The 243,793-nt window shown below is 34.2% G+C and overlaps 4 protein-coding genes across 5 annotated transcripts; 1 reads left to right on the forward strand and 3 right to left on the reverse strand.

The window, feature by feature from the left end:
- Positions 1 to 1,024: 1,024 nt before the first annotated feature.
- spz5 (spatzle 5) lies at positions 1,025 to 37,558 on the reverse strand. The gene is made up of 8 exons (XM_053746896.2): positions 37,446 to 37,558; positions 28,765 to 28,832; positions 5,342 to 5,487; positions 4,349 to 4,563; positions 3,736 to 4,051; positions 3,051 to 3,221; positions 2,485 to 2,658; positions 1,025 to 2,117 (listed from the first exon to the last, which is right to left on the reverse strand). The coding sequence occupies exons 2-8, from the start codon at positions 28,813 to 28,815 to the stop codon at positions 1,949 to 1,951; spliced, it is 1,242 nt and encodes a 413-aa protein (XP_053602871.1). The 5' UTR covers positions 28,816 to 28,832; positions 37,446 to 37,558; the 3' UTR covers positions 1,025 to 1,948.
- Positions 37,559 to 43,067: 5,509 nt separating this feature from the next.
- Cds (CDP-diacylglycerol synthase) lies at positions 43,068 to 66,299 on the reverse strand. Of its 2 annotated transcripts, XM_053746487.2 has the most exons (11): positions 66,079 to 66,299; positions 65,873 to 65,997; positions 65,163 to 65,259; positions 64,602 to 64,778; positions 60,689 to 60,881; positions 53,875 to 54,041; positions 51,773 to 51,925; positions 51,045 to 51,173; positions 50,038 to 50,172; positions 49,230 to 49,342; positions 43,068 to 43,274 (listed from the first exon to the last, which is right to left on the reverse strand). In XM_053746487.2, exons 1-10 carry the CDS (start codon positions 66,151 to 66,153, stop codon positions 49,250 to 49,252), a joined length of 1,344 nt encoding a protein of 447 aa, XP_053602462.1. In that variant the 5' UTR covers positions 66,154 to 66,299; the 3' UTR covers positions 43,068 to 43,274; positions 49,230 to 49,249. The 2 variants fall into 2 exon arrangements, with proteins under 2 accessions (XP_053602462.1, XP_053602461.1); XM_053746486.2 differs by lacking the exon at positions 43,068 to 43,274 and having other exon boundaries at positions 43,460 to 49,342.
- Positions 66,300 to 67,055: 756 nt separating this feature from the next.
- On the forward strand, positions 67,056 to 67,969 carry LOC128670607 (uncharacterized). The gene is made up of 2 exons (XM_053746399.1): positions 67,056 to 67,147; positions 67,224 to 67,969. Exons 1-2 carry the CDS (start codon positions 67,106 to 67,108, stop codon positions 67,890 to 67,892), a joined length of 711 nt encoding a protein of 236 aa, XP_053602374.1. The 5' UTR covers positions 67,056 to 67,105; the 3' UTR covers positions 67,893 to 67,969.
- A 553-nt stretch (positions 67,970 to 68,522) lies between these two features.
- Positions 68,523 to 243,178, reverse strand: ko (knockout). The gene is made up of 9 exons (XM_053746297.2): positions 242,741 to 243,178; positions 203,341 to 203,497; positions 145,331 to 145,526; positions 106,351 to 106,448; positions 92,907 to 93,067; positions 90,379 to 90,569; positions 72,165 to 72,392; positions 71,671 to 71,825; positions 68,523 to 71,283 (listed from the first exon to the last, which is right to left on the reverse strand). The coding sequence occupies exons 2-9, from the start codon at positions 203,470 to 203,472 to the stop codon at positions 69,397 to 69,399; spliced, it is 3,048 nt and encodes a 1,015-aa protein (XP_053602272.1). The 5' UTR covers positions 203,473 to 203,497; positions 242,741 to 243,178; the 3' UTR covers positions 68,523 to 69,396.
- Between the last annotated feature and the right edge of the window lie 615 nt (positions 243,179 to 243,793).

Genomic DNA, 243,793 nt, shown 5'->3' on the forward strand with positions numbered 1-243,793 from the left:
TGAATCCTTTTCTTGACATATTATAATTTATTTAAAAATAATGCTGATTAATAATAAGTGTTATTATAATTTGAACGATTTTTTAAATGACAGATTTAGATAAAAATTTAGTTAATTTGGTTGCTTTTATTTATTCGATTATGTTTTGTGGGATGATAGCATGCTCTCCATTTAAATTTGCATACCCGTGGACGGTGAAACATGTAGGATTCAGTTTTTCTTTTAACACCACATTGTAAAAAAATGTGAACTCATGTTTTTGCAAATAAATAATCTTTGTCTTTGTCTTTGAAAACAAAATCCTTTGTCGTGTCGCGATAAACTCAAAAAGTACTGCACGAATTTTCGTGCGATTTTCACCAGTAGATGATTCCTGCGGGAGTTTATATAATTTAGGTACTATATTTTTACCCGATCGAAGTCGGGGACGGGGCGCTAGTAAATACATAAATATATTTTTTTGTAAATTTATTTCATTACTAGATATAGCCCGCGGCACCACCCGCCTTAAAACTATCTACACACAAAAATTACATTATGTACCTATTTCATTGCTCCATTTTCACGTGAAGGAAAAAAAACCCACTGTCACATTTATGGTACATATATAAATAAATATATAAGGACAAATCACACACTTTGAGCTAGACCCCAAAGTAAGTTCGAGACTTGTGTTATGGGGTACTAACTCAAAGATACTATATTTTATAACAAATACATATATAGATAAACATCCAAGATATTTATAAAGATATATAAACTCTCAAACATAATGTATGTTCAACTAGAGACTATAGGAACTGGAGTTAAATTTTTTCCCAATCAAACTGTTTTCTTGGACCACCACTTGATTCCCGAAAAAGAAAAACGTCAGAAAACTTGCACACAGATTGACATTGAGTGGGTGCGACTACTTGTCACTAGATGGCGTTAGGTAGTCGTACAAGTCAAGCCAGATACAAGTGTTAGTAATAATATTATCGATAAGAAGTGTATACATATATGAAATATAAAACAAACATAATTTTATTATTTTAAGATTTATTGCAAGTATATTTACACACCAGTAGAACAATATTTTTACAAAAGTGAGTTGTTTATGTTTACGTAGCCTTTTTTTATCTAAATTATTAACGCATAAGAAATATTTACAACAAATTCAAAATTGTAAGAATTAACTGCTACTCGTATATTTAAAAGCGAATTGTGAAAATAGGGAAACCATGTAACTTTATTATGAAGGTAGAAGTACTAACTTTATAGATTTATTTAAGAATTAATAATTAAATAAACAAATGCAACCACAATTGCCTATCCCTAATATGTACACAGTATTCTTAATTTCCTTAATCTAGATTTTAATACTTGATAAAAGTGTGCAGTGCCAAAAACCAGCATGTCCCGTCGCTCAGTCGTGCTCCGTTATTATCTACCGGTTATGACGTGCCTTGATGTACGTTGAATCTCCATGCAATTTCTGCGTTGTCCGTCGACGGATGTCAACGTGACGGAGCGCAACGGAGCAATGGGGCGTGGCTCTAATTAGGAATATAAATGAAATATCTACCTACAATATTCACCTATTTTAATACTCTGCCTTTAGGAAAATATATTTTTAAACAAACCCTTTTTTCTATTATACATCTATGTTACATTAATAAAATGTTAAACGCTTCAAGCCTCACTTTTTACACAACGTATAGTGGCGCCATCTAGTTAATCAATACACGCAATTAATATAATAAAATCTGTCGAAGTACATGGTTAAAAGTATTTTTATTTTATTGTCATTATGTCAAATTACTTATATTTAAAAAGGCAGTGAAATCGTGGCATAGAACCTTTGTTGCTGAGTCGCGCCATCTAGTATCGAATAGTAAAACTAGAAGTTTAGGTTACTTAAAACATGTAATAACCTATTTTATGGGATCACAAGTTGATAGATTCATTAATTTGCTACAATAGTGCATTGACAACAGCTAGGTATCCAGAATAAGTCCGTGTAGAGATTTTGTCCACTTGCTTCCAAGGCTACCAAACGTTTCTGTATGTATTTTTGTTCGCAACGCGAGCTGTATCCTGCAGGTAATGTGCACAGTCCATTGCACTCAGACGAGCTGTGAAAAAAGTTAGGTAAGTAGAAAATACAATCAAAAATGTATTATGTTATTATTAGAAATAAAAAATATTTAGTTTATCTAGTCTGTGCTAGATGGCGCGCAGTAGGTGCATTAGTTGTTGGAAGTTAACGTTAGATGACACCTCTAGCTATGAAAACAAGAAATAAAACAATGAAAAAACTCTGAAAGAAAATTCAAATGGCAAGTTTTGGGCGTACGCCGCGTTGTTTAGTTGTGCTTCGTAGCGGCGACGCAGCGCGTTGTAGCTGCGTTGTTTTCTATAGGTTCTGACAATTACGTGCTTTGACATACCTGTTGTTGTTGTAAATGGTATTAAAGACGATGGTTCTGTTGTTATACTCACGCGCAAATCTCGGCCCGGACTAGCTGCGTCATGTTGTCTGGCATGTTGACGACGTAGCGCCAATTGCCCTTGTTGTTGAGCGCGGCGCGAGGAGTGATGTACTCGGTTCGTATTCGGCAAAGATCGACCGTGTTCGCCGCTTGACGACGAGGACGCTCGGCTTCCGTCTCTGCGCTGGAAGTAAGAGAATATATGATATTCCACGAGAAAAGGGGTTCTCTATCTATAAGCATACAAATTTAAGCCATAATGCTATATTAATAGCATACTGTATTGTGGTATAATGATTTTTAAGCGTAACGTTCTTACATATAACGGTTTATGCATATCTATTTGAAATATAAATAACCGAACCTAAAAGTTTATTATGACACTTTTACCCGTATGCCAAAAATCAATTATGCCTTAGACTTATTATACCAAACTATTTTACGCTAAAACCAGTACCATAGAACAATAAGACAAAATAAATTATGCGATAAAAGGGATAGTCGACGTGCTAAGCAGCCAATACTTTGCTAAACCCAGGTTCGCAATTCTCAGCTTAAAAAAGAACAATGCAGTACCTTGCCAAGCCTAGGGCTATTCTCAACGCCTCGGCTCCAGTCAGCGTTCTCTTCTGCGACTCTGCGACCAGCTTGGCGTTGCGACGCTTCCTGGACCTGATGGCGGACGACCGGCTCGGGTAGGTCACTGACCTCTCCACTGTTCCATCAGCTCGAGAAGGGGACACGTATCTGGGGACAGGTAAATTCGAAAACTTATAATATTTGAAACATTTGGAGCAGTTTCTTGACATAGTGGAAGACTTGATAGTTCCTAACTTTTCATTTCATTCTACAGTCTTTGAATATCTTTGGGCATGTATTATATTCTATATTTTGCAAGAATGAGTAGCATATGATTAGTTAGTAGGCTTAGTACAAGTAACTGTGCCCCACTTCCTGGTAAATAAGATTTCTTATTTCTTTTACCTTCCTCATGGATAAAGCATCATTACATACTTAGTATAAAACAAAGTCGCTTCCCGCTGTCTATCTCTATGTATGCTTAGATCTTAAAAACTATGCACCAGATTTTGATGTGGATTTTTTAAATAGATAAAGTGATTCAAGAGAGATTTAGATATATAATTTATTAAGATTTTACCCGAGCAAAGCGGGACGGGCCGCGCCACTAGTATATCATAAATAGGAGCTGAAGTAGCGAAAACAAACTGTTCTTCTCATTGTAGGTATATAGTTTACTTACTTCCACCATTCATTAGGGTTATATTGAGTGACTCCACTTGCAGCTTGGCGAAACCAGTCACTTTCATAGTTCTGATAGAAATTTGGATTGTACCCATTCTCGAAACCCAAATTTTGGTTAATACTATTCTGTCTATACATTTTCTTGTCATTATCGTTGAAATGACCTCGTCCGACGTTCCAAAAGTTTGGGGAGGAAGTCTGGTATCCTTGGAAGCCGAATTTGGTGAAGTTCGATGATTGGAAGGTGTTGATGTTGTATGGTGACGGGTCTACGGGCGATGGAGGCTGCAGAGGAGTCTTACCGTCGAAAATATCTGTAATTAATTAGTAGACAATCTAATTATTTGCATAACCTTTTAAGTCTGATCTAAATAATACCTATACACAAGTCCATGTAATAGATTATTTTACTGAAGTTGTGTTATGAATATTCATTATCATAGATTTTGCCAGCGGCTTCGCCCGCGTTAATTTCTCACGGGAATAGTTATTTTCCGGGATGAAAGGTACCCTAAGTCCTTCAACCCATCTTCAAGATGATTGGTTGATTAGATAGTGCGTAACGAACAAACTTACTTTCGCATTTATAATAATATTAATATACGACTTACCGTGCGTATTAAATCTATTATGGAACTTATTTAAACTATTCTTCGGGAAGGGGTCATTGACCAGCGAGATCTGGTCTACGTGGGGCAATGAATTGGGCCCGTAGCCGTATGGATAGTCGTTCTTCTTGTTCGAGTTGAATTCGTCACGGCTTTCGTCTGACAGGAGAGTTCGTATGTCGTATTGACCGGCGCCGATAAGCTGCCGGATAATTTGTCTGAAAAAAAGAAAAAAAAATTTCTTATTGGCCTGTACTCAAATTTATTTTATTTTATTAGATTTGTCAATAAGAACAGAAAAAATGAGAAAAATATTTCTGGAAAATTAAAAAAATATATTTTACAGCTTTATTTGTACACATAAGTCATTTTATTTCTATCATCGTATCCGTTATTTGTTGGAAAAGCAAAAACATACTTCAATAGGCCGTAATTAGGTATATTTGGCCGCAACAATCGAGTGAATAATACAAATCTACCTAATTACTTCTCTTCTCATACGACACGCCATCCGTGTCGGCATATACCTGGAAACTACTACTATGTGATCTAGTTTAGGTTCTTCCTTCGTTCCACTTGTACGGAACGATTCAAACGCAGCGCAATTCAACTTAGGAACAAATGAAATGAATCGCGTTAGGATTCAAATTTGATGGTACGAATTTGCGATGCAGATCCTGAACTGGATCGCATTAAGAGACGATTAAGACCGCAAATGTGATATTTGCTACCAGCAAGTCAAATGAGACACGTTTTTCGTCTTTTAAACTTTCGCGCTTTGAACACAATTACATATATTACTGTTATATCTGGCTGTGACCGCGGCGACTGCAAGGTCGATGAAACGTCACATTAAATGAAAAAGGTGATGTGGTCCCGTTAATGTAATATATGTAGTTTTTTCCATGTTTGAAAAACAAAAGAATTAAATGGAGTTTGTATGACAATAGAATATAATTCTTTTTATAATAATATGTAAGGACTTAATGCACTCACTCTGGGTAGGGCTCCGGGTACAGACAGTAGGTGAGTCCCGGCTGCGCGCACGCCGGCGCCCGGCCCGGCGGCGCGGGCTCGAAGCCGCAGTTCTGGCCGTACGGGCAGGAGTACCCGTCGAGCTCGCTGCTTAACGTCCATATTAACTGCAACCAAAGACTTAGCATAAAATTAAAGGAAATCTGAAATTTAATTTACAATTTATTTAGACCATCAAATTTCAATTGTATTTATTGTCTTTAAAGAAAAGGCTATAGTGAAGTTTGTTGCGCCGTTTCTAATATAAATCTTTTATTGTCAAAATATAAAACACAAAATGCACATAAAAAACAAACATAGAACAAAACTAGAAAATCACTATAGTGAGAGAAACAGGAGAGATTTATTAATTTAAATAAAATTAACGATCACAAATGATGTGCTGTGGGTTCCTCTTGGCAAAGCATATGTTGTAGCCACTCGATTCACTACAACGCTCCTTCACCTGCATTTAGCAAGTCGGCAGTAGACATAGTTTATTTAATTTTGGCAATTTTATTTAATTTTGACAATTTTATTTAATTTTGGCAATTTTATTTAATTTTGGCAATTTTATTTATTAGATAGGGTAGTTAGTGTACTCCTTCCTTGACACTACTATAGTTCAAATACACTGGCCTTAACGTGGCGCCCTCTAACGTGGTGAAATTGTCTTCCAAATGACTTATTGTCTAGCGAGTCAGCCACAGCGTGATAACAACAGTTTTAAACGAGGAGGTGATCACAGCGAACCAATTAATCAACTTAGAATGATATAAACAATAAGTGATGTTTATCATTCTAAGTTGATTAATTTTGAATTTGAAGAATCCTTTCCAAAGATTTCTTGCATAGTTATGTTAATAAACTTATTTAATTATATCGCGGTAGCTTAGGGTTCGAATTCTCGTTACATAATATTCATAATATCATTGCTATCTAAATGTCAATGTCGTTACAGCCTCCCACAAAATGGCGAGAAGTTGTTTAAGACTTGTCAGTTAATTTTGTATTATTTACTTTCGATTTTCAGTTGTGTGTTTCTGTACATTTGTTACCAAAAGTGTATTAACTTCGAGCAGTAACAAAATTGAGCCATACGAAACGAATAAAATATATAACCAAAAACCATCGTGATCCCGCGTGATTAAGGACAGCATCGTGAAGAAACTTGTATAATGGCACGCTTGTTGCCACTAGATGGCGGTACACATAATGTTATGTCAGATGTCTTTAGGTAACCAGTGGTTTAGCTACCTAGTGTTAGGAAGTACTCGATAAGAAGATGGAGAATAATCAGGAATTAAGCTTAAACTTCTATTTTCACTCAAACGATGTCATTCTTCTATGTGCAACGTAAAGTGTGGTAAACTGTAAATATTTTATTTTCTGAAAGAGATACAGTATCACGTCTCCATCTCTCACGGCGTGGACGGAGCCAAGAGTGGCGAAACTCAAAGGCTATGATTAGCTTGATTGCGACGGAATCACATTGTCAGTCAGTTAAGCCGGCAACAGCCTACCAGAAAACGGTACGCCAAACTTAGCGGTTTCGACGTTCATTGCTGGTTTTTAATAGCGATAGTAAAAAGCTCATATAAAAACTACGCAATGTACGCACATTCACGTCGGCATTAGTCCGAGTTCGGCGATAGTGTGTAGGAGCCATTACATAAACAGGGCAATGCCTAAGGCAGATCAAGCAGCTTTCGATTACGTGCTCAGAATGCATTCATCATCTGTGGTATCCGGCTGCATGTTGATGCAGGGTCAGATTGCCGATGACAAATTCAAAATTGGTCTGACGTTTTTTCCTATAGCAGTGATAGAAATGCTTGTAGTTTGTAGCTTGTGAGAAATTACTATTTGATATAAAAATTGACGTGAAAAAGTAATGTGAAGGTCTAATTTCTGAATAAATGATTTGAATTTGAATTTGAAAAATCGTTTATTTTTTACATTTTAAACACCAAAAAATAAATATATAATTTGAAATACAATTTCTCACATGTGAAATGATTCAGCATGATAATACTGATAAAATTTTCAGAAACAAAAGTTGATTTTCCATACTTCTACTGTCTGATATGGAGGATGCCTGAACATGAAAGAACAAGTGTATATAGTAAGTAAGCATTGATTTATAATCTGTTAGCTGCATCCGATAATTCCAGGATAAAAAGTACCCTATATGTCATTCTAGGTTATATTCTACCCAAATTTAATAATAATTCGTCCAATAGATTTTGCTTGAAAGAGTAACAAACATACATTTACAAAAACTTTTGCATTTATAATATTAGTAGCATTAGTAGAATAGACTATTGATCTAACACAATGATAGTTTCGCAATAAGGTGTAATATAAACCCTGCTAATTCTGGAGCGAGCAAGGTCAGGCTACCACAATAGTTCACACCTTGGCAGCTGACACAAGCCCGCGAGTTTGATGTGATTATATGACAATAGCTGTTAATAAGGGCTATTAAGATTCAGTGTCAAGATTTGTAAAAGAAGGTTAGGATTGCTTCATTAACAATATATGGGATAAACTTATTAGTCTAAGCTCAAATTAATGTCACATATTATCTCAACCGCGGCTTCGCTCGCGTAAACTTCCGCAGGTTCATTAAGTTTCTCAAAAATGAATCTTATAGAGGTCCCAAACAGGCAAAAATTAAGAAATAATTAATCAGCAAACGAAAGAACCTTTGACAGAAGCAAATTCAGATTATTTTGCGGATGGATTGTTATGAAATTTGGTATACGGGTAGAATATACCTAACCTGGAATAACACAGGGTACCTTTTATCCCGAAATTCCCACGATAACGACGTTTCGGGACAAAACTAGTATACAGTATATACTAGTATATCAGGCAAGTGTATATATGTATATATATATACACATATACACACACTTGGATGATATTGATAAATAATAAAATAATACCAGAGCCCCTCTAGATTAATCTATCTCTTATCTTATGAAGTGACATCTTATATATAGTGAAATAAACTGTGACGTTGTCTTGGAACAGCACGACCGTCATTGCGTTAAATAAACAAAAATATTGATAAATTATAATTTATATTTCCATATACCAATCACGTTCAGTTAATAGGGCTGCTCCATAATGGTCACCACTCACACACCTCTTTAAAGAAATGATGACATTATTTGTTTTCAACTTTGGATGCGCTACATCGATTGTTAGCGTCAAAAAATGTACATACTATTTACTGCTGACTTTCATGACAAGATTATATGTAAATATACCAGAAAAGCTAATTTTGCATACAAAGATAATTATCCCCTCAATCATAAGCCGTGATCTATATAAACAAGTGGAACAAATTCTCACATAAATTGCATCAGACTCCGTAACGAACACGCAATATTACTTAAACTTCCGATTTTTTCTCCCACGCACTTAACTTAAGAACAATGGTTCCTGTAACGTAACCTCTGTATGTTACGAGTGTTATCTTCTTGTTATAATTGTCGATATTTTGTTTAATTACTGCGATACTTTCTCCAGTTATGATGATCCATTGACGGAGGGGAATATGTCTTTAAAGAATAGAATGAAATGAGACGACGATTAATCATTTTATACCTAGGAGCACAAAATTTCGCGTATTTAAAAGGAACTTCTCGTCTGAGTTTATACAGGTTGATTTCTCATACATTGGCATTATTTTGTCTACATGCTCAGTCTGTGGTACTGAAAAACTTTTCGTATGGAAGCAACCTTGAAATCGCAAAAAAAAAAAACAGCTGATCCATATATTTTCCAGAACTTAGGTATTTAATTTTGTATAGAACAGCTGATTTTTTGTTTCGCTATTTCGGAGTTATTCCAATAATAAAAATTGTTCAGAATCGTAGACTGAGAGCATGCAGACAAAATATTTCCAATGTATAAAAAGTCACCCTAAAGAATGAACTCCAAACCGTGCTTTTCCCTTGAGACTGCGACATGGAGTCCTTCAAAAAGGGCGTAAAAAGGCGGCGCGTTGGCAATGCGCGTGTTGCAGGCGTCCGTAGGCTGCGGTAACCACTTCCCATCAGGTGGGCCGCATATCTATTTGCCTGAGTAATCAAACAGATATGCGGTATTTAAAAAAAGGTGATCGCCTCAGTTCCACGCCATATCTTCATATCTTAACGTGATTGTCATCAAGGCGTCTTACGGACCAAAGCTTTTTTGTCTTGACAATATCATCCTAAAAAATGAGGTCGTGAAACCGTCAAAACCAGCAATCGTCAAAGTACGCAACTACTTGCCAATATGGTAGTAGTCATAAAAGCCATGTCAGATGCCTTTAGGCGAATTAAATATTCGACACCAGTCGATTAAAAGATACGCTCGATGACAAAGAAAGAATTTACATTATTTAAATTGATGCAAGCGAAACTAAACAAATGCATAGAATTTATTTAAAATCTGGTAACGGTTAAGGAAAATGCTGTATTAAGAAATTATTCTAACAAAATTATAGGAAAATACAGCCGCTTACACAACGAGCCGCTCAATGATGTCTCGCAGACTGTACGCGCGTTACAAAAGCAATTGTTTGGAGAAGCGAAACCTATGTCGCTCAAGGCCGGTTATGTAACTGTCATCCGTCTATCTCATTTTATTTTGATCTAGTTATGTATGATAATACATATCGAACATGTTTTTCTCTCTTTTATCTAAGCGTATTCACTTTTGGTTGTGACGCTTCGAAGCCCGCGGTCCGCTAAAAATGGGACTTTGAAGGGACGGACGTTGGTTCTATGTCCAGCTGCCTGAACCACGAGAGGAGCAGGACCTGGTCATATTCTTGGGCGGCAATCAAATTCTCTTTTCATCGATGTAGAAAAAAAAACCTTTTTCAACGACACCATTGTGGTACTCGGGAAGTATAAAAGGAGAGTGGTTCTCAGAGTAAAAGTAATCATTATTGTCATTGTTACAATTAAATACATTGAAAGCAGTCGAAACGCTCTTGAGATACAGTTCCAAAGTTTACAAACGAACAAATAAAATTACATAATAGCACGTCTACAATCGTAGTAGTAATAATATAATACCGGAAAAACTTGACGTGAAGTCCTTTCTCGTTAGAAAGCCGAATAAAGTGCGTAATAAACACAGATTTAAGTGAAATCCGAGATAAAGTCTGCATGCTAAGCGCGTCCTTTCGTAATGTAACCTGGCGGAGTATTACAGTCATACACACGGTACAGAATTACGGTGCACTTTTTATAAAGAAAGAATGATTTATTTATTTGCAAAAAAACATAAATACTCGTGTTTGTGTTTTCTAGAGAGAAAAATATATTTTAAAAAAGGGTGGTTCTCAGAGCGTCACGAGCGTTCAGATCCATCAAATTTCTTGAGGAAGGAATAAGGAAGGGATAAATACAGAAATCATTTCCAAAATCAATCATTCATAAATTTGACATTAAAATAATTAATCTCTACTAATGTCAAATTTATGAATGATTGATTTTGGAAATGATTTCTGTATTTATCCCTTCCTTATTAACTTTACAATAATTAATCTCTACTAAAGTCCGATAATTAATTATTTATATATGTAAATTATGATATAATATTTAGTAATTCTTATTTTTGGTAAAATTTGAAAAAGAAAAAGTGACAGCGCGGCCGCAGCGGTCGATACTCTTTGAGAAACACCAAACATTGTATTTGGTTTAAGATTCATGGAACTGCAATACATTGTCATTGGTAATTGAAATCCGACATCATAAACAACATCGTCTATGTGTATAAAAATACAGCAAACGTATGTTTTATACAAGATATAAGCGATAATACCATTACCGTTGCACCTGCACGTTTCGGTACACTTTCTAATAGAGTCACCTTTCCAGAAAAGTGACAAAACCTGCCGTGAATTATATAAAGAAGCTCGTTTTTATAAAAAAAAAAACACACTTCCTTATTTTACTGTGGTTACAGCATAGATAAACAAAAAAGAAAAAAAATTGGCGGATTCGCCATACATTGCTGGTTTTTAATTGCGGTAAATAAAAGCCCTCATACAAACTGCTCAATGTTCGTGCATTCTGGATGTTTGTTGTGGAAAAAAAAGTGGTAAATTTAAAATAAATATAGATCGCGTCGATATCATTTGTAGCAAACATGAAATCAGATAGGCTTATATAAAAATGTCACTCGGATAATTATCCAATGTGAAATTGGATATCCGAGTGGAAAATATTCCAGAATGCACTATTCCAATTACTAGGCTCCGAGGTTAAGCTTGTGTATAAGTCCCTTGCGCAGGTTAGATTATTATATAGATTATTAGACCTTTCGATCTCCTTCGTATCTCTGCAGAGGATTTCTGTACTATTTATTATTCCACAATTTTTTGTCACCTTTATGTTATTTTTCTTCAGGGACTATATAGACTATATATAGGGACTATATATAGACTTTGTACAAATAAAGTAAAGGATCATCTAAAAGACTGAATATACAATGACAAAAATTGTTATTATTTATTCTTATAACATCTGAAAGAGTCGAAAACCTTAGTAATGGGGTATTATAATCTGTGACACTAATAAGAGTGTGTTCCCATTCCCATTTTTAATATATGTATTTAATATATGTATAAGACCTACATTTGTTAATAGACGTCTTTGGAGAAAAGGTTGCGGTGAAGTTAACAAACTTGCAACAGCACCGGTTCTTCTTCGCCTACGCTTTGGAAGCCGGCAGTAGACTTAGTTTAAGTAATTTTTTGACGTCAATAAGTGATGTATATCATCCTATATTGAACAAATAATTTTGATTTTGAATTGCTTAGTCGTGCTCCGTTCCGACGACGACGCAGCACGTTGCAGCTCCGTTGTTTTCTATATAGGTTTTGACATTGATGTGCATTGCTATGCGTCGAAACTTTAATACGATTTCTACGTTTTTCCGAGTTGATTCGTCGACGAACGTTCGTGACGGATGTCAACGTGACGCATCGCGACTCAGTTCAAACATTCCTGAAAATGAATCTCCGTTGCAGCTCCGTTGTTTTCTATATAGGTTTTGACATTGATGTGCATTGCTATGCGTCGAAACTTTAATACGATTTCTACGTTTTTCCGAGTTGATTCGTCGACGAACGTTCGTGACGGATGTCAACGTGACGCATCGCGACTCAGTTCAAACATTCCTGAAAATGAATCTCGATTGACATATTGACATACGGAGAGCGAAGTAATCAAAAAAGTGTTTATCCCGTGTTTACTATTACAGCGATAAACATCTGGTAAAACTCATATGAAACCAGCTTTTGTCAGCGGCTTCGCCCGCGTTAATTTTCCGGGATGAAAAGTACCCTATGTCCTTTTCCGTACTTCAGCAGTTGAGTAGCTAGAGCGTGAAGAGGTAACAAACTTAATTCCACATTTTTAATATTAGTTAGGGTTAGGATATGGTAACATGATATTCAGCAGTTAAGTTGCGTTCGTATTAAATCTAAATTACTAATAACATTTCTTAACCGCCTGTCTGTTTAGTTTTATTGCTCGGTCGTTAAACTTAATATAATAAATATATAAACACCACCCGATATATAAAGACACGATCTGGTTGCAAATAAATGAAATTATGTTATGGTACATATAGGAGTGGTATAAACACTGAACACTGACTGCACATTATATGGCGTTTTAGAGAATTGTCGTAAAATGGAGAGAAGAAAAATCAGAATTAGGGAAAAAAATCAGATTAGTAATTATATAAAAAATAATTATTATATTTTTGTCTAACGTCTTTTGCTGCCCAGTAAATTTGTTTATTTTTTTTTCATATCTTGAGATATTGAAGCTTCTTGGTGATAAGTCTACACGTGCAAGCAATCACAATTTGTAAACAAAAGAACGTATCTTAGAAAGTTCGGTGTGAATGATGCCGACAGTCGAGTTTATTACGGGCTAGTCGACAAAAGAACGTACAGTCAACGGCACATCGACCTACCCTAATTCATTGCAAACTCGCCGCTATTACCGCGCCATAGGGGTTTATGTGGGGTAGCATGATGCGCTGTTAACTGTACACAGCTGCAGCTGCGCAGTTTTTACTAATTTTGACAACTTAAAAAGTGTTTTTTGTTACTTAGTTGTTGTTGTTATTGAGAGTGGTTGTAATGTTGTAAACAGTGTATCGTATGGAAAACAAGCTAAGCCAATGAAAGCTAATCGATTTCGACGCTTTAGGGAGTTTGTCGTAAAATCGAGTTTACACTGTAAATATAATTCGTATAGACGATTAAATGTTGAAAAGTTATTGAAATCCAATTATATGAAACATATGATGTTAAAAAGTTGATTTGGAATACTGATTAATAATAAATTGATTTGGAATAGTCGAACGAATCGTAATAAAAAACAATAAATGATTCTTATTTTTTAAACAATCATATAATACAGTTTGCATATTTCCTGACATTTTATCGTATCAGAGTAAACACTAGCTATTGTTCGTAATTCCATGTGGCAGCATTTTGTCTGACCTCGGATCATTAACAATATCTATATCAAATTTCATCGAAATCAGCCCAGCGGCAGCCGTGAGAGCGTAACAGACTTTCGCATTTATAATATTAGTAGTGATTGCTCTATTAAAACTAGCATTGTTACACAATTAGTGCCTATGTGTTTACATTCTCAATGCATGTCTGACAAATGATTCACAGTTTTGCGCGAGAGTACAGCCTCGCTCCCATTGCATTTATTAGTGGACAATAGATCTGAATAGCAATATGTTTACTCAGCTTATAATAATGCAGGTCATTTTGAACTATGTTACGGTTGGCTCATGAGAATGAAATTTAAGAGACTTTATTTTCATCTCCCGACGAAAGAAGATAGAAGATATAAGTTTAACGTGTCTATGTATCTGTATGTCTGTCCGTGGTCTGTGTGCGACTTTGCTATTTACATCTCACGAATCACAGTGCGCTATTGTGACGCAACAACAACCACACCGCAATGTGATTGGGTCGCTGCGTCTCACTGCGAATCGATTCAATAGTGAGAAGTGAAATGGTAAACGGGACTTCGCCCTCTTTGGTATCGTTAGAAGCCAAACGGCTGAACCGATTTTGCTCTAGTTTGTTTTATTTGAGAGAGAATTTATCGTGGGCTGTTCATAGCTATGTTTGCAAGATGTGTGTTCAGTCGTTTGGAAACCGTCAGCTCTATTCTAGCTGATAAGAGCATGCCACCTTCGAAGTCCGGGTGTCTTACTTACTACGCTGGCTCAGTGACCCCAAAGTGGATCTTGGCCTCCGAAACCAGAGTACGCCATAATCTTCTATTTTGCACGAAGCTCTGACAATTGACCGCTCCCAGCTCGTGCAGATCAGCCTTAACAGCGTCGTCGCTCCAGCGATATCTGGGACGTCCGACTGGGCGCCTCCCCGACACCGTTCCAAGATAAGCTGATTTAACACCACGATCCTCCCTCATTCTCTTTAGATGACCTTAATTTTTTTTTATATAAAAAAATGCAGTTTTTTTCGCCTCTTCTTCTAATAATAATAACTATGTAGGTAGATGTTAGATGCCTTGATAATAATTATAACTATGTAGGTAGATGTTAAGAAAACATTGAAAATTTTTTGATTATAATTTAGTGGCGGATAAACTATTTTCTATTGCATTCTTATTATATTCATATCAATTATATATTTTTACTTTTATTTTTGGGATACGGGTGTAAATTTGTTTCTCGACATTATGCGTAAAATGCGTAAAGCCCTTGGTTTATGGGGTTTAATGTTATAATTGTAGTTAGGCAGTATTCTAGATACTCGTATTTTCCATATGACCCAGAGGTCGTAGGTTTAAAATCTTCTCCAGCTTTATTTTTTTCCCAGTTGGTTAAGTTATTTTAGTAAACAAACAACGTGTTTGATTTTAGTTTGTCACTGTAAGGACGGGATGTTTGTTTCGTCGGTTGAGCAACTTCCTCACTGCGGATATTTTGTGAAATTTCGTCTGTTTTCAAACAGTTCTTTACTATATAATGGTTGTGTGGAATGTTTCATTAAAATGAAGCATTGGTCGTCGATTTAGAGTTGGTTGCACCATCAATTATGACAACTCACCCTTTTTTTAACTTTTTACGTCCCACTGCTGGGCAAAGGTCTCCTCCAAGTCTTTCCAAGCTGGTCTATTCGATGCCAAATCCAACCATTCCTTCTTAATGCTTCGCAGATCATCACTACAACAATTCCTTTATTCATAAAGGAAACGTGGCATACCAAGGAACTCTCTAAGAATGTATTCTTAGAGTGTTTTTTGTTGACGACTGGGCTCAGCGTGGCGTGCTGTAGTCGGAGCTTGGATTTGAAACAAAATGTATATTGTTTCTGAGTGTTCATAATTAAAATGTGCGTTCAACGTGTCCATTCCTACTAATGAAATAGTAAAATATGAATTGTCAATTAGCATGAAATTTTCAAATAAATTAGACTCCTATCTAAAAGTTATCCTATATTTTAGTTCTCACTGTTCGTAAGAAAACGACTATGTATTTTTATCCAGCATCGCAGCGGGTATTCGTAAGCTATTTAGAGTAAAACAAATCCTACAAATTTGTTCCGTGGTGGGTTACACCAGACAACTTTAACCTGCGTAGAAACTACGCCATTTTATCTAAATGTCGGTGGCGCGCAAGTTAAAGTCTACGTCAAAATTGATTGGTGCAACCGACCCTAAATCTATTGTCTTTATTTTCGCAAGTTGTCAAATAATTTCAATCAAATTAGAGCAGGAACAAAAAACAATAATAAGATAACATGACTGTCGTGTCATAGTCGGCTTCCATCCGGGTACAATGGCTTTAATAAGTGTGACATTGTACTGTCAAAAAATGTATCAACAGTGTTAAAAATATATATTGAAATATATATGCTTCCGGCAACTCCGTAAAAGTAATTAAAAAAAAAAACACTTTTTTTTAATGTTCTATTGTGTGCCAGGAGCACATGCCACATGGAAGACTGTTGTATAACTGACTAACAATATTTTTTAAAATTCCTATACGTTCTATTGTTTGATATACCTTATATAAACATATCATATATGTGTGTGTATGCAATAAAATCCGTTCTATTCTATAACATTATAACATTCCGTGACCTGGGATTTGATATCAAGAGATGTAAAACAATAACACAGTTTTGTTCATTGTCCAATCAATTTTAAACAAATTAATACCACAGACGCTCTTCTGATATTAACGCATTATAAATTACAATCTAATTTATGTAGTTATATGTGGTTAGAAATTACAAGTACACATTAATGAACATTACAAGCTTTTGCCTGCGACTTTACATGAATAGTTCTTAAAGGGAATCGAAGTAAATTTTTTGTTATTCTTTCATCTCGTACCTATTCTAAGACTGGTAAAATTTATTTATTACTATGATTCAAATTCGTATTTTTGTCATCTTTAGTTCAATTCCCCGTTTCCCGCTATTACGATTTCCGCTACGTGTCTCGTTCCGAAACTTGACCTGTTCCGTTTCCTACAAATTGTCCCATGTCTATTCCTGCAACGTGCGCCATCCCATTTCCATATGTGTCCCACTATGACGCAAAAAGCGAGCGATAATTTTTTTTCACGTCTGCAAGTAGGCAAGGCAAAACCAATCGAATTGACACGCCTATCAAATTGAATCAACATTGTATTTGCAATTTAAAAGATGTCAGCGTATCGATCGAAAGATATGATTGTTTGATTAGAATATGTTATGATGTGGACTTGTGGACACAAGGAAATCCGGCTGTTAATAATATATCATAATAATTATAATATATATTGTAATTGGCTCGTATATAATTATGCGTAATAGATTGTGATTTAACAAGACAGAGCGAAGCGTGGTTGTCGCAATTACTTTGGATATAATAATTATATTTATGTAAACACTTCTACGAATCAACATCTGTTTTACAAAAAATAAAAATATATTTATCTTTATTAAACTTTAGGATGATATACCTACTAATACTAAGTTATTGACGACCTCGGTGGCGCAGTGGTAAGGTTCTTGCCACTGAACCGAGAGGTCCCGGGTTCGATCCCCGGTCGGGTCATGATGGGAAATGATCTTTTTCTGATTGGACCGGGTCTTGGATGTTTATCTATATATGTATTTGTTATAAAATATAGTATTGTTGAGTTAGTATCCCATAACACAAGTCTCGAACTTACTTTGGGGCTAGCTCAATCTGTGTGATTTGTCCTAATATATTTATTTATTATTTATTTATTTATTGTCGTCAAAAAAGTATATATTATTTTTGAACTATCATTAATTGACATCTTTAAGTAAAATATGTGGTAAAAAGTTTACTGCAAACTCTAAATTTTTTAACTTCAATGATGTCAATTAATAATAGTTTTAAAAACATACAAGTATTAACTAAGTAAACGCAAGTACATTATTTGTAATGTTATAATTTAGATCTCAAAAAAATTTATTGTCTTGGATCAACTCCGGGAACCGTCCGTCTCGCCGGATCCGACGTCCGAGAAAAAACCGGACCAAGTTATAATGATAGCAAGTGATAATCTCTGCCTTCATCATAATCATCAGCCATTTAAACGACTCCATTGTTGGGTCACTGGCCTACGTTATGGATTAATAAGGAATATCGACCATGACCCATGACCCATCACGCGGGCCCATTTCGGATTGGCGGGTTTTAACGACTGCGAAACTGAAACTTTTTATCTGCCAAATTGATCGATACCAGACTTTTTTTTGGAATGGCGGCAACATTTCAAGAAATTGCAGAGTAAAAAAAAAAATTATTAGACAAATTAAAAAAACCACCTACTTTCAATATTCATTTCGCTACAACTTTTGAACGGCTCAACCAATTTTGATAGAACATTATCTAAGAACCACCGCATGAAAATTTGCTATCAAATAAAAAAACCGCATCCAAATGTAGATGAGCTACGGTGACACGTGCATAGACAGATAGATAGACTTATCGGTCAAACTTATAACACCCCTCTTTTTGCGTCGGGAGGTAAAAACTATACACATGCCTTAGATGGGGTCTCCGTATAAGCCTATTTACTACACAATTCATTCATATGAGTCAATACTCCTGGCATTCCACAGTTTACACACTTTTTTGCTTAAACACACAAATATTTTGAATGTAATTATCACGTCGCGGTAGGCTGCGATTTATACGTTAGATGCTATTACGCCAGTACTGTGAGATGCTAAAAGAAAGTGAATTCGGTCACAAGGTCACGGCCTTATGGACGTACCAGTGTGACAGAGCCTACGTCACGTTACACGGTTTATTTAATTTTGAATTCTATGTAGTATAATCATCCGTTTTAATGATAGAATGACTTGCAGTTTAAGGATACGTTTTTCAAAAAAACTAATTGAATATCCTTCCGTTCATTGTAGTTCCTAAGATACAATGAATTTAACAAAATTAATAAATATTCATAGTAAATCTAAATGTAACAAAATTAATAAATATTCATAGTAAATATGCTATTATTATAAAGAGGTGAGGACGGTAATCTCCGAAACTACGGATCCGATTTCATAAATTCTTTCACCATTAGAAAGGTACATTATAGGTTACATTTTATTTCAAAATTCCCACCTGAGAGAAGTACATCTAGTATCTTATAAATTTATTAAATGCCGTTCGTAACTTGAAAACTTAACTGAAAGAAAGTATTAATACTTTCTTTCAAGTAAAATTATTTATTTAAGGTTTTAAGACAGGCTACGAATTTTGACATACAAGAAGCAAATATTTTAAAACTTCTCTCGAAATTTGAGCACACGCGAATTAGTATAGTATGCATACACGGTACCTATGTAGGACATACCTTCGAAATCCTATAATTACGCGTGCCATACACATACCTGTAGGACATACCATCGTGCTTGTGCCCAAAAACGCACTTGACCAGTTTTATATGTTACCTACATAAAGTCGATTCAAAACATGACACAGTTACAATTATGAGCCTCAAATTATGCATGCGTCGATTCCAATATATCTATTTCGGTGAAATGTTCCGAGTTCCGATCGAGATCCGGTTGGCGCGCGAAAGAATGCAGATTCGCCGACATTTCATCCCACTTCCTACTGATATAATACCGCGAAAGTATGGATATTATGATTGAGTAATAAATCACGACAAAACTGATTGTATTCTGATTAATTTATAGGGTGGTTCGCACAGCGTTTCGACCGATACGGCCGCGCTGTCATTACAACCTTTAAAATTTTAACAAAGATAGGAGATAGTTTTACTGTCTGCCGGCCGCAGTGGTCAAAACGCTCTGAGAAACACCCTATAGCGGGATAACTAGGCTTGTGGTACAACCCTAAAATAATAATTATCTACATCTTGCATATAAACCGACAAATTACGTTGGGAACAAATGTTTGACTATGCCGCCTGGTAGAAGGGGCAAACCCAAGAAGTGCTGACTTGATTTCGCTAAAGGCGTGCCAATGGCCTGACAACTAGGGATGAGCGTGCGAAGAGGAGGCGAAAGTAGGAAAGCGGACGCTTAATGGTCCAGAAATAACCCAGAAAACGCACAGATGAAAGAGATATATGCTTCTGCGGAAGTCGTTCAGGGCAACTAAGGATAAAATGTGGTCGTCCCAATCAAAAGGGACCTTATGGCGGCTAGCACTTAGGTTTTTATTACCGTTGTCTTGTATTGGAACAACGGTAATAAAGACCTAAGTGCTAGCCGCTATACGGTCCTTTTTGATTTGGATGACCACAAATGTTCTAGAATATCGTACGACTTCATATTCTATATAATATTCAATATATACATGTTCATATAAACAAATATGAAGAAAGTGATTATCTTATACTTTCTTATTCAAGTAGAAACTATGTATGTCTGTATTAAGTTAATTGAATGAAAACAAGTACGTAATACAGTCAACCGTGTTTAGATCTTGGCATTGATTTTATAATGGTTATCATTGCCGTAACAAAGCTGTTAAAAAACTATATTACGGCTGACCTCTGATTTGAAGATTTATTACATGTCCTGCTAAAGTATTACGTTATATGATTTAAGAAAAATGGCGAGCCGTCGCGACGTTTGCGCCGGCGCCACCTGGCAGCGCTTTCCATTTACATTTCATTGTAATTAATCAGTCTAGGCTGAACGAATACATAATTGTTTAATTTCTAAATGGCTGTGTTATCATTAAGTTCATATATATAAAACAGAATTTATGAATAATTATGTCTTGAATTGTCGTCTTAGATCGTAATCAAGATTCTACTCATATTTCTTAAAAATAAATTATGTTTTTAAGTTGTAGTAGTTGAAGCAAATCGATCACAATGTTTGGTCTTCCGAATATTATTTTGTTAACCTTTATTGTTCCAAGTAAAAACATACTTATAAACAAATGGCGAACTTAATGTTAAATCTGGTTCTCTCCTAGCTAACCGTATGGAAATAAAAAATAATTCATCCAACCGTTTTGGTGTGATTGGATAACAAACAAGCATACTTTCGCATTTATAATATTAGTAGAATTAGGATTTCAAGGTCTGATAAGTGATTCAAATAAATGACAATTTAAAAAAGGTTATTTGTGTAATAAAACAAACATTATATCGTTTCATACATTTCATGCTCGCATGTTTGCGCAAGCGCACATCAATGGTGCAAGTGTTATGAAATACGCGTAATTGAATGTTTGCAATTTGTGGACTTTGAGGATTTCCATACGGTACTGTTTAGTATCAATTTTATAGAGTACTAGCAACCCGACCCGGCTTCGCACGGGTGCTATGTTACGCATGTTATATACATACAATTTAAAAACCCACATCAAAATCCTTTGCTAAGTTTTAAAGATCTAAGCATACATAGAGATAGACAGCGAGAAGCGACTTTATTTTTTACCAAGTAATAAAGTATTTTGTACGAAAGACCCATTAAATACTTAGATGTTTCGACTATAAAATCAACCGAAACCTTTGATTTATCGAAACTAGAATTATGCATCAATAGTGACGTAGATACTCGTTACTATTGATGCATAATTCTAGTAGATAATAAATTAAGATATATTTGCTGTCTATAAAAATATCATTAGTTATTTAGGATCGGAGCCGAAGGTTAAAAAATCACGGTAAAACTAATATTAATAAAAGGATAATTCTCAAACATATACAATATCGTAAATAATATAATAATAGTAATTCTTTATTTCGGACACAAGATCCATACAACAAAATATCTTCAGGCAACTGATGGGCCTGAAGCGCTATTGTAGCGCTTCAGAAATGTTTACAGAAGCCCGAGTTGACTCCTTTCATGCCATCCAGAGAAAACGAATACCGTTCTTCATAGACCGGATTGACCGGTGTAAAAAGACTATCATCAGTTAGTTGTCTGGCAGAAAGACTTATGACGACCTCAACATATGGGTGTTGGGTAAGGTTACCCCATAAACTCTTAACTTGATACTTAAAAGGTATTTAATTTATATTTTCAATATATTTTTTTAATGTTCTATGTTTTTATTTTATTGTCACTGTGTTGTTCTATATGTATCTTGTGTCTAAAATAAAGAATTAAACTGAAGATTGGCACACACATTGGCAATTACAATATAAAAGTACTTACTGGACATGTGTCTCCGCTTATACATTCTCAAAAGAGTTTTATTTTAAAAGTTTTCTTATGTTTAACCTTAATTATAAAGTGTACATTTACAACTTCGAATGTGGTGTGACGAATGCACAAGATCTTTAGTAATTTGGTATTTCCGTTTATGAAATGAGTTGTGAACACTTCTTAGAAGCAATGTAACCTTAAGTAGACAATGTAGTGAGGTCGCTTCGTATTCGCGAAGGTTTTGAAAGGATCAAAAGTCCCGTAGAGACTTATATAATTTTACTGAATGTCAAAGCATTTCTCATACAAGTATTTTACATGAAAGTAATTTTTGCCACAAGCTTTTATCGTCTTCTGAAAGATCTTTTTTTAAGCCCATGTCCGTGCTGTAAACGGTCGAGGAGTTTCCTCGTTTGGAGCCGATTCGGGCTGCACCACCCGGTCATGCTTATCATATGATAATGTATTGTCATAGAAACAGAAGCGACGAGCGTGCAACTCTGTAAAACAACGGTCAACTGGAAGTAGGAAAAATCTAATTTGCAATATTTGATTACACACAACAGGACAGGTGAAACTAAATAAAAGCTATCAAAATTTAGACCATAACAGTCAGAAAATGGCAAATTTAAATGTATTTATTTGCTCAAACAATTACGTAGGAAACAAATGTCTGGCTTTCCCACCTGGCCTGGCCTGGTAAACCCGAGACGTGCTGGATTGATGTAGTCAAAGATATGCGTGCCAATGGTCTGACAACTAGTCATGCCGACGAATGTTCGAAATGGAGACGAAAAAGTAGAAAAGCGCACCTGGACTCCAACGCTCAATGGCTGAGGAAAAACGGGGAAAAAGCTCAGATGTTAGAGAGAGATAGTAAGAAGGGAAAATCATACGCTGTTTTTCTCGTATTCCGCACGCACGCCTCATAATTTTGTTGACCAGTCCGGTACAGTATGTTTCAACTGCCACTTTCTTATTTACAATATTTTGATACTTAGGATTAGAAAGTGTGGGTTATTAGTTAATGTCATGTCTTCAATTTACAACTTAATGTCTGGCCTTATGAATTATATTGATGGTAAAATTAATACAGGTCTGTATCAACCATAAACCAGAATATCGAATCGAGCATATTACATTTTATTACATTGATTTTTACAAAAAAAAATACTACATTCGCAAGAAGTAAAACATCAAATTTTGTATACAAAATACAAAGATATTTTGAAAAAAAAAGAACTAAAATAAAGATTATTTTATTACTTTTAAGGTATGCATGGAAATACAACATATAATTCTATTTCTGCTATTTACGAAATACTAAAAAAAACGTTTGCCATAAAATCTTTCTTTCAGTAAAAGTAAACTTAACACAAACTCAATTAAATGAAGAAATCAAGTAAAATATGATTGAGGTAGCAAAATTAGACGATATTCTTTAATAGGTACAATCAACCGCACAACTTACCTAGCATAGACCTGTATGCTGCGGTAATAGAAGCGAAATTGTAATCAACCTGGGTAATCAATCTGCTGTTGACCGTACCAATAAGTCGTAAGGGAGAAACGAGTTCAAGACAACATTTCGGTAGCATATTATATCAACGACCGTAACCGGCCTGACACAGGGGTCAGAGGTCAAGGTTGCGATGACCTTTGGACTGATTTTGAGTTTATCTGTTAATGAGAAAGTAGCTATATAATAATATAACAAAAATTCATAGCATAATCTATTAATGAAATATATCGAAGTGAGTTTGAAACCAACATATATATTTTATCACTTTATTGCCATACTTATTACATTTCAACAATATTATACTTATTTATAGGTACGGCCATTATAAATACACAATTTGTAATAATATGGCAAAGGAATATCTCATCTCAGCTTCTGTTTTCCCCAATAATAATTTGTGGGAGATAACGCTGATTTTCAGGCACCCCTGTCCTTGAGATTTTATGCTAATAAGCAATGTAATATAATAATGAATCATAAATATGCTTAAAACCTTGTGTTCTTGAAGACAAGGATAGGATATTTCTTATCATAAGCAATAAAATAAGTATTTGAATAATTTCTGATTTGTGCTTCATTATTATTGAATTATCTTCAAAGTATTTATATCAATAATTAACTACGATGGGACTGTCATATGTTGGCAACAAATCCCTAAAAAAATCCTCTAATTTGATAAATATACAAAATATCATGACTGCTCAAAATTGTGACGTCACTACGACACCACTGATATACAAGTACAAGATCTATGTGAATTGTAAAAGTTTATAGAAAATCAAATGAATATTCGATTTTCCATAAGCGTATTTATACACTGACTTACAAATCAGCTACCTAAATAAAGTTCATTAACCCGATCGAAGTAGATCGATCGTATTTATAAATCACAGAATGCATAGCCAAATATGTCGAGGCTTCGAACGCGGACATAACGTATTATGATCACAAAGATATGACACTTTATAAAATTGATCCGTATACATTGCTGGTCAACAAAGAATATAGAACTATACGTTCTGTTGTTTCGCAGTAGCAGATGCGGTAGTATTCATTTATTTCATGTTTATCAATGTGGCGCGTTTGCACATTGCATAATCGTACGAACGAGTCTCATTTTGGAAGTCATTGGTGTCACCTGCAATAAGTTACGGCTGTTTTCATAAAGTGCATCGTAATAATCGATTTTTGTTTCTCGAATAGATTTTTTACTCGATTCTTTGATTGATATTACCTTTTCTAAAATTTAGAATGAAATGTAAATTTATGAAGTACATCGCAGTAGTTATTCTTTTTAGTAGTTGTACTTTTTTTTACATAAATTCAAATATTTGATAAGACTGTAACAAGATAGTGGTGAATAATCCTGTCTCATTCATTTTTCACATTTTTCACACTAAACAGCAGTGCTTGCATTGTTATGTTTCAGTTTGAATAGTACTGTGGCAAAAGACCCCAGGCCACATAGTCACTCTCTTTCATCTGAGCGTTTTCTGGTTTCATCAGCAGCCGTTGATCGTCAGAGACCAGATTCCGCTTTCCTACTTTATCGTCTCCACTTCGCACGGTCGTCGGCATCCCTAGTTATCAGACCATGGGTATTATACGCGAGTGCTTTAACAGTTGGTGAAGCTGGAGTCCACTTCTTCTTCACACACAAAAAATAGAATCTGTGCTCTCCGAGAAATAATAGGAATTAATTCAATTCGTGTGGGCGAAGTTAAATGAAATGAATAAAATTTATTTCCAGACAAACACGATACAAGTACAAATTAATAATGTATTCTTAGCTCGTTATTTGTTTTTTGTTGTATTTAAACTCTGTTTAATCCGTTAAAGCCCTTGAGCCGTTCTGAGATATAACTATAATAAGTTACCATGAGCTAAATTTCACTTGCCTTTTCAATAATAATCATCGTTTCGACAGGTGACAATCCGACAATTCATTCCATGAAAATTTGCATTAACAAATTTCATACGATGGAAAAAATTTTCGTCAATTCGTCACGACAATTTCACATATATTATTCCTGTCAACTAAATGGTATTTTGACAGCGACAAGTTGACGCGAAAAAGATTTTCATCCAGCACCTTGAACAGTCGAATAAAGTACTTATTCGACTTATATGCATATTTTTGATAATCGCGTATTCGATAGCTTAGTGAAGAATAAACATATTCATATATAACATTGTGTGGAAATATACAAGACAAATAATTATAATACATTAAAATAATCAAAACATTTTGGTCAAAAACTCTTCCAATGAATAATAAAAATTTTTCACTAAAGATAATCTAAAATTTAACTGAACTCACTATTATACAATAAAACTTTTAGCTCCATAGCAAGTTTATTACAAAATCGAATAGCTTGAGAATGTGAGCTATAATTTACCATTAATAGCTAGGGTATAACTTTTACAGAGAATATTTTTGTCCGCGTACTTTCACATTATCTTCTTTCTTCTTGAAATTTATATTCATTTATATGCTTAGCAAAATTCACATTTTGCTCATATTTTCATATAATATTCATTTCATATAATATATTTATTATAATATATTTTCATAGAATATTAAATGCGTTATTAGCAGAATGTCCAGTTCGCTAAATAACTCGCAGAATATCGAATTGTTATTACAACTTGCTGTTATAACTCAGGTGTTCTTTGAGTATTTATCCTATTGAACAGCTATCCAAAAACTCTTATGAAATAAAAATAGCATTGGTTTGAAGAGAATTTCAGAAACCTTGCTACGAACCACTTATTTCGTTCGTCAATATTCACAGTGTACTTATGTTTACCATATTGAACTTTATTTTTTTATACTATTATTATAAAGAGGTAAGCGTTTGTGAATTTGTATGTTTGAGGCGAGTAATCTCCGAAACTACTGCAGGCGTCCAATTCCATACTAAATACCCTATTAATAATAAATATTACGCATCGTTTAAGCTAAAATCTGTTTTCATGACATAACATTTCATGACTGCTATGAATGTTTTGGAACCCAGGTCCATTACTCGTTTCTATTGCAAGCTTTATATCAACGCAAAGAAAAATGAGCAATGTACTTCGAATCAACACGGTCATAGAGAATATCTAGTGTTAAATTTTTGTGGACCAAATTTTATTTGTCTAAATAGATAGCTCCAAAGCCTTGCTATCAGCCACTTGTTCCTAGCGTGTGTCAATAGGTGTCACACTCGTGTCAAGTGCGCGTGCGCGTGTCGTGATGCAATGGGTCGCAATGCCAAGCACGAATTTGGCTAAGTACATGGAAGAATACGCGTGTTTGGCCATCATATAATGTATTTTCTTATTATTGGTAAGAAAGTAAATCTGAGTTAGACCTTCCTCAAAAATCCTTATATTTTCTCTCACTTGAGTATGATAAGATAGTCAGTGAGACACGTATCTCATTGTTTATGATTGCCGAAAGTCTAGTGTGGAAATAATTTCATGCAAGTTTGTATAAGTAATACATATTGTGTGTATAATAATGATATGCCGTTCCCATATTCTCCCATATTCTATTATCGAGCAACTTTTCTCATTCCCTTTTCTGGGAAAGTGTTCTGGAATCATTGATCAATAAAATAAATATATTAGGACAAATCACACAGATTGAGCCAGCCTCAAACTAAGTTCGAGACTTGTGTATATATATTAACCCATAAAAAATACGTATATAGATAAACATCCAAGACCCGAGCCAATCAGAAAATGATCATTTTTCATCAGGACCCGACCGGAGATCGAACCTGGGACCTCTAGATTCAGAGTCAAGTTCTTTATATATATATATATATCTAAATTTCAGTTAATCCCAAAGGGGGTTGATCAGGGGTTGATTCATCATAAACAGGCGGCCAGTAGTAAAACCACAGCTAAAATCTTCAAAATAGAAGTGTATTTTTTACGCCATATCGGGCTTTATCACGGCCGAGATGCAATTGGGAACATTGCGATAAGGCATTTTAAAATTAGTTCGAGGGTTATGGTAACATTATTATTAAAAATAATGAAAAATTAATGCAGGTTATTGACCTTTAAAAATTAAGGTTATAGCAACGACTAATTTATACCACGTCCGTCAAAATCAAACGTAGAATAGTACAAGTGACATTTGTTTGAAGAACGTAGTGAAATTTTATGACAAACAAGCAAATAGTACTTCGATTCTAAAGCTTAATTGGCAGTAAACATATGTACAGATGTGTGTGTGTGTGTTTATATGAGAATACAGCCATTAACATACGGGCAGAATCGGTTTTACGAAATGAATATGCGTGCTCGTCGAGCGGGGGATCTGTAACATCGCTATACTATAGTTTTAATTTTAATTCTAGCTATGCTTAATTATATACAAAAAAAGGTTATTATTTCTTTTTTAATAAATATAAAAAATTCTTTTAATCCATGCCCGTAACAATTCGAAAATTTGATAATAATAACGTTACCCAACATTGAACATACTTATTATTCAAATCTGATCCTCCTAATATATATTTGGTGGCGCGTTTAATTCTATTTGATCGCGTTTAAAACATGTGATGGATATAAAATGATTTGTCTTGATTTGTTTCGGACAGATAAATTGATTATTAATTCTATATACACACCCCAGGGTGTCTTTCGTAAGTATTATTTTTAAACTAATTAAAATATAATACATTAACCTAATTAAATTTGTAAGGAATATTTTGATAAATGATTTTATTTATATATATATATATATATATATATTATAGATTTGATAGATTAGAATAAGAAATATTTTTTATCAAATAGAGACCGAGACCTTTTTCATAAATGTCTTTGAATTTAACCCAAATGTTATCACTGCATAGTATAAAACAAAGTCGCTTCCCACTGTCTGTCTGTCCCTAAGTATGCGAGTTCTTTAAAACTATATAGGTTACATATAATTTATTATGGTTTTACACTAGTGAATTAGCATGGGCCGCTAGTAAATCATATTTTTCTCCGTTTTTTTAATTCTATTTTTAGGTTCAGTATACTCATAATACTATTTTCATCATATTCATATTTATATGTCAAATGAGATTAAATATTTTACCATCATCTGAAAAGATAAGTTTATTTATTTAGTATTTTATATCAAGTATCTTATTTGGTACTTACATTCAAGCAAAACATTAATTAGAAAGCACTCACCAATAAAAATGTCCTTAAATGTAAAACAAGTCTTTTCATTTTAACAGCCATCACACCGCCACAATATTCTGAAACAAAAGCAAAACGATTTTGTAGTCAAAGTGAAAAATGAATGAAGTCAATCAGTTCCTCCAATTGAGCTCAAATCACACAGACTGAGCCAGCCCCAAAGTAAGTTCGAGACTTGTGTTATGGGATACTAACTCAACGATACTATATTCTATAACATATACGTATATAGATGAACATCCATGACCCAGGTCAATCTGAAAAAGATCATTTTCCACGTTGACCTGACCGGGGATCGAACCCGGGACCTTCAGTGTAGCAGTCCGGCATGGTGACCATTAGGCCACGGAGGTCGTCATAATAAAGTCAATCAATCAAAATAAATATAACTCTTAATTATTTGTCATTTAAATATTTTTAAATGTGAGTTGGTTCAACGACTTATTAAAACCCGGTTCGCATGTCGAATAGTGCATGTGCGAGTGTTAAGAATACGTGTTATTAATACTTGGACTCGCACTAATCGAATTTAGCAGCGTTGTGCACTTTTTGTGATGGTTAAAAAATGTTAAAACTCGCGTCAGGACACGTGATCGAAAATTCGTAAGACGTCAAAAGTGCACAAAGTTAATATTCAAGTTTTCACATCTGTCGGCACTCCCGGAGTGCAACATGTTTTTATTTATTAGGGTTTTTTTTTCCTTTGAGCGAATGAACCCTAAACAAGCCGTTGGTGTCGTAGTGTTACGTGTGCCGTAAACGCCAACGGATTATCTGCCCTATGAAGGTCGCATTGCGTTAGAAAACCCATGGTATTGTATTGCAATATTACTTACAGCGAATATTTAATATGGCTGCGGTGAAGTTTGTTGCGCCGCTTCTTCTTCACCTGCGCTTTGGAAGCCGGCAGTAGAATTAGTTTAAGTAATTTTTTTTGACGTCAATAAGTGATGTATATCATCCTAAATTGAATAAAGAATTTTGAATTTGAATTTAGGGACGTGGAAAAACGCAGAAAAAGTACACGATTTTTTTCAAGGAAAATGTTGGAGAAGAAACTGTTTTTTTTTTTTAATATCCGGAAGAAACTATCTATCTGAAAAAACAAAGGAAACCTCAGTTGCTTGAAGTCTATTTCAGTTCTCAAGTCTGATCTAGGAATGCTGTTGTTTCCTGTAGGCAAGCCTTGATAGGCTTTTCACATCGCTTCGCACGCGCGATTCAATATTATTTACCTGAAGTCAACCTACATGGCTGCATGCAACATGTCTAGCATTGCCCAATGATGCATCAAATGAACTGTCGTCAAAGCCACTTCACAGTTAGTTCTGTTGTGAAGTCTTTGCACAATGATTATTTTAATTAACGACACCTAGAATTAGTAACCCTCGACAACAAACATTACAGTTAGGTCAGATGAAAAATGATATTTTTTAGGTTGGTTGGTTTTTTAGGTTAGGGTCTTGGATGTTTAACTATATAAATAATAATACTATCCTATAATCTCATTTTTGTCCATTTTTTCACTGAAATATTACATATAAACCGACCGAAGCGCGGTTAACCAGGTAATATTATCTCTTCTTCATAGTCGTATTTCCTCATGGCTGAGTGTCGTGGTCATCACGTGGAAAGAAACACAATAACTTTCTTGGCACTATTAATGGGCATGTAAATGTGTGTGATTCGGTTAGTCATTGTGTGCGTGCGCAGCGGAGCATATCGCGGCGCATCGTTTGGAAAACACGCTGGGAAAAATTCGTAAAGCTTTGACGTGACGTGCATCGAGGATCTCAAAATTAAGCCGAGTTAGTTGTGATGACGCTTCGGAACTTTAGATGGTAGGGAACCCTAGGGGTGTACCCCGGGGCTTCGCTCGCGTGGGAATTTCTGTATGATATTACAGGTTATATTCTACCCGTGTACCAAATTTCATAACAATTGCTCCAGTAGATTTTGCGTGAACGAGTAACATACATCCTCACAAACTTCACACAATTTTTTTTTCTAATACAGAGATTCGCATTTTGTAGGGAAACTAGACCGATTTAAAACTCAAAGTTTTATTATTTTTTATTGTCATACTATGAAATGATTGCTAACACTAATGTCACATTTTATTCAAGTCACTTAAAGGTATCTGACATGACTTTTACTACTATACCTACCCCTATCTATTTTTATCACTTAATGATGTCGGTATTTCCTGTTATACTTAAAAGGAACTCATTAAACCTTATATAAAGTTAACATTTCACTCAAATTCGATACCTTTAAATTGGTTGATTACTTCCAAAATGACTGTACATGGTATCAGAAGAGATATATTTTGATATAGGTACATAATTATATTTTTTAACACCAAGTTAAAATTTCTAGGAAGTTAAAGTTCAAGTTGTCTCAACTCTCAATTGTACAAGGGTTAATATTCTAAACGCGAAAGTGTGTGTGTATATTTGTTACTTTTCACGCAAAATCTACTGGACCGATTGTTATGAAATTTGGTACACGGGTAGAAATTACCTGGAATAACATATAGTGTATTTTATCCCGATATTCCCATAGAAGCAAAGCCTTGGGGTGCAGCTAGTATAATTATACATACAATGTGGATACTGGAATAGGACTGGTAATAGGTACTTTTATCCTAAGTTATATAAAAATTATCGCTTGTAGACTGATGAGCATTAAATTTTATTTTTAAAATTAAATCTACTTAACTTGGACTGAAATCTCATTTCTGTGGGAGTTTAATGGGAGAATATAATATAGAGTGGCGTTATACTAGGGCGGGAACCACACGCCATATCAATGTCTCCAATGCGATTGGAAAGATTTTTGATTGATCGATTGAAGACGTTAAGAAATAAACTTGATAAGAGTAATTTTTTTTTGATAATATTCCTATCCAAAATATTCTTATTGCATAGTTACGCTTGCAAATTGTCATACAAATACAAATAAACGCAGAGTGAACGTTGTATATTGCAATAATTTGGACAATGAGTTTCTGTACGGTCAGCAAAGATAATAAAGTAATGACGATTTTTTTTTTCTCAATCTATCTTTCGGTCTTTACGCTTGTTCGCGCAATACACAAAAACTCTTCAATGGTATTTGTTCAGTTTTCATACTTGTATGGTACCTTAAAATTTCATTATATACTATATAACATAATTTATATATATATATATATAACATATATAAATTATGTTATATATATATATATATATATATATATATATGGTATAAATTATTTTTTAACAATAATAAGTGTTGAGTGTGATAATTCCCTCACTCGGTTTTTTAGACTTTTAAAATGTGTTTGAACATTCGGATAGGTACTTTCAAATTCGAATTCAAAATTCTTTATTCAATATAGGATGATATACATCACTTATTGACGTCAATACTCGATTGTTACAAATTATTTCGTTGATTGCTTCAATGAAAAAATAAACTAATTTGCTGACGGTACAGTCCTTAAGCTAACAAGGCGGGCGACATAACTTGCAGCCAAGATTCGAACCCACGATCTCACCTTTCAGAAGCCATTATCTGCTACTATAGGTACGTGAACTGTGGCATTTCCTTGTACTGTCAACAGTACGTCAACCTAACCAAATTCATTGCAAACTCGCCGCTATTACCGCGCCATAGAGGTTCATCATAACTTGATGTGCTGTTGACTGTACACAAAACCGTTTCAATATTTACTATAACGAAAATTAATCGGTAAAATAAATAGTGAAAAACCTTCTTATCGAGTGTGCTATTCGTAACACAGTGATGACAGATATTATTTAAGTTGCCTAAAGGCATTTAACATGACTTTTACGACTACCTCACAAATGTCAGTCTATTCACAATGTGCAAGTTTCCTCGTGTTTTCTTTCGCCGAAAGCATATGGTGCTCAATGAAAACTTGTATTAATATAAACTTCATGAAGTTCTTGCAGGGTTACATGATGTGCTGTTGACTGTACTTTGTTGTGAAATAATTTTCTCTTTAGCTATATATATATATATATATATATATATAAAACTCTTGCGTTATTGAGTGACTGACTGACAGACAACGCACAGCCGAAACTACTGGACGTAGGTAGCTGAAATTTGGTGTGTAGGTTCCTAGGACAGTATAGGCAAGCACTAAGAAGGATTTTTCTAAAATACTTACGGGAAATGGATTTTTACTCACATACGAAGTTGTAGACAAAAAGCTAGTCGGTGATGAAAAAGACCAAATTACTAAGAATAAAACTCTTTACAAGTTATGTTTCCCTAGATTTGTTTTCTTGGCTTCACTTTTTCTTGTATTGGTATTAGTTAAAAAATGGTATTAGTATTCTTATATAATATAATAAATACGGACGACTGTATTTTTTTTTTTTTTTTAATATATTTTTATATTGTCAACTGTTTTTCATTGACTGTACTTAATCAATAAAATCCAGGCCTACCATCAACTTTTACATTACGATACCAATGCAACTCAGTTCTCAGATTTAGGAACTTAAAATTAATCGCATTCATACTAAAAATTAAGACGACGTTACAAATTTGCTATGCAGATCCCGAACTGGATCGCAATAGGAGATGATGGTAAGACCGGAAACAAACGATAATAATAATTAGCAGTGGATCAGTTTTGTGGAAGAGACCGGAAACATGGAAGACATTGAAGGATGATAAGAAAGAAAAATATGTTGATTTTTTTCATTGCTACATAAAAATTGCTTGAGGGAAATGAGCGTGAGCGTTGAAGTCTTTTGTATGGAAGACAGCTGTGAGTACTAAGTTTTTTTTCTATGACAATTTCTTAGAAATTAATATGAATTCCGTTATATACTTTTTTTAAAGCTATAACATGTCCCACTGCTGGGCAAAAGCCTCCCCTCTCTTTTTCCATGTGTCCCTTTGTTTTTGTCTATGACCATTTCTTACAAATAAAAATTAATTCAGTTATATACTTTTTTAAAGCCATAACATGTCCCACTGCTGGGCAAAAGCCTTCCCACGCGTCCCTTTGTTTGGTCTTCTCCATCCAGTGTCTGTCGAATGCCCTGAGCTCATCCGACCACCTAGTCCTAAGGCGTACCTCGCTTTCTGTACCCGTCAGTTGGAATCCAGGTTGTAAGTATATGGCATCTCTCAGACAGCATTCGGCAAAAGTGACGTTATATACTTAATTATTATAATTTTATATATTAATTAACTAGGATAAAAGAATAATAAATTACACCTAAACCTTACTAAGGAATCCCAATGTGAAACCCAATGAAAACGTCATGGCACAAAATGTCCTTTTCTCACAATGTCCTTTCTCATAATGTCTTTTTCTCACAATGTCCTTTCTCATAATGTCTTTTTCTCAAAATGTCCTTTTCTCAAAATGTCCTATTCTCAAAATGTCCTTTTCTCATAATGTCCTATTCTCAAAATGTCCTTGTGTGTTTTTGATGATAATTTAGATAAGCAACTGATTAAAACAGTTTTTTTTATTAAAAGGACGTTTTGAGAAAAGTACATTATGAGAAAAGGACATTTTGAGAAAGGGCATTCTGAGATATGACATTTCGAGAAAACGACATTATGAGAAAGGACATTGTAAGAAAAGGACACTTTGCGCCAAGACGCATGAAAATCCGTGCAGTCGTTTTTGAGTTTATCGCCAATAACCAGTGGAAATAACTTTTTTTTAATTAAAAATTAAATAAAAACACATAGTAACATAATTCCGGTTCAAATTCTCCAAACAAGCCTAGGTACCAGTTATTTCTGAGAACCTCAAATACAAAGATATACAAAACAATTTAACTAATGAATGCGCGAGTTAAGTACGCGTGACCATATGAAATTATATTATCTTGATTTGTACATTATATGTCTACCTACTGTTTTGTTATTAAACACATACCAAAATATATAAAGTAGCTGACAGACAAACAGTGTCGGCCTTCCATTCCATTTTCCACAATTTCTATGTATGTTTATCTACACATCCCAACTAATATTATTAATGCGAAAGTAAATTTGTTTGTTACCTCTTCACGCATTATCTACTAGACCGATTGTCATGAAATTTAATACACGGATAGAAAATATCCTGAAATAACACACAGGGTATTTTTATCCCGTAATTCCCACGGGAGTGTAGCCCCGGGGCGCAGCTAGTATATATAAAAAAAGTTGCTTCCCGCTGTCTATCCCTGTATGCTTAGATCTTTAAAACTACGCAACGGATTTTGATGCCGGTTTTTTTAATATATAGAGTAATTGCTGAGGAAGGTGTAAGTGTATAATTAATTATGGTTTTACGGTTGATGAATAAATTGATATAATTAATATTTAATTGCTAATTAATATGTATTACCTTAATAGAGCGGAAGATAGAATGTAATCAATTAGTGTAATTAAATTAAATAATGGCACTTATTTCATTAAATCCTTATAATATACATGGATAAATGTAAATTAAAAGGATTTGTTAGGTTTAGGCCTCAGGAATCACAACATCTATTCGTGAAAACTGCATGAAAATCAGTTTCTCAAAAAGGTTTTGAGTTTATCGCGAACGTATGTAATATGTATTGTAATATGTATGCAAGGGTATGGATTGGTATATTAACGAAGACGGATCCAGCAGTACTGAGATAGTATCGGCGGAAAACCCGACAAACAGACAAAATATCATTATAGTTTTATAACCGACAAACTCGTAAAGTGTTATCTTAATTATTGTGCCATTGAACTTGGCTGCGGCAAAGTTCTGAACCTGAATTTTATGGTTAAATATGGTCAATCAATCTGTGCTCTAGGGTGCAATCGGCTAATAACTGCTTTGTTTTTTAGAATCTCACTGTTTAGATAGCACTGCGGTCTGACTTTTTTTAAGTCGTCTAAACGATTTTGTCTTAGTTTTCTTTCATAAATAATATATAATAATCTATAATAATAATCACTTAAAATTTTAAACGTAACTTAAGTTAATCTAGATTGATTTCTAAACTGATGAAGTGCAAAAAAATATCGCATTTGTAACAGTCGCTTTATTTTTGTATCTATATAATTATATTATAATAAAGAAGGAAAATGTTAAAGTCTAAGACGATTTTGCAGTAATGAAAAATGTGTATGTTTCTTAATTATTAAAACAATATAAATTTAGTAATATTGCACATAATGCCATATTTTATTAATAATACCTATATCAAATTCAAATTTCATTATTCAATTTAGGATGATATACTGATATTTGATGTTGACGTGAAAAAACATTTACTTAAACTAAGTCTACCGCCGATTTCCAAAGCGCAGGTGAAGAAGAAGCGGTGCAACTCAAAAAAAAATATATAAAAAAATAATAATAATAATATATACTATTATTATAAAGAGGTAAGCGTTTGTGAGTTTGTATGTTTGAGGCGCGTAATCTCCGAAACTACCGAACCGATTTCGAAAATTCTTTCAACATTAAAGAAAGGTATGTTATCCAAGATTGCTATAGACTATACTCAAAATTCCCACAGGAGCGAAGCCCAGGCAACATCTAAGGGTGTTAATATTTCCAATCAACCTTCATTATATATATCCTCAAATATTCTAAAAACTAATCGACAGCTGAAATTATTAGCATATGTAAAGTACCGTGCAATATTTCTACAAATTATTTCTTAATGTTAAAGCGACCCATTAGCTAATTGTCTGCATCTGACCGACGTTGCATACACACTAAAGTTTTAGCTCATGTTTCTACATTTTATGATTAATTACCATACTGTAATCAAAAAATCAAAGTCAAAAATTATTTATTAACTTTAAATAGGTTACTATAATATGGTTTAAATAGGTTACTATATTATGATTACGGTGGTACAGTCAACAGCACATCAAGTTACCCTGCATGAACCTCTATGGCGCGGTAATAGCGACGAGTTTGCAATGAATATAGTTAGGTTGATGTGCTGTTGACTGTACATGATGTGTATATTACAAGCTAGATAAGCTTGTAATATACACATCATGTACAGTGTATATATATATATATATATATAGCGTGCAATTTTATATGTCAATGTTTACGGGTCAAAAATTATTTTACTTAATAAAAACATTTATCATGGAGCCACTAAATAAGCCCGTTTGACAAATAACTTAAAATATGGTAATGGTTATGAGATAAATCTGTAATGCCTGATAAAATAAACTTGAAGTCATTTCCATTTAACTCTTGTGAAACACAATTTTTAATCTGTTCGACATGTTACATAATGTCAATTAGATACTTTATCAGCAAATAATAAAATCAAGATTCCGGTCATTTTGGTTGCAGTATATCATGCTATCTTAGTCCGTAGGTTCCCCCACGTTTAGGAGAAGTAAGGGCTTATGTCCCTATGTACTTTGACGTACTCCTGGATGAAAGATTTGTTGAGTAGATAAAGCGATCTAAATAATAATCATATATATATTTTAACATGTGATAAATTAAGTCCAAATATTTTAGGTAAATTGTCTTGTTCATCATACGTTGGTGTGATCGAACTAGTATAGAATGAAATTGATTGAAATAATGAAAACTATTTGAAAATAGAAAAATAAATAGTAAAAAATGTATTTGACTGTTTTACAGATTTGAAAAAATCCAAATGCACATTTTTGTAACCTACCGTTTACTTCACCCACTACACTAAACACTAGCACTCACATCGGCGGGCGGTAACTCGCGCATGTTCGCGTTGCGTGTGCGCAGGTCAGAGTCACAGTTAGCACTGACGCGCCTGCGCCGGCTGTCGAGGATTAGTCTGTCACATTATGTCTGATCAAGGATTTGTATAGAGCTGCTGAAGCGCAGATTTTAAAGATGATTAGGTAGAGTGGTGAAAAAAAAAAAATTATGTATGATGTAATGCTGGCTGCAGAAGGCAGTTCAAGGAGCTCGTTTGCTCTCTCTCTCTCTCTCTCGTTCGGGCATGTCCCGGTTGCATTCGGTAATATGACGTGAAGCCCAGAGTAAGCGTTAAAGAATAAAAGTTAAAATTTTGATATTTTGCTGTGATTATAAAATCGACCGCTTGCCTGACGTCAACCCCATATTATATGAGTTTACTCTCAGTTTCTTACCAAACAGTCAGGGGCAATCCCAACTAGTAGACTCGGGTTGACTCGAACCTCCTTGGGAATTGTCTGAGTGAGTCCGACACATGGATTAAGTAAGTACTTTGCGGAGTACTAACTTAATCCATGTGTACTAATTCCATTCCATATATAACGTTTAATCATTTTATTTAATTCTGTCTTGCTGTGAAATATTACATGAAAAAATCTGTGTATATTTCTAAGATAATTTGAGATCATAATTATTACACATAAAAACGAATATTATGACAGACCTGCCGTAGATAAGTAATGTTTTGAATAATTTGATCACACTAAAAGAACAGCTGTCACACTAGAAAACCTCTCACCAAGCCCACGCCTGTCATAATCGAACCAACCTACTTTTAAACCAAAGAAAGTAATACCAAAGCTGACATATTGTTGTCCTCACGCCTTATCATTTTCCTTCTCCTTCCCACACGCATTGACACCTGAGACAGCGATCAAATTAGTGTAAAGTGGTCAATAGCACTATTAATTATAACGCTTGACAAAAATAACCACAGAAACCACAGAATACTTAACATAGTACTTACGAGATCCCACTTTATGCTGTATTGTACAACGCAAATTCAATTGATGTTATAATATGTAAGTACCTCGATAAGTATTAAGATGACCTCGGTGGCGCAGTGGTAAGGTTCTTGCCACTGAACCGAGAGGTCCCGGGTACGATCCCCGGTCGGGCCATAATGGAAAATGATCTTTTTCTGATTGGCCCGGGTCTTGGATGTTTATTTATATATGTATTTGTTATAAAATATAGTATCGTTGAGTTAATATCCTATAACACAAGTTTCGAACTTACTTTGGGGTTAGCTCAATCTGTGTGATTTGTCCTAATATATTTATATACCTATTTTGAGAAATCCACTACTTTTGTAAAATGTCAAGGATGAGAAAGATGTACTAGAAGAAACATTCAAATGTATGCTTCCAGTATGAAGCATACATTTGAATGTTTCTTCTAGTACATCTTTCGAATCCACGATGGCACGCACAGATGACAGCACAACAGAATTGTAATATACCATATATCTAGGTCCATGAGGACCATTGCTATATCTCCGTCAAAGATTACAGCAGTTTTAGGAAGATTTCATTACAGCAATTTTTTTAGACTTACCTAATTAAAGATACGAGATAGCTACTTTCAGAGGTTAAAACGATATTATGACGTAACTCAAAAACTTTTGTTTCTAGACAGCGACATTTTAAGTGAATTTAATATTTGCATTGTTTTTAAATGGAATTCCCAAAATTTGGAAATGTTTTACAAGTTTCGAATGTACCATAGAAATCACACGTACACAAAATTATGTACAAACGAGTGCTGATGACATTAAAACATTTGTTTTATTAGATATACCTATATCTACGTAGAAAGTAGTTTATCAATATGAAATATATAATGTAATATCAATATTTTATACAACCGGGCAAGCAAACAGGCGTGCGGCCCACCTGATGGGCAGTCATCTAATTAAACTTATATATCGAAACAAACATATATCTACACACTTATTTGGTTGAAAATTTTAAAAGGGAAACATTATGACAAATTACTTATGTTTCAGAATTTTATTTCAGCAGTGGTGGTTTCAAAATATCCGTAACTTTGAGGAATAGGTACTATTATAATTTAAAATTGATATGAAAAAATGCTTGTGAAGATATATCATCTTTTTATTATTTAAAATTTATTGCACAGCATAAAAGTTAACAATAGGTAGGCTTAATTGACGACCTCGGTGGCGCAGTGGTAAGGTTCTAGCGACTGAACCGAGAGGTCCCGGGTTCGATCCCCGGTCGGGTCATGATGGAAAATGATCTTTTTCTGATTGGCCCGGGTCTTGGATGTTTATCTATATATGTATTTGTTATAAAATATAGTATCGTTGAGTTAGTATCCCATAACACAAGTGTCGAACTTACTTTGGGGCTAGCTCAATCTGTGTGATTTGTCCTAATATATTTATTTATATTTATTTATTATTTATTTATTTAATGCCATAAGCCAGTCAAAGCTTGGGACCCAATAGAAGAAGGCAAAAGGGGTGATGCTTTAAAAAAGCAATTATAAACAAAATATAAACGTCATCATCCACAAGCCACAAGCAGTCCACTGCTGGACACAGAGTTATCCCAGCCTTCCACAAAAACCGATTGAAAGCAACTAGCGTCCAGACAGAAGGTCTTCGCGCTGTCATTACAATTTTTCAAATTTTAACAAAAACAAGAATGAGTTTTACTATTTAAAAGAAGACTTTACATTAATTATTAGTAATTTCAATTTTATGAATGATTGATTTTGGAAATGATTCCTTCCTTCCTCAAGAAAATTGACGGATTGTAATGACCGCGCAGCCGCAGCGATCGAAACCACCCTTAATTAACTACTTTATTAAATACTTTGCATTTTACAGTTAGTATTTCCAGTATTTTGAAATCAGTTCAGCACAACTGATTTCAAAATATTCGAAACCACATTTCCACTTTTTCTCAATTCCTAACTGTAGTTTTAATTGACAGCTGATTCATAATAATATATTTAGGCACATTTTGTGCTTTTGAACATTCCTTTAAGTATGTCATTGGTTTTTCCCAACACTTATACAGTGCCAACCTATGTCGCAAGATCTAAAGTGTTATAAAATTAATCAAACTCAGTATTCAAAGCGTAACCTTCATGAAATCTGCTCTGGTTCCTTTATCTGCTAATAAAAGCCACAAACGGAGTTAATATTGCTTTCTCTTTTTATTCAGACTGCCGACGTACGCGTCGTGAATTATAAATATCATCTTTGCAATACGCTTCTGATTGTGTGTGTCCATTATACTCATTTTAAGCGGAGATATTACGCTGATTATCTTTCTTACTCAATAAATAAATATATTAGGACAAATCGCACAGATTGAGCTAGCCCCAAAGTAAGTTCGAGACTATATTATGGGATACTAACTCAACGATGCTATATTTTATAACAAATACATATATAGATAAACATCTAAGACCAGGGCCAATCAGAAAAAGATCATTTTCCATCATGACCCGACCGGGGATCGAACCCGGGACCTCTGGGTTCTGTGGCAAGAACTTTACCACTGCGCCACCGAGGTCGTCAATATTCTGATTTTCTTTAAGATTCATTATGAATAGTGAATTATCACACATTCTATGGAAAGTCATTCTGCAATCGTTTGCTGCTACTTGTTTCCAAATAAAAATCTTGTGTCAGTCATTTCTGAGCCCCATCTATTATCAAATTTGTCTTATTTATTAATTTTTCCAAAGTGAAGGTAGGACCACTAAAGGGTACCTAAGCCATTTAAGCTTGGGTACCTACCTCTAGGGATTCCACCCGGACTTTCGGTGGTGGTGCAATAGTTAAGACGCCCTGTGGATCGAAAGGTCTCAGGTTCGTATCCTACTCGTGCTATACGAGTTTGTACGAGATTCTACTTATATGAGTCAGATTGAGACCAATCTGACTTATATAAATAGTACCAGAAGCAAGTGGTGGTCTATGAAAACTACTATATAGTAGTTTTCATTATAGTGAAGGAAAACATCGTGAGGAAACCTGCACACTTGTGGACAGTTTAGTTCACTAGTGTGTATGCGACTACCTACCACTAGATGGCGGTAAGTAATCGTAAAGTCATGTCAGATGCCTTTAGGGGACCTAAATAAAATCTGACACCAGTGTTAGCCATAACACACTCGATATGATGATGATAAGGTTATCATGGTCATTTCGATCTCAGTCCATGCAAAGCATTTGATTTGCTTTATTGTGACTATTTTAAATTTATTTATTAAACACAAATGGCGACAAACTTATTTTAAACGTCACCAAGCATCTCGTGTCGTGTATAACAATGGGCATAAGCGCTCGAGATTCATCGTGACGCAACGTGCGTGGGAACCTGCACAATCGGCGGTGTAACAATCTGTATGCAGAAACTAGACTGACGCCGGAACTCACTTCCGTGTCAGGTATGCAAGAATTGTTGTATTTTATTCATTTTATATGATGGAACCAAGGTTGGATACCCAAAAATTTGGCTATCCCATTAACGAAGAGTCGTTAGTATAATTTGTATCCTCATGGAGAACTTGAGACATAGTTCGCTATCTCAATTTCCCCATCGGAAACCAAAGTTCAAAGACTAATAATAATAATAATAAACTATTCACCATAATAGACCAGACATAACATTACACGACAAACGAAACAAAACAGTTTATCTGATTTATATAGCCGTTCCTAACACCCACAACCTCAGCTCCACGTATACAGATAAGTTGACCAAATATACTGATTTAGCAATAGAAATTAAAACACAATGGCGTGCAGGAATCGTTAAAACTATCTTTATAATAATTTCGTCCACTGGTGTCATACCCACATTCTTACACACAAGTCTCAATATATTAGATATACATCCATTAACTTTCACCCTACTACAAAAAGCAGTTATATTAAACACTTGTCGTATAGTTCGCAAATTTCTTTCTTCAGACTCTTATTCTTTTCAATTGGTTACGTTTGGCCACGAGCTCGCGTATCCAATAAAACTCCTCAAAATTAATTTTGAGTGAAATATAAAAATACAAATAATAATAATAAACTATAATAATAATTGACGACCTCGGTGGCGCAGTGGTAAAGTGCTTGCCTCTGAACCGAGAGGTCCCGGGTTCGATCCCCGGTCGGGTCATGATGGAAAATAATTTTCTGATTGGCCCGGGTCGTGGACGTTTATCTATATATGTATATATTATAAAATATAGTATTGTTGAGTTAGTATCCCATAACACAAGTCTAGAACTTACTTTGGGACTAGCTCAATCTGTGTGATTTGTCCAAAAAAATAAATAAATAACCAGGTATATCCGACTAGTGTGTTGTTTTACATTTATTTCGTGTTATAAGAGCGCGGCCCAATCGCTCTAATAGGTTTCGAAATGGACGTGCGTAGAAACTCCATACAATTTCAGTGTTGTCCGTCGTCCAAACAACAGAGGACAATCGTACCACATTATTCGAAGAGAAACATCGACTTGGCACTCATAGGTATTTCCGAGACCTCGACATTAATTCTTCATTTTCCGGAACTGGGAGATGGAAGCTACGGACATCATTGCAAACAGACAGCATTGTGTTACGGAGCCTTGATGGAAACCTTCCACGTAACACTTCAAATGGCGTTCAGGGGACATTCTCATCCGTTCATTGATCAATAAAAGGTCGTAGATGCTCTTTTGTTTATTTTTGAGAGACCTTCGATTAGAGTATTTTGACGAGAGAGGAAGTTCATAGGCATGCAGAGAACTGAAAAAAAAAATTGATCTCTAATAAAAATGGTACAATATTTTTTATCAGATATTATTCCGGTTGCAAATCTAATTTGCTTTAATGATAAAATCTGTATGATGATTCAATCCATCAAAACTCATTTTAGTCATAACCCTCTAAGCACCTATAAATATTACTTATATATAAATCAAAAAGACGTATAGAATTCAATTTATTTATTTACCTCATTACAATAAAACACGTAACCAATAAATAATGAAAAACATTTACTATACTACATACACATACAGGTAGGACATATAATATTATATGACATATCGCAACACATGTATCATCGCAATATATCTTATGTTATATATATCTCATATACATTAAATACTTAGTATTTTAACTGTGTGTATTATTAGAAATTAAGAAATGTGTCGCGATATTTCATATTACATTTTAATACAATATCTATTAGATCTTTCACATTAATATTATGTTTTTTTGTGACCCAATTAAATAATATTATTAATATTTTATTATTATAACCGGTTTGAGGCATAGAGGTTCATTGCAATAAAATCTAGTGAAGACTAATTAAGTTACATTCTAGAAATGGAGTCACCCGTTAATTTATTCTTATTAATAACAACTGTAGCAAGTTCAAACTCGGGCAGATATTTTAATTAAGAATATCCGAAATTTATTCACCAATATTTGTATACGTTGGACATTTATATAAGAATTTGAAAAAAAAAAATGTCGTTTCGGCTTCATTTGTGTTAGGAACTATGTCTCAGACATTAAAATGTGTTGTCAAGAGACAATATGGCAATATTCGATCCCTTTCTTTGTATGACCTATTTGATTAATATTCTAGAATTCACCGTATAAAAATCATGGTTTGAAAGTGAATTATTTTGTTTTTTAATCTACTGTCAACTAAGTGACATTCCTGACCCGCCTATTAACTCGACCCCAAAAAACATCGCACCGATATGGTAGATTGTTTATGGTTCTTTTCTTTTACGCCAATATGCTCGAAGTCAAATCATCTACCGCCCTCGAGACAGTAGCTGTGGGCGAAGTGCGGGTTCACAATTCATTTCTCACCATCGAATCCGAGTCGAAGTGAGACGCAGCGAACCAATCACATTGCGCCATTGTGACGCAACAATAACCACACTGCAATGTTGGTTAGCTGCGTCTCACTTCGAATCGATTCGATGGTGAAAAGTGAAATGCAAACCCGCACTAACTCTGCAGTTTTCAGGTAAAAATGAAAAATAAATTTCATATATTTAAGTCTTTAAAGTATCTCCTTTTACAGCTATTGTGTATCTATTTTAAATTTAAGACATCAATACTACAATAATACGACGTTTATTGAAACGCAAGTAATTCCACACAACGGTAGCATTAACACAATTATTTTAAAACAAACATACAGACAAACACGCTTTGTCCTTTGGCAAAAAACGTATCATGTATATAATTAATAGAAGGATAAAACAACAAGTTGTTTTGGTCCATAAAATTTAAATATAGATAAATTGATTGCACCTGTTTATTATTTTCCTTCATATTGAATATGGAAAAACATATACAATGTATATATTAATTTATACATATATATATATATATATATATATATATATATATATATATATATATTAATATGATATTTTAACACGACATACGATATTTTAACACACCAAACATTCTTTTATACAAGTTGTAACAAATATGAGAAAAAAATGTAGCGAGGCGATTTTCACCACATGACCTTGACAAAAATTTGTCATTACAAAACTACACGTTACATCCTTGTAGCCTGAATTCTCGGAATAATCGGAATTGATACTATCGATAGACATATCGCCTTTTCCGATTAAAACTATCGATAGTTCGGCAACGCTAATCTTGACGCTTCCTATGAGATAGAAAATTATATGGAAATGTTTTATCTCATTTGGCTATACCAGCTCATTTCATTTCAAAATATTTTCTCAATAATGAATCATATCATGAGTTTTAAATTTTCTGCGTGCATGAAGAAAACGGAGAATGCAAAACAATTGAATTCCGGGCTACACAACACGACACAGATGGCTAACCTACTAAATTCAGATTCTTCAATTTCTCTACACATATAAATCCAATATTCCTCTGCCTCCACTGAGACATGTTCTTGTACATCCTTGCAACCATTCTTCATAACTTATAAACTATTATATTTTAAAGGAAAAATCTAAGTAAAAATACTAAATCGATATTTATGATGTATTTTGTTCTGGACTGCGAAATGGTATAATAAAATGAAGTTGTCTATAGTAATTATTTTGACATAATATAATATAATTATAACCCGTTTTGTTATTATACAATACAGTTCTCTTCTCATACAATGCAGATATACAAGGTTATTTGTAAAACATCACCAAACTTGCAAGGCACAAAATAGCTAATTTATTTGTGTTACCGAAACACATATGCCACTATAGTATTATAGTAATGCATTTTGTATGTCTATGTTACGTAATACGTATATGTGCCTTTTTTGTCTTGTGATTACTGTAATACGACTGTGTGTGTATGTCCGTGTGTTGTATACCAAATAAAATCTAACACCTTAAGCGCAAAATGTGTCACAAGAATATCAGGACATTAAAAACTTTAAAAATAAGTTTTTAAGTGTATAATTTATTGAGTTGTGTGAAAATTGTCAAAAAAAAAACTATGTTTATAATGTCGGCTTTCAAGCGCTGCGAGGTCGCTGGAATTATACAAATAACCATGTATGGTAAAAAAATAAATTAAAATACTCAGTTTGACAAAATAAACCATTTATATGCACACGTTCTGTACATTCCAAATGGATAAAAATAAGACATGACGCATATTATTATATCCTAAGGGAAATTATAATTAAATATTCATTTAAATAAAAGAGCTAGCGAACAAGCACGAAATATTGAAAAAAGGGAAAAACTTAACGTAAATTAAAATCACATAATCATCACCAAACTTAACAAATGCTAGAAACTACGATTGGGTCAAAATACGCGCCTGAACAGTTGCTCGATTGTAGCATTTTCGTCTATATTACCGTTCAATAGAGTTCACAATCGTCTTGATCCTATCGAAAAATTTGACTTATCGATTTGTAAATTGTAATCGATTTTTAAAATCAATTTTATTATCATCTCAAAGCAAATCAAGCAATTGTTATAGGCACCTTCTAATGCATCAGTCGTCTTCGACATATACTGATAAAGTCATTTAGGGTGAAGAAAAGTCGTTATATAACGATTAACGATGCATTTTTACATTAAATTTAAGTGAAACTGCACGTTTGAAACGGAAAATTTAGGTATACGAAAATATATGTTTATCCTAACATTAACAGTCTAGGTGAATTTTTCTCATAAAAGTAGGTACTACGTTTTCAGGTAACTGTGACTCAAATTTATTATGTTCTACTGAAGACACGCGTTAAATGCTTTTTATAGTTGAGATCATATATTTAAACTTACATTGGTTTCCATTCACCCCAAATGACACCATTCACCTTAAAATTTACAGAGCTAAACAGCGAACACTAAAGTTTTTACAAGAATGAGTAGGACTCAGTGAGCGAAAACACACTCATATAATATAATAAATGTTAAACAAGAAAAATAGAACAATTGACAAAATATAGCAAATTGTATATACTTTTTATACACTATGCCAAAGAATGCGTAATAAACAAGCGTTTTCCACGCAGGAAGAGTAACATTATTAAATAATTAAAATATTATTGGAATTAAGATACATCTAAATGAGAAATGTATGCACATTATGTAAGGCCACTCTGCAAACGCCGGTATACTATTTATATAAAGTTCTGTGAGCCATGTGGAAAGAATGGACAATGCCCATAGTGTGATATCAGTCCCGCACGAACGGATAAAAATGAGAAGGCAATATGTTTGTATATATCGATTGAGTTTTAGAGTTTTGCAGAAAATCAGTTTAGAAATTCGCGGGTACAGTTTCACTATTATCTTGTTTATCGTCTAATAGAGTACGATTCCGTTATAAATTATAGATTTGAACGAAAATTCTTTATTCAATATCCAATGTATCAATAACGTCAAATAAAAACGTTATTATAAAATTCAATTCCGTAATTTAATTTTCTTGCATTCTCAAAATGATCTATAAGTTTATAAATCACGTAAATCCAAAAAAATATAATTTAAACAACTAAACACAATGAAAATTACCGCAACCTTATCGGAAAATTAAATATAATTCGAAGTATACCTTAAATTCGAGATGTTATTATATTATGTGTATATCCAGGTCAATTTATTGATATTTAACAGCAAATAAATTATCATATTCAGAAAACATATTTAGTAATAATAAAATGTCATGTTAAAGTGTTTACTCATGGTTAAAAAATACCAAAACCATTCATCCAAACCTATTATTTCGGCGACGCATGTTGTGAGTAACCAAATGTATTCAAACTTTTATTACAAAAATCCACATCAATTCTTTCATGTTACACCGCTTTTCATACCACAAATCAAAGTTTTAAAGTTCATATTTTCAAAATCAAGCCAACAACAGCTGCAAATTACAATATAGGTGGGATTGAATGAAACTAAATCTCTTTAGTACTAAACTAGCACTAAGAGGCATCTGAAAGCTATTTGAAAAGTTATGTAAATATTAACTCAAGACAAACATTCATGTAATTTGCGAGAACATATTCAGCTTGATATTTGAGAATAGTTCCTATCATTACACGCACGCCCAATAAATTATATTAACAAATCTATAATTTTGAGAAACGCCAATATAGACCTAATGTAAACACTTTAACAGTCAATTCGCTATTACAATCTATATTAACACTTAATACCTTCATATATTTAATAAATTTTAACTATACACCGTAACGATGAGTGTGAATCATTTGCCACGATTATAAGGCCAGAGTTAATAATTATTATGCATCAAAATGAATTAATTTCCGGGTAACAAATTATTATTTTGAAAACAAACTTAAGAGGAATTATATTAATGAAATATGTTTAACTGTTTAGTTGAAAAAAAAAACTCAATATTTTAAAGATATATTATCTTCATATCGAGGCAAATGATCCTAAAAATAAGACTAGATCAATGTATTATTTCCATCAAGGTACACGAGATATGTTAAACCATAGACACACTTGACGGATAAATCGCTACAACCTACTTTTCTAACCGTCTATACCAACACCCTAAGAAAAAGGATTTGGATTTTTCATGCAACTGTCATTCCTTCAATTCATTTGTCAGTTATCATGAAAATGTAAAAAGTCAATGTCAAATAATATTATGACGATAATGCTTCGTTTTTGCAAATGACGTTTGAAGATAAAGTTGTCCAATAATCTTGACAGTTGACGCGTTAAAACGTCACATTATAATTGCACATTTGATATGAAATCGAAAACATATTGACACTCGATCAATAAACTACAAAAATAAAAAAAATTTTCGACGAAATCATATACGTATTTTCACGTATTGTCATTCAAGTTATCACTTGTCTCATAAATGTGACATACCACGGGTAAAAGGTACTACATAGGTAGATTTTTAGTCACACATATTCCTGTAATGTAATAGACAATAGATATTCAGATCAAAATTAAAAATACATACAGAAATCTATCTATATCTATTACCCGTGGGCGTTACAAATATGAAAGAAATTAATCGTCGCTCTATATGTATACGTGTGTATCTTAACTGTCGTCATCGCCTAACACTAATCTGAAAAACATTGCTTAAAAAAGGCAATAATGTCAAAACTTGGCACCGGCCGCAGAAGGTGGCAACTACGATTTCTCCGTTCTGCGTTCATCAGTCAAGCGTGCGGTCACACTTACAATTTAAAAAAAATATTTTTTTTTTTCAATAAATAAATGAGATATATACCTTGTATTAGCAAGGAACGCTTAGGGGATCATGTTCAGTATATTCCTGTTCTCCAAGGACTCCTTCAGAGCGTAGAAGAGCTGCAGTTGTTGTTCAGGTTTCAAGCCATACACCTAAACATAAATATTGAATAAATTACGGAATTTTAAAAATAAATCTTTACATGCGTAAATATGAATAAGTTATTTTCTAGCTCGTTTGCAACGAAGAGAACAAAAGCATTTATTGAATGAATGAATTATATATTTTTTAATTAGCTGTTTAAGTCCCTTTTTGGTATTATATTTATCACAGGTAAATTTAAATTTATTGAAAAGGGGATTACTACCTATACCTATAAACCGTTACATATCCGCTAGCAAATTTCCCATCATATAGGATAACCAGACTACCGCAGCCGTAGATAGAGAAACCTATTGATTTCATCATCTTTTGTTTCACTCATACAAGAAAGAGAAATATTATGTATTGGAAACTGGAACTGTCTCGTTTCTTCCACAGTTCCAGTTTGTTATCTTGTCATTTTGTATGAGACACGCCGGAAATTGTATGGTAATGTTCTATCTTATTTGGCTGCGCTAGATTGTCGTCTTTCAGAGGTAAATTAAAATTAATGAACGAAACAGATCTTTTGGGAGTTTATGAGGAGTGGTGCGGACAAAGGTTCTTTATTTATATACCACTGAGGACAACAACAGAAGATTTTAGATCGCCTGGTCAAAGTCTTCGCGGCGCCATGGCCTGGAATGTAACCGGGAAACGCGAGAATGAAAAAAAAAGTGAGATTGAGAGAGAGACAGAGAGAGACCTGTTGCAGTAGTTTCTGCGGTGTGGCGGTGCGGATGAAGCTGGTGATGTAGACGTTGACGAAGGTGGCCATCAGGAACTGGCAGTCGAATCGGTCCATGATGCCGCCGTGCCCGGGGATCACGTCGCCGAAATCCTGAAACAACCATCATTTTTCAAAATAGGTATTTTATTTATAATATATAAATATATCCCCAAGATCGGCTTCCGACAAGGGGACCCTTCAAGTCCGTGAAAAACAAAAGCGTCAGACAAACTCCAGGAGCATACATGGGGAAACTACTTTATTCTTAACACCCGACGCATAAAAAGGGGTGTTATAAGTTTGACCGCTAAGTGTGTCTGTCTGTGTACGCGGCACCGTAGCTCATCAACAAATGAACCGATTTGGATGCGGGTTTTTTTATTTGATAGCAATTTTTTTATGCGGTGGTTCTAACGTTTCATCAAAATCGATTCAGCCGTTCAAAAGTTGTAGCGAAAGTTGTATTGAAAGTCGGGGTTTTTTTTAATTTGTATAACAAATAAACTTGTATACTATTTAGCGATAGTAATGAGCTATCTGAGGGGTTAGTGCGGGTTTGCATTTCACTTCTCACCATCGAATCGATTCGAAGTGAAACGCAGCAAACCAATCACATTGCAGTATGGTTGTGGTTGCGTCACAATGGCGTAATGTGATGGGTTTGCTGTGTCTCACTTCGAATTGATTCGATGGTGAGAAGTGAAATGCAAACCTGCACTTCGCCCACAGCACGCAAGACGATGTGTTCGACAAACGTCTGAATGAACCAAGTACATCAGTCGACTGTGACAATTTATACTATTATTATAAAGAGGCAAGCGTTTGTACGTTTGAGGCGGATAATCTCCGAAACTAGCGAACCGATTTCAAAAATTCTATCACCATTAGTAAGGTACATTATCCAAGATTGCAATAGGATATATTTTATATCAAAATTCCCACGAGAGCGAAGCCCCGGGCTACATCTAGTTGATTATAATTACCTTGATCTTGAAAGCCCGCTTGAAGCCTGAAGCGAAGAATCCACCGAAAGGTCCGATGACAGAGCTGAACGTGCTCAGAGCTAGCGAGTGGATCATGAACGGATACATGTTAAACTTCTCCATACCGATCTGTGAAGAAAACATATTTATATTTTCTTTAAAATATATAGATAAATCACACAGATTAAGTTAGCCCCAAAGTTTGAGACTTGTGTTATGGGATACTAACTCAACGATACTATACTTTATAACATATACATTATATAAATAAACATCCAAGATCCAGGCCAGTTCGAAAAAGATTTCCATCATGACCTGACCGGGGATCGAACCCGGGACCTCCAGTGTAGCAGTCCGGTATGATGAATGAATCAATTTCCATACGAAGTATTTGGACTTGCATAATTTCGACTTGGAATCGATGACTTATTCCTGTCAAACAGTCAACTTTTCATTTGGAATGTAGTACTGGAATATGAACTATAAATAACACGCAATAGGAATCAATTTCGTGTAATTTACAACATCAACAATCTTGGAGACTGAACAGCAGTGAGAGTTCATTCTGAGTACAGAGATTATGAACACTAATGCCACGCAATAACATTCAATTTTGTATAATTTACAGCTTTAAGGCTTACATTGTCATCTTCCCAAGCGACTTCGACTACAGAGGAATATGAGCGCTATTAGTGCCTTGCATTAAGATTAAATTTCTTGTAACTTACCACTTTCATCAGAGGCTGCGTGAACTGCGGAGGTGTATATTCTTGGAGACGGAACAGCAGTGAAGGCTCACAATCCATGGTCATCTTCCCAAGGGATTCAGAGTATTCGATGGGGCACACCAAGTATGGGTATTGGGACATCATATAGGACATCTGTAATGAGAAAGAAACATTTGAAATATACAGCTGTGGCTCCCAGCTTCGCGCTTAGTTAACCCAGGATCACACATAGGCTGTGTGATCTTGGGTTGACTATGTCTATTCCAAATTTCACCAAAACCGACCAAGCGGTTTAGCCGTGAAAAAGCAATACAAAATTCAAAAAATATTGATAGTGATTTTACAACCAGCCGGCTACCTCGTGTCAACCCTCCTTGGGAATGCTAGTATTGCCTCTTACGACATCCATGAAAGTAAATGGAGTTGCCCTATTATATAGCCGAACCAAGTGCCTCTACGGCGCCTCAAATCATTTTATCAGACACACAAAACTAATATAAATCACACTAATATTATAAAGAGAAAAGATTTGTATTTTTTTTTTGTAAGAATAAACTCCAAAACTATTGGACCGATTTTGATGAAATTTGAAAGATGGACGAAACTACTTTTTTAAATTATGATTTAATTATTACCCGAGCGAAGCAGATATGGGGCGATAGTTACTGATAAAAACTATAAAAACAAAACTATGCTTAGTGACAAGCAAAAATTTCCCGTAATGTCATTAGCATTGTAAAACTTTAGTAATAAAGATAAATAAAAACATTATTATTATAATAGACGATAACGTAAGTTTACATAATTTCGATAATTAGTATACTATTTAGCTTCGCGATTAAATATGTATTTAAAAATAAGTCAACTCGTTAGCATAATGAGGTCCCCTTTTATTGAGGTACCTATAGTATTTTGCGTAAACAGTCTGGTTTATAAATTTGGTAATTGCGTTACATATTCCCTTAAACTCCCTTAGGTAATCCCTTGTAAACATTCTAACAAAATTGGCTAAAAGTGGTATTCTACTTGAATCTTTATTTCAGTTTTACTCAACCAAATATTTCGTGTAGACCTCCTTCAGTTCCCGCCACTTTTCTTCTACTTTCATTATCGATAACATTATCTAGAATATCGATAATGTTATCGATAATAATTATAAATTCTCTCTCAATTTTCAAAGACAACTATCGATAGTAAATGTATCGCCAGTCTGTCTTTAAATACCACCTCTTCTCTCATATGTCTGTACCGGAGTACAGATATAGTCGGAACTATGGCACTCATTTTTATAGTATAATCTATAAGTTTAATGAGTACTAAAATATATAAATAAATCGGTTTTACTATAACATTTTGATGAACGAAACTCGATATATGAATAACTGCAAATATATTTGGATGCCGTTGTAAAACTAATTTTGCTTTTATAGCGTTGGTAAAATAGTATAGGTAATTGTCATGTCATTGTCTATCGGTAATGAAATCAATGATTTGACAGAATTATTTCCGTAAAACTTAAACAATACTGGCAGTTTTACAGAAAAACAAAACGTTATAAATTAAAATACACATTTTACAAGTGTGAACAAAAAATTGCTGTTTGAAGATAGGTATAAGCAATCCTAAATATACGTTGCTATCTGAGGCTGATGTTCTAATATACTTAAGTATCTGGTTAGTTCAGACATCAGTCTCTCACAATAGAACTGTGCATGTACTTTATTATGTTTACAATTATAGTTATAATATCAGACCAGAATTGTGAGAGGAAATAAATACATTTTTGATTGATTTTTGATCTAGAAATACTAACATATAATCCTACTTAAATGTACACCTAATATAAATAATTCTTATCCAGTAAGTCATCAAAGACTGATCAACAAAATGTCATAAAAAAATGCAATGCAGCTTGGGTGTAATTCGGACGGCCGTACATAATCAAACTATATCATTTAAGGCCGGTACAACATAATGAGTAATGCGTAAAGGTGGGCGTTTATTGTACAGAATTAGAACACATGCGTGCACGCTGTACAAATTAACTACGCATTAGGTCTGCACTAGCTTTTACTACCAGAACAAAAGATTTAAACACTTACAATCAATCCGAGGATAACAGTGGAGATTCCACCTCCGATGAAGCCCTCCCATGTCTTCTTGGGGCTGAGCTTGATCAGCGGAGTCTTGCCGAAGAAGAAGCCGAAGACATAGGCCATTACATCGTTGCAGATTATCATGGAGACTGGCACGATGAACCAGATGAGTCCTGCAAAGAATAGTAACTTGAAATTAAAATTAAAATGACACCACTCACCGGGTACCGGGTGTCTAATAATTAAATTATTTTCTGAATAAATAAGTTATGGACAATATATATTTTGTTAGAAACTTTGGAAATGTTGTTGTTGCCAATTAAATCAAGTTACTTAGACATCATTTTTGCATATACTCGTATTAATATAGTAAACTCGATATTTATAGATAATTCGAACTATATATATAATTAAAAATTAAATTGAAATTAAATTATCATAAACTTGTAAATTACAAAATATGAAGTCATTTTCTCAAATATGTCAGTAGGTACACAATCTCAGCCTACGTTAAACGGTGCTAGGACAGGATAATAGACAATCTGTTCAAATTGCTTGCAACACTGGCCTACTTTCTCGGGGATTAGGGTACCAGTCAAACGGCCATTTAATACTTTTAGTTATTTTTAGGGAAGTGAAGTTTTAGTTACTTGAAGGAGGAGGTGTTTTATTAGGTAATTTCTTGTTTATAGGATTTGAATGGGTTTTGACGTAAATTGTATTGTATGATTTTATTTTTAATTTGGGTATAGGCATAGAATACTTTTTAATTCTTAAATATTGAAAGAGTCCCACTTTATATTATTTAAAACTAGCGGCCCGTCCCAGCTTCGTTCGGGTGGTATAATAAATTATACTACACCTAAACCTTCCTCAGGAATCTCATTATCTATTGGTGAAAACCACATGAAAACAGACATACTGTTTTATAATATGTAAGAACAATTTAACAGAATATTAAGAACAGTTTTATAATATGTTACAACAAGCTCGGCGCTCATTCTACCAGTAGATAGGGAATAAAGAAGCGATATTTATACAATATAGTACTATCACAGATAATAGTATACTAGCTGCGCTTGGGGGCTTCGCTCTTATGGGAATTTCGGGATACAAGTATCCTATATGTTATTCCGGCTTATATTCTATGCGTGTACCAAATTTCATAATTCTCGGTCCAGTAGATTTTGTGTGAGAGTAACAAACATACATACACACATCCTCACATTAACTTTCGCATTTATAATATTAGTAGGATCACATTTCACAAAACACAAACATTTATTACATACTTATTTAGATTAAAAAGATATTTTTTTGAAAATATGTACTTTTACATGTAACAATATTTGAAACAGATTTTTTTATAGATGTTGTTTCTTTTCAACAGAAGATACAAAATCAAACATTTTTTTTGCTGTATCACAATAAGAAAAACTAATAGTGTAAGTCTGTCTGGTTGAAGTAAAGCCACGAATACACTAGGGAACATTTGACGCGCAATATGTCGCTACATCTCACTCATTACCATCGATTCGAGTGAAATAGCACATCTTCGATCTCACTTATTTTAAATGTAATGAAAAGGAAAGAACGATATGTTGCGCGTCAAATGTTATGTATTCGTGGCTTAAAATGTAGTTCCTAGTGACGTGAAGGTTAAAATATATTCGAATCATATAACCGTATTGCCCATTACTTAACATACAATGAGGCAAATGTAATTATAAATTCAAATCGACTTTGTAATAGCAACGAATATGTATTTGGCGGTAAATACATTACATATACAAATAGTATTAGTATATAACGTTTTAACTCAGTAAATAAAAAGTATATATTATATATTATTATTAAAACACAATTGTGTTAAAAAAACGACCTGAAATAGATAGTCGCAGTAACTGAAAGCCAATTATATTGGGATTTATTTGTTTATACATTGCAAGCTGTTGCCCGCGACTTCGCTTGCGGCAACAAGTAGCCGGTGTCACTCCAACTTCTCAACTATCTCCACACCGAAAATCATCTCAATCCACTGCTCAGTTTTGACCTGAACGATGGACAAACAAACACACTTTCACACTTTTTACTCTGATAGTCTGCTCATAGTTTGGACTCTATTTTGTGTGCTTCTATTTTGGATGCATAGTTACGTACATTTTTATGTATGTGTATAACCACATCACGAAGTACCTACGGTACATTGTATAGTCGATATTGCTTCAATGCTGCAATAGGATACGCAGTTTACATTTCTTACAACAGTGGAAATCCCTTATTTACCGTTCACTTCATTTCTTACACTATATTATTATTAAACTAGTGCCTTTTGTATTCATCGGTTTTTACACTATATCTAGATATACAAATTATAACAGATCTAAAGTGGATATGCAAATATCCACTTTTGATCTTTAATTACAAAATATGATGTATGTGATATATATATATTTTGTAACATATATATATATATATATATAAATGTAACATATATACATATTGTAACATATATATGTAATATATATATATATAAATGCGAAAGTTTGGATGATGTGTGTTAGTCACGAGACTGCTATAGATACACGACAGATTTTGATGAAATTTGGTAAAGGGGTAGGACTAAACCTGGAATAGTGTACTTCTTATCCCACGGAAGCGTAGCTTCTGGACGTAGTTAGTAAAAAACAATATGGTAGCAGATAAGCAACAGCACAAGAGGGTTGACGTAAAGGAGGCGGCCGGTCATAAAATAAAAAGTCTAACCTTCAAAATAAAAAGCCGGAGAAGAGAGAAAAGAGTTAAGATTATGCATACAATATTCCTTTGGCAGTAAAATAAAATTTAGGACGAATTCTGATCGGCACGAAGCCATGTTAAACCACAGTGTAAAACCTATTAGATTTGTTAAACGTACCAGTTGCTCATGAATGTTACTGCCCAATTAGGCTAAAAGCTGAAACTTTGTACATCTATACATATATGAACACCTTGTAGATACCTACAGAAGGGACGGGATATAAGTCTAACGACGTGATTTTGGATACTTTCAGACTTTTGTAAATAAATGGACAACACTCTTCTGTCTCTGTCTACTGGTAACGAATTATTCTTTTATAATTTTACGGCATGAGAACGGAACTGCTACGAAAATGACTTATGCCAGCTCCACGCTGTCGCCGAATTCAGTCACGTGCCGAGGCGAATGCGTGAACATTGCGTAGTTAGTATGAGTGCCTTTATTTACCGCAACGAAAAACCAGTATACGTATATATGTAAAGTTTCATTAGAATGAAAGTGTTCATCAAAGTAAAATGGAAAGAATTTTGAACATTATAATGCCAGTTCATTTGATGTTAATTAGTCTTCGTAAATCCCCGATGGTATTCGTGGCTGTGACACTCCGAAACCAGGGGCCCATTAAAAAAAATAAACCTTTGTATTTTTAAGAATCGGCTGGGATTTTACGACCGGTAGCCTGCCTGGCGTCTACCCTATTTGAGAATGCTATTGTGGCTATCATCTGTCAAAGTATTTATCCCTTAGTTACCACTACTTCGACTAGTCAACATCATCCCATGGAGGGACGATATTGAGTGTCACACGCCTCAATTGTGTATTTCGATCTCACCGGCTATAATCTTAGTGTAAACAGTGGAATAATTCTAGACGCTATGATCTGCGCAACAATGGCGGCAGCTGGCGAAAATATTCAAAAAATGCTAAACATTTCTCAGAATATTTTCATATTAATGGTTTATGAATACCATATTGTTTCCGAAAACTGTTTTGTGAGCGTATATATCATAGCATCTCCTTGTAGTGGTCTGAAGGACTGGCTTCCACTAAGGAGCATATTTGTTTTGAGAAAGCCAATTTTCTCCAAATTTATATATAAATTTTATATATATCTATACGAATGCATGTCTAGGAGAGAAGACTATGGATAGACCAAAATTTTCATATCGATAGGAGTTAAAACGTCAACAAGGTTAGTTATACCAAGTTAGACACACTAGTTATATGTCGAGATTGCATAAGAATAAACGACGCTCTATATTTATCTTATCAGTTGTTCTCTGTTATCGCGTGATAACATGTCTGGAGGCGTGGGAATGCCATTTAGCGGAAATAAATATATGTGTCTAAAAAAAATATTTTAACCCTTTGCAGGACTTAACGTCTCCAGACGTTATAACAATCAATCTTATTTTGTGTCTTGTTCTCTCTTGTCAAACTGAACGAGAATATATGGTTAAGAAAAGAAAGATTTTAGATGATATCAACAGCTCAAATTCAAATCAACATAAGACTTGCTGTAAAAAAATAGACTTTGAAAAAAACATTTCGTGAATAAAAAGCTATAATGTAAGGTAAATTACGCGCAAGAATGGATGCTTCCAGCTGATTCACGGCATTACTCTGTAATCTATTTCTGTCGGCTTCCCTACATAATGCTTTATATGCGTTGTGTGTGTGTGGTCCAAACATAAACTGATAACGAGTGAATATTCTCTTCGGCCACGACTTCTTCTAACGTATTAATAAACACTTTATTCAGTCACCAATTTCAAAATGTGTTGACTAGCATAATATGGTAACACTATTTCACTAATTAATTAATCAACTACAAATTTGGAACATACTACATAAAAGTGGCCTATGTTTCGAGGTAAAAATAGTAGCAACAGTAGTGGATTCGAATGGCTCAAACTGACTATATTTTAACTTGTCAAAATATGTGTGTTTAATGAAGTAAACATACCTTTACTTGTCGCTCCGATCGTCTAGATTGCAAATTTTGTACGGAAAGTATATTCTTCTTTATAAATATTTATACTTATACCAATCAACAAAATCAGTAGAAAAATAAAGTTATCCGTTACAAAGAAACATCTTACCAATTTTGGATTCCAAGATTAGATTCAAAGTATTAAAATCGCCATCGCTTATAAATTACACCCACCCTTTATTTCTATTTGGCCTAGTTAAAATGGAACGGTTGGAAGGCTTCCTCGCCCGTGACAATGTAGACTTGACACAAATATGGCGGTCGGGGATTGTTATCGATGGAACTGTCACATGTTTCCGTTTCTAGGTGAGAATCGCATGAAGATTCACTCGCACACAATAGTTCTTATAAAACATACTAGGCACTTGCTCCCTTAGAAATATCGGGATAAAAAGTATCACTCAGGAATAATTTAGCTTCTTATTGGTGAAATAATTTTAAAAATCGGTGTGTCGATTTTTTACGAATATGTACGTAGAAGCAAAACGCAAACATTGTATTCTCATGTTTTGACACATGCAAAGTCAGTTAAAAAAATATACCGTTTTTTTTTTTTTTGTGTTTCAATATTGATATTATAACATATTATATTCCGTGTCAATCTCAAATTTGACGTTGGCAAAATCATCGTTTTGGCGAACGATGGAGCCATGAAATTAAAAAAAAAAACACTAGCATGTCGCATTTTGATTTCATTCTAAATAATTCTAATAACATAAGTAAAGCAAGGAAACGCAACATTTGTGTAGTTCCGTCGATTACTCCTACATCAACTTCCACAAACTTAATATTTATAATATTTGTGCAAATTCATACTTTATTACATATAGATTAAAGTATAATCTACTCTGTGGATAAATGCTTGACTCGTAAGTACCTACTCGTAAATACAACATAGGTTTAGGCACATTCTATGGATGAGCCTATATCGTTTTCAGCTCCTCATGTAAACTGTATATTGTTGTTGAAACACACACAGAGTCAAACACTCATACACAACTCGTATGCATATTGTATGATCCAAGCATAAATAAAACAAAATTAAACAATACACGACCACACAAGCACACTCGAAAACGACACATACGAACCCTGTCCCCCACTTCCACAAAAATGTGATGTGGTTCTTATATCCAATGATCACATAATGCTACTGTGGGCGAGTGTCCCGGAGTCCTGAAACACTGGATTTTCCTAGCTCAGGCTCCAGTCCTCCCTTATTAAATACAACTGATGTAATTTGAATCATGGTGGAAATAAACAATTTCTTTTAAGTACATAGTCTTTTTATTATCTAGGCTATGTTCGCACCTATACTCAACACTCATTACTCTATTTGCATAAATGTGGTTACATCAGTTGTTATTTCATTATATCCATCACACAAGCCTAATCCGGCCACGCAAAAACATAGATAAATAGGAATGATTGTTTACATGCAAAAATTAATTACATTAATATTTATCATAAAAATGTCAAATTTCAACAAATGTCAATTATGTTTGGGTCGATCAAAAAACTCTAAAACATTGGTTATATAGCCGTTAGCCGTTAACGTTTTCAGTTCTTTTAAGATCTTAGGAGGCTGCAGTTGAACCTACGTCATAAGCTATCGAGAAGCGTATTATAGATTCCATTCTATTGTTTCTTGTGCAGGCGCCATATTACATATAACACTTGAGTGTATGTGAGGACATAAACTTGTGCATTGTTTAAATATTATGGTATCGGTGATAATCAAACTACAATAATTTTCTACAATAAGTTTCTTGTTAGAATGAATGTAAATGAGGACTAGTAAATTGATAAACTAATAATAAGATTCAAAAATGTATTTAATCGATTGAAATACAACTACATCTTGAATTTTAAATTATTTTGAAAGTACTATATTTCGAAAGTACTTTTTAATTTAGATTTCCCGAAATTAAAAGACGCTCAATGGGCCATACGAAGAAATATATAAAAGGGGCCGGCTACGTCGGCATATAATAAGGATTTGCTGAGACCGAAATATTGATAGATACCTTCGAAAATGTTCTGGATGATGAGGTAGCTCTGCGTGACGACGATGAGCAAGGCGACGTGGGTCCACGCGAACAGGCTGAACTGGCGCATGTAGTATCTCTTCACCAGGGACAGGACAAACCACACGAAGCCCACGCAGTAAAGGCTGAAGGATATGAATCGGTGGTACGTCACCAAGAAGCGTAGGTAGTCCTGTTGACAATGCATAATATCAAAAAGGAGTTTTTACATAAAAAGTATTTTTTCAAGCATGTATTATCGTCAGAGACATCTAGTTTCATTCAACACGTAACAAAAAGTCATGTTCGGTCTTGCATAAAATTATATTAACTACAGAGGAAGTACTTCGTCGGGAGCCGATCCTGGGGTCATTGTCATCCAAACTAAAGGTGTATACAAAATCTCAGTTCAATCGGTTGAAGATATCCGCTTCAAAATTGAGCTGGAATTGCAAGATTTCACCGAAAGAAACATACTTACCTTAAGTATTTACATACCTACATTGCAAGTTTAAGGAAAGCTTATAAAAAATATGCCATGAACATTGAACATAGAACCTCCACTTTTGCCCGAACTCGGTTGATAACATTACTCAAGGAGAAATTACAACAACAAAAAATTATAACATTAATAAACAATGTTATTTTATGTAAATTTTTCAATTTGAACAAGTTGAGTTGATAGAGCCGTTGAAATGTTGAGTATATTCCAATATTTTAAAATGTTTACCTAAATAAAATGTACTTTATTCTCATTTTAATTGTATACTTAATTATAATTTGCTTCGCGATTTCGATTTTATGGTTCTTGATATAGTTTCACGGTTGACAATAATATTGTATATAGAAAACGCCAGGCCCTCCCGATTTTAATGGTAATTAATTTGAAAATAAGACACGTCATGCTAATTAACCAAATACATTTCACGAGAAACGCGGCAGACGTGGCCACAACAAAGTATATAAGACACAATCATTGTGTGACGTTAATTATATTATTAAAAAACAGATAAGAAATATTGATTCTTTTTTTTAAATAAATAAACAACACTCAACGGTCCACACTGAGCACTAAGCTGGTATCGCGGGACCAATGGTCACAAACACAGAAACGGGAACACCACCCAGAACCGCAGACAAATATTTGTGATCACAAGGACATCATATTTTCCCGTGCTGGGAATCGAACAGGACCTCCAGTCAGACGGGCATAGATAGATAGATAGATAAAACATTTATTTGTAAAACAACAACACAATACACAACCAGACTAAAACTAAAAACACAAAATAAAACACAGTATTCACATAGCACAATTGAAAAACAAAGTGTACTGTGTTGCAGCAATACAAAAAGGCCCATCTCAATACACATATCACCCATAGGGGCGATACACTGATTTTCAGATGAGACCTAGTGACCCATAGTGACAACAACGCCACGGAGGTAGTCATTTTTGTTATATTTATACACAAACTGCTATGATTTTATGCGTATCAATATCTATCATTGTGATCGTTTAGTGAATTCAGTATGATAAATGAACGTATGTCGGATCAATTAAGGCTAATGGTGCTGAACCTAGCGACAATGAGTCGTTGTCCTGTAAAAAGATATTTAAATGTAAATTATGGCCAGAGCTTTATCAGTAAACTAAAGTACTTAATATGGTTGAAGTAAAAAACTAACCATTTTGATCAGCGTCTCACTTCATTCTCGATTGGAAGGAATCGAGAATGGAGTGAAGTTTGATGATTTCACTCCATTTCTCAATTCCTTTTCATTCCGAGGCGATACTCGGAAAATCAAGAGTGTGATACAAATTTGAATATTTCGGATAGAAATAACGTCATTTTGTTAAATAACCCCGAATAAAACAAACGTTTGGCTTTAATTTTATGTCATTTTGAAATTAGTATAATAATCAATTAAAAAGAAAACGGTTAAAGATGGGAGAAGATGGAATAAAAATTTCCCACCCGTAATTTTGGAATGACCATGTACTATAACCAATTAACGTACACTATCGTAATGTTACACAACACATATAACTACAAATTATGAATGACGAAGTTTACTATCAACATCACCTGTTGTACTGAGGTCATTGAACCATTGACTCATTAGTTCAGATTACATTATCAGGTCAAGTTAACATTGACGACATACTTATAATAACATGACGGATTTAAATAACTAATGACCTTATTTGATTGTTAGTTGGCGGTTAGATTTTGCGTAGTTGACGTTGTTTTTAACTACGTTGTTGTTTTTAAAATTATACATAGGCCAGTTTTATAGTAGCATTTTGAGAAATCCTACTAATATTACAAATTCGAAAGTAAGTTTGTTTATTACCTCTTCACGCTCTATATACTTGAGCAGATGGAGTCAATTTTCATAAAATGTTGCATACAATTGGTTTGAAGTACGGAGAAGGACATGGGTACTAATATTTCCCGTGGAAAATTCGGGCGAAGCCGCGGACAATAGCTAGTGCTATATAATTTCAAAATATAAAGAAAATATTATGTTAATACTGCTTAGGAGTTTGACAAAAAAACATATTTTAATAATACTCAGCATGCTATTAAATAAAATAGTTTCACATAGGTATTGCATTAACCATTAATTAACCTCTCAGTGCATAATTTGTATCTGTTACGGTTTAACCGCAAAGTGCTGTTAGACCTAGGTTCAACCGAGGATATCAGGCTACAACTGAATGATAGCATTCAAACGAATCATGTGAATTTTGTGATATTGACTTAGGATGTAAAGTCGTGGTTTTGATAGATATTGTCTTGTTAAGTACCATGTGTGTACAGAGGTGTCAATAAAGCAATTTTTGCAACAGCATCTGAGTTCATTTGCACGTAGGTCTTGCTGGGATAATAACGGCCACACTTGCACTGTCTATCCGAATTTAACGAATCTATCCGAATTGCACGCTGCACCTGGGCCGACTAAATCTAGATCAAGCCGCAATTTACAGTTTAACCGTAACATATTTATTAACACCTCATAAAAATTACCATCTTTACTACATAAATTCGACTAGTACGGTATAATCGAGTCTTCATTCGAATGAAAATCATTATTTTTAGCACATTATTATATGTCGCATCATTCAAAATCAGTGCAATATGTAGGTACGTGAGCGATTAAACGGCTAGACATTAAGATATGTGACTAACACGTCATGAGCAAAATAATCGTACGATCGATAAAATCGTCTTTATCAATCAGCCTTTGTTTGTATAGTCATCTAATATTATTCAATAGATAACATATCTGAATGACTGTGACTTATCACCGGTCGGAATTTGCTTGTAGGCAATTAATGTGATTCACAAATCTGAATTTCTTTGATTTTCATTTAAAATCCATAACTCAACAAAAAGAAAAAAGAACCCGGCGGGGTAGACAATTTATTTTTCTTTTTTATTTTGATACATTATTCTAACATAAACGTTGTAAAATAGAAATAATATCATGGAAATCAATCAATTCCGAAATGTAACACCATTTTTTTATGAAGTTTGATGTCCCCGACTCCTTACGGCAGAAAACTAAAGAACGCCGCGTGACAGCTGACCAGCTACTTATTCACTCGCGCGGTCGACTTGATCTACCTAGGGATCTGAGAACTTGTAGTTTGTAGTTTTATTACCCGTGCAAACTTAAATCTCTCCATTCCAGCAGCACCTACTTAATGTTAAAATCTAATCAAATTTTATTTAAATTTAATTTACTAACTGTCATACAACAATCCTCACAAGTTCATTTACAAAAATTACCAACTTTTGTTTTACTTTTTGCAAAAACTACAAAATAGAGTGAACTAAAACAAGGTCATTCAAAAAACTCCAGGCCCCGCATATATGTATTGGAGAAAACAACAATCACTCACAGTTCTATTGATCACAACCCCAAAGTAGTCGATCAGGTTCTCTCCATAGAAGAAATAGTTGGAAGTCAGCAGGAAGTACCAGGACAGGGAACGGAACCACGGCAGGCCGTGCACCCGGTACACTGCATAGCCTATGTTGATGATTTCCTCAAAGCATTTCACTTGGACGCACAGAACCTGCGAACAAAATTAAAAATTGATATTATGTCGTGTCATTGTTATTATCACATGCAAAACTTCTTTTCTTAAAAGTCTGTGTTTTAGAAAAATTAAGTATAGTTTTTCTGAAGGATAAATTTAGTTTAAGATCATTCTTTCAATCCTACACTGAAATTATAGCTCAAGTAGATGGTTTTATTACTTCTCCTTGTCCCTTGCTTGTATCCCTTTTTTAAGGTCGGCTCTCATAGTAATTCTGTACCGCAGTACAGCGCAGCTGTACGGTTGTAAGGTGTCACTACATCAGAATTAGCTGCTTTCTGGTCCTTATCTATAGTTTGGGTCCAGGTAGGTGGAGAAATCACATTTTACATAAAAATACCCATAAAATAAAATACATACTGTGATCATCAAAGCCAAGGGTCCACCATAGATAAGAAGACAGAATGCAGCAATCATCAGCCAGGTAAAAATGCCTCGGATAACCCAGTTTCGCCATCTGTTGGAAATCAAAATCAGTTTTTGAAGTTATCATAATACAATGGATAGTTTAAGTCGAGCTTTAATGAGTACAATAATTCCTAATACAATTTTCTCATTTACAAATATTAATATATACTTTATCATTACAGTTATAATTTTAGGGCAAAAATAAATTTCACAAGAGTTATTTTACCAACATTAGTTCTAAAACATTTGGAGCCAATCAAAATATTTCCCAAGTTAAATGAAAAATCACCTTGAATGTTAAAGGCTATGTAATGTAAGTGTACACACAAACATTATGAATCTTATATTAAGCAGAGCAATAGTGAATTATAAATAAACATTAGGTTGACCTTTCAAAATGAAACTTGTTTTTAACTAGGTAATACTTACAGAGTAGCATGACTATATTATAACTTTTCTAATAGCATGTACCAATTGTGGATAACATAGGTACTCACCTACTATTTTCATTAAATTCTGTATGCTTACCTCAATAAACAAATTCAGAAAAAATAATAACAGTTTCTTCAAATTATCCTCTAGTACATATAAATAAAGTTTGTTTACATGTTTAAAAAAATGTTTATGTAAAGAATAGGTCATTTGCAAGTAAAAAAGCCTACCTTGAAGACAATCCAGAAAGAGCGGAGTCAAGAATTTCGGGTGTCTTGTCAGTGCCTTGAGGCAAGTTCTTCGCCAATTCGTCCACATATTTCTCCTCTAAAACCTTTTCCTCTTCAGAATCCACCTAATAAAAAAACAGCAACACATAAACTTGGGAACATCTCCGGCGGTACAAAAATAAATAAAAAAAATAAAATATTTTTACATGATCGGACTCTCCAGCGGCTTCCACTTTTTCATTCCCGTCACCATCACCACGGCGTTGCCTTAATTCACTCATATTTAACGCACTAACCCAATATCACCCACCACGATACAATAAATGCAATTCAAGATAAAACAGCTATTCGAGAAAATAATTTAATCCATTTACGAGCAAAATTCACGAATGTTTTCCGTCCAGCGAATTGTCAAACGAAAAATCAATAGGCATTTTTTTATTGGTGTTGCTAGGTAATATCAGAAATTTATATATGGTAGATTCCAATGAATAATAATGACCCGTTGCAATTTGTTGCTGCAAAGATTGCGAAAGAGTCAGAAATACAGAAGAAATAATAAAGACCCTAGATTACGTGGACGGTGAATGTCATGCACGTGTATTCCTGCGGTTGAATCGACAAGTTGAACATACATTACACTGAACCGGTTAGGTATGGGGCGGGGCAGCCAGGATTGACATGAATGAATTGAGTGACGGATTATTTATGACCAACCGAATTCTAGCTTAAAGTCATTGGGGATGGGATTATAGATAAGATAGGTACTTGTTGTATAATAATGTTTGAGAAGGAAGTTGAGCAGAAAAACCTGCCTCTTTTGTTTTTCCTGCTATGATGTCCGTCATTGTAAATATACTATGTATATGACTAGTTTGCCCGGAAACTATATTTTTTTCTACTTTTATCGTTTCCAGTTTATTTTATAAATATAAGTATTATTTCCCGGCAAGCACGAGAATGACATTGTGGACAATATTTTACACATTTTTGATTACACGCGTTAGGGGACCCCTGTAGCCCGGGGTCCGTATCATTGATACTGCTGATATAACGGTAGCTACACCACCGCTTCTAACCAAGTACCTATGTTATTTTAACTTAATTACATATTTATAGAAGAATTTTTGTAAAACAATATGGTAACACAGATAAATAATGACGTTTACTGTCAAATGTCAATTTGATGTTGTGTTTGACAAACAAAAAGCTGAAAAAACAAAATCTCAAAACATGGCGAGTGATTTGGACGATTTCGTCAAAAATGTTGAAAATGTAAGTTTAAATCGGACATAATTCATATTGTTTATATTAATACATATATAAATAATTTACTTCTTTATATTTACAGCTAAAATCCACTGTGAGGAAGTCTTTTGCCCGTCTTTATGCAGCATTGAAGGCACGGGAACTGAGAACTTTGAGGCAACTTGACGCTATATGTAAACAATGCGAAGATGACAAAGACTTCAATAGAAATTGTGTTCAAAACATTGAAATCCACTACTCGAATGAGTTGACATTATTGGATAATATAAATAAATTCGGAGTAATCGATTTGGAGAAGCTGAATTTTAATAGCAATACTTTTATACTCGAAGACTATATAAGTCCAAATGATGATCATATGTATTCTTACAAAACTATTGAAGACGTGACTAAGGATGAGGATGCAGAACAGTTAGAAGCTATTGAAGAGGCTGCTTTGAAAGAGGTAACTAGAACCGATAATTGTGTATGTCACGTCAATATTCATAATCAGGATGTATCAAAGAAATTTAGAGATCTGAATCGAAGTCCACCTCATTTACCAACCTGTGATCTTAGTGTAAATTTTAGTGAAAGTAATGAAGATGAAAGTCCGGATAACATAACAGAGGAGGATAAGAGTGATAGTTGTTCCGAGGAAGTTAAAAAAAATAATCCAACGGATGATTGGCTGAATTCTATCAAGAGTCAGATAGAAACCGAGCCTGCACAAGCTGATGCTATGGAGCACAGTACTATTACATGCTCTTAGCAACTCTTTTGTGTTGCATTTATAGCAGTTTTACCCTAAATGTACTTAATATAGGTTTAATAAAGTTTTATATTTTATCCATCAGTTTTTTTTACAAAACATCCAGTTATTCATTAAAAAAAAAAACACAAAACATAGTTTAAAGTGTGCTTTAACTATTTTATAATTAACAAGATTATCTATTTACTATCATTAATATAGTATCGTTTTATTATTATTTCAGAATTGAAGCTATTTTGTATTCTAAACATTTTTGCCCATGTTAACTGTCGCCGTTTCCTCATAGTTTGTCATGACAGTATGACTATGATGTAAAGGTCCTCATACTGTGACTATCATATTACTAAAATAGATTATTAAAATTATTATGGATTGCTTTCTTATTGAGATCCATTAATCTGACTGCTCTGTCCAATCAGTTAACTATCACATCTCTAATGTCTAATGTAAGCACTACTGCACTTTCATTAGAGATAGTGTTTCAACCATTGAACTGTTTTTCACTTAGAAAAATGTGTTGGCTTTGTCTCTTTCAACTTTGGCTTTAAAAAATTCAGAAAATATGTATTCTGAAGCCTAAAACCATTGTGAATCTCGGTAGATGAGACATATCAGGGATAAATAAAACGATTTATATAAAGCATCAACTTATATTGTTAATACATTTTTACATTTTAATGGCGTTACTAACGTTTAATGCATTGATGACTTTCGATTACATTCTCTAATGAATAAATACCCTTTCTGTACCATTAGTACAGTTTAATGGATACCAATTTATAATTCCTAAGTCTGATCATCCACATCATGCGTTATACTATGGTATTATATGGCACTTAAACATGACATATGTTTAAACATTCCTATAAATTCCCATTTTGGATGGAATCGGTTTATTGGATAGGTTTCCTAGTTTGTACTTAACTTTTTCACTGGAAGTTACGATGGCACGAAAAAGAAATGTGCTTAGAAAGCTTTTTTTTTTTCAATTTGGTGTGTGCTAATGTGCAATTCGATAAATGGTGCTCAAGATTTCCTCATGTCTAGACTCTGATGTCTGGTGATAATGGCTAAATTCTAAAATGGGAGATTAGATATGGCTACAAAATTGAAAAATCGATCATAATACGATCGTATTAGGCACTAAGAATCATCATAAACACGTATTAGGCCACTCGTTCATTTTAGTAATATTGTCGCACTAGTGTACAATCTAATGAACTTAATTTTTTTCGATAAATTTAAGAATACTGCTATATAATTCCTACGACGATATTTTCGATAAGTTAGTAAAGACAAACAAAATTTATTAGACGATACAATGATATTAGGTGATATCAATAAGTTGGGAGTACAAAATCTTAACGAGTACAAGGTTCCAACTAAAGTGCGTATCTAGGGATTGTTACGTGGAAGATACTACGAATAAGTTACATAGCTACCTTACATTGTACAGGGGTTAACATTAATATTGTACATTTTAACAAAATTTATTTCTTAAGTACTATACAAGGCCAAAATCCGTACACACTGCCGCGACATCGCGATTATTTTGCTTTTCTGAATTGTTAGCAGCCATGTTAAGCTCCACCAACGTATCAACACTGTTTATACTGACCCCTTTCAGAATTTTCTGAGCGGCTAAACTAGTAAAATTAAAACTCAGGTCGCTTAAGCTCGGAAAATTGTAAAAATCCTGATTCTCCTTCTTGCTCTCTTGGCTGAGACTATATCTCTTTTGCTTGTTCTCCAAGCTGTTTATTTTCTCCGTTGATGTGTTGATGTCCTTCATTTGCTCTTGGTTTTTCAGTGCTAAATTCGGTTCGGATCCTAGCACAGTCGGCTTCTGATCGATCGCCTTCGTTAAAAGATTCGCTATGGAATCTGAACTCATTCTGTTATTTACATTTGGAAGCCCGTTCAGCATTTGTAATGCAGCTGCTTTCTTCAACAAATCTACACTCTTTAGCTCACTGTTGGAATTGATGTTGCTCTGAATTCCACTGTTAGCTGAGGATAATGAATTCTTCTGATACCTCAAGCTACCCAAAGACCCAATAATATTGTCGTAACTTTTGGTCGGTGTTGATGGGTTGCTGTTTGTGGTAGTTTCTAGATTGTGAATATTATTGTGGATTGCGGGCGAAGCCGGGTTGGAAACCACTTCGTTTGTGTTGTTCAATTGATTCTTGTAAATGAAGCTGTTATTATTAGTCGCTCCACCTATTTGTAGAGAAAGTTTACGATTATTATTCATACCCGTATCGTTTATAGAATTCTTATTGAACTTGTTTTCTTGTACTTTTATAGGTTCTTGCTCTTGATTGATCTGCTTATTCTTTTCAAGGCAAACGTCAAAAGACGTCTCTGTTGGGTTTTTTGTCGCTTGATTTCCAACGGTCCCGTTTTGGGATACTGACACTACTTGTCTATCGTCGTTTATAATATAGATATTACTGCCGTTACTAGTCTCAGTTACTTTGCCATTTTCGAAAGTGATGACTGATCTAACCGGGGAATTCTGTACAAAAACTTTGGTGTTAGTACCACCACCATTTTGCGACGTAGTATTCGTGGTAACTTTAAGCGTGATCGAGTTATTGGAATTTGAACTGGCCAACATTGTGGTTAATGGGTTATCTGGTTTGGAGCCAAGCGCTTTATGCAGAGGGGTCACGGTTTTTTTGGGCGTAGCTGGACAGTTTTTTGGCGTGCTTCTAGGTGATGTGCTTTTGCCATTTTTTACTGTTTCGCCGCCGACGATTGGCGGTTTATTTCTGTACTTGTGGAGGCTTTTGGGAGAGCTCTGAAGACTCTGTACTTTGACCAGGGACTGTGCTCTGCTAAGACCAGGCGCTCCGTGCGAGTTGCTATGACTAGGTGAAGGTTTTAATGTGCGATCGGATATGTGTGATTCTAGGCTGGAGTGGCCGCTACTACCGCTAGTGTTGTGATAGCTTCTCTTTATGGGTGAGTTGTCAGCGTGGCCGTTTTTATTGCTATCTTTTCTTGGGGTGCGATGCGTACTTGTGCTTTCTAGACTGGATGGGCCGCTGGTGGACATTATGTGGTCGGAATGGGAGTAGTCTCCCCTTCTTAGGCTGCTACTGGGACTATCGCGTAGTTTAAGGTCGCTGCCTCTCTGTGGTGACCCGAAGTGGTCTAGTATGGTTTTGTTAGTAGAACTTCTGCTGAGCGTAGATCGGGGTAGACTGCCTGAACTGGGGCTGGATTGCCGGATTGGCGAGTGGTCGTAGTTGACGGAACCGGCGAGGCCTGATTCGGTGGACAAGTGCCTCTTATGTCTTCTTGGCAGCGTGGATGATCGATTACTAATCTCTGAACCGTCGTAGTATGTTGAGACGAAAGATGCTTGACTCTGCAATGACTCCTGCAATGAGAAACATTCGGAAATTAATAAAGAGTAGGTAATAAACCAACTAGCTTGACTCTGCAATGACTCCTGCAATGAGAAACATTCGGAAATTAATAAAGAGTAGGTAATAAACCAACTATATAGGTACCTCCCGAATGTTTTCGCGCTAGCGATTTTGTTACAATTAGGCTGTTATGTATCTCATCATCATAATTAAAAGTCATTTACATGCTAATTCAGGTAAATGGAGAATATTTACCTAGACTTCGATGACTTCTTAGATGGCAAAGTCACAACAAAAAACTTTCCACATCATATTCTAAATTAAATAATATTTATAAATGCTATAAACTACTAGCACCCTAAATAATGGGGACATGATACCGATGTATTATACCGTACCTTAGAATTGGTCTGCGTGGCGACACAGTGCAGATGCACCGCCTTGGAGTTGAACCACTCGGTGGGTGGGAACTGCGCAGAGAAGGTGCTCATCGCGCGCGTCTGCTTGCTGCGGCCGCTTCGTCTGAATAAGCGGGACAGCAGGGATACTTTCTCTGGAAAATTCGAGAAAATGTCCTATTAGAGATAAGTTAATAACAGCTTCTTCGTGTCACTAAACTAATTGGACTTTTTTGGCCAGTAGTAGATCATGACCAACGCATTCCTGTATGCACTGCATCAGTTCTCAAAAAGAGGAAATTCTGAGACATTGTCGGCATTATCACTGATTTATTTATTTATTTATTTATTTATTTATTAAAATCCACAGTATTATTAAACAGTATATAAAAAAGAAGTACCCATAACTTCATCGTCGTATGCAGTTGTTGCCTTCATATGGCGACCTTGCCAGTGTTCTATGACCATGACTATATGATGTGCACGATACTTACTAGGCGACGCAGATTCTACGCTCGGCGGGTAATCGGTGGAGGAAGAACTATCAGTTGTATTCGCGTGTTTGTGATGGAGACTCCTGGTGGAAGCGCACCGCTGCAGGTATTTATTAGAGGAGCCGAAGATCCGAAGAGAGTGTCTTCGGTCGAGGGAACGCGGGGCGGGGAAGGACGCACTGCGTCGTTTGTTGGGACGCCCGTAGAGGATCTTGTCGTTGGGATTGCCTGGAATGAGAGAGGGTTCGATTAGATTTAAGCAGTCTCTGCAATATATCCACGTTGTGACTAAATTTAGACCAATTAGACCAAATTTAGTTTTTAATTCAACAATATATACGTGTTTTAACTTTTGTGTGCAGGTACCCAAGTTGACAATTGATGTTTATTGAATGTCTAGACTACACAAACTGAAAATTCGGTCTAGATAAACAGGGTCCGACAAATTAGAATCTGTTTATTTAAAAATCTATAGGTATTTGAGAGACCCCGTAAAAATAAAGCCTTGTCTACATAACAAATTGTAATTGGGCAGAATCTTATCATACGCACGTATGTTATATCTAATAAATATTATACCAAATCATCAACAACTGTCATAAACTTTAATTTCTCAACAACTTGCGTCGTAATTAAGATGCATTTATGTGAAATACCGTGCTTGGATTGCACATATTATGTTCAATAAACATATCATTTACAACATCTTACAGCTGCTGCGTACGCGTTATGTTTGTTTTCAGTCAATTTATTGCCACTGTTGGAAATAAATTGTATTATAATAACATTGATCTTCGTTACGACATTACACGGTTGGATTTGTTGATTTGTGTTTAATTACAGTTTAGTTACTGGAGTCTGAATAATTTGATGTATTGGGCTCCTCCCTTGCGAAGACACGTTCAAATGATATGTTTTTCAACAAAGCGTGCCAAACTTTTATTGTTTGATTTAGTTAAATCCTGCAATAACATGTCTGATTAAAATTCATAGATATTTTCATGACGAGTATGTAGTTACTTTGCTGTTACTAATTTTTTTCTGTTGTATGTTTCACTAAAACATATCACAATTTTAAATATCAAAGTGAACTTTCTCGAGTTGATTTTGATAATAAAATAGAAGATTCTTAAAATAGCAATACCTAGTAGATGTGTCTTGGCTGTTTTATATCAATGACTCTTTTTGCTTTAGTGAAAGAAAAGGAGTAAAAGGACTACTGAAAATCTGAAACCGTTTAAAGTTCAAATGTAAACCTGAAAACCTGCGCAGACGATTCGATTTAAATCCAATGTTTACGATGCAATGTCAACTAAAATCGCGCGCTCATTTTTCATACGACTAAACTGTGCACGTGCGGCTAAAATGACGCATAAAGGCGATGGCGCAGGCGCGAGGATATATCAACCGGACTTGACGGGCGATCGGGGATTCTGGTTACTCACCGTTGTCCTTTTGTTTGCTCGTTTGTTGAGACAGTTCAATTATGATCCGGCAAGCAAATAATGGAAGTGAGAGATTCAATTACTTCGAATATTATTTATATTATATAGGGTTACCGGTTGTCAAGTTGGATCGAGGCTAATCGATGATCGAGGAAATCGAAACTTTTTCTTAAAAAGTGGGGGTACTGATAAAGATATTTTTTTATAAATACTCCTTGTGTTAAAAAGAGAAATTGTAATTTCCACATAGGTACTCTCTTCCTTCTTATTTAGATGAGAAGTGATATGAGTATTTAGATGAAAAGCAACTAGTCCAAGTCATACTGGTTGTCAAATTTAGTTGCCCAGACGACGATGTCCCAAAGGAACGATTTGATTCGGCTTAAAGTTACACATAGCTGAGAACTTGGTGCTATTGGAGTTCGAAAATGCATCGAAACGTCAACCTAATCCTTTCTATAAATCCTTCAGCTCGTAAGGGTCTAACAACTACAGATCCGGTACAGACGATTCGCGTGAGCTATTAGGAAACAGTTAAATCACGCTGAGAATGCCATCCACATATTCAGCCCTATACAACTACACGGTGCCGGAATCCCGCGCCATTAAAATGCCGCGAGAACGTCCTGACTGTCATCTGAAATAAACTGGAATGTGTAATTTTAGCATCTACGTTAAGGTGCGGATTTCAAATTAATAATTATTTCTTCCTTTTTCGTGGCCACTAAATATTTCGCCTACATAAACAGAATTAGATACCTTAACGACACGATGATTAAGTACTTTAGTATTTACCGTTGGATCAATATGATTGTTGATTTTTTCTGGTATTTTTAGTGCATAGCATGTCAAGATACCCTGTGGCAATAGCGGCGAAGTTGCAATGAATTTTGTTGTGTGCTATTTAATAAGCTACATTTGGCGTATCTGAAGACAGCATACTCGGACCAACACATTTCACTAAATTAGAAATAATATCTCGTGTATTTCTTTGGGGATAGATAAATGTTAATATCCAACGCGGCCTTAAGAAACGCGTTGGGTGCCAATATGAGAATCTTGAAATAGATAAGATGAATTCCAGCTGTAACCTGGTTTTACATATTCTTACCTGTACGTATTCTATAAAATACCTAAATATAACTCAGATAAAATCCTAGAAAAACAAGTTTAATTTGGTGAGTGCAAATGTTCCCATTTCCATTCTTTATGCATAACTTTACATAAAATGTTTGATCTGAGAAGTACTCACTAAGTTTTAAATGGTAATCTACTTCATTCAAGATTATGCGAAATAGCACAAAAACAGGTGAACAAAGTACCTATGTAAAAATATAATATACTTTTTATTCGAAACGATAACCTCTTAATAAAATAGCCTCATACGGCATGAAACTAAGATATTTTTAGCGATACGACGAACCGTTGATAATGTTAACTCCATATTCATTTATCGGCTAAAAGCTTTTCTATCTAGATTACTAAAATACAAGTCCTGCCAAAGGCAGTTGCGATCCATCGCTACTTTGTAGCTGGAATGTGGGTACATTTGCATGCCATCAACTGTACGAGCATACTTACATCTGCAAGAACTATTGATGCGGCTGCTAAAACGTTTATTATGCTAAATTGATTTTTATAGTTATCGGAATAGAGGTGGTGGTAATTTATGTAAATGGCAATTTGTTGATATCTTGATCAGCAGTTAAGATTTAAGGATGATGCGTTTATTCCTTAGCTCATAATTCAAGTACCTACGTGTGTAATGATTATTCTGTTGCAGATGGTGTGATAACATTGCTTTAACGGCTAATATTTAAAGTATTGTCATTTTAAATCAAACCTTATCGACCTTACACGTCCGGCTAACTGTCCTATCATTAGCTGTGTAGACTTTTCTAATTAAATATTTCTAAATAATAATTTCTAGGGCTTGGCTGAGGCAGTACAATATCCTTTATCTACTCTACGACTACTATACATATTAGGCTATGATAACATTATTCTACTAACCGCCCGTCCCGGATTCATTCCGGTAAATACATAATAAATTATATACTTAAACTTTCCTCAGGAATCACATTGTCTATTGGTAAAAACCGCATGAAAATACGTGCAGTAGTTTTTGAGTTTATCGCGAACACGGCAGAGAACTTTGTTTTATAATTTTTAAGGATGTAAGAATAAGGAAGGATAACAATCCAAAAGTATATTACCTAAGCAAAAGTTACAAAACTACCTTTGTATCGGGATTGAAAAATTAAAGATTGCAATCAACCGCACCGTTAAAATTTTTCGTAACGCAAGAAAAATAAACATCCCACCATAAAACTCCCAAATTACGCCACGAGCTATAAATCAACCACTTTTAAAACGTAACCACAAAACGTGTAAGATCCATCATCAAACCTAAAATAGAATTAATTTCTGATCTTGAATGCACTCAAACGCATACAGTTGCATTCCTGTGACTACGTGACCTATATCCCGACTGCATCCGTCCATTAAAAATAACTCGTTCATTAAAAGTTAAAGGAGTGCACTAACAGAAAGCATACGTTACTGTGCTCTGCTCAAAAGTTTTAACTGTTATAGTTCAGAAGCGGAACATTTATTCGTTGGAGTAGGTACCTATACTGAGGTAAACTGCATGAACAGGAATGTGCTGAATCTTTATCTGGTTCCAAGACGCTTCGAAAGACCCCATCACGATTGAAGTGGATATCTGTCGTGAAAAACGACATGAAAAAGACAAACATAAGAAGACCCAGTAGAGATCGCTCTTCAACTTCTTTGAGTGCCAACATATTCATCTTCTTTGACAACGAGAATAGGTCAAATTATATTGTCTTCCTGCATATGAGCTATTTCAATAGCTTCATTTGTTTCTGCCATCAGGTCAGTACGAGTGTAGGAGTTTGGGCACTCAGGACAAATGAGCTGATGAGACAGAGAATCGCTCTAGAGACGCGATATTAGTAGAACCGATGCAACGAAGTCCAGGACAGTTGGGATTAAGCCGAAAGAAACAGAAAATATAAATATTTAATCAGGTATTAACGAGGGACTACAGAAGTCTTTCGCTTGTTTGCGGAAAGGTGACTATGGAGACGCGACATTAATAGAGTCGACCCCAGACCAGAAATAGTAGTCCAGGAGAGGTGGGATGAGGCCGTAAGAAGCGTAGACTTATCAGGTAGGTATTAATACGTAGTCAATACTGTGTACTAGCGCCTACGATAAGGCTTGGGATGAGCGAGAGGTTAAATAATATTGTTTCTTTTTCATCCATTTTCACAGGTTTCTTCGTATACCTAAATCATAAAATGACCCGGGGAGTTCTTGGATTTATGTTAAATTTGCCTTTTATATGTGGATTGTGGATACTAATGTGCGGAAGATGATATGCCTTTGAGTTTGTGTCATTCATGTAAGAAGATGATGTCAGTATATGGCAGTATTCAATTTACATAGTGAACCCATAAAGACGCAAGGAAATGTAACTAAGCTCAGTTGTAACTGATGAAATAACTTCAAATACTTAAAAATAATCATTTTAAGATACTTTGCAATTGATCAGTACTCACCTTTATATTAAAGACTTGAGCAGCTTGATTGTAATTACAAAATGATATCTATTAGCTCTGGTACAGTACTAAATCACTTGCCGTTTATTCCAACTATTAAGATAATGTCCGATAGATTTTGCTATTTGTGAAGTTATCTGTAAGTGCGTACTAGTAACGTAGACTTTAGTAACTCTAAACTATCTAATGTAACGTTCAATACATAACTAGCTTTGGCCCGCAGTATCGTCTGCGTGAATTTTCGTACAAACTTTTTAAGTAAAGTCTTTTGGGGGTTGAGTTTTGAAAAAAAGTAGCCTGTGTTTTAACGTAGGTTCATAATTATATGCATTCCAAATTTCATCAAACTCGGTTCAGCGGTTTAGCCCTGAAAGCGGAACAGACGGAAAAATAGACAGACCGACTTTCGGATTTATAATATTAGCATGGATTGTTAAGAACAATAAGATGATGTCACCGATTTAAATGGAGACTTTGGGACAGTTATAGCAATGCTATAAATAAACATTAAATTTTTCATTTGATATGCCGTCAAAAAATTAAGAGTACCTAGATTTAAGTATGATAACATGATAAGAGAAAGATATTATATATTTTTTTCACTTTATGGCTCCGTTTGTGAAATGTTTTGCGCACGAATTTTTGTCAAAAGTTGTGAGAATTTTGATGATTTCAATTCTGTGAAGACATTAATACATTACAAGAATATATTCCAGCGTGACAATTTTACAAATTGCAATCGTCTCACGTTTACCGACATTTTTTCCGAAAAATGCAACGATGTGTCATGCGCATGCGTCGAATTTCGGTTCAACGGCCGAAATCAGATTTAGCATCAGGGACACGTATAGAAATTTGATAAACCTGAGAGGAATTTATGCCTTGGAAGTCCCGTACTTTTTAAATATTTACCTAGTTATTTGTAACCAGTTTTAAAAATAAACTTACTTTAAGTTTTTTTGTGTTGCATGCATAGATCATCAAAAAATAAAAAATATAAGTATAATGTAAAGTTTCCCAGCTTATATTATAGTACTTATAATAAAAACAAAAAAATCATGTATATGTTCATATAATTATATATATAGTAAGTAAAAAAATATATAGTTCATATATATAGTAAGTAACTAAGTAGATAAAAATATTGTAACTTGTTCTTACTATTATTAAATAAATACCGACGAATTTGACATTCAGGTTAGGTTGATAAATGTTGTTGCCTATATACATGATGTTCTGATATACGGAACCCTAAACACATTAAGATTGCACGCGAACGTTGTCGAAATGACAGAAAAAAGTCCTTAGTATTTATTGCTCAAGAAATGACTAAGTTTTAACACAATTATATTATAAGTACGAGAGTTGCTAAAGACGACTTATAAAAAGATTGCTTCTTTTTTCTGAGTCAAATATGCAAGAGGAACCGTGAAATGTAACGGAAAACGACAACTTTATTAATGAGATTCAACCAAATTGAGTATCACGTAAATTAAGCTAAAAAAACTAATTAAAATATATTTTTTACTCGTCAGAATGTTACACATAAAACGGCGTACGATAAAGAGCCTTTTTGGCCACATTTAAACTGTGCTAATTACATCAAACTATACTAATTTAAAGTATGTGAAGAGGTTAGTGTGGGTTTGCATTTTACTTCTCACCATCGAATCGATTTGAAGTGAGACGCAGCCAACCAATCACATTGCAGTGTGGTTGTCGTAGGGTCACAATCTCGCAATTAACACTTCGAATCGATTCGATGGTGAGAAGTGAAATGCAAACCCGCACTTCGCCCACTGGTCACGTACATAAGTATAGAACAATTCGTTTACAGTTAACATTGGTGCACACTTTAATAAAGAGTACTTAGAAAATCTAGAAACTAAATTATATTAAGTAATAGATATAATTCTGTTATTACATTTATAACTAACTAGCTTTTACCCGCGGCTTCGCTCACGTATATATATATTTTTTTTTTTCGAATTTTTTGACAAGGCTTCAGTGCACTTTGTGTGATTATGTCAGCCTCATAGGGAATCTCAATCTCAATAAACTTATCTAGCTTTCATATCGGTTGTCCACAAGCTATAAATGGATTTAGCCACCTGTGATAATGGACTGCTCAACGCTATGTTCAGCAATCCATTACACACGGGCACTTTGGCTAAAAATCTATCGCGTAGAGCAGGTAGGGGGTATATTTCCGGGACGAAAGGTACCCTATGTCCTTCACCATGCAACATTTATAGATAGATAGATAGAGCGTGAAGAGGTAAAGACAAACTACTTACTTTCGCATTTATAATATTAACTAGGAAGTAATTAGGATTACGCTGATATTTGCGTTTACCACATAACCAGGAAGATATTAGGGAGATTTGTTGGTAATCTTTTGGGTAGTTAGGTACCGCAGAGGCCAAGTGCTTCATTATTGTGATGGCCGGGTTCGCCACATTATTATGTTGTTTGTGTCCTTCATTTATAACCACAGCTTGAACTTGAACCTTCTTTAAACATTTTAATATCCAACTTGATCGTATTTCATTAAATGTTCGATGGCTGAACCAATCTTATAAAATTTTCTTATATTATCAATGTAAATTTCATTTATTCACTACCTGCCAATTCCTGAAATTTTGCGGCTAAAGATATTATATTAAATTTTTACTAAAAAGAAATATGGCAACATTTTTTCGATTAAAATAGACATAATTATAGTTATATAATCGGTAATATACAATTCGATAGAAATAAAAAGTTAAGAATAATTTTTAACGTAACGCTATTGGGCCGTTCGTTATGCCGCTCCACACTATCAGTATACAATTTAAAGTTGGTAGTTTTGACGTACATTACTGGCTTTTCCTTGCAGTAAAAAACACATATAGGTAAACACCATACATACTACGCAATGTACCTACATTAATTCGCGTCAGCGTCTATCTTGAGTTCGCCGATAGCGTGGAGAAGCCTTGATATCCGCAATTTACAAAGCAATTCATCAAATGAAGCGACGTTCATTGTTTTTGCATAAGAAGTGTTAAAAAACGGCCAATCATAGTAATGACTAGTAATGGTTGCTATTTTACGCGGGTGTGTTTCCGTCGGATTAGGAGAGCGGTGGTCTGTGAAATTGAATGGACGTCCTTGGTCGTTGACGAAATTTGGTACTGTCTATAGATTTAAATCTGCATATCATCTTTAAATAGAATTGTCTTCATTATGAGCAGACCGTTTACATAAACGTTATTGAAAAAAAACTTCGCTTAGTAAGGTTTTAGAAAGACTAGAAAGAACTAGACTTTGAAAGAACCTAAGATATATTTTTTATTAGGAACGACGTGCTTCACTTTGCAATTGGACACGTTAGAAACCGAAAATGAACGGCTCGCCACTTTGTAATACAAAACTAGCTGTTGCCCGCGGGAACAGTAATTTTTCTGGGATGAAAGGTACCTTATGTCCTTCTCCATACTTCAAACTACATATATGCAAAATTTCAAGAGGATTGGTTGAGTAAATGGACCTTGAAGAGATAACAAACAAACTTTCTTTCGCATTTGTATTATTAGTTAGGATACTCCTTAAGTATATTTAAAAGCCTTTTTTACCAACCGCAGTCTATTAAATCTTTAATGAGCTGTTATGATAAAAATTACGAATCAAAGCAACAGTGGTCATCATCATCAATTAATTTAAGAACTTTGTTCTTGTCGGTGGAGCATTTTCCATAATTCAGTCCTCAGCCATCGATTTCACCTCCCTATATACGACACAACAATGGTACTACTTATAAAATAGAAAGGTACATTCAGTGCACTATTTAATGACACCAATACTGGCGTATTGGGGGTCATTAAAATGGCTGATGCTAAATATCCTTCAGATTTCATTTCCGTAAAGAGTTTGTCATATTTATGCTTGTCTAGAGTAGGTATCGGAAGTGCATCAATCACTGCAATATGTGCAGACAGATGCAATGATCAAAGCGGTGTATTATTGCATGCATATGGACGAGTGGCCGGGAGCGATTTCCTGTCCATAATCCAAGACATTACTACTAAAAGGCTGCCAAAGACCGTGAAAAATTCGGAAGAAATAGACAGCGGACCCTGGGCTCCTACGCTCTAGGGGTGATGATGACACGGGAAAAACGCTGAGATGAAAAAAATCCAGGACATTATAGGGTTCGCGGAATGCATATCAACTATTACTCCCAGTAGTCTCCAATTCCGTGTTGATTCAGATAAATAGGTACATATATACATTTTTCTAGTAATCTCAAAAACAAAATAAAAAAATGGAGCTTGTATAACGTCACGATTTTTGGAGTCAAAATGCATTCCTAACATACGATCTTAGTTGTCACAGGCAACTATGTGAGAAAGAATTTGTGTTTTTTCACAATTTCAGTCGAATAAAATCAACAAATTACCTAGAATCTGAAAATAGCCTTATTTATCAGCACGCGACGGTTACGTAACGTTGCGCCAAAATTTGAAAAACATTACCTCGCTTGGCAACAAGTCGAGTAAAATTGGCTTATGACCTGCTTTATAGAAGCAGCAGAAAGTGAAGTTAATAGGTCATTTTGGTTTATTGAACGAACTCTCTCATCTGGAGTGCTTTTCCGGTTTCTTCTTCAGCAATCGCGACCACAGGTCCGCTTTCCTAATTTTTCATCTCCACTTCACACAGTCGTAGGCATCTTTAGTTGGGAGATCATTGTTATTTGAAGTGGTGGTGGTGTAATGGTTAAAACCGCATGTGGATCGACAGGTCCCAGGTTCGAATCCTACTCGTGCTATATGAGTTTGTATACCAATCTGACTCATGTATAGAGTCCATCGACCACCACTAACTTGACTTGTGAAGAAAAACATCGTGAGGAAACCTGCACACTGGTTGATAAATTGACTTGTGTGTGAAATTAGAAGGCAATGGCAAACCGCACTTCATTAATAGTGCCAAGAAAGTTGTGTGTGTTTTATTTCACGTAATGACTACGACCCACAGCCATGAGGAATACGAATACGATTATGAAGAAGAGGTTTTTTATAATAACTAAATCTCGAATAGAACATTATCAATACATTAATATGATCGCTTCAGAAACTACCGGGGACCAAAATCGATTACTCTCCGTCTACGTGTGCCGAATCGATCATTCGATAGATTAAGCGATAACCATCGATTCCTCTATTGCTACATTTCGATTGAGTCGGTTATACTGAGTCATTTGTTTAGTTGTAGCTTTCTTTGCCAGAAGTATTTGGTAGCTAAACCTTTTGAAAATAATCAGAGATATGTCATACTTAGAACATGTTAGTTCATACATCGTAGCGCTGATATTTTTTTTATTTAATTCCAACTTGTTGGTACCAATTCAAACGTATTGTTATATCCATACTTGATGACCTTAATATCTAAATATAAAACGTTATAATATTAGTATATATATCTCACTTAATATACTTATATGTATATTTAAATATATATATATCTAATTTTTTTATACCTATGTATGTATAATTTCTAGATTAATAAAATTTTGATAGAGCACTTCCTACTCTGTACAACTGTGCATGCTCCAGTGGATTACAGTAATATAGTAATTTTTGTATTCTCAATATGGTTTGAAACTAAATAATATATTTAATAGTCACACCTGCAGTCGCCTTAAGAGGGTACATAATACTATTTGAATCAAGTAAGGACTTCATTTAGAAATAATAAAGTACTTTCTTAGATGTTTACTTAACTATAAATAAGCTTATTATGGTTATTAATAGGCCAACTTTACGTATACGGGAGAGAATCAACAATAAGTAAATAACCATCATAATAAAGAACCATTGACAATTTATATAACGAAACCACATGAGTAGAGAATCGGAACAGAGGCACTGCTTACTAAGGAGAGTCCTAAATTGTTACCTATTTTATTAGCGCTAGCAAATAAAATAAACAAAACATTAGATTTACACCTCCCAATCTAACTATTTACACTTTATTCCACTAAAACAATTTTTATTACCGAAATATAAGCAATAAAGTGTGAAAGAGTAACATACATATATACATACATACATACATACATACAGACGTAGATTAATTAGTAGTAGAACAGGATACTCAGACAAAGGGACCATCACTAGCATAATCATTAAACTGCCATAAAGAAAAGATTATAATCAATGAGACAGGAAAGTGAAAAGATAACCTGTAGTTTTAACGTTAATAACGATTTTAATCACTCGATATTTACATAACATCATATCTATCGACGGAAATAGCCTTTATTACCTTCGCATAGAGGTGTCAGGGTATTTTTAATAAAGTACACAGTTTCCACACTCTTCCTCTCAGTTTTCATTGGAAAGTGTTTACAGAAAGTAAGATAGTAGTACCGCTTTAAGTAAACGTCAAGTGTCTATCCCAGAAGATATGCACCATCTGGGTCACGTAGTCTCAGAAACTCATAACTATTATAGAAAAGATGCATATTTTTTACTATCCCATTTTTATTGTCGTGTTGTGTCATTCTAGAAATTAGTTAAATAAAGATGATTTTATTGATAATTTCTAAATTAATTATAAAAATATAAAAATATAATAATCTGAAAAAAGAATTATCCTTAACGCATATGACTTGTCTCATGCCATTTCTTCTCGAAGATAGCAAAATAGTTGAGGATAATAGTGCATAAAATGCTTTCCAAAATTCAGGTTTATATAACGGGGTTTTGTTGAGAATCTTGAGTTTTTATAATAATTTTGTCTAGACAAAAAAAGATCGTGCATAAATTATAACGGTAGGTGCAGCACTGTTAGATTTTTATTTTATAGCTTGTTGGCAACAAAAATACTTATATATTATACTATACCAATATATAGTTAAGATTCCATTAGATAAATTTCCATATTTAAATTTATATTTAAATATATTTAAAAACGTGGACAGCCTTGGGTTTTTTTATGTCAAAACAACCATTATTTTATTTTTGCTTCATTTTCAAAAATCGATGTTCCGAGTATTCACTCATGTACGTAGTTTCGGGTTCCAGAAAATAGGTTAGACGTGCAGTGTGTATATCCTTGCAGTCTGGTAAAAAGAGATATTTAAAAAAAAACAATTCCAAACCCATTGAGTTGCAAATATCCCTAGTGTATTGACATCGAAACCTGTAAATACTAGTCTACAACGCAAAGCAATAAATTTAACCCTTCAAATGCAGTCCTGTCTTAGCTCCAAGGCCACACAAGACACCATCAGTCAAAATGAGCCTTATTCCACTATATAATAAGGCTGTTGGAAAATTAAAAATGCAAGTAAATCGAGCTATCTATGGAAAGAGATCAGTGGAAAGTCCGCATACTGGCAGGAAACTTCGCCAATAAATCTTATTCGATCATTCGTATTCTGAAATCAATTTTGTTTACGTTGAGATAAGGTTTAAAATTGTGGTTTTGTAAATAGTGACTTTAGAAAAAGTAAGATATAGATGCAAGTTGCCAAATAAGGTGTGGGTTGTGTCAGTCAGTCATCTGAGATATGAATGCAGTATGTTTTTAATTAGATATTCGATTAACTTGTTGATAGTACAACGGATGCTGCCAAGGTAAGTCTAGGTTAACACCTTGAAAGAAATAGAAATATCGGAGTGAATGAAATATAAATATCGATTATGATCTGGTTTTAGAAATTAACTAAAACATACTTGCTATGTTTTGTACGTCATCCATTGAACCAATCACATTTACAGTTGAAAAAGTTCACATTCCATTTTAACTATTTTTATAAGGCATTTTAGAACTCGCATCAAGAAAAAAAGTTTTAATAATCGGTCATTAAATACTTGTTAGATTATGGTGTTAAAGAAAGTGCCACGCCTTTCCTGTGGGAACTTTCCATGATGAGTAAATACTCTAAAGACTGGGTATTTATCGACATTGTAGATAAATATAGGCTTCCATTGGATTCAAAATTCAAGTATTGAAAGAAAGACCTAACTATTTGGTAGGTACTCTTTATTTATATAAATACATTAGTAAACTTGAATGGAATTGTAATGTTGAGCAAAATAATTAGCAGAAAAATTCTGAAAGTTTGAAAAAACTGGGAGGTATAAAGACAAAATAGACTGCGCAGAGATGAGAGAAGATATGATACATCCACAAGGCCACAATTTGGCCAGCAATTAAGTGAGAAAAATTGTAACCGTGTTGTTCAAATCTAGCTTTTTCCCGCGTCAGTTTCTTGTGTGCGCATATTTCTATATCTCGGGTTCTAATCAACGTATCGCGTTGAAACCTATAGGTACTGTACTGTATATTTATAAAATTTTGTTATTTGATTCATGCGACATAAGGAGACAAAAGAAAACAAGCTACACGCGGATTTGTGTTGGCATTGAACTATATCAGTAAGAGACTTTCAAAGGTCACGCCGGTCACAGAAGTTCGTGACACTGACAATTTGTTTTAGGAAACTGTCTTAACGGTAATATATAATAAAAGGAGAACAGAAACATATCCCTGAATATATTTTACTTTTTACTATTTTAACAGAAGAACCCCACACGATTTGCAAAGAAGTGAATATTCTATTTTTGAATAATATTTCAACATAATATTTACTTATATTCCAAACGAATCTCTACCTAATTACTTGGTACATACACAGGTACATGATCTACTTATAAAGTCAGATGATATACCTATTAATATTGAAGTGCTAAACGTATCACTATCAATTCCATAATGTTACTTTCTTCTATTTCTTTTAAAGTAAATCATTTGATTTAAATAGTCAAAATACAAATATACAACTGAATATTTAAATGCCTATAACCAACAACAGACCAGCAACCACAATCAAAACTACCGAAAATCTCTAATGACAAATAAGAATTAATAATTTTATGAAATTAGTAATGATTACTTCTGTGTACTTAGTGTTTTGTGAGCAGCAATCGGTGAAATATGGGCACGTCCGGCCCACATTACATCAAAACAACACAGAGTTTCCCACCAACTTGACCGATTAGATATGATCAAGCTACCACTGCCGTAAAAAGAACTGACCACGGTATTAAATTCGATTGATTTGTCTGTGAAAAATAAATACACTTTTGTGGAACCTGTCTGTGTTTTTTTTATTTTTTATTTAAGAACTTTATTGCACAAAATTACAAAAAGTTGACTTAACGTTATAAGGCATTTTAAATATCTTCTTACTCCTTTTATCCGATTTCGAAATCCGATTTGGATTATACAGTAAATATAATAATAATTTCTTTATTTCGGACATTATCCATAGTGAATGTTAGTAACAATGTTCTTAAGACTATGATAGTGACTTATTTAAATGAATCTGGGTCCAGTGTTCGCGTATGGGCCCGTCCACTCTACCAGCAATAACACAGAGAAGGCTGCTGGGGCTAGCATCCTCTCTCCGCATCAGAGAGGCGACCCTCTTCCGCACTATGGCTTGGAAGGTATCCATCTGCGCCTCTGCAAACATTCCCGATGCGGAACAGTGTCTCGGTAACCCCAAGAGCGCCCTCAGCCCGTTATTATATTGAACACGCAAGGCGCTGTGTGCCTTCTGCGTATAATTGACCCATAGACTGCAAGTGTAAAACACCTGGCAGTATGCCTTAAACAATGTTAATTTCACACTTTGAGTACATTTAGCAAATCTACGGGCCAACATATTTAATTTGATAGACAGCGCCCTGCCAGATCGTCGTCCGTTACCCAGTGCCCCAGGTACTTGATTTGCGAGACTCGCTTTAGAGGTGTGCCTGCAAGTAGCACAGGTGGAACCACCGAATATTCCCTGCCCTTAGACTTAAATATTAAAAATTCACTCTTCGTTGCATTGTACCTGAGACCATGAGCTTCGGCGTAACGCTCACAAACATATATCAGCCTTCTGAGAGCGCTGACCGATGGGCTCAGCAGCACCACGTCGTCGGCATAGTTTATATTATTGAAAATGAGAATCCAAGTCTGATCGATATAAACAATGATTTTCAATAAAATAACATTATTGCAGTTGTCAAGATAGATAGTTTGGATAAAAAATGATTTAGGTATTATAACTTACATTATGTATACAATTTTTATATTCTCAACAATGCAGTCTGATTACCAAACCGAAATTTGTGGTGCTCCATCGAACATGTTAGAACATACGAGTAGTTTCTTGCATTGAATTGATATATGAAAATAGTATTTTCCCTTTCCTTATGTGAGAGAGAGAAGAAATAAGTTTAAGTATTCCTTTTCGGTATCCGTGTGAAACAGAGAACCTTACCTTACCTTACCTATCACTTCTCATTTTACTAAAGCGTATTTTTTTCACACAATATATTCTTAGATCAATGACAAAAAGAACACTGCCAAAAAGTATTTACTAACATGTTGATCTCGAACATCAGCAATGAAGAATTTGACTAAAATATGTGAAAATAGAGTAAGTACCTATCAGTAACAGTGCATTGCCAAACGAATAATTTATTAATATGAATGTGTGATTAATGTACTAATAAATCGCATGTACTTACTAAAATACTAACCTTTGATATATGACCGGAATAAATCAATTTATAATTAACTGACTGAAATTTCAATCAGTATTCAAATCAGTATCTTCGATAAGATATAGTCTAGTCCTAATTCCAAATGCGAAAATGAGATCCTAAATTTCATGCTTTTTCGTCTTGACTACTCAAATGATCATCATACGATTTTGTATCCTTATCCTAACATATTATAAAACAAAGTCCTCTGCCGGGTCCGTCTCTATCTGTCTGTTCGTTATAAACTCAAAAACTACTGCACAGACTTCATGCGGTTTTCACGAATGGATAGTGTGGTTCCTGAGGTTTATGTGTATTATACACATAAACACACATAGATGGACTGATAGTAAACATTATATTTTTTTAATGCATTTGTCTTATAACATTCTGGTGACATGGCAGATTCAACCGACCGAATTCAACAAATTTTAAATAATTGATTGAGACCCAACAATAGACAGTGAAAAAATATAGTTTAATCTTATTATCAAAATCAAATAATTTATTCAGAAATTAGGCCTTCACAGGCACTTTTTCACGTCATATTCTAAATTAAATGATATTTACCAAAGCTACAAACTACTAGCGTTTCGGAACGACCACTGCTGAGCTAACTACAGTACTACAAATACTAAATGTCTAAGTAACCATAGATACGAGTATTGCGACAGTTTTGGAAGTTTGTAGCATTGCGTGATCGTGGTAGGGGGATGCGGCGGGTGACCGGGCCACTGCACCCCGTCCTAGTTTCACAGCTCTGCAGGCATGTATTCCAGCAATATCCGAATCGTCGCTAATTCTGGTATGTTTTTAAATAAGTTATTATTATTATGGAAGACTTTTTGAACCATATCTTGTATGTGATGAATAAAAATATCAAATATATAGAAGCGTTTGGTATATTCATTTTTTGTTAAAAGTAGAATCGCTTTATGCCATATCCGCATAATCCGCAACATGCCATTTCTACGAGTATTATATAGTATAGTAGTCACTCTATCTATTAAAAGAAACCGCATCAAAATCTTTTGCGTGGTTTTAAAATATCTAAGCATAGGTGTGAAATCTTCATATAATGGTATTTACCTAGGTACTTAATATTATAACACACTAGCTTTGCCCGCGGCTCAGCCCGCGTCAATTTCCCACGGGAACATTTATTCTTTCCACGATATAAAGTATAGTATACGTATATCCTTCTCCGTACTCTTAACTATATACATTACTTAAAAAGTCAAGTTTTTCTAAATGAATTTTCGAGACAATTGGTTAAATAAATAAAGCGTGAAGTCGTACCAAACAAATTTACTTTCGCTGTTATAATATAAGGATTAAGATCAATTAGTTTTATGATTTCGGGACCTAATAGCTGAAGCTGGATTAAGGCTGAAACTTTTTCGGTTTCCGCTTCAGCTTTCTCCGTCAGTCGTTTGTGAATAGAGCCTTTTGTGTGCCTAACTTAGTTCGCTATGGCTGCATACAAAACACGGTCTTTAGAAACTTTGCACTGCTAAAATAATGAAATTGTTTCCTCATTTAGAACAAGTAATCGCTACAAAGGAAAGTATCGCTACAGAGGAAAAAAATCATCGACAAGACGATATTGATTCAGACTTGTTACACAGTATATTACAATCCTAACGAAAGAAGCGCAGCAGTAGCTGACAGCAACGACGTGGCCGATATGTTATTGGTAGTTCATCACATACCGCAGGCCTATTGATTTAATTTTATTATCACATTTGTCAGACAAAATTTCTAATTAAGTATTTTTCGAGAACTAAAAGCAAAATGTTCGCATTGCGTGTGTTACTAATGATACTTATCAAAACTAGAACACATAGATTAATAACTTCTATACTGCAATAATTGTTTCGATTAGATTCGCCAATAAAACCTATTGGGGGGGGATTCCCATATTAACGTTTATGTTGCCTGACTGATTCACAAAATGACGTTTGACTTCCTTCGGGTTATTAACCGCATTTTCAGTTTTCACAGTGAACTTAATGACTTCCCAGTGTTTACGGCTCAACATTGTGGAACACTTCAAAAATTGTTTTACAGAAAACCTTAATACACTTTTTTGAAAATGTCTGCAAATTTTTATTTTATTTCAAAAGTAGCTAGTAGTAGTAAGAATACTCTTTCTACTTGTCAATTCTACAATTTGACCTACAATCTTTCAAATTATTGGGGCTATCGTAAGATGAGTAGCAAAATTCCAAAAAAGCTCAGAATAAGAGAATATAAAATGGAATTAAATTTGTCAAATGTTGAATGCCCAAAATGTTAGATTTGTATAAGTTGAATTTTCGAATTTTCGGGTCACACAAGACTCACTGTCACAAATAACGTCAACCAAGTTAATATCAACAATGGAATTAGTTGGTAACGAAGTACTTAATAAATCCATGGTCTCAACACGGTGGTGAAATAATCAAATCGAACAAAGAACGATGAAAAGCGCTGATCGAGAAGACTTACAATCAGGTACAGTAAAACGAATGTTTAAATTTGTGAATACATCATTAGGTATCCAACACATCTTTTCCAATGAAAATAAGTACAGATAAAGACTCACCGCCACAGATGACGTCAGCCAAGTTGGTCTGCACACACTGGTGCGTGACAGCGCCGTCGCGAACCGTCGTGATCTCCCCGTAGAGCTGGTGCAGCGCCTCCTGGTCCGACATGAGGATCGTGCGGGGGGAACACTCTTCTTCCATGGTGGGGTGCCGGCGCGATGAGGAGCGGGATCTTGAACGTCGACGTCTGAAAATAATCATCACATCGAGTGTGTACATTTTAACAAACATTACACATTTAAACAATAATATTCATCATCGTATGCCAAAAATATCCTGGCGTTATAAATTTCTGACACATGTTCCTCTTCTTCTTTCTGATATACATTGTAATCAGTTATAATGCTATGGGGCTCCAGAATGCCTACATAACTTTTATAGTATAATTTGGCATCGACAGAAACCACATGATTCAACAAAATGACCATGCGCAATCAACGGCCACCCAATACTTGCAATTTTTTCCAAACTTATATTTGTACTTTAAGATATTCTTACGTAATTTAAACTTTATTACAACGTATTAATGTTTAAAATAAATATGTTATAGTTTTGTTGTCCTTTGAACCGGATTTTAAGTTTTCTCATTGGTGTTAGTACTTTTTTATCTGTTTCCCGTTAGACTTATGGTCAAATGTTTTTGTTCATTATTGATTTTCAATTTGCAAATATCAAATATTTGTTCAGAAATGTCATCATTTCTGATTGAAAAATATATCTAAACTTAACATGTAAACATATTTTCTATGGGTCCATCAACATTGTCAGGAATACTAAAGTAAACAAGTGAAAATATTCATATAATGGTAAAATTTTAAGGATTAATAAACCAAATGATTTCATAGCACTTTTCTGGGAAGTTGCCCACGTGCATATTAACGACTTAATCATCGCTTTAGTTATATAGATTTCAAAAACTCTATAAATTCATTCGGGTTTAATTTTTTTTTTAAATCACACCCACTATTGATTCACACCAAGCGAATGGAAGAAAAATGAGTTTTCGAGATATTGGAAGGACAAACCAAGTGTGTCAAGAGTACATACAATCATAACGCCTACAGAACTTGAATTTATTGCACTAGACTAAAGGATTCATAATTTACGATTTATTACTTGTTTACCTGCTGGAAATGTGCGCAAAAATGCTTACCAACCTTAAATTGTTTATTGGAAGCATTTTGCAGTTCTTTTCTTGTTTTTATTGCACAAAATAAGTACCTAGTCATAAGAGTGGGTTGCGTTATTACTTGCCCAAATGTGTTTATAAAGTACTCTACCTCAGTTTACATGAATTTCCAAGGAAACTACTAAGTTCTGCATAAGGACTTGGTTAACCTTTAAGTTAAAGTAAAAGAAATAATTTTTGCCTGAAGTAACTCTAAAACCTAGGTTTCGAAATGGACTAATTTGATCAAAACAATAGAACAATGCATAATTTGTCCAAATGTGAAAACAGTAAACGACCTTACATACAAATCCATATACGATACTACACCAAATGTAGCAAAACAAAATAAGGAAACAATAAATCTGCAGGCGTTTGACATAGTCGAATTGTTCAACAACGCCACTTTAGATCGCGCAATGTCAAGTTTACCGACAAATTTGGTGCGAAAATGACTTGAACTCATCAAAACGCACGGTGCGTTCATTTTTCATTATGGTTGTTCGATCATAGTGATGCCTATTATGGATGAAATCACAGAAGGCACGATGAATCAAAAGTCCAATTTAGGGTCGTGATATACGATCTCAGCTTTAGCATTGATGTCGTATCTTCAACGTCTTTTTTTTTATACTAACAACTAGAAGCAAACAAGCATGCGATCCGACTTATAGAAAATGGTCACCGCAACCCATGGACCCCTGTAGGACCAGGGGTTAACACGTTGCCAGCCCCAAATGAATTAATTCACGTTCGTTTTGCAGAACTCTGTATTGCATTGGACATCGCCTTCAATGAAGAATATTGTATGCATCGTAGTTTTATGTCGTTATAGACCGAGGACTTGCTTTAAGAGCGTGACTAGCACATGCTCTGCGGTCTAGTTTGTGAAACCAAATATAGATTTCAATGATACGATGTTGCGTCATCTAACGTGTTAATTGCATCTATAACTGGGATCGAGAATACCAATGTTAATATTCCAGCTTCATAGTAAACTGCCAATTAACACTAATCATCGATTCATCTCAAAACATCGATCATTAAAACAAAATGGCCTTAGGTACAAAATATACCAGTGTGCATAACATTTGTTGGTGTTTGCAAGAAGAACTTAGCCCATTTATTAAATTGTATATTAACCTCTCCTCCAGTCGCCCGCACCTTTCTGGCATTGCCATTTAAAAGTTTTATTTGAGACTTTGTTTACAGGTTTGGTAGTCGTTATCATTCGATCAATCAACGAATTTATTTATTTGTAAACGTAGGCAACATAAATTTTTGGCCTGAACTTTGAATGTGAAGGATTAGTTTTGATATTTTGTAGTATCTTGAGAGTCTATATGAAATACTTACTCCGGAGTGACAATGAAGAAGCCCCTCGAAGTTTGATAGATCTTTCGCTCCTGCATCAGCTGGGCCAACGTATCGTATACCATCTCTTGTGATGGCGTTTGCATTGCTGGGAATTTCGAAGACAGCGACGTCCTTATACTCTCCAGAGTTGCTGACTGCCCCTATAAATAAAAATATAGTTAAATAGCCATTTTCCATTTTGACCCACTGCTATCAAAGAGGATTGGATCCAGGAAGCGTTGGAAGAGAATAAGTTCAAAGATCGGTAGGATTTGGCATTTTATAGATTTTTGGTGGACTTATAAAATTTAACTTTGTCTGACTTAAAATTTAAGTGCTAGTTAACACATCGCGTAGGCGCAGCGTACGTCGCTACATAATTATGGTATTATCATACACTTCTTCATGCTTCGAAAAACACATTACACGGTTAGCTACGCATAGCCCTATATACTAATGCTAAATTGAATGTTATTAAATTAGTTTCGATCAATAACGCTCATGCAAAAAAATAAAAGATCAAATCATATTTTCAGTAACAAGACCTATGTTGAATTAATAGTTTGTCTAGTCAAAGACAGAAGTAGTTGTGATCTAGATACGAGTAAGTTTGATAAATTCAAGTAGGTATATCACGACAATAACATCTCATTCATCAGACCCACTGACCAACATAGCCATAATTTAGTTACCACCACAATGCCAATTGTACAAGTACAAGATGTTTATCACAACTAACAATACCAAAATATTGAATGCCGAATGGCTTGGAGGTCAGGAATGAAGACATCACTCTCAAGATCCAGATCTCATTGATTGATGATGATGACAGTGAGTGTGGGTCAGCAAGCATTGTATTTCAAAATTAGTTTTTAAGGCTACCTGTCCAATTTCTTGATTTAAGTACATTTTTTTTTTGTATCCGAACTTTTCAGCAACAACAAAAATCGCGTATTCAACATTTTGAAGTTAAAAAGAAAACCTCTTATTAAGATATTTAACTGATAAAAAATATTTGTTTAACTTCGGAAGTGATGTGTATCACATCACTTACTGACGTCAAATATTTACTTAAATTTCCAAAGCGAAGATGCAGAAGCGGCGCAACAAACTTCACCGCAGCATTTTCTTCAAAGATTTGGAGACATTTGTCTCCAAAAGTTACCGATATAACTGCAGTTTATAGTCATAAATTCTTGTTCAATTACAAATCAATTATCACTAATGTCTTCTTTATATATTTTAAAGTAATTTATAACATCTTTTTAAGAGAGATAGTTTTACGTTTAAACTAATTTAATTTTGTGGGTATTTAAAGTATTCGTACATATATTTAATTATTACAAATAACATTATATCTAGCAATATTATTAACAGTAATCCTGACCTTATTCTGTTTACATGTGCGTATGTAATATTGTAAATAAAACCAAGTAGATAAATAAACATGACATTTACAAACTGCAGTAATTACAAATACACAAAACGATAAATTAATTGACAGCAAACAAACTTAAGTTGAACGCCCAATAGAAGCACATAACTGTGGCATGTAGTGTCCACATTCAGGCATAGTGCGAGTTTTCAATCAACTTTACTTACACCGTAGACAAAGAAAACTATAGACCTCGTCTATTTGACTCATAAAAGATAGAGCGAGATCGAAATACATGAGAGGAAACAAGACAGAGCAGCATCTTTCGTCCCTCATAACGTGCCCGGCTCAATCTGCCACTTTGTATGAGATTTGTCGGATTGGCCGGAAAGTTTTATGGAAATCTTCTATCCCATTTGGTTACATTCGTCAGTCATCTATATTTAGGTAAATATTTTGGTTTTTGTTTTTCATTATCTATCTTGAATCGTGTAGGATCTTGTCTGAGTATATATTTATAAATAATTATAACTCGGTTTTTGACAAAGATTATTTTATTTAAGGGCTGGTAAATTACGAGCAATACATTTCAAACTCCAACAGCCAAGAATCGTCCATGACAGCATTTGTTTTTTAAAGAAAAGAAACATCGCGCAGGCGCGAGCTCGTCGTCACAGCGCATGCGCGTAGACAGCACTCCCCGGGTTGAAGATCATCTGAATGAAGGTCTCAAGGACCTGATAAGCATATGAAGCTTCAAAGTTACATCAGGTCATCATCTAGAGGAAGAGCACATAGGTTATTCCAGCCTCTTCTTATAGTCCCTTTCATGGTTTTTACTTCGGCAACACGGTTAATACCATCCGCTCCAGGATAGACTTGAATGACACGACCGAGAGACCAGAGCAGAGGCGGCGTTGACTTGTCTTTGATCAAAACAAGTGAGTTCATCTCGATATCATTCTTAGTTTGTTTCCATTTTGTCTTCTGTTGAAGAGTGCAGATATATTCATTGGTAAATCTATTCCAAAAATGTTGTTTTATAGCTTCGACTCGCTTATGACGCTGCAGCAATGTGATATTCACGTTGTCGGCGATTTGTGGATATGGCACGGAAGTCAGAGTTCGTCCAATCAAAAAATGTGAAGGAGTCAGGACAGAAAAGTCATTAGTTTCTGAGGAAAGAGGGATTAAAGGCCGCGAGTTTAATATCGCTTCGACTTGAGTGAGACAAGTTGACATTTCTTCATAGGTTAAATGAGTTAAATTCAGTATTCGACGTAAATGATGCTTCGTCGATCGGACAGCAGCTTCAGCCATCCCATTGAAATGAGGGGAATATGCAGGTGTAAAAAAGAAAGTAATACCTTCATCGGCTAAATCCTCAGTAAGGTTACGTTGAGAAAGAAAACTTTCTAGTTCATTGCATGCGCCTACGAAATTGGTCCCATTATCTGAGGTTATCGTTTTGGGTTTGCCGCGACGACTAATAAAACGGCGCAAAGCAGCTAAATAAGAATCTTTAGTCAGGTCCGTGACGAGCTCCAAGTGAACTGCCTTCACTGCTAAGCATACAAAAATACACAGGTATGATTTAATTAACTTGCAACCACGACCTTTTCGATCGGCTATCAAAATTGGCCCGGCATAGTCAACTGCACAGTGAAGAAAAGGAAATTCTAATTTGGTTCTAGACACAGGTAATTGGCCCATGATGGGCTGTAAAGTTTGACTTTTGTGCCTAAAACATGTGACGCATTTTTTAACGATAAACCTAGCCAGATTCCTACCACCTAGAGCCCAGTATGACTGCCTTATGTCCGAAAGTAAAAGTTGCGGACCTGCATGTAAGAGCTTTAAATGTTGTCTACGAAAGATTAATTTAGTTAAATAATGTTTACAGCATACAAGAATCGGATGCTTTTGGTCATATGAGTAAGGAGATTTGTCAAGCCTTCCTCCTACTCTAATTAAATTGTCTGAATGAATAAACGGGGTCAAAGACAATAGTCTATTTTTAGATGGTAACTTGCCGTTATTTTTTAAGATTTTATATTCTTCAGGAAACATTTCAACCTGACCCTGCCTAAGAATAATAAATAAAGATTCACGTATTTCATCTGAAGTTAAACACTCTTTGCATTTGTTATTTTTATTTTTACAATTTTTTATAAACCGCTGTATGTAAGCGAGAGTATGAATAAGACGAGTGAGATTTGAATGTTTGTGTATAAGTGAAGACACAATATTCGTATTCTCTATATCAGAATTGGACTCCTGACTTAGATGACAGACTACGTCTGGTAGATCTCGTGTCTCACTTGAGTTAGGTATTCTTGGCCATAACTCCTCATTACAGGTTAAAAACTGGGGGCCAAACCACCACAGTGACAAATTGCTGACAAGATCAGCCTTCACCCCGCGAGAAACGAGATCCGCGGGATTATCGAGGGAAGGCACGTAGCTCCAGGTGCAGTTTACACTATTTTCATTAATTTCGTTCACGCGATTGCGAACAAAAGGTTTTAAACGATGTACAGGGGTTTTTAGCCACCCTAATACGATGGTGGAATCACACCAGTATCTGCAACTAACCTCTAACGTTATAGAATTCCTAACTTTAGCGCATAACCTTGATGCTAAGAGAGCTGCACAAAGCTCAAGGCGTGGCATCGTTGTTGGTTTCATTGGTGCTACTTTATTTTTGGATGCAATCAAGTTAACATATACAACACCATCTTTAGTTATAGAACGAGCGTAAATACACGACCCGTAAGCACGCTCAGAGGCGTCAGAAAAAATGTGTAATTCTACCTTACAGAAATCATCTTGCAGTACCCATCTAGGAATTTTAATATTATTTAAAAAAGTTAACTGTCTTGAGAATGAAGTCCATTGTCCTTTTATATTTTCTGGTACTTCATCATCCCAACCTAACTTTAATGACCATATTTGTTGCAATATTATTTTTGCTTCTACCACTGCTAGGCCCACGAGCCCTAGGGGATCAAAAATTTGACTTATTACTGAAAGAATATTTCTTTTAGTGATTTTATATTTATTTTCAATATTTATTGAAAACGACAACGTATCACACTTAGGGCTCCAAATTAAACCTAAGGTTTTTGATGGAGTATTAGAATATTCAGATATATCTAAAAAATTATTTGAACTTGTTTCCTCTGACAACAATTGGTTTAATATTACTTGACTATTTGATTTAAATTTTCTTAAATTAAATTTTGCTGACGATAATACATTAATTACTGCCTTCGTCTGTTTTACGACGTCCTCTTCAGTAAACCCTCCACTGAGATAATCGTCAACGTAAAAATCCCTTTTTATAGAATTTTTTACAAGTACATTATCAACAGTTTCAGACAGAGAAGAAAGGCACTTGGTCGCTAAATACGGGGAGGATGCAACTCCGTATGTAACAGTATTTAAAGTATATGTCTTAAGAGGTTGGGACGGGTCTGATCTAAATATTATTTGTTGTAACGAGCGCTGAGAAGGGTTAACATCTATAGCCCTATACATTTTCTCAATATCACCCGAAATCACATATTTATGTTGACGAAACCTTATAAGTATAGACACAAGGTCGTCTTGGACAGTAGGCCCTATCATTTGGATGTCATTGAGAGACAGCCCTGTTGTAGTAACTGCAGAAGCGTCAAATACCGTACGTAGTTTAGTAGTGGTACTTGATTCCCTAATTACACCGTGATGCGGTAGGTAATAATTTACAATACTACTATCACGTAAAGACAATGTATTTTCAGTCATATGACCGAGTTCTTCGTATTCACGCAAGAACTCCAAGTATTTATTTTTAAAACCAGGATCTCTACTGAACTTTCTTTCGAGAGAAAGGAAACGGATCTTAGCCATCACGTAAGAATCTCCTAATTCGTGAGGATCCTTTTTTAAGGGCATAGTCACAACGAAACGGCCTTCTTCATTACGGTAAGTATCTAACTTAAATTTATTTTCACAGGCACGTTCTTCAGTCGTAAATGCATATTTAGGCGAAATCGAATCTAATTCCCAAAATTGAGTTATACTATCATCTTGATTTATGAAATTACACTGGTATGATTTAGTTTTGGCACGTGCTACATAACCTGAAACTAACCAACCTAATTTTGTTTCGTATAACTTTGGCATATTTTTACCCAAATCAATAGAATTGTTGCACATGACGTTCCAGAATACCTCTGCACCTACCAGTATGTCTACAGCGGCGGGAATATTAAATGAAGGATCAGCCAACTGTACACCTGAAGGTATGAGAATGCTATCTATGTTTACAAGTTTGGACGGCAGTGCTTTTGTAATTTCGGGCAAAATAAGACAATTTATATCGGTTTTATAATCACTATGTAAGGACTCAATAGTAAGCTGACACGAGTATGTAGTTTTACACGTTTGATTACAGATACCTGATACCGTAGAGCGTACACCTCGCCTCGACAATCCCAGCTTACCGCATAACTCGCTGGTGACAAAATTTGCTGTACTCCCGTTATCTAAGAGGAGGCGAACAGTGTGTGCGTCGCCCTTGTTATTTCGCACCCGCACGAGTGCTGTTGATAAAAGTACATGCGGAGAAGTATTATATGTAGTGTTAGCCGACAGAACGATAGAGTCTGTCAATTTGTCAGAACCTGACTGAGCAATGTCCGTCGTCAACGCGACAGTCTCTTGCATAGGCATAGATGAAGTTGAAGTTTCATCATGCTTGTGTAAATGTAACAATGTACTATGTTTGTACCTACAATAACGGCAGTGTGAAAGTCTGCATTTTACATGAGAATGGCCTGGGCGTAAACAATTTAAACAAACCTTCAAATCTCTTGCCTTCGAAATACGGTTTTCTATGGACAACTCCCTAAACTTATCACAATGATATAATAAATGACCAGATTTACACATAGGACATAAGTTCTCTTTGCGTGTATTAACTTTATCTGAACCACTGGATACATTTAAGAAAGATTTATTTTTCGACGTGTCAGGGCATTGTCCTTTGTGCATTTTATTATTTTCCTCCAAGGATTCTAGCAGGTCTGCCCTGTTTCGTACAAATGTACAAAATATTTCGAGTGTAGGCGGTTCAGACAAGGTATTCCTGTATTCCTCCCATTTCCTAAGAGTGGTGGAATCTAGTTTCGTAACCATCATGTGAACTATAAGAGTATCCCAGTGCTGGGTAGGTTGCTTCAAAATAGTGAGAGCCCTAATATTTTTATTAGTAACATCAATCAAATAACGCAGTGACTTGCTCGACTCTTTCGTTATTGACCCTATATTAAATAATGCTTGTACATGGTTATTCACCAATAGCCTAGAATTATCATAGCGCGCACACAATAACTCCCAAGCGGTTATATAATTCTGAGTATATATTTATAAATAATTATACTCGGTATTTGACAAAGATTATTTTATTTAAGGGCTGGTAAATTACGAGCAATACATTTCAAACTCCAACAGCCAAGAATCGTCCATGACAGCATTTGTTTTTTAAAGAAAAGAAACATCGCGCAGGCGCGAGCTCGTCGTCACAGCGCATGCGCGTAGACAAATCGTGAATTGCAAACTCACACTAACGCATCTATAATTACAAAAACAAGTTCCCAATCCAATAAATATAAATAGGCTTAGATAGGTATCTGAAAGATAGTGTTGCCGGCCTTCAGAACCTATCTGGCAGGTATTAATAGCCAGATCTTGTGAAACGCCATCTTTGAGCTTTCAATGCACTTGTATAGGGACCCGATTTGATTAAGTATCCTGATAGAAATAAATCACGATTGCTAACAAGGTAATTTGAGTGTTGACACGTTAAGTTTTACAAACGTTTTTAACAATTATTATTTGTTTGTGATAGTCAAGGTTTATCAAGATTTTAGTTTTCTTTAATGTTGAGTCGATATTGGTTTATTAAATATATGTTAATAGGTTTCGCAATTCATGGCTCTATTTGCCACGTAAGAGACAAAGAATTGATATGTACTCGTAAATAGGATCATAATGAATCGTAGCAAATAATGTTCAGATATTATTCTATCAAATTATAGTTTCTCGTCCCTCGAGAATGAGGCGTCATTAAAGGTGGACTCTTTATAACATCGTAATCATGTGTCTATAGTAATTTATAAGAGAAAAGATTTATATAACTATTTCATATTCAATGAAATTTGGAACAGAGATGGTCCAACATAATACAGGCACCTATATTTTGGTCTTTAGCAAGCAATAAGCCGCGTAGGCAGCCCTAGAGGCTCGGCTTTGTAACTAGTTAATTCATACGGGTGCTTATGCAAATTTCTTTCAGATCCGAATTCCAGCCTACTCGGTTGTTTGAAACCTGTCACACCGAGAGCGGTATTTCTCAACGCTTGACAAATAACAGGTCTAAATGAATTTAATTACAGTTGCGGAATTGAGTAATCGAGAAACAATCGATTGAATTGTAATCGGTGAACGATTAATGATTTTGTTGTGGTATCTGACTTGTTCGGTTAGATCATTTGCATATTTGCCAAATAGATAAATCATTAGAATAAGACCACGCCATCTCTTTCCGTGGATGTCGTACGAGGCGACTAAGGGAACTAATAATGCCACCAACAGCAACAATAGCATTCCCAAAGAAGGTTAACGGTAGGCAGGTGGCCGGTCGTAACACTATAGATAAATGCGTTCAATCATTACTTTCCAAGTTACACAATGATCTCAGACGATTTTTTATAAGCTAATCATTTATAATACCCAACTATAACTCTATTTAAAACATCATCAGCCAGAATTAATTGAGCATGACCACATGGTGAAGGAATTTAGGTACGTGGCAAAATAATTGGAACTTTACCGTCGTGTTTTTTTACCTGAATATGGCGATGTAAGAGAGATGATAATATGACTTAGAACTATTTTAAAGTTGAACCTATTATATTACGATAGATGGCGCTGTGAGTCTCTGAATAGGTATTGGCAATATCTAAAGAATCTAAAGAAGTACTTCGTGATAATCTGATGTCCCTCTTATGTGATAGATATTTAAAAGTGTTTTCAAAATAAATATCATACAGCTGATCCAGCTTTTTAGATACAATCTATATATGTAAAAATAAGACATTGAATGACTGACTGACATATTATACGCACAGCCCTAACCTAGGGTTTAGAAACTTCAAATTTAGCACGTAAATTCCTTATGTGCACGAAGAAAGCATTTTTCAAAATTCATCCTCCAAGGGGGTAAAAAGAGGGTTCAAAGTTTGTATGGGGAAACCAGATTAGTTAAACAGTCTAAATATTTCATTGAAGGGAAAATCACGCGGGCAAAGCTGCGGGTAAAAGCTAATTTAACATATTGATCTGACTTAAGCCTTAAGACCCGTCGTAATATAATTAATATTCTCAGAATTCCTATACATCGTAATCTTAGTCGTTTACTTGAGTTCAGTTTATTGATACCATGACATCATCCGATTTGCATTCACGAGAATATATCTGGCAACATTCAGTTATAATAAAAAAAGAAACAGTAACTTTTGAAAACAGGTTCGCACGATCCCAACCTGTGCTGCGTTTATTTTTAAATTTTTATCTTCTTTTTTTGCATTTCATGGCCAACAGTCATCCTGCCAGTATTAGCCACGCGAGGAATGCGATGCGGAATATGTTTTTTTTTTAAATTACAATTATAAATCTATATTTAAATTTTGTTCTGTGGATACTTCTAGAAAGTATGGTTATAAAAATCTTTTTTTTTAGTTTGTTATCTTCTAAGCTATAGCTATAAAGGCCTATATTAAAATTACGTGACGTCGTTATTTTTATAATCATTTTAAATTATGAAAATTAGATTTTTTCATATTCGTAGAATCAAATCAAAAATTCTTTATTTTCTCTACAATCTTAACATTGCAGAAGTCGTTTGTACCAATATATATGTAATATCAATTTTCTTATCCTGTGTGGTTGCGGTTTTAGAATATTTTACACTATTATTATTTTTTTAATAATTCAGTAAATAAGAAGATTTATAGGCGATAACGATAACAAACGAATATTTACTTACTTCAACTGTATATAAACTCAACAGTAAGTACTTTGTTTTTTAAGTTGGTTACCGCATCGGTCAGTCATTATTTCTTCATATTAATATTAATATAATAGTGGATGTAACTCAGCCCACATAAACCTATTAGAGAAAATCGGTAGTAAAACACACGTGTAATTGCTTTTATTTTGTATTCAATTTATATAAATCATCACCAGTTTAACCATTGCATCATTTGATTATTACCATTTCCTATCATTCAAGCACTCATGCGCATGGTAATGTGTAGTCGGCAAATATAGTAAAGCCAGAACATTAACCTGTGTTGAAGAGGATGTTTATAGCATTACAATGACAATTTGTTTATAAGTATGTTTTGGCATGATAAAGTTTCATAAGTAACATTAATAATCCAGGTAAATAAAAAAAAATGGAAGAAGGAGCCGAGGGAGTGTGATCGGTGATTGAAGAAACTTATAGAATAGGCCTATGAAAAGTTGTAGCGCCGCTGGAAGTAAATAACTATGAGAAATAATATAAAATTGCTTGTTGACGCTTAGAATGCCACAGCAGTTTTCTCAGAAATAATATTGTCTGCGAGTGAAGCACATCGCCTCTCTTGTGAATCTTGAAGTCGTCAAATCCAATTGATATTTTTCGTTTAGTGAAATTCATTTTACCAAACAATATGAGATGCGAGCATGAATAAATAAAATTATTTATATAAATCATTTATCAAAAATATGCGGCATTTGTTTTCTCCGGTGTACAACTTTTTTTTCTCCTGTTTGCATTCATTTCTGGTTACGTTCTGCGTTGCATTAGTTCTGTATCCTCCATATTTTATACCGAAGCCCTTATTGCACGTTTTATTTATACTTACAACAGTAATTAAAAGAAAGTAGTATCTATAAATGTTAATGCATTTGCGGTCAATTAAAAATTACGGTTTTACTTTCGAATGTGTAATGAAATTTATCGTTACGAGATACCGCATAAGGCTTTAATATGTTGTCTACGGACGATGTGTGTTGTACTGGTTAGACTATCTGGTTCAAGCTGTGTATTGGTACATTTCCTAAATCTTATCTAAAAGAAACATTACAGGTAACATAATGTGTATAAATAAATTTATTTTGAATACAAATCATTAGTGTTATATTTAAAATATAAGTTTCTTATTATAATTACCAATTGTAACGTCGTTGAATTCGCGAAATAAATTAACAAAGTAAACGCACATTAAATAGAAATATATTGCAATGGCAAAAGAAATAGAGGATTAAATTTCATTTGATATCATTGGCCCTTAAAATGTAAACGTTAATCTTACCCCTTTTGTTCTTTAGTTGACAAAGCAGCTTGCTTCACATATCAGAACAAATTCTTATGTTGTCCCAAACTACCACAAATTGGCAAACAATTGTGCCAGTCAACTGCCAACAAAGTATTTGGGAATTGGGCCGAGTTACAATTGATTTCGTTAGATTACACTAATGAACTCTCACTGCTTTCTACGAATTAAAGGTGATTTAAATAAAAATAAATTAGAAGGTAACGATTGTAATGATAGAAATTATTGGACAATTTTGGGACAATTTTCAAGTATGATTACATTTATTGGCCGAAATATGGCAACTACACAAATAGCTCATTATTTTATGAAGGACCTATGAATTTTAATTTGCCTTTCTTTCGAGATAGGCATACCCCGTTCTGTGTATGAGTCAGTATTCCAATAGCACCTAACTATTTAGCAGGTGCTATTCAAAGAATAACTAAAATGTGTTCCTTCGAGAGAATCTCGAGCATGACAAAAATAAAACAAAAATCGAATCTATATAATTCGGATTGGTGCACAGAATCGCAGACCACCTTCCTTTAGCTGATTAAAGGCAATTCTCAAATACTAATATGAAGGGACAGGGCTTATAATATTGAGATTCTTTTCATAGACGTTACGATAACAATATATGTCTCAATTATATCAATAAGCCCACTATACAGCTAAACGTTTTGCTACGACATGTTATCTGTATCTAAATGATGAATATGATTTTTTCTTAAATTCAAACCATAATAATGATTTAAATATAGAACGTGCTTGTCATTATCATCATACGTCAAATATCGAGTCCAAACACAGCATAATGGCCGGCGAAAGGAGATGGTATCGTAATGATTTCAATAAATGAGAAATTCGGTGTTTGCATTAACTCTACGATCACGATTTGGCCCGTTTTTGACCGAAGTCGATGTTACTAATGTGTTTTTGTTGTAATGATGACTATGAAATATCACGGATTAAATCAATTAAACAGTGTAGATATTCCAAACAAAACCAAAAAGTGCTAGCTTGAAGTCAATAAAGTAGGATGGTCCAATGGTCTGACAACTAAGGCTGCCGTTTGTGCGAACTAGTGAAGAAATAGCAGTAAAGGGGACCCTAGGCTTCGACGCTTTACGGGTGAAGAAGACACCGGGAAAACACTCGCATGAGAGAAAGACCCTCGAGCTGGGAGCTACGTTTAATAATTTCATAGAATTTCAAGAAGTGCACCCTCAGACTACACGCACATTAATTAGTTAATTTACTGTGTTTCGACAACTTCGGTGGCACAGTGGTAAAGTCCTTGCCTCTGAACCGAGAGGTCCCTGGTTCGAGCCCCGGTCGGGTCATGATGGAAAATGATCTTTTTCTGATTGGCCCGGGTCTTGAATGTTTATCTATATATGTATTTGTTATAAAATATAGCATCGTTGAGTTAGTATCGTATAACACAAGTCTCGAACTTACTTTGGGGCTAGCTCAATCTGTGTGATTCGTCCTAATATATTTATTATTTACTTATTTATTTATTAACTAAAGCTGAAGGGAGCTTTAAAATGTTTTGTTTTACGTGTAAGCATGCGTTTTAAGATAACTATTTGCATAGGAAAGATAAATAGCATCTCAATCGTACGTTAAAAATTAACTATTAATTGTCCATATACATTTTAAGCTTTTCGATACAATTAGGTAGGTATTTTTCTCACGACATATCTGTCGTGAGAACCAAAAAGTGCTACCGTGTCCTATCGGACATAGGACAAGCATAATCAAGACTTGCGAAAATAATTACTTACTAAAATTAATTAAGTATTAATTTCTGTAGAGAGTAAGCACCTATAACTAAAGCTTTTTTCCGATGTCGCGTTGCTGGGACAAAAAAATCCAAAAAATTACTTATTATGTGTGTGACCAACATCCAATACGATTGTAATCAAGTGGGACACGGTAATTACGATTTATGATTTTCGACTTTTCGGAATAAAGACAAGGGCAGTGATTAAGCGAATTAACGGTTGTGTGTGAGATACTTTTTTATGATTTGGAAAGTAATTTCGTCTCATTAAGTCAGTTTTACCGTGTTTATCAAATGTGTGATCAAAGTTTAAGCTTTTTAATATAATTGCATATAGGATATAGTTTGTTATGAAATATCTAAACCACCAAGAAAGTCGTTGCTTATGTTTCATTCCATATAATGACAAGAAGCTTTTACAAAAAAATAATTTTTTTTACAAGCTTTTTTCGGGGATCTTATAACATTTAATGTGTGACAAGTTATGTCCGTGCAGTAAACCCTTGAGAAGTTCACCTCGTTATGGAAACTTAAGGGACATTGAAAATTTCATTGAGATAATTGGAGATAAATACATATATCTCCAAAAGGACATTTTTTGCATCTCCAAAATATTTTTTTTTGTTTGTACCTACCTATATATAAAAAAGGGATTGTTGTGACCCTAGACGTGATGTGTTAGAGGAAATAAAAAAATCTACGTCAGTCCTATTTTCATGTAACGTTGTGTCAGCACATAACGTCCGAGAGAAACGTCATATTTATAAATAGTATATAAGTTAAGTGAAGTTATAAAGACGTCTTATATTCACCGGTCTCATTTGTACATTAGCCACAAATTAAATGCGAGATAACTAGCTGTATTACCTGTGTAGTTAGGTCCATAATACAGTCGCAGAGCGCCTCGGGGAGAGGCGTGAACTGGCCCTGGTAAGCTGGGGTCACTATACAGTCCTCTATATCACCTGTGAACAAACAAAAAATGTGTGTTTTTATTGAAACCTTAGAAAAAATCCAAATAAATTATCCTAGTTTAGAATATTCAAAGCGAATTTCTGATATTCCATTTAAGAATTAATATTTCTATATTTATACTTCCATACTAATATTGTAAGTAGGAAAGTCTGTCTGTCTGGAACGCTTTCAGAAAGACAGACTTTCCATTCCGCTGGGCGGATTTTTATGAAATTTGGATTAAATATAGTTAATGACTCGAGCTCACATATAGGTTTCCGCACTCCTACACTCCATTATCCACAGCTCCGTGCGGATAACAGTAGGTAATATTATAAATGTAGAAGGTACTAGAAATGGAGCAATGCAAGTATTTTATACAACAGATTTTGTGATTATGTGGAGATAGAAGCAAAGTGACTGGCATAGCTTACTTTTTGTCATGAAGATTTTCACGATTTTTATCATGTGATATCCTACTAATATTTTAAAGTGAAAATTTGTGAATATGTTTGTTGCTTCTTCACGCACAAACGGCTGGGCCAATTTTTATAAAATTTGAGTTTGGAGGCTGATACCTTGGTTTAACATAATAATATAGGGTTCTTTTTATACCGAAAGTACGCGATTTCCGTAGGATTTGGTCAAAAATTCCTCTTTCTAAAGTAAATGGCTACTGAACTTAAATATTTCGTTAGATCGTAAATATTTTTTCAAAATGATTACGCGGGTAAGACCACGTGGTGCAGCTATTATGATTATAAAATAAACTAAATTACAATAAAAAAAATATAATTAGGTAATACATTTGACAACAATAGCGACAATGAATTCCACATGGATATTTCCATTAGGAATTTAACTGAACTTACGTATAAATAGGAATAGCAAATTTGTATTAATACACTACTATATAAACACGGAGGTTAACGGGCATAGGGATATAAAGGGTAGTTGCATAAATTGCATCCATTATGTGCATAATGCAGTGCGGATGTATCCCGGCGACGAGCATTGGCACAAGTCCAACGTTTTACCGGTGCAAGTTGTAAGATAGAAGCGATTTTTGTATGTTTTTCTACCGATAGGATATTTTCTTTTTTTTTCTTGCAATTCTATTTCAATTGTACTTTTCTATAAATTTGATTTGATCTGAACTTTTCAAGTTAAGGTACCTCGCATGGTCAATTGTGTTTGTTGCACCATCAACTTTGACGTTAACTTTGAAAACGTCCGCATAAAAACGCGAAGTATGCTATTTCGCCAGCTATTTGGCAACTTTAGCGGCGCGCCGGTGAAAATCAAATTCAAATTTGACGGTGCAACTCACCCTTAGCAGGAAAATCGATAAAAAACGTTTGCGACAAATAACCGTTTTATTTTTAGTTCAAAAAACAGAGAGAAAATAAATTATTTCTATCGCTTCTACCTTAAACACAACACAAATGTATTAATAACAACAATAGGGACGAATAAACTCCTTAGTAGAGTAAAATATTCGTGGTCATTGCCGCCAAAATTACATTGACAACGTAATAGTATATTACTATAAAGAAATCGAAATCAAATCATTTATTCAGAAATTAGGCCTTCACAGGCACTTTTTCACGTCATATTCTAAATTAAATGATGTTTACCAAAACTACAAACTACTAGCATTTCGGAACGACGACTGCTGAGAAGAAATGCCGAAAGAAACTCATTCAAACAGTGTTGGTCCCTATTATGCCAGAAGGGCTTACCATTTTTAAAATATAAATTTAGGTATAATTTTTTATCAGTAATATAACAATGTAAGTACATAATAAAGTACATGGTCAAAAGGTATACTGAAACATATTATGATTGTGATCAAGTGCTGATGAAAGGAAAAACAATAACAATAGTAATATTGGATCTCTGGATCTTAAGGAAGGGGGCGCCTGAAAATCAGTATTATTACTAGTTAGGAATAGAGCTGAGGCATTCCTTTTTCTACTTTTATCTGTATACTATAACATTAGGATGAGTGGAACCATCCAACCTTGACGTTAACTTTAACCTGTGTCGCCGACGTTGTCTAGACAAAATGGTGTACTCTGCATTTATCTGTGCTGGTTACAGTTAACGTCAGGTTTGACTTTATTTATTTATTTATATTATGGCCTGTGGATCCGCCTATAGTATCACTACCGTTGCTGTCGTACGAGGCGATTAAGGGTTAAAAGTAATTGGCGGCGGCTGGTCGTAAAACCTTATGCGAATTTTCAAATGTTAGGTTCATTTTTAAGTGGATCTCGGGTTTCTAGGCGTCATAACCGTGAACGGAAACACGACGAGGGAGAGAGAGAGAGAGAGAGATATAGTGTAATATATTAGGATAGTTGCCAACTGTAATATAAATGTGCAGATAGTGGAAAATTGCTGAAGATATTACAGAGCAAACCTATTGGGGTTTCTGCCAAATGCTATTAACCTTTTAATATAAATTTTAGGTCGCTCGATTGTTTTGTAATTTAGACAAGATTTAATTTATTTAATTTTATTGATTGTGTAATTTTAAAAAATCTCAAATAGTATAGATTATTTAGAGCAATGTCCCGTCGCGTTGTACCCAAAAGGCTGACAGTATTAACGATATTTTTCTAAAGCAGTGCTTAGCCTCTGGCCCAAGAAGCTTTAGCTTAGCCTGTATTTTCGCGATAGTATTATGGCAAAAACACTAATTCAGTAGTCAAACCTAGAACAGTTTCTTAAAAATGTTATTTTCATACATTTCAATTATTATATTATAGACTAGATGGCCCTGTTGTTCTGCTTTCGCCAAAATTTTGAATTTCCATATAGTGGTAGACTATATGGAAATTCAAAATTTTGGAAAAATCATATAACAAATTTCATTTGAATTCATCTAGTCATTTTTGCTTAAAAGGCTAAAAAACTTCCATTGAATCCATTCGAACATTCTCACAAAGTCGCTTGTTTACAATATACTAATTATTGCCCATGGCAGATTATGTTTGGGCTCGGGTCATTAAGTATATCTATTCTAAACGTCATCAATATCGATCTAGCACTTTAGCCATAACTGTACTAGCGTGATAGACAGACAGACAGTTCTAAACGAAATCAAACACCTAATTCGGAGAAAATATGTAGATAAAGGATGTGCATAAATTAATTGAATCTACAATGAGTGTCCAGCCCCTAGATAAACCAATGTATTAAGCTGCCTATATATAACGCCCCAGTTCTGACGAACACAGGTCAGTCGCTGCGGGGACAATATTAAATTTGCATAGCCTTATCTGCCTACTGCAGTCCGTTGCAGTTGAAACTATTGTAACTCATACAATAACGGACGGACTATGAGTGATGAAAATTAATTTAATACTAAAGAAAATGATTCTCCTAAGGTTAATTGGCAGAGAATGCTTTTAGCTTTAAATTCAATTATTTAGATGTAGTGTTTACACTTTTAAATGATAATAAAATTAATAACATCACAGGAATTATTCCGATTACGTTAATTCACTATCTGTCCTGTGTCCGGGTGCGTTTTTATAAAACTTATCTAAACGGAGATTTCATTATTTGGAAAAATAGCAAAACGGATATATCTAGGACAGAAATAGCTAGGTCAGACGATGAAAATGATAAAACGTACGTTTGTGTTGTTAAATAGGAAATCAAATTAAAATAGAATACTATAAAATGGTTATTACAATAATAATAATAATAATAGCAATCGAAATCAAAACTCAGTGGAAAGCCCAAACTGTTCACATTATACCTATAGTATTGTCTTCAACTGGCATTATACCTACATCAGTGAAACACAGCTTGAACACCTTAGACATACCAGATTATACACTTTCCTTGATCCAGAAGGCGGTAATACTAAATACATGCCGAATCACACGTAAATTCCTAACTCCGTCTACCCTCACGTCTACCTTCAGCATATAAAACTTTTCCCTCTTACGCTTGGCTTCGGCCCGCGTATGAGGTGTATAACCCTTTTTTTATTTTTTATTTTTATTTAAAAAAAGGAGAAAATATTTATAAAAGTATAATAATAATAATAAATGTAATTAAAGGACCGGCCACGGTGCGGCGGTTTTCACCAATAGACAGAGTGATACCTGAGGACGGTTTAGAGGTTAATGTTATTATGTTTTTATCAAATATAAAATGTTAAAAAGCTAAGAAAAATTTATGCATTGATTATTTAAAAAAATATATATTTTTATATGAAATAAAACTTTTAGGTTTTACAGACATAAGAGATATTGAAAATCTCTACAGTTTGATCGTTTTAGTTTCATCGATATATTAATTTTCATGTAAGCTGATATAATAATGTTTTCCCTCGTTACAATGTAATAATTACCTTATTATCGTGTATTAGCGAGGATTGAAGAAAGCCGCAGGTACTCTGACTTTCCATTAGAAATTGATAGTTCAAATTATTGAGAATAAAAAATATTCTTTAAGATAATTCAAATAGTAATTGAAGTTGCACTGCAAGTGTTGTTTTTTTTTTAAGTCTTCATTTATTTAATACGCAAACACTACTGGACCAACTATGATAAAAAAGAACAAATATAACATCCATACTAATATTATAAAGAGAAAAGATTTGTATTTTTGTTTGTGATGAATGAACTCAAAAACTACTGTACCGATTTTGATGAAATTTGGCACAGAGATAGATGAAACATTCAGACATAGGCTACTTTTTATGGTTTTACCAGAGCGAAGCCGGGACGGACCTCTAGTATTGTATCTGGCCTATACTGTATATCGCGGATGAAGTCACGGATCAGTTATAGTTTTATTACCTAAGTAAATATCTTACTAATTTATAAATGCGAAATTTTTGAGGAATATATGTGTGTAAGATTGATCTCTTTCACGCAAAATCTACTGAACGGAATGTTTGGTACACAGATAGAATATATCCCGAAATAATACATAGGATACTTTTTATCCCGATATTCTACGGGAGCGAAGCTCCGGGTCGTAATTAGTTATACATAATATATAAATAGGAGAAAACTCAATTTTTCTCTTATCGTTTCCCATCTGTTAGGTAAAAGTATAGTACTCACGTTTTGTTTCTACTTATTTAAATAAAGTGCCTTTAAAGGCAGTGTGCTACAGCCTATACAGGGACCAGTACATCAACTTACCCAACATGTACATAGTTGTACAGTCAACTACATTGCATTCTTGCACATAGACCTATTTGCGTTGGCAATGGAAGCGAATTTGCAGTGAAATTAGATAGCTTGCTGTGCCATCGTCTGTATGTTTATCGCCGTTGTATCGCAGTAATTGAAAGAACGGTGACAAGAATCAATTAAAACCCTCAAAGCCTTCCTAGGTGGTGCAACTTACCAAATATGGTGGCTATATTCTATTAATAATAAATAATACCATTTATGTTTAGCTTCGAAGGATTTGTTTATTCGATATTGATTGTGAGATCTCAATTTAAGTTTCCTGGTCCTTATTTTATTGCTTATTTAATTTGTTTTAAATTACACCTTTTCCACTTAATCAACTGACCATATCAAGTCCCTTTCTGGGTTGTGATTCTCTGAAACCCGAGTCTATTTAAAAATTAATACATTAACTGTTCAGAATGAAATGATACTGACAACTAAAACTATTACGTGCCATCTAAAAATGGGACGATAATGTGTTTTTCCAAATATAGATAAGAACATACTCTTAAATTCAAATAGAAAATTAGATCCAAATCAACCGTTGAAGATATACAGATACACAGTTAAACTCATAACTTCCCTCCTTCTGTAGATGGCGGTTAAAAATCGAATTATCACGCTAGCTGCCAGCACGCCAGCTTGAAGCGTCTGTGGTGCTTGACTGTCAACTGAAGTGTCCCGAACAAAATAAAACAAAACACAGCGACCGAGGCTACTTGACATGTTTCCGTACCACACTTCCCGCGGTCCATTTAGGTTAGAACGCTCCACATCGGCTGCATGCCTTTCACTGCCACTCAAAGGATGCACTCTGCTAATTCAGCTGCAGCGGCATTTACGTGAATAGTTTCAAGTGTTATGTTGTCTCATCTAATAAATACCCAGTGATACCCAGAGTGACAGAGTAATAAAATAAGAAGTAGTATCTTTTAACATTTTAAGGTTTGCTTTTTGCGCTGACTTCGGGCTTCGTGTGATTATAGATGACAAAAAGAGACATAAAATAACAAAAAGTATTCTAGTTACCCTCTCTGTCTGTGTTCATTCTTACTCCGTTCTTAACTCTGAGACCCAAAGAGAACCAAAAGTTTTAGAAACTAGGCTCCGCTTATCTACTTTTTCTTCTCAAATATGCACGGCATCTCTAATTATCAGACCATTGGTATAGCTACAGAATTTATAATTTCTATAAATCTAGTATATTTAACACTATAAAGTCTAGCATAGGCTTAGTTATAGTTACAATAACAAGGCATAAAATAATTATCTTATCATTAAACAGATCTCGTCATTCTAATCATCATAAATTATAATTTATATATTATATTATATATTTAAATAGAATAGGATCATTCGAGTCTCTTGTCTCTTTAAATGGTTACTAGTAGGTACTACTTTTTATATGATGTTACTAGTTATATTTAAGTATAGCGACATTGCGGTATCAAAGCGAATGCTGAATCCATTTAGGTAGTTATTAACATAACCTTTATTTTTGCAAACTGTGCAAACTGTCTGTACGTACTCTATACTTTATACTAATAGAGGTTAAGTAGCAAAAATTCAATGTTAAAAAATCTTGTTCTCAACCAAGTTCGTTCACATTTACTCAGGATCATTGTTATGAAAAATAACTTGCGTACGAGTAACATGCATTAGGTAAAATACAAAGTTTTGAGTTCATTAAACTCTCTATGTGCGAAACAAGTTGTTTGACCGGTTTGTAAACTGTCAGATATATAAAAACTACAGTTTTTGTTGAGTGCTATGTAACATTTTGATTCAAGATAGAATTTTTATTGTCGCGAACCATACTCGTGAAATGCGTAGCTGTTTTTTGAAGAAATGAGGAAAACAAATTCTATTGGTTTGCAATCGATAAAATGCCGCCGCGAAAGCATAAAGTCATTGTTTTGTGTTTTAGTAAAATAGTGTTATTTTTAATTTATTTTTTAAAACCGTACTTCAAAAATGTTTGACATAATTTAACTTTCCATTAACTATTTTATATTAAATTTTCTTTCCATTCTTATGTCGAGGTGACAAATTTAGATTGCAATATTTTTTATATAATGACTAAACTTCAATTATACTTTAATTGCAATTGCCAATTTGCAGTAGGTACCTACATTGAAAATTAGCTAAAAGATTGCAATTTTCCTCGCACTATATTTCATTAATTGCAAGCAAGTATATATTAAATAAAAAACTACCATACACACTTTAGTAAACATAGTTTAATTTTGCCAGTTAACTTTTTAAGGCAAGACAGTCGAACCCGACAATGTTTTAAACATATACGATTTCAGAGAAACACCATCAAATCGATGCATATAATAAAGATGCCGCAAGAATGCGGGTAGGTGGAATTTCTGCGCATTGTGACTGCGTGTGGGCCCGCAAGGCTGCGTCTGTGCAGATTTCAAGCCGTTAAGTTTTTACGACAATTAGCATTTGTTAGAGCTGGATCCAATCACATTAAATCTAACCTAATGATTTTAATAGTGATATTACTGCGTATTAATAGTTCTTCAAAATGGTGTTGTATAATAGATTACGTATAACTTTATTCTATTACGTATAACTATATTGACGACCTCGGTGGCGCAGTGGCAAGGTTCTTGCCACTGAACCGAGAGGTCCCGGGTTCGACCCCGGTCGGGTCATGATGGAAAATTATCTTTTTCTGATTGGCCCGGGTCTTGGATGTTTGTCTATATATGTATTTGTTATAAAATATAGTATCGTTGAGTTAGCATCCCATAATACAAGTCTCGAACTTACTTTGGGGCTAGCTCAATCTGTGTGATTTGTCCTAATATAAAAATAAAAAAATAAATAAAATTCTAAGATTACCTATTAAACAGACATTTAATTATAGTGTTTGGTTATAACTTATTTTATAGTTTATATGTCCCACTGCTGGACAAAGGCCTCCCGTCTTGTCTTCCATAGGTCCGCTTCTGTCCCGGGCAGTTTGTTACCAACCACGCAGAAAATTTTCAAGGCCGTTCCGCCATCTTGTTCGAGGTCCACCCCCTCTAATTATGGTTATATTGTATGCTATTTATTTTTTATCCAGTCAAGTACCCAATTGGACCAATTGGCTTGATTAAGGCAGGACAGGACACGCTAAAATTCTAGAAAGGCCGACTTAAATTAAGGGGACCTAATTAAAGTACACTAGGGCCTTGATTCACAATCTTGGATTAAACCGACCAAGGCTTAAAATTGCGAATAAATATGACAAAAACAAATTAATCATACATCCTAATGCTAACTAATATTATAAATCTACTCAAAAAATCCTATTCAATTTTTGCATACATATAGTTTTAAAGTACGGAGAAGGACACAATTACCCTTCATACCCTTCATCCCGGAAACATAACTGCGCCCGTGGCAAATCACGCGGGCGAAGCCGCGGGCAAAAGCTAGTCACTTATAAAATCAATCATATTGCCTTAATCAAATTAACAACTTTATATATTAATGATAACACGTTGGTATATCATTAATAATTCAAGACCTTGGGACACCCTTAGCAAATCCATGTAAGACTAAGGTAATTTATCAATTTTCATGGCCCCTTATAATGATGACAACATGAATCAAACTTGACACATGATTGTATATTTGTAGTCATTAATTGACCGCAAATCTGTTGTTTCGAGAGATAATTGAAAAAGTTATTTAATTATCAATTGTGTTAATAATAAAACTAATTTTCGTACTGGTGTCAATGATATTAATAAAGATTAATTATATCATAGCACATTGAGTTATGTCGAATTTGGTTTGTAATAGTTACTAGATTTTTTATATCAAATCCGTTGATTGTAAGTTTAAAAAAAAATACTTTATTTGGCTTATGTAGAAGGCTCAAGTAGATGATATAAATTTCAAATTGATGCCTTTACACGTTTTTGAGAATCGAGTTTTGACAGACAGCATGATGTGTTATTTCACGTTTATAGAGTCTTTTATATGGAGCCACTTGGTGCTCGACTCCAATCGCAGATAATAAGTTTTTTAACGTTTTGTAGAGAGATATTTAAATAATCATAATAAATATATTAGGACAAATCACACAGATTGAGCTAGCCCCAAAGTAAGGTTGAGACTTGTGTTATGGGATACTAACTCAACGATACTATATTTTATAACAAATACATATATAGATAAACATCCAAGACCCGGGCCAATCAGAAAAAGATAATTTTCCATCATGACCCGACCGGGGTTCGGACCCGGGATCTCTCGGTTCAGAGGTAAGCACTTTACTTTAATATTTATTCATAAGCAATTTTTTAAAGTAAAGTACTAAATAAACAAATAATAACAAATCTCAACTTCTCAACATCTTTTATAACTCAATCCAATTAGTGTTTTCATTTACATTTTGCCAACAATTTATGTAAACACACGGGCGATAATTCGCCGACAATAGGGCATAATCACCATATCATCATTATTGCCTCGTGCGCCCACTGGCGCGGATTTATGTGGTAATTATAGCACCTAATATTGGAAGTATTATATAATCTGTGGTAATGCTTTTTATATAATGGTATTTTCTTATAATCGCTAAGGGTGAGGACCGTTAAATTTAACGTTGATTTTAACTGAAACGCCGCTGACGTAGTTTGCGTTTTTCTAAGCACGAAAAAGTTAACGTCAAACATGACGGTGCAACCCAACTTAAACGTAATACGCAATACTTAATCAAAAATAAAAAAATAAGTGGAACTGCAATCACGGTTGGACCATAAAAAGTGTGCAAGCCATGCATTCTGTGCGCCAAACATTCATGGACAATTTATGTTTAGTACATTTCCTGAATAAACACAACACCATTTTGCTACAAACGAATACAAGCCGAAGCAGTTTGTTAATTTAGAGTGCGACGATGTTAATTTTAATGTTAACTTCAACTTACAACGTTATGTTTGACGTTAACTTTCACTTAGGTACCTGGCAAAAGGCAAAGTACGCCATTTTGTTCAAACGTCAATGGCAGATTAAAGTTAAAGTCAAAGATGACTAGTGCAACTCACCCGTAAATTCTATGTTTATTAGGGAAATCTAATCTGTAATAACAAGGACTGGTCCTTGTTATTACAGATTGTCTGGACATTTATTAGTCATCAGGAAGCCATTCATAAAATTAATAAGTACAGACGACAACACATCAAGCTATCCAAAATCATTGCAAATTGGCAACCACCTATTAATAATGTACCTGTAGAGTTACCTTCCGGTAACTTCACATCCAGTTGTCTGTAGTCAATTACATATTGTGTAATAGTAGATATAAACATAAATTACTCTTTGAGTTAAAATAATAACAAGAAAAGTCTTCTAAACAAATCAAATTATAAATTACTATTACCCTTATTGATATTCATATTAAGTCTCTAATTATAAACGTAATTATCTGTGATATCCTGAATAAGGTAAAATTCTTACCACGTGCAAGTATGACGTAAATTACAATTTAAAAGTTCCAAAGTGGGAAATTTTAATCGTAATATTCACTTGCAGGCGAGCAACACGCAAAACTGACAAACTATGAAGTTGACGCGATTAGATCCACGGCGTAGACTTCTATATGAATAGACTATGTAGGTAGTTATGGGATATATGCGAAAAAATTTGATATTTGCTTACACACAATTAAGTGTATATTGGTACATTATATCGATGGAACCAAGTAAGTTGATGACTTTTATTTGAATTGTATATATGTTGATTCACTTAGGATAAAAACGTTTATTTTTTTTCTTGATTTATAAATATTAAAAATTTGGTCAACATGCAAATCTGTACTATCGAAAATAAACTAGAGTATTTAAAAAATCTGCCATACAGACTTTCTACCGCCAGTCTCTCACATAGATTAGTAACTGAAGGATTCACCAGATATCTTAGATTATCTGTGTAATTTTGTATGTGAGAGAAGAAATAAAGATGAATATAAAAATTTAATCAACGTGGAATATTCTCGTTGTACACTAAATTCACACCAAATTTTATATTTATTTAGTGTATAATTTTTATTGCGACAAATATCGAACTTTTCTTCTTAATGTGATAAGTTATTTTTCTACTGATCACCAACACTCTGCGTCACATCACGTCACGTCTAACTAGTCCATTATTATGTTTAAAGGTCTATGTTTCCTGTGCAGTTAGTCTGGTAACGGATTCATTAGCATTTAACGTCAGGACAGCGATAAAAGTCGAGAATTCTGATCAAAGTTACACAGTACCGTTGTGAGAACTGTTCCGATAAATGTTGATTATGTTTTATGATGTTAATAATTATTTCCTATCAAACAATATCCATTTATCGTCTCACTTTTATTTGTTTAAAAAATCACAGGTACAAATATTTTAATAATTAGCTGTAAGTAGGTACTTTTTTGATTAATCAATTTACTTTATTTCAACGTTTCATTACATACTTAGTATAAAACAAAGTCGCTTCTCGCTGTCTGTCTGTCCCTATGTTTGCTTAGCTCTTTAAAACTTCGCAATGGATTATGATGCGGATTATAGCGATTCAAGAGGAAGATTTACATGTAGGTATATAACATACATAATATTGCAGCCATGCGAAGCCAGGGCGGGCCGTTAGTAAAAAATAAACTTATTATTGAGTAAGACAATATCGCCGGCCGTAATGACGACAAATCAATTCGAAAATATAATAAAACAAGAAACTTGATATTTTACAACACGTTAAAAGTGTCCAATGAAAATTGCATTACTTTAGACCTTAAACCAGTTCCGAAATATCAAGTGCATTTTGACAAAATATTGCGAAATGAATTCCAGAATAAGTTCAAAGTTGTGGTCGTAAAATTGTTATGAAGGTACTACGGCAATGGTGTAACACGTTTCCACGCTATAAAAGTTACAATAAATAAATATAACAAATATATTAGGACAAATCACACAGATTGAGCTAGCCCCAAAGTAACTTGTGTTATAGGATACTAACTTAACGATACTATATTTTATAACAAATACCTACATATATAGATAAACATCCAAGACCCGGGCCAATCAGAAAAAGATCATTTTCCATCATGACCCGACCGGGGATCAAACCCGGGACCTCTCGGTTCAGAGGCAAGCACTTTACCACTGCGCCACCGAGGTCGTCAAACAATACAATAATATACTTACTAGATATTTTATAATTTGTATCTTCTAATTACAAAAGAAATCTAGGTAAATCAACTAACGATTAAACACTATCCGTTTAACAGTCATCGGTATCGCGATAAAATCTACACAACATCCGCTATACGACTGTGAAAACCACATCCAATGCAATCCAGTAATAATGCGCGAACAAACATACAGACGACAAAATCTCGAAAAAATAAATGTTTCGGCTTAATATTTTTCTTTGATATCTTCTATGTATATACAGACATTGTCCACTCACATTTTTATTATATACCTACGTGTCGATTTCATTATAAAAGGTACATAATTTAAATAGTAATTACTTTTTTCGACGAAGACGAATGTGTCAACTTTATATTTTGACATTGAGTATAAAGGAGACAGTAGTTAGTAGATAGGTATTACAACTACGTATAATGGCTAGATCTTATTAAAAATACATCATCAGCGATCATCTTCATCCTGTAATTTTGTATAAGAACAGACAAACAATGTCAGGCTATATGACTATAATAAGTAACATTATTATAATTATGATTAATAACAAAGCTATTTTATACGGTAAATGCAAAGGAAATAATTTACTTACAGCGGTGGGAATCTAAAAGAAAGACAAGATCAATCTAATTCATCCACGCGTGTCCCTGTTTGTATTCGCGGCTGTGACGCTGCGTTGGTGTTAGTTTAAAAAATAAATGTGTCTTTTTTTTATTCGGTTATAATTTTACTATCGGCCGCTTGCCTGTCGTCAACCCTCCTTGAGAATGCTATTTTTGCTATCAGCTGGGCAAGCTATGCATCTCTTAGTCGCCTCATACATCCACGGAAGAATATGAATTGATCCTATTCTAGGGCGGGACCACACCTCACAATGATATTATAATTGTACAACATTAACAAAAACTCGAGTATTTATTTGTATAAAAATATAGTTAGGTATGTCTTTTGTGCCAAAATACAGCTGTAAGGTGCGGCTCGCGATATATTTTTGACGACCTCGGTGGCGCAGTGGTAAAGTGCTTGTCTCTGAACCGAGAGGTCCCGGGTTCGATCCCCGGTCGGGTCATTATGGAAAATAATCTTTTTCTGATTGGCCCGGGTCTTGGATGTTTATCTATATACGTATTTGTTATAAAATATAGTATCCTTGAATTAGTATCCCATAACAGAAGTCTCGAACTTACTTTTGGGCAAGCTGTGTGATTTGTCCCAATATATTTATTTATTAATTTTTTTCATTTGATTTAGATAGGTAGGCTACTTTTATTTGATATAAGTAATTTTCGATATTCATTTCACAACAAAATTAAGAAATCTCTTAACACAAACTATTACACGTACATAGTTTAGTGTAATTTAATTTAAAATATATCGTATAATTAAGTTACATTAAGTACTAATATCTATTATTTATATCCTACAAAGATTCAGTCTAAACTTGAAAGTCTAGTTCAAAGAGTGCTTGATTCGCTTTTCACCGGATACCTTCTAAATGGAATTTCTTTATCAGGTTATAAATGATTTTATTGACACAAGGTCATTACCGACTTGCCGTCAAACTGGATTTTGATAAATTAATGTTTTATGTAAAATAGGTACTGCAGAAATCTGATTAATGTAGGACACAGCACAAAACCCAATGGTTTTAAGGAACATAAGAAAAAAATATTTCGAGCAAGATTATCCTTATTAGAAATATATTTTGCCTCCAAAAATGTACCAAAACACCGTAATCAAAAAGGGTTTAGTCATTTTAATTTTTTTTTAATTGTTGTCTATCAATATATCCGCTTAACTCTAACACTGCTACTAATTATTATTTTCGTGTAATTCTCTAAGAAATAAAGTTGTGTGTGTTTCATTCCACGTAATGAGAAAATACGAATAAGGCCGCCTTTTATGCAATTTTGTTTTTACGTTTGTAAATGTATTTCTTTTTACATGTTATAACAAGAAGTCATGCAGACACGCGACAGGTGTGATACGTCTGTCTGTATGAACGCAATAAACTCATAAACCACTGAATGGATTTTTGTACAGTTATCACCAATAGATGTAATTTCTGAGAAAGGTTTACATATATAATTTAGCCGCTAGTGTCCAATGAAGGGTGTTGTTGTATTGTACAATATTTAGAGCAAGATTTTCTCTCTCGGAAAATGTATGTGCCTCCAAAAATCTACCTTAATAAAAAAGGGTTTTATCATTAAAAAACGTGTTGATCGTCTATCAACACATCATCCACAAATCGCCGTCAGCACTTCCCACCGATATCGATGACTCTAACTCCAAACAAAGCGGCGCCCGCGGTAGTGAAACTATTTGGACGTGTAGCGACACGTTGGCTCATTAGCTCTGACCTTTGATTAACATCATCGACGAAAGTGAAATCCCTAAGTGATTGTGATGTGTCTCGTGACTTCCTAAGTGAGCAACAGAACGCTGCACGACCCAATGCAACGCAGTGCGTGACTACGGCGAAAATATGAGACCCCGCCACGATAGAATAGGCATGCGAAAGTCAAGTGATGTCACTTATACTAGTCTTCAAATAGTAGATTGTTCCCAAACAAATAGTATTTGATGACTAGCTAACTACAACAAGCTTTATGTTCATCAGATGAAAATTTTCAGGTGAGACACACGGAGAAAAATGTGGAATTTTTGTTGTCAGCGAATTAGTGCAATGTTTGCGTGTTCTTTCGTGTCGCACAGACTCTAGGCTAAAATCTGGTATCGATTATTTATTCTTAATGTCAACGCTGATTTGACGTGGTTTTATAACCACGTCTAATCATAAATTATGAACCCTTATGGGTTCACATCAAAATTAAACAGAATATGGCGTGGAAGCTGGGACAAGGCTCAATGTGAAGGTGGCTATGTGGTGGACGCACCGCGTTACGTCGCTTTTCGCTCACCTAGGACTGGTAAGTGATTGTGATGTGTCTCGTGTCTCAAACAGATCTGCTGATTATCGATAGGTTTCTATTTTGAATTTCATCTGTGCCCGCGGCAGACTTTTCAATACGTGCGTAAACAAAGAATACATATATCGATTGATCACCTTTCTCCTCTTATTGTGTCGCAATGAAATTTAAATAAAGTTAAAGTTAAAAGTTAAACACATTTTAATAATGATCTAGCAAGTAAATAGAAATAGGGAAAAAATATTGTACTTTCTATAGATTGTGAAAGATGTTATTGGATTGGCTGTCACAAGCACATGTCGGCAAGACACGCTTAGATATTATTGTGATTCCGTTATGGAATTATTTTTTTAGTAAGCTCTAACACCAAATGTACCTCCTAAATTATTAATTTCACAGAATTCGATAATCACTTATGTTTTGATTCGATCCTTATGAATTCGATAATCGAATTATGCAGTGCACACAGAATGCGATGGATCTTACCAACGACTGTTCAACACAGCTATAGTTTCGCAATAGTCCAAGTAGTTTAATTGTCGCGAAGAAGATTATAATGATCATACAGAATTCGATTTAATTTATTATAATTTAATTACCAAATTAGGAATAAAATAACATTTCTTTTTTACTGAATAATAAATAATGAAAAGGGGTTTATTTTTCACATGCTTCACAAATCCCAAAAGAATACCTGACATTTGTCAGTTTTTGTTTTTATAGAAAACCTAATTTCGATACCGTTATTCAACGAGTATATACAAGACTGTTTACGTCAATCTCTCGCCATATTAAATTCAGAAAGGGACAAACAATTCGAATGCTATCATCCATCTCATCGTGACATTTCGTCGTGAAATTATAATCGTGATGTTCAGTCGTGATGTCTTCTCAAACGCACAGATGGCCGGATCCCTGACCTCGGGGACAATAGCGTTACTTTCGTTTTATCAACAAGGTCAGTGCCTGGCTAGGTATAGTACAGGTTAGTTATCTAAACAAGGAAAACTGTATCACCCCGCTAGATATCAGAGATATACCTCTAGGTTCAACAACAATTTATTTCTATGCGTATCTCACTCTCATCTATTTCAGCCGCCAAACAGCGGTGCTTGCATTGTGTGTTCCATTTTGAAGGGCGAGAGAGGCAGTGTAATTATGGCAAAAGACCCAAATCACAAAGTCGGCAACACGCAGATAAAATCCCTCGAGTTGTAGGCGTCCTTAGACTGTGGTGACTTAATGTCTTCATATTTATTTGCTTACTTGATAAACTCGGAATGAAGGCGAAGTATACAAAAACTCTAAAATATACATTGTGACCAAACAGAAATCAAAATAAATTACTCCAATACACTAGATTACATGATGCGGGCATAATTTAACTATTTTTGTCTAATGAACGTGTGTGAATATGGCTGTCTCATTATACACTAGGATTGGAGGCTATAGTCTATGTGGGAATCAGAGCACGATGGTCGCTTCATTGTGAGAGATATCATGTTTCTCGGCCAGATGAAAACTTCCTCTATTTCCAATCACTTTCTATGCCCTTATTAAATAGGTTATATTTTATGTTGTTGACGACTAGTGGTCAATACGTCGCGTCGCTATCTGGAGGACATCGATTCGATTCCCAGCGGGGACTAACATTTCAGATATAGATAAATTTCCCCATATCTTTCAAGACATGGAGGACACGAAGAATAACCGAGAAGTATCATGCTTATTAAGATTCCGAAGTAAACGAGGAATTCGATCGAAACGATTTTAGATCATTTCATTATTATTTGTCTTTTATAAGAAAGCGCTATAAATTGTCTAGTCGATACTTTCAACCAAATATTTACATATTTAATGATTCAATTCTTTGCAAGATTTGAAACTTTCTTTATTTAAATATAAATTAATTTGATTATGCAGTACAATAAGTCTTACAACATAAAGGTGCTGGTAATTTCTAAAGAAAGATCCGAAGGAGGACAGGACAAAACATAGAAAAGGGTACGTAGGGTAGAGTGAGCGTCTTTTAAGCATTAAAAAAAACATGAACAAATGAATGCAATTTTTGAATGATTTGAACCCACCCATCGGACTATATCAGAATATTTAGAGCGGAAATGATCAAATTTGATGTTGCTTTCAAATGAAAAAGCACTGTCGAGTCAAAAATAACATCAAGGCGTTTGAAATTTCACTGACTCTGAAAAAAATTCTCGCTCACGACAAATCATTGTGAAACATCGCTATAAGGTAAAATTCTTCTGAACACCAGAATGTAAACTATTGTGATGGTAACAAAGGAATGACAGGTCTTGAGCGGTTTGAAATAGATCTGTTCACATACCGTGTGAGGAAACAAAATGGCGTAATATCACTTTGAAATTTTCCTGACTGATCCAGATAGACCTCTATTGTCTTAATCGGCACCCATTTATTATAATTTCTTATTTTCTATCTATTGTTTTGTTATTGATTTATCAAGTTCACATGCTTGGTCCGGATGAGCTGCTTTCTTAGTTTTGATCACAGTTCATTTCTTCCGTATTGTTCTTAATGGCGCATAGCGGGATAATTAATACATTTTGTGGTACGGAGCCCTGAAAATTATTGTTATAATAATCCATGAAAAATATTATCATGTTAGGTATGTGTATGTACATGAGCAAACAAAAAATTATTTAGATTTGTATCTTTATGAAAATTACGTTCGAGGAACCTAACTATTCGCTGCCTCCTATATTTTGTTATTATAAATTTCATTGCACACGTCGTAAACTGGTTCGCAAATTCTATAGGTACTATACATTTTTTTTATGCAGTTTTCAGGTCCCACTGCTGGGCAAAAGCCTCCCAAAATTCAGCCTATAATATAAAAAGATTCTCCTTCAAGAGAAATGTTCACAATCACTTCTCTGATTCTATATTAAATCAGAATAAGACGTCTTTCTCTTACATATTTAAAATATATGTATCTATATGTATGTATCTATGTATATATTTGTTTGCATTAAATTTTATGTAGGTATACTTTGTATTTTATTTATGTACCTATTATATGTATTCTATGTATTGACTTATCAAGCACCTATCGCTTTAGTCTTTCTGTTTTTCTCGAAGGTTGACTGGTAGAGAATGCTTTTAGCGTTAAGTCCGCCTATTGTACCAATCTTGGTAAATAAAATTTGAATAAATAAATAAATATATTAAATACGAAAATCTGTCTGTGTGTCTGTTTCGCATTCACGGCTAAACCGTTGGACCTATTTCGATGATATTTGGTATGCATGTAGTTAAAAACCCCCGATCAAACACAGGCTACTTTAAAAAAAATCAACCCCCAAACAACTATAATAGGGGAGGGGGTGTCAAAATATGTATTAAAATCATGTCTATTCCGCTTTTGCAGGGATATTCACGCGGGTGAAGCCGCGCGCACACGTGTATTCACTAGCAGTCAAGTATTATAATATTAGTCTACCTGTACTAGAGATTACATTATAGGTACGGTCATAATAATACCTTTACAGGCAACAATGACTACCAAATTGGCAGAGCGCCAGTTACCCACTGTTAACCAAGTGATAAAGTGTTAGTTAACGTTTCTTAACGGCGTTTAAATCTGAGTTATGTCCTTGCGGCTTCATTAGGAATGCCGTCTAGGGCTTACTCATAACTCTGGATAAGACGGAATAGCTAGCTTCATTGAGATTGTAGATGAAATCAATAAAGGATTACTAATCTTAAAAACAGTTAACTAACGGAATTACATGTCTCAATGATCTTTTCATCATCATTTGCCTTACCTTGTCCCATCATGTGGGGTCGGCGCAAAATGTCTGTTCCCTTCACAATTCTCTGTCTTTTGCCATATTTGGATCCACCCCCAGCACCCTCACATCCTCCATGACACAATCCATCCATCTCTTCCTAGGCCTTCCTCGTAATGATATTTTAATGTAAATATATGGTGATATATAATGTTTTAATTAGGTAACCTGCACACTGGTGGACAGTTTCGTTCATTAGCAGTGTATATGTGAGTACCTGCCACTAGATGGCGGTAAGTAGCAAAAGTCATGTCAACTGTTGTGATGCTTTTATGCGACTTGAATAAAATCTGACACCAACTAGCAACAACACACTCGACATGATGATGAATTAATTAGATTCGAGTATAACTGAGACCAAGCAGCTCTCCAAGCAGCCAAAGAGCGACATAGAAAAGCGTGATAAATTCTAATCTTGAAGGAGTTTGGGACTTTAATAATAACACGCACCGCGTTTATTTTTACGACATTTTTATCATTAGATCCGCCTGCTATGCCGTTCCATTTTTTGTTTTGCAAATGCCGACAGGGTTCATATTGTACCAAACTGTAAACAACCTAGTGCTAAAAGAACTGATGATATGAATGGCGATAAACATTTCGAATTTTAATTTGAATGTGGGTCGCTGAGTCAGCAAATTAAGTAAGTTCAAATTAGTTGTCTTTTTAAACTTCATTTACGAATTAGTGATGATCAATACTTCTACTTCGCAAATGAAGAACTCGTATAGAAACATTAATTGCTTCTTCTTCTTATAGCTGTTTTAAGTTATAGGTAGACTTGGTAAGTATATACGTGGGATCCGATAATTCTAATACTAGGAAACAAAATACGGCGGAATGGTATATATAGATATTTAATACATGGATAATACTATAGTTTTATCTAGATAATATTATAGTTAGATAGTATTATTTTTATAGTCTATCTTTTCTAGTCTTTGATACTACTGATGCTACGGATACATTAACAGTTAAATCTTTTAAAGAAAATATAATGCACATCCTTCCACAGTCCTGTCGCGTCTGACTGTCTGAATGAACTCCAAAAGATATTTAATATAATAGTCTTTGATACTACTAATGATAAGGATACAATAACAGTTAAAATTTTTTTAAGAAATTAATGCACATACTTACATATAAATAGAAGTTCTGTTAAGTATAAATTCCAAAACTACTGGACGGATGTGTTATACGATTGTCACCATAGACAGTGTGATTTCCATAGATAAAAGAATAATATATGTCATTCCTCCGGAAGGTTTAGGTTTATAATTTATGGTTTTATCCGATCCAAGGCGGGACATGCAGCTAGTATCATATAAAGGAATTAATCCACATATTAGCCGGTTGATGCGAAAGATAGAAAACACGATACGATTGTTAGCAAGTAATTGCATGAGTCACACAAAGAGAGTTGCGGGTCAATGAATAAACTTACCGTTGTAGATGTCAACCGTGGCTCGGAACCCGTTTGAGGTCAACAGATAAATGAAATGAATTGTTGTAAACAAAGTCCAAGATTATAATGATATTTTTGGTTACACGTTGGACTAAGAGTGGAGATAACACAAAAATATGTCAGCTGTTTCTCTTATAGCGAAAATTGTGAAAGTCGATCAAGGGACAGCTAGCAATCTGTAACAATGTCTGAATTTCAATTGATATGACCCATAATTCTTGGTTCTGCAGTTCGGAAGGGACAAAGACAATGTGTAATTTTTTTACAAATTGTGATGTATTAAAAATTTCATAAAAGCGACATCTGAAACTTCACATTGTATATTAGGTAAAAAAATAATTTAATGGATCAAACATTAAATTTTACGTTTTAGGTATTAGGAATTAATATTCCGTTTGATACTATTTTAATTTTGCGTACATCACAATTAACTACCTACATTGAAAGGACGACGTTACAACTGGCAGTGAAATATGGATGTAGTTAATAAACCTATATCCATTGTATTTAAAAGCATCAATTTTAATTTAACAATTAGAAAATTTATGCTTAGGTACATTATAAACTTAAAAAAGGATACTTTACATCAAGGAATTGATAATATAGCATTATATTTCCAGTAATATTATCTGAGTGTTTGCGGACAGACAAACCGCTGCGCCGGCCTCAGTCATAACCTCTCAGATGACAGCATTCGATAGTAAGATATTATTCTTTGTGACACTAAAGAAATTCTTATGACACTGAAACGCGTTGCTCCGGCAATCTCAGAGATAGTGTCAAGTCGTGCGCTTTAGAACAAAACGAGATTTACTGAATGACAATTATTCTTTTTTTATGTAGCTTTGGCAGCTTATAGTCAACAACAGCATTCCCAAGGAGGGTTAACGTCAGGAGATCGGTTGTAAAATCATAAACATATCATCAGAGTTGTAAGGTTTAATTTTTACACGACACTTGGCTTCACGGCGTCACAGTCTTAAATGAAACCGAGAACATGCGAGAAAGAGGTGTAAAAGACAGCTGAGTTACATATGGCTTAAACATTGTTTATTTTTATTTATATTCATGCTATTTATATAAACGCTATTTTAAAAAAATTAGGCCAAAAACCTAACTTACTTGTCCCAATTTTCAATATTTGACAATCATAAAGGGAGAACAAACATTTATCTCAGGAATTTGCCAGTTGGTTCCCTCACTATAATCGTAGAGCATCGGAACCCTTGAATTACAGTATGTTCCATGAAAATAATTCTTACTAAAACTAGTGCCAAAATATTTCCGCAACACAAAAGTAGTAAAATTTCGGTTCAAATTGGGCTAATTGCCATACTTCACTAACTAGATCCACACTGATTGCATTTTGGCGCACAAATATCTAGGACAACAAAGATTGTATGCAAATCAGAAAAGACGGCACCATTTCCATCACGATGGGAGAAACTTATAATTATTTTTATACTAACAAGTGAAATTTTATATTCTTTAAGCATAAAATAAGCTATTAGAAGAATTAATTACGTGTTAGACAAAAGCGTGTGATTATCCCACCATTTTATCAGCGTTGTTGTCATCTTCGCTTGGAAAAGCAAACAACACACTGTCAAAGGTGTTACTCCAAATAGATGTACATTTCAATCTTGCGACAGTAATCACTTTTGCTTTCTTTTGCGCTACACAAATTTCACCTTCACTTTTGTCAATATCGATCACTGATTCCGCGTCCCCTTGATAACCATCAGCATCATTCAGATCAACTGACCAACCCGGTTTTTTCACTTCATTGAAGACATTATCATCTGCTACTGTATCAATTTCGTTTCCCATAAGGTCTAAATTACTTTGAATAATAATTTTATATTCATAATGTTTGGTATCGTCACATGTGTCTGCTTATGTCCATCCTGTCACAACACTGTCAGGTCGTCGTGACACTCGTCCACTAGTGAAAATCTATGAGAACATGTTTTCTCAATTTGCATTGACGACATTTAAATACGTTAAGGATAGGAAAAGACTATGAAATCAAGGGAAAGCGATCTTAGCTACAAACAAGCTATTAAATGGATTGAAAACAGAAAATAGATTTAGTAGGTATATCATTGAATTGTCCATGAATTTATATGATATGATACCTAAATGATTTGTTAATAATATAGATAATTTTATTGCAAAGGTAACATACATCAATATACAGACGTCATCTACTCAATAATTTTACAATCTGTAAGGCATAACTTGAAGCGTACAAGAGAATAAAATTTACGCCTTTTAATTTGCCGTTTTCTCATAATTATCAGATTCCACAAATCTTAATATAGTCGTAAGTGGATTCCTTACAATGCTTGTACTTTCTCGAACAGATCGCTTTCAATAGGAGTGCTTGAGGTAAAAGCAAGGGTCATATGTGATCATGTCGTGACGATTTCCTACCTCTATGGTTCTGAGAACATTGTTCAAGTAATCTCTTTGATATTCTAGTATTATTACGTGTTTGCTTTGCCAATTTACCAATAATTCATGAAATTTAATTCTTTTCAAGGACATCTGCATCTATATTTGCATATCTCATACTTTTTATGGTTTAATAACACGTGATGCCTTTACGAACTTAAATGCATATGAAATCGTAAATGCCAATTGTATTATTGCCTTATTCGAATATATCACAAGAATTCGTGTCAATACATACAAGTTTAATTACACATGTGATATTTTGTGCAACAAGTTCATTCTCATTGAAGATAAATAAGGTAAATTATCTTTGATAACTAAAGTATGAGTCTATTTGTTTAAATTACATTTAGTGACGTGAAAGTTGTGATCGTCACTGAGACCGTCTTTGTATCACTCAATATAGTTGATCAAAGAAAGTTTCTCTAGTTAACTCACATTGGGTAACAGACTGGTCATATCGCCTATGTAATTCCATTCATATAAGCCCGAATGAAATGGTTAATTGAACACCACGTCTGGTCCCCTTATCGGGACTCTTTCAATCACCTATCAGAGTTAATACATCCAAACGAGACAAAAGCATCAGCTAATTTGCTTGTCAGTACGAAATAATCAGCGTTGATCTAGCGTTTGCCTATATGCCACAACACTCTTTGAATCAAATGAAAATGAACTCTATTCCTCTTGCCGAAAATATTATATGTAATAGACGAATGCATGCCTCAGATTTTAGTATAGATCTAACAATTTAAAGTCTACTATTAATTGTGTATAAAGTTGTTTTTCGCTTGCATTCTCTAAGCTTCCTGTAGTCGGAAGAGTATGTCAAATGGGAACCAATTTGAGGTTTGTGTATGCCGTCGATCGCCCGAGGTGTAACTCATTAAATATACTTTCGCTAGTCTTATGACGTGCGTTACTTGTTCTTTTATCGTAACCGCCACCTAGTAGAATAGGTTCACACGGTTATAGATCTTTCCAACCGTCATTTCCTGTTTGTAAATTAATATTTTTGCAGAACTACAATGACAACTTCAAGTGACATATTACTTTCAATGTTTTCTCTGGCGTTAAGACTGCTGATACCAATCAAATATTTGACGATAATTCTGAGACTTTATTTCCGGTGCTAAGTAAGTCAATTATATATATATCTAATTTATTAGCGCATATCTTGATAACTTCATTTTATAAAGTTTATTACTTATGTAATTGCAAACAACTGCATATATTGCTTGTTTTGCTTGTAGTAATTTGGATTAAAAGGCGTAAAGAGACACAGAAATTAAATACGTATATTCTATTCAAAAACTTCCGACATATTCAAGTCACGTCACTTCCAGCTTACTTAACAAGAGTCATACTTACTCATCTCTGTGGCGTCGAGTTCTTCGTAATCTACTACGATCCTAACTTCAATTAACCTTACCTTCAAAATTATTACCTTTTTTATCTCCAATAACTCCAATACAATCCTCAAATTAGAGTTATTAGATTGAGATGCTCCTAAAAAAATCTAAGTATTATTGAAGTCACGACTGATGTTATCTTTGGTGTAATATTATCAAGTGAGCCGTCTCTTTTAATGAGATCTGTAGAGTAATTTACTTCGTTAACTTTTACTGTACAGTCAATAGCAAATAAACTTGTCGAGATCCATTAAATTCGTCTTTATTACTGCCACCTAGTGAATAGTGATGCAGCAATTGTAGCGGGATCTTGTGAAAATTTGTAGGCACTTACTGACCTATTGGTCAAAGATCTTTTAAACATAAATTTAACTTTAAAATAGGCCAAAAGCTGTAACAAGACAGCTGTGAGCTTATTTCAAAGTTATTATTTTAATATATGGGTTTTGTAAATAGCTGTAATTAGTTTAACTTATATTGTCAAAACGAACAGGGTATAAAAATTTATAGAGTCGAATAAATACCCTAATAAAAAAATATGATGACGTCAACATAATGTCAAAACTCATTATTCAAATGATTAAATCAGTTTTTGTTAACAAACTTTTTTGCATAGTTTCTTTTGACGAACTTTAAATTTGGAATAATCGATATTTTTATTAATCGATGCTTTCACTTCACTGGGCCAATTTTCCTTCTTTGGTGATGACAAAAAGCCCCACAGCTTTAAGGGGGCGGTGAAAGTTCAACTTTGTTTTATGCCGCTTTGTGATCATCTTATATGGTGCTATGAGCTTAGATGTTTGTCAACAAGTCATAAGATACAAGCGAGTTATAGATTTAAGTTTGTTTTTTTTTTTTACGAAGAGTGTGATTTTGTCAAATTTATTTTTAAAATTATGTTTATGTTAAGAAAGCGATTTATTTTTTTGCCAAAATAGATTATTTATAGAGGCTTATTTGATGGTTTCTGATGAAGTCATCGAAGTGATTCGGTCTGGCAATAAAATATATAGTAGATATCAAAAAGAGCAAATAGATTTGGTATCAATACGTAAAGAAAGTGACGAAAGACTTAGGGAATAAAAAGTACATTATCATCCAAGTATATTAAATCCAACCAATAATATTCAACCCATTCACCAAATTTCATTAAGCAAGCTTTCACAAGCAAAACTCACAACTCCAATTTCTAATAGTTAGTAGGGTTTTAACTTCCAGAAACTTTGTTCTAAATATCAACCATAAATCTTTTTTTATAAGGAAGTGAGTAAGATTATCATTGTAATTGTTTTTATCATTGAATTGTGGGAATAAACATCCACCATTGAAATGCAAGAGAACGATTGATGTGGCATGTTAAGTGATCTTAATTACTACTTCTTTCGAGGATATAACTGTCACATTCTCAGTAGACATTATAGTTAGACCCATAATAAATTTACACTGCAGACTGCCATGATATGTTGCAGTCAGAAATTTTCATCAATTTTCTCCATATTTTTTTACGATTAACACATATTCTACATTCACAGAAAATCACAATCTTTAGTCCATTAAATTATAGTTCAATAAAATCTATCGATGTCAAAAATTTTTATGATTTTACGTTATTGAAAAATTGTGAGGAAATTATTCAAGTGAACTTCGATTACATGAGAATCAAATATAAGGTGCTCTAAATATAAGGTCAAATCAAGGTACTCGTAAATAAAAACATAGGTGTTCATAAACTGTATTAAAAACATTAAAAAAGCCTTTTAAACATAACACACTTTTATTTATACAAATTTCGCATTGAATTTTATATTAATAGCAAAAGTATTTTTGAATGAAAAATTTAAAATGTACCTAAATGGCCATTTGCTGTTAACCCATCTTTTTTTGTTGTGAATAAAATAATAGTAATTAATAATGGTTTTTCACATACTCGGTTCACGTATTTGCGACTAAAATATTGTATAGATTAGATAGGTACTACAACATACTGACAGTATATATAGCGATTTAATATATGATAGTGATTTAATACGCCCTCATCACCTTGCTTAGCCCGCACATAGAAGACGGAGCGATAGCGTTTTGACTTTACGATATGCAAATAAAAACAAACGTAATGTCTTTGCGTTTGTTTTTATTTGCATATCGTACTTACTTCGGCTTTCTATATACGGCTGTGCGGTAATGCATCTTCATTTATCTAACATGATACGTGCTTTTCTCTGTAGATGCGCAACCTAAGGCCCTGTTCGCATGAACTTCAATATTTATTAGTTTCTTACTATTTTTTTAAGTAGCTAAATCTACATCGTGTCCACTCACACACCCAAAAGTCCCCACTCTCTTTCCGTCTCTGGTCTTTTCCATTCATCTTTTGTCGAAATTCCTAAGTTCATCCAACCATCTCGTCCTAGGCCTGCCCCGTTTTCTGTGTCCATCAGTGGGTATCCAGACTAGGCTAATATGGAACTGGCCGGACGGGACACGTTTGTCGTATGCATTACACAAGATGGACTCAAATTGTTACCACTTGGATATACTGATGGACACAAAACGAGTTTCTTACTATAATACTTCATATTAAATTCTGCATCGAATAATGAACTCTAATGGTATCACTCATCCACGTGTATAGGTAAATATAGAAAGATACGCTGACTCGGTAATGAAATAATTTGCTAATACTTTAACTTTATTGTCATTCTCGTTACTAATAATAACTTTCATAAGTGTGGTTACGTTGAAAAAGCGCCAATGTTCGTGTCAAAGCCAGATTTGACGTGACCGTTGTGTCATTCACACGTCAGAAAGCCGAGCGTGTCAATCGCATTGGGGGCTCTGTCTGTGCCGTCGTTTTGGTATTTGGGATGTCTCGATATTAAACAAAAATGTCGAGCGAACAGAAAAAAAATCAGCAGTCTTTTTAGGGTGACTAACGACAAAGTTTTGTGCAACTCATTGCACCAGTCAACTTTGTCGTTGACTTTGACCTGCGCGCCGCTGACGTTTAAAAAGTACGTAAAAATGCTGTACTTTGCGGTTGGTTTGCTCAGGTTAAAGTCAACGTCAAAGTTGACTGGTGCACTCTTAGCATCTTGGAAGTAGTGTATAGCACATCAAGCTACCATAATTCATTGCAAATCAATCTCTATTACCGACGCACAGAGATTCATTCATGTATGACTGTATCCTGTTTATATCGTGGTTACTGTTATCAAATTGTATTCTAATTGAGTCATATATTTATAAGAATTTTGGTAACATATATCCAAGTCCAAAATGAAAATCAAATCAGAAATTATTATTTATTCAGAAATTAGGCCTTCACAGGCACTTTTTCACGTCATATTCTAAATTAAATTATATTTACCAAAGCTACAAACTACTAGCATTTCGGAACGACCACATACGAGTACATCGCATTCGTCCATACTTCGCATTAAGCTATTTGGGACGATTTGTGTTTTGCAGCTAAAACTGACAGTCTGTCTATAAAGAGCTAAAAACAGATTTTTAACAAACTACATTTCTTCATTATTGCAATATTAAATACAAGATTTGAATAATTCATGAATGAAATGAACATTGTTTCAATTAACTCTCTAAAATCTGTAACGTGTAAGTAAATCAGTATACAGTTGAACGTTACCAAATGAATGAAAATTATTTCAATAATTTATTTAATAGAATGATTGCTTTGTACACTCCTCATTTTGCGTCGATGAACATTCGTGAAATCTGATTTGATCCATGGATGATAAAGATTGAATGGTCCATTTTATTGTCGAAATTTTCGAAATTTTATTTACGCAACTGTACTTTAAAAATCTATCGATATTCGAAGCTTCATTAATATACACAAAGACATTATTTTTAATATGATTTTATTTCTAAAAAAAAACTTTAAGATCTTCTATATCGTCGGAAATAAATACCTACCTCTGACTTAAATAAAAAAAAGTGATTATATTTAATAAACAATACCAAATTAACGTGTAAAATGTAAAACGAAAGTCTAATTTTTAGATAAATAATTAGTTGTTCTTAATTTTTTCATACCGAGTTATCATTAAAGTCAAAAGTCTACTCTACTACTGCTAAGTTAAAAAACTCTTCGATCCGACTTATACCTCGTAATTAGTATTAGAAGTGTGCATTTCACATCACACTGTCAAACCTGATGTAACATATTGGTCTTGTCAGTTTGAATAACAACAGGTGTCACAGTGTGGCTCACTGACAGCTCACAGGCGACACAGACTATGCCGACTGTCACGCCAATTTCGTAATGTATGTTCTGATCATTCCTCTCTCTTTCTCTCTCTGCCTAAATGCCTCCAGATTAGTGGGCCTAACAAGTGACAGATAGATTCCTCCGAATGGCAAAAGGTGACGAACTGAATAAAAACAAAGAATGGCGCGATGTACCACTGGCCAGAGCGTCGTGGAAGAAAGAGAGACTGGCCCTTGTCCAATACTGGGACACAAATGGCCTCTATCTCTCTCTCTCTCTCATCCAAACGTTTTTCTGGTTCCTTACTCAACCGTTGAGTGTCAGAACCCAGGGTCCGCTTTTCTACATTTTCGTTTCCACTTCTCACACTCTTATCACACTCTTATCACTATTTGTGGTAGATCACTCCTCATACTCTCAAGGCTGAGACTACCAGTAGCTGTGGCTTTCTTTACTAAGGCCTTCCATGCAATACGATTTTGTGCCTGCTTTAAGGCCTGGTGGAGTTCGCTGTGTGTAGAAGTCTTTGTCATATCCGTCCAGCAATTTGGTGCTTCCTTGAGTTCGACGTCCAGAAACATTGCCCAGCAGGGTGAACTTGTCAAGGCTGTAGATATCTAACATGTGCTAAACATTCGTTCGACGATAAGGTATGTGATTCGGGGTGAAGTCCGCTAGCCTAAAAAAGTGTATACATAAGGATTTAGCCGACTTAAAAACAAGATGTGTTTCAAACGAACGATAAAGTTGAGGCCGTCATATATCCGCGACGCTTTTGGTCATGTGCGCATGCGCTGCTCAACAAGTTTTTGTTACAGACACTGGAGCTATGCCTTAAAATCCGGAATGAAATCCGCTTTGACTGCACTTGACCTGGGCATTATACTTAATCTATATTTGCGACTTTATATTGTGACTAGATGTTGCCCGGGGCTTCGCTCCCTTGGGAATTTTGAGATTAAATATAGCCTACAGCAATCTAGGATAATGTACTTTTCTAATGGTGAAAGAATTTTTGAAATCGGTTCGGTAGTTTCGGAGATTACCCGCCTCATATACAAACTCACAAACACTTACCTCTTTATAATAATAGTATAAATATAGACGAGGGATTTTTTGTATGGTAGACGGGTTTTGATAAAATCAGAAGCCAACAATCAAACTCAGTAGTTTTTGCTTGATAAATAATCGAATTTCATTTGAACAAACTTAACTGATAATAATTTTTGTTGCCAATCTTTTGGTGTCATTTAGGGATTGGTTTTCAAAATAAATAAAAAATAAAGTAGTAGAAAGATTGCACAAAGATTTTCCACGATCTTTTTATTATTATAAAATTAATATTTCCACACGATTACTTTCCATTTTCCACAGAAAATGATATTGACACATCAATTATGCAACTGGCACTAGTTTACAAGAACTAGATTAGAATAATATGGTGGCGGACAACTGGGAATAATTTACACACAAAATGTTAACAGTGCAGAAATATTATCCTAGTAACTAGTGAGTATTTCAAGCGTCTGTTGTTACGCTTTAATACGGTAATTCTGCAGTAGATTCATATAAGTATACGCTTAGATTAGAGAAATTTATAGATAGCTCATTTGACAACATTAGTACGGAGCTTAGTGTCAAAAACTCTCACAGGAGGTAAGAGGGAAGGGATAAGTGAGAAAATTTAGGGGTATTAATTTTCCTAGCTCCATAAAATTTACCCCAAAAATAAAATATTTGTTGCAGAGAAATAGCTATTTGAAATTATTGAATATTTTTTTCTATATCATGAATATATAATTCTTGGCTCTATCTAGCCCGTCAGCAATAAAGACGTATACTGTACGTATGTTAAAATTTGAAGCCAGAGAAATTTTGTTGCTACCGTTCTGTTTTTTGTATAGTTTATAATGTCGCTTTCATGAATGCATTAGCATTTTGAACTGGATATCTCAAACCTGGCAATTATGCTGAACTGTGATTTACAGACGTGCCAGAAGCGAGTTGCTACACTCCAATTCATATTATATAACGTGCTTCAAATTGAACAAACACAAAGATTTTCAAAATATTTTTTCCCACTTATAGTTTTATTATATTATGTATAGATAGCGCAACGCAATGTAGACGTTATAAGCAACATTAATACATAATACTTATTTTTAATACACAAAGAAAGTGCTAACAAATATTACATTATCGATACATCGCGTACAGACAATCGATATGTCAAACGATCCGATGTATCGACATGTTACGCGAAATTACTACACATAACAAAATTAAATGTTGTATGTTCAGTTACGTTACCTACATAGTGTAACTATTACATAAACTGCATTGTCTGTGTGGGAAGTATTCTGTAAGGATTTATTTGGTTGTAAGTGCTAATTAATCCTAATACATAAATGCGCAATGTTTGTTTGCTTATTTACAGCCAGGCGTATCATCAACTTTTACGGAACGATTTCAATGAAACCCAGTTCAATTTAGGAACCTAAAATGAATAGCATTCATACTAAAAAAAAAGGTCGATGGTATGAATCGCGATGCAGATCAGTTTAGACCACAAATTGTAAGCCCCCTGAGCCTACTTATCCAATAGATACAGGGTTGTGCATAAATACGAGTAAGCAGGATTCCCACTGGGAAGGAATTTTCAGAACGGGAAAGCAAAGGACAGAAGTTAAATATTTTCGTATTTCAATAGAATTACGTCGATTTATTGTTTTTTAGATGACGATAATCAAATTGTGTTTGTTTTAGATAATTAAATAAACGAACAAATGAAGTCGCGCATAAGATATGAAGTCTAAAGATCTTAAAAAGTTACTTTCATTCTCGTTGTAGCGTGATCTGTATCAAAAACTACTATATAAATAAGCCGGAATACACAAGAACGTTAAACTTTTTCAGTACACAGGCATATCAATGGCAACTATGCGGATAAAACCATCTTCTACACGACATTATACTTATAAGGTAAGGTACTTAGCAAGGAATAAAAAAGAAATTATACCAGACTGGTCCAAATAAAAAATACTTGGTTTGATTCATTGTATGGGTTGTCTGAATGCGTATATTTATTTATTTAACTTTAATTATATCTCTTTAACTTATAATTTCATGTTTAATTTTTTCAAAACTATCAAGTGTTCTGCAATCTCTTGGTTGACATCTTTTGTCGTCCACCCAAATGTTGGCTGGAAGAAATTTGCTATTAAGTCCATCACGAAGTTGCTTTTAAGTCCATCATTGCGCTCATTGATGTTTGAAAATTTAGAGTGGGTTTCACCGTCGTCATCTTTGATATAAATTTAAACGTGCGAAGAAAAACGCAAAGCACGTAATTTTTGTCTAAACGTCAGCGGCGCACCGGTTAAAATCAACGTCAAATTTGACGGATAAAGAACAATTCATCTATCTAGTTTTTGACAGAGACATGAGGTACTTTAGAGATACAAAAAAAATCTTATACCTATTTTTTTTTTGTAATTGAACCAAAAACCACCACAAAGCGATAGATGAGACTAGCACTGGAACGTAAGAAATGGCGCGAAAAAAGGGAGGCCTTACCCAAGCAGTGGATCGATGTAGGCTGAAAATTATGATGATGATGTGTTGAAATGCTAATAGTCTGCTCAAATTACGTTTACTCAATCCAAGATTTTTCCAGAATCCAACAATAGCTGAGGGCAAGAGAGAGATAGGTAAACGTTCACAAATAAACTTGCATTGCCTATTTACGATGTTGATCTATGAAAAGCTTGTATAAATTAATATCTCTTTGCAAATATGGTTATGTAGCTTGTTATGAAATTTAGATAAAAAGGGATACATAATTTAATGTTTATCAATTGGACAATTTAGCAATAACAGTCGTTATTAGATACTTACTCGACACTTATAGAACTATTTAGATACTGAATAGGGACAACTTGGGTTGTAAATTAATGCAACAGTCTAGAGAAATAGCGCTCATTTGCGGAAATCAACTGCAATGGAGTATGAGTAAAAAGTAATTGATACTTATACATAGCTTTATCTTTCTGAAAATCTTTAAACTAATTGTTATTTAAATTCCGATTGGGATTAAATAATTTTATTATACAAAATGCATGCTTCGTATGTGAGTAAAAATCAGTTTCCCGCGGGAATTTCAGGAAACCCCTTCTTAGTGCTCCTCTACAGTGTCCTATGAACCTACACACAAAATTTCAGCTTCCTGCGCCCAGTAGTTACGGCTGTGCGTTGTCTGTCAGTCACTCAGTAACGCAAGAGTTTTATATATGTATAATTGTATATAGATATAGATAAATCTCTTGGGTAAACCCAAAACTTAAGCTTAATTAAAAGAAAAATAATTACATGAAAGGATTGTATTCTTATTATTATATTATTAGACCACTAATTGATTAATTACATTTATCAGTTTATTTATCAATCCACGTGAATTTTCCACATGAGCAAATAGAAAGGCCCTTTGGAAAGTAAAGCTGGCTTAATCGATCCAGAACAATCTGTGTTATCTGTATTTTGGACGTTGACATTTATTCCGAGTGAATGTGCGAAATTTTATAATTAAAATACCTATACTTTTCATTAAGATCCGGTCACGGACTTAATTAAAATCAAAAAAGTAAAGCAAGGGTCAAAATGGAGCCGCTACATATTTTACTCAAAAACGTGATTTAGTAACTTTCTGTATGAAAAGGAATTTTGGTACCTATACGAACAACAGAAAGAATTAGGACACAATTTAATTTAAAATATATAATTCATCTTTTCATTATAACCACTCTAGAAATATTCTTAGACTGGAGTTAATATACAATCTGTATTTTTTTTTGTCCACATATATTTAGGTATTTATATATTTTTGTGCGTTTTTCTGTAGGGTCTGCATAAAAATAAACATTTGAAAACTTGCCCTTGGTTTTATGCGATTAGACAAAATGGCGTACTTTGCGTTTATCTGCGTAGGTTAAACTTAACGTCAAAGTTGACTCGTGAAACTCAACCTTAGATAGTCTTTTATTTTATAGGATTCATTTCAAAATTGTCGACCTCGGTGCTTGCCTCTGAACCGAGAGCCTCTGCCTTCGATTCCCGGTCGGGTCAAAATGGAAAATTATCTTATTTTGATTGGCCCGGGTCTTGGATGTTTATGTATTTGTATATATATAGGGTTGATGGCGTTAAGGATGATATGTGTGCCAATAGACTGATAACTAAGAATACCAAAGACTTTGTGAAAGGTGAGAATAAAAAGTAGAAAAGCGGACTCTGGGCTACAACGCTCTATAGCGGCAGAATAAATCAGGAAAACGATCAAATGAGAGACAGAAAGAATGCAACTAACACAGAGATCCTGCAACATTTGATCTTGACTTTCATAACGACGATTACACGATATTCTTCACCAAGAAAGTGCCAGAGAGCAAACATGTTCCCTTGAAAAAGTTTAGAGAAAAACATGATTGCCTTAAAGCAGTTCAGATTAAAATTTATTAATAAAAACAAGTGGCTACGTGAAAAGTGAATGTTCCATAATGTGACGTGCCGTTTCCTTGCAAGTGTAAACACGTATTTATGATAACTTGTTTTAACAGTGAGCGTCATAAATATACCAACGAACGGACACAGAAGCAGGTGTGTTACTTGTATTTACAATGCGAAATATCAATTCGATTTCTCGACACGTGACTTTCGAAAATAAATTTATGGAGCAGGAATTTCGAGAACAATTCAATTGTAAAAATTTTCACATTTATTTATTTTTTTTACAGGTGTATCCTGCAAAGCATTTTACACCTAGGGCTTGAAAAATATTCTATTAAACTGGGCCTAAAGGGCTATACCGCCATATGCGCAAAGAAAGTCGTTACCGACAAGAACAATAGCTCTTAAATTAGAAGAACATTAGCATGATGAAGATACGAGGACCACCCATGTAATTAAGAATATTGTAACTAGCTCTTGCCCCCGACTTCGTCTTCACTTCCATTATTATTGTAACTTGGTGAAAAGAAAATCTATCCCACGGGAATTGTACGTTTTTCTGGGAGACGCTAAAATTTCCGGGATAGATCCATGCTGTTATATACACACTCACATTTTAAAATACATTTTTAAATAAAATATTTTGGGATCTATGTAGCCTTTGTGATGTGAAAACCACTTGTCTATACTATATCTATAGCTTTTTATTATAAAGAGGTAAGTGTTTGTGAGTGAGTTTGTATGTTTGATGCGGGTAATCTCTGAAGCTACCGAACCGAATTCAAAAATTCTTTCACCATTAGAAAGGTACATTATCCAAGATTGCTATAGGCTATATTATATCTCAAAATTTCCACGGGAGCGAGGCCTCGGGAAACATACAGTAATGTATATCTCCTACCTACAGACATAGACCAGAGACATACCAGATATAGTTTTATTTCGTATATGTACATAGATAAAAATCCGAATACTCCGCATAATGCCATTGATAAAAGCGACGATTTGCAATGATTTTGGATAAGTTGATGTGCTGTTGACTGTACATAGCAGACGATGTAAACTATCAACGTTATATCACATTATTCATACACAAAAGTGTTATCCCAAGTTAGTACAAGTAATTGTTAGTACTCTCGCGATTCAAAACAATGTATGCTAATTAATTAATTCATAAAAACAATTATATTAGCATAAACATACATAGACACTTTACCAAGTCATCTGTGTATGAATGAACGTGAATAATTACCTATTCTTAATTGCAAATAACAATGTGCAGTCATTAAATTAAGTATGATACTACATAATATTATTCCACCAAACTAACGATTCGACCGCTGCGGCCGCACTGCCGATATGATCCGTCAATTTTCTTGAGAAAGGGATCATTTCCAAAATCAATCGTTTATAAAATTGACATTACCGCAGTACAGATTAATGATTTTGAAGTCAGATAGTACAACTAATTCTTGTAAACTAATTCAATTTGAAAAATTGTAATGACAGCGCGGCCGCAGCGTCGAAACACCCTGAGGAACACCCAGGAATAGGTAGGTAATAGGTATGTATAGGTGAGTCTTATACACACTATCGCTACACTCAGACAGACCGGCATCTGTCTAAATGAACGAACATTGTGTAGTCTGTATGAGAGCTTATATTTACCGCAAGAAAAAACCAGCAATGTATATCCAAATCCGCCAAAACTTGGCGAACTTTTTATAGTATTATAGAGTTAAACGGTCACTGAATCCCGACTCATAACTTAACAACTAAGAATGAAATTGCTAAGATGATAAAATTTATTGATTCCAGTGTACAGACATCCGTTAGAACAGGGTTGGTTGCACCGTTAACATTAACGTTAAATTTATCGTGCGCAGAAAAACTCAAAGTACGCCATTTTGTTTAAAAGCCAGTGGCGCGCCGGTTAAAGTCAACTTCTTAGACGGTGCAACTCACCCCTAAAAAGGTTGTGTTGGAACTAATGTTAGAACATTAAAATCAATACTTATACTCTCAAATATTGCAAGTTATACAACAATTTTGAATTTACAACACTAGATAAGATTGTAACTAAAGATTAAAGGCTATTGTAACAATACAAGACTTAATTAAATAAACATTGTATTGTCGATAGCCGACAGGTTGCAACTAACAAATATTAATTACTAGCTTTTGCCCGCGACTCCGCCCGCGGCAGAAAGTAGCCTCCGCCACTTTCCAGCTCTTCAACTATCTCCACACCCAAAATTGCTCTATTCTGGCGTGAAAGAAGGATAAACAAACTCACTTAATATTGATTAATATATAATATGGAGTAGCTTTTATTTGTGCTTAAATCAATGTCCTTCTCTGCGCTTATTAACTTTATGTAATATTTCGAAAATATTGATTCAGTAGATTCCTAATAGATAAAGCGTTAAGATGTATCAAACTCAGTTTCGCATTAGGATTAGGATTCAGTAGCTCCAGATAAAATGAATGAATGCGATCCAGTATCCTTCAATCGATGCTGATAACATTGTTTAATTGTACCTAACTTTTATATGTTTCGTTTCTACTTTTTACTTTTAATGTCAACGAGATCAAAGCATACAGACAGACTACGCGACCGTGTCGACACGGGCTGGACTTGCAAGGACGTCTACTTATGTAATATCAACATGCGTGCATGAAACGAAACGCCTTCAATGTAAATAAATTAAATTGTATAAATATTTGTTCAAACAGAACGAGAGATGAATAACATGTAATTTTGAATGATTACAATGCAAATAAAACGTCAACAGAGACAACAGATTAATGACCACTATAATTCGGCCTTTGCCCAGCAGTGGGACACATTATACAATCTTTATAAAAAGAGATAATTATAATAAAAAGATGACAAAGGAATGTGTCAGCTTCTGTTATCCCCAAAAATGATTTCTTGCTGTCAACATTGATTTTGCCAAACAGTCCGGCGCAAATCCAACTGGGTTCATGACTTGTTTCATAGATCGTGGTAGATCCTAGAAGAAACTGGTAGTTATTCCATCTATAACGCAATTACTTCGACACACGTGTAATACCTAGTAACAGCGACTGCGACGTCCTTGCAAATATGATTTGGTATTTCTTATCAGAATTATTGAACGTGTGTGTATAGAATTGGTCGATAACTACTACAATATTTGCATTTCTATATTAGATTCAGGTTTTTATTATTGGCTACCTATTGACGTTAATTTTAGCGCTCTTCACTCGCAAATATATATATATATAGGTATAGAAAAACATATTAGAAATAGATCAAGTTATCAAATTAGTTGCTCAACAAACAATTTTTTCATCAGGTTTATTACGAATCAACAGAACTGTGTTTTTTTCAAACAGTATGTACTTCTGAAACTACTAATATTATTGGTTATCTGGTTATATGTCACCTTAAATTATAGACATTTAAAGTGACATATAACCATATAATATTTAGGTAAGTATATTGAAGGAAGGTTTAGCGCAAATCACTTTGAACTCCTGACGACTTTTGACGACCTCGGTGGCGCAGTGGTAAAGTGCTTGGCCTCGATCTTGGGTTCGAACCCCGGTCGGGTCATGATGGAAAATGATCTTTTTGTAATTGGCCCGGGTCTTGGATGTTTATGTATATATTTATTTGTTATAAAATATAGTATCGTTGAGTTAGTATACCATAACACAAGTCTCGTACTTACTCTGGGGCTAGATCAATCTGTGTGATTTGTCCTAATATATTTATTTATTTGTTTTATTCTTACCAACGTAAATTGGTAGGAAACGTTAAAACAGAAATAAGAATACACAAAACGTATTCGACAATATAATTGCACAGTAATTTGGACGCAAACAAAACGCAGCCTACACTCGACACTCGCTCCGGCCTTGCAAGGACGCTCCGTTATGTAACAGCTTGCGTGGTACGAAACGTTCCTCGATAATACAGATAATATCTCTTCGGAGTCCAAATGGATTGTTTTATTAATTGCTCGTTGTTATCTCCAGTACATCGTGATTGTCATTTTCGGAAGTGGTTTGATTCATAGCGGTATTTTTTTGCCCACGTCTATTGTAATTTGGGACAAGTTTTATGACAAGACCGAATTTATTTGATACAGATGAGCCAAATAGCAGGCAGAAGACGAAGAATTGTATCTGTCAGGTCAGTCTGTAAGGTCCACGTTTAATTTTCACTCTCGTTGCTTTGTGTTTTTCTAAAACTTCAGCCCGTTTTTCTAGCCGGGATGTTTCTTAAATTTTAAACATCATTATTTCATACAGCCAGCAGTCCACTCAGAAAGCAAATACAAAGAAGAAAAGTTGTCACAAATACGCGGGGCTGAGGCAGGCGAGCGGAGAAGCTATTCTAGCGGAAATGCGCCCCGCCTTACGTAACGTCTGTGCCCCTGACATTGTAGATATGCTTAAGTTGATATACCGGGTCCTTCTTTATGGCCCGTACACCACCGAATATACCAATATACCGAATTGCAGCGGCTATGTAGCACTTTAGTGACGCATGCGCATATATGCGCATTTACATGTGTGTTAAATTCCATACAATTTTCGGTGTTCGGTGGGCATATCTTCAACTTGGTCACAGTCCCTAACATAAAATAAAAAACTTACCCAATCCGCAAATCAAGTAAGTCGGCGGGGGCTTGAGCACGGAGCGTGCGTACGCGCCGCGCACGGTCTCCAGCGCGCGGGGGGCCCCCGCGACTAACAGCACGCCCGGGGCCACGTACCCCGCATAGCGCAGCTCCGCCGTAGCCGCTGCTAGGGCCCCCGCCCACCAACATTTTGCATTGGCTGCTAAGAAGCTCTGTGGAAGAAGAAAAACTTTATTAAGTAAGTAATAAAAAGTTAAGGTGAACAAATAATTTCATACTAGATCTCTCGGACAAAACTATTTTTTTGCCTTCAATTAAAAAAAAAACCTTAAAAAAATGTTAAAATGTTACGTATATTTTCAAGTGCGCATTTAATATGTTCAGCGAAAACTATTTTGATGATTAAATCGGTTTAGGTTCCCTATAAAATGCCAATCCCATTTTTAGATAAAGTTACTATGAAAAACTAAATGTGATTGAATAGCATATCAACACTTTCAAATTTATAATTAATATAAGGATATACAAGGCATAGGATAATAATAGTATCAGTAGATATCGATACCAAGCCACGCCAAGCCGGTAACGTGGCGAATGTATCTATTAAACGACTCGCGAGCACCATGTTTTCATTAGCAGTAAATTTCATCAAGATTATGGCCATTTACAGCAACATTATGAGACTAAAATGGCGCAAATGATCTCCAACGTAACCAATATAGACGGTGCTATAGACAGTGTAAATTGTTTTATTTTGCAAATGGTACTAGAACCGCGAATCGGTTTCTAACAGGTCTTTCACGATTGAAGCTGTCTTATGTATGAATCTAAATTATGTACTATTAAACTTTAAATGAAACTGGAATTTTATCTCAATTACAATACATATTAATCTTGGATATAATACATGATCAAATAACAAATCTAATTAACAAGAGCAAATATAATGTCCGGTCTTGAATCACAATCCCACGGAATGCCGCGTGCCGTCGGCCAATCATAGCACGGCATTAGTGCTGTGACCACCCCGTAGAGATGGGACATCTAATATATTGTATTCTTGCGATTTTCGCGTCTAACAGTACTAAAAGACTGACCAAAAATACCTAAGCTACCCAGAGGAGCACAACGGCGCAATAGTTAGCGCGCCTGTGATAGTGACGGTTAAAATACTCTTACAATTGTCCTGTTGATACCAAAAATGTATTACTCGTATATTGAGCTTCAGAAGGCACGTAAAGCCATTGGTCCCGGTTATATTTGCAGTTGTTAAAACCCGCCAATCTGCAATGAGACCGCGTGATGGGTTAAGGAATGCCTGTGCCCCAGCAGTGCTTAAATGGCTATTGATGACGATGCGTAGAAAATAATTTTGATTGGTTATGCCGCTTTCTGGTCCAAGCAGAACCGGCAAGCCTAAGATATCGTCAAGGACGATGTACATACTCTAAAGTTACTGCCTCAGCTATAGTGTTTTCTTTATTTTGAAAGACACTTTTTCTTATGCTACAAGCATATTTTTATTGTCATGGTTACCCACCTTGTACTTACTAGTGTTTTATCGGCAATCTTTTTAAGTTTACAATTCAGCGGACGAAGCCTTGTATAAAAGTTAAAACTTACTTTGAGCTGAAGTATGTTAAGTTTTGTTCTGCCAATCCTAATCCTAACTAATATTATAATTGCCAAAGTAAGTTTGTTTATTTGTTTGTTTGTTAACAAACTCTTCATGCTCTATCTACTCAACCAATCTTCTTGAAATTTGAAGTATGGAGAAGGACATATAAAATAAAATCACGCGGTTCGCCGCGGACAATACTAAACATACTTTAAGTAAAAGCATTCTTTAACTAGGGGTTTCGAGTGTTAGGAAAGTTTTGTACTTAAATGCCACTTACTATCGACCGCAGGCCCAAACTTAGTCCTTGACCGGCAGTCAAAAAGCTTGGCATTTAGCGTTGCAAAACATGCACTTTGTATGCACCTTGCGAAACGAGTGCACTCGTCGGAACGGGGGAAGTGACGCGCTGTATGTTAATGTTTCTCAACCACTGAGATGCATGAGAGCCTTTACCCGACTGAGAAAAAATATTAATATTATGCTGTTGCAAACGAACAAAAAAATCTTAGTTCGAAGCGTAGCTTTTTCAATTCTTTATTAGAAATATTCCATGTCGTTAAAATTATTTCATGTGTGTAATAGTTTGCGGATTCTAGGATGATAGGAACAGCGTAATTACATTGTAACACCCCTGGTGAGTCCACAGGACATAGGCTACGTTGACCCCTTACTATCAAGTAGTCTGCACACCTGTATTCCTGATTGATAGCATTTTTTACAGAATAACGAGCATATGCAACACGGCCCTAGAATAGGACCACTCCATATCCGATGTCGTACGAGGCGACTAAGGGACACAAAGCCTTAACAGCTAATAGGTAACAATAGCATTCCCAAAGAGATTCGGTTGTAAAATCGTAACTAAATCTTCCAAATTTAATGGCAATTACTTTTACCCTAACCCTGGGCTTTGGGGCGTCAGGGCTCCGAATTCAACCAGGAACACGCAAAGATGACAAAGAGAGTATGTGTAAAAAGCTCTCCTTTCAGCTTAAACCTTATGCTTAATTTACCCCCACTATAGACCCAAATGCCAGGAACGAAATTGACACATACAGCAAGGTGGAATGAAAAGTAGTGCCATCAATATTTATGGAAATCCTCGACATCCAAGTAACCGTGTAATTACAATCCATTCAGGCGATAATGTGCCACGAGCATTAATAACAACTGTACAGAAATGTCACTTCACATGCAAAAGCTTACATACAAACTAAGTATGTAATTTAACCGTTTTGATTGTGAGGCAGTATAATTTAGTGATGGAAATTAAAAAATATATAATTTAAATTCATAATTAGTAAATGCTGGATTGGTTAGATACATAGTACTGCATTGGAACCGAAATACTCCGAACTACCGAACTCCAAAAGTTAACTGATTACAACATTTTAAAAGTTGATTTGATCACTATAATGAAAGTAACTCGTGGAGATAAAACAAAAAAATTAAGTCTTATTTTTTAATTTAACCCAACAGCTATTCCAAAGCTCAAAGATCTACGCTAATCATGTAACAATAAATCTATGGCGTAATTTTTGAAAGATCACAATATAGATATTTGATAAAAATATATTCTTCTATGGTATCGTTATTTTATGTCCGCGATATAGCGCCCGCCCCCGCCTTTCGTCCACTTTCACGAAAACTTATTTAATTCGTGCCAAGGAAACTTCTCATCTACATAATGATTCCAAGTCATTATTCCAGTAATTTAGTCTTTATAGTGCTTGTTTTCTCTATGGTCTTCGATCTTAATGGTCTGTCTGTTTTGAAGCGGTGATGGTGTAATGGTTAAGACGCCCGCCTGTCGATCTAAAGGTCTCAGGTTCGTATCCTTCTCGTGCCATATGACTTTGTATATCAATCTGACTCATATAGTAGTTTTCATACACATCGTGAGGAAACCTGCACATTGGTGGACAGTTCACTAGTGTGTATGCGGCGACTACCTGCCACTAGATGGCGGTAAGTATAGTCGTGAGAGTCATGTCAGATGCCTTTAAGTGACTTGCGAATAAAATCTGACACCAGTGTTAGCAATACAACACTCGATATGATGACGATGGGTCTGTCCATCAGGCTGGCACTTTTGAGACCGTAAATAAAGTATTATAATAAAATAATATTCGCTCGTATCTGCATGTTCCCGTTTGTATTCCGGGTTTTGAAGCCGCGAAGCCTGGAGTCAGCGTAAAAGAAAAACCTTAAATTTTGAAGATTCGGCTGTGATTTTACAACAGCCAGCCTGACGTCAACCCTCAAGGAAAAAAAAAATATTTATCTTTGTACGACATTTAGTATCATTTGAAAGATTAAAGAAATCGGTATGTTTTTACATACAATTAATCTTTCCATTTATCTTAGATCAACAAAATGAACTAAGGCGTACGACGCTAAAAATGGAAGCGCTATTATAAAATAAATAGACATCTTGCAAATCGTTTTGGAATTACTTGTGGTTATAATCATTTTTCGCAACATCTCCGGCCCTTATTCTTCTTCATCTAATTCGCCACTTATCGTTGCATCACACACGACACTCACAAAACATTTATAATCAAATGTTAATTGTAAAATCGTGTAAGCAGTTTTATATGGACATGGTGAAGTTAAGTCGATATTTCATTTCAATTGTGGGTCTTATTCACACGCAATAAGAAGTACTGTTTAGGCATGATATTGACTTTGTAACATATCATATTATTATTATTATAGATATCCTTTTAGAAGTATAGCTTTGAAGGCTCCATTGTAAATCTTTTTTTTTAACATTACATATTTTTATTGATGCTAAAATTATCTCTCTCTCATATTTTCGTGTGTTCCCGTTTACTTCCCAGGCTGCGATGCCCGAAACCCGGGGTGAAAAACAAAAAGTAACAGCGTAAAAAATACACACAAGGTCGACATGATTGTCATGTGTTTCGACTTGTCTATCAGCTTTCAAGGGTTTATATCCCCTAGTCGTACAGCATCCACGGGAGGATTATTATTGACATATGACTATACTAAGGTTACTACGTCAAATTCTTCGTCTGCCGCTTAAAGATCTTAATTGATGGAATCTCTATCCTTATTAAAATAGGTATTATAAAACAAATTCTTCTATCGGATCTTTTATGTATGTTCTATAAACTCAAAAACCGAACAAATCCGTGCAGTAGTTTTCACCAATAGATATCTAATCTAATTCCTGTGGATATAATAAAGGGTATAATAATTTATCATGTTTTTACCCGAGCAAAGCCGGGACGGGCCGTTACTACCCGTAGTTCATAGTTTTAGGGTGAGTTGCACCGTCAAATTTGACTTTGATTTTAACCGGCGCGCGGCTGACGTTTAGACAAAATGGCGTACTTTGCGATTTTCTGCGCACGTTAATGTTAACGTCAAAGTTGACGGCGCAATCCACCCTAAATGTTTTTTTTTTTAGCAATGTAATGGCTGTAACCACATAAAATATGATCGAAACCGCCAAAAACAAGGAAGCTGATGTTAAGTCATGTCGTGACTGCTTCTGACTGCTCCTCGACCAATGTCATGACCCCGCTGATGTCATACCAGTTTGACGGTTACACGGTGGTTTTGCACGGGAATTTTTCGTCTATTGCGTCATTTTTTGATATTATAAAGTTGATATAATTTATGAAATTCTTTGTCTTTACAAGCTTTTATTTAACTTGCAATGTAATTAACTCAATTTTTAAGCAGATATCTTCAACCGAATTTCTGTTTTTATATTTTTTCATAAATTTCTGATTCTGTTTCTTTTATATTAAATTGATTATAATTTTTTTAATCTGTTTTTTTTATTATTGTCATTAAAGCCAACGTTTATTCTGAAAGTAAACCTTCGTAGGCACTTTTGCTGGTCATTTCCTCTCTGCAAGTCTGTATTAATCCCTTGAAATAAATATATTTATTGTCCATTTAATCCAAGAACTAGAAAAATGAACTTATTTGGTTGCAAATTTTTTCTTGTAATTTTGAGGTACCTACCAATCGTACATGAACCTGCCCCGTGTGCCCAAACACCTGCACCCAAGAAGACCTGATAGCGGCCATGGATAAGGCGGTAAAAATGGCAGAACACACAAACCACAAATTTGAATTTGAAAGGCAGAGAAAATTTGAATATAATCCTATACATCGAAACGCCAAGAAGAAGAATCGTTTATGTTTCTACTGAATCTCACACGTCATCGATACACAGACCTATTTTTAGATGTCTCGTTGGTCTTGTTTATATGTTACCAAATGCCAATTTTGTCTGAATAGTTACATAATTCATAATATTAACCACCAAAATCTGCAAATAAATAACATTGACAATTGAATACATTAGTGACTGTTATTATTCAGTGTCAAATAGTGTTTGATAATTCCAACGATTGAACACTGTGATAGTCATCAACCTACCCAAATTCACTGCAAATTCGCCTCTAAAACCGAGACATAGAGGTCAACAGGATAACTTACATGCCCACTGTACAATGTGACCTTTTGTAAATCGCTTTGTGACTGCCGATGGTTTTGCTATTTATACCTAGATTAAATCAGCTCCCAAATTATCGAAGATTCAAAATGTTATTGAGTTATATTTTTCATTCCTTGACATTCAATACATTGAAAGATATTATTTTGATACATTAATTCATGATGTCATAACATAAGTAAGTAAATTATTAAGTCGCATTAATGTAAGTAATGTACCTATACATAATGTGGTTGGTTAATTTTGCAACGGAAATTACATTATTTGCATCAATTAAATGGCAAAACTTTAATGTAATTATTTTAGAAAATCAAAAACAAAAAATACTTTTTTTACACTAAGCCAAGTTTGAGTTGAATTATTGTAATTATATAATTGAACATGTACCTACTAGTTAATTGTAAATATTTAAATATATAATCAAATAAATTATCTTCTTCCTTCAATTATCATTAAATACTCAAATCTAATCTACTATTAAACAAAACGCAATCTTACTATCTCAATTGAAAAAAGAACATAATTAACTGGCAAGCAATTTTCTTTAACCGTATCAAATTGCCAGTAAGAACATAATTTGCACAGGAACCTAACCTACACTCACACGGGAAACGCAAGCAGACCGTAACTACAATGAATGTGTATGTTTGTATGTCTAATATATGTCCCTTAGCGGTATCTCATATATGTATAGTTGAAACATCGCGAGGGAGATCTTGACGATAAGACTTTTTAATTTCTGTGATTTCAAAGATAATTCACTTCATTGTCTTTTTTAATTTAAAACTGATTCTAAAAAAAATTTCTTTAATTTTTTTTGTGACTGACTAAATTAAAATCGAACCAAATTCAAATTGAAGTCGGCACGTGTTCGTAAAAAGCAAATTCTTGTTCCGAATTTTTTGAAGTGGCCAGTACTCAGTTGAAATAGCACTTACTAAAATTTATGAGTGACACATTTATCCAAGCGCCCTTTTGAACGCAGGAAACACATGTCGTTATTAGAATTAGCTACCATGTTATAATTATTTCATAATACTAATTTCGGAAGATAAAAAAATGCTTGAAACGACTTGTTTATAAAATATTTTTAATATACTTAACGTACTTCAGTACCTGTTGAATATTAATATTTTGTAACATTCACTTTGATTAATTTTTCATTATTGGAGCTGATAATTAAATGATTTTTTTCTATATTAAACCTATTGATTGCATCCAATTTTGCCTACTTACTTATACTATTTGTATTATAAATGCGAAAGTTTGGATGTGTTAGCTATAGGTTCTTGGCTATAGGTTCATGTTTGCAATTTGATCACTTAAAATTTACTGGGCACATTTTCATGAAATTTGGTACATGGATGGAAATATCCTGGAGTAGTATAAGGTACATTTTACCCCGAATTACCCACTAGAGCAAAGCAACGGGGCGCAGCAAATTTAAAATATTTTCTGTAAACTGTCTCGATCAACTTTTACTACCATTCCACTCAACAAGAACACAAATCATAGTAGTATTAACATAAATAACAGCGCAAACAAATGGCCGTCGGTGAGCGAGGAAAGTGCTGAATTTGTGAATAAACTGATCGATTACGCGTTTTCTTTGAACAGTCTAAGCATAGACGACGTTAATGTTATATGTTAGTAAAATATAGTTGTCTCAATATATAAGTAAACTAAAGAATTTTTATATCCGAATACGTTTATCTCTGAAACTGTTGCTGGTCTTAAATATATTCAGGAGTCGCAAAAACGGAGCTGTGGCATTCTTTCTTTATTTATTCTTTCTTTATTTATTTTATTTGTGATATCATTTGATATATAAATGTTACTAAATAAATCAATAGATCCGACAGATATGGCTTTGAGGAGATATGCGAAGGATGGTGAATGGAAGCGATGGATTGTGAAATAGAGTGGAGGTCTTTGCCCAGCAGTGGGATAGCACAGGCTAATAGTACTAAAAATTAAATCAATAAATCAATATCAAAGAATAGATGAGTTTGCAAAACGTAAAACAAAGAATTCAGTAGATCTTCTTAGCGGGCTGAATTTGAAAAAAAATATTTCACGTCTCGTAAAGTTATCTTTTATTAGGCCACACAGGGCACGCACGATAATAAGTGTAGTACCACGATTTTGTTAACCTTACTAAAACGCACAATGTTTATGACAAGAATATTAAAACCCAAGATAAAATCAAAACACCACTTACGACATGCCAAACAATGCTAAAGGGGAATCAACTACAACTAACCATTCATCTCCATTGAACCGTACAAACACACAGACAACAATCTTAATATATTTATGACAGAAAGCGTAAGTGGTTGCTTCATCTTTCGACCTATCCAATGAACTGAGTGACATTGTTGCATCACAATAGACCAGTTATCAGATAGACAGCGAAAAACATTGTGTTTGAAAAATATCTTAAGTGTGTGATTGTAGGCCGTCTTCATAAACCACCGTTTATGTCCAATACGCATTAGGGACGTTTTCGCGACGACCAAATTAGATCAATTTTGAAAATTCATATCCTTGCTTTATTTTATTTATAAATAAATAATAGGTCAAACCGTATCTCAGGAGAATTCACAATTCAAATTCCAGTTCTGTGAACTTTGTCAAGTTGTCAAAAGTTCTTGGAAAATTATTCAATACATCCTAATTGTCTACGCCAGTACACCACAACACTAGGCACGTCCCGCCCGCGACCCCTCGCGCGGTAGCCAATGGCTATCGAACACGACAATTTAAATTTTATTCCTGCGCGCGCACTACAAATCTAGTTTATTTCTATTGTTTTTTTTCCTGTCATTCGATTCGATTTCTGTTTTTCATTATACCAATTTGTAAGAACAAAGAAAAATATAATTATCTAATTCTTAGCTCCAAGTATTTTATTTTAACTACCTATTAGTTCCGTAACGAACACTAATATTATTAATTTATTGGAAGATTTATAACAGAAATAGATACAGTACAAACCAGGAATGCTTTATTTAATTGTTAAATAAGACACAGCAACAAAACATCAATTACTTACACGCAAATCACAAACTCATATCACATATGTCTTCAGAGTTTGTACTTCATTGCTGCCAAATGAGTCAAGGCTCATTTTTCGTCTATTCTGTGGTATGTCTGTAAAAATAAAAGACAAGAAATCTTGCCACACAATTATTAAATGACGGTACGGGCCGCCTAATAGCATTACCTTCTTATTGCTCTGATTGGTATTTATTGTGCACACTGTGGTTTGCAGTAGTTACGCTGTGTACAGACAAGTGTAGGGGTGGTGTTGCCAAGGTTTATAATATGTTATGTATATGAAAAAAGGAGCTCAATGGCGCAGTGTTATCTCGGCCTGTGATAGTGGCGGTTAAGACACTGACACAATAGTCGATTATTAGATGGGTGACCAAAATTATCTATAGTTCTCCGTGCTTTGGAAGACAGGTAAAGCCGTTGGTCCCGGCTGTATTTGCATTAGTTAAAAGCCGCCAATCCGCAATGGGCCCGCGTGGTGGGTCATAGCTTAAACTCCTTATCCATCCGTAAGGAAAGGATGGCCACTAGCAGTGGGGACGTCACAGTTGCTGATATGATTTAGCAAATGGTATGCAATTGCTATATAAATTGAGATAAATTAACAAACATTTTATTGCATAATTTCCACGGAAACTTAAGAACCTGCAAAGAATTAAGTAACAGATGTCTTTACTTGCCACAGAATATATAATTATAAATAATGGCCATAGCAATTCTATAAGTTATTATGATGGCTATAACTTGGTTTTACAGCAGTTTGAACGGTCACTTTAGGTAAATTAGTATTTACGTTTATATTGAATATTTCAAAATTATTTTACGACATAACTCGTACTTTAAAGATTATTCGAGAAACACCTCAAAAATTCGATTATGTTATTGGTAAAGTAAAATCTGCCATAAAGAAAATAGCCCATTATTTGGTATTCGTTAAAATCAGTACGCGTCAAATATATAATAACCTAGGTACAGTTAACAGCATATCAACCTAGCCAAGTTCATTGCAAACTCACCGCTATAACCGCGCTATAGAGGTTCATGCAGAATAACTTGATGTGCTGTTGACTGTACACACTAAATCGATGTTAACCACAAACCAGTACATACCATAGCTACAAACGTAGCTTGTGAGAAATAACTATAAATATAAAGATTGACGAGAAAAAGTGCCTGTGAAGGTCTAATTTCTGAATAAATGATTTGAATTTGAATTTTGAGGAATTCATAGTACAGTGAGTTCAAAGCTTTACTTGTGGTCTCATTGTTGTCCATATTCTTCGTTAAACAAATTAAGGTTTATTGTTTGTGTAGGTACCTATTGTTCGTATGCACACATTATGCAATTAATTGAAATGCTCTTTAAGAATGAGGTTAAGCGACTTACATGTTTTTATTATCGCATAATTACTAGCACAAGTAAGTATAAATATAAAAATATTAGGACAAATCACACCGATTGAGCTAGCCCCAAAGTAAGTTCGAGAATTGTGTTATGAGATACTAACTCAACGGTACTATATTTTATAACAAATACATATATAGATAAACATCCAAGACCCGGGCCAATCAGAAAAAGATCATTTTCCATCATGACTCGACGAGGGATCGAACCCGAGACCTCTCGGTTCAGAGGCAAGCACTTTACCACTGCGCCACAGAGGTCGTCATTTATTGTAGTATGCACAATATTAACCTGCTAATTTTGATGCTTTTGTTGTGCAACTGTCGCTGTAATAGTTAAATTCAAATAACAAAAACTAAATTCGAACATGAAATCCAATTACTAGTTCTTATCATTCACCTCGCTCACCGCCACTGGCAGTTCATGTCTCATTCACTACTATTATAATTGTTCTAAGTGTCAGTCTAAGCTACATTTAAAAGGAAATAATTATTTCAGCTTCCATACTTTCTATAGTTGGATTTCCAAACATAACCATTTATCCAATAGTATAATATATGATATATGATTGAAAAATGATATATGATTGAAAAATAACTAAAAGTATAGATATAACTACTATATATAAAAACTATAGTATATAACTACTGTTGCCTTATTGAAAAAAAAACTGTAAGTCAATTAGGCCCCAAGTTTAAATAAGTATACACAAAATATACACAAAACCATGTTTACTATGACGCAAGCTTTTACTGTTCACCAAATTGATTCGGACATCCGTGTTGGTATATCTAATTGAATCTATAATAAGCCTCTAAACCGATTATCCAACTTAGGGTATTAAGTTTTGAGGGTATCCGCTTATTTTCTCCGAATAAACGACTTTTTGAGCGCACAATTTTATATTTTATTTTATCCTTCTATCATTTTTTGAAGTGAAAACTTCTTTAGCGGCATTGTGCACTTCTGCCGGCAGTCACGGAATCCACCCGCAACCCCTTTTTAATGAAACCATTAATAATGAGGTAATTAGGTAGGTTTCCTTTCAGAGCAGTTAATTTGTTTGAACTAAGGGGGGAGGCTGGTGTACTGAGATACAAGCTCTGCTTAGTTCAGACACCAGTCTCTCACAACCTTGACTATTTAAATTTATCATGTACAATATGTAAAAATATCTGTATATCATACAACCAGGATTGTAGAGAAAAATAAAGATTATTTGAGTTTGAGTTGAGTTTGAGTTTGAATAGCATAATTAAACATAACTAGCGGCCCGTCCAGTTTTCGCTCGTATACAACCATAGTTTGTGAGGATGTGTATGTTTGTTACTCTTTCACGCAAAATCTACTGGACGGATTGTTATGAAATTTGGTACACGGGTGAAATATCTGGAGTAACACATAGGGTGATTTTTATCCCAAAATTCCCACGGGAAAGAAGCCCCGGGGCATAGCTAGTAAATTATACACGTAAAAATATATAAGATAAATGCAACAGTTTAACTTTTTTTTTATATAACATGTAAGAATGCTTTCATATTAGAACAATTTACTATACTATCAAACATCAAATAACCTTGACCAAATTATTATAACATCAAGAAATATTCATTATTTACTTTCAAGTTTAACAATCATTAAATGATTTCTTAACAATTACCACAATAATGACCTATACCTACTCAGAACTTATAGTATTGATCTAGTTCATAATATCCCCTTGACATTCTATTGTCACGACGATTTTGTAACGTTTACTAAGTCTACTCATAAATAGGTCTTGCTTTAAAGAGTACAAAATAAATGTGGGGCTGTGTCCTCTTGGCTGGCAACACTGGGTGTTTATCAACCAATCTTAAACATTCTATTTGGTGTTGCAATGGCGAAAAATGGTTTCGAATACTTACCACCGAAAATATATTTTGTTAGTTCAAGTTGAATTCTGTTATTTATAAAATAATTAATGAATATTTTAGGCTAAAGTATCTTTTGTCACTAGACAAAACATATTTTAGCATGAAATATGCTTTAAATATAATATACATACAATAACCTGACAGAAGTTCAAAGTTTTCGCAGTCAGTAAAAAATAACATTATATGCGGAAACAGAAACACATTAAATTAAATCCTTCCTAACTAATATTAAGTGGTAGTGGTGTAATGGTTAAGACGCACGCCTGTGGATCGAAAGGTCCCAGGTTTGAATCCTACTCGTGCCACATGAGTTTGTATACAAATCTGACTCATATATAGTAGTTTTCATCGACCACCACTTGCTTCCGGTGAAGGAAAACATCAGGAGGAAACCTGCACACTGGTTGATTATTATTAACTTGTGTGTGAAATGGAGAAGGCAATGGCAAACCACTCCATTAATAATGCCAAGAAAGTTGTTGTGTGTGTTCTGTTAATGACCATGACCCTCAGCCATGAGGAATCAGCTATGAAGAAGAAGAACTAATATTATAAATGCGAAAGTAAATTTGTTTGTTACCTCTTCACGCTTTATCTACTCAACCAACCTTCTTGAAATTTTGTATACATGTAGTTTGAAGTATGATAAAGGAACCATACCTTTCATCCCGGAACCATAACTCTTCCCGTGGGAAATTTAATATAAATAGTTAATAATAAGTACAAAAACCTGTACTCATCACAGAACACATATTGCCCAGGAAGCAATATATCAATAATATTTCTATATCAACCAATTTTGATATACAGATTAATATGTAATTGTACATATATTTTTAAGAATCAAAATAAAACTGTGACACCAATAAAAACAATAAAAAATACCTCAATCAATGCTTCAAATACAACCGTTTAGCTTAACAATGTTATCAGAAAATAAGTTCTTCAATCGAACGACGCGCAGTGAAAGTACCTATAATGAAATTTATCAATGAGCGCGAACGGAGCCGAATAGTCACCATTGAAAGGTCCCAGGTTCGAATCCTACTCGTGCTACATGAGTTTCGTTTACCAATCTGACTCATGTATGGTTTTTGTAGACCACACATGCTTTCGGTGAAGGAAAACATCGTGACGAACCCTGCACACTGATTGTCAATTTTACTAGTTGGATGCGACTACTTGCCACTAGATGTCGATTGGTAGTCGTAAAGTCATGTCGGATACCTTTGACCAATCTTAGACATTAATACAATCTAAAAAAAGAAGCTTCACCATATAGATTGTAGAAGAATGCGATCATTCTCCACTGTAATTATGAGAACCTACACCTGTAATATGACGGAAATTCAATTTTCACCGCGTATATGGCAAGGCCGAGTTACGAGATCATGTGTCGATCAACTTTTGCTGTTATACATATAGAAAAATGGGTGTGTTATTGTACGTTCAATTTCAGAAATACTTCATTTTATTGATAAAATATCGTGTATATATAGTACTAGTATTATAAATATCGTGTATATATAGTACTAGCTGCGCCCCGGGGCTTTTGGGATAAACAGTACCCTATGTGCTACTCGAGATTATATTCTACCCGTGTATCAAATTTCATAACAATACGTCCAGTAGATTTTGCGTGAAAGAGTAAGAAACAAATAAAATTGCACACACATACATAAATCGTCACAAACTTTCGCATTTATAATATTAGAAGGATTTATAAGTTTGTACAAAGTTACTTCCTCAATAAATACACGGAACCATACTATGCGAGTTTTATTCGCACTTTACAGATCTTTAAACAGAACTTTATTCATTATTTTATAATAATTATGCACTTCTAAGATTTATTTCAGATTTGCATTTAAAGGCTCTATTAACACCGTAGCCGGATGGCATTTCCGACACGTATTACCACAGGCTATGAAGATTAACAAATAACTTTCTAGAAATACAATAAAATAACACGATTTAGTCATCAATGTGATGTATACCTGAGGTTACAGTTCCATAGCTACGTATGCTATGTTGGCTATAAACGGGAGCGAAGTTAAGTACTTCTTTAGCTTAAGGTGACAACTAGCGCAAAACCTGTACGCCCTTTGCAAGTTAAGTGTGCCGCTCAAAAAACTCTTTGAATATCTTAATAAAAAAAAAAATTCTCTAATATTAGGTCTTCATTTTTAACTTACACCATTTCCATAGATATTTAATTCATTCATTTATTCAATAACAATTTACAAATTGTGTCTGAAATATAATATTCATATAAAATCTAATAATAATAATAAGTTAAAATTAAATTATAAATCGTTAATAATAAAAGGACATCATACTTAAACTTAACACACACATTTGGATGCTCACAATAACTTGTCAAGGAAAAAAAAAGAAGAAAAGAAAAAACATTGTTTAGGTCACTTAAAGAAATCCTCTATTACATATTCATTCCGTTCTATCAGATAAGTCTTTAATTTGTTTTTGAACTCTGATAATTTAAGGTTTTGCCTGAACTCCACCGGTAGCTTATTAAAAGCTTTAATTGCCTGATATTGCGGGCTGTGTTCAAATACTTTTAAGTGAGGTATCATGTCAGGCGTTAAATGTTTCCTCCTCGTTGCTTCGCGTGCTATCCTTTCTCTTTCCCCTTCCAACTGGGGAAGATGCTTTTTGAAGTCTGTCAGGAGAACCAACAGATATAGACCCGGTACAGTCAATATTCCTAACTTTTTGAAGTGAGGCCTACATGATTCTAGAGGAGGTAATCGCAGCAATGTCCTAATTGCCCGTTTTTGAGATACGAACGCTCTATTTACATTGTAGTCATAACTATTTCCCCAATACTTAATGCTGTAGCGTAGTCATTTATTTTAGTCGTAGTTAAGGAAAGTCAAACGACAAAATTATAATTTTAATTACAAAAGGTTCTTGACAGATGGACAATGTAGTAAACCTATAAAGAATATTTTTTTAAATTTCATAGGTGGCAAATTTCATCATATAGTTTTTAAATTTCCATGTCGGTTGACTGGAAGTGATCCCTTAGTGGGATAAGTCCGCCGTTGCTAGTGTTTTTTTTTTCTATTTCTTGCGTATCTGTATTTTTATATGCAATAAAGTTATTTTAAAACGTAAAGTTTAGCTCAGCTATGGAGGCTCACCTTAAACCTTTTGAAAGGGTTGCCTAGGTCAACCTATAGTGTTCGTAAGATATCGACATATTGAGATCGATGTTTTCAGATATAATTGATACTATTCTTTATTGGGTCATAGGCCAAGTTGCGCAACTTTGATGCAACCATCGTGATATACGGACAGATCGACCAACCGATCGGATTTGTTTGCGCAGATGTCGTAATTCAATTGTGTAGTTTGAAATCGATATGCAATTAATACCAGTCTATACCTTCTTTTGACATATTGATAAGTGAACCAGAAGGTGATTGTTGCTGGATAAACATGTTACATTTTGATGTAGACAAATAGTATTATATCCTGATTAAATCATATTATAAGACTAGCTTATGCCCGAGACTTCACCCGCGTGATTCTACCTTTTGGCAGCCTTTATCCATCTCCGCACTCATATTATATATTTAAAAGATAAAGAATTTGAAAAAGGTCGCCAAATTTTTATTTGTCAATTTTATTGACTATCTAAAAAAAAAACCTATGAATTTCTACCGGATACAAATACAGCATCACGTCTGAATTTCATACCGGGTAGACGGGGCCAATAATTGCGAAACTCAAAGGCCACGTTCAATGGTGAAATTAAGATTAAACAGTGACAGCCTATCCTTTATAAGAAGTTGATACTTCCGGAGAACCGTTTTAACCCTTACCTCTTGATGACTTTTACGAGCTCCGCGGGTAGACAAGCTTATAAATTATACATAAAATTAGTTATACAAGTACTTATTTATTCCGAAAATCACATTTAAAAAGTCATTACAACAGAAATCAATCAACACAACGTAAAAGTATTAACGTAAGTGTTACAAGTACAAACAGATATCATCTGTTTATTTGATAGCGTAATTTATTCATCTAAAGCCACGTACACACATACACTGCTTAGTTTTACTGACATTACATGTCGAGACAAGACAAAATACAGCAATGTACGTTGTATTATAACGCTACAGTAGATCATCATTATGATTGATAGACAATTATACCATAGATTCACGGTTGATTTATATGCTACCAAATTATTTTCAAAGGAAAGTTGCTGGATTCACAAAACAAATACGCGTTGTCATGTTAGATAATATTGTATTATTGCGAGTTGATTTCGTAATTTTGTTAACTGATTCAGTTGATTTGAATTATACGTTTGTATTAATCATTATGGAATATCAATTTGGAAGAAATAAATCAATACAGTCAGTATTTTATTAACTATTTCGTTGATTAGATAATATAAAGACTAGATTGGAATTAAACTAAATTTAAAATGCTAAATGCTGATATTTAGTAATAAGAGAAAGAAGTAGGTTCCAGGATTGGTACCGGATGGCTGGCCTCGTTATTTATGAACATTGCAGGAATTTACAAAAAAAATATGTACAAATAGTGGATATAAAATCAAATTTTATGGCGTTCTCTACCGGCCAAATAGAAAATAGGTAGAATTCGTTCCAAAGATGAGATTTCATTACGATCTTTCATTAAGTTCTTTCATCAAGTCTCAATGTTTGATTGTCTGTCATCAAGTTTTACAAACGAAATTTCACCTACTTGCGCTTGTCTTACCAAGTTGAAATTTTCCACGTCGCTTACGTTTCCATGACCCTACGTTATTATGCTAAGTATGACCTGATGGTGCACTTAGGTTCGCCTCCCAACGAGGGAACTCAACAACGGCTTACACACCGCAAACAAAAAGGGAAGTTTTTTCCACAGTAGCAAGCTCTATGAACATAGTTATTCCGTGTTAAATAAAACACATTTTAGTAAAAATCTGCATAATTATAGAGCTGACACAAACCATTTTGCAATCAACTTTTACAGTACGATTCCAATGCAACTCAGTTCAATTTAGGCACCTAAAATGAATCGTATTCATACTAAAACTTAAGTCGATAGTACGAATTTGCGATGCTGGTCAGTTTAGGTCGTAAAGTGATGATCGCGTTAAGAGATTATGGTAAGCCCCTGGAACCTGTTCAATCAGCCGTCACAACCAGGCAATTTGTCGACACCTACGCTTGGCTATAATTAACTTGATATCTGGTAATTATATTATCTGTATTCCGAGTGTCAATGGACTTCGTTAGTTCTAATATATTAAGTCTAATTTTAATTTGATTTTAAGACTATCCAACAATTACTAGAAGGAATGCATGGTGAGAAATGCCAGGTAGACTTGTTAGGTTCTAATTTAATATTAGTACATATTTCAACAAGTATCGGGTTGCCTGTGTCCATTGACTGCGGTGTTTGCTTACCATCAGGCAACCTGTGTGCTCGTTTGCCTCTTTGCCTATTATATTATGTAATGCTTACTTAAATAAGCAAATCGTTTACTGTCAAAGTTAGGTCATAGTTTTGTTATCAACAGTAAGTCAAGTTATCTATTCACCTGTCGCGTATCTATTTTAACAAACGCTTCTCGTGAGTCTCTAAGTATTCCCGGTTTCTCCATAGCCATAAAATGTTTGATAACTTTCTTTCCTTTAAAAAAATACTAAACTATAAAATAAATTTGCCTAAATGACTCAATTATATAGTGAAAAGATGTGTTCCAAAGATACTGCCTATTTTGCATGTAATTCGTACATTTATCAAAGTTTCAAAACAAAACGTGGCAAGTAAGAAAACTAACAAGTCTAGTTTTCGTGATCGCGTGTAGACAGACAGCCAGACAGTCTGGAAGTACTGTATAATTAAGATCAGTTTAGTTCAGAATGTTAACTAAACGTTTGAGCCTATCACGAAGTCATGAATTAAATACTTCATTAACAAATTTTTCAATCACATATTATCTAATACAATGTATTATAGGATTATATTGATGATAGATAAATAATTAAATCTAATAGTACAATAACTACGAATATAACTATAGAAGGAGTCTTTGATAGAAACACTATTATATATTTACCTCTAACTTCGAATGGTTCAATCACATCACACACCCGAATCCCGGATCCCGAACGAGTTACACCACTATTCCCACTACAATGGGTGTAATCGTCTGGAATTGCTCCTCCGTAACGTTATTGGCTTCGACAATCACTATTTTCGGAATTTAGTGATATTTTCGTGAATTCCTTTTGAAAAGACATTGTTTTTTTTACTTTTGCGAATTTCTTACTGTGCCTCTTATAATTATCTTGATAATTAATATATTTAATATTCTAGAAACGCCAAAAAAAAGTGTTTTTTTATTAATTGAAATGTTTCTACAGATATGTTTTAACCCTTGTGGGATAGATAGAAAAATATTATATTTTGAGGGTGATTTAAAAAATTGTATGTTAAAAATAGTTGGACTGTTTAAGTTGGCCAGTTGATCGGAGTCGAAGGCCTAGAGTTTTTGTTATTTCTTCTCTCACACAAAAACCGATCATCATTTTATGTCATTCAACCAAATTATAATTTTCTCCAGTGAAAGAAAAAATAAACGGAATTTTTAAATTACAATTCGAAATCTTAATTTTTTCTTCGAAAGACGTTCTATTTTAGTTGGCAGTACGAAGTTTTACAGAAATATAGAGACAGATAAATCTCTCCGCCGTCTGCAGGGCTGTCTCGTATTGATTGCTAGCTAATAACATAAGTCAGGGTTGTCCTCGCCCAAACCTTATTACGATACCCCATATGTCTCGAGATGTCAGACTAGGGGGAAAAATGTATGGGAATTGTGCGTAGGATTATAAGGTAAGGTAATATTCTTTTATTTGCATTTTGCAAATAAAAAAGAATAATTACTTATAACTAAAATGAAACTAACTTTAGCAGAACATTTTAAAGATGTAAGTGACAAACTATTTATGGCGTAAACATTTTTAAATTGAAAGATAATATTTGTATATTAATATCTAAAAAAACCATCAGGACATTACAAGCAATAATTTAAAATAAAAATGTTGATTGCTGATATGCTAAAGAAAACGAATCTAGGGCTTTCAATCTAATCAATTTTAATTAAGTTCAGTCACAAAAAAAAATATCGCCTTTTTCGTCTCGACGCGAATATTTACCAATATAACCAAGCCACCAAAGCTTTGGATTTGTGTTAGTCCACTACGACGACGATATATTCACAGCAAGAGGAAATAAACAATTGTATTAAGATAAATAGGTAGTAAGGAAGAACTCAAGTAACTGACACCTGGACCACACCTAGATTACAACCTAATTTTAACTATTAAGTCTCTAATTAATTCTCAGTTTCACCAGTCAAATTTGATGTTAATTTTAACCTGCACGTTGCTGCTGCCGATTTATAGCGTACTTTTGCGTTGTTATGCACAGATTTCATTTTTCTGTTGCAACTAAGGCTTTGCGATTTCTTCCAGACAACCGATGGTTGTGAAACGAATGTATACATTGTATAGGTTAGCAAATAAAATGGGAAGGTCCATATTAGCCTGTTCGTGTTCCAGGGGTGTAGACTATCTGTCAAACACACAGCTCTGAGTGAGTAATGCTCGACTCCCTTCTCGTCCACCCGTTTTTGTCTTCGAAAGTATATTAAGAGTATAGTGATTGATTTGGGTGGTCTCTAGGGCCGATCGATATAATATAGAATTAATTTAATTTATTATTATGTGATATTCTTTTTGTAATTAATTTATAAGTGTCTTAAATTCTTAAGGCATAAAAATATATAATAGCCAAACTATGCTCTACACATCACATAATTTCATGTCGAAATAGAATTTAAATGTTAATATTTTCATGATAAGTTCCGGGATTAGTAACAACATGTTTGAAAATATAAATTTCTAATTAATTTTTGTATGCCGCAGCGATACATGGCTTGTAATCTCAAGCCAGTTATTTCGGGTAACCCTTATACCTAAACATATTATTAACCTTATTTTGTAACTGTTTGTTTTTCCGAAATAAAATAAAACAAAACATAAAAATAATTACATATAAGACTTTCAAAGAAATCCGACGTTGACTGACAGTGGCAGCCACTGCGTGAGTGTTCTCTTGTACAGTCAACATCATATCAACCAACACAAAACTATTCCCACGCAGTATTACCGCAGCATAGGAGTCATGCGGGTCAACTTGACAAAGCTGTTTGTACGTACTTTTCCTTTCAATTTTAACACTTACTCGAACATCAGTATCTACTTGTTCTTTCACTAGTGATAGTGAAAACTTAAAAGTGATTTTAAGTTACCTGCAACAACAAATATAAATGTTTAGTCCAATATTATCAGAAGAATAGTGAAAAAAGTAAAATCATTAGTCGTATCTTATAAAATACTATTTACACATATTTTATCAATAAACAATAAAATACACAATCGTGACATATCTAGGCATAGGTAAAAAAATTATGGTAAAATTCTACTATGCTATGAGTTTTTTTCAACAAATAAAGGTAACTTTTAAAGGTAATTTTCTGACTTCATACTTGACATGACAAGCTTTACACATCAAGTGCGAATCAGGTAAATTAATTTTACACCCAACGTTAGGAATTTCATTAAACGACATGAAAATTAAATTTCAGTGGAACAAATTTAAACTGACATCAATAAAATTTGAAATTGATCCGTATTACACAGACGTAGAGGATAAAATGTAACGGGAAAGTTTTGTGGAACGGCAATGATAAAATTCTAAAGCTTCACGTCAATGAAGCTGGTTGATGTCTATTCATGTCAGTCAGGAGCCAAGTTCGTGTCAGTGATAGTCAAAAGATGTCAGACTGATGGCTACTGAAGCGTTCACTTCGCAAAAGTCTTAACTTTAGATGGGTTTCCGCCTGACTTTTTGAGAAGAAATGGGGAAAATTTCTGAGTGTAAAACCAGTTCTATTACGACAGGAACTTTTTTGGCACAATGTTTTCAGATGATAGACAAATATATATATATATATATATTACTTATGGCAATTGCCTTTCGCATTTCGTAAAGGCCAGCTATTCTAATTTGATACATGTTGTTTCCTCAAATTGGTGAAATTACACAAAAAAATACTAGTGAATTGAAGTGACATACATTTTAAAATTTTCCTTTAAATTGCAAGTAAAATATAAGATGTAACTTGAAACTTGAGTTGACGTCATAGAAGCGATTACCTATATATATATGTGACACATAATTTAATACAGGTAAATAAACTGGTGACAGGACTAATTAATAATGTATTGATCACTAATCGGATAGACTGTGAGATAGCACGAGTAACATAATGACATTGCTAAACGGTGCTACTAAATCTCATTACCATAATTAAAGTAATGCTTTTTACTTAAGAACTGCAAGTGAGGTCAGCTACTGACAGAATGGTAACGCAAGAATGTCAACTGATTACATGGACCGTAACGAGGAAATTCACCTCTATATAGAGGTGAATTTCCGATAATTCGGGTAAGTTGACGTGCATTTCACTGTACTAGTTACTTTCTTAAAACATTTGACACGTTTAGGGCGTGGTACACGAAAATGAATATTCAATAAGGTTTTCTTTTACTATTTACTCAATGAAGATTTTCTACTTGAATTTGCTTACATTGTTTCTGACGTCAAATAAGTCGGTAACGTGAAAATGAAAGCTAAAACTTGTTATAATCTTGTAATAGATAAAATTTGGAATAGGGTTCGAAGAGGTACATCCATCCAAAGTCGAAAATATTGTAGCAATCCTAGTGAGAAGTGTGGAATAAATAAAGTATTTTATTATCATCAACTTTTTAATTATAGTAGGTTAGCGACATGGCATATTGGTTTAATTCCCAGAAATTGGGATACCTAATATCGGCCCTACTGTAATTGCATTCGAATATTAGAGAGAGAGAGGCCTATATCCAATACTACGATAAAAATAATTATTAATAATTTATTATTGATAATATATAAATTAAAACGACACGACATCCACTCTTTTTTTCATTTGTTTGATGTAACTATCTCTTGGTCTCCCCTTCTTCCTTCGACCTTTCCTTCTGAAGAAGACATCGTGTCGTATCTAGAATTCAAGGAGTTGGCTTTGGAGAGAGAACAATGAAAAGGAATGGGGAACTGGAAGGGAACTCCACAGACAAGAGCCTCGCTCTTAAATTACATGATAATAAATTATGAATCAACACGGATGAAAACTTAACCCCTTACTCGAAATACATACAAAATAGACAGATAATAAAATCCCCAAAATAACTGCCTATCGCCTTCAAAAGACGATCTTAACTCATCTTGACGTAGACCTATCGAATCCCGTTACGTACTAACATCCTGTGTACAGTCGACAGCACATCAACTTATCCAAATTCATTGCAAAATCGCTGCAATTACCACAGCATAGAGGTCCGTGCAAGGTAACTTGACGTGCGGTTCGTAGTATACACCATTGAAATACAAATTCTATGGAACCACCACTTGAGATAACTAAAGTGGTAGCTAGAAAATCGTTTTATTACATAGTAAATGCTGCTGAACATCTCAACGCGTACTTTATGTTGCAGAATTATTATGCATCTAAAGGATGTTTTTTAAACACCAACCAATCTGTACTGTCTGGCTGTCTAATCTGTCTGTTTGTCACGCTTGGCTCATCCGCTGGCTGGGAATTTGGGATATGTGTCTAGGTCTATGTAAATAACCCGAGTTCAAATATACTAAAAAAAATCGCAATCTTACATTATTTGTCCACTTGAAAAAAATAATTTAAAATTTTTTTGAAGATTTGGCTGTGGTTTTTCGACCCGCCTGGCTGATCTCATCCCTATTTAGGAATACTGTTATTGGCCTTTCAACTGTTCAGGCTTTTTATCCTTCAGCAGTTTCTTTGACATCGGACGCTCTAGTCCCATTCTAGAGCGGAAGCCACACGCCACCCGCTAAACACCATACTATATGCATTTATCTAATAATAAGCTTTCTAAGTGTTGACACTATATCCATTTGTGAGTGTTAGTTTGTAGACTTAATGTGTTCTTAAGTGTTGTGAAGATTTTATAGGTTATATTTTATAATGAAATGTGAAAGTTTAGGATTCAAATGGTAATTGACTTTAATATGGTCCAATGTTTGCGCGTATTCGTAATCTATACTTCCTACACGTATTATTATACAGAGGTATGCGTTTGTGAGTTTGTATGTTTGAGGCGGGTAATTTCTCAAAGGCGATTTCAAAATTAGAAAGCTACATTATCCAAAATTGCTATAAGCTATTTTTTATCTCAAAATTCCCACGGGAGCGGAGCCCCGGACAAAATCTAGTGTACTAGGTATATATATGCACATATTATTAGTGCGTATCGACAACAACGTCCAAAATGAACGCAAGTTATTATAAATACTCAGTAAAAAGTAGTAGTAGTTGTCAAGGACTACCTTGAGTGACAGCTCTATAGCTGTCACTATAGTATCAAAAACAAATGCTAAACTAGGTTTAAACATAACTAAGAACAGTAGTAGTAGATTCAACAACGGTAATAAGGGCCGGACTAGTTGCGGTCAGCCGCGTATTGTCCTGCTTCCCAGCTTTCTACGAGGAAAGCTTCGGAGCTTTCCACACAAATGTCACGTACGATTATGTAGGCAAAGATCTAGGCAAATCCGTCCGAGAGTCTGTTTATGTTTGCTCGTAAATGCAGATATAAAACGACTATGTTTTTAGATCTTTACATTTACAAAACAAAGTCCTTCCGCCGCGTCTGTCTGTTCGCGATAAAATCAAAAACCACTGCATGGATTTTCATGCCGTTTTCTCCAATAGATAGTGCGATTCCTGAGTAAGGTGTATTATATTTTTATCCGAGCGAAGTTAGATGTTGTTAGCTAGTTGGGTTATAAACAAATGGTGTTTTGAAAACCTAACCTAACCTAACATCAGAAGATATCAGAAGAATCAGAGATTAGTACAAATCAATTCGATATTGAGCCACATTAATTTCAGTGAGTTTTTCTCTTACTTTCCTCTTCTGTAAACATATTTTTGACTGTCTTTTTCTTATCGAGTCAAAGGCATCTGACATTACGTTTACGACTGATTCAGTTATATGCAGTCGCATCACAATATGCAGTCATCGTGCAACATTTCAATAAAATTGTGGTTAAGTATTTCATTTAAATATTGCTAAATATTACTGCACACAGTATACACATGCACATGGTGCTACATAAAGCCATGTCAATTACATAACTCGTTTTAGCGTAGTGAGCCTACTATAATATTACGCGGTAAAATGATAAAATAAAATAAAAGAAATTGTTGTGTTGACTGTTGTTGCAAGCAATGTTTTGACTGCTTGCGGCTGAAAAAATACTTTTTATCATATTAATGAATATTTAAATTTAAATTGAAAACTTGTCTAATTTGTGAAATAATTTATATGCATTTTTATATATATTTTTAATGTAATGTACAATTTAATTTCTTGTCATTTGTAAATTCTATTTATAATTTAAAATTTGCATGCCTTGCCATAAGGTAGAATACCGTAAATGAAATTGTAACAACTTTATACTGTATTCTAGCAAATAAATATTGATTGATTGAATAAAAAATGTATATATGTCCCAACGAACCCGTGCGAAAAATAAGGAAGTTCTCAAACTTTAATAGCAAACATTAGCTCACAGAATCGTCTTGGCGTCAGCATACAAAGGGAACTAAGTATAAGTATCTAGTGGAATTGTAGACACAAGAGGAATGAGCGCGTTTTCCGTTAAAGGCAAGTATTGACTGAGAGCATAGTCCTGTTAGGATGTTTAAATATATTCTTTTGACGTACTTTTACTTAAGAAAAATATAATTAGTTTTTTTTTTTGCTTTAGTTTTTTGTGTGTAAGATTGTACTCAATTAAACACTTTCAAATATATCTAACCAAAGACTCAATTCTTGGCTAAAATATTTATAAAATTCCCATCGGAAATTAAAGGATCATCCTTTATAATTTTAAATTGAAAATATGGGTAAATATTAGAATTGTATTTAGGCGGTATTTTGTCTAAATTGGAGGTTTCGACGTACACTGCTGTTTTTTTCCTTGCAGTAATGACGCTTGCAGAGCTCGTACACTAAGCAATGTAAGTCCACTGTCTGAATTCGTCATAGATCAACAACAAAAAAAAAACGAATTTGTGTATAGTGTGAAGTCGACATTAAAACAAAGCGACATTGTACAATCGCGCGGTTATTCGAAGGACTGCTGAATTTTAAATTAAAGAGCTTTTCTTGGCAAGCTTCCTTCAGATATGTCTTGGGAGCTTTATTTTGTCAAATTTATTGTCCGCAAACTACAAAAGACATAATATACTTTTGTTTATTTGTAAATTTGAGACAGTTAATGAATTTTTAACCGTTACATTTTTAAATTGTGTGGCGTGATTTATGTGTTGTTTGGTGGAAAGCCAATGATATTTCATACAAGTTTTTTTAACAATGTTATTTCAGAGTTGTTGATAAGTAATTAACAATAATAATAATAGACTTACACAACATCAAAATTCTCCAAAGGGCCTCTACGTGTTGGATCCATATCCCCACGCAAGCCTCTCAAAGGACCGGACTTAGTGCCGTGAATACCAAAAGGAGATACAAATAATAATAATGCGGTAATTCTTAATACATGCCGTTTAGTTCGTAAGTTTCTATCTCAAAATTCTTAAGCTCCTTTTTCTTTTTTCTCCATTGATTCCGCTTGGTCACCAACCCGCGTAATCAATTATTAACCCCAAATTTTATTAATTTGGGAGAAAAAATAAGAAACTAAATAAATAAATAATAATAAATTTTTATTCACACTTTTCATCTCGTCCATTTTTTTAGTAGTAGATTAGCCTTAACCTATTGTTAGTAACATATTTTAAAACAAATACAATACAAAATAATATTTAATCACTGCTGTACCATCCCATGTGAGATAGCACAACTGTGCTTGACATATACTCGTATGCAGTCTAGTCTGCTGTTGTTGTTTTTATCGAATGACTGTATGTACGGTGGTTTACAATGATTTGACGAAATGTTCCTTTAACCAATAATAAAGAAAGAATACTCACATACTATAAGTTGGAGAGTAGAGACAAAGCTTGTTAATATCTTAAACTAAATAAACTAGTTGTTCGCCGCGAACTTAGACCTCGTGAACACAATAAATATTTACAAAATTGTGAACATTTCAAAAACTACTAATGCCCCACGAACTTAAAAAATTTATTGACAGATCTTACATACATTTTAAATTTCATATAAATCAGACACAACTGGTCGAAAATTATCGCGTTACAAATAAACAAACAAACATACATACATACAAAAAATGTATTTTTGCTCCAAGTTGATTTGCAGACTTCGCTCGCTCGGTCAATAATCTCCAACATAGAACACCAAACAACTAAGAACTCAATTCCAACACAATTAAAAATGTCTTAATTTGATTTTATGGCGAAAACACTCTATATACTTAAATGAAATTCAATAAACTCGCGTCGAGACTGTCTAACCCTGTAGATAAAAGCCGCCAGCTATATCTGCAGAATTGCGATAATTCGTGAATTTGGAGAGTTAGGACGAACCCGTTAAGTCCTTGTCCCGACCCTTAATACTCTAAAAAGGGGTTGAAATGGGGTATGTGAAATCGATTTGCTAATAATCCTACATCAGGAGCAGCAATCAGTTGTTTTGGTTTGTTGTGTAAATACGCTTTTTGCAAAAAAAAATATTTTTGACTCAATCTTTTACTGTAGTCAGAAAGATCTTGTTGCATTCAATACGTGACAAAAAATAATGGCGTATAGTAAACCGTTGGGGATTTCCTTCGTCGGGAACCGTTCCTGGGTGCACCACCAGGTTATGCTTATCGTAAATAATGCATTGTCATCCAATTCCAATTAAAATCATTTTAAGCCGCCAAAAATAAAACAAATAAATTTTTTCTCTGGGATATATTACTCCCTTTTGAATAGATGTAAACATCATTATATCTACATATTATGTACAAAAAACATATATAATATACATTGTATACACATAAATATGTTCTACAGTTAGGCTAGCATGAGGCCAAATGTGAACTCTTTATAATACCATTTACAGAATCAAGCTAGATTACGTAAATTTCCCATATAATTTATGAAACTTTAAAAATTTTGCTGGCATTGTGGTATCACAATAACAGCACATTTTCACATCACTACATCACAATCAATGTCAACCTGTCAGTCAATAAACTCATGCTCTTATAAAAACCACGTGGGCCGAGCATTTCCCCTATTGTTCACTCAACTGTCCATTTTTATTCAGACCTCTATCCCGTGGTAATAAGGGCGGAATCGCACTGAATGTTGGTCGATGTCGTGTTGGTGTGAATGCTAAACCACCTGGCTTTCCCTGCACGTGACTTTGTTACCTCGTCTGAAAAGTTTGATTGTTGGCTGTGAAGTTTGGGAAGCTACTGCGGTTATGCTGTGATTCTACGCCATTATATTTATATGTAGAATTAAATTAAGTAACATTAATTAAGATAAAAGTTTTTTTTGTATATTTGTTTACAGAAACTGCAAGACAGTAATAGATAATCATCATCAACAACGGCCATTTAAACGTCCCCACTGCTGGGACACAGGCCTTCCTTATGTATCCACCACGACCCACCACGCGGGCCCATTGCTGATTGGCGGGTTTTAACGACAGCATATACAACCGGGACCAACGGCTTTACGTGCCTTATAAAGCACGGAAAATCTCAAGATGATCATTTTTGGTCACCCATCCATTGACCGACCATTGTGAGAGTGGTTTAAATGCCACGTAATTCAGACCGAGTGCGCTAAACTCTGCGCTATAGAGGTCCTCCAAGTAAAAATCACAAAAAACAAAATATTATCTACAGGATGTCTAAAATAAATTTCGAAAATAATACATTCCGAGCTAGATGAGCAATTTCTTATTAAATATCCCTTTAAAATTGATAAGAATTTTTTGAGATTATATGAAATAGTTTTTATTATTGGCATGATATGACCCAATGTACTGTGCTAGTTTCATTCGGTGTTTCTTCTTAGCTAGTAGTTTGTAACATCTCGAAATTTAACATGAAAAAGTGCATGTGAAGGTGCAGGTTAAGTACCTTTTTTAAATTTTGATTTTAACTCTTATGTTTTCACTAGACATGCGATAATTGACATTCTAACACATTTTGACACTGAATAGCCTACAGGTAAGCGTAATTAATACTTAAACTAATCTAGTAATAAAGGTAAATACTGAAATGGTGTAATGAACATAAATATTGTCATCTAAATTGATACAACGATCACATAAAATTACTATAACGAAATAAACAATTAGTCGTTCTTCTAATTAAGTAATCTACTTGTATTATATACGTAACGTACTTATACACGTAATTACCCTAGAATATACTAACGCCACGATAAACTTTATTTTATTACACACAATCTACTTCAGCGACTAACGTATGCAAATGTGTTTTGAACTCAGCATTAGTGTCTGGAAATGTACACTTTGACAGAGGTGCGACTTGCACGCGACGTCTTACGATAATATTACAACGCAGTTAATTTGAAAAACTTTTGTTTAGAAAATTAAACGTGCGTTTAATGAACGTGAGTGATGGTAGGAGATTAGGTACGTACTTATTTAATTTACAACATAAATAATAATAATAAAAAGTATTTATTATTTTCATTTTGGTAGGTCCTTCTTGCATTCCCTCAACAACACCTTCGGCATTTCTTTTCAACATATAGAGGACAATGTAACCTTAGAATACTATTAACTTAATAATTTCCTGTGAAGGTCTGTGAAAGTCAAAGCATTGATTAAAAAATTTGACCTTCACAGGCACATTTTCACATAAATTTTATATTACATAGTAATTTCTCACAAGCTACAAACTACTGGCATTTCGGAACGACCACTGCTGAGAAGAAATGCCCCTAATTATACCTTACCATTATTGTTTCTATAGACTATATCTATATCTAAACTAAATTTTTATCCTCTCACTTATAGTATTACAAAAAAAATCGCTCCTAAATATGACCTATACTATACTTATAGTTTGAAAATAATTTTACTTGTTTCTTTTGTAATATAACTTATTATTACCTATATATGATATATAAGATTAGTTTTGTACAAGTAAGTTTAATTTTGTTAATTGTTTATAATTATTTTGATCACTACCTTTTAATGCCTGAAACACAGGATGATTTTTGAATAAAGACATATTATTATTATCTAAATACGTACAGTTTAATAATGTACCTAGCTAGACGTACAACTGAAAGCTATCGAGTGGCTTCAGGTGTTCCGCCCAGCCTGATAGGCTTTTAATCAATCAGTCTGGCTCTCGCTGACACATGGAGCGATGCTTTTTGCATTCAATCGAATTATATGAATCGATTTAGTGAATTTTAAAACTTAAATGCCATATACATCAAAGATGAAGGTTTAGTTTAGGTAACTTTTTATGTTTAAATTTAGTGTCATCTCTCCTACAAGGCATCGATTGACTAAAGCGGCATAAATACAATGTCTTTGATTTTTACATGACACCAGGTTTTTTTAATTACTTTTTTACTTTAATTTTCTTCTGGCATATCAGCATAATATACTTAAATGAAATTTGTGTACCAGTAGCATACGCATTTTCACGCCAGAAACAAATTTATTAAAGACTCAATTTGTCAAAATTAAGTTTCGTGTACACATTAATCAAATTTTCTTTGGAAAGTTGGACAAATTAAATGGGAAAACAACCCACACAATAGATTAAGCTGATTCTTTTTACAACTTAAGTATCATAAATCTTCTAATGTGTAAATCAAAATTGTCTTTTGTCGTAAAAATTCACTCTCGCGCATCCTCGACGTGGGTGGATAGAAAGGTTATCCCCACAATATCTAATTACATCGTGTAGAAAATCACTTACAACTACACATAAATACATGCGAAATTATTGCAAACTCGCCGCTATCGCCATATCATAAAGGTCACAGGGTAACTCGAGATGCAGCCGACTGTACTTTGTTTATGAATATCGCCTACATTGAAGGAAGCGTGGGCTAGCGTAACACATATGAGTTTGCTTTTACAATTTTTATGGTTTTGCAATGAATCACTTCGGTTCACAACGTTTGCAAACATTTTAGATTAGAAACATTTTTACAAGTACGATATACATATATATATATTTTATACTCAGTAATATAACATTGCAAGTACACAATAAAGTATATAGTCAAGAGGTATACGGACATTATTATTATAAATGATCGAGACCTGATGAAAAAAAAAAGATATATAACTGACCAAACGAAATACTTTTAATAAGAGATCGAGCTGATCAGTTCCACCCGGCAGCACCCGTTCACGAGTTGTGTTTACGCAAATCGCGAAGCTCAACCACAATAGAGGGAACCTCCCGACCCTGCCTATGACGCCGCCACCGGTTTGACCATTTTAGTGTGTAGGTATGACATATTGGATCCCCATGACCGGATATGTGGCCGTTCAAATTAAAAGGGTCCTTATGGCGGCTGGCACTTAGGTATTTATTGCCGTTGTTCTAATACAAAACAACGGCAATAATGGCCTAAGTGTCGGGCGCCATAAGGTCCCTTTTGATTTGGACGGCCACATATACTTAGACACTTAAAGATCACTCACGTACCTACCAGTTTATTTGCTATTGATACCGTCGACCTGTTAAAAGTTTAAGGAAGAGTTGCACCATCAAATTTGACGTTGATTTTAGCTCGCATGCCGCTGACGTTTAGACAAAATGGCACAGTTTACGTATATCAGCGCACGTTAAAGTTAACGTCAAAATTAACAGTGCAACCTTATGTTTATTATTTGTGTGCAGTCTTGAGATAGATTGCATTTGAATTTTAAATCACTTCACAGGTATAAAACAAGTATTAAAATTATATGGTCATCATCATTCCGCCGTAAGATTGAGTCGTAGACACTTTCACAATAGTATCACTAGCTTTTGCCCGCGGCGTCCGCATGGTCTTCCCGTGGGAAATGTACTTTTTTCCCTAATAAAAAATTAGCCTATCCTTTCCGTACTCTTTTCATTATTTCTATTAATTAATTTTCTTGAAATTTCAAGAAAATTAATTGAGTAGACAAAGCGTGAAAAGGTAATGAACATACATTCGCATTTATGATATTAGTTGGGATATATTAATGCGTGTATTAGAGGCTCCAAAACTGAAGAAATTAGTCGGTAGTGTTGGAAAGTGATAACAGTTAACGTTATTACCCGTTATAACGTTATGTTAACGCACGTCGCGTGAGTACCATTATCGCTGTGCCTCAGGGGTTGGCAAAGGTTAAAGGAAAGTGCTGTTCCGTCACGGATAGCATTGTTAGGTAATGAAAGAGTTGAGTTGTGACACTATGCTGTTACACATTATATCATATCGGTAACTTGATCCGATCTGTATTCCTTTTCCTAAAGCTGATGATACGGTTCATTGCCTTTGAGACATTTGTTGAGTTTACGAATAATCGATACTATACATAGTTAAATCATGTCTCGTGATTACGCATGTACTATACAGAATGTAATTTTTTAACCCCCGACGCAAAAAAAAGTGGTGTTATAAGTTTAACGAGTCTGTCTGTGTATCTGTATATATCGCAGCTCCCAAACGGATGAACCGATATTCGTTTAGTTCTTTTTGTATCACAGATAATTTTATCCCGAGTGTTCTTAGCCATGTATCATGAAAATCGGTTCAGCTGTTCAAAAGTTGTAGTGAAGTGAATATTGAAAGTCGGGGGCTTTTAAATTTGTCTAACAAATAAAATTGTTATTAATTTAATCTATTCGAATTCCGAGTGTAGAGAGTTATCTAAAATAGTACAGTTTTTTTTCTGAAACAAAAAAGGAATGTTTAGTTACTTTTATTGGAAGTGATTTTAAAAATTCCACTATGTATATTTTCCACGTGTTTGTCTTTGACACGACATTTTAATACAAAATCATGAAAACTAAAAACAAATAACTACAATTAAAGGCTTAATAATTAAATTAATGGCTAAGAAGCGGTGGTGGTGTAATGGTTAAGACGCCCGCCTGTGGATCGAAAGGTCCCAGGTTCGAATCCTACCACATGAGTTTGTATACCAGTCTGACTCATGTATAGTAGTTTTCATCGACCACCACTTGCTTCCGGTGAAGGAAAACGTCGTGAGGAAACCTGTACACTGGTTGATTCTTATTAACTTGTGTGTGAAATGGAGAAGGCAATGGCAAACCACTCCATTAATAATGCCTAGAAAGTTATTATCCACGTAATAACCACGACCCTCAGCCATGAGGAATACGACTATGAAGAAGATTAAATTAAAATGTTTGACGGCAATCTTTGCAGCAGAATCGAATGCACGCGATCACTCGACTTTCCGATAATATCTGCCGAAAGAATCGATGATTTATATCGAGTGCAGTACATAACTCTAAAAGGTTCACATTTATCGCAATGACAGCTTTATTCGTAATGCACAAGGTTATAATAATAACTGTTTTTAAGATTATTTATGGTTAAAGTGGGCGTTTAATAGCGCTTCTGTATTTAAGTAAATGTTTTAACATTTATAAAAAGTTGACTATTTTCGACAGATCAATAAATATGCTATTTTAAGGCCTGGGAACTTACAGCTTATCTGGAAGATAAAATCTAGCTAGATGGATTCTCAAATGCCTAAACCCACACATATTTCGAAGACTTTTTAAACCCGTTTTCAAGATTTAATTTGCAGATATAAAGTAGATAATATAATTTAGACTTAATTATATCTTATATCTTAACCATCTTGTTAGTTGCTTACACTGATTTCAGTCGGCGTCATTTTATTCAAGTCGCCTAAAGGCATTTGACTTGACTTTTACGTCTGTCTACCGCGTCTAGTGGCAAGTAATCTCACAAACTAGTGAACTTAAACTGTCAACCAATGTGCAGGTTTCTTCACGATGTTTTCTTTCACCGGAAGCAAGTCGTGGTCTATGAAAATACATGTAGTCAGATTGGTATACAAACTCATGTGGTACGAGTAGGGGATTAGAATCTGGGACCTAATGTATGAGTTTGACTGACTGCAGATTATGAGAGCACGCGAAAATGACAACACGATTAGATGATGGGTTTAAACGAAACTTGACTTGTTGATTTTTATTTTTCAGGTTATTTCAACAACTTTGGGGTTATGTACAGTCAACAGCACATCAAGTTACCATGCATGATACCTCTATAGCGTGGTATTTGCAGCTGAGTTTGCAATGAATTTGTGTAGGTTGATATGCTGTTGACTGTACGCGTCGATTGGCCTAAGCGTATCTTCCCCATTCCTATCTTAACTTCTAAGTAACAATTAACCAACATAGTAAGGAAGTTATTCGCTAAAATTACAGGACAAAGCTTGCACTGATGTCACAGTTGTATGCAATTATAACTTGCAATTTATTGTGTTTTCCCGCGCTCCGTCGTCGTGACTGCTGCTTTCTATCATAGCTGTCCTCGGTGCATTATGGGGATAGCATTTGCATGGCATTAGGGTGACCAGTTTGTACAAATAGTAAGGAAAATGTGAAGTTTATTGAAAATAATAATGAGATGAAAAAAGTCTGGAATCGAGCGGGAATTGAACTCGCGCCCCTGTCTATCTGGGACAGTGCTCTTGACCACTGAGCTATCGAGACCATGCTAGTTCGGCTGAATTAATTCATCTCATTACGTCAGTAATTAGTAGTAGGTACTACTACTACTAGTAGGTACTCTTAACTAATCAACATAACCCACTGTTACAAGCAAGAAATTATGTTAAAAAGCACGACGTGTGACTTGTACAACAAATACATTTAAAAAGTTTATTGATTTTGTTATAAATACTCACGCTCAATTCTTTCGGTTTAAAATGTTTTAGAAAATGCAAATAGAATTATTGTCTTTATTCGTAGTGTTAATATTTAGATGAAGTATTTTTCTAGTTACAGTAATTGAAATTAATTTAAATACAAGCTTACGATAAGTCATGTAACTATTTAGATTATTATTAGAAAGTATCAAAATTATAATAACATTCTTGTCCTTAATTTTTGGATCTACTAATTTTCTGTAACGCTCTTCGTTATACAGCCGACGGCACATAAACCTAACTAAGATTAATGCAAATTGGACCATATTACCATTGCATAAATTTCACGAAGAATAACTTAATACGCTTATCTGACTGTACTTGTTGGACTGTACCTTTATTTATTCATCCTGAACGTAATCTAAAGACATTGGTTACCTTAGCGCGAAAGCAATTTTTGCGCGAAATTGCAGTTTTACGGGAACATAGTGTGGGCTTATATAATGTTCTGACGCGATGTTAAACGTTTACATGATTTAAGTAGATACGATATAATAATTTTCCTTGCATTTTCTATAATCGCGAATAATTTTACTGCTTTCTTTGTATGTGTTTTCTTTGTGCAATATGGTTCGAAAAACCTAAATCGTTTGTAGACTCTTACAAACGATTTAGGTTTTTCTAACCAGTATATTTATCTAGCTAAACTTTGTACTAGGAAGAAACTATAAATACCATATTTAATATGAAACTGTAAATACCTACGTTTATAAATTTCATAGTATAATTTACCTTCAAATAATGGCATTATCTGTACAAAATCAACTTGAATTTTTTAGCTCGAAGTATTTTCGGAGAAATAAATTTCTGAAGCGGTGGTGGTGTAATGGTTAAGACGCCCGCCTGTGGATCGAAAGGTCCCAGGTTCGAATCTTACTCGTGCCACATGAGTTTGTATACCAATCTGACTCATGTATAGTAGTTTTCATCGTCTACCACTTACCTCCGGTGAAGGAAAACATCGTGAGGGAACCTGCACACTGGTTGATTCTTATTAACTTGTGTGTAAAATGGACAAGGCAATGGCAAACCACTCCATTAATAATGCCAAGAAATTTGTTCTGTGTGTTTCATTCCACGTAATAACTACGACCCTCACCACCACCCTATGAAGAGAATTTCATGTAAATATGTATAACAAATACCATTATGCTCTAGCCGGAACAAAAGTTACTGCAGGAAAATCTATTCAAATTTTTGCTTAGAAACAGAAATAAATAGCTATTGATATCAAAATCTGTAAGCTGCAAGTTAATATTGTCCAATATAAAAAAAAAAACTCTTCATTGCGACAACATTAAAATGTAAAGAAAGAAATAATAGGCACAAAAAATAAAAAGACACAATGGCGTACTTATCTCTAAATAAAGCCCAGTCACTTTGAAACACTTACATTGCTGTTACAATATAATAAATAAAAAACGGTCAAAATTACATCATCGAGTTGCTGATGTGTTCACGATAGGCATTTTTCCAATTTCATTCAAAACAGTCCGGAAAAACTATACCGATGGATTTACGCTGGACTTTTTACCGAATAATCTTGAAAAATAATGGACGCAAACTAATCTATATCAGCAATCATTAATTTAAGCAACAGATCTAGTTCTGTCGACATGTGAGCAGTGAAAATAATTTTAATTAATTGTTGTTACCGACATGGAGTGATTAATGATAAAATATGATGTAATCCGTCTTTAACACTTCAAACAAACATTTATCTTTAACTAGAATAACCGTTTAGGTGCATAATGGATATGATTATTACTCAAATCAGTTAAAAATTGCAGTTAGATTGCATTTTTAGGTTATATTTACCACACACTAGCATGTGATTGCGAATGCTAAATTGTTGACTTTGACGTGTACCAAATTATATTGCTGAAACTGATCAAGTAGAAATATTATCGCCATCTTGTCATTGTCATTGTCAATCTAGTTGAAAACAATTTTTATATCTAGAAGAAGTATTTGTAATACTCACAGCATTAAATGGCCATTAATACCGATCGAAGATTACCTGTAACAAAACAATACATTTATTAGTTTAGAAAAATATCCCAGATGTAAGGTATATTATTATAGTGTAATATAAAAGTATGACAATAAATCGAATGAAGCGATCTAATACGAACAGTCGTTTGATTCATTCGCCACATCGTTACATGGCGATCCTGCCTGTTTTTCCGATATCTTCCTCAGCTATAGAGCGTCGAAGTCCATGGTCCGCTTTTCTACTTTTTCGTCTCCGCTTAGCGTACCATTAAACTATAAATAAAGTCGTATAGAGAGCATTCATATATATCGCAAGTTCATACAACTACTTAAATATAAATTACCAATTAAATATAAGCTTTTACCAAATGCTTTGCGTTGCCTTTATTGTCAATGAAAGATACTTATCCGTGTTACATTTAACATTTAATTTTATAAAGTTCGATTCAGTAGTTAGGGCACGAAAAACCAACAAACAAATAAACAAGCTACCTATCATTTATGATATTATTAAGGATTTATTAGCACAGACTGTCGATGTAATAACTCAACAATAGAACAGCGGTCAAATAAATCACGAATTAGCATAGCGAACTGGTCCCACACCGACGGGGCAGTATAATATAACAAAACCAATAAAGTACTGCCAATGAAATATTGTCGTTACATGATAAATCTGTGTAATTTGGTCAGATCTGTGGCCAGGTCTTGCAGGTTATAGCGAGTAATAACTGTTATGTTGGCTGACACATGCCGACGCGAATGCATGAATGCGTAGTTTATATGAGTGCTTTTATTTACCGCATTAAATATTCGGACATGTATACCGTATTCGGGAAAGTTTGTCCAACTGTGGACGAAGTTTTGGACGAAGTTTGCATTTCACTTCTCACCATCGAATCTATTCGAAGTGAGACGCAGCGAACAAATTACATTACACCATTGTGACGCAACGACAACCACACGGCAATGTAATTGGTTCGCTGCGTCTCACTTCGAAGTAATTCGATCACCTCACTTCACGTGAGGACCCGCACTTTGCCCTCTGTTGAAGCCGGCATTATAATGCGTGTCAATGTTTCAACAATTAAGAATATTGAAGTAGAAGAAAACAATCGGCCGAGTGAGAATCGGACACGCGTACGAAGGGTTCCGTACGATTATATATAAAAACGGTAAAATACGTGTACACCTTACATAATATTTATTTTATTCGTTGTTAATATTGGCAACAGAAAAACATCATCTGTGAAATGTCTATCTAACTATCACGGTTCATGAGATACAGGCTGGCGATAAACAAACGGACAGTGAAGTCAACGGTTCCATTTTACCCTTTAGATGCGTAAACCTAAAAAGTAGGAAAATAAGCTCATGCGCTCTGATTTTATAGGGATGCGAAAGAAACTGTGAATTTTTTATCAATAGAAAAATATTTACATGTCTTCTGAGACATTTACTTCGGTTATTACCCTATTATATAATGTTATTCCTATATTTTACAATAAGCCATATAATTTACATGTAGTACAGTCGACCGCATATCAAGTTGCAAGTCTTTATGCTGCGGTAATAACAGGCAATTTACAATGATTTCGGATAGCTTGATGAGCTGTTGAGTGTACTCCAGCTAGGAAGCCGTCAAACATCATCTAGTGATGATGAATGATAGGAGTGATTGCTGTGTTGACTATTGTATCAATTTCCTTGACAGATGGAGTTTATGTCTGTATACAGCCGGGATGTACTCACTTCTAATTGATTGTGTAAGCTAACATTGATTTATTGGTGCGGAGTAACAACTCATTTAATGAGTTATAGGTTCAATATTCTAGATATATATCCTTCTCCTTGATTTGTGGTTTATTTAAATTACTTTCTTATTTATTTTATTATTATTTATCCTCTCGATTTGGTTTATCTTAGTATATGGTAATATCATCTAACTCCACTAATGTCATTCATAACAGAACATAATATAAGTGGTTGTAATTCATTTAATAAACAATGCGCACTCACAATGTATAAATTTATGAACTTTTCATCGCATGTTGAATGCATCTTATATTTCCCTTCAGTGTTTCAGTATATACTAGCGGCCCGTCCCGGCCTAAACCTTCCTCAGGAATGACATAATCTGTTGGTGAAAAGAGAATAAGAATTCGTGTAGTAGTTTCTGAGTTTATCGCGAACAGATAGATAGACGCGGCAGAGGAATTTGTTTTATAATATGTAAGGATAAAATTACTATATACTTAAGTGACACTGTCTTGTTAATTTATTATTATTTTGACGTTTATTTGCGCGCGCTCTTGCTCCTGCGCGCTGTCGCAGCCGCCGCGGTGGTGGCGCTAGTCTCGCAATGTTGCCAGCGCGCAATTACTAATTTCTCGCGTTTCTTCTATAAATGGCGCAATAAAGATTTCATCCAATAACTATTTACCTCTTGTCTGAGTATTTTATTTTCATTTACCTATGTTTATAATGTTGTATTTTTGTTTCAGCTTAATTTATTATAACGGAAGTCGTATAATTATTATGTCAATCAAGATCTAAATATATATAACTAATCAGTCTCATACGGGTGGTATTACGTTACAATATGTTATCAATGTCATCAAGCCTATGACATTCTATGATTGATTGTTCACTTCTATTATAATACAGTTATCAATATCAATGATACTTTCTGATAAATCGATACTAATACTGTGGACAAAAATAGTATTATGATTTGAAGTGGTCCAGTGATAAAGATCTGTGATCAATAGGTCTCAGGTTCGAATCATAGTCTTGTCACATGAGTTTATGTACCAATCTCAGACATATACTTACTTATAAAGTTTTCTTAATTCACGAAATTATTCGATGTCAGTATTGTCAGTAAACTGGATACAACTGTTCTGAAATGCCCGTAGTTTGTAGCTTATGGAGAGACATATTAAGAGTAATAATTTAATTTTGGCGTCAAAAAATGTCTCGAAGTCTAATTTCTAATTAAATTATTTGACATCGCTGAAGAAAATTTAAAAGTCTCCCTTTAAGAACCTCAGTCTTCGGGGCGTCACAGCCGAGAATAACACCATACAGTACACGCTCAATCAAAAGAAGAAGATGCTTTAAACTACGCATCTGCGTAAACCGTTCGTTAGCTAAGACAATACCGTTCACACGAGGTTAGTTAGGTGCATGGGAGAGAATTATAAAGGTTCCCATCGAGACACATTATATTCATTGTGTACTTGCGAGATCCTTATCATGAGGATTATGCAGCTTCCGTTTGGAAACTACATGATGGAGTGAAGAGGCGTTAAGAATTACGTTAAATTCTTTTTTACGTACTAGCTCGCCCGCAAAAAAGTTACGCGATTTTTCCAGGATGAAAGGTATGCCCTATGACCTTCTCCATACTTCAAACTAAGTAGGTACTGCAAAATTTCAGAAGATCGGTTGAGTAGATAAAGCCTGAAGAGGTAACAAACAAACTCACTTTCGCATTTATAATATTAGTTAGGATTAGGACAATCCAAATGGTAACTAAAATTATAAATGCGAAAGTAACTTAGTTCATTTGTTACCTTTTCACACATGTAGTTTATAGTACGGGAACTTACCTTTCACCCCGGAAGAAATATTGTTCCCGTGCGAAATTCACGCAGGCGAAGTTGCGGGGATAAGCTAGTATAGTCTAGTATTAGCAAATGCTTCTAATTTATAATAAATGATACCTATACTACCACCTGAAGATAAAAAAGGCAAATGGTAGACACGCGGTGGAAAAACCGTTTCAATAATTTTACGAGCGCAGATCAAAGATTAAACATACAGTACTAGGGGCCATCTCAGACCCGGCCCCAATTGACATGAAAACAGATATTATGTAAAAATAAATTAAAATATTGGCTCGATTTTGTCAAGGCGTGTTTGCCGATATGCGTGCCAACGGTCGGACTACTAGAGATAAGAAAAAATAGGAAAACGAATCCATGGGCTTCGATACTTTACGGCTGAGGAAATGACCGTGAATACACTCAAATGAGAGAAGGAGAGAGTTGTAGAAGAAGAAAAAGTTATAATGTATTGGTAACCAGATGAAGTTATGGCGAACATGTCCTCCTTAAAAAAATTCAAGATAGTAATTTTTGGGTTTCTGTTACGATGTTACCCGTTACAACTCATTCGCGATTCTTACTATTTCCGCGGAAAGCAGTCACAATTTTAGTATGTCTACGTTTAAAAATAACAAGTAATTTAAAGTTATTACATGTAACACCTCAATCTAAAGCATCCTCATCAATCAGCCTTTCTGAATTTGCGTGCAAACTGAATCCAGGTCAATCCAATGAGGTCTTAAATAAATAATTTTGTTGAAACGACTATCGCCAGTATTCCTAATAGAGGAAATACCCTATTTGTATGGCCTGATGAAATACTCGTGGTTTACTGTTACGTTAGAGTAGCTAATAGGTAGGTATGGAAGTAATCTCCAACTTCCAGCTATTGAATTTTTTTTTAATTTAAACAATCAAACTTTGCAATGAAATAAGACTGTATCTATTACTTAGATGTTTCTTATAAGGACACTCCTTGTTCACTAGCGAATTACATTTATTTTCAATTTATTTTAATAAATAATAGCGAAAACAAAATAATACCTCAAGAGATTGTGCTACACACTAGATAATTTATTTTATTACAATGTATAAATAGCACAATATATAGTCACCGTGTTCTAACTGTCGCCAAAATCCTTCAATTAAGGGTGGGTTGCACCAGTCAACTTGAACGTTAACCTGCGTGCCGCCGTGATTTAAATAAAATGGCGTATTTTGCGTCTTTCTGCGCAGGTTAAAGTTAACGTCAAAGTTGACTGGTGTGTGTGGGTGATATCTTAGGGTATCACCCTCATATATTTAAATTATTATTAAAACTTGATCAAAATAAGAGAAATAAAGTATTTTCCTTCGTATACCTCAGTATTATGAATGCGAAAGTTTGGTTATGATCGCATTTATAATACTGAGATTTACGTAGGAAAATACAGAATTTCTCTACTTTGATCTAGTTTTAATAATAATTTAAACCGCTAAATTGACTGTTATTGCATTCCCGGCAAAATATCAAACATGTTTGTGAACAACTCGAAATTATATTGCATTCCTGTATTTACAGTTTAGACATTTGAACCAACAAATAAACCAACACCTAAATACCTAAGTTATTTATGAAGGCTAAAATAGCGTTCACTTGGGACATTATTATGTACCTGAAGCCAAATTTATTCGTGGTTTTACGAAGGTTGGCACAATCTGCACAGATAAAACAGATGCTTAGGAGGTAATATTGAATAGAAATTGACTAGATATTTAGAGTAAAAAGTTTAAATTGGTTAAAGCGACAACACTAAATAAAAATTAAATTTTGATACTAATAGATGTTATTGGTCTATTAAAAAGGTACCAAATCCTTTGAGTTTGTGACGACTCCGAAACAATTTAATTAATTGGCTACTTAGCCGTTATCAAAATACCTAAAGTATGAAAATTATAAATAATAAGGTAGTATTCGAAATTTTAGTTTTAAGTTAATTAACAAATATGCTATTTATATTTTACATTAAAATCAATAGATCAATTTTATTTCTGTAAAACAAAAAGTAAAATGAAATGCGACTGTCCGACGTACTGTCGGTCTTCGATGAGACGAAACAGAAAAAAGACTCCCACACCCAGCAGATCTCATCTGGTTAACTCGCGGTTTACAGGAGCTGAAAACGCGGGCAGCCATGACAGTACGGCGTAACGTCATAAAACTATATATTTCGCGGTTTAAAGAGTTTAGTGTAAGTCGAAGTGTCAAACACTTCACGTGTCTACGTGCAGCGTGTCTATAAGGGGTCAGTTGCACCAGTCACTTTGACGTTGACTTTACCTGGGCGTTGTTAACGTTTAGACAAAAGTGCTTTGTTTTTTTTTTGTGCAGCTTAAATTTAAGGCCAAAGTTGACTGGTGCAACAAACTCTAAAGTAAACAAAGCCGAATTAACGGATAAAATGTGCAAAGATTCGCATAATATAACCGGTCCAGAGGACACACACCGTTGATGTTTACTACAATTTCGTCATTAGATTATTTGCATTGTGCGATTATTTTTAGAGCGTAGGAGCATCAGTTCAAGTGTCGTGTGACATATAAAGTATTTGATTAATTAATTAATTAATCTCACAAATGATAGCAAAAATATGTACTTAGTCACTAATGCCACTAGACGGGCTTAGTCTTAACAGTTTATATTACTATTTTATTCTTAAACAATCAATCGTTAAACATTTTACTGCTACATAATTTCATCTCTACAATTAATTTGTATCAATTATATACCTGTTTGCACGCTAATTAATATTTTATCGATATACGAAATGTTTGAGACAATTAGAAATATATTATATGAATGCTAAGATTATATTCTTCGGTCGAAACTTAAAATTAGATCTTATCAGGCCACAGCAATCAGTGTTAATTTAATTTAATTAAATTACCGACATGAAGCCCAAGGAGATCCATTACTACTGAACTTTGACCGTTGCTTACAAAATAAATCGTTGATACAAACAACCCAATCAGTGGATCTATCTGATCATCTTAATTATGATGACTCTGAGGTCAGCGCGCAGGGGGTCGATTTTGAAGATTTGTTCAAAATCGACCTCTAGTTACGCTTTCTTTGAAAGTGATTTATTTGTAACTAGCTTTTGCCCGCGGCTTCGCCCGCGTGAATTTCATAGTAAAATCTCAGTAATTTTTTTATCGCGTACTCTGTATGACTGGTAAACAAATATGATTCAAATTAGCATTTTTTTTCGCATCTTTAGTTTAATTTTCTGTTTCCCGCTGCATGTCTCGTATTGCAAACTTGTCCAATCCCGCTTCCTGCTATGTAATGTAAAGTAGATATCCCGTACTGTTTCCTAAATATTGTGCCATCATGTTTTTGCAATGTGTCCCGTCCTGTTTCCGGTGGGAAGCGGTAAATGGGAAGGAGACACGGACGTGTCTCATTCCCATTTACCGTTCCTACTCCCACACCCGCTTTCTGCAACGCGTGCCGTCCCATTTTCCATGATGTTTTACGTCCCGGTTTTTTATTAACCACAAACGTAAATTAAACATTTTTTGTATTTACTATTACTGTTATTTGCTACAAAAAGTAAGTGTGCTAATATTCAGCTTTTTATCTTGAAAATTATTATTAAGTCCCATACAATCTTTCACCGCCCCTTATGAAGGGATTAAGAGTTAATTTTCAGAAAAATCTGAAACACGTATTCATTACTTTGTTGTAAACAATCAAAATCCAAATTTTCAAGTCACTAACTTCAATGGTGTAGAACTTTCATATTTACAGTTTTTCACCCCTTTCACCCCCTTCGGAGTAGAATTTCCAAAAATCCTCTCTTAGTGCTCACCTACACTCACCTACATGCCAAATTTCAGCTTCCCGCCCAGCAGTTTCAGGTGTATGTTCTCTGTCAGTCAGTCAGTCACTCACTCAGTAACGGAAGAGTTTTATACTAATATATTGATACATACTGCGCCCATTATATCTATATCATATTTTAATCGATAAAAACAATTTGTTTATATTCTGTTTACACCTTTCTACAAAATTTTAAAGTAAATCTGCTCCGTGGATTGTTATTTTAATTTTCCTACAGGACCCCCCTCATTTTCCGGGAATAAATGTCTATAGGATGTTAACCCGAGATTTCGAGGAATTTTTGATTCATAATTAGTTTTTCAATTATCCTACGGAAACCTGACCATTTACCGGGATGAAATGTATCTAAGATGTTAACCCGGTATATAAGGTACATACATACCAAATTTCAAGCAAATCGGTCTAGTAGATTTGGAGTGATGCGCGTTCAGACAGACAAAAATTTCCAAAACTATATTTTCGTCATCTATATCAGTAACTAAGTATATTCAATGAAGAATTAAAAAAAATATATCCAATGTACTCTATTTGGCCTTTCTTCAATTTTATTATATGTATTGATGATGACATGAAACAAAAGTTATTTAGCTGTTAAAATATAATAACTTTATTTTTTATTAAATAAAAGTTATTTTTTATTACATAAAATTCATTCGATTCAAGTTTAAATCGAGATCGAATCAATAGTTTTCAACAAAGCTGACTGTTAGTTATTTAAATCCAAAGTATCAGAACTAACATTAGAGTTTTTCGTTTGAATATCAGGAGTGTGTATGAAGTTAGTATATATTTAAATTATAGTATATATCACAAAATCGGCATCTAAAATCACTTTCGCTGTCAAAGCAATAATGTCGATTAAATAACATAACTCTTATGAGTGACACCTTCCCACACCGCTTGCACATCCTTAGCCTCGGGTGATGCCAATCGAACGTCGATAATTTATAATTCGAATCATTAACAATTATTTGAATTTCGACCGGGTAAATGTCAAACTTTCGGTTTGCCAGCCAGTAACAAATAAAGAAAGGATCTTCACTTAACTTTCTTTTTTTAATTAGATAGGTGCCAATATGAAATAAATGAATTACGTACATATAATTGATTTGCTTTTTTAGTCTATAATTGATTGACTAACGTTTATTTTAATGCTATCAATACAACAAATTAAGTACGCTATATTTTAGCATTTAAATTGCAATTATCTTTGTAATCCAATCCCTCATATTGGATTGTTATCAAATCACATGAACCAAAAACAAATTTACGTCCACACAAAATTATTGATTTCGAACTAAAGTGCTTTTGTAGAACTAGAAAAATAGAATGCAGTTCGTCCCAAACTTCGTCTGCACGAGCTTTTAGCTATAAAGGCTTTCATCGCAAATTACATTCGGTTCGGTTGGAAACTGCTACCGATTCCTGTTTGCGTTCGACCATCGACATTTATGAAGTGTGTTATTCTCATGTTCGACATTCGTGATGATCGATCAATTTTTCTATTGGAATTATTTCCAAAATTAAATTTTGGAATATTAAAATAAATAATCATGTAATATCCTCTATCTAGTAGGTAAAAGTTATATTAATAATTTTCGAGTGAAATGTAAGTTCAAGACGTGGTCTCCAGAGTCGCGACATTAAACTGACTAGAAGGAATGATGGAAGGTGGAGTTAAGCTGCAACTGAGTACAGAACTGGAAAACGGAGCGTAGGACATCCGGCAGCTGGATGGGTCGATGATGTAAAGGAAATTGCTGGCAACAACTGGATGGGGATGGCCCAGGACAGAGATGGTTGGCTGAGACGGAAGGTGAAGGCTTATGCCCTGCAGTGGGTCACGAAGGGCTGCAGATGATGATGATGGGTGAAATGTAAGGAAAACCTAATTGCTTCTTACTAGGTTTTTGTGATCACTTTCTCTCTCAATCGAGCGTTTTCCAGGTTCAGCGTTAGAGTCCAGGGTTCGCTTTCCGACTTTTTCGTCTCCACTTCGCACGATCGTCGGCGTCCCTAGGCGTCAGACCGTTGTAGGGATGTTGCATATTTACGCGACCAGGTTTTAAGCCCTGGTATTTAGGCACAAGTACGTAAACTAGGTTTCAGCTCTAAATACTTGCAAACGTGCTTCCAGGTATTTTTACTTGACCGCCCGGCCCGGCCTAAAGCCCCGAACCCGAATGAATACTGCTTGTGTGCAACACAAGCATGACATAGGCATGTTATAAATACAAACATCGATGTCCCAAGCTGGGATATAATACAACATCTAAATATTTGAAGACGTTCTCATAAAGTCACTCGCTACATATTATGACGGATAACATGCGTCAAAAGAACCTTTGTTATCTGTAGAAATACAAAAGAATGATTTCAAATCAGTAAACATAATAGCAATAGATCAAACTTCACATCATACATTTAAAATTACAATGTATATGAACAATGACACTATAGTCGTCAAATACTGACCTTTCTTTCTCTATTTCTTTCTAAGTACTGACCTATGACACGTGTGATCAGATCATTGACCAATGTCAAAGCAATTACATAGAAATAATTCCGAACAAAGAGTAATGTATTGCATAATTCCTTTCTCCTAGAGCGCGCACTGTCATGAATCTAAGTGATTATGATTAATAGCCCAACAAATACCCTGAGATTGTTTTATTAAAAAACCATATCTCTTGCCAATCGTGTTGTGTTAGAGGTGGTGTTAAATGAGCTAATTTTTGCCCCGGGTTTGTTTCTAATTGGCGCCCCCGTACGTGTTAATTTATAAAGTATGATTTAATGAGTATTCTTCTTTTTTTATGTCCACCTGTTTTGCCAGTATATTCTAGTTTATGATAATGTGTTAATTAAAATATGGCTCCTACATATTTGAACAAAAAATATTATGATTGTTTAATCTAAACTATAATAAAAGTTCTAATAGTTACTTTACCATTGCAGGGCCGTTCAAATAACATTTTATGATACTTCGAAAGCGAAACTGATACTTTTATAGGTGAAACGAAAAAATCCAATTTCAAACTGCATAGGGTTTTAAAGCAACGCGTTAGAAATATCGAAGGATATTTTATTCGTATCCAAAGAAAAAAATTTGTATTGTATTCGAGCATATCTATTTATAGGTATAATTCAACTTGAGGCAAAAATTTTGAATGTATGTATGTTTGTTACGCGATAACTTTCGAACCGTAGGTCTGATTTTTATGAAATTTAAAAGGTATGTAGGATCTGTCAATAGAATTTTTAAGTTCATGGGACAAAAAAACGGTTAAGTAACAATTTTGTAAAAATGTATTGTGTTCGCGAGTTCTAAGTTCGCGGCGAACAACTAGTTATATCAATTTAAATGTTTCAGATTGTCCTACACAGTAGTAATATTACGTAGTTTGTGTGATAGATTTTATTTTTCGCAAGGTAAAACCAGCAATGTACGTAGAATCCGCCAAATGTTAGCTAACTGTTTGCCGGTGTAAACGTGCCAACGTATACACTAGAAAAGTCGTGACCAACCATGCGTGCTTTCTATCCAATATTATCTCACAGAGACAGTTAAATCGCTAATATTCGACTTTATTGCGCAACAAGTTTAATTATCACTCGAGATTATAATTGTTATATTACGTGTATTATTGTTGCTTTTATCGATCGTCGACGATTAACACTTAACTCGAGTAGTCGATGTGAAGTGATGTTAATAACACACTTATAATTTTAACTGAAATAACCGTAGATGGGATAAAGGTCAAGAAGAAGTGTTAAACACGTTCTATGGTTAACTAATGAGTTGCTTTATTGACCTTTTAATGATTTAACCTGATTTTTGTATTAAAGTCCCAATACAATAATTAATTGTCATTACGAGTTCATCGAAAATGAATCGAACACTTTTGCCAATCTGTAGAAAATAATAAGTACCTTAAAAATATGAAAATCTGTATTAGTTTAAACAGTTGTTTTAGAAATTTTTCAATGTATAGTCAACATTTACGTGAATAGTGTAATTAAAAGTACATTCCTATAAAAAGGCACCAAAATTGGAATATATTATAACCAAATTTGTGAAACGTTTAGAAAAATACTTATACGTCCGTTTTTAAATTACTTTATAGCACTGCAATAACTTTAGAATATTTATGACAAATGAAAGTAACTGGTAACCATTAAGGAAAATTTGATTAAATAACAGCTGTAGGTAATGAAAAAACTAATTATTAAACGCATAATAAAATCCACATACAAATCAAGCGACTCGACGCATATTAAAGAAAGCTGTAACCATTGTATCAATCATTTAAATTGCTCACACTAAAGGGTTTTTACGTAACTTCAAACAATCTTTTTAATGTCCAACAGTTAACCGAGATACAAATCTAAAAATCATTAATAAATACACAAATTACAATGTCTAACTAATCAGATCATATATGAGAAATGGAGTGAGTTCTTAAATGGAATAATTTAAATCGATAAATCGTGTTAGCGCTGTGCAATTGTTCATAATTTATCGATTACCGGAAGTACGTGTACGGAAAAACTGCATGTTACGTATTTTATGACTCTCTCTCTCTTCTTTGTGTGTTCCATGTTTCATTCGGAGCTGTGAAGCCACTAAGTCCGGGTACAGAGTAAAAAATAAAGCCTAAAATCTTAAAGATTTGGCTGTCACCAAAAAGTACAAAAAGTAAAATTTACAAACTGCTGTCTGCCTGAAGTTAACTTCTTTGAGTATTCTATTATTGCCTCATATGACATCCTCGGAATGGGATAATCTAGGGCGGAACCACACGCCACAAATGTTACGTTTTGTATGAGAATTTTATAATATTTTTTTATTTCTTTGCAATGCCCTACGCGTCCCTATTCTGATCGCTCGAGGGGTCGTTGATGTAAATCTGTTTTGCGATTGTATCGTTTGTTTCATAATTCGCCATCAGTTATCTTCCGGACCATCTCAGTACTCGAGATCGTATCAAAGAATATAATATACGGAAAGAAGCCGTGAAAGTCATTACAATGTTAAAACTACGATGATAAATTGAGGATAGCTTGAATACACAACTATTGTTATTTTCTCGATTATCGACAAAGATATGCTCATTTATTTGAAGGCTGTTTAAGAAAATCTGTTTACTTCGTTGGGGTAGATACAATTATTTGAAAGTAGTTGAAGAGTATTTAGATATAGGCTTTTTGACTCGTAGTTTTGTAAATTTGGTCAATTTCAAACAAAATGTCTTGATAATAATAATATAATAAACAATTTATTCGATATAACTACAGATTACAAAGCAAGTTGTTGAGGCCGTCTAGTTATACTATTGATGTCTAGATAATTTAGACTTTTTATTACTTAAAATTAAGTGAAGCGATGGTGGTCCAGTAGTTCAGAATCCAAAGTCCAAGACCCATTATGGTCCCAAGTTGGAATCCCAAGCCAGAATTTATTAACTAATCAGAATTACAGCAATTTTAGATCACTTGCTTCCGATGCAAGAAAACATCGTGTAAAAACCTTCAAAGTGGGTAAATTTTTGAGCATTTCGACCACCGTCATATACTTATCGTCTTAGAAATTTCAACATTTAATCGGTATAATGTGTATCAATATTCATCTATCCGTATCTAGTAGCAATCCAGTAGATAGCAGTAGCTATAAAAGACATGCTGTAGTATTTAGCTGATTAAAAATATTACACCTGTGTTAGCAATAATAGGTTCGATAAGGAAGAAAAATAAAATTACATAACTTTGAAATTAAAAAACGCGACCACTATTGCGGTATTTTACGGTTCAAAAGGTTCCCACGCGTGCTAGCGCAAATCGGAATCGAGAATCGATATCTCGATTTACGATACCGACTCACAATGCGACATTATATACGGTTAATTTGACTGAAACTATGACAAATTAATCGCAGTACAATAGCACTGAATAGCTTATTCGATGATGATTATTCGAATAGATATTGTGTTGAATAGATGATTCGAATAGATATTGTGTTGTGTATTCTATTTTGTTGTTATTCAATAATATAAAAAAGCTTTCAAGAAGCTTTTTTATTGCCTGAAATATTTGAAGAAAAAAACTTATATAGTGTAACATGTATATAATATACATAGCAATAAAGTCGCACGGTTTGGTAGGTTTACTTTCATATAAACTAAATCCGTTTGCTCTTAGATCTAGTTATAATTTAATACAAAACCTTTCATTATACTAACAACTTAAATATTTGTATATTTAAGTTGTTAGTATGAACCAAGTACTATTTTGAACTTTGGTTTAGAAGTTAAATCCAAGTTTAACCTTCATGCATCGGGCATTTAAAATTATTTTAAAATATGAAAACCGCGTTCCCGTTAACGTAAAATTAAACAATAATAAATTAACAAAAAATATCTATGACTTAACTTCGTCATTGAAAGTGGAAACCGCAGATAATTTTGTGATGTAATTACAATTAATAATTATTTCTAATTACAAAGTCACGATAAAAGAAATCGATTAAGATATTATAAGTGTAATATAAAATTTGACATCAAAAAGTGCCTGTGAAGGTCTTATTTCTAGATAAATTATTTGATTTTAGGAAATATATCTCAATTTATAAATTAATGGACAAAAATAACAGGTGATTCAGTGTCTAGTAAATACCTACTATGGTTTTTGGTGTAAAGATTGTAGATTCAAATCCTGCGCGGTCTAATTTATCAGCAAGCGTGAAATGGAGTAGGTGAATAGATTTATGAATTGAGTCGCCTGATGGTAAGCAAACACCGTAGTCCATGGACACTAGCAACCCAATACCAATGCAATTACTTTACGAGTAACATTGAAAGAAAGTCGTTGCGGGTGTTTCAATACGAATGACAATGACAACAATAAAAGCATGGCTCTTAAATACGGGATAAAAATATATATTGGACCCTGGGGTCTTACGTTTAACGGCTGACAAAGAAATCTGGTAAATGCTCTGATAACAGGGAAAGTCCTGTAAATTATTTTCAAAGTGAAACTCTAGATAGTTGTGTAAGTAGATACCTTTTTGATGTTATTTTTAAAATTAAATATTCAGATGTTGCATCACTCAAATGTAACACGCGGGACCACTATCTATTAATACTGACCCAGATTTTATAAAAAACTGAAATCGCCAAAATTAAAATTTTAGTAGGAAACAATTCCTTATTAGTATGCAAACGATACTTAGCGGTCGCAACGACTTAAGAGCATTCCGCATATTTTGAGGAAATTTGTGACACATTACGTAAAGTTTTGTTACATCGTAAGTAGTACGAGTGAAGAAAATAATATCTTTAACATTACATTTCAGGGAAAAAGGCAATAGATTATCTATATAGAATTTCTTTAAGGTGTGATAAGGCTAATATTTGTTTTTCTTAGCATTAGCTTACAAGTTAAAGAACATAATGAATGAAATTTACATACTGTGCTGACCTCAATTGGGAAAAATATCAAAGTTCCTCATGTTTTTTAATTAACGCTATAGTATCCTTCTCCTTACAAATTATAAAACACAGTCCGCTACCGCGTCTGTCTGTTCGCGATAAGCTCAAAAACTACTGCACGGATTTTCACGCGGTTTTCACCAATAGACAGAGTGATTCCTGAGGAAGGTTTAGGGGTATAATATATTATGTTTTTACCCGGAGTGAAGCCGGGACTGGCCGTTAGTACGATAAATTGATTCGAAACTGAATGATTCAATTATTAGAACTTACGATATTTAGATAAATATAAGCGTTTTAGAAGTTTCTCAAGCAGTCACCGAATCTCTCTACAACTCGCTCCAACTCGCTGATACACAACATCTTCGCGACCTGCGTTATGAAAACTCCATGAAACGACCCTTTGTGTAAAGATTAGGTAACCGTCCCTTTGAAGTAGAATGTGTAAAACTTCTCATTTCTTATAACAAGTGGTTTTAAGTCATATACTAACTCTTTGAAGATCACACGACATCCGCTGTTTGGTTCAGATACTAAAATGGGTCACATTCGCACACTAGAAAAATTACAAAAACTGTATATAACTTTTCATACAATACATTTTTTAGTTTATTATTATCAGTAAACTATAAAATAAAAATAAAAACGATTTTTATGCATCCAAAAATCAAGGTTACTTTTGTAAGGTTTGCATACCTTCAGCAATTATATATTTTTTTAACTTTCTTTAAATAGTTTAGTTCGATAAGATTATATATAATTACTATGCCCAAAAGTCAGCAATAAAAATATACAATAATTAAAATAATAAAACTATTTATATAATAATAATCGACTTGAGAGAAACACACTTCGTTTCATAGTCAAAGGCTGTCTGGGGCGGAAATTGCCACGACTGCCGCGAAACAAATGTGTACGAACAAACACACAAAAGCTCTGTGAAATTCGCCTATTGTTTGAACGGAAATAAAAGCTCGGATTGTGCTTCATTCACACAGAAACTTATATTACTGGTTAAACATACCCATACAATTTTCATACATTCTTCTCTTACGTTTCATACTGATGTTGAAATTTAAAAGTGGGTTCATTAGTTTATCCTTGCCAAAACACACGCCAAAAGCAATGTCTTGATGTATTTTTGGTATCGAGAGAGATGGCTAAAGAGTGCCAAAGATAGAAAAAAATATTGTTTTCCAGTAACGTTGTACAAAAATTATCATAATGAATAGTCATTTAAACGTTCCCACTGCTGGAGCACTGGCTTTCCATAGGCACGGTTCTATAAGGAGTTTGGACCATTGGACCACGCGGGCTCATTACGGATTGGCGGGTTTTGTTACCTAATCTTTACACAAAGGGTCGTTTCATGGAGTTTGCATAACGCAGGTCGCGAAGATGTTGTGTATCAGCAAGTTGGAACTTCTAAAACGCTTATATTTATCTAAATATCGTCTAATAATTTAATCATTCAGTTTCGAATCAATTTATCGCACTAACGGCCAGTCCCGGCTTCACTCGGGTAACAACATAATATATTATACCCCTAAACCTTCCTCAGGAATCACTCTGTCTATTGGTGAAAACCGCATGAAAATCCGTGCAATAGTTTTTGAGCTTATCGCGAACAGACAGACGCGGTAGCGGACTTTGTTTTATAATTTGTAACAAATGCAAATACAACCGGGACCAACGGCTTTACGTACCTTCCGAAACACGGAGAGGCTATAGATAATTTTGGTCACCCATCCAATAACCGACCATCATGAGAGCGTCTTAAACGAGCCACACATGCCGATCACATGCCGAGCGCGCTAACCATTACGTCTTTGAGAGTACAAAAACAATTTTAAAAAAATAAAGGAGCCCACTCAAGCCATGATACAACTTTTAACCGCGAGATAGAGTGATGGTAATGTATGTTTTGTCTTTAATTTAATTTCACCATAATTATCGAACGTTATTAATTTTATTGATGACTAAGATGGATGTTATATTATATAATATTCAGGAATATCCGTATTGGGGATTATGGACTGAACTTAAGATGCACTTTCTAAATCGGTACGTATACTTTCTTAACTATATTTTGATCAAGTAGACATGACATAGGAAGAGAACGTAGATGAGTAATTAAGCCAAGTCTGGGAATAACCCCATATTAGAATCCTGATTCTGCCACAGTTGATGCGTCTCATCTCATTTCAATATTAATATTAACATTCTGCATATAAGTTTTCCATTAGCAATCACAAGAGAAGAAGCATTTTCTACACATAAATTAACCTCCCTAACCCTATCTCAATTGTTTTGACGCCACAGCCGACATCATTATTTCTTATATATATATATTTCATAGGATATCACATTGAAGCGACGGTGGTGTAATGGTTAATACACCCGCCTGTTGATCGAAAGATCCCAGGTTCGAATCCTACTCGTGCGACATGAGTTTATATACCAATCTGACTCATGTATAGTAGTTTCCATCGACCACCACTTGCTTCCGGTGAAGGAAGGTGAGAAAACCTGCACACTGGTTGATTGTTGTGTGTTAAATGGAGATGGCTATGTCAAACCAGTGCAAGTGCCAAGAAAGTTGTTGTGTGTGTGTTTCATTCGACTTAATGACCACGACCTTCAGCCATGAGGAAATACGACTATGAAGAGAGACAGGATATCACAACTGTTCATTCAGTAGTTATCTATATCCAAACGATATTGTGTTTAATACAATATGTTTATCACAAATGCAGCTTGGTTTGATTTGCAGAGTATATCGCTCTCAATCGATCATATCATTTTACTTGTCTAAACCACAAGCTATGGCGATTATTGACAAGGATGAGTGATGGAAAAGAATTTCATAAAGCGGTTTATTGAAAATCCATAACAAAAAAACTTAACGAATTAGGAAGAAATAAAACTGGTTAAGATTTCTTTAGATGTTTCGTTTAGCTTATCAGAAATCGACTTTATATATGACATTCTTCTTCTTCTCATTATTTAATAGCTATGCTCTTAGGTCGGTGGAGTATATATATATATATATATATTATTTATGACATACTTTTAATTCAAGTCAACTTTGCGAATGCATATCGAGTATAAATATAAATATCGAGTATTGACGAATTTCTCTTCTCGCTTGCGCCCATCACTCATAGTGGTCTACAGACTGGTCAATCTGAATTAATGATACTCTCCGCTCGGATTCAATCAATAAGTTCAATAATTCACCAGTTAATTGCTACCAACTCGTCTAGGACCTGTCATATCACAGACTCAAAATAAAATTCATATTTTAAATACATCAATTTGTAGCAATTTTTATTATTTAATAAAACATTATAATATTCATACGTCACGTATGTACTCATTACTGATATATATATTTTTTAATTTCTTTATTAATACAGTCATCGAGATAAAATTATCTATGACACAAAAAAAAACTAAACGAAAATCGGTTCATCTGTTTAGGAGCTACGGTGGCACAGACAGACACGTTAAACTTATAACACTCCTATTTTTCCGTCAGGGGTTAATGAGCAAGGGCGAAACCATGAGTAAATCAAAATAGATATTTTAATCATTTTTATTAATAATAAATTCCTATCAAGATACTATCTAGCCTTATTAATCAATTACCAATCAGACGTCTCATTAGCGGTGAAAAGTATACATACAAAAAGTGATTACTTATTAAATTGCGCTTTCTATCTTGACGATAATCTTCTATTTTAGAACATTTGATTTTGGTTAGTATTTTCAGATGAGACACTACAACGATGATTCCAAAATATGCTAAATGTTTAATACATTCATGAATATGCTAGATTTGTCCCATGGATTTTCAAACAATATTTAGTTTTGAAATCCATACTTAATATTACAAAAGAAAGTGTTTGTTTGTCCTTCTTTCACGTCAAAACGGAGAAAACGGAGCAATGAAGTAATGTGATTTTTGCTAGTTGCAAGTTGGGAAAGTTACATAGATATAATTTGCTAGCTACTGCCAGCGGCTCTGCCCGCGGTAAATATTTTTTTATTATTTTATTCTACTGCATTAGGCACTCCAGCTCTCCAACTAATTCAATGCTTCGTTTTGACGTGAAATATGGACAGACAAACAAACACATTTTCACATATAATATTATAATATGGATTTTTGCATACCATGTTCCCGGTCGCATTCGGAACTGTGACGGCCCAAAGCCCAGGGTTACCGTAAAAAAATTCTATTACATTTGGAAGACGTCAACCTATTTAGAAATGCTATGGTTGCCTATCAGCTGTTAAGGCTTTGTGTCCCTTAGTCGCCTCGTACGGCTTTCACGGGAGGATATGGAGTAATCCTATTCTAGGGCGGAACCACACGTCGTTTTTGAAGACCGTGACATGAAGAAATAATCAGACTTCCTGCCACTGTATCAGAACCAGTACAACGACCACAAAAACTTACAAAGTGACATACGCAAAGCGTTAGCGGAATAAACAGATATAAACAAACATAAATAAATGTGTTTATCCCCGAGTTATGGCCGAGGCTCAGCTGCAACTCGTTACTAAGGATAATAAACAGTTGACCTCACCTCACTTCACTTCCCTTTCGATCGTCGTTTGACCGGATTATTGAAGAGAAACAAAGGGGAACAACGGGTTACTATCGTATTTGATACCAATCAATTTATAATCTCAATCCCAACTATTCCCACTAATATTACAAATGCCAAAGTGAGATAGTTACATTTTCACGATTTATGTACTGAAATAAATATGAATAGTATAGTATCTTAGAATATGAATAGTATGGAACAGACCATCATATTATAACTTATGCTTTTCAAAATTCAAAAAATTCTAAATTATTTATTTCTCAAAATTACATCGTTATCTATAATTCATTGAGATTTTCTTTTAAGCAAAAATATACTTGCGTCAGGAAACCTCGCTTTTCTATCATTAATTATTACATATTAACTTAATTTATACTTTTAATCCCAGAAAAGGTATTGATCCATTGTAAATCATGCGGGGGAATCCGAGGACAAAAGCTGGCATTGCAAATTAAACTAAAATAAATACAGTAGATTTTTAATTACAGACTCATAAAATCTCATGAAATATCATTTTTATAACATTGAGAAATCAATCAGTCAATGCATGTAGTTTTTGTAATAAAAAAAACAAAAGATGACAAATTGAAACGATTCACATCTCCAATTCCAACAAGAAGAAGACAAAATAAATCAAATTTTGGATGTTACAATGAGATGATTTTTGGATAAATTGTGATGACTCATCTAAGATGTCCAATCACACACTATTTCATTCACATCTGTCGGAGAAAGTCATGTTCACCCACGAAATTAGTCTTCCACATCACCATAGATGACTGCAATCAATCAAGCATACGGTGTAACAATAAATAATAATGTGATGCATTCAGAACGGTTGACAAATACAAGTATTACGTTACAAAATTGTATGGCAAAAAACCACGGTTCCACGTCTGGTATGTCATAAGGAAATGAATATATGCGATATGCGATTGACCATATTTAGAACTGACATGATTCGAAACTGGTTTTAAATATTTTAATGTTATAACAGGAACTTTATTGCCATTTTTGGTGTTATAGTTTTATATTGCTAATATATTGCCCCCTGATGCTGCTAGGTGTAATGCTTATCGCGGGTAAAGAAGAGGGTGTTTATTCCCTCATCTCACTTTGATACATTTATTTGTTTTTTCACAGCATCTATTAGGATACATACTGCTATTGGGCCGAAACACAGAGAGGTGAGGCGGATATTCCTCCAATATGTATACTAACTAGCTTTTCATCATCATCATTATATCGAGGATGTTATTTTAAATCAGATTTTAGAGTCAGATTTTGTTCAACTCGCCTAAAGGCATCTGACATGACTTTCATGACTACTTACCTAAATTGTCAATCAGTGTGCAGGTTTCCTCACTATGTTTTTTCCTTCACCGGAAGCAAGTGGTAGTTAGTCTATGAAAACTACTATTATAGGAATCAGATTGGTATACAAACTCATATGGCATGAGTAGAATACGAACCTGAGACCTTTCGATCCGCAGGCGGGAGTCTTAACCAGTACACCACCACCGCTTCAGCTTTCAATAAGAAAACGAAATTTGACCATCACCTCGAACTAGACTTATGACAACAGTCAAAATAATATTATTTCTAGACTTGATCGCGATGCAGTATGTACTATATATGTACAACAAGATTAACTGGCCACTTAAAATTGAAAACAAAGCGTAAATCGACCATCAACAGAAGGTACCCTTGTAGTAGGTAGCCTTGTATAATCCAGAAGTCACTGCGCTTGTTCTTCAGGTGGATCGCGATGCAACAAAACTGGCCACTTAAAATGACTATATAATTAAAAAACAAAAGGTAAACCGACCTGAAACAGGAGGTACCCAGAGTCGTACATCCAGAAGTCATCAGGGGCGTTCCCGGGCTTGGTCAGGTGGATCGCGAGGCAGCGCTGCAGGATCAGCTGGCAGCGCTGCCCGCCTGCGCCGCGGCCGCTCATGCCTCTACAGGGGGGGCGGCATACTCTGAAAACAAATCCAAGTTTTATTAAAGTATCTGGTCCAAGTGGTTGAACTAGACTTTGGCCTAATAGTTCAACTATTAAAAAATTTGAAGATAATTTCCGACGCTCTATAGCCGAGGAAGAAAAGGGGGATTCGCTTATATGAGACAAAGAGAGAGAGTAAACAACTATTCCAAATATGAGATAGTATTTACACTGAAACTTAAAATAAGACAACATTTTACCGTAAAATAAAAACAAAAGAAAAATGGCGGTAAAGCCTGTATGACGGATTCGCTTTAAAGCTAGTTCGGTAGCAGCTTTGTCCATCAAATTTTCTCAATTAGGTCGTTATGCCGCATTCAGAACAATGTCACGTTAATACAAACAAACTCACCTAGTTAGTGTTGTTAATGTGACAATGCTATAGCTAATTGGTAAATTTGAAAACTTTAACGGGTTTTGTGACAAATTGGGAACGAGGTAAGTTCTACCAATTATAATATTAAAAGCTATTGCTAGAAGTTCTGCACGCATCGAAATGTATATTGTATGATATTCATATAAACTGTAATTTTGTAAATAGATTTTGGAAAATATGTTAGAGAAATGAAATGTATTTGGATTTTTATTAATCATCATTATCATATCGAGTGTGTTATTGCTAACACTGGTGTCAGACTTTATTCAAGTCACCTAAAGGCATCTGACATGACTTTTATGACTAACTTACCGCCATCTAGTGGCAGGTAGTCGCATACACACTAGGGAACTAAACTGTCAACCAGTGTGCAGGTTTCCTCAGGGTGTATTCCTTCATCGGAAGCTTAAGCATTACACCACCACCGCTTATATTATATGGAATAAACTATGTAATAAACTAGTATAAACCGCACAAATGCTCCACTAATTGCTTCCTTCGTATGCTCTTTGTTCACATCGATTGCAATTTCTCCAAAGACCTCTTAGAGTTGTAACGATATATGTAATTCAAAATGTCGATATTTTTATCGAGAACAACATTTTTATATTCGATTCAAAAAAAGATTTTCTTTATTTTCATGTCAAAATAAAGGATAGGTCATAGATAGAAAGGTTTCATTTCTAAAGTAAGTTACTACAAATTATAAGCTGATTATACCTCCACGATACGATTAATGGAATATTTAATAGAGGTGTCAGATTGTAAAATGAGAAACTTTTGTCAATTTACTCAATTGTAATATTATCGCGTTAAACTCAATGTTATCGTATTTCCAAATTATCGATATAAACATCGATATTGTTTCCAACACGTCCATTTGATCGCAACCCTAATTGTATTTAGAACCAATTGATAAATTCCTCACATTTCCGAACACAATCGAGCCAACTTTACTACCATCGCTAAATGTCATCGCGGAAGCATTACCGAGTAATTACATAAACCTACATAATTATCGATACACAAAATAGCTTACGGCGAATGTTCCCGTAATCGGTACCTTTACCTCACTATAAACTTATTTTACAACCCTCAATGCGGTCAACACTGTCTATATTGTTATATAATTAAGATTTGCTTTCGCGTGTTTTGTTGTTCGCGTAAATAGGCGCGGTCGTAAGGTAAACTTGTGCTGAGGACATGATAAGTATAGAAGTGACTTAATACAATGCCGCTTACATCAAGTTACATAACTTTAGTTGATTTAGTTAGTCGGGAAGAGATTTAGCATCACGGCAAATAAACAAGGTAGCATTTGAATTATTGCATCGTCAGTGGTTAGTTTGTGGTTGCTAGTAGTTGCTCAGATTTTGCAACTTCATTTTAGATACGCTAATGGAATTATGAATATCTGTTTGGTTATTGTTTTCAATAATTATTGGTTTTGTTAAAATGTGCCACATTCATTTTTCTTGCATGGTTTTGATATCTAAAAAAAAAAAAAAATTAAAATTCTTTATTTACTTAGCCCTAGTTTCTAATAATAGACATATCTGGGACCCTCCTAGTAAGCTTAGAAAAGCCTGTGGCAGGAGGACCCGCTCTTCCAAAAACATAATATTTACTTAGGCCTGGTTAAACAATCTTGATATACTTATTAAGAAAGAAAGAAAGAAAAGCAAAACATTACTCTAAAACTTAGAAAAGCTGAAGTTTCAGTTCTTTTGATATGTGTGTTCGTTGGTGTGTGTGTGCGTGTGTGTGTGTGTGTGTGAGTGTGAGAGTGTGTGTGTGTACGTGCGTGTGTGTGTGAAGCAATGGTTATTACTGATGGCATACGTAATAATATTTACTTACTATTTATTTCTCTTATCATCTTATCCTTTTAAATATAGATTGATTTATACTTTATTGTTGTTCTCAACCCTTCGACTTTTTTATTTGTTTATTATTTTTGTAGCAAATTACAGGTTACCTATGAATTCTTCTGTTTCATCATAGTCTAACGGAGAAAGCCATTCTGTGATTAAGGTCTTGCATTTGTATTTCCTGAGTTTGTGGATGTCTAATTGTTCATTTAGTTTATTGTATATCATTGCCGAAATTATGTAAAATTGTCTTTTAGCAAAGCATGTTTTGCTTTGATGAATAGGAGCGACCTTAGACCTCCTCCTCCTGCCCATATGTTCATTTGGGCTATAGGGTAAAGTTTTGTGTAATCTCAAACTTGTTGACAAAATAAATAATTTTCTGACTGATAGAAGTTTACAAAGTTCGTAAAGATCCTTAGTAGGATGTCGTAGTTTTTTAAAGAACATGACCTTTAAAAGACATCTTTGTCCCCTTTCTACCTCTAGGAATTTAGTTTTTGTAGCTCCACCCCATACAGAAATGGAGTAGGTAATTACCGACTGAGCCAAGGCAATATAGATTTGTTTGATTAATGTTCGTGATGCTACGTGTCTAAGTAATTTAAAAATCCAAATAAGTTTCCTGATTCTTTTGTTGACATGTTCGATGTGTGGGTGCCAAGATAGACGCTGGTCGAGTATTACTCCAAGGTATCTAATAGATTCAACCTTCTCCAGTGCTGGGCAGCTACAGAGGTTATAGTTAGTCCCGTCACATGTATGGAGTTGAAGTTTAAAGTTATGGTTGGGTTGTGTTTTTTTGGTGATGTGATGGCATATGTACTTTGTCTTTGTGGTGTTCAGTGATAGCAGATTAGATCTTAACCAAAGTGAAACCTTATCCATCCCTTTATTCGCTCTTAGAAACACCTCATTCCATGTGGATCCCTCAAATACAATGGCAGTATCATCAGCATATGATACAATACTTCCCCCCTCAAGTTTTAGGTTAGTGAGGTCATTTATGTATAGGAGGAATAGGGTTGGCCCCAACACGCTCCCTTGTGGTACACCATGTGTTACTTCCCTATCCTCACTTGTGCAGTCTCCTATGCGAACTCTCTGCCTTCGACCGTGTAAGTATTCGCCAAAAAGTTTCAAGGGAATACCTCTAATCCCGATTTTTTCTAATTTCCTCAGTAGCGTGGGGAGAAAAACAGTATCAAACGCCTTTTTGAGGTCAATAGATACTGATGCGCATTTTTTGCCACTATCTAGTAGCTTTGATATTTGTGTTGTTAGCGTTATTATAGCGTCTTCGGTAGATCTCCCCTGTCTAAAGCCGTATTGTTCATTCAATAATATATTGAGAGTCTTAAGGTAATTTAATAGCCGAATATTTATTAATTTTTCAGTAATTTTGGAAAACACAGTCAAAACAGAGATAGGTCTATAGTTGTTAGGATCCGTTTTGTCACCGCCCTTGTACACTGGTGTAACCAAGGCTAGTTTGAGAGGGTCAGGAAATATTCCCTTCTGAAAACAGAGATTCACAAAATGACAAATTATGGGGGCTATAATTTCTTTTATTAGCATAATGAATCTTGTGGATAGGTTATCAACACCAGGAGCACTGTCAGGTTTAAGGGTGGCAATAATGTCAAGTACCTCTTCTGGATCAGTATTCATCAAAACAAACGATGTTAGCGGAGGGCTATTCACATAACTTTGTTGTTCAAAATTGATTGGTCCTGTGACAGGCGTAATATTCTCAGCTAGATTTTTTCCGACATTAGCGAAATGCTCATTTACAGTATTGACAGACATATCATGTGTTGTGCACGATTTTAATAGTTCGGTATTTGATGATTTAGGGCGTTTAAAGTTTGTAATTTTCTTAACAGTATTCCAGAGGGCTTTTGGGTTTTTATTTGATTTCTCTAATTCATTTTTTTGATATTTACGTTTAAGCTTCTTTATCAAGTTGTTACAAAAGTTCCTATATCTTTTGAAGGTTATTTTAAGTGTTTCGTTGTAAGGGTCAGATCTAAATATATTTAAATTCTTGCATTAGGCACTGAGTGACTGACTGACTGACACGGAAGCTGAAATTTGGTGTGTAGGTTCCTAGGACAGTGTAGGGGAGCACTAAGAAGAGATTTCCTGAAACTCCTACGGGAAACGGATTTTCACTCACATACGAAGTTGTGGGGAAAAGCTAGTTTTATTATTCATGGTAGTGATTCTCATTGGTTTCCACTAATGACACTGGCTTGTCTTGTAAGTAGTTCAAAAAAAATTGACACTTTAGGCAAGTAGATCCTTGCAGGCATCACTTGTACTTTAGTGTTTTTATATGTTTGCGTCAAACTTGTAATGTGTTATTGCTAACACTGTTGTCAGATTTTATTCCAGTCGCCTAAAGGCATCTGGTATGACTTTTACGACCTACCGCGCCATCTAGGGGCAGGTAATCGGATTCACACTAGTAAACTAAACTGCACCAATGTGCAGCTTTCCTCGCGATGTTTTCCTTCACCGGAAGCAAGTGGTGGTCTATGAAGTAAAATTGGTATACAAACACATGTGGCAGTAGAATTTGAACCTAGGACCTTTCGATCACAGGCATAAGGTATCGCCACAGCCGCCACTTAAACATAATAAATATTTTGTACATTTATCTATTTGAGATTACTTGGTATTAAAAGTAAATGCAAATCATTCATAGAAAGTAATTAAAGATCCTTGTAATTAATTCTGAGAGCTAACGACCACCTAGACCTTCAACACATATTCCGAGAAGTCATACAAGTTTAACCGGTCAATAACTGGATCATTCACATTGTAAGTGCATCTTATATGTTGGCATATAAAGTGGATCACGTGGGCGTCAAAATGAATGAAATTGTATGTTGACAGTTTTGAAATATGTCATTTTTTGTGCAACAGTATTTTGTATGATCGATCAACGTCAACTTTTTTATTACCACACATGAGAGCATGTTATCATACCACAAAACAAAATCGATTAAATAAAAGTAACTAAATTAACTAAATTTTTATCTAAATCTATCATTAAAAACATCGTTCAAATTATAATAACCTTTATCAATCACCAAGGACCTGAGGTGCTTTTTAAATAAATTTAAGTTCTGATCTTTAACTTATGTGTATTTTAGAATTATATTTGTTTATCCTTTGTACTACCTTCACACGCTGTGCTTTTTAGCGTTTTAGCGATTTAAACCATTGGATATTTTATATAACAATAAATTCAACGTGAAATAGCTGGAGAAAGTTACGATGCGATGAAATGCCGCTCTTTATGGTCAGTACAGTAACTTCTTGTTACAACGAAGTAAATATTATGTCTATGAGAATTTTGTTTACAAAAATATTGTATGTAAACATAGTTTTATAGACTGTTATTATTGTTATTAAATTTATGAATACTATAAAAACTTTAATTGCACATAAATATACTACAACCTATTATTATACATGCAATAAATTCAAAATTAATACAAAGCAGTATACAAATTTCCGTAATGTAAATTGAAAACTCGATGGGAAATATTGTATGTAAATGGAACTTGTTCATTTCCCATACAAATTTTGGATCGATGGCGGCACGATAATATTCTCGTCAAATCTCATTTAGAAATTAGATCTTGCACATGCACACATGCACTTTTTCATGTCAGAATATTTACCAAAGCTTTGTAGCTTTGGTAAATACAAATAGTACTACTTGCTACAGCTATACTTACCCACTTTTGATCGAGATAATAACATGACTTTTTCTCTAAAGCTTCGCTGTTAACCTTTCTCACTGGCCCTATAGAATGGACATGTAAACTGGCACAGTAATTGAAATGCGGCGCGGGCGCAGCTAATGAACTACTACTATTTTAAGCGTACGAGCCTTATGCTTCCTTTACATGTTAGTAACACTTTTTAGTGATTTAGTTGGCTTCAAAGTACCTATATGCTTTGCAATAATGCGTTTTTCTCTTGAGGATAGTTTTTTGTCTCACTAGACTGACAGTTTAGTAGAAAATTAAAATTTTATTTTTTTTTGTATTTTCAAAAAACATTTTAAAAAATCTTTTTTTATTTTATTTTTATTCAATTATTATGTAATAAACTGAATATCATACTTTTAAAAGACTTGACTGTGCTTATAACGTAAAGTAAATTACATCTTCAAGACGATTTATGTATGACATAAAAGTGCATTCTTTCAATGTCATAAGAATTTTTCCTCTAATTGCTATGTTATAATAACAAAAACTGAAACACCAGTGAAAGAGAAAACTATTTTAATAAAGTTGTTTATTTTCGTACTGAATTTTGCATTTAGCTGTTTGCTAATAGGTTTAATCTTTACATATGTCTTATAGTACCAAGCACTGTGAGCGCTGGGCTTGCATTACGTTTTGTTAAAACAAACAGTTCTGAATAAAAATGTAAAATATTATATAGCGGACTGTAGATTTAGGCTGGTAAAATCAAAATCCAGGAGCTACGGAGAAACGTGACCGTCTATTAAAGAGATAAAGAATAAGAGAGAGAGTTGGATACAGATAATGTTGCCGTAACAAAAAAAAAACTTTTTAATGTTGGTGTTACAACAGTTCAAACCTCTACATTCTTAAGTAAAGCATTAAAATACTAATTATATTAATGTAAGAGTGTTTACATAATACGAGTTACATGAATAAACGAAGTTTACTAATGCTATGTGAACGAAGCATAAAGAATCACACCGAAGCGATGTAGGCGGAACGATTCATTCATAAAAAAAATAATGTCAGTATACCGTTTTCGCAATCCCAAATCTAATATCTCAGTATCCGTTATCCGTTCTTTTCATTCAATCATTTTCGTGAGCCTACTATTAATTTTATAACCACCATACTCGGTCAACAATGAACGGTTCTTTTTTATTTCATTGTGTAAATAATCGTGAACTAGATTATAGAAAACTATTTGCTAATAGAAATAGTCGCAAAATCAGGCGCAAATTGACAGCATAATATGGGTGTATTTATTATGTAAAACGCATTATAAAAGAACTAAATTACCGGTAAGTTTGTAATTTTCACGACAACGAACCTGAATACAGGTATACGAACCTGAATACAGGTATACGAACCTGAATACAGGTATACGAACCTGAATACAGGTATACGAACCTGAATACAGGTATACGAATCTGAATACAGGTATACGAACCTGAATACAGGTATACGAACCTGAATACAGGTATACGAACCTGAATACAGGTATTCAGGTTCGTGGTCGTGTTTAATTTCATATTATTATTTACCTATCCTAATCCTAACTAATATTAAAAATGCGAAAGTAAGTTTGTTTGTTACCTCTTCACACTCTATCTACACAACCAATCTTCTTGAAATTTTGCATACATGTAGTTTTTATTGTTCTTTATTCTTGTATTTTTCATACATAGGGTTCCCAGAAAATTGACTGTACTCGCGGGAAATTTACGTGGCAAAAGGCCAATATAAATTATAGAAGTGATCTAAATTTCTTATCGTGAATAATTCAAAAAAAATATTAAAATAAAATAATTATCTTTTCGTGAATTAATTGTCTTATTTGAATAAGTAAATACCTTTATACATTATATTTTTTACCCAGTTAAATAGCGAACTATGTACGTGAATCAATAAATTATATTATGTTTATAAGATCTAAAATAATTGGCGTTCAGAATAGAATGAATAGAATAAGCTTTTAACATTTCAAAAACACAAAACTATTCAGATCACTTAATAATATACACATTCAATTAAAATTGTATAAGTAATATGTTTGTTTGATTCAAATGTAGTTAAATATAATTAATTGTATTCGAATGCTCGACAGATATACATACAGGCAGACATGTTATGAAAACTCATTCAAAACAAAGATTGATTCAATTTTCCATATGAGTAATTGTATTACATTAATTACAAAACGTATTACGTAAGAACTTTGTTATAAGACATCGAATGCATTCTGTCCGTATGTTGTCCATCATTCTCTTACACGTAGTTTCACCAATGCAGCAATCGCATTAAACAAATTTAAGTAACTAGCTTATGCTCGCGACTCCATTCGCGGCAGAAAAATCATGTGTATTTTTCGTATAAACTGTCACTGATTTTTAAAAACCTTTATATTTGAGCTCGTGTCTTTAACTATAAGGTACATGTTATATTACTGATAAAAAATTATACATAAATTTATATTTTAAAAATGGTAAGCCCTTCTGGCATAATAGGGACCAACACTGTTTGAATGATTTTCTTTCGGCATTTCTTCTCAGCAGTGGTCGTTCCGAAATGCTAGTAGTCTGTAGCTTTAGTAAACATCATTTAATTTAGAATATGACGTGAAAAAGTGCCTGTGAAGGCCTAATTTCTGAATAAATGATTTGATTTTGATTTTGATTTTAAGGTATAAGATCAAAATTTCATTAAAATCGATCCTGCGATAAAAAAGGATGATTAAGGGCATATTGATTAAGGCAAATAAGACTAGTGGCACATGGATCTTACAATGAAACTTCGTAACAAGACAATATCCATCAGAACAATATTGACATCAAAATAGCTTTCAGTCTCGTAGCATCCATCAGCGATGGCCGATAACATCAATCAAGATTGTATAACTTTCGTCGCATACGACACCGCGTCATAATTATTGTAATCAGACGTAATTTGACGTAATTATCGTAATTACTGACCTTCGCCACGACGCGCGCGATCGGAATGCTAAGGGAGACTGTCCACGCTAAAGCTATGATATAAATAAAAAGAGAATTGTAATTTTGAATGCAAGAAAATATAGTTATGTAAACATGTCTAAATAAATTTATTTAGACATATTAGTGTTAAGCAATTGCTTAACACTAATATGTACAGCGCAATATATGTAGTGTAGACAAATAAGTTTTAAGTAGGTACGTCTATATTTATATATTTAGATTCACACTAGGAAGTCGCGGGTCAAAAATGTTGGAACAAATATCTTACGCATGCATAAAAATTCATTTTAATTTTATTATTGTTTAGCTATTGCCCGTGGCACTGCTCGCAGCAAAAAAGGGCTATGTCACTTTCCTCAGCTCTCAGCCATCAAAAGTTACTTCAATCCAATGCTCTATTTTTACTTGAAGGACAAACAAACACACTTTAATTTGTAATATAAGTTGAAAGTATATGGATTCAAATAAACTCTCTTAAGAATATTGCTAGTAGTGGAAGGGGAGACTAACTTTATTGGAGCTATGAATGAATAGTTTCTTATGATTTAGTCTAAGAGCCAGTACTCCCAGACGCAGACAGTTTTTACTGCCCTAGACTATGGCTATTATAAGTATAATTCGGATTGCAAATAATTTCAATTTACAGCAATTTTTAATGTATTTTTTTAAATATATTATTTAATGATTAATGAACCTTGTATTTTCTAGGAAAAATACTCTTAATTACTTTTATTATCATTAAAAATATTTGAGGAAAAAAATATTTACGTTAATGTATCGCGTGGAATAGTTTATACATATAACCTCTTGATATTTGTTTGGAATTTGGAATAGACACAAATATTACTGTTTTCAAGGTCAATGTCATGTTAATGATTTAAAATTTTTAAATTGAATTTTAAATAAGTTAATTAAAAAATCATCGAGGTCATTTGTCATCTAATTATCGAGTCCTTGGTTAGCATTAGCACGCAGCGGGGCTACCTAACGGGTCTCGCCGGCCACGGCTCTGGGGACGTGGCCATATACGGTGCCCGCGTCTTGGGGCCAGGATTATTGTGTGTAACGGGCCTTATTTGCATTACCGTTGTTTTTTGTGTGAATATTCATATTTAAATAATGTGGTGGAGTTCGATGTTAATTATTAATATTTCGTGTGTTTGCCTTTCTATTACATCAAAATAGAACATTGGATTGAGGTGAATTTTCGGTGTGAGATAGAGAGCTGAAGAGTGACTTAGGCTACATTTAGCCGCGAACGGAGCCGCGGATAACAGCTTGACAAATAAATTTCTATATTAATTTGTCACTATATATACATATGTACATGACTAGTTACTAATTATTTATTCATATTTTTGTACCCTATTTATATTGGCAGGTACTGGCCAAGGTATTTTTAAAATGTTTCAGAAAACGAAGTTATTTAAAAGCACAATAAGTAATATTCACGCCACTAAATCACGAGAAATCGTTATTAATTTATAATCAACACCCTACTTAATTACAACCAAAATTGAGATTTTAACTGTAAAAGGGCTTAAAAATCCTTCCCCAATGTGAAATCAGCGGAATCCATTACACCCCCAGAATATTCGACCTTTTATTAAATTCCTAGAGCCATTGAACCGACGACATGGGGTCAATTTACACTGCATTATATTGACTGCAACATACCTACCCTAGGGTAATGAAATTTTAACTAGGCAATATGAAAATTAACGATTCAGTTTTTAATTTTCTTTTAATATTACATTCTGATGAATAAAGAAATTTATTAATTGGTCGTAGCATACTCATTATTCAAGATTTTTAAAAATAATATCAACAGGAATCAATAGCAGAATACATAAATATATGTATTGTAAAGTTCTGCTGGGACACTGGCCTTCCTTATGAAAAAATAAAGAATATCTTTATCTTATAAAGAGTATCTTTACTTCTTACAATATCCATCCATAAGGAAGGCCCGTGTCCTTTAATCCTAATTTAATACTAATAAGCATAAATAACGGAAACATTATAAAGACAATGACTTCCTGATATAAAATCTTATTCAAAAACATGCCAACGATTATATAATAATAATTATATATAGTAATAATTCAAGGAGATTGCTTTTACTCAATTTGGCAGGACGTAGGATCTATGCGACTGCCAACTTACACAATTTTAATATGAAGTTGGAAAAAAAATGCTACAATTTCTCAGTTGGCAACATTTGTTCTTGTTATCGAATGGCTATCATAGAATTTTCGACCTAAGTATATGTGGCTCCGGTTATTACTATATAATTGCTATAGCTATATCGTCGGTTTGATGATTTACCAGAATGAAACATTTGATGCTTTGCCAGGACTTATGATAAAAGTTTTAAACAAAACAAAGTTAGACAAATAAAAATATAACCCGACTTTCAATATTCATTTCGCTACAACTTTTGAACGGCTGAACCAATTTTGATCAAACATATCTAAGAACCACCGCATAAAAATTAGCTATCAAATATAAAAACATCGCATACAAATCGGTTCACCCGTTGATGAGTCACGGTGCCACGTATACAGATATACAGACACACTTAACGGTCAAACTTTAAACACCCCTCTTATTACGTCGCCTAGACACAGTCAGAATGAGAGGCTTACCTAACTGTACTTATACAAAAGCTGATAAATCGACAACTAAAGATTCCTACTGGAAACAAGTGTTGGTCGATAAAAACTCACATACATAAGACAGTGGTACGAACGTGATACGAGTGGGATTCAAACCTGATACCTTTATGTTCACAAACACCACTGTTTCTTCCACAGAACCTACTTAGCTGATAATAATTATCGGACACGAGATAACCTCTGCCAAGCTGCGCCGGCGCAGAATGAAATACGAAAGGACTAAATAAACTACTGGTTTTCGTATTACGTGCTTTCTTCGGGTCACGACTAGGGAAATAAATACGGAAATGTATTAAAACATAGTCATTTTCATAGTTAGATGGTAAACTTGGTTACGGATGAGGATGTATGTGTGTATGTTTGTTACTCTTTCACGCAAAATCTACTACATGGATTGTTAATGAATTTGGTACACTGGTAGAATATAACCTGGATTATCACATAGAATACTTTTTACCTCGAAGTTCCCGCGGGAGCGAAGCCCATTTACCTAGATCTAGGTACAGGTTATAGGATACTTTAACCTGAAAGTACCTCAATACAAGTCACAAAGTATATTTATCCGAAACGAAGTACATAATGTATTAATTGTAGATATAAATATGTTTTATGAATATGTATTTGTATTTAAGCTAATTTTGAGCTGAGTTTGATAAGATTGCTGACTAATAAAGCTGAGTTTGATAAGATTGTTGGTTCTTGATGGTTACGTGGGGCGCCGGCGCCGGCCGCCACTGCTGGAGGTGCCGCTGGCGCGCACCGAGCTACTGCGCAAGGCACCTCTGACGCGAACACTGCGCGTGCTTAATTTAGTGGCCGAGAAAATTGTTATTTTCTCCTGTTCTCTGAATGAATTCACAATAACGTGTTTGAATATCATATGTTATACATAAATAATGTAAAAGGTTCACATGTCGTATTAGAATATGTTTTCTGTAATGGTTAAGTTTGGTGAAATAAATAAATAAAATAAATCCTAATTTATACGAGAGCTCAAGCTAATAAAGTATTAAAACCGGCATCTAGCTAGTCGTACAGACAGACATGTTTTATAGATAATCAAAGTACTAATTAACCTCGTAAAACTGTTAATAGCAATTATAATTAAAGGCGAACTAACGAAGTGATATCTTTAATTAAAACTACGTATAAAATCTTGTTTTACCCGTTTAAGATAAAAAAAAGTGGAGTATACAACTTCTAGTGCTCAGTGCTCAGGCTTTTACACTTTTTTCAATTGAAGAGAAACCACGTCTAGATTGCTTCGTATTCATCCGAAACGTCTCATCCTAATCAATATTTTTTCCTTACTCATCTTATTTCGACGACAATAATTAAATTTTGAATTTCTATCAGTAATCTTTTCTAGGACGATTGTTTATGTATTTATTATTTTTTTGTAATATTTGTTTCGGGAAAATAAGGAAAAGGAAAGGATAAATATTAACAAAATACATTAAAATAATGATAATGAAGCAATTTCAAAATAGAACTCAATCAGTGGGACTATCTAGAAAATTTTCAGACAAAAAATTACCGCCTTTGCCCAGCAGTGGGATACTTTAACAAGGCCATATTAATTAAAAAATATAATCGAATGATTACTGAATACTGGTTGCGAATGAATTAAGAAATCGGATAAGATGGCATCGGATGAATGCGGAACAATACATCAAAATCTAGATAATTATGCTAATATTATGAATGGAAACAAACACAACAATGAATGAAAAAACGAATGAATGAACGGCGTATGTAAATAACATTACAAATGTACGGTCCGCGTAATTTTAGTGGCCTCAGGTGGATTACCTCTACACAGGGAATCTTTTTGCTACATAAATTATGTCCAGTACATGGAATACAATAACTTCTTATAAAAAGAATAGATTTTAACGAGCCAAATCGGCTGACCAAGCCAATCTGTATGGAAATAGACAATATTTTTTATAAATTTTTTGTATATAGATTTCTTTGAAAACCATTTCGTCTTTAACCAAATTGGTCCGTGTGTTCTCAGGTTGTGCAGTGAAAAAATATTATCCTGTGACGTGAAGATAAAAAATCCTACTACTTAATTATATGTATATTATTACAAGATACGTGTTTTGTTTGTATGTATAATGCATACAAACAAAAACGCGTATCTTGTAACTATATGTAATAGTAGTTTAAAATATGTATATAAGATTAGTTCAAGGCCTAAGTTCATTAAGTATGGCCCAAGAAATAAAATTGGACACGCAAAAAACGAAAGGGGCACTTAATTTTAAAATAAGTCAACATTTACCATGCGTGGTCTAATAACACACGTGACCTAGTAGGCCAAGCTACACACGGGCATGGACAAACTAGTAAATTATTCAAACGTCTAACTTAACTACTTGACTGCCACATGTGGTCAGTTTAATTTGTTTTTCACAATTTAACTAGACTTTATATATGTTATAAATGCGAAAGTATGTTTGTATCGGAGTTTTGAAGCGATTTTTTTGTTACAAAAACAAAAGATATCAGTAAAATCCTCTTAGACAGAATGGCTACTTAAAAGTGCCGCGAAGAGAATCGCGTATGAGCGCTACTTCTGGCTCGACTATAGAAACCAAAATTATTCGCTTTAAAATTACACAGACATGCCGGTGGTCGGCCATTTCATTTCCTGTAATAGAAGAGGAAAATTATGTTAACTATGTTATACTTCGCTAATTGCTTTTTAATAAAATAAAATTTTTGTATCTAATCATCAAAATATAAAATCTTCTTTGCAAATTAACATTATTACGCAAATTCGCTTTTTTCTCCTACTTAATACCACGACTTTGTTGGAGTGTATTTCCACGGTACAGGTATTTCTTTCTGGAAGAATGATACTCTAACCCTTTTCCTTATTTCTAGCTATAGGGCATACAATTATAGAAGGTTTCGTTAAGTAGATAAAGTGTAAAGATCTAAACAACAAAAATACCTATCTTCACTCAGTTGAGAAAGACGAAACAAAAATTTCCTCAAAACATTTATTTGATGACCGCGTAAAGCCGCACGCACACTTGCGTAAAATCTCGCGACATGGCGACATGACTCACCGCGACCTGTCGCGGAAACGTCGATGGCCAAGGTCGCATAATCGCAGGCGGCGACGCGCGACCGCCTATTGTTTTACACGTCCATTGTCATTTTACAACATTTTCCAATTTAAATCCTTATTAGAACTGTCGCGAGGCTACGTTAATTATACGCTTTGAGATTAATTGTCTCCTTGAATAAAAACTAATTTTCATATTCTAAGTAGAATGTGATTAACAATAGTTTTATTGTAACACGATTTTCCGCGTAATTCTACGAAGTACGTGACAATTAATCTATATGTATTGTGACGTTATCATTATTTCATACGTGTGTAAATAAGTTATTGCTAAAAAACTAATAGTAAACACTATATACCTATCTACAGACTAAAATTCCAACAAGACGTTTACAAAAAATGCATTTACAAAATTTTTATGTCGCTAAATTATAAGAATGTATTTTCCTGCATCCCTAAGCTGTTTTATTTACGAATTCCAAGTCTAAAAAGCATACCTTAGCCAATGCTGCTTTGCGCAATGCAATCGCGTACTCAATACACAAATGGAAATGTGTTTGCCAAGCGATGCGGCAAAAATTGTCTACTCCGCGGTTTGTACTCAAACTGTTTATGCGAGTTGAAATTCTTTTAAGAGTATTTTGGTTCTCAGATTGAATGATAAAAATATTCCGATTTATAAATGAACCAAATATTTAAAGTGTTTTCTCTGCAATTTTTCGCATATTCTATGTGGAACACAATGAATCTATTAGTTTCATAAATTAGGTACCTAAGCAATTAATTAACAATTACAACAAGACTTAATTTTTAGCTTGCTAGACAAACCAATGAAATACTCTGAAATACGTTCGTAGAATTCAAAATCTGAAAATAGATTGTGTTTAAAAAGTAAACATACAGAGAAACAGGATATAATAAATCTTAATGATCAAACAAATCCATTCTTCCTAAACCAATTTCCTTCTCAATCAATATTTAACATGGAACAAACACTCAAAGAATATATTAAAATAGACATTATTCTTCATAAAATTCTTATTTGATCGTCTGAATCCCCAGCTGTTATAAAAATAGCGGCCATCTTTCCCCAACCCAGTGCAAGGTCGACGCAGTGCAGGGCGGCGCCGGCGGCAGACGTATCGATCGAATCTCGCGTCGCACGCACACTGCCACGAATCCGCATGTGTGTAACCGCCCTTACACCATACGACTGGGGATTGTCCGTAATGCGAAAATGAGCTAGTAAAGCTAGTCTAGTCTATAGAATTTACCGTATATTTTTAATAGAAAATTGTAGAAGTTTGGTGGCTAAGTATTTGCACTGGCTTTTAGAAAGTTTATAGTTCAATCATCACTTTTATCTACTGAGGATTTAAATTTAGTGGCCTTAAATGAAATTAGATAAATGGTGTTTAAATTATCTTATAATAAATTATCAGATTTAGGTACTCCAATGTAATATCATCGAATAGCACTGGGATATGTTTTTACTCAATTCTTATTTCTATTCCGAATATTTTATATAATATAATTCCGATTCCGAATACTAATGCAAAGACAAGGAAAAATACAGTCTGTGAAAATGCTTTCAAAATTTGAAAGATCTTTAAAGCATCGGCCAACTTTTTCAAAACTAGATTGTTTGTTGAGCTGACTGTATAATATTCAAGTTTTTAGCATTCGTTCGTACATAGAAGAAAATACATTTGAGTAAAAACAATCACATAGAAATGGTATTATTTGTTGGTTTTATATTGGAGTAAATCTTAACTCTAATAAGGTTAAATTCAATAGTTTTTTGAATATAGATTAATAATCTAATATCTCAAATACAAAACAAATTTAGTGTCCTCATTTATGATAATTAACTGTCATGAATAGGACGCTATAAAGCGCACTGCATCTGCAGTGGGCTGTGGACCGCCGCAGCGGGGGTGGGCAGCACTTTGTCAAGGTCGCTCGTAACCAGTAACATAGTATTCTACACGAATATAGTTAAGTAATCCTTGTAAAAAATATTTGTGATCGAAAATTGTGAAAATTTCACGTTTTTTTTTTCAAGCAGAAAAGTCGAAGAACAATTTTAAAATAACTGTTTTCAACTTAGAAATAGCTGTTTACAGCTCGTATTCGTATTCTTCAAACAGCTTTAGTCACGTCAAATCGCTTTGTCATTACAATACCACCAATTTGCGTACATTGAAATAGAAAATACTTATGCACGATTATAACTCACAATCACAACAGTTCACCAAATTTTGCCATATCGACGTACATTGCTGCTTTTTTGTTTTAAATAAAAGCTCTCATACACACTACGCAATGTATGTTCATTCGCGTCGGCTATCTAAGCGATAGTGTGTAGCGGACCCAAAAAAATCTCACCAACCAAGAAATAAATGTTTCTTATTCCGCAATGCGAACATTGAACCGATTTTCTAATAAAATGTCAATAGATGGCGTGGATTAAAATTAAATTAATTATCTACCAAGGTCAATGTAATGATTATCGGATTTCCTCTGACCAACTTCTGAAGCTTGAGAGTATAATTATTATTATAACTAGTTCGGTAGTTTAGACTCTTTCTCATCTTAACGTCTTTTGGTTGCATTGGGCACTGTGATGCCGCTAAGCCCGGCCTAAATAAACAAACCTTAATTTTTTAAAGATACGGCTGATATTTCTATGTCAAACGTCTTTGTGAGTGCTGCACTGCTGTTGTAGCCTAGTTATTAATTAAAAGAAGTATTTTTTCTTGTTTTGGCATTAGTTGTTTTGGCAGCAGTGAATGAAACTATGAACCGTGTATGAACACACGAGGGTGAGAAGAAGAGAAACAAATATGGGAAATACAAAATAGTAAAAAAGGAACAAACTGCTATTTTTAAGCATATAAACTAACTTCTTCTATTTTTAGACCTATCCAGTAATTTCCAGTTCAGTATCAGATTTGTGGCGACTTGAATAAAATCTGACACCGGTGTTAGTAATAACACACTAGAAAAGAAACCAAGAAGTGGATTTATTTGATCACTAATCGGTTCAATGTGGCAATTGGATAAGCAACCAATAAAACGTTATTTGTTTTTATTATTCCACTTAAGATTCTCCGAAATAGTTTTCACTGAAAGAATAAAACTCTAGTATCTAATAAAATTTCGTTTACGATCGAAACTTTATCCACTTCCCATTATAGATAAGTAGTCACTTTTACTAAAATCTTTGAAGTTTGATTCGCAGTTTTCACTCAAGGCTGGTGCATCTATAACGTAACTCGTGTGCGTGCGTTTTATTTCGTAGAAAAGTTTGGCTGACTGCTATCTTAAGATATTTGCGTTACAATTTAATATGTTATTTTACACATAATTTCGTTATTTTTGCTATAACCTTTTATTTATAGCTTGTAGCTGGAAGAGCTTGTGGCTAAAACAACTGCATTATCTGATAAAAAACCTACTTTACTTTCCTTTCCGATAAATTACGTAGTATAATTTCCTGTGGTATTTTATGTTTGTGACAATAGTGAACTGGGAGCGCCCTCTTTAATAAGTGGGTAAACTAGGCTCTGAGGTAACTCGTGAGAAAGTGGTCACCGTTGCCTACAAAACACGTATGTTTTTATGTTATGTTTATTAAATAAGTGGCAAAGTTGTTTGTCAACTAACACTCACCAGTTTTTATTGAACGATAGTAAATGATGTTTGATAGGTTGGCAATGAAACGATTATCATGTATGTGTGCGTTTGTATGTATGTAAGGAGAATACAACTAGGTGTGTACGTCTGTGTTGGATTTGTAAGTGAAAACAAAAGTAAGTACTTTCAGATGTATACTTCTTGATTTAACAAGAACCTAAGCATTACTTTAGGGTACCTACGTTGTTAAGCCGCAATGTACAGTCAACAGCACATCAACTTCAAATTCATTGCACTCTCGCCGCTATTACCGCGCCATAGAGGTTCATGTCGTGCACAGTCACACCAACTTGATGTGACTGTGCACGCAGAAACACCAGCGGCAAATTTTCGTAAAAAAAAAATGGCAAACTATGCCATTATTAGATAAAGAATTTTATTAGAAAGTATCATAGTTTTCTTTAATACAATGTGGTCACTGACTAAAAGGATTTTAAAATCCTTGTACCAAACACAATAAAAAAAAGACCTTGAAATTGAGACTTTATCTATAAACCAAATTGTATGACATTATCTTAAAGTTATCTGTGACAAACAAATCGAACTGCACATCAACCTACTTTACAATAATCCTATCTTATTCTCCCACGAAACAGGATATCTGTCACATATCCAGTTACCTTCGTACCACATCAAGATTGCCACCATCTGAATAATAATACTAAACCACAGAGTTGACAGCTAGTGTCTCGAGGTGTCATCGTTGACATAATGTGACGTGGCCTTGTCAACGCTTACCGTGTCGCTCGACTCGATATGCTGTGATTGTGTTTGAAGTACCGATTCTATGTCAATCGGAACTATTGTTTCATAATATCATTGTCATTGTCACCCTTGACATTGGTAAAAATCATCGATAGGTTAGTTTTAGGCGACAATATTTGAAAATTTAAATCGATTTTGCTAAGATCTTGTGTGAAATAAAAATATATATATATACTGTCACAAAGCGTTTATTTTATTCACATACAAATGAAACGCGGTACAACAAAAAGAGCGTAGACTTATAACTGACTAGATTTCGGGGCTTCGCTTCGTGAGAATTTCGGGCTAAAAGGTTTTTTTGTGTTAATCCAGGTTATATTTTAATGTTCATTTCTAATAAACATTCTATTACCTGACAGTCCTTATTATATTAAATAACCCTTTACTTGTTTGTCCTCAAAGTCAAAGTCTAAGTGTAGTATATGTGCATACATACACAATCAAGTTTCTTTCCCGCACTCTCGTGTCTCAAATTCAAAGCAAATACAAAAACAATTTCAAGACATCAACGTCTCTCGTCGACAGAAGTGTTGTCAAATGTGTTGATATTATCTAAATGTTGACACGTAATTGTTTTGACCCTCGGATTTAAAGACACACGTTTTTTTGTGAGGCCATGAGGCCAATAAAGTTGTCATTACATTGCGCGTACGCAACGCAGATAATGACTAGAAAATCATCTGCGTAACTAAGCTATCTTCCTGGGTATATAGACTTCCTTTTCCTACTAATTTTGACAATTTCGTGCATAAATATATAAGTGATGTGACAAAAATACACGACAAATAATAGCAATGTATTATTCAAATAATAGGTACTAATGTACCTATGTATATAATTATACAAAGCAAGAAATCTAGAAGACTCTATTATTCGAAATTGGAAACAAAACGTGAAATCAAACACATTTATTGTACAGAAAAATTACATGTAGTTAGGATGTATATATTTTATATCCTGGAGATAAAATTAAATATAACTGGCCAGCTTTAAGAACAAAAAAATCAGCCAATAAGAAAAGAACTCGTTTGAAAATGTAGATTATTTCACAAAATCTGCGCCCAGTTTGACCTTGGCTAGGTCTGAAAGAGTGGGCCATAGAAATTATATAATGCCTAAGCCACGAACGTGGCTGCGGTTTGCGGCAATCAACTCGTTTACTGAACTACTCATGCGAAATTAATAAAAAACACTTTGACAGCTTCAGGGGAATGGTCTAACTGCATTTATTTAGGTCTTTGATATTTTCAGTTCTTTGCTATTGTGATATTTTTATAATATTTTATATTTAATTGCTCATCTATTGTCATGCTTCATGCCTTAACTGTCCCACTTCCTGTACTGATAAAGCGAGAAAAGCGGCCACATACTAGTCACATTATATAAATAGCCATAACAACTCAAACAGAAGAAGTAATATTTCCCACAAATCACACAGGTTCTTGAATCATATACTAATTTGATAAAAAGTAGACAAACGGGAGAGTAATGAATTACCTACTACTATAGCCACATCATACATCATACTAGTCAGAATTCAAATTTTCGCAGTAGATACGGACGATGCGACTGAGCAGATTGTAAAATAAATCTGTCAAAAAATGCCTATGTCAAAAATTACAAAGTTTTACTCTCCTATAATATAAATATAAATTTGCCGATCAGAAAATCGTAACGCAAAAATGTGACGTTTTATTTTCTTGTTTCACTTTAGATTTCGGAAGTTATTGTGGTCCGTATGCTATGAGCATATTCTTAAAATTTTGTTATTACATTTTAAATACTAGTATTTAAAAAATAACCACTATTTTATACAAGTCTGGAGTCAATATAGTAAATTCTCTAAAAATGGTCTGTTCGATGTGCACAGTCAACAGCACATCAAGTTAGCCTGCATAAACCTCTATGACGCGGTAATAGTGGCGAGTTTGCAATGAATTTGGGTAGGTTGATGTGCTGTTGACTGTACGCAGCTTCTAAGCCGCCGCCTAAATAGTAAAATTCAAAACAGTTTCATCCCCCTCTGAAGCACTCTTTGTCTATGACCATGTCGAAGCCAAAACTTCATTGTGCAAGTAAACATTTCGAAGCAATCGTTATCGTGTATCTCTGGCAGATTCCTCATCACGTTCAAACATTATGGCATCCAAAGTTCAAGTCAGATCGCAGTTCAAGTCATAACTTTAGTTACAGCGCGAACCGTGCTTATATTTATATATTTTTGCATATCTCTTTGACATAACTTGAGCTGGACGTCCAACGCGATTTGAATTATTGTAGCTCGCATAGCTGGGCAATTTTTTTAAACTTGGTGTCATCATCGTCCTTCTATCATCATTCGCATTCATGATGAATGTGCGGTCGGTCCAGCATGACGATCACAAGGGCGGTAAAAGCTCTGAACAAATTCGCTAATAACATAACATATATATAACATATATTTGACGACCTCGGTGGCGCAGTGGTAAAGTGCTTGCCTTTGAACCGAGAGGTCCCGGGTTCGATCCCCGGTCGGGTCATAATGGAAAATTATCTTTTTCTGATTGGCCCGGCTCTTGGATGTTTATGTATGTATTTGTTATAAAATATAGTATATTATACGGTATATAAAATACGGTGAGTTAGTATCCCACAACACAAGTTTCGAATAGGGGCTAGCTCAATCTGTGTGATTTGTCCTAATATATGTATTTATAGAAACTATTTTCAAGTGTACTTTGACTAAGTTCACAAACACTATATATGGTTACTATACTTAATTTAGATGATATGAATAGAATTATAATTTAATTAGCTACTCTATCGCATTGGGTAACACTGTAATTATAGGCTTAGTTATTAATAAATAAATAAATAAATAAATAAAATAAAATAAATGACGAGGATTATACGACATGAGGAGAAGGCTGACCTCGTCTACTTCTCCCTGACTGATGTTAACCGACCTATTTTGTGTGTCCACCACAAATTATGTCAACTAGCAAGGATCACCTCGATAAAATAGTGCTCGGAAAAACTAGTTCAGTTATCTCTTCTCTCCAACGAATCATTTTATTTTATTCAACAGTTAAGAAAATATGGACAAGAGTAGTGCTTGTCCATATTTTTTGAAAATAAAAATAAAATAAAAAATGTCCGCTTACCTATTTTCTCTTTCTGACCAGACTAGTGGGAGATGGAAAAGGCAATGCCAAAAAACTCCATTAACAGTCATTGTGTGTGTTTCATTCCACATTAATATCACGACCCTCAATCGTGAACTATGCTTAGAAGAGAAGAGAATGCAATGAAAACAAATAAAGCTTAACAAGTTTATTTGTTATACGATAATAAAAAACCCCTGAATTTCAATATTCATTTCGCTACAACTTTTGAACGGCTAGATCGAATTTGATGAAACATATCTAAGAATCACCGTATAAAAAATAGCTATCAAACAAATAAACTGCATCCAAATCGGTCCACCCGTTGAACACTCACTCACTTTAGGGGACTTGATCATCTGTTCACCAGTGTTAGCAATAACACACTCGATATGATGATGTTGACCCATTGATGAGCTACGGTGCCAAGTACACAGACAGACACACTTAGCAGTCAAACTTTTTGCATCGGGAGTTAAAAATACAGATATTAATGAGACATAAAACTAACAAGCGCTAGATATAATACTATCCAGTAATAACTTCAAACGTGTACTTATTATTGAATATCCCTTTCCAAAGTCAATAAAGTAAAATTACGGACTGCAATGAAACTATACATACATGACTTTGATTTCACCATTTAAAGTAAATTCTAATCATAAAATGGCATAGTATTGCGATGGAAATGCAGTGGCGTGTGCCTGCGAGCGGTAGTCTAATGAGACGGCAGATTTCAATGATACCTACTTGAGTACCTTCTGTGTATTCGAGTGATGGATCAGGACTTAGGACCTTTTTAAAACTAGGGCAGAACTTGTTTGCTGCTACTCCCAATAATTTCATTTTATTCGTTTTTGTCGCTTTTTTCGCTCACCATTTCATGTCAGTCGTTCCTTAATAACGTGATCTGACAGAGTAACAGATTCAATATACATTTTTGCTAAAGATACTGCCGCTTCCAAGTGAATCATACCATAAAAACTTTTTAATCTTTATGACTCTACATTTTGTTATATTTTTCTCATCTTAAGTTTTTTATTCTTCGAATAACAGGAAATATATACATAAATGAGAAATAAATAACGTTATATATACATTCAAATATAGGTATTTTCATGTAATTACTGACGCCCTTATTTCTCACTGCCCGGGCCACCCATCCCAGCTAGGTCCAGCAACATCGATCAAAGGCAGTGAAAGTAAAAGGACAGCACATCAGGCCCAGGGCCCTGGGAGTGGTGCAAACAGAAACTAATTCAGTATCACGATTTGTACAGGAAAGGAAGTGGAATGAAAGTATGCTAAATACACGAACAAAATATTTGACTGGGTGGATCACGAGTACTCGACTACATTTATTATGTGAAGTTTCAGAATATCTATTACTAGTCGTCTCGGTTTCTAGGGCAAAAACATCATAAACTATACAACTAAACCTTTCTCAGAAATCACACTATCTTTACCATGAACGCACGCACCGAAAACCGCGTGAAAATACGTGAAGTGTGCAGTTTTGAGTTTATCGCGAACAGACAGACAGACAGTCGCGGCAGAGGACAGTTTTATAATATGTGAGGAAAGGATATATTTCAGCATCATGAACTTACATCTGAATATTTATACTTTTTCTTCTCCATTTCGCATGGACTTCATCCTTACTTGTCGATCAATAGTACTAGTTTTTTCCTTGACGAAATCAGACCAGCAGTTTTTGTATTTGCCTCTTGTGCCACAACCAATCACGAGTCTTAGGGCAGTGCCCATTTTAATAGGCCCAAAATTTATCAATAAAATATATAGTATACGTTTGAGTTTGTTATACCTATACCTATTTCAACTTATCAGTAAATGCTGATAACCTCTCCTTTTTAAAACGTTAATGTTTAAGCCGTAATTATCAATCCCAGTGTCGCCCTCGCTCGCCGTTTACGCCACATTATACTCTAATCGTTCAACGTTTCCCTCAGTTTGCATATCACAGGGAAACCAACCCCTCGTTAAAATGCCGCTGGATCTGCATATACGAATACATCTATTTTAGATTAGTACCTACTTTTCTACAATAGACAAGCAAAATGGGAGGAAGATAGCGAAGGAACAACCTAAGTGAGCAGCGATTCTCACTTAAGTTTAGACACGCTTAAATCAAAAATTATAAATTTAAATATTCATTCATAAATTGCCAGTGAGCTACTGCTAAAAGTAGATAGAATTTATAAAATTATGTCTGTTTGTACAGTCAACTAGCCGCTATTACCACGTCATAGAGGTTCATGTCGGGTAACTTAATGTGTTGTTGAGTGTACACGCTGATTTCTGGAATTCCAGGACAGATTTATATAAATTTATGTTTCTAGCTGTTAAGCCTTGACCATCTGATGCAACGTCATACAGAACAGCTAGACTATATAAGGCATACGATAATATTGCCTTAGCAAAAGTTGATCAGCTTGTAATCATCTGCTAATCTATAAAAATCGAATAGTCACACTCTGAAACATCCAATATGGAATGAATGATGTAAAATCCACGCAAACGATATCGCGAGCATCAGCTAGTTCACGACATTAGTATATATAGACGTGCTAACCCTACTTATGTTAGAGAAAGGTTAAAAATGTTTGCTTATATTCGACATGATATTCTCAGATATTGGCTAACCTTCTCAACTACATAACGTTTATCTCGACCATTATAAAGCCGACTTCATCAGTCCACATTCTGTAGCACTAACGGCAAACTATTCTGCTCAACTTCTTTGTAATCTCGCTTTACATACATCACTTTTATTTTGTATTACGTGACTCGTCGGAAGTGACCATTAGAAAATCTGTGCGATTGTTTATTTCTCACGGGATCTCATAATGTTCTTGACAGCTGAAGAGCCAGACACCCTGAGGCTTGCTATTTATTAAATTGCATGTTACATGTACAGTCGACCGCACGTCACGGTACATCATTGATGGATCTTTACGCCGTGATAATAGGGGCGAATTCGGAATTAATTTGGGTAGGTCGGTGTGCTGTCGACTGTCCGCCATGGATATCGAAGAAAATGATATATTTGCAAAAACATCAGTTTGGGTAGGTACATTATTTACAATGTGGTGTTAAAAAAGCTCTATATGGATCTCCATAGCTACGATTTTTCAATAAATTTAGGTTAACGTGATGTTGACTGTGCTAGCTAGTTTATGTATTTACTAAGTATAAATATTCAATATATTTCATGCTTGGTGAAGAAGAAAATAATGAGTATTTTTAACCCTTGTTGCACAGAGTTGAGTGTGTGCCTAGGAAATAAATATTTCCTAGGAAATATATAATTAGCATTATCAGTATTTACTGATAATGCTAATTATATAAGTCTAGTAGGATGTCAATAATGAAGCATAGCTTCTATCATACACCTTCAGGTCTATACAAGGTTTATTTTCATTTATGGTTTCTCCAATACAAATTAAAAAAAAAACAAGTTTTCAATTGTATGTTTAAGATTTCATTCTTTAATTACCGGCTAAGAAAGAAACCAAATGTTCAAATGAGAGAAAGAGTATCAGAATGACAAATATTACATATTATTTTACGTATCTGGTCTTATTTAAATTTTATTCAACATGGACGTGCAAACTAAATCATAATATCTACATCATTTTAAAATAAATCAAATGGGATTAGAAAACATATTTTTCTCAATACAATCATCAACTTAAATTATTAATATAGCTATATTAAACTTATTCTCATGTATATTTACAAAGGCAAAAGTTGATTGAAAAAATCTCCTACATTATTTATTAATTATTCACAGGCTAACCCAATTCGATAGTGTAGCTTACAGAAAAATCTTTACAGCCTATAACAAATGTTATACATAGAATATCACGTTCTTTTTTCCTTACAGGGTAGACAGAGCCAAGGCTTGCGCACCTTAAAGACCAAATTTGGCTGCACGGCAGGTTTGTTGGTGAAATTGAGAATATAGAATAGTAAAATTAGAATAGTAAAAGTATATAGATAAACTATGAGAAGAATCTCCAGTTCGTAGCGCTTTCCTTTGATTTATCTTTACCATATATTTCCGCGTTTCATGTCAATCAATAATACTTACTGTTTGCACAATTTTTATGCTAATTTATGTATTGTCTTAAATGATTAGCTTGACTGTGATAACTACTTATATAGTTTAAAAGAATCACAATATAAAGTAGGTATGTAATTTATTGCATGTATTAAAAAAAAAGTTAATATAGGTATGACGTTTTGCTTATACATCAATAGATTTTTGGTCCGGCTTTACCTTTCTTTTATTTCACGCCACTATTAAACATATCTGTGTTTATTTTAATAACGGCAAGTGTTATATTAAGTTAATTTTTCTCAGTATTGTAAAGACAGTTATACTCTTGTTTGTATATAATCGAAAGGTTTTTAGTTAAAAGTTGCAAAAACAATCACTATTTTTCTCAATATTATTACATTATTGTGAGAACCTAATTACGATCACTTCAATCAGATTCAGATGCCGTGTAAATATAAACTTGTGACATTAGGTAAACGGTTTTGCAAGTGACATATCGGTCAAGCTCGCTTGCCCAATGTATCATACGAGTACATAGGTGTGTTAGGTATTGCATGTCACTTGACTGCATTTGTAGTGCTTTTACAGCGTTATGTCAACTACAAATTGTTGTCATGACCTTTAATTTATTCAACTGTTTAAAGTCATCGATTAAGTTGTCATTTTTTTCTAGTAATTATGGGTATTTAGTTACATTCGTTAATTTGTAGGTTTCTTGCAAAAATTACATTTTTGACAAATTGTTTTATTGTCGTCAGAGAGATCTTATCTTCAACACGTAACAAAAAATCATATCCGTGTAGTAAACCGTTGTGGAGTTCCTTCGTCGGGAACCGATCCTGGGCACACATGGTGATGCATATCATAATAATTCTGTGCTCCAAATAAAACGTTTAAGCGGAATTTCAGCTCATTCGTGTAAAGATCTCTCTTTCTGTCTCTCTCTCTCTCGTCTTCACGTATTCCCTGCTGCTGTGACGCCACAGCCCAGGTTTTGCTTTAAAAAAAACTATAAAATTTTTAAAATTTGGTATCTTGCCCACCATACGTCAACCCTCTTTGAGAATGTTATTGTTACACCACACCGCTTTAATTAGAGGATTGTAGAATCACAAAGGTACCGGACCACACAGACCGATAAAAACATGATAAATAAAAAATAACAAGTTATGGAAATTTTTTTAAGAAAAATATAATTACAAGTATAATTCAGTTCGTAACGAAAAAAAAATTATATCGAGGTGGCTCCCACCAAAATTAAAAAACCGATAACTCACGCACATTTACATTTGAGTGGTAAATAAAATAAAATTCTACGGTCAAAGAAATCTGTGCCAACAGTCTGTCCAAACGATTCTATTCCACATCCAAATGTTACGGAAATATATTAAAATTAGTCGCGCCTAGTGTAATATCCATTATTATTTACAACTCGACTCCCACAATCGGTGTTTACGATATGACTTTAATCTATGTCAGCACTATCTTCCCAATTACTTGGACACCGGAAACTGGCGAAAATCCACAGATAATGCACTTATATGGAGCGAAAGTTGATGCCAGCTAAGGAGTAGAGCACAGTCGACATTGTCGATAATAATACAAAGCTATCGAATAATATACATCTTTTTCAATCTTACTTTACTTTAGTTAACTTTATTGCTTTTGAAATTATCGTTACATTTCAAAAAGTATCAATAATGTCCAAATAAAAATAGTAAAATAATAAAATAGTTTAGTTTTAGTTTAACATTAGTATGATGTATTGTATGTGTGGCTAATGTTCAGTTTTATAGAATTCTATTAATTTTTATTTTTATTTTTAATTCTTATTTTTTTATTGTAGAAGACCAGCGTTGCGGCCTTAACATTTGGTTATGTGTAATACTGTAATTTATAATACTGATTTTTTTATAACAAATTTTAGGCCGCACCGCTATATTATACTATTACTATGTTATAACATAACCATAGTGTTTATCTATTATAACTAGACTTTGACGACCTCGGTGGTGCAGTGGTAAGGTTCTGACCACTGAACCGAGAGGTCCCGGGTTTGATCCCCGGTCAGGTCATAATGGAAAATATAATCTTTTTCTGATTGGCCCGGATCTTGGATGTTCATCTATATATGTATTTGTTATAAAATATAGTATCGTTGAGTTAGTATCCCATAACACAAGTCTCGAACTTACTTTGGGGCTAGCTCAATCTGTGTGATTTGTCGTAATATATTTATTTATATATTTATAACTATTGTGTGCATAATTAATCATATAATTACTTAATTTATCTACAAATATGGCATCACCTACAAATCATAGGGCAACTAGAAATACAGCAAGCAATGCAATAACTTCAAATAATATAATTGAAATATAAATCACATTGCACAAGTACTGATTACATTTGTTACTCTTCCACGGTAGAAATGTACCTACCAACTACCGCTCACACCAGTAACAAAGATTAATATGCGAAATAAATGAATGTATGCTAAACGATTTGTCATGTACAAATATTTGAGAGCTTTTTAGGTGACTATATTCTACGAAGAAAATTATTCGCGAAATTTTCAGTTTTTTAAATAAAAAACAGACAATCTCACCCGAGTTATGGAGCTTACTAATTTTGAAGATGTGTTAATATTCTAAACTTTGATAAAGTCTTCTATGCGCATTTAATAAACATTTTTATTATACAATAAATGTTTGCTATAAATAGATCCTGAAATAAAAGAGTTAAGCTGGAAATTGCGTCAATTATCGACGGTATTTCGAAGTACCAAAATGTATCCAAAATTTTTAACATATAAAAAAAAACTAAGTTAAAAAGAGTTACATAACAAAATACCTCTAAATAACAGAATCCCTAGTTAGATTACGATCTCGTTATAATGCTATTATTACCTGGCTATTAGAGCTGACACACCTAATTGTCTCTCACAGCATATAGGTCACATGTTATATCATTCACAATCAATTACAACTAACTACAGAAATTCATATTAAACAAATGAATTGTTTGATTACAAGGTTACGCAATTCACTTAATCCACTTGATCTTTTTTGGTAATCAGTTTTGAATGCGTTGCGTAGGAAGATCATTGGTTTTATTATCGTTGACTTAACATGATTTTGTATACATATATGTATGTACATATGTAATTAAATAATGAAAGTCTTAATCTAATTTCGAGTGTCACTAAGTGAACTTTTAACTTGTCGTATGTGGATTAGATAAGCCCAGGATACAGAAAAGGATGCTGCAAAATATGTAAGAATATTCCAGAATTTAGATGATACTACAATTATGACCAAACGTAATGTTTCCAAAATTATAAGGATTCAGGCTACTTTGTATTAAAAATATGCTCAGTGAATAATTGGTAAAGACAGTAGTCTTCATAAATATGTAATAATATCATTCCTAAACAAGAAAGAAAGAGACATTATTGCCATGGATTATCCAAAAATAGCGTCGGAACCGGAAGAAATGCTATTGAATATTAAACATTTATAACCTCACTTTACGACGCATGACATGACATGGCCAATAACTATAACTTCACTTAAGTGTTCATAAGTTCATATGCCTAATGAAATTTTTGCCGATTCTGCAAGCCTTCCCCGACAAACATCTCGCCTTCGAGCTGATCAACATTCAATTTTTTAGAGATTCCTCGAATATTCCAGTTTCGAATGTGTCATCGACAGATTGTTTTATTCTTGAACGTTTTGTTAATACCCATAAAATAAATAAATAAATAACATATATATATGGACTTCTTGAGGATCCATTTACTTTATTAACTGTAAATAGCATCAATGATGTTTAAACCGCCTAAATCAAAGCGTAAAACGGTAACTAGGTAATATTGTTAAATTGGAAAAGTTTAGACGGAACCACGCCGGCGCGCTAAACGTCACTCACATCAGTCTCACTTTTTAATCTATTTCTGCAATTCACCGCTGCCATGGTCATCGCTCAAATAAATGAAAGTGTCATGCTTAATGTAAGAAAAGCAACCGGATATTATACTGTATTCTGCCCGTTCGTTCTGCTGTACGACATTATGCCCACTCTGCCCCTGCGCATCGTAGCATTTAATTCAATTTCCTAAACGAACATGCAAAGCTATTTTTTGTAACCAATAGTCACTTTAAATGTTTGTATTTGTAAATAGAAAGTGTTTAGAAATCGCGTTCGATTTAAATTGTGCTAACAATTTTTAACACAATGTAAATAATCGTAAACTTTATTTTTAAAAGTTAAAAGCTGGCTGATTAGACTTCGATTTAAAAATAATTGTTCTATGTGTTTTTAATCTATGGTATGGTATGGTTTGCGCTCTTTTGAAAGCGAATTGAGAGAAACAGTCGCCTTTGCGTTTTTCATATTTAAAATTTAGAGAACAAAAGAATGCGGGCAATGTTTTCGCACAAATAATTTTAGTTTCGACATTCCATTTGTCTGCAGATTGAGATAAGAAAGATATGAAAATATTATCAAAGGCTTTAAACTAAATGAATTGCCCAAATATTATTGAATCTAATATATTTCAAAAATAGATAAATTTAAAAAAGAAGTTAAAATAAATTGATATCACCTACATACAGTAAATCTATGGAAAAAGTTACAGTTACATGCTCCTTCTTTTCGATAATTAAATAAATCATAAAATAAATAAATATATTAGGACAAATAACACAGATTGAGCTAGCTCCAAAGTAAGTTATTGGTCATTTGTTAAAAATGTAAATAAAAAAATGTTTAGTAAACCACATTAAACCGTTAGAACATAAAAAACCGTAGAAAATAAAGAAATACTTTTATAAATTTGAAGCAAATAATGCATTACTACATTATGTCTATAATCTTCTAAAACCTTAATCCGACTTACACTAACATCTCCCAAATCGACAAATGGGTGCTCTGAATCCAAAGGGAAGGACCCCGAATGTTTCTATTATTATGTATATATTATTATATGTCCGTATTTTCTCAATTTATTCCCAAAAGGTCCGGCTCAAAGCCATCACTTAGTTGGATTCGAGCCGAACTTTTTGAGAAGAACTGGGCGAAAACCAATCTACTGGGAGCTCAATTCTATAATCCGATCAAGTGGTTTTAGTATCCCTCATGTAGGTACATGAATTATATATCTTAGAGATATCTTTTTTGTTTTAAAAGGGACAATTTAAAGTTGTCGTGAAATGTGTAATTTAACTCAATAAGGCCCGTTTTTATACAAAAAAATAACAACAGCTACATTGAAAAACTTTTAAGTAATATTACGCAATATGACAAATTTTAGCATTCTCAGCGATAAGTTGATTAACACTATCAATAATAAAATCATTTAAGGTAATTATCAAAATATTTAAATAAGTATCTTTTAAGATAAAGCTTAAAAAATATTATGCAAAAATATTTTGCTTATCGCTAACAATCTATTAACTTTTATAGCTATCAGATGATCATCAAGTTGTTAATTTGACAGGATTACAAACTATAGAAATACCACATTTCAAGCGTACCGTAAGAGGAGAATATCTCTCCATAAATAGACCGACCGACGCCAGTTGAGGCCGGGCAAATGGTAAAACTAAACACAACTACTCTGCAACTGTTTATTCCGATCGGTACTATTGATTCAGAAACATTCAATTACCAATACATTGAGATCAGTCCCTTAATGACAGACCTAGGCCGTAATCATACGATAGCTCTTGTTATTTATACCCGTGACGCGTCTAAGCTTACACAAAAATGCGACGATGCTATCGTTGTTTTTCAAGAACAATGCTACTTTAACATCGATTGAAAATTACGGAATGGAACGAAAAACGCAATGGCAACTGCAGATTAAAATCTAGATAGAGAAAGGGGATTGATCGAAGGGTCGTGGTGAACTGTCGCAAGCAAACGCAAGCGGAACTAATGGTGATGTTTGATACAATGCATCGTTATTGCTTTCTGTAAGATTTAATCTACACATAACGGATTAGGGCAATAATGTGGCTAAAACAGAATCGCCGATATTGCCATGATAGTAACACAGATCTATTTCAGCATTCCATATTTGTATGAGAGGAAATCGTATTTTCTCTTCTAAATACTTATTTATAACAAATAGAATATTTTAATGCAAAACTTATGTATGTAATATACGTAGTCAGTACCGTAGTAATGTGTTTGGTTAAGAAGACGTTTGACGTCGACCAAGGACACTAGAAGCCTAAGTGCGCCAACAATAAATAAATCATTAGGTTCTAGTCAATAGATAAAACAAATATTGTTCTAGGCGGCAATTAGTATGCAGGAAATGAACACGATGCTTGATTTGGCGTAACTATGTGAACGAACGCTAATATGGAAGACGTAGTGGTGCGGCAAGTTGTTTTTCAGATACAAATTCTTTAAAATAAAACAAATGCAAATGTTTCAATAACCAATTAGCTACGTACGGTTTCTTCAGTGAATTTAGATTGATTATTTTTATTCCTCAATATACTATTTAAGGTAACGTCAACTAGTTACTTATATATAACAAAGTATTTACCTCCAAAATTGCTAGTTGAGAAGAAGTAATTTTTTAAAAAGCCTTACGTTCTAATATTATTTCATTGTGTGTTTAAATTCCAAATTGAAATTTGATACCTACTTTGTTTCCGTCTAATGAACCAAAACTTTTACTTGCTTTCATCATAAATATGCACACTTTTAGCTATTATAGCATAACACACGCTATTCGTTAAGATGATTAAAAGTCGGTGCGATCAAACCGCAATTTCATAATTTCATTTCGAGAACCCTCGTTAAAATTATCATCAGAATCAGAAATTATTCTTCAATCTTCCAAGTGTAAGTCATGGATTAGTTTACGAGTAGCATTAAACAGATGTGGGTGTCCGAACACAGCGACCTTGATATTGAAAACGCGACAAGCCAAAAATGAAAGTGAAACAGATTTCTTTTCTCTTTCAACGGTTACGTCTAAACTGGATGACTTAACTAATTCTAACAAAATTGTACGGTGCATTTTACCTGGCAAACAAGTTTTATCGAAAGATAAATTGGCGGTATCAAGATAGAAATCAAGATTACGTTTTTGATGAGTGCAGGCCGGTGCAGTTAACGTATTAAGATTAGATCTCATATGGTATATTGGTAGTAGGCTTATACATGCCTAATTAGGTTAAAACAATTTTTTTTATGACATTTTTTATTTCTTACATAACTTGTTGTGGAAATTTTACTATTGTATATTGTATTCTGTAATTTATAACAACTTACGCAAAACAAAATGTTTTGCGTTTTGCGTTTCGTCAAATAATAGATGCAGATTTTAGGATCGATGCTAAAGTTATATTTATCTATCAAAAATATCTTTACCACAAAAAGAAATCTCTATCAAAAGGTAACAAGAAAATTATATCGCAAGAATTGAAATGAGCTCATTGAATAACCTATCATCTAGCTTGTTCCGAGTTGTATTGTTAATGCTTGTAAAGTAGAGAAAACAATAGCTAGGTAATGTACCCTGGCTTTCATTCATCGGCCTTGTTAGTTTATCTTGTCTTTGAGACACTTATTAGGTCAATTTTCGAAATTGTTACGTAACAAATCAAACGTTGTGGTGACTTAGCTGCTGTAAAATTATCCTTTGCATTTATTTCGTAATCAAGCGTTCAATGCGGCTGTTAGATTTTTAATTAAATCAATTATAACTTCAATATATAAGATAACCATGTTTTTTTTTGGTATAGTAAACCAAAGTTCATCAAGTTACCCTGCGTGTATGCTGCGATAAAAACGTAAGTAAATAATTTTAGTAAACGTGGTAAATAAATTTGGAATGGTCGAAACAATTGATTGCTATAACATGCATTTTCGACCAAAATATAAATTATCGCCGAAGTCTGTTTTTTAACGGCTGTTCCTAAATAGATCGAACGTAAAAAAGAAACTATCAATTATGACCATACAGTAGTAGGTATTTGTGGAAATAATTAACTTGGCCCTTCAACCTATAGGAATCGCGGTCAGCAACCTGCTAATCAAGTTGCAGCAGAAAACCAGAGGTTTATTGGTCCAAATCACTTAAAAGGAAACCTCAATAGGAACAATGGCACAGAAGTGCATTCACAATTAGCAGCGGCTAGGTGTATAATTAAAACAAATTGGCTACACCTTACCCTGATCCCAATTGGAAGAATGGTAAGATGGTTTGGAAAGGCCAAGAGTACCTTTAATGATGTCACGAACATTTTTTAGCATCTTAAGGACGGCGTACCTCAAGGTAGTATACTAGAACCACTTATAAAATGTGCTCTTTAATTTAGATTAATTTTGTTGATAGAAGCACAAAAGATACATTATATTATTGGTAAAGACATTGAAATACAAAACAACAACAAACTAAAAATCTTTTTAAATACGAGTATAGAAAAATTATCAAGCATAACTTAATTAGTATCTATAGAAGCAATAAAAGCAAAAGTATTGCGGTTTAACGGTTAAATTTTAAACAATAGTTATGTTTTAATTATATCAGAAAATGACACTAATAAAGTTTTCACTTAGAAAATAGGTTGAGAAAAATTTTAATGAATAATAAATTTTACTTCACTTTCTCCAATCATAAGAGCAGATCATAATCCAGCATAGTGCACATCAATCACAGCTTCTATCATTGTTCAATAAAGACCTCGACATAATTCTTAAATTATAATAGTCATTCATAGATCCTGTCAATGGTGTGTAAACAGATGTGCTGTCTGATCAATATTTACTGGCTATTCAAAGTGGAACCACAAGAGAACCGACGAAGGTCAGACTGACTGAATACGAACTTAATTTACTGTAAAGTCTGGTGATAATTAATGTACGGTACTGTAGATATATCATTTCACGTGACAGGGTCTCATTAATATTTCCTAGTGCAATGCAAAGGCTATACACACGTGTATTGCATATTATTGACTTGCTAAAATATTTCCGTTAGGCGCAGCTCTATCGTTTATTTACCAAATGTTGATGACTTTGATATAAAATGTTGTAATTACGCAAATCTGGACGCGCATTGATATTGTTATTTAGATTTATTTGTGTTGTTCTCATGTGAAGTGAATTTATAATTCTTAAGAGAATAAATATCTTAAACCTAAAAAAACCTAATTGGTTTTGAGGCGATTGCATTGAAAGAACTTAAAGTTGAGGGAATACTAATGACGAGATAGTATCATTGGAGCTAGTTCCAAGACTTAGTATTAAATTTAATTTATATTAAGGTCATCATATAAACAGCTTTGCATGGTTTTAATTGCCAATAGTATCGCGGTAATGTAGTCAAGGCATTGCGATAATATGTAATTAAAACACTATACATTTTGAAGGCTGACACCTATGTGTCAAGGTGTATTGAACAATTTGAAGATGCATGATCTCATTGACGATATATAAAAAAGTAAATTGACATTGATTTCTCAATATTAATGCGACGTTACAGGTTTTAAGCACAAGGTCGGCTTATATTTGATCCACTATGTGATATAAAAACTTAAATCGAATAATGATATGCTAAGCTAAACGAGCTGTCAAAACTAATGTTGGTTGTAAACGCAAATTTTGCAACGTTAGCTGAAGATAAGAATATGCTGATTGAAATAACTGTTTCAACTAATCTTATAGCGAATACATTGTTTTTAGTTCCCATGTCCGTGACCCCTTCAATTATAACTGTTAACGTACATACGCAACGATTGTACATATATTATGTTACTTGAAAACGACATAAGATCTGCGAAATTTCACATATTGCGCACAAGTTTTAGAATTTATCGATGGATCTCGACATTTGTGACATTAACCTGATAGATCGTTACATCACAAAAGATAATCTTGTCAAATTGACAGAAAAATCGTAGATAGGAAGTAAGATAATCGGGTGAAATCTTATGTACTGGCAAAAAATAAAGCAAATATTAACGCATGACTTGTAACTGCTTTCAAATGAGCAGTGATCCATACGTTATTGATATCTCGGTTATTATACTCGTATATGTAAAGTTTTGGAGGTTTGACCCCCCAATTTCGGAAATAGTACCGTTGTCTGATGCATAATTTTGAGACTCACAATGTCATTATCATGATGACGTGACCAAATTAACTGTTCGAAATTTCCAGTGCAAATGTTAGGTGTTATAAGTACAGTAATGATCGGAGAGAGTGATGGTTTCTGTTATACAACAATATGGATCTTTCTCCATGAGAACATGTGTAACTGTTGTGATTCAATAGTTGTTTTCCGTGTTAAAGTTCACTTACTAGAAGTCACGCTATTATCATCATTATTACAAATATTTAATATTGTTTATTTTAAATGGTTAGGTCCAAACCTAACTACCTAACCTATAATTCTTGATTGTTTTTTATTATAAAGATTTTTATATTGAACTATTTGTATATAAAATTCAAAACAAGGCAAAAGTTGTAGATTGAAACCAGTAATGCAACTGATATGTACTTTACAATATTATAAGTAAATATTATCAAGTTAATTAAGTAGTTGATCTAATCTACATAGAATTCACTTGTGTGTCCTAACAAGCTATTGTATTCAGCTTAGTTGTTGGTGTACTGCATTCTGAGAATTCCAGAACTGCAAATATCGGTCCAAAGATAATGAGAATAACATTATAATATACTAGTATGGATAATGAAAATTAATTCAGAAATCAGAACAAACGTTCTTAATCTTTATAATATTTCCATAAATATCTTAAAGTTTGAGTTTCAATGGGTACTTACTATATGTATTATAACTTTTGGAAAAAAAATTTTGGAAATACGACTTTTATAATTGCAGTTACATAGTAGTATAGTTTACCTGCCCATGGATGATCTTCTAACAATAAATAGGTTACGTGTCTTATCAGATTGTACGAGTATTGATGTATGTTGTTAAAGTGATGGAATGCTAGATTCCATTGAATTCAATCGAAATTCTCGATATATCGGACAGTTGCACCTAGATAGTATTTTTCTCTATACTAAATACAATTTCTCTAACTTTTCAAAGCGATATCACTTCCGCATTTCTACCAAGAATCTGAAAGAATACATGAATCAAGTTGCACAGGTGGCGGCTATACATAGCATTCAAGCTTTATATTGTAATATCTTCTAGTTTTTATTTTACTACGACTTTCTATTGCATCTTGTTTTTATCGCATGATCCACATAAATGTCTTTTGCTTCAAGGTTGACAATCTTTGTTTTAACATCTACACCACTTATGTCAGTCTGTCAGGCATCATAGCCAATCGACCTTCAGTCGCATATTTGCTCGCCTATTTAAACGTTGTGTAAAGACATCATACAGGCAATTTACATATGCTAGCAAATTATGTTTCCAAACAGGAAGATTTCGTGCTAACAGCGAATCGAGGTTTTACACACCTGTATTGATTCACAGTTTTGGTGTTTAAACATCTTGACCACGAAGTAAGATTTCCGCGCTGTCACCAAATATAAAAGTGCCCGGTTACACTTACACAAATAAAAATATATTTCGATAGTTACGCGTTTTACTTTCAACAAATAAGATGCAAATGAATTTGTAATAAGTAATTCAATCAGCCGCAATATTTAAATATAATATTTCAACGCACTTCAGGTTATTGATATCATGTTGCAAGATTTCTAGACCCGTATCAATCTATTCTGCTACATTTGAAATAAAATTAACAACCAAAAGATCTGGCCCAATTCAATTCTCAAAAACACTGCAGACCGTGAAGTTGAAACATTACCTAATTTTAGACAATACAAACTACAGTTATGAAATATCATAAGCGATCTGAATCTTATATCGGAATGGCGAATGAGGACGGAACCAAAAAAAAAGACGATGATGGTGGTCCGACAGATCAAGCAAAGTTCAAAGCGCTTGTGGCTCAGCGAGTATTAAAAATAATTTCTCTGCAAACAAAAATAGTAAAAAACCACATTACTTACGTTCTGTGTCGAGAGCGAATTCGGCTTCGGCCTCAAAGTAAAAAATAAGTACTAAACTTAGCGGCGCGGGCGCAATGGTTTTTTCTCGCACAAAGCACTCAATAGTTGTTTTTTGGTTCGGTTTTTGCACATCTGTTCATTGGAAATAGGTGCTACACATGGACTTTCGTTTGATGCAATTTAAGACAAATTACAAATTGATTTAAAATGTTAATAACGGATTGTGCAAAAACTCATGATTCAACAGATCTTTCAAAACTCTTTAAGTTACAATCTAGCAAATGAAGAAATAATTAAATTTAAAAGATTTTCCCGTGCCCTCCGCAATTAGGTTTCGCAATTTTTCAGTTAACTTCGGTTTACAGCTGATCTATAAAAAGACATTTTGTTGATTACACTAAATGGATAAAACGCTATTGTTTACTTACTGACCGACATTTTTTGCGGTGTCTACAAATAAATTAAGTCGTTTATTGAAATCATTAGTTCGGTTTTTATATCGACAAGGGCAAGGTTTACCTCGACAATCAGCCGAGCGTGTCATTTAATAACCGGAGCTGTAACTTATATTAGCATTTTCTTCGCTTGCATATTAACTAGAGATAACATCGTCACGGTCGTCTAACATAACGTCTACATCTGTTACTGTATCGTCTTCATTTACATCTTTCAACCATTTGTTACAACATTTATATTTAGAAAAAATTTTGATTCCAATATCATTATGTTACTTACAGAAACTTTTAACAGCACTGTCACTCGATGTCGACCTTAAGAACTGTTCTTGACAAAGTCCAGTCCTCTTCCTTATACCGATAAAGGCAACGAATTATCCAGTCACTCACACTGATCACTCCACTCTGAAAATCAAGTTAGCACTTCACGAAAGTCCTGCCACGGCGGGTCCGACTAAACCCGTTCCGGAGGATACCCAATTCCGGTTTTAGGAAAGGTCACTTTGGCATAGGCGAAGGAAGGGCAGACAGTTCCACTTCAACAATGTTCGGGTTGAAAGGAAAGTCTTTTAAGAAAGTTTCGTGTGTAAACTTTTTTCGCGATCTCGACGGAGAGGCGTCACGGAGCCGCTCAGCACACGCGTCTCAGGCGGCGGCTGGGTGCGGACTACTGCGCGATGCTAAACTTTGGCTGGTGTGCACTTGAAGCCTCCACATCGCTACGGAGACGTGAGTCTGTGTGCTCGACTTGCAGATTCCTCCACCACGACACTGAAACGATACGCTGCGTCTCGCTCAACATTATCCATTACGGATTTATCAAAGAATTTTTTTGGACCAACTTCGGCAACGTATGGCAATGGATGCTGCGCGTATCGATTATTTTGGTCATCTAACCTGTTAAATGTATGTCCGGCCGAGGTATCAGGTTCTGGAGCTTTGCTCATTTATTGTTATGGCCTGCAGTCGGGTGCATAGTTTTATGAAATTGGCTTTTTGTTCGTCTGGTCATTCCCACAGGAGAGTTCAAACTGGCATGATGTGGAACGCTAAACTTGAACGTGATTTTAGTATCGATTGTTTTATTAATAGAACTTAGGAATGCGAGAGTAAATGTAGAGGAATAATCGTACAATTCATTATGTAGTGTTTGCGGCGGACGGTAAAAACTTTGCATAAATTATTTTGAAATCGTGTTTTTTTTTTATTCTTTTTTCACACCAATAAATACTTGTAGACAACGTATTTAGTCAGATAGCGTTAACTACAATAGCAGATTGAAATCAACTTTTTATAATCGTGTGTTTTTATGAATTATTTTATGCTTAATAAG

Source organism: Plodia interpunctella, chromosome 6, assembly GCF_027563975.2.
Source record: "Plodia interpunctella isolate USDA-ARS_2022_Savannah chromosome 6, ilPloInte3.2, whole genome shotgun sequence".
Taxonomy (NCBI): domain Eukaryota; kingdom Metazoa; phylum Arthropoda; class Insecta; order Lepidoptera; family Pyralidae; genus Plodia; species Plodia interpunctella.

Coding starts and splice junctions, on each gene's coding strand:
- spz5 (XM_053746896.2), bottom strand. CDS start 28,815: ATGGCTGTTAAAATGAAAAGACTTGTTTTACATTTAAGGACATTTTTA. Junction 3,222..3,735: donor AACCCTAATGAATGGTGGAA/GTAAGTAAACTA, acceptor ACCTGTCCCCAG/ATACGTGTCCCCTTCTCGAG. Junction 2,659..3,050: donor ATAGCCCTAGGCTTGGCAAG/GTACTGCATTGT, acceptor TCTTACTTCCAG/CGCAGAGACGGAAGCCGAGC.
- Cds (XM_053746487.2), bottom strand. CDS start 66,153: ATGAGTGAATTAAGGCAACGCCGTGGTGATGGTGACGGGAATGAAAAA. Junction 65,260..65,872: donor CTTTCTGGATTGTCTTCAAG/GTAGGCTTTTTT, acceptor GATTTCCAACAG/ATGGCGAAACTGGGTTATCC. Junction 60,882..64,601: donor GGGTTGTGATCAATAGAACT/GTGAGTGATTGT, acceptor CATTGTCAACAG/GACTACCTACGCTTCTTGGT.
- LOC128670607 (XM_053746399.1), top strand. CDS start 67,106: ATGGCGAGTGATTTGGACGATTTCGTCAAAAATGTTGAAAAT. Junction 67,148..67,223: donor TCGTCAAAAATGTTGAAAAT/GTAAGTTTAAAT, acceptor TTATATTTACAG/CTAAAATCCACTGTGAGGAA.
- ko (XM_053746297.2), bottom strand. CDS start 203,472: ATGAGCGGCCGCGGCGCAGGCGGGCAGCGCTGCCAGCTGATCCTGCAG. Junction 145,527..203,340: donor CTGGGTACCTCCTGTTTCAG/GTCGGTTTACCT, acceptor CTTCTTCCACAG/AGCTTCTTAGCAGCCAATGC. Junction 93,068..106,350: donor TTATGGACCTAACTACACAG/GTAATACAGCTA, acceptor TTTTATTTATAG/GGGCAGTCAGCAACTCTGGA.